This window comes from Chenopodium album, chromosome 10 (genome assembly GCF_948465745.1).
Source record: "Chenopodium album chromosome 10, dcCheAlbu1.1, whole genome shotgun sequence".
NCBI classification, from domain to species: Eukaryota; Viridiplantae; Streptophyta; class Magnoliopsida; order Caryophyllales; family Amaranthaceae; genus Chenopodium; species Chenopodium album.
Genome location: NC_137843.1, coordinates 53,637,217 through 53,919,112, shown reverse-complemented (window position 1 = coordinate 53,919,112; position 281,896 = coordinate 53,637,217). Strand labels below are relative to the sequence as shown.

At 34.8% G+C, this 281,896-nt stretch overlaps 12 protein-coding genes and 4 pseudogenes across 16 annotated transcripts; 6 read left to right on the top strand and 10 right to left on the bottom strand.

Annotated features, from left to right (window-relative positions):
• Window positions 1-29,839: 29,839 nt before the first annotated feature.
• On the bottom strand, window positions 29,840-32,715 carry LOC145565413 (BURP domain-containing protein BNM2A pseudogene; annotated as a pseudogene).
• Window positions 32,716-46,374: 13,659 nt separating this feature from the next.
• LOC145565412 (F-box protein CPR1-like) lies at window positions 46,375-48,857 on the top strand. The gene is made up of 2 exons (XM_081625427.1): window positions 46,375-46,524; window positions 48,198-48,857. The coding sequence occupies exons 1-2, from the start codon at window positions 46,375-46,377 to the stop codon at window positions 48,855-48,857; spliced, it is 810 nt and encodes a 269-aa protein (XP_081481553.1).
• Window positions 48,858-51,026: 2,169 nt separating this feature from the next.
• LOC145564115 (cytochrome P450 78A5-like) lies at window positions 51,027-53,367 on the bottom strand (annotated as a pseudogene).
• Window positions 53,368-64,221: 10,854 nt separating this feature from the next.
• Window positions 64,222-65,154, top strand: LOC145565410 (uncharacterized). Its single transcript, XM_081625426.1, has one exon. The coding sequence runs from the start codon at window positions 64,222-64,224 to the stop codon at window positions 65,152-65,154; it is 933 nt and encodes a 310-aa protein (XP_081481552.1).
• Window positions 65,155-110,483: 45,329 nt separating this feature from the next.
• On the bottom strand, window positions 110,484-114,999 carry LOC145565409 (uncharacterized). Its single transcript, XM_081625425.1, has 9 exons — window positions 114,811-114,999; window positions 113,735-114,017; window positions 112,676-113,636; window positions 112,084-112,436; window positions 111,945-112,035; window positions 111,553-111,603; window positions 111,298-111,429; window positions 111,067-111,204; window positions 110,484-110,672 (listed from the first exon to the last, which is right to left on the bottom strand). Exons 1-9 carry the CDS (start codon window positions 114,854-114,856, stop codon window positions 110,484-110,486), a joined length of 2,244 nt encoding a protein of 747 aa, XP_081481551.1. The 5' UTR covers window positions 114,857-114,999.
• Window positions 115,000-134,997: 19,998 nt separating this feature from the next.
• LOC145564113 (cyclin-D1-1-like) lies at window positions 134,998-142,586 on the bottom strand. 3 transcript variants are annotated; one of them, XM_081624458.1, is made up of 7 exons: window positions 142,187-142,586; window positions 139,947-140,033; window positions 137,631-137,729; window positions 137,284-137,485; window positions 137,022-137,155; window positions 136,212-136,327; window positions 134,998-135,547 (listed from the first exon to the last, which is right to left on the bottom strand). In XM_081624458.1, the coding sequence occupies exons 1-7, from the start codon at window positions 142,496-142,498 to the stop codon at window positions 135,538-135,540; spliced, it is 960 nt and encodes a 319-aa protein (XP_081480584.1). In that variant the 5' UTR covers window positions 142,499-142,586; the 3' UTR covers window positions 134,998-135,537. The 3 variants fall into 3 exon arrangements, with proteins under 3 accessions (XP_081480584.1, XP_081480582.1, XP_081480583.1); XM_081624456.1 differs by lacking the exon at window positions 134,998-135,547 and having other exon boundaries at window positions 135,587-136,327; XM_081624457.1 differs by lacking the exon at window positions 134,998-135,547 and having other exon boundaries at window positions 135,587-136,327; window positions 137,022-137,152.
• Window positions 142,587-166,887: 24,301 nt separating this feature from the next.
• LOC145565408 (uncharacterized) lies at window positions 166,888-167,904 on the bottom strand. Its single transcript, XM_081625424.1, has one exon. It carries the CDS (start codon window positions 167,902-167,904, stop codon window positions 166,888-166,890), a length of 1,017 nt encoding a protein of 338 aa, XP_081481550.1.
• A 2,457-nt stretch (window positions 167,905-170,361) lies between these two features.
• On the bottom strand, window positions 170,362-170,955 carry LOC145565407 (uncharacterized). Its single transcript, XM_081625423.1, has one exon. The coding sequence runs from the start codon at window positions 170,953-170,955 to the stop codon at window positions 170,362-170,364; it is 594 nt and encodes a 197-aa protein (XP_081481549.1).
• Window positions 170,956-197,601: 26,646 nt separating this feature from the next.
• LOC145562535 (uncharacterized) lies at window positions 197,602-205,856 on the top strand. The gene is made up of 10 exons (XM_081622838.1): window positions 197,602-198,420; window positions 199,652-199,810; window positions 199,927-200,010; window positions 203,065-203,133; window positions 203,394-203,486; window positions 203,572-203,715; window positions 204,540-204,647; window positions 205,232-205,283; window positions 205,362-205,378; window positions 205,507-205,856. Exons 1-10 carry the CDS (start codon window positions 198,040-198,042, stop codon window positions 205,537-205,539), a joined length of 1,140 nt encoding a protein of 379 aa, XP_081478964.1. The 5' UTR covers window positions 197,602-198,039; the 3' UTR covers window positions 205,540-205,856.
• Window positions 205,857-207,602: 1,746 nt separating this feature from the next.
• LOC145562536 (uncharacterized) lies at window positions 207,603-210,449 on the top strand. Of its 2 annotated transcripts, none has more exons than XM_081622840.1 (3): window positions 207,603-208,234; window positions 209,112-209,279; window positions 210,021-210,449. In XM_081622840.1, the coding sequence occupies exons 1-3, from the start codon at window positions 207,934-207,936 to the stop codon at window positions 210,242-210,244; spliced, it is 693 nt and encodes a 230-aa protein (XP_081478966.1). In that variant the 5' UTR covers window positions 207,603-207,933; the 3' UTR covers window positions 210,245-210,449. The 2 variants fall into 2 exon arrangements, with proteins under 2 accessions (XP_081478966.1, XP_081478967.1); XM_081622841.1 differs by having other exon boundaries at window positions 207,609-208,222.
• A 291-nt stretch (window positions 210,450-210,740) lies between these two features.
• Window positions 210,741-212,985, bottom strand: LOC145564112 (protein PLASTID REDOX INSENSITIVE 2, chloroplastic-like). Of its 2 annotated transcripts, none has more exons than XM_081624454.1 (3): window positions 212,667-212,985; window positions 212,485-212,580; window positions 210,741-211,180 (listed from the first exon to the last, which is right to left on the bottom strand). In XM_081624454.1, exons 1-3 carry the CDS (start codon window positions 212,922-212,924, stop codon window positions 210,986-210,988), a joined length of 549 nt encoding a protein of 182 aa, XP_081480580.1. In that variant the 5' UTR covers window positions 212,925-212,985; the 3' UTR covers window positions 210,741-210,985. The 2 variants fall into 2 exon arrangements, with proteins under 2 accessions (XP_081480580.1, XP_081480581.1); XM_081624455.1 differs by having other exon boundaries at window positions 212,679-212,985.
• Window positions 212,986-216,441: 3,456 nt separating this feature from the next.
• On the bottom strand, window positions 216,442-233,894 carry LOC145564111 (DNA polymerase lambda-like). Its single transcript, XM_081624453.1, has 14 exons — window positions 233,654-233,894; window positions 233,359-233,496; window positions 231,823-232,212; window positions 231,372-231,447; window positions 231,154-231,284; window positions 230,535-230,597; window positions 219,347-219,526; window positions 219,185-219,238; window positions 218,208-218,296; window positions 217,872-217,962; window positions 217,578-217,658; window positions 217,297-217,364; window positions 216,976-217,060; window positions 216,442-216,886 (listed from the first exon to the last, which is right to left on the bottom strand). Exons 1-14 carry the CDS (start codon window positions 233,762-233,764, stop codon window positions 216,788-216,790), a joined length of 1,656 nt encoding a protein of 551 aa, XP_081480579.1. The 5' UTR covers window positions 233,765-233,894; the 3' UTR covers window positions 216,442-216,787.
• LOC145562905 (anthranilate N-benzoyltransferase protein 2 pseudogene) lies at window positions 224,054-229,290 on the top strand (annotated as a pseudogene).
• A 12,032-nt stretch (window positions 233,895-245,926) lies between the features above and the next one.
• Window positions 245,927-252,254, top strand: LOC145564110 (DEAD-box ATP-dependent RNA helicase 22-like). Its single transcript, XM_081624452.1, has 8 exons — window positions 245,927-246,166; window positions 247,543-247,830; window positions 248,070-248,192; window positions 248,284-248,720; window positions 248,948-249,275; window positions 250,640-250,792; window positions 251,690-251,741; window positions 252,079-252,254. Exons 1-8 carry the CDS (start codon window positions 246,071-246,073, stop codon window positions 252,123-252,125), a joined length of 1,524 nt encoding a protein of 507 aa, XP_081480578.1. The 5' UTR covers window positions 245,927-246,070; the 3' UTR covers window positions 252,126-252,254.
• Window positions 252,255-255,579: 3,325 nt separating this feature from the next.
• LOC145564109 (UDP-glycosyltransferase 74B1 pseudogene) lies at window positions 255,580-259,479 on the bottom strand (annotated as a pseudogene).
• Window positions 259,480-265,718: 6,239 nt separating this feature from the next.
• On the bottom strand, window positions 265,719-280,005 carry LOC145564107 (uncharacterized). The gene is made up of 17 exons (XM_081624451.1): window positions 279,507-280,005; window positions 277,951-278,163; window positions 277,634-277,692; window positions 271,265-271,402; window positions 269,726-269,800; window positions 269,271-269,354; window positions 269,127-269,188; window positions 268,881-268,950; window positions 268,601-268,676; window positions 268,241-268,371; window positions 267,074-267,133; window positions 266,893-266,967; window positions 266,699-266,803; window positions 266,512-266,607; window positions 266,322-266,402; window positions 266,138-266,239; window positions 265,719-266,043 (listed from the first exon to the last, which is right to left on the bottom strand). Exons 1-17 carry the CDS (start codon window positions 279,805-279,807, stop codon window positions 265,975-265,977), a joined length of 1,797 nt encoding a protein of 598 aa, XP_081480577.1. The 5' UTR covers window positions 279,808-280,005; the 3' UTR covers window positions 265,719-265,974.
• Window positions 280,006-281,896: the final 1,891 nt, after the last annotated feature.

Here is a 281,896-nt window from a genome sequence, read left to right as displayed (position 1 = left end):
TTTGTGCAAAATTAACTTCTCCATATAAAATTTTGTTTTTTAATATATTTTTAATATTTTATCTCTCTACTTTTTTACAAACTCTATGTAAATTTATCTTTTCAATATGTTTTTATTTCTTTTTATTTAAGTTTTTTAATAATCGCGAAATCAATCCAAAAAGGTGTTTTGGGGACGGAGGGAGTATAAAAAATTATTTATGGATTAAGTGTATTTTACCATTTTCCATTTACTTTGAATTAATCTACCGTTTTTTTGTTTATTTTAGTTAACTACCCACAAAATGCAAAAAGTTAAGTTCACCACCTCTTAATTAAAAATTATCGATTTTCTGGCCTAACTCGCGCTATTAAGATTTTGGGAACATATTTGCCCTTAAGATTTGATTTGAGGTCAAACACCCAAAAAAAGTATTGTAAATGTTTCATTTTGTACGTATCACGCCAAAGGTATCTACAGCACAAAAAACGAGACATTTTTTATTTCTTTTTTATTCAGACCAAGGTTTCTTTATCCAACACTCTACAATCTTCCTTTCTCATTCTGTTTAGTCTCTTTCGACAATAGGAATTGAGGAAAATAAAGGTTCTTTTGTTACAATAGTTCTCTAAATTCAACTTTTTTTTTTTTCTTTTTTTTTTTTTTTCGGCTGATCATACTGTGTGTCTACGTAACCCGTATAACATTGATAGAGTAACATTTATTATAATGACAGAGTAGCCCCTGCAATACTAAGTAACTCCTACAACCCTAACTGATAGTGATTGACCCCTATAACCCTAATTGAGTAACCACATGGTGATAGGTGACTAGACACACGGTGTGGACAGCCACATATAAAAGTTTATCTAAGTGTTATTTTTTATTATTTTTTTCCTCTTATGATCCCTACCCATATCCACTACTATTTTATTTTTTTTAATATTTTTTTTCCTCTCATATTCATTATTTTTCAATAAACTATTAATCATACCCTAATATCTCTCTTTTACATATAATTTTGTATGCTCTAACTATTTCACTTACCTCTTATTTTATTTAAATCAATTAAATTGTCTAAAATTATATGTCGGTCAAAATGTAACAAATATCAAAACACGGAGAAAGTAATAGATCGATTTCTGCTAAAATAGTAATACTTTGCGGAAACGAGCCAATACAAACTAGTTCATAATTACCCTCAACGAGCAAATGTATGGGAAGCTATATTATATTACAAGCCTTTCTAACGTACGAAATATTAAAGTCCACAAATTGCCATATCATCAAATTAATAAATGAAGACTAAATACACAATGTCGTTATTATATATTGACATTACTGGTTTTTTTTTTTTTTTTTTTTTTTTTACAAAGAATTCTATTAATGAAAAACAATATTACAACCTAAAAATAAACTAATACAAGAATACAAAACAACCAAACAAACACCCACTAAGTAACATGAGAACCAAATAAATGGAATGCTACATCAAAGAACATCTTCTTTTGCATGAGGTCGTGCGAATCGTCTGCGGCGAATGGAGCTCGCTTACGTTTGCAACCTATCTTAACCATTCAAAATAATAAACGATTAGAAACATGCATTCTGCTACCTGATTTTCGAAAGCCTAGAGATGAACGACGACATATAGTGGCTGAATAATTGGCTGATAGGGACGCGCTGTTCGGTCCCTATTGACAATACTGGTTGATCAGATTAACTTGTATTTTCCATTCTCAAAGCATCACTCTCAATTATAATACGATTAAAGCCAAATCTTCTAGCAATTTGGAGCGCATTGATAAGGCTTCAGCGATGTCAGACGATCACGCACAGCAATACCCAAGCCTACATTCATGATACGCGTACGTCGTCCAGGACATTGAATTAATGATCATAGACAGGCAACTGGATGTTATGGGATCTGACACAATACAATTTTAAGAATTTGATGGGATCGACTAAAATATACATTCATGGTTCATTTATTTTTAACAGCGATATCCTGATTAAAGATTTGATTGAATTTCTTAATTGTTTAAATATTGGCTAATCATTTTTTTGTAAGAAAACATTGGATAATCAATACGAGTGGATAATCATGTTTTGGGGAAAAAAAATAGGAAATTTTGTCAGAAAAAACCATTTATAACAACTATTTTGTTGGAAAAAACCTTATAAAAATTTTTTGGCAAGGAGAAACCAAATTGTAAAATATTTTTGTTGAAAACAACGTGAGATATCTAATCAATTAATTAACCACTAATTTCCCCTTAATTCTTCTAATTAATCATAACTTTCACTAACTATTTAATAATTAAGTTGATTTATAATTTTTTTTTTTTAAAAAAAAACAAAACAAAAGCCACCCTTACCACCACCAGTCAACCACCCTCTCCTTCTCCCCCTCCCATGGCAGCAACCCCCTCCTGGCCTCCACCATCCCCAGCTGCTGCCTGGAACCCCTCACCCCCGCCGAACCGACCCACTCCCTTTACCCTTTACCCTCGCCGACCACCCTCCTCAGGAAACCACCCACCAATACTACCTTCTACCATAACTACAACCTAAAAAACCACCCCAATCGGAGGAGAGAGAAAATCCGCCGAAAAAAAAGCGCCGCAGAATTTGATAACAGAAGGAAGATAGGAAGAAGTGAAGGAGAGAGAAAATGAGACGAACATAATCGTGACGATAAGTTCAACTATCGAACAATGTTGAATTGGGGAAGAAGAGGAGAGAGGAAATGGAGAATTGGGGAAGAAGAGGAGAGAGAAAGAGTAATTAGAAGAATGGTGAATTGGGTTATTTTCTGGAGGAGGGTGGTCGGCGAGGGTAAAGGGGATAGGGAGGGGGTCGGTTCGACGGGGGTGAAGGGTTCTAGGCGGCGGCTGGGGATAGGGGAGGCCTGGAGGGGGTTGCTTCCATGGGATGGGGAGAAGAAGAGGGTGGTTTATTGACTAGTGGTGGTGAGGGTGGTGTTTTTTTTTTTTAATTTATAAATCAATTTAATTGCTGAGTATTAAATAGTTAGTGAAAATTATGACTAATTAGAAGAATTAAGGGTAAATTAGTGGTTAATTGAGTGATTACAGATCTTAGGTTGTTTTCAACAAAAATATTTTACAATCTGGTTTCTCCTGGCCAAAAATTTTTTATAAGGTTTTTTCCAGCAAAATAGTTGTTAAAAATAGTTTTTTCTAACAAAATTTCTAAAAAAATAATTAGCACTATATTCTTTTGACAAATTAGGGTGAAAGAGATAATATGACTTTATTATTATACAACAAATTGACCTTTGTGCCATGAGTAAAATCGTGGCACAAGTTTAAAATTCCCGTGACTATGTAATTTAGCCACGGGAATTTTGAAATTTACTCTCGTGGCACAAAAGGCCGTGGCTAGTAATTTGTCATGGGAAATGGATGTCGTGGCACACTTCAATTTTTATGCCACGAGTATTCACGTGGCAAACAAGTTCTCCTGCCACGAATATTAATGTGGCTAACAAATTATTTGACACAAATTTTACTGTGGCTAATAAACGTTGTTGCCACAAATGTTACCGTGACTAATTAGCTTGTTTACCACAAATACTACGTTGGCTAATAAATTTGTTGCTGTTAATATTACTATGGCTAAATGCCTTAAAGGCACTAGATTTGCAATATTTTTCACCTAAATTGATCAACAAACATAGTGCATATACATACATTATTTTTGGATATTTTCATTAATAGCTTGTAAATTTACAATGTTCATCCAAAAAAAAAATGAAAAAAAATAAAATTAATTAGAGCACACTACAATTGGAGCAGCACCAATCAACAAATTAGTAGTAGTAGTGTTCCGAAAGAGAGAAGCAGCACCCAACTACATCAAATGTGGCAAACCTTGGAGCATCAAAAACACTTTGCTTTCTCCGACCACCCTAGAGCCACTTCTACTTCTATTATGAGCGCATTCCTCTGCAATTATTTTGGCATATTAAAGATTCTAGCAAATCTGAAGAGCATTCTAGTTTCCACCTCTCATGAAGGAGCACGATCAGTCTAAAGAAAATATTTTTTACTCCCACTAGTTACTACAGAAACGAGTGCATGTCCTGGATGTACAGCCAAAAGGTACAATCAGAGCAAGGACTAGCAGCATAACCAGAGCCAGAAGCACACAAATCAGTTTCATAGGCAATCTTAGCACAAGCAGGCACAAAGAAATGACCCTTATGACCAACCGACATAAACATTCGATAAGCAAGATTAATAAACAGGTGAAAGAAAGTTAGAAAATTATTTAGATTAACTAAAAAGGATTAACTTACCAAGAAAGGAATATTTTGCTCAACCATGTCTTGGAGCATAGGAAACACTTTCCAAGAAAATTAGTGACACCATTCATTAAGTTAGTTGTTGCACCAACAAGGTACAATTTGATAGCATGAACCACCCCACTTTATCTTGTCAAAATAATTGCAGTACCAATTAAAAACAAACTCGGATTTGACAATTATACACCTCCTTACCCAACTGGGACTTTGAGAAGGCTAATATACTAACAACACACAATATCCTAGTTAATGCAAGTAAAACAGCATTTTAGAAAGGCAGAAGGGGCACTCATCCTGAACCCAGATCTTAACTTCAAAGGGTTCTAAAACATATTAGCAATCAAATTTGATTAAATTATCAAATTAGCCTCATAATTTTTGGGAAAAAGCTCCAATTAAATAGTTGCATCCACCAACTTTGATTCAAACATCAAACTAAGCTCATAATTTTATAGCAACAAAATTAAGTTCCTTGTGTTATTAGTACTCATGAGTTCACATCCCCTCTCAACTAAAATATTTTTCCTCATTCACTTAAATGAGTCGGTTTTACTAAAAGCTTGAATCATGAACCTAACAACTTAGCTTATCTAACATTGGCAAGGATCACGGTGACTCTCAATATTCACCTTTCACCCACAATTTACTTTTTTCAGCACACATAATAATCAAACAAGATCACAAACTTACAAAGTGTAAAATGTAAAGGCACCGATTTCCAGTTTTCTACCAACAACTGCTCATCAACAACTACTTACATCACAATTGACAAGAATTTTAGTTTTCTACCATCAACTTCTCATCAACAACTACTTACATCACAATTGACAAGAAGTTTTTATATTCAAAATGCAGATATACATAACAAACATCCATCAACATAACTAAGAAAACTTAGATAATTTTGAAAAAAAAAACACTTAGAATTGTATAACAATCCAAAAGATACGAATTGAGTAAGTACCTTAAAAAATAACCCAATTAAAAGAAGAAAAAGAGGAAGTGCAAGTTCAATTGCGAACAGTGGAACTAAATTGAAATCAAACAAGCAATTACATTGAAATCAAACAAAATTAAACCTAAGAAATCATAGCATTTAACATGAATACTTGGACCAAAAAGCCTAAAAATAACGCAAAGACAAAAACCCAGAAACCCTAACCTCAAATTTCTGATTTTTGATTCGAATTTGTTGTTGCTTGAATTATTGCATGAAAAACCGTAAAATTGGCTTAAAATTAGGTCTCGTATTTTTCGAATCTGCTCGAATTAAGGCTGAATATTTTCGATATTAAGGAAATTTCATTCCATTCTACCTCTAATCGAAAAATTTGAATCCATGACTTGCAGGTGACGGTGGAGGTTGATGAGTCAAAAGCCGTGAAATGGAGGAAGCCGTGGAGGTGAGGAAGCCATGAAGTTCAAAAAGAACTCTAAATTGAGAATAAAATCAGGATAAGTCCCTAGATTTGTGAAATTGAATTTGGATTATGGAGTATAAGAAAAAAGAAAGTAAAATCTTACCATAGAAGCTGCTTGAATGGAGGATAGAAATCGCCTCAATGGAGAACGTCGAGTGTGCTTCAATGGAGACTGGGAGAGAAAGGAGGAGAAAATATAGAAAGAGGACAGATCGTTCTTTTAGGTAGTTTTTTTTTTATAATTATTTTTTTCTTAAAAAATAAACTAGATTTATTTTAGAGGCAGTAAAAAATAAACCTTATTTACTCGTAATATGTTTATGATTTTCTGTAAAAAAAAAAAAAAAAAAAAAAAAAAAAAAAAAAAAAAAACTTTTTGATTTAAAAAAAAATGGATGAACAAAAAAAAAAAGTTAACTGTTAATGTAACATGTACTCATAGTTCTTAATTAAAAAAAACATGTACTCGTAGACTTAGAAAAGTCATTTGTAAATGCACTCGGTGTTAATACAAATCAATTAGAAAATAAAATAATATTAAAATTTCTTTTATTTTTTCGATTGAAATTTTCTGAAAAAATCTTGTTTAATTGGTATTAATTGAAGCTAGTTTTTCCTTTTTTATGCTTGATTGGTATTGTAGACACCAAATTGTGTCTCCCCAAAACCAAACCCAGTGATGAATGCCTTTCACGTTGTGTTGTTATCGAATTAGGTGAAAGTGTGAAAAGTCGAGTGTTGCGGTTTAGTTTTAATTAAATTCTTTTCTCTCTGTTTTTGAAAATGACTTTATTTATTCGAAAATAGCCGAACCAGTTTAGTTTGTTCCATAATTAAGGTCCAATAATAGTGTAGATGGATGGGGCTCGAAGAGATCTTTCCAACGATATATTATAAGACCAATTCCGATGAATATTGAGGAAGTTATGGCCAAAATACTAAACTGGGCCTGGTTAATTATTTTAAATACGGCCCAATGATCTGGAGGAGGGCCCAATGTTAATTATTATTCTTAAAATTATTAGGATTAATTATAATTTTCTGGAAGTTTCTAGAAGATTCTTTTTAATTTTAAGATTATTAGATTTAATAATTAATTATTTTTAATAGTTTTTTTATTTGGAATAAAATATCGTTTTGTTATCTTAAAAATATATATTTTATCTTCTGTACGGATTCCGTAGATCAAGTTGATTAAAGATCGGATTCCGTGTGAAGAAAAACGCGCTAATACAGGTTGTCGCCAAACGACAAGTCTGTCGCCGCGCGACAGACCCTGTAGCCTCGCGACAGACCCTGTCGCCTCGCGACAGATATTGTCGCATCGCGACAGAGTTAATTCCTGGCGACAGCGTGGAGTTTTATTCCTTATCAAATTCTATGTTTTTCCGGATTATTTTCATTATAAATAGCGTCCGAATCCCTGTTTTCAGAAATCATTCAGAATCATCAATTCACATTCAATTATTCTTTAATTTTCTCAATTCTCTCTATCAACTATCATCCTTAACTCTCTCTATTCTCTTTTGAGCAATATATAGCTTATTCTTTTTCCCTCTCTTTCAAAACTAGCTTTTACAAACAATATTCCGCATTCACGAGATCTTGAATCACCTAGCCAAGTTCGAAGTTTCCTTCGCCCTAGACGTGAAAGGTTGATAATTTCTGAGGGTTTGGTCCAAAACTAGTCAAAACTTTATTCAATTTAATTCTTTAATTCTTTAATTATTCTTTATTATTTTCATTGAAGTTTACTAACTTGTGTATTTTGTTATTAGAAAGAGATACGAGGCTTCAAAGTATGTAATCTTATTACTCTCTTTCAATGTAGAAAGCATGCTTATTATTGTTTATGATTCCTAGTATCATGTTAGGATGTTATTTTATGCTTTCTAATATCATGTTAGTACCATGTTAGGTTTAAAGCTTTGATCTTTATTGTTTAGTGACATGCTAGGGTTTGTTATTAATCTTGTTAGTATCATGCCTAGGATCTTGCTATTATTATTAAGCTTTATTATATCATGCTATTATCATCGTTGTTATGTAATATTCTTTATGCTTATGTTGCTTAATATGTTTTATTGTTATTGCTTGATCACGCCTTTTATGCCGGTTTAAAGGGAATTGGTACTTGAAATCACGCTTAATAAGATAATTATTAATTTGGTTTAGGCTAATGTGATTTTAATTCAAGTGATCGCCAATAATAGTATTATTTGTGCATTAATATTCAACCAACATAGATAAACATGGTAGGTTTAATATGATGTTTGTATGTTATTCGAAAAGCGCGCATGAATACGAGCAGAACAAAGTAGAGGCCTATTTTATAGGGCGGGTCCTTTCTTTTGTAGATTGGATTCGTACCCTCATCCCCGGACCCTATTTGGTTTAAGACCTTATGGAGTAGTTGATGGTCCTTTTGGATTGTCTTTTGGGTTTACAAGTTCCTAAAACTTGTTGGCGACTCTTTTTGCTCTTTGTCTTTCCCTTTGGAACGCCACCGTACTTTAGTGTATGATCACAGTGGGGTTCAAGTTTGGGGTTATCGTAATGCTTGAAATATTCCCTACAGTTTTTGGCGACTCCGCTGGGGAGGATTTCTATTTATATTCCTGAAATTTATTTAATTTTGGCAATTATTTAGAATGAGCGGATGAGACTTGAAAAATTCTAAGTATTTCATGTGCGTGATTTGATTAACATTATTGTCATATGCATTAAAAGGTCCTCATGGGAGCACCCCATGAGTCAATCCATAGGAATTTTACACGTAGGAAATTTGAGAAATATCTTTCATGACTAGAATCGAAAAGATGATGCGAAATCTGGAAAATTCGAAGAACACAGAAACTTGCCGAGGCATGTAGGAACTAGCGTCTAGAAAACAGAGCTTGTCGCCCGTAAAAAGTTTCTGTCGCCTGGCGACAGAAGCTTTTTTGCGGCGACAGTCCCTGTAGTCTGGCGCCAAGTTCTTCCAATACCGAGCCAGGGGTCTGCCTTCTTGCTTTGACCATTTCTAGCGTTGTTGGCTCGATTTTGCTTATTGATTGAGTCATTTTCTCACTTTTCTGAACCCATATGTGTTCTACATATGGAAATAACCCTCTGGGGGTTCCTGCTTCACCTGCCCAATGGAATATTCCACTATCATGTGCAAAGTTCAGATTTGGGTACGTGTAATGTTTGTGAATCCACCAAACCATGGCGTCGAGTTCGATTTCATCACGAACTCGCGGAATCCTGTCCATTCGCTCCAACCCTCCCGGTAGGCTTGTGTGCAATGCATATGGATTCTTAACCATGGACCTTTTTGACTTAACCCATATCCTCGAACTTTAGAGAACTAGAGCCATGGTTAGGTTGCAAACTCATCTTGTGACTATGTGAACTACTTGTGCACCCTTGCTTGTATTTTTTTTATATGTGTTAACCGTTTGTTTGACTTGTGTTAAAGACTAAATAAATTGACTAATGACTAAAAAGACTTTGTCTAATTAATTAATTAATTTTGAATTAATTAAAGGTTAATAAATTAATCAATTCGACTTAGCATGACTTTAGGCATGTCCATTTAGAGTAAAATTACTGGAAACAGTCCAGATTAATGTTCCAGCAATGGCGCAGGAATTTGAACTGTGGCGCTGCAGTTTAGTTTCTGTCGCCTGGCGACAATTTTGTCGTCTGGCGACAGGCTCTAAACCGTGGCGACAATCCTGTTGTTTTAGCGACAGTCCAGTTTTCTTGCTCGAGTCATCACGTCGAGTCTAATTAACAGTCTACTAATCGGGTTAATCAATTTGTTAATGGTACAAACCATGTTTAAGTCTTTAATTGAGTTTAGGCACTTAAAGTCCCATGGTCATACACCAGTAGTCAAAGCATGTCACTCACATACACATAAAGCACACACATAACATGTTTGTCACATTATGACCATGTCTAGAGAGTCTTTGAATGCGTGTTTTCTGTCATTTTTTTAGGGGGGTAAGTCGGATATTAATCCTCCAATTTTTAAATTCCCTTAAAATATATACCCCATTTTTTCACTTTTTCTTTTAATCTTTTGAACATAAAGTCAAGTCAATTAGAGTCAAGTATTAAAACAAATATGGTTTAAATTACAGCGCGTGGTCAAGAAAGGAAGGGCGTTTAATCAAGGACAACACTTTTGTTCAAATCTTACTTTTTGACAAACCAATCGGTAGGAAAAGGAAAGCTAAGAAAGCAATGGCTAGTCAAGAAGAACTTAATGAAGTCAAGGGACAGGTTGCCAACTTGGCTGAAATGTTGCAAAACCTATCGCTGCAAATAAGTAATCCTGAAAAACAAAAACAAATGGACCTAATCCAGGAAAGCTTGGGCAAACTGTCCAACGACTTTAGATTTCAAGAGATTAGCTCCCAAGGGGTCTCGGTGGATAAAGACCTTCTCCCACAAAAGTTCAATCCCAATGACATCCCTAAGTTCAAGGCTATGGACAATCCTTATTTTCATTTAAGAGCTTTTGAAACTGTAATGAGTATTAAGGGGATAGATAGATAAGCATTTCATTCTGTATTTTCATTATCCTTAGAAGCTGTATGTCAACAGTGGTACTTTTCACTTGATAAAGAAAAAACCTCTAGTTGGGAATCCATTGTGAGCGCTTTCATTGAAAGGTATAAATGCAATATACAAGTTGAAACCGATCATAGAGAATTAGAAATGCTAAAACAAAAAGAAAATGAGGGTTTCACCTTCTTCTTTAATAAATGGAGGGAAACTACTGCAAAAATGGTTGAAGTGCCTAGTGAAAAAGAATCCGTTAGAATGTTCATTAAGAACCTCCAAGAAAAATACTCTAAGCACCTTAAGTACCAAAGCAACTTAAACACTTTCAAAGCTGTATATGATATTGGAATTAGTATTGAAGATGACCTTGCTAAACAAAAAGTTGCTAATAACAGCTCAAGTAGTGGCTGGAAAAATAAGAAGAACGACAATCCTTCTTCATCAAAATCTACCCACTCAAATAATGTTAGCACTTTTCCTCTAAATGAAGTCTTGGCAATGAATAATAATCAAGGACAAAAGAAACCATTTAGGAAGAATTATACTCCTATTGGTATGAGTTATGACACCGCATTTGATCGCTTACATGCAAAAGGTCTTATAACTCCTATTGGACCATTTGGGGACCCACCTGTCGAAAGGAGAACGGCTAGCTGGAACCCAAATGCACATTGCAAATATCACCAAGGTAGGGGTCATCCTACAGAAAATTGTTGGAGACTAAAGGAAGCCATTCAAGACTTGATCGATAGTAACAAGCTCCCATTGCCTCCTGCAAGTAAGAAACCAAGTATCAATACCGCACCGCTGTCGGATTCCTTAGCTATTTCCGACGAAGAAAACCAAGAGGATCCATCTAGCCTCATAGAGCCTATCGAGACCATTGAAGAAGAAACCTTCGAAGATGCTCTCGAATTCCATGGCCAGGAACCTGCAACCAAGCAAGAAGTAGTGGCGTTGACATTAATATTGACAGAATTGAAAAAGTTGATCTCACAAACCTTTGAGGCTATAAAAGAGAAAAATGAGTTACTTAAAAGAAGACCCCCACCTAAACAAAAGAAACCTTTTTCTCTCCAAATAATTGACATTCCCAAAAAGAATAATAGAAAATATACTCCAATTGGGATGTCATACACAAACATGTTCAAAATGCTCTTCGAGAATGGAAAAGTTCAACCTCTCGAACCAAGACCATTTGAATCACTGAAAAGAATAGACAAATATTATTGTTCATATCATCAATCAGGGGGACATACAATAGAGCAATGCTTCAAGTTTAAGGACTTGGTTCAACGTTTGATTGATGAGAAGAAATTAGTTCAACTTCCACAAGATGCCATGATTAATGGAGTATGGGACAGTGACGATGAGAATGTTTCAGGACAAGGACCAATGTTCGAAGAATCGTCTGAGTCAGAGTCTGAGTTAGAGTCTTCCCCTATCGAGTCTTCTAAGTCTTTAGCTGTAGCACCCTCATCTTCCATTTCTACTCCTAGGATAGTTAGCAATCAAGTCCCGACGGACATTTCTTTATTTGATGTAATGATTTCTGAATTTAATAATATGTCTTCTTCCCCGTATTCTTCTTGTTCTTCTAAAGATGACGAGCATTGCTTAACTAATGATGAAAGTGATAAAGAAATAATTAAAGCAATGGAAACACTTGAAAATAAGACTCCAACAACGCACCAACAACCAAAAAATGCCGAATTAAGCACAAGGTATACCGATGATTTGAGGCACCCCTTGTAGCCATGTCATATCATCTTCACCCTTTAAATATATAATCCTTTTCTTGATAAACCACTTTGAGCCTCGTCTAACGATAGACCTTTCTTTTTTCAACCTACATCTACTAACCTTGGGATGGGATGGTGTGTAACTTATGCAAGTTCCAAATATGAAAGCTTGAGTGATTTCAAAAGAGTAAAATAAAAATAAGCAATAATAAATAAAAGTGTACAAAAGGGCAAGTGTTCCAATGTCTTTGATATAAAAATATCTTTGATAAGAACATGTCTCAGACTGCGTTTCTTATCGAGTGCTCGGTACCGTGCCTGAGAAACATGAATGCCAAGTGAGTGATAGACCGCATGATCGAGATTGCCCACACTTATAAAAAAAAATGCGAATATGAAAAATGCAAAAGCGAAAAAAGAAGAGCAAAAACAAAAAAAGAAAAGAAAAAAGCTCAAAAATGAGAAAACTCAAGCATAAAAAATATAAAGATTCAGAAACAAGGTTGCACACCTTGGGGGGCTTATCTAGGGTCTTGAGTCTTTATCCCTTTCTTCTTCAACCTTTAGCCTAACCACGTTACAACCCTTAAAAAACCTTTTTGAGGTATACACACACTTGTGCGAGGTTCGGCTAGAGCTACGTTTGGCCTGATTCCTAACGGATACGTAGGCAACCCAGACAGGGTGCGGCCGCTTTAATCTCTTCAAATTCTGTATCCCCGAAGTAAAAAACGCATGTCCGCAAAATTTCGAGACTATGGCACCAGGAAATAAACTCTGTCGCCAGACGACAATTTTTTCGCCAGGCGACAGAGCCAAATCGTCAGCGACAGTGAATCAGATAGCAGCGCCAGCTTTCTGCGAGTGTCTAGACCAGTTTCACATATTCTGGAAATTTATTCGACTTCCGTACTCGAATTAATTCTCCGAAAAATAAATATTGTAATTGTTTTCATTGCTTTAATTGAAAGTTAATTAAAATAAAAGCTGATATTTTATTAATTAATAAAGAAAGTACATTATTGATAAAATAAAAGCTAAAAAATTAACTAAAACAAATTCACTTTGTCTAATAAATCAAAGGAAAAGCAATGCTCTAGTCTTTTTTCTCTTTCTTGATTCTTTTCCAATTTGTGTCTTCATTTTCCTCCTCTTGATCCATAACCTTTGCTAGGAGACAACCATTAGAAGATCTACACTCTATTTTAGTATAGATAGTTTCTCCCTCCAACTCCATGTTTCTTTTCTACCCAAGCTTCCTTCTTTGTAGAGTCAACTTTTCTTTTTCCTTGATTTTTCTTAGAACTTTTCTTTCCTGGCATAATAGGAGTTTTGAATTCAATCCTTTCCCCTAGACGTTCTTTAGCAGGGACCTTTTTGTCACCTAGACGATCCTTCACATTGGTCTTCTCAATTTTGACTTGAGATTTTTGGAATCTTCCATCAAGCCATTGTTTCACTTTATTTGACAAACAAGGTGGCTCCTTATGGGTAATCACCTCCCATAAGGGCCTACCACTCCAATATCTGTCAAAACGTTCGATCTCTTGTGACACAAGAAATTCATAAGGACGACGGAGATCCCCTATAGGTATAGTTTGTGCAAGACCATATTGTCTCATAACTCTACAAGGAAAATAAAAAGTTAATCTCGACAAGCTCGGGAGACGACAATATGCTTGGTTACTACAACCAACCATCGCCTCAATCTTCCACCAAGGAACAATCCAGTTTATGGTAAAGTCACCGGCAGCAAACACCTTGCTCCACTCACGGCGACCTATTTTCAAAAATCGTTTCTTTCGCCAGACTATGCAATTTGGAACATATGTGTGTATATCGTCAGGAGGATTAATAAGCTTTAACCTCTCCATGAGCCATATCTGTAAAATATGTATTTAATTAGTATTACAGTGAAAAAATAATATTCTTTAATTCTTGGTAAATTAAAAATAGCATTATTTTATACCTGTAATAAAATTGGAGAACCTCGAAAAGGTGCTCTTGGATTCTTTCTTAATGCATCCAACCATAGCATAGTCTCTCCAGCAATTAGCGGCATTGGATTCCTCCCAGATTCAACTTGTTCTATAACAGATATAATCATTGATTGGCCTTCATTATCATTACCACTAACTAAGAGTAATTGGTTAAACAAGCAATAAAGAAAAGCCCTTCTCTTATAGACACGGAAATCAGGATTAGGATTATCATAAAAATAATGTGCAAATTATGTCAAATCAACTATGTTACCATGCACTATATGCTTTAAAGTCGTACCCCTCAAATCAAAAAAGCATTCAAAATCTTTATAATAATATTCATTGATTCTAGGCATTACCGCAAGACCTGTGGAATAATAACCTATAATGGCTCCAAATTCTTCCGGTAAAGGACATATTTCATCATGGAAAAATCTAAAACAGTGAGTATCAATATCCCAATAGTCTATGGCAGAATAAATAAAATCAATGTCAAGACTCATCCCCTTGATTCCAAACATACCCCCCATATGACAAATATCTAATGCTTTTTTATCTTTAGCAGTTAAATGACGACACCATTCATCCATGTATCCACAAAAAGTTCTTTTAGCTAAAGGCATGATTTCTAGTTAATTAGCTAAGTAATAAACTGGTTAAATTATGCAGTAAACGGATGATTCGGGGGCTATTTATAACTTTTTTTTTTTCATGGCAGACTTCAAATCCTGTAGGAAACAGGAAAGCGCGTCTGTCGCCAGGCGACAAAATTGTCGCGTGGCGACAGACCCTGTCGCGTGGCGACAGGATGAATTACACGACACCGGTTTATTCCTTTGCAGTGACACCTATTACGCGTAGGAAACCGTGTTTTTACGTACTTGATTTCGACTTTGACTTGACTTACTGTTCTATTCCTATTCATACACCCTTAATATTATTATTATTATCATGTATTATTATTATTATTATTATTATTATATTATTATTATTATTATTATTATTATTATTATTTTTTTTATATCATATTAAGCTGAATTAATTTTTTGGCTTATCATATTTTCTTCCTTCATTTTTCTTTTTTCATTTCTTTTTTTGGGGGAGAGAGTCGGTACCCTCCACTAATATTAAAAATGACGGAAATTTTGCGCGAAAATTACACTTTCTCACACACTCACATGCACAACACATTTGTTATAAAATAATAATAAATCAGGCAAATAAAATGTTAATAAATAATAAAGTGCATATATATACAAGTGCCTAGTACATAAGTCATATGAATAAAATAGACAAAGTCCTACAAAAGTCAAAAATAAATAAACACAGGTACAACTATGGCGCCGGAGGTCGCAAGTCGCGAGGGATGCCAAATGTATCGAAAAATGTCCTACTCCGTGGAGTAAGTCCATCATCGCCCCCTGAACCACCAGGCGGCGCGAACTGCAACTCAGGGCCAGGCCACCTAACCTCACCCTGAAATCCGACGGAAGGAGGCTGAGGCTGCAAAGGCTGCTGCGACGACGAGCCAAACTCAAACGTCCCACCACCCATCCCACCTCGAACGGTCGGCCCGGTCGGAACCTCCTCAGGTGATGACGCCGAGTCATCTACCGCTGCGGCCTCAAAACGACCACCCCGGCCACCTGAAGTAGTCCGGCGACGCCTCGAGTCGGACCTAGTAGTCTCTCTCCTAGGCTCGGGTCTCGACCGAGTGCGTGGAGAAGGAATAGGCTGTCCCTGCAAAAGTAAATCAAAGTTAGCAAGAGCAAATGAAAAAATAAAGTCAAAAATGATGAAAGTAAAAAGCAATACCTCCTCAGCATCGTTGCTACGACAGGTAGCCCGGTTCCGCAACCTCACAAGCTGGCTGCGAAAGACGTCTATGCACCTAGCCATAGCCGTCACCACCTCGCGAGAAAACTGTCAAAATAACTAAGTCAATAACAATCACGAAGCAAATATAAAGATGATATATGAGAAGCTACTTACTCGAGTCTGGTGACGAGGAATAGACCGCTCCACGAACTGCTCTCCCTCTGGAGCTGGCGGAATAAGCTCCTCGATCGGCCCATACATGCCCTGGTAGCGTATGGACATCCTCGGAGGGATGAACTCCCTAGGGCCAGCCTGTTAAGAATGAAAAGATTAGAAAAATATTTGGGGGCTACCTAAAAAAGAGATAAACTAAATAAAGGAAAGCATACCGCTGCCTCCTCTGAAAGGACGGGAGCCGGCGCTAGCAACGGTAGCAGGTCCTCCTCGTAGCTCTGCTCGAGGAGAATGTAAGACCTCCAAGGAGTACCCCGAGTAGGTCCACCAGCACGATCCCGCTGTGAGGCATCGTGGAACATATGCCTAGGTGGAGGAGCGGGAACAACAAAGGTATCTGAGGAGTGCTGGATGGCTACCCTCTCCCCTAGGTAGACCACCGCGTCGTACGTCCCCAGAAAGTAACGACGCTCAGCTGTATACTGCGCCGCCAGCGCAGAGATAGGGAAAGCAGCCCAAGGTCGATAGACCGGGCTAGGCTCCTGAAACATTACTGAGTAAGATACTAACACTAAAAGACGATAAAAGAAAAAGTATGAAACCTACCGTAAGAATCACCTCTCGAAGGCGCAGCACCTCCGGCGGACCTCTGCGGCCTCCCCAACTGGCAGCAATAGGGAGCACGCGAGGAGAAGGCCTCGCAAGTGCGAGAGAAGGAAAATACTCGTAGAACCAGATCTATATGGAACAAATGAAAATCAGTAAAGATTGTGCCTCTAAATCTAGAGTTAAAACCTCAAAAGGGAAAAAGGAGATGTACCTCTACGACCCTCCAAAAGCTGGAAAGAGCTATCTCTCCAGACAAGGCCTTGTGACGACAGGAGCGCCGCAAGCCCAGTAGAAAATCCGCATAGGCCATGCTGGCCCAGTCATATGTCCCGACCAACTGGAGGTCGCGAACAGCGGACAGGTAGTAAAGTAGTACTCTGCTACCTCGATCAGGGGAAAACGTCCCTGATAGCAGAATCAGTACAAAGATGCGCACCCGCTGCTCTCGGGTGGTAGCAGCATCCTCAAAAGCTGCAGCCAGCGTGCAGCGACGAATGCATCGGGAACTCAACTGTCCCGACTGAGCCTCAGCCTGGGCCTGAACAACGATCGGCCCCAATAACTCCTGAACCTCCGGCGAATAGACAGTAACACCGGCATCTAAAGGCAGAGGAGTAGACTGAAACTCTAGCCCCGTAATGAGGCTGAAGTCAGCTGGAGTGACTGTCATCTCACCCCAGGGAAAGTGAAAAGTGTTGGTGGTGTCCCAAAAGAACTCCACCAAAGCCCGTACGACGAGGTTACCCCCATCGTATGAAAACATGGCCCGGGTGGCCTGCAGCAGGGGAGTCAATCCACATGACTCCCAAAGACGACGAAGCCCCTCATCGCGACTGATGAAAATGTCGTACAGAGAAATGATGGTGGAATTACCCGAGCCATGGCTACGGGTCCTCCCACTCGCAAGACCTCGTCGGATCCGCTCCGACAAATGATGAACCGGCGCGTGAAACAGGGTGCGCTCGTCCCAATCCGGCATGAGACCCAGCCTGGAAGTAGAAGGCACGTCCTCGCCCTCGCTGGTGGGCTCGTCCTCTCGACGCGTGTCTCTCGACCGAGAACCGGAACCACGTCGTCTAGCCATGCTAAAGTATGTAAAAGTAATTAAGTTTAAAGGCTCTACAGTATCTAAAGTTCGCCTAGGCCGCATGATACTATGTTCGCAAAAAAAAAAAAAAAAAAAAAAAAAAAAAAAAAAAAAAACAGAGTACGTAGTACTAAAACAGAGCAAAAATTCAAACAAGCATGGAAATGGTCTTCCAGCAAATAAACAATTTCTTGCAGACATATGATGAATATTGTGACAAATTGTACAAGTAAAAGCAGTAAAAAATGCAAAGAACGACCCACATTGTTATTTACGACCTTAAGAGGTCCAATAATGGTGAATCCTCCGTTTCTTCACCAAATTGAGTCAAACAAGTCTCAAAATACTCCCAAGGTAATGTACAAGCATAATTAAACAAATTCAAGGCATAAAATTCAACAAACAAAGTAAATTAAGCAAGAACATTTTTCGAATTTTTCGAAAATTCGCGAACAAGAATGCATAATTCGTCAAAAACCGAGTAGAGTTTGAGCAAAACTTACATGGATCGGGAAAATAGATGAGAAAAGCTTCGATTTGCAACAAGTTTGAGCGAATTTGGTTGAGAAATGAGCGAGAACGAGTGAAATGAAGGTTTCGTGAATTTGTGAGAAGCAGAGCAGCGAAATAGAAATGAAGAAGAAGACGGGTTTAAAACCCCGATTCTGTCGCCAAACGACAGAATTGTCGCGAGGCGACAGACTCTGTCACGTGGCGACAGATGCAAAAGCTCGCGACAGGCATTTCTGGCCAGCGCTGGAGCGGCGACAGAGTGCTGGGCCCCTCCTTATGATTTTGTGGGTCTAGTTTAGTAATTTGGGTTCCTTGGTACGCCAGTTAGCCCCTTTAAGCAAATTGACATGATTTAGTCAGCTTGATTGCAATGCACTGAGTGATCGACTTGATGAAATATCGTCTCACTTAGCTTAAAGCGCCTAAGTATTGGCTCATAATAAGGCACCGAAATATTGGTTCAACAAATAAGGCACCGAAATAATGGTTCAATAGATGCACCAAAGTAATGGTTTACAAAGGCAAAAAGCACCAAAGTACTGGCACAAATATACAAAAGCGATGATAAATAATAATATATTAAGGGTCAATAGGTAAAATGATTCTTTGGCAATGTCTCAACATAGAGAGGAGTTGTCTAGTGGCAAAGCACGGCCGTGGCGAGGTAGTGTCACAAATAGTGGAGATGGCGAAGCAAGGTCAACTTCGACGGTCCCTCAAGGTAAAGAAGAGATTGTCTATAGCGGCGACGTACTGCCGTGGCGACATACGGCCACAACCTAGAAGATGACGACATACAGTTATTTTCGACGATGTTCCCGAAATACTATGGAGGATTGTCATCAAGAATATTGAAGACGACGACATATGGTTATCTTCAACGATGGCGTTCACGAGGCACTGTGGGTGTTGTCACAAACAACAAAGAAGCAACAGCAAAGTAGTTACTTTCAGAGACGTGTGCTCGACGGTGCAAGATACGCGTTTCTTAACTCTTTTATCTGCTTAACTAATGATTAGTTTGCAGGTATCGGCGTTATAAGAATGATTTGGAATCGCAGAACGTTTTGAATCATTCTCCGTCCCTATCGATACTTTGACTCTCGTTTTTTCGAAACATAGGTTTCTTCAAACTCAGTCAAAGTGGGGGCTTCTGTAGACACCAAATTTTGTCTCCCCAAAACCAAACCCAGTGATGAATGCCTTTCACGTTGTGTTGTTATCGAATTAGGTGAAAGTGTGAAAAGTCGAGTGTTGCGGTTTAGTTTTAATTAAATTCTTTTCTCTCTGTTTTTGAAAATGACTTTATTTATTCGAAAATAGCCGAACCAGTTTAGTTTGGTCCATAATTAAGGTCCAATAATAGTGTAGATGGATGGGGCTCGAAGAGATCTTTCCAACGATATATTATAAGACCAATTCCGATGAATATTGAGGAAGTTATGGCCAAAATACTAAACTGGGCCTGGTTAATTATTTTAAATACGGCCCAATGATCTGGAGGAGGGCCCAATGTTAATTATTATTCTTAAAATTATTAGGATTAATTATAATTTTCTGGAAGTTTCTAGAAGATTCTTTTTAATTCTAATATTATTAGATTTAATAATTAATTATTTTTAATAGTTTTTTTATTTGGAATAAAATATCATTTTGTTATCTTAAAAATATATATTTTATCTTCTGTACGGATTCCGTAGATCAAGTTGATTAAAGATCGGATTCCGTGTGAAGAAAAACGCGCTAATACAGGTTGTCGCCAAACGACAAGTCTGTCGCCGCGCGACAGACCCTGTCGCCGCGCGACAGACCCTGTCGCCTCGCGACAGATATTGTCGCGTCGCGACAGAGTTAATTCCTGGCGACAGCGTGGAGTTTTATTCCTTATCAAATTCTATGTTTTTCCGGATTATTTTCATTATAAATAGCGTCCGAATCCCTGTTTTCAGAAATCATTCAGAATCATCAATTCACATTCAATTATTCTTTAATTTTCTCAATTCTCTCTATCAACTATCATCCTTAACTCTCTCTATTCTCTTTTGAGCAATATATAGCTTATTCTTTTTCTCTCTCTTTCAAAACTAGCTTTTACAAACAATATTCCGCATTCACGAGATCTTGAATCACCTAGCCAAGTTCGAAGTTGCCTTCGCCCTAGACGTGAAAGGTTGATAATTTCTGAGGGTTTGGTCCAAAACTAGTCAAAACTTTATTCAATTTAATTCTTTAATTCTTTAATTATTCTTTATTATTTTCATTGAAGTTTACTAACTTGTGTATTTTGTTATTAGAAAGAGATACGAGGCTTCAAAGTATGTAATCTTATTACTCTCTTTCAATGTAGAAAGCATGCTTATTATTGTTTATGATTCCTAGTATCATGTTAGGATGTTATTTTATGCTTTCTAATATCATGTTAGTACCATGTTAGGTTTAAAGCTTTGATCTTTATTGTTTAGTGACATGCTAGGGTTTGTTATTAATCTTGTTAGTATCATGCCTAGGATCTTGCTATTATTATTAAGCTTTATTATATCATGCTATTATCATCGTTGTTATGTAATATTCTTTATGCTTATGTTGCTTGATATGTTTTATTGTTATTGCTTAATCACGCCTTTTATGCAGGTTTAAAGGGAATTGGTACTTGAAATCACGCTTAATAAGATAATTATTAATTTGGTTTAGGCTAATGTGATTTTAATTCAAGTGATCGCCAATAATAGTATTATTTGTGCATTAATATTCAACCAACATAGATAAACATGGTAGGTTTAATATGATGTTTGTATGTTATTCGAAAAGCGCGCATGAATACGAGCAGAACAAAGTAGAGGCCTATTTTATAGGGCGGGTCCTTTCTTTTGTAGATTGGATTCGTACCCTCATCCCCGGACCCTATTTGGTTTAAGACCTTATGGAGTAGTTGATGGTCCTTTTGGATTGTCTTTTGGGTTTACAAGTTCCTAAAACTTGTTGGCGACTCTTTTTGCTCTTTGTCTTTCCCTTTGGAACGCCACCGTACTTTAGTGTATGATCACAGTGGGGTTCAAGTTTGGGTTATCGTAATGCTTGAAATATTCCCTACAGGTATGTTATCTAAAGTGTCTTTTCTCCTGTTCTATAAGATTATGCCAATGTGCTACGACAACTTTAGTTCAAGAGTGTATTTTGTACTAGTAATAAACATAATTGCCTTTATTGACTTATCACGTGATTGCTGATATAGCACTAATAATATAGATTGGAGATTTTACAAAACTAGTGCATTCCTTAGGTGTCTTAAGAAAATCTCTACTATTGAATAGTGATATATACATGCACTTGTTTGCATTGCGTTTATAAATAGATAAGTAAATAAAAATAAAAATAAATAAAAAAAAACATATCTATAAAGAAAAAATTTAAGTGTGTATTAGAGATAGATCATATATAAAGGCAAAATTTTAATAAAAAAAAAAATTATTAAACCTCTTATATCATGAGAATTATCTTATTTTATTAAATATAAGGACTAAAGTTATATATGCAATGCATTCCTTTGGTGTCTTTAAAAATTTTGTACTAGTGATTAGTGATATACACTTGTTGGCGTTATTGCGCGGAAATAAAAACCAAGCATATATATACAAAAAAAATTAAGTGTGTATTATAAATATAAATTTATTCGACGTCTAATTTGTATTATGTTTAATATTCTACTCTATATAAATTAGTTATAGTATGCTACTCGTGGCACAATTGTAAAGTTTGTCACGGGAAAACAGGGTCGTCTTAAACATTTTAGAGGCCCTGTTCTAACCCTAAAAATTGGGCCCTAATTAAGTAATTAGAACTACAATTTTTTTTAATGAACATTGTCTGTCTTATTACAATATATACACCAATATTTTTTTTTTAATTGTAAAAATTAAAATCTCTCAAATGATCCAGCAAATATTTATAAAAAGTTAAATAAAAAAAAAACCAAACAGTACACCCAAAGATGATCAACTAAAATGATATTTTAACACAGTAGTAATTAAATAAATAGTCTATCAAAAAAAAAAAAAAAAAAGAAAAGAAACATATAATGCACCAAAAACACAAAAATCAACAAACATTCGTAATGAGAGTAGGATCGAAACACAACAACAACTTGATAATCCAATTAGCAATTCTTCAAATTCCAAATAAAAATACAATGTCATACTTTCAACCTTTAAAAAATGCAACATCACCTCATACCAAATCTCAAAAAAACTGAAATTAAATTATGCTTTATGCATACCTCATAACCGATTCTTTTAATTGGATGGACTTTGATTTTTGAACAAGTAATCCCAAATTCACAACAATGAGTAATCTAATTATTGGGTGTTTATCGAAATTTGAGATTTAAAGTAATTTAATTGTGGAAAACATGAATAATTTTTCGATTGGAATCAGTTCAGGGATTGGAAAATATACCCCTCATAACCAATTAACCATTGTGATTGACAGAGGAATTGATGGGGGTTGTTAAATTGGAAGCTTAATTTATTTTCTTTTAGTAAAGACGTGATATTTACTGACAAATTAGAAAAGAAGTGAGAAAAATGGAAAGTTTTATACAAGTATTGACTATTGTTATGGAAATTATAAATTAATGGGAATAATTATGGAATAAATGAATTTGAAGAGTTACTTTAGGATGAAAAGATTCTTGAAAGTTGAAATAGACTGAAGCAATAAAGAGTCAGACAGAAGTCACAAAACACAAAGCAAAGACGAGTTTTTTTTTTTTTCACATAACTGGGCTTCAAGTAGAAATGGGCCTTCGAGATTCCGAGGCCCTGTGCTAAGGGTTTGTTTGCACAGGCCCTTAGCCGGCCTTGCGAGAAAAGCACTACTCGTGGCACAAGTGGATATTTGCCACAGGAAAATAAATACCCGTGGCATAAATTATTCTTCTTATATTGGTTTTGTATCATAGTTCATTTTTCCCATGGCTAGTTGAAATTATGCCACGAATTTGGAATTCCCGTGGCATAATTCGTGGCACAATGATGATTTTTTGTAGTGTTATTCATTAATAGATAGAGTATTTATACAAAACCTACCTTATAGAAAACAATATTCCTAAAAGATATATTACCATAATCGTAAATCCTAAAAATATATTCTCTAAATAATATTTTAAAATAAAATAAACCTAAATATATTATTTGTACGGAAAATATATCACACATATATTTTGCAATAATATATATTTCATATCTCTAATACCCTCCCGCAATCGTAACGACAGTAACACGAACGTTGCGATTGGAAATTCTTCACTTTGTTGAAAATCGATCGAGTTGCACTACTCTGATGTCGCCTTCAATTTTTCTTTTATACGTGCCCTATCGTTTCAAGGTATAATGTTCTGTCGTCTCAAGGTGCAAGGAAACCAATATGCTTGTCCTGTCGTTTCAAGGTACAATGTGATGTCATCTTAAGGTACAAGGAAAATAATATGCTTGTCTGTCATTTCAAGGTACAAGGAAACAACCAATCCCTGTCGCACGCCACAGGCAGAACTCATGTATAAAACCGTGTCTCACAGCTCAAGGAAAACCTATATAACTTGTCTCATGACACTAGAAAGCCAATAAATTTTTTTTTTTATTTATTTTTTATTTATTTTTTATTTATTTTTTTATTTATGAAAAACTCATGTATGCCGCCCCCAATATTTATCTTTGAGGATCCACACCATTACACACCAACAACATAATCTCAATCAATAAATTATAAACCACGCATGATAAATTACATCAAGTCATCAACTCAAACTCATCACCAACACACACGAATAAACTTGCACAGCGGAAATAAATTAGGAAAAAAAATTGTAATATTTTTGCTAAATTAAGGTTCATCGCACCAGTTGGTTTAATTTCTAATCCATCGGCAGGGGAAATTTTTTATTAACAACCCTAAGATCTAATTTGCTCTTGATACCATGACAAATTAGGGTGAAAGAGATAATGGAATGACTTTATTATTATTCATCAAACCAACGCTTATTAGATAGGAAACAATGATCCTAAAAGATATACTACCATAATCATAAATCCTAAAGATATATTCTCTAAATAATATCTTAATATAAAATAAACCTTTCTCTTAATGATATCTACGGAAATATATCACATATATATTTTTCGATGTCTCATATCTCTAACATCTTTCCATATGTTCATTATTATTATATCATATCATTATCTTTATTGGACTGTAGGGAATCTTTCAAGCATCCCACATTTGAGCCCCACTTTAATCATACACTTAAGTATGGTGGCGTCTAAAGGGAAGGAAGCTAGAGCAAAAGAGTCGCCAACAAGTTTTAGGAACTTGTAAACCGTTCACAGGGTGAAGGTTACACCTCTTCACAATCCATGAGATCGCTAACTCCATAGTGGTCTGGAACCATAATTGGATATTCGGGGATGAAGGTACAAATCCAATCTCAAAGAGATTGAACCTGCCCTAAAAATAGACTTCTACTTTATTCTGCTCATATTCATGTGTGCTTTGTGACTAACATATAATCAATATATTAATCCTAAACTTGTTAAATCTATGTTGGTTGAATATTAATGCACAAACAAATCTATTATTGGCGATCACTTAAATTATAATCATATTAGCCTAAATAAAATTATTAATTATCTTATTAAGCGTGATTACAAATACAAATTCCTTTTAATCCTGCAAGAGAGAGCGTGATCAAGTAATAACAATAATATCAAACAATATAATAATATTGACACAACAAATCATCATCATCATCATAACAATCTCTATAAAGCATAATAATATTATTAGCAAGTTCCTAGGCATGATACTAACAAGATTAATAACAAATCCTAGCGTGTCACTAACATTAAAAATCAAAGCTTATCATGATAGGAGAAATAGAAAGCAACCTAAGCATGATACTATAAAGCAATAAATAACATCCTAACATGATACTAGGAATTAAAATAATATAAACATGCTTTCTAAAGATATAGCAATAAAACAACTTACTTTGTTGTCTCGTATCTCTTTCTATCAAAACAATACACACGTTAGTAACTTCAATGAAATTATTAAATCAAATAATTAATTTAAATAATTGAAATAAGGATTTGGGACCAAACCCTCAGAAATTATCAACCTTTCACGTCTAGGGCGAAGGCAACTTCGAACTTGGCTAGGTGTGTCTAGAATTCGTGAATGCGGTATTGTGTTTGAAAAAGGCTAGGCTAGAAAGAGGGAGAAAGAATAAGCTATTGCTTAAGAGAGAGAAGAGAATAGAATTAGATGATTGTTGATGAATTGTTTGTTGGTGATTTAAAAACGGAGAATATCGACCCTATTTATAAAGAAAATAGTCTGAAAACGATAGAAAAGAGTCAGAATTTAAATTGGAATAAAATTGATTCTGTCGCAGAGCAACAGAGCTGTCGCGGCGCGACAGAGACAGTTTTTTGCGGATTTTGTTTTTATCATATCTTTTGGTCCAGAAGTAGAAATAAGTCATATAATATGTCGTTGGAAATCTCTCGAAGTCTACTTTCCAACCCAATTGGAATCAGATTAAAAATCTTTTGTAGATAAAAAGATATGGCCAAAATAGTGGAAAGGTGTTAGTTTTGGATAGAGTTTCGTATTTCTTTCATATCTTTTTTGTTATAGGTCGGAATTAATATTATAATATATCATTGGAAAGATAATTTCAATATCTATCCAACCATATAAGATTTGGATAAAAATTATGAGGCACGAAAATAATATCTGATCATCTTTGAACGTCTTTCATTTCGAATAGAATTAGGACTTAAAAAAGGAAAGTTTTATCGAATTTCAAACTCTTTGATCCTATCTTTTCAAAAAGGATAATTAAGATCTTTTAGAAACTTATAGAAGCTTCTAATTAATCCTAATTATTTTAGGAATGGGATTAAACCTTTGGACCCTCCACATGATCATTGGGCCATAGATAAAATCCGGTTTGAGCCCAGTTTAGTATTTTGGCCATAACTTCCTCATTATTATCGGAAATTGGGCTTATTATATATCGTTGGAAAGGTCTTTTCAAACCCCATCCAACTACACCATTATTGGACCCTTATTATGGACCAATCTAAATCGGACTGGACATTTTCATAAATAGAGTACGTTTTCAAAAACAGAAAGAAGTATTTTTATATTAAAACAACCGCATTACAAGACTTTTCACACTTTCACTTCGTTTGATAATCAATGACGTGAAAGATATTCATCCCTGAGTTTGGTTTTTGGGGTGACATAATTAGGTGTCTACATGGACCTTTTGGTAAACTATTTTAAATGTCCATATGCTTTTCTTATAATTTTAATGTATTTTTATAATCCCATAATGTTCATTATTAATTGTGGAATTTTTTCGAATTTTGTTTTTGATTATAAATAATGTTCACTACATAATATCATCATGTTCTTTAGGTCTTAAAATCAATTACAAATAGAGGAGGTCTTAAAATAATATCGTCATTACAATACTAGAATCCGGGCAAATAACGACAGTTTTTCTACGACAACTAGCAAAACAGTCGTAATATTTTAATTCTACGGCGGTTTTTGTAACTGTCGTATTATTACGATGGTTTTTTAAACCGTCGTTGAGTTATGACAGTTTTTAGCCAATAAACTGTCGCAATAAACACTAAAAAAATTATAAAAAAAGTTAATATTTACGACCGCTATAAACTGTCGCAAATTACGACGATTTCAAAACTGTCACAAATTGCGACGGCTTATGGCTGTCGTAGAGTTGGTTTTTTTTTTTTAAAAAAAATAATGGTATTTAAATACCCACTTCAACAAGCCCACACCAAACCCTAAACCCTCTTCTATGGTTCCGCCGTTTCATTTTCTCTCCTCTCTATTTCCCCTCTCATTTTCTCTCTCCTCTCCTCTCTTTTCCTCTGGTTCGCTCTCCTCTTCTCTACTTTCTCTTAGTTCTACTCTTCTTTTCTCTTTCTCAGATCATCTCCCCTCTTCTCCTTCTCTCTTTCCTCTCTTTTTTGGTGTCCTCTTTGGTTCTCATTCTCCTTCTTTCCTCTCTTTCTCGTCCTCCTTATTCCTGCTTTTTCTTGTGTTAAAAAAAATGGTGAAGGTGGCTAAGCGGATTGAAATTCGTGTATTTGAGGTTTAATTTCGTGACATTAGGTTTTTTTTGTCAAATTCGACCATAAAAATTCCAGATCTGGAGTTTCTATTGTCGAATTTGACAATCAACACCCAAAGAAGAGGAAATTTTCAAAGATATGGTAATTTTTTGTATTTTTTTGTTTTTGTTATTGTGGTTATTGCTTACATTCTGATATTTGTGGTCTAAATTCATTTTTTTTGCTTGTATTGCCTTTTTCTTATTTTTCGTTTGTTTTCATTCGGTTTTTTTTTTTTATTTTTCGTCTATTTTCGTTTGATTTTGTTTTATTTTATTCATTTTCTTTTAATTTTTTGTGGCCTTTTGTTTGATTTTTTTTACTGTTTCGATGATCTCTGTTTTTTCTTTCATTTTTTGTTCGATTATTTTGTGAGTTTTTTTTTGTGTGTGTGTGTGTGTGTGTGTTGTATATTTGTATATCTTGATTGATGTTTTGTTATTTTTTTGTATTTTTTATTTATCTTTGTTGGTTATATGTTGTGTTTTTTTGTTTGAGGTATGTTGGGGTTTAATTTTTAGATTTTAATGTTTCTCTATGTAAGGTGGTGGTGGGAAGGGAGAGCTGTCGATGGTGGGTGGTGGGTGGGAAAGGGGAGTTGGTGGTGCGAAAGGTCCCTGTGGATGTAGGGGCTGGGGAAAGGCGTTTATTTTTTTTATTTTTTGCGACGACTATTTGTGATTGCCAGCCGTTGCTAAAACTATGTTTTATGACAGTTTCTTGTCCGTCGTAACTTAAGACGATTTTAAACTGTCGTAAAATAATTACAGCGACAAATAGTTGAAAATGTCGTTGAAATTAGAAAAACCGTCGTAATAATTCTTTACGACAGCCAAACTGTCGCAAAAATGAAATTTTACGACGATGGTGACTGCGACAAACTGTTTACGACAATAGATTGTCGCAACTATTTTTTGCGACGGTTTTTGCTATTTTTGCGACAAATTTTGGCTGTCGCAAAATAGCTTATTTCTTGTAGTGTTATCAACCTTCATAATCCTGATTTGTTTTTTTTTTTAAAAAAAAAAAGTTAACACAATTAGATGATAATTAATATACAAAAAATATAGATTTAATAAACGATATTGAAATTTAGGATCAAAATAAAAAAAAATTCATATAAGGTAGACACTAAAACACATACAAGCTTAACAATAAGAACAAGAACTCTGAAGAGCACATATGGGATAAAAGAAAATAACACAATGATAAAACAAATATAATAACCAAATGAACAAACGAACGTCATGAGCACAAAAGAACTTATTATTCAAGTAAAATAATATACTTTATATTATTAAAACCTAAAAAATGTTTTTAACCTACATATAGTAAAGAACATAGTTTATAATGTAAAAACCATATAGTTCATGCCCAAAGAACATAATAATCAAACTCAAAGAACATATTACACTGAAGGGAAGGCCTGGCGCCGGCGAGGAGGGTGTGTTGGACGCCGACGAGAAGGGTGTGCCGGACGCCGGTAAGAAGGGGGGATGTCGGATTGGCAGAGGAGGGAATGGAAAGGGAAGGGGGAGGGAGGGATGGATTTTTTTATAAAAAATAATTTAATTATTAAAAAAATTAAAATACCAACCATGGTTAATAATTTTAATTAAAATAGTTGTTAGTTTTTGTAATCAATAATACAATGTTATCAAAGATAATAGATTTTTTTTTTTACAATTTACCATTGAGAGTAATAAAAAGTACAATGCTATGGTGCTACCAATGAGAATTTCCCAATGATATTTAATGCATTATTATACATTTTTTTTTCTTTTTTGGACAAACTTAAACATAATTAATAATGCATTGATATACGCTCTCCTCATTCACTGGTACTGATTTGATGGGAAATAATACAAAGTATAATTTTTCGAGTTAGGATGCAGGGCTTTCAGTTTATAGCTCTTAGATTTCATCTAGCTTTTCAACTTCTTTAACAAAAAAAAAAAAAAAAAAAAAAAAAAAAAAAAAAAAGATTATAGCTCTCTAATCCAACATCTCCCAAGTCCTTCAAAGCCAAAAAAAAAAAATGATAAATGAACAATAATAGAAGAAGTGAATCAAAACTTTATTATTTTTGCTATCAATGTTATTACTAAAGGCTTCACTGATTTACTGAAATGAATTGATTGGAGCTGAACTGAACTGAATATTTTATGAGAGAAGGAAATTAAAAACTGAACTGAACTGATTAGAGCTGAACTAAACTAAACTAAAAATAAGCTGAAGAGAAAAAGCCCTAAGAGAAAGCACGAAATAAAATACTACTGGTATTACGACACTTTTTTTTTTTAATTAATTACGATACATTCAATTCGATCATCATTTGGTATTACAGCAGATTTAGACCACTAGACACTTATATTGTATTTGTATCCCATAATATATTATTAAGCAATTGTTATTACATGCTTAGCTTGAAACTCTGCCTACTGAATTATCAGTAGTAAAAGATATTATTGGCACCCAAACAAGATTATCTGCAGGAAAGAAATGGCAAACTGGGGATGAACCAGGCTTAATGCTTAGAACTCGAAACGAGGCATGATTAGGACTCCATTGAGAGGTATCCATATGACAAACAGCAACAGCTTCATGTACAATGCTGTTATCTTCACCTCTTAATGAAACTTGAAACACCTTACTTTCGCTTTCTTGGAAATGGCAATAATACACCACGTATGGGTACGGCATGGTGTGACAAGCAACCATTTTCGGGGCTAGTATTTCTCTAGGTTCATCTACTATGGTATAATTTTGTAAAATACTACCAAATTTCGCCAAGTTTTGGGTGCTCAAGGCCTTAAATTTTGTTGTTGATCCGAAGATTTTATGCACAAAATCGAGCATAGACTCTAAGGAAGTTGCACAAAACTTAGCCTCTCCTTGGATAGGTTTCATTGTGATGCATAGTCTTAGAGTATCTTCCATGGCTTTAGCTTGAGGCGAAGCTTGAGAGAAGCCGAAGAGTTTAAGAATATAAGGGAGTTTAGATGGTGAGAAAGGTATTAACTCGGATTCTTCTCTAGGAAGAAAATGAGGAGAACGCGAAGAAGGATTTCGACCCTCGAAGAAAATAGGCATTACATTTCCTAGCTTAAGGTCTTTAGGGGTAAAAAATACTTGCACTGAATGGTCTAAGTGTGGTGTTGTTGAATGGCCTTGATGTTCATGATGACTTCCTTCATTGTCTCAATTCGTTGCAACGTTTTTCCCAATTGCATAACCAATCTGTCAAAGATATTCAAATTCAATTCTTATTATTAGTTAAGGATGATGACATAATAATATGCAAATTATACAATACACTATAAAGAAGATAATTAACCATTAATAGAAGCAAATACAAAGCCAAACTCCACCGAGTGAATTGAGAATAATGCATCTTAGCTTGAAATGTGTTAGTGTGTGTGTGATGACTGATGAGAGCATAGGCTACGTTTTTATAAGGTTGGACGTAATTATTAATGCATGATGAAATATGATAGATTCACTGATTTTTGGAATAGTATTACACAATAATCGTACACGGCCCACCACATCATCAATCTTTAAGCAACCAATCATTATAATATAAATCTTAATATTTAATATAAATAATTATGTAAGAAAGAAAACAATGTATTCACGGTAAAATAAAGGTAAAGTAAGGCCTTGTTCAATTCACCTTAAAAAAATCGTTATATTTAATATAAATGATATCAGTTTAGCAAAAATCTGTAATTTTGAAGGAGAAATATAATTACAAAAAATCAATAAATAGTAATTTCAGTTTATTAAATGTAAATTAAATACAGCAAAAATAATTTAGTTCAGTAAACAATTTCAATTCACTAAAAATAAGGAGAAGTGAATAGGGTACGGTCTAACCAAATATGGGGCATCTCCCAGGTATAAAACTATATTCCCTTCTTTATTTTTTTAAGTCCGCTGGCCCATTAGGGTGTGTACGGAGTTTTAGACCAAAAAAAAAAAAAAAAAAAAAAAAAAAAAAAAATTAATATATAAGTGGTACGCTTAGGAATAGAAAATTTGAAAAAGTAAGAGAGAGAAATATTAAAGGAGGACCACTAGGTATAATGTGAGAAATAGAAAAATTATAAAATTATCTGATGGCGGTGTCAAAGGAAGAGAGAGAAATATATATAATGTGAGTGGGGTTTTTAATTTCGGTAAGGTGCCAATTAAAAAAATGACCGTTTATAAGAGGAAATTTGTAAAGAACTACCCCAAAGTCCAAAGATAGACCGTTTTGTAAACAACTACCCATTTTTTATTTATTTATGAACTACTACTCATAAGATGTCAAACATTTGTCTAGCACTACGTACCCATTAACAGTACGGATTCTATCCAAACATGTCGTTTGTGGGACGCAATCCTACCATTTCTTCCCCAAATACCTCTCTCCTCCTTCATTTATTTTCCCTCCATTTTTACTTCTCTTCTTAGACCTTGCACCTTTCACCATCTTAATCTAACCTAATCAATCAAATTTTTGAGTTCCAAATTTATCCCCTTTTCAATAAATTGATAAGGCTTAAAACCCATTTTCTTTCTTCTCATAGCTACTTCTTTCTTTCCTACTCAACTTCTTGCTGTAGAATTTTGTTGAATAATAGACCTCTCGAGTATTACCATATGTAAGTGTCCCACATTGGTTGAAGAAGAAAGAATTAATCACTTTATAAGGCTAAAGGGCTACTCCTCCTATTGTCGTTATATGGTTTTGGGATGAAACCTCCTTTGATCTCGTGAAGTGGACTTTCTATCTTTTTCTCTTGGTTTGCGGGTGTGGTCCAGACCCATATTTAACATGGTATCAGAGCAAGGTTCACGATATGGGACCCTAAATGGCTAAAGTTCATTGGGCCAAGAGTAGGTTGATGGATGTGAGGGGGGTGAAGAAGCACTCTAGCCCAAAAAATTAAATGAGAAAAGCTAAAAAAAAAAAAGGGACTTTACATGTGAGGGGGAGTGTTGAAGAATAAACCTCTCAAGTATCACCACATGTAAGTGTCCCACATTGAATTGGTTGAAGAAGAAAGACTTAATCACTTTATAAGGCTAAGGGGCTACTCCTCCTATTGCCATATGGTTTTGGGATGGAACCTCTTTTGATCTTGTGAAATGGACTCTCTCTCTCTTAGTTTGTGGGTGTAGTCCAGACCCGTTTTTAAGAAATTTACAAGCCAAGAACTTTCTACCTGGATTTTTTGTAGTCCAAGATGGAATGTCAATAGCTCGTTGTTTGGATACTGCAAAGCAGAGTGGTATGAATTAGACATCCTATCAATAAATATGAAACAAAAGTAGCTATTTATTAATTAAAATGCAATTGAATTCAAATCCTAACCATAAATAAGCAAAATCCCTAATTCAATTCAAACCCTAAGCCCTAGAATAAAAATCCCCAAACTAAATTTTGCTGAATTGATCGAATTTTTTTTCTAAATTTTTAGATGACTAGAATTCTTGGGGAGGGAGTTAATTAGGGGAGAAATCATAAGAGTGAACATCACAAAAGGCACAATTGGACGAAATCCAATGGATAGTGCTAGACAAACGTTTGTTCACAAAATTTCCCTTTTAAAAGTTAGCACGTATAAATATAAAAAAAAAAATTGAGTATTTATTAAAACTACTCACATGTATTTACATGAATACAAGTCAAATAAGTATAATTTGTCAATCGCGCTATCTATAATACGGAATAGAGGTAATACGGAGGTTTTCAGAAAAACAAAATAGAGGTAATACGGAGTACGTATGAATTATTGAATTCCTACACTTGATTTAGATCTTCATCGAAGGTCACGATTTGGATCTTCATCGAAGGTCACGATTTATAGACGTATTATTGATTTAGATTTAGTGAATAATTTATAATGTTATTTTTTATAGTAAGTGGGTCATATATGTTAGTCATTTATAGTTAGCAATAATGCATAGAAAACGTATTGATTTACTGTTTAACAACATTATTCAGCAACTTGCATGGGTATGATTAGAGGACGACAATTTTATTTTATTTTTTTTTTTTTTTTTAAACAAATCAATTCATTAATAAAAAGTTATCCAATATCTACAAATGGAATCTAAATTAACAAATACATAAAATTGAATCAAATTAGGGTTTCCTTCATCAAAGCTACGATCGTTGAAAATATCTTGTATTGTGGTACATCTCTCGCACACATCGCTGAACATATAGCCTTTTCGAAGAGACGATCTAACGATTGGTTGTAGCCGTAAGGATGATTCTCATCTGATTCGCCTGAACGCATTTGAAAATTTGACAACGGTTGCGATCCTGAACAAATGTTTACCAAAGAACTGACAATAGAGCAAAAGATGATTACTTTTTTGATGAACCCTAACACACAAACAAACCCTAAACATAAACAAACAACTAAACCAACAAAAACTAACGACTCCACCATAGGGAGACAGACGAATATCTACACCACTTGTGTAGATTTATTGAAACCTAAATTGCAAAACTAAATAAAATTAAGGAAAAGGGTCGAAAATAGTCTAATTTCTGGAAATTAGACTATCTCCGGCCTAAAAGGCTAAGATTTTGGAGAAATCTAGAAGAGAGGAGGAGAGAAGAGGAGAGGAGAAAGAATTACTGCTTGCCTATAATATAACCTGCAAGCTCGCCGGATTGCCTAAGAGTGTAGGTATTATTATATTGGCTTGATCATTTTCCATCCCCCAACCATATGGCTAGGGTAGAGTACCTCTCTACTCATGTCCCAGGACTACGGAGAGGCGAGATTAGAGGACGACAATTAGACAACCATATGAATAACGTTACGGCATTTTTCAATGATAGAAGGTGCTATAAAATAAATTAAACTAGCAAAAAAATGGTTAGAAGAAGATAAATTAAATTTATAGACAACCACATGTATCATGTTACGGTATTTTACAACGATAGAATGTTTTATACATAAAATAAACTGAATATTCTCATCATTTAAGAAATGGTGAATGAAATTTGAGAGTGAAAAAGTATAACAGAAAATGAGTCTTGTACGTGTATTTAATAGATAGTGAAATACTAAGTATATATGAGAGTTTTATGAACATAGAGAGATAATAGGAATCTTATTAAATTTTAAGTAAGCTTAGAGAAGAGTAGAAGAGAAGAGGAAAAATTAATCCTTTTTTATTATTTAAAGAAAATGATTTTAAAAAATTATGTTTATTTTGTGCAAATAGACAAAAAATATCTACTACCTCTGTTTCGTATTATCTGCAACATTTTTAAAAACGGATGTTACACATTATTTTCAACAAACCAAAAGTTTCCTCTTTAATAATTTTTTGTGTAAAATTACCACCACAGTCTTACTTAATTTTACTTAAGTTCAATAAACCACATATAGACTTCTATATTTCAATTACTACTCGTTTTTAATTTAAAAAAACAAGCATGGCTCGGAGATTATTTAGCATTTGTTTATTTCATTAAAAAGTTGTTTGTTTAGGATAAATGAACAAAAATTTAAAATTTGTACTCACTTTGTGATACGATAACCCTTTTTAAAACCTTATTAAAGCTTATTAACCCTTGTATTATATCTTATAAGAAAAATTAGAAAAAATAACCCCAACTTTCATTAATTTTGATAGAATAATCCCAATTTTCGATTATTCTGGAATAATCTGAACTTTAGGGGGGGTCTTCTTTTTCTTCAATCCCAAACTGGTCAACAAAAGTCAATGACCTGTTATAACAGATTATGTGTCACGTGTCAAGTTGCAATTGGTCCAATAAAAAAAAAAATTAATTAATTGAAAAAAAAAACAGAAAATCCTTAATCCCCTACCTGACTACCGTAACACCCACCACCACCACCACCTGCTACCGCCGGCTGCGCCTACCCCCTCTTCCCTTGCCCCAAGAGTGCACCGCTTTCCCCCCAAACCCCCTGTGCCGGTGTTGCGACCCACCTCCACCACAGCCCCCTCCTTTTACAATTTAATTTTCCGCCACCCACGACCGAAACCCCCTTTAAACCTCCCCAACCATTTGAAACACCCTCAAATTAAACCCACCCCCCCACTCCCGAAAAACCCACTACAGCCACTTCCTCACTGTCGTTCAGGGTTAACAAAGTGGTGGTTGGAGTTTTCGAAATTGGGGAGGGGTTTTATTGGTGGTTGTGTAGGGGTTTGGGGAGGGGGAGACGGTGGTTAGAGAGGACGCCGAAGCGGCGACTCTGCTGGTGGGGGAGAGACAACAATCCGGCGAGGGAGGTGGCTGGCTGGGCGGGTTGCCGGACTGGCTGGGTTTCGAAATGGGTGGGTTTTTTTGTTTTATATTTTAAACCAATTAAATCGCGACACGTGTCACTTTAACTAAAAAAATTAACCCATTCAACCGGTATTTGGGGTTGAAAAAAAAAAAAGAAAACCCCCCAAAGTTCGGATTATTCCAAAATAATCGAAAGTTAGGATTATTCTTCCAAAATTGATGAACGTTGGGATTATTTTTTCTAATTTTTCCTATCTTATATGAACTTATCATCAATAAATTTATATTATTTTTTCTGAATTTATTAACTTTTATAATAAATATAATAATATCTATCACTTTTATTAACTTATTTGAACTTATTTTGTCATCACCTAATTCCATAGATCAAGTCTTTTTTACAATCGTTACATACCCTATCTATTACGTAACTAAAAAGGTACATGTTACGTGAAATCAATACAAATATTTTAAAATAGGAAGTTGGAAGGACACTTGTCCTCTTCCTTTTTTTCCTATTTAAAAAATATTTTTTTTTATTTCACAAAAATTAAATCAACTACCTTTCATTCCCATATATATTACGTATTAATCATACCTTTTCAAAGTATTTTTTTTTATTTCAATCCCCTCTAACAAAAAAGAAACAAATTAAATCTTCTTTCAATCCAAACGGTTTAAGGTTTAATTCTCTAAAAAAAATCACTTGTGTATCTTGGTTCTTGTAACTTTCAATATAAGAATTATGTTCAAATTAGTTTATTTTCTCCCTCACCCTACTCCTTTTTGTTTCTTCCTATTCTCTAATGTTCCTCTTTTTCACCCTCAATATATAATTTTATTTTAATTTATTTCAAGTAAATTAAATAATTGATGTCAATATGTACATAAAATTCAAGAAAAAAATGGTGGTGTAGGTAAATTTTCTCAACTTTGTATACAATATATTTTGAACTTATTTTTCAAATTTGTTCCGAAATTAGTTTTTTTTTTTTTAAATTTTTTTTTTTGATGATTATATGTTTAATTATTTTTAAACGGATTTACCTTTATATTTTCTTCTGAATTTTTTTGTGTAAATCTATATAATTTGTGTTTTGAAGCAAAAGGTTTGCATAATTTTATTTTTGTACTCCGTAATAAAAGATTTGCATAAAGCTTTTTTTTTTTTTTTTTTTCAGTGTCTAGAGATTTTTTATTTTATTTTCATTGTAAGATATTATTAATTTTGTTAATTATATTTCTTGTACACACATTGTGGTTTTATTATTTAAATTTTTTATTTTTTCTCCAATTTGTGTACAAATTATTTTTTTTTTTTTTTTTTTTTTTGTGTTTAAGTATTTTTGTGTATAGTTGTTTCTCAAAGCAAAGTGTTATTTACAATTTTTTATGGATTTTTTTTTAAAAAATCTGTGCAATTTTCAATTTTTTTCAACGTTTTCAAAGTTAGATTTTTAGTTTTCAATTTACTTCATTTTCGTTTTATGTTTCCATTTTTTTTAAAAGAATGCCTTTTGATTTTAAAATTGTTTTTGAAATTTTTTCTTTACAAAGTTGTTTCAGAATTTTATTTTATTTTTTTTTTAATATTTTTTCTAAGATTTAAACGAATTGTGCATTAGAATCTCATCTAGATCTTTAAAAGATCTTCTTATATTCTATGATTAAAGATTTTCTATTTGTTAATTATTTTCAATTTTTTCTTTAATTTAATTTCGATTTTTCGAAAAAATAGGTTAATATTGTAAATTTTATATGGTTTTCCTTAAAATATATTTTTATGGTGTATCGTTATGGTTATATTTTGAATTAGGTCCAGATTATTTTTATTGACTTGCATAATTTTTTAATTTACATTTAAAAATAGTTTTTTGTATTAGTTTATGGTGCTTGTTTTCACTTTTTTTTTTCAATTTTCTATAATTTTTTTTTTATTCTTAGTTAGATTTTTTTCAAAATAATATTTTTTTAAATTTTATATTCTACACTACAAGCAGATATTTGTATTTCATATAATTGTATTTTTGACTTTTTTAATTATTGTTGATTTTTAAGGAATTATTTTTCATAAATATATTCGTTTTTAAAATTTTTCTCTATTCTTATTTTTAATGGCAGACATAACTTGATCCTCCCATTAAAAAAAAAATTATAAACAAATTTGATTCGTGCATCACACGGGGCGAATACTAGTTATATTTCATAAGAGGTTTTAGTATACATATACGCAAATCATTATAGAAACTAAAGAGGATAGGAAGAATCTTCTTCTAATATTGAAAATGGTGGTAGGTTGTGAATTTATGTCGTTAATTCATTATCTATCTTCATCTTCTTCTACTACACCACTACGCTCACTGAATCTATCTCTTTGGCTAGCCTTTCTTTGGAAAATCGGAACTACCAACATATTATTAATTAATACACCTTTCTATTTATATTAGTACTTAGATTTAGATTGTGGCTTGTTTTTTTTGGTAGAAAGAGAACTAGATTAAATAAGCATAACAGTCATACAGTTCACACGCCTCAGCCTAAGTACAGATAACACTATAGTGGCTTGTTTAGTTCTCCTTAAGTTTATCCGGATTGGAGTACTACGTATGATATAATTAAACTTTTTTTTTCTGATTTGATTCAATTGTCTACTTTAATTTACGTTCATTATCTATAGTATATTTTTTCTTTTCTGATCTGAAATAAGTAGTAATCTCTTGAATAAGGTGAACTAAGCTAAACATGGTCTTGTTTATAGGTTAGTACAAATCCAAAAATCAATACAAACATTTATTAAAAGTTTCCAAAAATGGCTCTAGTATATGTGCTAGATTATCTATAATTTCAAATACCCCATAAAAATTTGAGAGAAGATATTGTGTCAGTCCGGACTGACGAAATGTTTCGTCTGTCCGAACTGACAAAATGCGGATTTTTGATATCCTCAATAGGCGGGATAATATCCTCTATTGGCGGGATGATATCCTCTATTTGTTGGATGATATCCTTTATTAGCTGGATGATATCTTCTACTAACTAGATGATATCCTTTATTGGCTATATGATACCCTTTATTGGGTGGATGATATTTTTACTGGCTGGATGATATCCTCTATTGGCTGAATGATATCCTCTATTAACTGGATTGTATCCTTTATTGACTATATGATATCCTTTATTGGCTGAATGATATTTCTAATAGTTGGATGATATCCTCTATTGGCTGGATGATATCCTCTGTTGGTTATATGGTATATATCATGGCTGGATGATATCATATGGCCAACAGAGGATATATATCATCTAACCAAGAAAGGATATCATAGACACAATCATAAATGATATCATATAGTCAATAGAGGATATCACCCAAACATGATATCATATAATCAATAGAGGATATCATCAAGCCAATAGAGGATATGTATAACGTGTTTGAGAATATGTATAATTTGTTTGATGATATGTATAACAATGACAGAACCTCCATTGAAAATCTCGTACTCAAGGTCATAGTATGACATAATTTGCTCATTTCTCAACCAAAATACATGCATATGTTATCAAAATGCTCACAATTTAACATACAATCATATGGGACAATCAATTTCAACAATTATACATCACATAAGAAAGCCCCAATTCGATTTTTTGGACATATTTTGAAAAATCTGAGAATGTCAAGCAATTAAACTTTCTCTCTCTTCCGCCATGGATGACCTTGCTCCTCTCCTTTGCCGTAACCACCACCAACTTCTCATCGGGTGGAAACTTGTTCTTCATCGTCGCAAGATGACGATGATACTTCTCGACTGACTAAACATTGAGCCGCACTCAACACTTGGTGAAAATTTAATGTAGAGAAAATAGAGAGCGCTACAGTATCCATGTATTTATTACTTCATTCGAGTAAAAATATAAAATTAAGAGACACACTTGATAATTTTACATTAAAAAATTTCCCTTTTTACTAAAAAAAAGTTCAAATTACTTAGAAAGAAGGATTGTATTTAAATTATGACATTTTAATTTCTTATATTTTTTTAATTTTTTTTCGGGTGCAAATTTCAATTTCTTGTATAATCTAAACTAATCTTCCTTATACATCAAATTATTATAAGTGACAATGACATGTTCAAATATTTTTTTTTTTTTTTTGAAACCACATGTTTAAATATTTTTAATTACATGTTGTTATTTATTTTTTTTAATATGGATGGTATTTTTTAAATATTATGTGATACAGACTAATTAGCTTGACATTGTGATTTTTATCATATACTATGTATTAAGTAAAGTTACAAATTCGTATATAGACCTGGTTCACATTAATTTATTGTAAACCATTAATATTAGAGACACCATTACCATTTTATCATTACATAAAAAGTCACTATGTTAAAAACTTAAAATAAAAGGTTATTATATTAAAATAACAGTCATTGTATTATTATAAAGGTTATAAAATGTTTTTTTATAACGAAATTTTAAATATTCTAGTCAATTTGAATAATAAAAGTCTCTATGTTAAAATGAGTTACTATGTTCAACATAACGTAGTACTTTAGGTTCGTATAATAATAAATGTCATACAAATTTTAATAAAGGTTACTATGTTAAAATTAAGGTTACTATGGTTAAAATTAGGGTTAATATATTAAATATAAAGTTAGTTACGTGCGTACGGATTTCGAATCTACAATAATTTATTGTGAACTAGGTCCACACAAGTTTTTTACAAGTAAAGTTGTGTATTCCACATCGAAGAAAGTCCAAAGTTGTGTCTACATTATTACAAGCTGAGGAAATGTGTGCTTCGCTAATGTCATACTACGTATATTTTAAGGCAGCACCTACTTTGATTTGTCAAGTATTCAAAGCGGGTACAACTCAGATCCATTTATTACAGACTATGGAGTAACATATTATGTATCATTGCTTAAATAATGAACTTACACTACTATTTTTAAATAGTTTCCTGATATATCTCTACCTTTTTTTTTTTTTTTTTTTTTTTTTTTTTTTTTTTTTTTTTTTTTTTTAAAAGAAGATATCTCTACCCCATTCTTTTTTGATAATCATATCTCTACCTCATTCTACAGTACGTAACAATTATTTCATGCATTGATGCATATATATGAAATATATTGCATTATTGATTTAAAATTTAAAGCGGATCAAGTAAAAAAGAATAGAGGAAGTATGTTTTAAGGTAGCACCTATTTTGATTTGTCAAGTATTCAAAACGGGTACAACTTAGACCCATTTATTATGGACTATGGAGTAACATATTATGTATCATTGCTTAAATAATAATTATTTTTTTTTAACGGCTTAAATAATGAACTTACACTACTATTTTTTAATAGTTTCCTAAGATATATCTCTACTTTATTTTTTATTTATTTATTTTTTTTTTTGAAAGAAGACATATCTCTACCCCATTCTTTTTTGATAATCATATCTCTACCTCATTCTACAGTGCGTAACAATTATTTCATGCATTGATGCATATATAAAATATATTGCGTTATTGATTTATTGATTGTTTTTTTTTGTTTACTTTGTCTTCTCCCTATAAATAGAAAATCGGGACTAGCTATCTTTCACAAATAAAATCATATCAAGCTAAACTCACTAGCTAACTTAAATTAGCTTATATTTTATCAATTCAAGTATGAAGTGCAACATCAGCATCATGTTCATAGTTCTACTGTCAACTATTTTGGTAATTTTCTTATGTTTTTATTTACTTCTATTCCTTGCATAAATTCTTTTCAGAATGTTCTCAATAATAGTAATAATAATAGTGTATTCAATACGGAGTAGTATGGAATTACTCTTACTTATGTAGTCTTTGATTGCATGTTAAGATATATATATATATATATATATATATATATATATATATATATATATTACTTTAAAATATTAATACCTAAAATAAAGCTTTAGTTAACTGACTTACCAATGATTAATTTATAATTGAAATAGTTAAGTACCTAAGTTCTTTAATAAACGTGTAAAGATCGATATATCTAGAGGTGTCAATTCATATCAGATGTCCGAATTTGGTTAAGTGAGATCGGTTCAGGTCTATTTTAAATTTGAGTCATGATAAATTATTGACACTGCTAGGTACATAATAGTCAAATAATTTTTACTTATTTGAACAGGAAATATTCAAGTGTAATTAGAGTAATGTATACATACGGAGTATTTCTTTTTGGTTAAGGTTTATCGCATAGCTTCTTTATGCAAACATTGCATATAGAATGGCAATGTAGTAATAAAGTTGAAGTTATAGTGGGAGTATAATCTATCATTTGATAGATAAATAGTACCATTAAATGTTGTAGTGGTATAAATATTATGCTATAGTACAAATAAGTATGTAAATGGTACATTAAAATATTATAGTACTGTGAGATATAATAGTACTACTAAAACATAAATGGTACAATATACATGTATAATAGTATGAAAAATTTACCACTGAAACCATAAAAAGTACCATTATGAATGTAATTTTTCACTTTTTCCCTCCTACATGCAACAAATGCATATAGGGAATATATGACAAGATGCGCTCTTTCTTTTTAACCCTAACTCAAGATACCATATGATGAACAGTTTGCAGGACCAATTGATGGGAGGAAAGGCCCGGTAGAGTATTGGACAGAGGTAATGGATAAGCAGCCCATTCCTGAATCTATCAAAGATTTTATAAACTCATATGAAGTCCATGAGAAGAGTGAAGATAAAAGTCTCATCAAAGATGTCAATAATAATGAAGTGAAATCCCTTAATGAAGATTGCGACTTATATAATGATAAGTTAGCATCAAAGAAGTTGATGGCAGATAAATTTGAACTAAGCTCCAACCATTTTTTTCTACCACCAAAATGATAAGCCAATATCAAAGAAGTTGATTTCAGATGAATTTGAACCAATTTCCAACCATTTTTTCTACTACCAAAATGATAAGCCAATACTATCTAAGAAGTTGATTTCAGATGAATTTGAACCAAGCTCCAACCCTTTATTCTACTACCAAAATGATAAGCCAGAATCTAAGAAGTTGATTTCAGATGAATTTGAACCAAGCTCCAACCCTTTATTCTACAACCAAAATGGTAAGCCAGAATCTAAGAAGTTGATTTTAGATGAATTTGAACCAAGCTCCAACCCTTTATTTTACTACCAAAATGATAAGCCAGAATTTAAGAAGTTGATTTCACATGAATTTGAACCAAGCTCCAACCCTTTATTCTATTACCAAAATGATAAGCCAGAATCTAAAGTTGATTTCAAATGAATTTGAATCAATCTCCAACCATTTATTCTACTACCAAAATGATAAGCCAATAATATCTAAGAAGTTGATTTCGGATGAATTTGAACCAAGCTCCAATCCTTTATTCTACAACCAAAATGATAAGCCAAAATCTAAGAAGTTGATTGCTGATGAATTTGAACCAAGCTCCAACATTTTGATCTACAATCAAAATGATAAGCCTGTATCTAAAAATTAAGTGAATTGCAGATGAATTTGAACCGAGCTCCAATCTTTTATTCTATTACCAAAATGATAAGCCTGTATCCAAGAAGATGATTGCAGTTGAATGAACCACGCTCCAACCTTACTTTTATAGTCATAATGACAAGCTAGTATCTAAGAGGTTGATTGTAGATGAATTTGAACCCAGGTCCAAACCGCGGTAAAGATTCCTTCTTACTTACGCCTTCCATGTTGCTGAGATTGTCTGTTTTTTTTTTTTTTTTTTTTTTTTTTTTTTTTTTTTTTTTTTTTAATGAGCTTACATGGTGGGGTATTTGTATTTTCATGGATTTTATATGTTTATTCAGCAATTGTTTGTATGTACAAGTTTGTCTGGTATGAAATAAAAACTCATTTGAATGTTTTAGTATTTTATTTTAACAATTTCTATGAAAACCACTTAAAGAAATCAGAATTCCTCAATGTTAAACTGGTAGCCGTCTTGCAATTAAATTTATGGGTAATTATGTAGAAATTTTTTGTCAAATCATACTCTTTAGTTGATACGAGCAATAGATAATAAATTTATCACTAAAATTTCCCTTGTATATTATACTTCCTACATTTTTAATAGATACTTGTATTTACTAGGCTCACCTAGTCACCCTCTTTTAGCCATTTTTGAGTACTTACAAGTTGCAACAATTCATATTTTCACTATGACACTACTATTTTTTCAAGTTGTATTTCTCTACATTATCCAATAAATCAATAAACAATTTGAATTATCGAATTAACTCTCAACATAGGCATGTCTTTACATTTTTTTCATCCCGCAACATAACACGTACACAAGTATTCGAAAACGGAACGAGTACATTGATATTTAAACTCGTAACATAAATGATAAAAACGTGAATCATCATTAGGTTTTTTTTTTTTTTTTTTTTTTTTTTTTTTTTTTTTTTTGGTAAGTATTCATTAGGTTTTATTTTTGATATATAGCTCGCTCAAAATAACAGATTTTCCTAGCTTTTATAGGAGAAAATTGAAGTTAAAAACAAGAATTTATAATAGTTTATCAAATGACAAATTTGTAAATATAAAATGCCTAGAGATTCATACACAGTTTTATAATACGAATAATAAAAAGGAAAAATACGCTTTAGTAATCCCAACTTTATCCAATTTACTTTAAGTAATCCCAACTATTGATTATTTTGCAATAATCCCAACTTTCACCTCCGTTTTCTTCCAACAATCCCAAAGTGGTCAACAAACTTTTATTGTAGGTTGCTGGACACGTGTTGTCATGTGAGTGGTCTAAAAAAAAAATTAATAAAAAAAACAAGGAAAAATGAAAATAAATAATCCCACCTTTGCGTGGTCTGACAATAACAATCCCACCTTTTGATTATTACGAGACAATCCCACCTTGGTATATCATCTTTTTTTAATGAACCTTGACTTGTTAGTGACCTATTTTAGTAGGTTATATGCCACGTGTCAAATTTTTATAAGTTCATTTCATTTTTTATAATTATAAAAAAAAAAACAAAATAAAACAAAAAAAGAGAAAAAAAAACTAGCCACCAACCCCCACCGTGAAACCCTAGCCCCTACCTCAACCACCACCCAAAATCGGTCGGCCGTCTCCTTAACCTTCGAAATTGGCCGGCCGGCACCAAGGTTGTGTTTATAGGGTGTTTAAGGGGGGTTTTCAGGGCTAAGATGGGGATTTTTGGGGTAGTTATGGAGGTTGGATGGAGTTTTCGACGGTGATGGCTGTGGTGGTTATGAAGGTTTTCGACGTGGGTTATCGGCGGCTGAGTGGGGTTTTCAGGGTGATGTTTGTGGTGTTTATAGAGGTTCCGGATGGGATTTGGTTTAGGGGTGATTTCGATGGTAGTTATGGTGGTTTAGGGGTGAGGTTTGGATCGGGGGTGATTTCGGTGGTGGCTGTGGTTGTTTCGGGGGTGAGATTGAGTCAGGGGATTACGGCCGGGCTTTTTCGGTGGTTTTTCAGCAGTTATAGGGGTTTATAGGGGCTGAGATGGAGGTTTTTGGGGCTGGGATGGAGGTTTTCGGCGGCTGGGTGGTTTTTTCAGGGTGGTGGATGTCGTGGTTATGGTGGTTTCGGGGCTGGGATTTGGGTAAGGGGGTGATTTCGAGGGTGGCTTATGGTATTGGGAGGTTTGGCCGGCGTTTTAGGAGGTTTAGGGTGGCGGCCAGCGGGTTTATGGTATTGGGAGGTTTGGCCGGCGTTTTAGGAAGTTCAGGGTGGCGGCCGGCGGGTTTTAGGTGGGCCTAGGGTATGGGTAAGGGGTTTCACGGTGGCTGGGGGTGGCTAGTGGCTGGTGTTTTTTTTTTCTTTTTTAATTTTGTTTTACCTTTTTTTAAGTTTAACTTTTATTATTTTGACCAATTAATGAGTGACATGTGGCTTAGAAAAAATTTAAAAAAAAAAAACATTTAAACCTGTTTAACACGTTGTATAAAAAGGTCTATTAAAAGAAGATGATATACCAAGGTGGGATTGCCTCGTAATAATTAAAAGGTGGAATTGTTATTGTCAGACCACACAAAAAAGGTGGGATTATTTATTTCCATTTTTCCCAAAAAACAAAAACTAACTTAGCCAAACATCCACCGTAATCGCGCCACCCTTCCTCGTCGTCGCACAGCCGCAACCCACCTAAACCACCTCCTTCCCCGATCAACCAACCTAAAACAACCCCTCCTCCCCAGCCCCACCATCGAAATCGGCCAAAACCCCAAACCCTTTAGCTTGAAACCACTCCCGCCCTTACAACCGCCCATAACTCAAACAGCCATATAGGCAAGAACGAACGTCAATGGTGCGGGACCCAATCGGTGAGGTGGGAAACGAGATTTTAGAGCATTTTGATGTCGCGTAAACGACCAGAATTGTCGATGGCGTGGTTGAAGGAAGAGAGAGAAAGCAAAATCGAGGTGATTGTCGTGAATGGTGAAGAACTGGAGTGCTTTGGGGTCATGATTACAGATGATCAAGTTTGAGGGTTTGATTGACAACGGGTTCAGAGAAGGTGAAATTTGGGTATGATAAGAGGGTTTTGAGAGAATTTTGGGGTCTTTAGTGGTAAGGACGAGGTTGGCTATGGTGCGTGGTTGCGGTGGAGGAGAGAGGCTTTAACGATGGAGTTATGGCAGAAATGGGGTACGGTGGCTGTTGGGACCAATTTTGGAAGCGGAGGAGGGGAGGAGGTGGGTCTTGATGGGGCTAGGGAGGAAGGGATGGGGCTGGGGAAGGGGGATAGTTTTCTGGTGGCCGAATCTGGGAAAAAGGTGGCTGTGGGTTTTTATTTTTAATTTGTTGTTTGATTTTTTTTTCTATTTTTATTTTTTTAGACTTATGAAAGTTTGACACATGGCGTTAAATATTGTTTAAAAAAAATCAGCAGGTAACCAATTTTCGGAATTGTTAGAAGAAAACAGAGGTGAAATTTGTGATTATTGCAGAGTAATTGGTAGTTAGGATCATTCAAAGTAAATTAGACAAAGTTCAAAATTAATAAAGTGTATTTTTCTTGATAAAAAAAATGAATTATTGTACTTCTTTTACTAGTTGGCGAAAAAAAATTGTGGCATATGGTTGTAGACACTTTAATGTGTCTCTCCACGTACAAAAACCCGATGATAAATCACCTTTCGTCACCGTCAATTGGACCATGTTGCGTGACGCATTGAAGAATTTGCTTAAGATTTCCTAACCATGCTCTATCTCGACCTTAGAGCATTTGTTATTTGAGAATTTGTTTGATGATTTTTGTATGAAGTTGGACTTTTTTTTTTTTTTTTTTTTTTTTTTTTTTGAGGGAAAGTTAGTTGTGTTGATTTTGCTCTTTATTTGTCAGTAATCGACTGCTTTTGCTTATTTTTGTTATCACAGTTATGTAAGAATTTATTTAATGATTATTTTTACTGGTTGTGTTAATTTTGCTCATTATTTTGTCATTAATCGACTGGTTTTGGTCTCTAAAAGAATCAACTGATTTTGCTCATTTTAATGTTTCTTGTGTTAATTTTGCTTACTATTTATGTCAAATTTTTGATATCTTTATTTTCTAGTATAGGATCGGTGTGTTAATTGGAATTATCTCTCTCAAATTGGTGGAATTTTGCAATGAATGTATGATGAACCTATGTGAAATTTCTTAGTGAACGATCTATTTAATCAGTAGTATTTCAATTTGAAATTGGTGTTCTAGTTCTACTAATGAGTAGTAATAGACTAATAGAATAATAGTTCAATAGGCTTAAACTACAACTGAGATTAATATTACAAGCATAATCTAGCTAGTTCTAAAGAGTATACTTCCCACTTTCGGGCGAAAACCTTGTACAAGTGCCATAATACTAGTATGTCTATACATCAAGAGAATGTCTACAACAAGCTTTAACAATCTCTTCTGCCTTCACCTTACTTTCTCTATCTATGAACCCTTGAGTTTGTTGAGCTCATCCATAGATGTTATCGCTTCACAATTTCAGCGAGTCTCTGATGTAACTATTTGATATCAAAATTCAGATTGCCGGCTTCCCTTAGGATGGAGTAGAACCCCTTAATATCATCATATTTCATATCAGCAAGGTACTTCTGCCCAACTTTATAGATACCCTCTGAACAGGGGGTCTTGAATTGGACTCTGCTAAGTCTGCTAGATGACTTTTTTCAATGTAGTCTAGCAATTAATCTTCATCTTTTAATTAAGGACGAAAAAAAAATTACTCTCTTTTGTTGCAGTATGCTGTGTTCCTTAATTTTAGTGGCACTTGAAATCCTTTTATCTTAATTGTTTTCTGGTTATCTCTTTCCCTCATTGTCTAAGTTTATTGATTGTCATTCATTGATTTCACAACAGTGGAAACGTTATTGTCAATTTTCAACAGGTCTTTTTATTAATCTATAGTTTATTAGCTCTTTTATGAAGACCTAATTCATAATTTGCAACACACAGGTTATCATGTCACGTCTTTCGGTCGATATTTTAATTGATATTTTTCTTAGATTGCGGGCAAAATCACTGCTGCGATTCAAGAGTGTGTGTAAGTTATGGTATAATATTATTAAAGATCCTGATTTCGTTAAGTGCCATTTTGAACAATCCAATTTGCAAATAGTTTTCAAAAACCCTATCCTACATTTGAGTGATTTTGACACGTTTAATAATGTCGTTGAATTGGATTACCCTTTCAAGGATATGGATGTTATTTATAAAGAGGGATCATTCTATAATGGCGTTTGTGTAACAGGATCATGTCGTGGCATACTTTGCTTATCCATGACTTACCATCCCTACACCATTATCTTGTACAACCCTACCACGCAAACTCACAAAATCCTTCCGTTTTTGCCCCTTAAGTCTCTCTTTAGAGACAATTGGAACCTTGGGTTTGGCTATGGTCTCGTATCCAAGGACTTCAAGTGTGTGAGGATTTTACAGCGTGCTTCTTCAGATGAAGTCGGTAACTTCATGAGTCAAGTTATGGTTTATAGCTTGAAAACTGATTCTTGGAGACGGGGGGCTCATGATGTTCCGTACTACTTTGATTGTCACTATAGGTATTGTATGACTTTAAGGGAGCTTTGCATTGGCCGGTTGATGGTGATAAAATAATAGCCCATCCTATAGTTTGCTTTAATCTCAATGATGAAAGTTTTGTTCCTTGCCATTGCCCAACTATGATATAGAGTTCTATGTGCGCGTGCACATTGGAGTGCTTGATGATAGCTTGAGTCTAATGCTCAACGATTTTAATTATTGTGATGTGTGGATTATGAAAGAGTATGGTATATCCTCGTCTTGGACTAAGCTGTTTAGAGTTTCAAAGCATAATATAGTTAAGGATTTGATGCCTATTTCTTTCTTTAAAGAAAGGAAGGTAGTGTTGGCAAACTTCCTCGTCTATAACGTTGCTTGTGTGGATTTGCAAACTTTGGAGATTGTGAATTTTGAACTTCCTGGTTTCGGTAGAATATGGAATGTGTATGTATGTCCGGAGAACCTTCTTTCGTTCAAGGATGTTGAAGATGGTCTTTCAGGGACACGGAAACTAAGAAGAAAGATTACCAAAAGGCGAAGATTAATGAGAAAAGCACAAAGGTGAGCTTGACCTTAGGGTTTTTTAATAGCTTTTGCATGATAATTTATTCTCATTCTTTGGTTAGATCATTATGTTAGTAAGATTACTCGATCCTTAAATTCTTACAAATATGTTTTATTCATTTATGTGAGAGTGACTTTTAAAATTTTGCTATATAGGTCTTTACAACACTTTGCTTCCATTCTGCAACAATATGATGAGCCGAATCCCTGATCTAATTTTGAGTCTTGACCCATGTCATATTGCTATGCTCCATTAAGTGAACGGATTAGAGGACAACACTATAGTTTAAATTAGTTTGTCGTTCGATTGTTTTGTTCGTTATTTGTAATGATTTCATTTGGAACGAGCTCGTATGAGATTATTTATTTCAACAATATACTTGAGTTTCAATGTTATCTTCTTTTTATAAGAACCTTGAAGATGCAACAAGCTAACAAGGTACGTACATATACTGCCTCTTTAGGTACAATAGTATCCCTAGTGAGCTAACTTTACATTGTTACCGCGCCTCAAGTTTTGTCTGTCAAGGAAACGAGTAAGCCATGGTTGAAATATTAGTGAGCAGTGGTGGTTTCAAGATAATGAAACACATTAATTAATTTTTTTTTTTTTAAGCAATAGGCACATCATGGTATCATTCTTTTCATCTCGAAATTATATTAGTCGTAATTGAGTCTGGGCTATCTCTTTATTTCGATTTACCTAATATTAATATACCATGTGTTAAAATGAGCTAAACTTGTTTTATCAATGTGATTAGAACTATGCAAAATCGGATTTGGTTAACAATTACTTGGTACTAACTTATTTTGATATTGTGACGGATGTGATATAAGGAGTTATTAATTATATGTTGCAGAAGATCAGAAACAACATTTGATAGCTTTATACCCTCATCAGTCATCATTTATAATAGTTCCAACTTTTGAGATTCTTGTGAAAATGGACCATAATTGAGAATGTTACACCACAAAAACTAGTTATTTAATCTTTATCCAGTTAAAGAAAACTTATAATGAAATATTATACTACGTTTATAAGTGTATTCACATTCAGTAACATTTTTTATTAAGATGCTTCCGACAGAACTTCATTACCATGAGAAACTAAAAGATTGTGGTTTGTGACAGAGATTGCTAAAGAATGTTATTTAATACAAGTATATTGCAACACCCATATTATTTTCTAGCAATATAATTATCGTAAATTATATTGCTAGAAATGTTGCAGAAACTCAGAAAAATATAATTAGAACTCCAAATAAGATACTAGGTAAGAAAATTTACCAAAAAAAAAAAAAAAATTACACGAATTTAGACACATAGGAGAATTATAAAATAAGACATCTAAACTACTGCATACTTGAAAGAGAATTAATAAGAATTTAGGCAGAAAATGAGAAAATTAAGAAGACAAACAGATACTAAAAACAGAAAATTAATATTGACTTGTTGGTTTTTAGAACATACAATTACACTACATAGCCAAGATACCGATGACAATGCACGGAATTTAAAAGCTAACAAACTACTAAGTTCGAAAGCTTTAACCTAATGTGAATATTTCTCGATTTAGCAATGTGCAAAATCAAGGAGAATTTCACTTATGTTAATAATCTTAAGTAGTACTTCTAGTGCCTTACAAAGCACGTACTACATTACAACCTTTAGTTGATTGGTTTAAGCAGCAATCCTAGGAACAGCCTTGCACACCAAAGACTTCTTCATCTCCATAGAGAGCTTGAGGCACTCGGTCAAGTCAACACCGTTCTCGGTCAGAACCCACTTGAAGTTCTGAAGCATCTGAGCCAACCACAGCTGAGCAGTAGCCATACCCATTGCCTTTCCGGGGCAGACACGACGTCCTGCTCCGAATGGTGCGAGTCTAAGGTCCGAACCCATGATTGGTACATCCTCCTCCATGAACCTCTCAGGGTTGAACTCGTTAGGGTTTGACCAGATCTTCTCATCGTGGGTGATGGCGTACATGTTGACCATTGCGGTGGTTCCGGCTGGTACGAAGTGGGAACCCACGTGGGTATCGTGGATTGAGAGACGAGCCCATGATAGAAGGGGGCCTGGTGGGTGGACTCGGAGGGTTTCCTTGAGGATGGCTTGGAGGTATGGTAGGTTGGGGAGGTCTGAGTCGGAGACTTGCCTGTTGGATCCGACTACGCTGTCGATTTCGGCTTGAGCCTTGGTTTGAATGTCAGGGTGCACAACCATCCTTGCTAGAGTCCACTCTAGGAGGATTGCAACTGTGTCTGTTCCCCTAAAGATCATTTCCTGCATTCATATATAAATCAAATAATATATTACTGTTCAGCATTTTGTTATATTCCGCACATAATTAATCATACATTAGCACGGGTACATCTGCACATACACATACTTATTGTTCATATGCATGCATAGATCTTGTAAAATTGTTTCAATATGTACACATCAATTTCCATTAATAATGCATATAAAAAGCTAATGTCCAAAGAATCCACTAATTAGATGCATGCATGCATGCATACCTTTAAGCTTTATACAAACCGTACCCATTCATTCATAATCGTAAAATATATTTGACAAAAGGTAACTAACGCCCCTAAAGGCATTCAATAAGCTAGCTAAAAGTAAAAAGATTAAATTAAAATTAACATTAATTACATCGATCAACGCGTGATTTGTCATGCTTTTCCAAATTAATAACATTTTAAGTAATATTTTAAATGCTTATCCAACGCCCCGGAAGTGTTCATTATAGCAAGATCCAATATATTTTTAATTCAAATGCAAGAAATTAAAGTTGAACTCCCAAAATATTTGGCAAAAACAAAGATAGGATTTAAAACGAATAGGACACAAACCCAATAAAAGAAGAACAAATACTTCGTGTATATATACCATTTTCATCAATAAATGAACAAAAGTAAAACATGAAAATAATAAAACAGTCATATCATAATTCATCAACAACAAATTTAACATGAACAAAAAATAAAATAAAATAACAAATTCAAAAATAAGAAATCTTACCCAAAGAAGAGCAATCATGTCAGAGTCAGAAAGCTTGTTTTCTCCGTCTTCCAAATCAAGAAGAACATCAACAAAGTCCTTTGAATCATCATCAACCTTTTCACTCCTCAATGCCCTATGTTCTTCAATCACATTACCAACATACTTGTTCACTTTTCCAACTAAATTCTTGCACCTTCTCCTAACACCCTGTAAATCCAACCATCTTAGAGAGTTAGAGGGGCAAAATGGTCACCCCAGTTAAAAATTCCAAGCAATTCATACCCTTCCTGAACCAACTCCTCAAGGTTATCAGCTTCCTCAGTTCTCTTACCGAAGAAATCGTACCTCTTTCCGAACACGCTCATCATGACATTGTTCAACGATCCGAAATGCAATACATTTTTTATCTCAACGTTTCCCTCTTCACCCATTACGGTGTTGATTTGTTTCACCATCTTGTTACCAATTTCCTGACGGAATCCTCCGAAGTTGGAGATTCTTCTAGAACTAAAAAGATGAGTTGCGGAGATTCTTCGGAGATTCCTCCAGTAATCTCCGAAGGGTGCAAAACCCATAGCCCGATTAAATAAAAGCTCGTAAGCTGACTCCTTAATAGGACGATCAGCGAATTCGGAGCTGTTTAAAATCTCTTTAGCAGTCTCGGGTCACTCGCTATCACGAAGCGAGTCAACCCGACTGAGAATGCCATCAAGGGAGTAGCCTTGAGACTAGTGGCAATATTGGATAGGATTTTGTGAGTCTTTTCAGAAGCGAAAACATGGCCGAGACCAATAAGGGGTAACCCTGTTGGACCGGGAATAGCCGAAGCGGACTTACCGTAGCCACTTCGGTTATTCTTAACAGCGGAAAGAGACCATGCTAAGCCTCCTGGGTAGAGGAAGATGGTAAAAAGCGAGATAAATGCAGCAAATGAAAGGAAAATAGGTGCTGAAAGAAGGGATGATGCTGTTGGTAGCAAAGAGAAATTCGTTGCTAATGTTTCTAGTGACATTTTTTTGGGTTTTTTTGATGAAAAATGAGAGGTTTTTAGGTTACAATATGAAGATGGAAGGATGTTTTGGTGACTTGGTGAGGAAGAAGTAGTGTGAAGGGCACTTATTTATAGTGCTTGTACACTTGTAGTAGAGTGGCATATAATATTATTTTATTATATAGTTTTTTAAATGTATTTAATTTAATATATTGGGAGTTTAAACTTCAGAATATGAGGGAGTAGTAAATAGTAACGGTGAAAATGATGAAAGGTGGCTTAGGAATATCTATCTACTCTCTCTATTTGTAAAAGTTTTTTGCATAAGAAATCTTGAAATTATTTATAAAATGAGATAATAAGATTTGTGAAATACGGAGTATATATATTCCAACATTATCCATTTATAGTACCTTCGTTTATGAAAACTCGACTTAATTATTTTTTATGTGGTTAAAATAATACAAACTACCATGGGAAATCTCATTAGATTGGTCTTAGTTTATATTTTTTAAATATCAAATTTTTTATAATTTTAAATTATAAATATCCAAATATATTAATGGTTAAAGACTCACATTGGAGACCGCGTAAATACAAAGTGAGTCGATCTTTGAATTTAATTTACTTAATTTTAATTTATTTTAGAAAAAAAAAAAAACTCAAATAGTCCAAATAAATTAAATTTAAATTAAACATGATAAAATAAGCTCATATAAATTTTAGACAAAACCAAATGAAGCAATTAGAATGTTACACAAAAATGAGTTCATAAAAATCAATTGAATATAGCACAATCTAAGTTTTTTTTTACACAAAGCACAATCTAAGTTGGGCGAACCTACAAGAGCAGAATATTTTTCTTTAAACAAGTAGTTATGAATAATTAATAAGTATGTACTACATTTTCTTACCAAAAAAAAAATGTACTACATCTATTTCTTTCAATTGATGCATTTGACTTTAATTTGAACAATATTCACATAGTAACTTTGACCTTTATTTATGATTAATTGTTAATGAAAAATTTAGTCATAAGGGCTCTAATTAGATTCATTCATTTCAAAGTCAATTTCCGAACAAATTATAATTGTGTACATTGAACATTTATAGAGTAATTGTTTCAAAAAAAAAAAATTATTTATAGAGTAATTTTAAGCAAAAAATTAGGGTAATTTTAAAATTTATACTTACCTCCTTTTTTTTAGTTGACAACGACACGTATTCCTTTTTAGTTGACATGTTTTCTTTTTGGTCAAGTTTTATAATTTTTTTTAGTGTATCTCACTTAGTTTATCATTTTCTCTCATTAATATGTGTGCCTAAATTAAACGCAACAACTAAATGAAAACGGAGGAAGTATGATTTTAATATAAATAAGTCATGGCTCATGGGATAAGTTTTTGAAGAGTAAAATTTAAATATTACGAGTAATCCGTTGAAAAAAAAAACACTTTATCAATAAACAAATAGATCACTTATATCTATATTAGGGTAATTCTTTATCACTTTAGGGTGACATTATGGATAACAGTACAACCTATTGATGTACATTATATATTTACGGAATAAAAGTTCATTTATAAATTTTTTTAATTTTAGCTTATAATAATTGAAATTATGTGCTAACAAATGTGTTTCAAGGAAATAAGCAACTAAAATGAAAAGAATTAAGTACAAAGTATATGATATGGATTAATGCTAATTATATATTAGAGAGAGCAAATTGATACTAATATATTTGAAGATATATGTTTTTAGCCGTATACTTAGTTCTAATGTCATGTACTACAAAATTTGTACTACAAAATTTGATACTCTGTGTTATACATTTCCTCTCTAAATTAAGCTTGCTATATATAATTTGATTATATTTTTTGCATTGGCATGGATTAATTGGGGTAGTAACCTAGTAGATTAATAATTTAATATAACAAATGACTGGTAATATAATATGATTGGCTAATTGAAATTGCTTTATCTCTGATCTTCTGCAACAATTAGAAACCTTACATTAGTGCATGCAAGCATATAGGTCAAAATCAAAGAAAACATGCATTAATGCATGTAATCACATAGGTCAAACCAAAGTCTTTTTTGCAGACTACTTTGAGTAAACCACACAAATTACATGCAAGGTAAAAACTTTGAAAATATACTAAAAAAAGAAAAAACTTTGGAGAATTGGAGTAGAATAAACCATTGCATGTAATGTAAAACTTTAAAAAGGTAATAATACTTGGATTGATCACTGTGTGACCACCAATTTTATAGAATAAAAAGTTACTGTATGCAAGTTGTATTGATTAAGGCCAATTTAAATGAGGTAAAACGCTTACAATTTTAACCCTTAAATTTGGAAGATATATGACATACACTGTACTTTGTGCTTGATTTACGAGTGTTTTTTTACTTTTCTTTATGATATCATTACATTGTTAGTTACCTAATATGATTAGGGTTTTCAATATAATTCTATAAATATTGATCAATGAAAAGTTTATATTATTTGACACTATGTTTTTTTAAGTGTTCTATTTTGACTTTTGCAATATACATTTTTACCAATATTATGCTTAGAATTAAGACTATTAATTGTGGTTCAAATTAATTACATCTAACAAAATACAAACAATTTTATAAGTATATGTCATTAGAAAAAAGTTTATATCCATTTTCATAATGGCTTAAAAATCTAAACAAATTCAGAGTGTATATTATATATTATATTATATTGCACGTATATTGCACGTATATTATATGTATATATATATATATATAAATCAAATAGATATTTGAATGATCAACTAATTTAGGCCCTGTTCTTTTGAGTTTCTGGGCAGAGCAGAGCAGGGGTTAGCAGAGCAGAGCAGATTAAATTTCAGCAGAGCAGATTTCAGGATAGCAGAGCAGAGCCGAGCCGAGCCGAGCAGAGCAGATTTCAACATTATTATTAATACTATTATTAATGTTATTATTATTAATGTTGTTGTTGTTGTTATTATTACTATTATTATTACTATTATTATTATTATTATTATTACTATTATTAATGTTATTATTATTAATGTTGTTATTATTATTATTACTATTATTATTTATACTATTATTAATGTTATTATTATTATTAATGTTGTTGTTATTATTATTACTATTACTATTACTATTACTATTACTAAGTGCATATACCATTGATTTAGGTGAGTGAAAACATAAATATATGTATACCATATTTAACATATGTTAATAGTAGAAAGATAAAAGACAACGGTTTACTTATATTTATTTCACAAAAATTTTAAAATAAAATGATTTAATGAGTAATAATGATTTTACTTATAAATTTGTCTTAATCATATATTTTATACCCCAAATATAATAATGATATACAAAGTACTACTTGAAAACAACTTTTTTTTTTTAATTCTTAAATTGTATGGAAAGATTTGAAAAATAATTCAATTCAATGAACTAACAATCAATACCCACATATATATAATATTTCTACACATTGTTATTCTAATATCAAATGTTTATAAAAGAAATTGTTATTAATTGTTATTATTATTATTTATTTTTTTGAAAGAATTGTTATAATTATTAGAAATTATTAATTAATAATATTATTAAATATTAATTCTTAATAGTTTGAATTATTAAATATTAATAATGATAACTATTATTATTAATTATTATTATGATTAATAAATATTAATTATCATTAATATTAATAATTATTAAAATTATTTTATTAATAATTATTATAATTTTCAAAATAATAAATTATTATCATCAATACAATATTAATTATTATTATTGAATATTAATTATTATTATTGTTATTATTAATTATTATTTGAAAATAGAGTAGAGCAGTGCAGAGCAGATTTCTTTTGAGCAGAGTAGAGCAGAGCAGAGCAGCTCTAAAGAACGGGGCCTTAGTTGATTAAAGTCTTGAGGGGTGTGGTACTTAAGACCTATGAACAAATCCAGTCTACATCATGATCCCTTGTAGCTTCCTTTACACAAAAAAAAAAAAAAAAAAAAAAAATTGTGTCATAGATATAAATATATATAAATTGCTTTAAATTATTAACAGATTATTATAAAACTTACTTACTATTTTCTTTTTCGTATTTTAATGATTCAATTTTGTCAATGTATGTATACTTTTCGAATATTAACTTTTTTAGTATAATTTATATTTATTGCTGATTAAAGATATAAATGGTCAAAGTTATTGGCTAAAAAATTTATTATTGATTATTTTATATGCACAATTATTCCATTTTATTTTTGAAATATATTTTGGTGAGATATTCAAGCCCTTTTTCTTCGGTGGATAACCTATTTGTGGTTGACAATAGCAACTGATCATATCAAGCACTAAATCTAGACAAGGGTTTCACCTCTAATTTTGAGCATTATGGTTAGAAAAAATTCATTCTTGTGAATTTAAAAAAAAAAAAAAAAAAAAAAAAAATCAACCATAGTTTCGAGTCTGATATGTGTTTTACGATGAATCGCTTCATAAGTTCAAATCAATAGCCTCAAAATAGCACTAAAAAAAAATTCATCTTAAAATCATTAAAATACACATTTAGGGCTTATTTGGTTCACCTTATTTTTACTTATCTGATTTGATCTGGTTTGATCTGATCTGATCTAATCTAATGTGTCTTATCTGATCTGATCAGGTGTGTCTGATCTAATCTGAATGTCATATTTGACTAAACTTTGACCTTAAATATACGATAATCTATAAGGAATAAATATATCAAGTGGGGTCTTGTTAGATTCATAATAATGTGTATTTTATTAATATGTACGTGATTTTCATAATTTTTTTCAATACGAAATTAAAGATATTTAGCGATAAAAAACAGCACCTAAAAAAGATGATCTGATTTGAATTTTTTTTAATTTTTATCAGAACTTATTTTTTCTTATTTGATCTGACCTGAACTTATTTTTTCTTAAATAAGTAAAAATAAGGTGAACTAAACAAGACGTAGTTCATAAATTACTAAGCTTTTTATAGAAATAGTAAACTAATTCATAATCTATGCGTTTGTTAGATTTATGTTAATGTGTTGTTTTAATATTACGAACACAACTAGATCTCTCGTTATCATGGTTTGAATTATACAATCACAGTTAGATAATTAAATTTTATTAGCTTTGGAATCACCGAACATTAAAAAAAAGGACAATTAAATAAACACGAAGGGAGTATATACTTGTTGGGATAGAATAAACTTAATTCTATTAGTACAAGTTTTTATTTTATTATTTTTAATTTTTCTCCAATAATCAAGGCTCCTTCGTATTTTATTATATAACTCTCAAGTCACAATTAACCACAAATTCTTCTTTAGTTATCTTACTTATCTCTTTCGAGAACTAAGTCCTTGTTTAGTTCACCTTATTTTTACTTATTTTAGAAAAAATAAGTTCAGATCAGACCAGATCAGAAAAAATAAATTTAGACCAGATCATATTAGAAAAACTAAGTTCAGATGAGATCATTGTTTTATGTGCAATTTTTTATCGTTAATTATCTTAATTCCGTAATGAAAAAAAGTATGAAAATTACATATTAATAAAATACAAATTATTACGAATCGAACTTGACCTAATTGAAGCCATATTTTGATCCTGACTTTATTGTTGTGATCTTTTTTAAAGGAATGATGTCACGTGCTACTCTTCAAAGTATTTAAACTCATAACCTCCAATGCATATAGATAATACTTTTACCATCTCAACCAGATATTATTAATGTTTCAAGTTTCACATAATATTATATATTCCTTTCATTTATTAAGTAAATTAGAGGTAATAAAATTCATTTATTTTTCACAAGATTAAAATATAAATACATATGATGTAAAAAAAAAAAAAACATCCGAGGCAATGCCTGAACCACTACAAACACTAACTATACAAATAGTCGAACATAATTGTTAAATTAAAGCAAGAAGTACACAAACTAGCAACGCGGGGTATCGCCCGGATTACACACTAGTTTTTTACATTAATATCATGACACGCACCTATCTAATAAGTGATACCTGTCAAAAAAAGAAAAAAAAAAAAAAGAAAAAAAGTGATACTCCGTAAATTTGAGAGACTATACTCAGCTCTTTGAAAACTCTACTGCAGTTATGTGTAAATTTAAATATGTTAGAGATAGTACCCCTACAGATATCATGCTTAAAAAGCGTTAAGACTCACCCATAAGATTAACATGAATTTATTTACTTAAATTAGTTAGCTTGATTTCTACAAATTTGTGTTATTGGGTTGGTATTTATATTTGTGGTGTGTCGAACTGATGTTTTCTTTAGGGTTTTAATTAATTATTGGGTGGTTAATTTTTATCACTAAAAATTGACCACTAGCTATTCATTTCAGAACTGTCTGAACCTAACCAATTTCAAATATCAATAATTATGATCACCCTTAATAGTTAAAAACAAAGCGTAATGCAATACAATAGCTATAGTACAACTCTCAACAAATCCAAAATCTTACAATACTTTGCACCCAATACAAAAAGGATATAGTTATTTTACATTAGAGGATCGTGTGGGCAAATTTGTTGTACAATAGTAAAGCTGTCTATTCTAACCACTAATTAGAATAATTGTAATGAATTTTAAACGAACTATACATAATTAAAACATGACAATTCAAATCATATAATTTCAAATAAGTTAAATTAAATAATGGAGTAATAGACAAACTAATTAAACAGAGACAAATGAGGATTATGGAGTAGAGGGATGGTTAATCCCTCCATCCCCGCCAGGACTCCAAAACTGACTTGAGTTCGATTCTCACCCCAACCCCTCATGTCATAGGAGGGGCAACCCTGTATCTTATCGTGTAAAAACTAAATAAAATTAAACAGAGCCGAATAATGCATTAATGAGAGGTCATCAAGAACCCATGTAACTCTACCACTGCCTAAGCTAGACTACATACCATACAAAATTAATTTCTTTCTTAATTTTATAAATTCTAGCTTACTTAGGCGCTTTGCCCCTCTCCTTCAGCACCAGGAAAAAAAAAAAAATCTAGCTTAGTAGTTAGTACTACTCCGTAGAAGACAATAAAATATCTATTAATTAATACTTTACACCAATTCAAAAAGATACGAGTATAAATTTTAATTAATACAACCAGTTTCTTGGTTAACAAAAATAGATGTTCTGATCTAGTAATTACCTAAACAAGTTCCGAACAGTTTTCTTCTGGTATACATGAAGAAATTTACATCAAAGTATACTAAATTACTTCTAAATTGCATAAATCTTGTTAATTTCCAAGAGTTGATTCTAAAACAAAATAACAAAACCATCTACGGTCTAAATATAATTCAATTTAGTAGCCTTAGATGCACAAGCATGCAACGTTTTGAAGAGAGCGTGACGTCCAAGAGCTTTGTGATCGAACCCACAAGAGTGTACCTCGGGATAACGGTGCAACCCACAGTAGACGCCACCACACCGGCACATAAACCCAATCAATCTAATCCGTTTCTTGCACGCACCACATCGGTTGATAGAAGTCTCGGTTATTTTAGCCCTAGTTGAACCATTAACTTGCTTTTTCTTGGAACTATTGGCACGAAATATTGATTCCCAAAACAAGTTTTTGCCTCCAGATCGTTTTGATGAACATTCTTGTTTTGTTGTTGTCTTCCATTGTTTTTCTTCTCTAACCTCTAGTCAATCTTTAGTGAATACCCTAATTTTTTTTTTTTGTTGTCGATCTTATTATTGTTATAGGGAAGCAGGGACTTTATAGAGTAGTAGTACAAGCTAATATGTGGGAAATTCTAATGTACCATTGTTTTATATATAAATATATAATAAATAAAAAGATATGATTCAATTATTTAAACGGTATTCCCTAATCTATACTTATATATTAAAAAATGTTCCTAAAACAGAATATGTTCTACGTGTCACCTTTTTTAAGTTCTAAAACAGAATATGTTCTACGTGTCACCTTTTTCAAGTTCAACAATATGCGCCACATGTTATTATAAACATGACATGTCACTTTCACATCATGTATTAGGTTTGCATCTAAAAAATGCTTATAACAAGACTTGAACTTCAAGAACAACAAGTCTTAAGTTAAGAGTCTCACCATCTTATCCACTAGTTAATTGTAATTTTTTATCCAACAAAATTATAGTTAACTTAGATAAGTTAATTTGTGTCTTATTATACTATTTGTTTCCATTATGTAATGATTGAGTTTGACAATTAAAAAATGTTTATTGCAAGACTTAAACTCGAAACCAAGTCATCTTACTATCTAAACAGTCGAATTTGATTAGCAAATTAAACAAATACAAACTAGCAACTCGAGGCATCGCGCGGGGCACACACTAGTTTACTTCTTAAACGTGTTTTATTTATAGTAATTATTTACAATGTTATCCCACTCGATACAATCTAAAGAGATCTTTTGGTCCCTTTGCATTGCAGAAATAACAAGAGTAAAAATCTGATAAAATATCTAAACAATTAGGAAACTTCGACAAAAAAATCCTGTCGTCAAGCCTATTATAAGCAGATGAGAATACAGAAAATCTAAGATAAATTTAAGGAATCTTGAATCAAACTACACAGAGAGGAATAAATTAAAATTATTCTATAATGTCGATATAATAAAAAGTTCAAAACAACAAAAAAAAAATGATACATAACTATATAACCCCCAAATGTTACATATAATAAGGTGCTTAAATTGAAACTAATAAATAAAATACGGAGTAAAAAAAATATTGATATCTATCCACAAGTGATTGTGTCATGAATATAAATTAACGAACAAACCATACCAAATTTTCTTTTTTTACAAAAGACGTTAATTGTCTCATTTTAAAAAATTATTTGTGACTACATATTTCTTGTTGGATTATATTTATCCAATACATTCTATATAGGAATGGCAATCCAGTTCGTATCCGACCCTACTCCGTCCAGATCCGAGGTAAAAAATCCGCTCCGACTCCGAGAAAAAAGTAATCCGAATTCGACTCCGTTAAAATAATCTGACTTCGAGTCGGAGGAGGGTCGGAGTCGGATCCTACAAAAAATCCGAGAAAAAAATCCGACTTCGATAAATGTCCGACTCTGACGGATTATCTGACTCTGACTCCAATAGATAGTGGATTTTTGTGTGGGTCATGGTGGCATTGGGTGTGGGTTGTAAAGGCCCAAATAGCCCAATTTCTCAAAGTATATTGAATAACGAAAAAAAACTCGGAGTCGGGTCGGATCAGAGTCACAGGTCGAATAATGAAGTTAGAGTCGGAGTTGGAGTCTCGGAATCGAATATTGGAGTCTCGGAGTCGGATGTCGGAGTCGGAGTCGGATTTAGCCTCCGACTTCCTATCAGGTCGGAGTCGGATTTAACATAATCCGCTCCGAGTCCGACCCGTTGCAATCCCTAATTCTATATTTATCTTATATTCCGTATATATATATATATATATATATATATATATATATATATATATCTTTGTATATTGTTGATAGACTAGCAATTAGTTAGGCGTAGCTTAGTCAATAGTTATCCCAAATACTACCTCCGTTAATTGTTTTGTGCAACTTTGAGGGGGTTTTCGGTTACCAATGCAAAATTTGAGGGGTATAGATTAAGGATTGATTTGTAAAAGTAATTAAAGTTGGGAGGAGAGATAATGGTAGGCCACCCCCATGTGTTTTGGTGGGGAAATCAATCACTTTTAGAGGGAATCACTTACCCACCGAAATTTTCAGCCAAAATTCAAAAGGTTTGAATTTTTTTGGTGGGATTTTAATTCCCTCCAACAGATTTAAAAAAAAAAAACAGCTTGTCATTTAAATTGCATAAGAAGTTTCACATTCCATTCATTGTTTTAGAGGCTTATAAATACTAGCCCCAAACTACCAAAAGACAATAAATGTTCCACCATTAATTACAAACATCCTGTTTTCCAAATCATGAAATTGTTTGCCAAAAGTTAGCACTAAGCACCCTAAATTAGCCCATAATTAGTCAAAAAATTTAATTAGTGCTGCACAAAATCTTCACATAAAACCGTCATCATCTTGCTTTATCTACACAAAAGGAAGGGCTGCTTCATCTCCTCAAAAACCATCATCAGCTAGCCCATCAACAGCTACAGCAATCTGCAAACACACAAGTACAAAACCAGCCATGGCAGAGTTTGATGAATCTCTGATTTATGATGTTGACCAATTATTGACAGAGGAAGAGTTGGCAGAATTATACTTTGATGTAGAGGAGGAGATGCAAGATGAAGACATTGAGCAATACGATTCTGAAAATGAGAATATGCAGCAAGAGGATGATACAGAAAATGGGACTCATGTATCCGAACCAGAAGCTGAAGTTCAGGGCATGCAAGATGACCAACAAGGCACTCAGAGCATTAACAGGAAACAACTAACAATGCAACAAAGAAGACAGATTGTTGATGCAATGTTGTGCAAAATGCAATATGGTAATTTGCCAAGAGGTTATAAAGTGCAACTTTCAATTCAATTCCATGTTCACAAATCAACAATTACAAGGATATTCACTGACATTAAAAAACAGATGGCTCAGGGAAATTTGATTGATGTCAGGTCTAAGAAAATAGGCAGAATAGGTCCAAAACCAAGGGAATTCACAGATGAATTTCTACAGTCAGTGCCCCTTCATTTAAGGCAGAGTGAAAGGTCTTATGCATCAGCACTGAATATTTCTCATGTCACTCTTCATTATTTGAAGTAAAAGGGGAGGCTGAGAACACATACTGCAAGTAACAAGCCAGCACTTTCATCTGACCATAAAGTAGCAAGAATGAAGTGGGTTCTATCTCATATTAATCCTGTCTTAGGAAATGAGGACCCAACATTTGAAGATATGGACAGAGTAATACACATTGATGAGAAATGGTTCTACTTGAACCCAGACAAGAGGAGATTTTATCTCCTTCCAAGTGAAGAAGATCCATACATGGCACAACAATCAAGAAGGTTTAAGTTAAAGGCCATGTTCATGGCAGTAATTGGGAAGCCACTTTATGGGACTAATGGGGAACTCATTCATGATGGGAAATATGGAATATTCCCTTTTACAGTTCAAGAGAGGGCTAAGAAATCAAGTAAAAACAGAGCAGCAGGAACAATGGTCACAAAGGCACTCCAAAATGTAAACAGAGAAGTCATTAGAGAAATGTTGGTCAACAAAGTTATACCAGCTATAATTGCTAAGTGGCCTGAAAGTCAGCCTAAGAATGTAATTATTCAGTGGGATAATGCAAGACCACATCAAATACCTACAGATGATGAGTTTATTGCAGCAACAACAGCAAATGGATTCAACATACATTTTGTCTTCCAGCCAGCACAATCACCAGATTTAAATGTGTTGGATTTAGGATTGTTTAGGTCTATTCAATCTTTACAGTACCAGTCCTTTCCCAAAAATGTAGATGAACTTGTTGAGAAAGTTATTGAGTCATATAACACCTTCAAACCAGAAGTGAACAAGTACATTTGGGTCACTTTACAGAGATGCATGATCAAGATACTGAAAGCAGAAGGAGGTAACAAGTACAAAATCCCACACATGAACAAGAAAAAGCTAGAAAATCTGGGAACTCTGCCAAATGTTGTGCATGTTCAGAAGGAAGTAGTAACAGAGGCTGTGGAGTATCTAAACACAATGTTTAGGCCAGCACCTCAAGGTAATCATGATGCAGAGGAGGACATGGAGGTGGATGCAGACTAAGTCAAGGAAAGAAACAAACTCAGAACATCAACATGTACTGCCACACATAACCATCTACAGTGTGTAGTTCTTTTTTTGGGCACTTTTTTTATTAGTCTTGTTTATGACTAGGTGGTTAGGTGTATTTTGTAATGGATAATGTGATAGACCACTAAGTCAGTGATATGTTAGTTGTTGTGTAATAGGCTTTTTGTAGCCACATTTTGAATGGAATGAAAGGAATGAATGCATTATGAGGTATGAAAAACAATCCATCAGAAGAATACTTGAATCTTGAATACAGCAAATTAAACAAGTTTACCTCAACAACCATCCCATTATTGTGATAGTTGGAGCAAATAACTTGTTCAATTTGTAATTCAATTGAGTCCCTTCATCATATGGACTTCAATTTAAACAATGTACTCAGAGTAATATTGGGACTCCCTACTGAGTAATACACAAGCAGCAAAGGGGGACTCAAACATGTACCACTGTTCTCTACACAATTGATCATTGAGAACAAGACATAAAAATCAGAAGTTCACCACAATAAACCAGTAACTAGGTAGCATCATCATTCATCAATCAAATTCCCTTTTCAAGCCATAAGTAATTCATGCCAAATAAACCAACAACAACAACTGTCCAAACAATCAACCAACATCATAAATAAACAAAGATATACATACTCCACCCATAATATAGCCAACACAACAGTACAGACCAGCATCATGAACAGACCACCATCAACAGCAAGGTAATCAATTAATCATCTCCACAGGACAGTCCAATAGTATAACTAGGGCCAACAAATTACCAATACTTTTCAGAGTAGAAAAGAGCAACCAATTAACCAACAACAATTATCCATTTCCAATTAACCAACAACAACAACAATTAACCATATGCAATTAACCAACAACAACAATTAACCAGTACAAACAATCCACCAACAACAATTACCACTCCAAACAATCCACCAACAACATAATTAACCAGCCCAAACAATCCACCAACATCACCAATAACTCAAAAAATCCGTCAACATCATCAGCTTCAATTAACCAACAACAACAATTCATCATGTTGAAACCAATTACCCAGCACATAATCACAAGTAAATAACCAATATAGCATAGAATCAAGTAAGAGGGACTCATAAATTTAAAATAAAGAAATTAGGGTTAGGAATCGTTACGAGAGCAGTTAGTCGGAGGGTTGAACCCTAGGGTTCAGCCGCCTCACAGAGCAGTGCACCACAGGAACAGAACTAGAGTCAGATTCCGGTTCAAGAGACAGAGGTGCCTCAGCAGCCTCCTCATCAGATGAAAGGACGATGAGTTCCTCATCAGGAAGCCCACGCATCCTTCGCAACGCTACACGCGCCGCCTTCCGAGTAGCACGCACCTTAAAGGGAGGCCTCTCCCTCTTAGATCTAGGTTTTTTTGGAGGAGCCGCACTCCCCTCTCCAGTTTCCGCCACCATTTCCACCTGAATCTCAGAAAAATCAAGGGACTTCCTACGGGACTGACCCTCTCCCTCCTCCCTCTTTTTTTTTCTTCCTCATCAACACTTTTCAGCACTTGACCCAGAGCCCGATACGTGTGTAACGTACAATAGGGACCCGTTTCACTGGACTCGTAGAAAGCACGAGGGAAGGGTGAACCAGTCTCAAAGCATTGTATGAGATTCTGGATCAAGTTCTCTTCACCCTTGTCGTTGGTGGCCATGTACGCATCTTTCAACGGATCTAGGTTTATCATGGTTGACAGAGGATGTGAGGTTGAAAAAGAGAAAAGGAGAGGAGTTTAGATCTGGAGAGAGGAAGTGTTAAATCGAAGAAGAAGAGGAGAGAGAGAGAAACCCCAAATGATGAACTAGGGTTCATCAGTAGAAATATCCAGAAGAAACAGAGGAGGCAAATCATCGCAATTAATTGTAGGTGGTTGAGGATGTGAGTGGGAATTGGGGTAATAAATGGAGGGAGTCATTAGTTTAGGGAATCTGATTAGATTAGAGTAGATGTAAGGTTAGTGTAATTAAGTTAGACTAAGGGTAACAATTAAAAAATAAAAAGGGACTAAGTAAGGGTAATTCAGTAATTTTCACCTTTTTTTTTTACTAAAAATAGTAAGAAAATGGAAAGTTGCACATAACTCCGATCATCCCAAAATGGCAAAAGTTGCACAAAACAATTAACGGAGGTAGTATTAAGGGACTTAGTTAGGTATTCCTCTGCCTAACTCTAGCTTGTATATATTCTATTTTCATGATAATGGAAACTCACAGAATTAACTTCCTTCATGATATCAGACTCTAATACGATCCTATTCGCCTACCCCTAGCTGCTCCTTTCCTCTTTTTTCTTCTTCTTCTTCTTTTCTACCGACAATATGGTTTCTATTTCTTTTCACCCTTTTGGTTTTTCTGTTAATGACTTAGAGATGGGGATCAGACTAATGAGATGTGACAGTGTCGGGGACCTATATCCTCTCTTCTCAAACTCACAAGCCATTTCGTCCAACCATTCTGCTTTTACTACTCTGTCTCATGATCTTTGGCACAATCGTTTAGGTCACCCTGACGATGCTGTTATCAACATTCTTCGTAGTAATAAGTTTATTGATTGTAATTAGGCTTGTAATCGTTTTGCTCATCTTTTCCTCTTAGGAAACATGTTAAACTTCCTTTTCATGATTCTATGTCATAAACTTTCTTGCCGTTTGATATTATTCATAGTGATCTTTGAACTTATCATGTTGCTAGTAACTCCGGTCACCGTTATTATGTTCTTTTCTTAGATGACTATAGCAAATTTTTGTGGACTTTTCCAATTGCTAACAAATCTCAAGTTAAGCAATTATTTTTATCATTTCATGCTCTAGTCAAGACTCAATTTGAACGTAATATAAAAACTTTTCAATGTGATAATGGAACGGAATATGTTAATGGCACACTTCAACAGTTTTTTGATCAAAATGGCCTTCTTTATCGCCTTTCTTATCCCCATACATCTCCACAAAATGGAAAGGCCGAAAGGCACATAAAATCTATAAATAATATCATTCGCACCATATTATCTCATGCATCTATGCCTCTCTCCTTTTGACATCATGCTCTCTCCATGGCTGCATATTTGCTTAATATTCTCCGTCGAAAGTATTAAATTACTTATCCCCCGCTCAAATCCTATATCAAATTGACCCCTCCTATTCGGATTTGCATGTCTTCGGATGTCTATGTTTCCCCTTATTCCCCTCTACTACTATTCATAAATTGCAAGAAAGGTTGACTCCTTGTGCATATCTAGGTCCGGCCCCTAACCATCGTGGTTCTAAGTGTTATGAGATGTCTAGTGGTAAAATCATAATTTGTCATCATGTGCGTTTTGTTGAAAATGAATTTCCCTTTTCCAAAATTCACAAAACAACTCCAGCTGATTATGAGTGTCTAAATGAAAATTTCATTCCATCAATAATGAATATTTTTCCTCAAAGTCACGTTCCACTAGTTGAGCAAGATAGCCCAATGTCACAGCCCACTTCACCATCTCTAGCTTCTACTGGGCCGCAGCCTCACATGGGCTCAGTTCGGTCCCCATCATCAGACCAAACTCAGTCCACTACTCCCCCCCCCCCTTTTTCTACGTTTGGACCGCCAATCATCACACTCTCCTACTCCCATGGACTCTCCTGCCTTATACAGCCAAGTCCAACTCCCTGATCTCACACCACATAGAACCGTCACTAATACTACACCTACACCCACTAACCCCATGTTACACCGCATGACTACACGGTCTGTCAACGGCATTTTTACTCTTCTAATCTTCACATCACCCACAATACAGATATTTCTCCTATTCCAAAAAATCCTGTAAGTGTGCTACGTGATCATAATTGGAAAAGTGCGGTGTTGGATGAATTTGATGCTTTAATTGACAATAAGACTTGGGAATTAGTGCCAAAGCCGCCTAATGTAAATGTTATTTGGTCTATGTGGATATTTCGTCTAAGCATAAATCTGACTGTTCTTTTGAGCATTATAAAGCTCGTCTTGTAGGTGACGGGAAAACTCAGCAGGGTGTTGATTGTGATGAGACATTTAGCCATGTGGTCAAATTGGCCACAATTAGAGTCGTTCTCAGCATTGCTCTATCCAAATCTTGGCCCATTCATCAAATGGATGTCAAGAATGCTTTCTTACATGGTCATCTCAACGAAACAGTATACATGCATCAACCAATGGGTTTTCGAAACAAAGATTATTCGAATCATGTTTGCCTCTTAAAGAAATCTTTATATGGGTTAAAGCAGGCACCACGAGCTTGGTATCAACGATTTGCTGATTTTGTCGCTAGTATTGGGTTCAATCACAGTAAGTCGGATTGTTCTTTGTTCATTTACAAAAATGGTTCTGATATTGCTTATATTCTGTTATATGTGGATGACATTATACTTACGGCCTCATCTGACCGTCTACGTAAGCATTTTATGGCTCTTTTGGGTTCGGAGTTTGCTATGAAGGACCTAGGTCCTTTGAGTTACTTTTTGGGTATTGCTGTTACCCGTCAAGCAAATGGTCTATTCTTATCTCAGAAACAATATGCTGTAAAAATTATTGAACGTGTCGGTATGTCTAACTGCAGTTCATGTCCCACTCCTGTTGATACTAAGTCCAAGCTTAATGCCATTGCAGATGCTCCATTTGCTGATCCTACTAAGTACCATAGTCTTGTAGGTGCTCTTCAATATCTGACTTTTACTAAGCTTGATATTTCTTATGCAGTGCGGCAAATTTGTCTTCATATGCATGCTCCGACTAATGAGCATATGAGTGCTCTTAAGCATATAATACGCTACCTTCAAGGTACATTATCCCAGGGTTTGCATTTGTACAGTTCTTCTGTTGATCGTCTAATCTTTTATACAGATGCTGATTGGGGTGGGTGTCCGGACACCCGTCGTTCCACCTCTGGTTATTGTGTTTTTCTTGGTGATAATCTGGTCTCTTGGTCTTCCAAACGACAACCCACTCTTTCCAAGAGTAGTGTAGAGGCAGAATATAGAGGTGTTGCTAATGTTGTTTCTGATTCTTGCTGGATCAGAAATTTGCTTCTAGAGTTGCATTGTCCTATTCAAAAGGCTACTCTAGTTTACTGTGACAATGTGAGTGCGATATATTTATTCGGCAATCCATTTCAACATCAATGCACTAAACACATTGAAATGGATATTCACTTCGTCCGTGAAAAGGTAGCTCGTGGCGAAGTGCGTGTGCTACATGTGTCGTCCCGATACCAAATTGCTGACATTTTCACAAAAGGGCTTCCGTGCATTTTATTCAATGATTTTCGGAACAGTCTAAGCATACGGGCACCTCCCGCTTCGACTGAGGGGATGTGTTAGATTATATTTATCAAATATATTCTATATGTATCTTATATTCCGTATATATCTTTGTATATTGTTGATAGACTAGCAATTAGTTAGGCGTAACTTAGTCAATAGTTATGCCAAATATTAAGGAACTTAGTTAGGTATTCCTCTGCCTAACTCTATCTTGTATATATATATATATATATATATATATATATATATATATATATATATATATATTCTATTTTCATGATAATGGAAACTCACGGAATTAACTTCCTTCATTTCTATAGTGTCAAATAAAGAGTACTACCTTCTTTCCAAAAATTAAAGAAAAGGTAGTCTAGGTTGATAACATTGATAAACGTGTCAAAGGACATATTTGTAAATAAAAAGTCTTGGTTTTCGCGCTTTACAATAAAAAAAAAAAAATTCCTCTTCATTTGGACAACTAACAATGACAGGATAGTGTAATTCTCCTTTAGTGGAGGCTTCTCATTCATTCAATATATATAGGTATGTACAGCCTAATCATGAGATAACCTAATTACACAAAGTATATCTTTATAGAATATTAACAAGATAATATAAACCTATTATCTATTACACCCCCGCAGTCATAGCGGGAGGAGGTCGTACGCTAAGACTGTCTCTGAAGTCTAAGAGACATGTAAGACCTTGATATGAGGAAGGGACATGTAAGACCTTGATTTCTCCAAGAGCGACCTTATCGCGTACAAAATGGATGCCCATCTCAATATGTTTGGTACGCTGGTGTCATGACAACTATTTATTGCGGTTTTTCAAGCTCACTTGCAAATAAAAGCTTGCTAAACATGCAAAAAATATATTCCCTCCTACGGTATACATGATATGATTCAGAGACATGACGATTAAAATATAAATTTGCAAGCTTTTCTAGATCTACTTCGTTACCACACACAATTCTATTTAAATCTGTGTCTGTCAGATTTAGATGACGCTCAAAATCCTGGTAATAATATTCACGCAGGGGTAAGCATTGCAACGAGAACTCTAGCAGGGAAGCCAAAGATGGCACCAAATTCCTTCGGCAAAGGACAGATTTCATCATAATCGAACTTGAAACAATGGGTTTCGGACTCGAATAATCTAAGGCTGCTCTCAGAAAATCATGTTCAATTGCTACGTGCGTTAACGCTAATAAACCTCTGACATGGAATAATTCTAGCTCTCTTTTCTCTGCATTGGTCAAGGAATACGACCAATTACGCAATGTATTATCAAAATTTTGAGACATTATTATTGAAATATGAAATTCTAACTATTTTATGTTTCATAATTATGCATATCACAAATTAACTGGTCGTAATTTACAGCCAAAAGAGTCTAGAAACGCAAAAACTTTATCCAGTTGCACTCGCAAAAGCACTGCTGCACTATTTGCGCACCGCAACACGATAATGGATATCGTGTCACGGGACACAGCACCGTGGCGCGGCATGCTGTACCGTGACACGGCACATGCCACATGTCATGGTGTTCACACATCACCAATTTTTATCCTCCACCTATTTTTTTTTCCGGATTTTCTTTTGTTTTCCTTAACCATCTCCTTTTTCGAGTGTTTTATTCCTAATAAAATTCTTCCTTTATTTTTATTATTTTATTTTTTTATTTTCGGGGAAGTTGTAAAACTTGCCCTATTTTATTTTTATTTCTTTTTATTTTGGGGAAGTTGTAAAACTTGTCCCATTTTTCTTTCTTTTTATTTTAGGGAAGTTGTAAAACTTTTTCCTTTCTTTGTTTTTACTTTTTCTTTTTGGGAGAAGGTCAGTACCGTCCACTTACAAAAAACTACGGATTTTTTTTTCACGCCGTTAATAAATACACAATCACACACAAACAATCACAGGCACACACTAACATACACACTAATTGAATAAATAAAGTGTCAAATACAGAAAGTGTGAATAAAATGTACAAAGTGAGTCATGATACATAAATAATGTCAAGTGTCATCAACCAAGTACATAATAAAAACCCTCGGTTAAAATTCTCCAGATCCGGAAGAACTAGGATCAGTTTCCTGTTAAGGCTGCGAGTAAGGGAATAGCGCACCAAAAAGGCCCTCCATCATCCGAGTGCGAGGAGTAGTGTCCCTACTAGTCCCCGCGACTCCTACAGAAGACAAAGTCATGGCAGGCCCTGACCAACCGGTAAACTGCATAGGTTGACTCCAAGATGTAGGTATCGTCGGTGGAGGCATCGTCCCGAACACTGGAACCTGATGTAAGTCCTGATCCACAGGAGTAATGATCAGCCTAAGCTCATACTGTGAAGGCTGAAATGGTTGGACGGAGGTTGCTGCCATTGGTTCTGAAAATGCTGGAACGGCTAAGAAGGCTGAGGATGCTGCCACTATGTCTGAAAATGGTGAAACAGCTGAGAAGGCGGAGGCTGCTGCCGCTAGGTCTGAAAAGGCCGCCGAATCTCAGGGGATTCCCCTCGTCCGAGTCTCTATGCCTCGAACACGAGCAAGACCTCCGTCGCTCCAAAAAAGACACAAAATGAATGTCATTAGTGTAAGATAAAGCAAAAAGGCAAACATGGAAAAGACAGGCAAATGTACCTCATTTACATCGTTTAAACCTCTCCGACAGCTCGTACCACGTCGCAGCTTGATGATGCAATATTTCAGAGCATCAACAAGCTTCATCATGCCCACCATATCCGAGTGCGTGACCTGAAAGCAAAAAATTAGTAACAAGCAATATTAAGAAGAGTGAAAGCTGTGTCAGAAAGCTTACCGGATCGAACTCCTCAGGAAGGGACTTCTGCGCCTATCTAAAACCCTTTGGTGCATTAGCAATATGATCCTCGACCATACCGATCGACCCTGGGTAACGGACGGACTGGGACGGGATCTCAATCCTCCCCCTACAACGAGCAGTCGCCTAAAAACATGATCGAATAATCAAGTTATTCGACGATTTAAACAGGAACTACCACAAAAAAATTTCTCAAAAGTCAAACCTTAGGAAGACATGGTAGAGGAGCCAAGTAAAGGAAACAAGTCTTGCGAACAATCAGCATCCATACAAACGAGCTCTTGCCATGAAAACTGATAGCGCTCTCTTCCGCTCACAAGCGCCTCTAACGAGCATGAGTGCAACATCGACGCAGGTTGAGGCAATGGCATTACAAACTGGTAGGTCAACGCTATGCTGACGGACTACACGCTCTCCAAGATATCAGACAAGACGTGATGTACCAAAGAAGACTGTACGATACGTCGAGAGCTCCAAAGCCTCGGGAAGGTCAGTCAGGCCAGCGCAAGGTTGATACCGAGTCTCGACCTGGACATAAAAACGATAAAAGAATAAAGGAATGCCGAGAAATAATGTCAAAATGAAATAAATACACGGTAAAGTCGATCCTTATGCCAACAGTGGTGGTACCCCGACGCAGCAACCCTCGTAGACTCGATACTGACTCTACTCGAGACTCGCCCCGGACACGCCAGTTGGCACCGATAGGAAAATTGTGGAATGCCCCCCGACGCCGTCGAGGGGCTAGTACTGGAAAGTACTCACAGAACCATAACTGCAACAAGAATAATCTTTAAGTACATGAGCCAAAAGTAAGAGCAAAACACGAAGAAAAAGGATCGTCACCTCTACAACTCTCCAAATACCATAGATAGTAATAGGAGACTGATCGTTCAGCTGCCTACAACCATGATGCAGCGACAAAAGAAGATCAGCATACCACAGACTAGCCCAACTAAAGGAGCCTATCTCAGCTATCCTGGTCAAAGATGGCAAGTACTAGAGAAGTACGCGAGAACTCCTATCATAGGAAAGAGTCCCAGAAATGAGGATCAGGATGAAGATCCGTACTTGCTGCTCAAGTGTCGTCTCAGCAATATCTAAACCATGGGCAAGAACAGAAGTCGACTCTGTCCGCCCACTCTAGGGACCACCCCGAGTTACCGGTCGAGTCTTGATATGGTGAACAATAGGACCTAACAAGTCCGCTACCTCACTCACCCCCCCAAGTGAGGTCAGGTATCTGTTGAATGGGCCAAGCAGTGAAATGCAGGCCGCTGATCGTGCTGAAATCGAGAGGAGTCACCGTCATCTCCCCCCAAGAGAAGTAGAAAGTGTTGGTAGTATCCTAAAAATACTCTAATAAGGCTCGAACGACTGTCGAACCATAGCCTCGGGGGCTACGAAATCATACAACCATTGAGTAGAAATCGTCTAAACCGGCAGACTCCCACAAGGCGTTGGTAACGGGATCCCGTGTGATGAGCCCGTATAGCCGGGGAATCAAGTCTCCATCCCTAGAACCATGATGGCGAAGTACACCATCAACTAACTCATCGAGTGGACGGTGAGAAACATGGTTCTCACGACAGAAAACCAGCTCGTCTGGTGTCCATGACGGTGGAATCCATTTACCCTTGCTCGTACAAGGGCGAGGCTCGGGATCCAAAGCCTCGTCCACATCCTCAGGAACCGAGGGAGTGTCCTCTTTCAAGGCCTGACGTCGGCCATGAGTAGAAATGTCTCGGTCTCGTCCTTTAGGCATGCTATTATGTTTTTTTAAAAAAATCTAAATACTTAGCATCATTTCCTAACCCTACTAGAAAACAGGGAAATAGCGATGGAATGGTTCCGACGGACACATTATTCCGTCGGAAAAGTCGAATTTTTCGACGGATTTTTATTTCGTCGGATATTTCCGACGAATTTAACAATTCCGTCGGAAATTTCCGATGGACCAAAAATCCATCAGAATATACGGTCTTTTCCGACGGATTTTTCGTCGGAAAATACCATTTTCAACGGAATTAAAATCCGTCGGAACTTTCCAACGGAATATTCCGTCGGAATATAATTAAAAAAAAAAACTTTTCAACAAACCCTAAGAAATAACCTCTTTTTTTCCGCCCCTCCCCTTCTCTTTCTGTTTCCCCCTTCTCCTTCTCTTTCACTTTCTCTTTCCACTTCTCACTTCTCCTTCTCTTTGTCCTCGTTCTCCTTCTCTCTCCTCCTCCTCTTCTTCTCGTTTTCCTTCTATCTCCTCCTTGTTCTCTTTCTCTTTCTCTTTCCACTTCTCTTCTCCTCCTCTTCTTCTCGTTTTCCTTATTTCCCCCCTCTTTCTAACTACCACCGCCATCCACTACCAACGCCAACACTAACCACCCGCCGCCACAACACCAACACAGACATAACATCAACATCAAGGGTGCAAAATGAAGGTTTTAAAGTCAAATTCGACCACGAAAACTCTAGATCTAGAGTTTTCATGGTCGAATTTGGCCTTGTAAACCTAATTTTGAGGTTTTGTGTGGTCAAATTCAGGTATGTTTCTTTTTTTTTTTCTTCTTAATTTTGATTTTATTTGTCCTTTTTTTGAAAATTTATGGTTGTGGCTATTAAAGTTCGGGTTTTAGGGTTTTTTTATGAAAATTTTAGACTTTTTTTTATGTTTTATTTGTTTTAATTTTTTGGTCGGAATTTTTTTGATGTTTAGGTTAGGGTTTGTTAGGTTTTGGGTTAGGGTTTGGGTTAGGTTAGTGGATTTGGGTTGGTTGTGGGTTGTTGCAAGTCAGGGGTTGTGGTGGTGAATTTCGGTGGTGGGTGAGGGAATTGCTGTGGTGGTATCGGTGGTGGGTTTAGGTGATAGATCTGGGTTGGTTGGATGGTTTTAGGTGGGTTAGGGTTAGGTTGGTTAAGGTGGTCGGTCTGGTTGGAGGGTTCGGGTTAAGGTGGTAGGTTTGGGATAGGTGGGTTAAGGTGGTGGAACTGGTGGGTTAAGGTGGTGCGTTTGGGGGTTAAGGAGGATTAGGCGTGGTGCGTGTTTTTTTTATTTTCTTCCTTGGTGTTTCCGACGGAAATTTTCGACGGACTGTATTCCGTCGGAAATTTCCGACGGACTTTTCCAGGCTTGAAAACCTCTTCCGACGGATTGATTTCCGTCGGAAAAGTGGTTCCGACGGAATTTCCGTCGAAAAGGTCATTTTTCCTACAAATTGTTTTGTGACAACCGGTTCCGACGGAAAACAAGGTGTGTCCGACGGATTTTTTCCATCGCAATTTGGTTGTTTTCTAGTAGTGTAAGTTATTTATTTAAAACAGCGTGACAATTACCTAAAGTTGCATTTTCCGCTATATGCTAAATTTTTACCTCAAGGCTAGAAATTAGCAAAATAATGGAATCATTTCTAGTATTTAGTTTCTCTATGACAAACTAATACTACAGTTTTCCTAGCCTCATGATACTATGTTCTCCATGATAATGTAGTATATATGCAAAACAGAGCATGTTTCGAAATTGCACAAAAACAACATATCCGCACATCAAAGCATGTTTTATATCATCATTTCAAATGCAAGAAACAACAAGAACGACATGAACACCATTCACACACAAAGTAGTACCAAAAATGGTGATTTGCTCATTTCTTCACCAAATCATGCAAATTTTGTCTCAAATTGTTCACAAACCAACATACATACATAAACAAGCAAAATCATAGCAAGAATTTCAACATAAAAGCTCATAATAAAATTTGAAGAGAAAGTTGAAAAAACTTACATGGATCCTTGTAGAAATTCGAAAATGGGAAGCTTTGCAAGAAATTTGAGTAAATTTGATAAAGAATCAAGTGAACTAAGCTCGAAAAACAATAGCAGCGCAACGAAGAGAAAAATCGAGCAGCGAAAATGAACTGAAATGAGGAAAAAATCACGTGCGCTTGAATTTAAAGACAAAGAGAAAGCGCCGTGTCACGGGCTGTAAGCCACGATACGGTAAAACACGTCGCGTAACGACAGAGGATACCGTGTCACAGTGCCCAGCCACGTGGCGCGGTGTCCAGCATGTGTTCCGCGTGCTCAGGAATCTTTCAGCGAATATTCCAGGCATCTTTTGACCAAGTTTGAACAAGTTTCCGCAGCTCTTTGGCAGTTATTTCTTCACCGAAAACTCGCAGAAATTTCTAACTGATATTTAAATGGCACCAAAATTACCATTTTACCCCTAGCAAGCATTAAAGTCATATTTCCATTATTTCAAGCACTTAATACAGTTGAATACTCGACTTGGAGGTCTAATCATTCAAGGCCCACGTTCGGGGACAATCAAACCATTATTATTTTTCAAATATTTAGTGATCATCTCCCAGTTGAAGACGATTCACGGCGTAAGGTTCTCGATATACAGAGACTTGCAATCTCATCATCAGACAAGTTTTTCCTCAGGCATGGAAAATTGTCGGGCATTTCCACCTCTCAAAGCGAAGAAGTTAACGATTATATCATCTATCAACATTCCTCAAGCATGGAAAATCTTTATCCGGTGGATTTGTTCAGGCATAGAAAACTACCAAACTCATTTGCCACCGATACACTGGTGTTAGATACTATCGAACATATTTGTCACCGATACATTGGTGTCAGATACGCATTCTATCCCTTTACTCTTTTATCTGTGGAACTAATATTTTCTGCAGGTATCGACGTATAAAGAGTGATTTAGGATTGCAGAACGTCTTAAATCATTCTCCGTCCCTATCGACTTCTTTGATTATCATTTTCGAAACTGACGTTTCTACAAACTCAGTCAAAGTGGGGGCTTCTGTAGACACCTAAAAATGTCTCCCCAAAACCAAACCCGACGATGAACAACCTTTTACCACCATTAATGGTTAGGTAAAGTATGGACTCCTTGGAGTGATCGGGGGAAGTATTATGAGAGAACTAATCAATGATAGATGACAACTAGCAATGACATATGATTGTAGAATAGTGTAATTCTCCTTCAGTGGAGGCTTCTCATTCATTCAACATATATAGGTATGTACAATCTAATCATAAGATAACCTAATTACACAAAGTATATTTTTACAGAATATTAACAAGATAATATAAACCTATTATGTATCAATGATGATTAACGAAGTTAGAGAACTCTATCCATTAGAGTAAGGAGGTGCAGCAGAAATTTAGTATAGTACCTCTAAGCTCAATCAATCGTGAGCTTCAATGGATAAGCACCATTTTCTCCAACTGATTCCAGCGGCTTCGCCGCCAACTTAAACTAAAACCTTAAGAAAAATAGAGAAATTAAGGGCATGGTTAACCCTAAAGGGTAGGCTTTTGTCTCTTCTTCCTTTAAAACTACTTGTGAGCTTCAATCCTCCATTGATGCTCCAAGTTATGACTCGTCATCTGCTACTTCAAGACTTTGAGTGATGATTTCTCCATAAACTTCTTGTTTACTCCTTTGAGACTTCAAGTGATGATTTCTCCATTAAATTGCCACCTGCTCCTCTGAGTGATGACTCAAATTACTTGTCGCCGTCGGTGGATGGGCTAATGAAGAGAGATGATAAAGCTAAGTAGGTTTCTCATTGTTAACATCAAAGGGAAAGTTAATGCCATTAACGAGACTGTCTAAATTGAATTACACATAGAACAACCACCCCCACCATCCACCACTCCACAAAATAATTTTTTTTTAAGAAAATTGCTTTACTCTTCAACGATTAGCAGAAGCGGTGAATGGACGAGTTTGAGGAAGCAACGAAGCCACCGGAGAGGTTGCCAAAGCATACGGACACTACTACAAAAATGCTCAAAGAGACCTTAATTAAGAGACCATTTAAATAAATGTGTGGTCTCTTTGATTCTAGAGACCAAATATTTCAAATAAATGGTCTCTTAAATATAAAGAAAATGTAACAAAGACCATTTACTCTAAATAAGTGGTCTCTCTTTTATTTTTTTTAATTAAATAAATAAAAAAAAGACCATTTATTTAGGACGAGTGATCTCTCCTTTTTTAAATAAATAAATAAATAAAGAGACCATCTATTTAACAGAAGAAGTCTCTGCTTTTTTTAATTAAATAAATAAAAAAGAGAGAGATCCTTTATTTAAGAGAAATGGTCTCTCTTTCTTTTTAACTAAAAGCGGGTTAGTGTTGAGGGTTTTCGACCCGTTTAGTTAAACGGGTTGACACGACACAACACGACACGACATGACACGATTAGTTAAATGGGTCAGGTAAGTGTTGAAAATTATAACACGAAAGTAACACGAACAAACCCGTTTAATAAATGGGTCGTGTTCGGGTCAACCCGTTTACCAGTTGAACCGGCTAACAACTTAAGATCTAAAACAAACGGTGTATTAGACTATGGCCCCAAAAAGATAATGGCCCAAACAAAAAGAAAAAAACCTAATAGTGCTCTTTCTTATCACTGTAGCCTGTCATATTTATAACAAAAATAACCTAATTTCACTCTCTCATTTACTCTGTCACTCTTGCTCTCTCTCTCTCTCTCTTAGGAGTATAGGACACATAGCAAAGAGCAACCATTGTTAAGGTAATCTCGCAGTAAAGTTGGTAAAATTTTCTCACCATTAATTAACAACATTGATTTTTTCTTTCTAAAGATAATTGATTATTTGTAAGTTTTCTTCCTTTGAATATCAATTTCTAACATCTTTTTATGGTTTAGGACTAATTTTTTTGTAGATTTGTTATCAAAATTTGTATTTGCATGTCTGCTATTTGCCTATTTGCGTTCACTTATATCACGAAGCTGGATGATTTTAGATTTTCTGGAGAACAATAATTAGCTAATTTGTACCATTTTTAATCCTATATTTGAAGGACTGTAATATATTTGAGAATTTTAAGTAGTGTTGTGTATATTTAATGTATTAAACTCATTAATCAATTATTGGGCATTGTTTTTACTAACCTGTTATATGTTCATTCCTGGAAATTATTATGAATGTATAATTGTGTGCTAATTTTGGATTTCTTAGAAAATTTTCAGGATATAAAGTGTAATTGAAGAAGATTAATGATTTTGTTTGTTGAATTGTTCGGTTGGTAGCACAAGATATGCTTAGAAGGTTTTGATTGTAGCATTAATAAAGTTTGTTAGTATGAGTTTTGTATAATATTTGAATGAATATTGATTGTAGTATTAATGAATTTTTCAGTATTGGTTTTGTATATTTTTTTGTAAGTGTAAACTATGTGTATAGTTTTTAGTATTAATGAATTGTATTTTTATTCATTGATATTTTATATATTAAAATACAAACAATTTTTTTTTTAATAAAAAAAGAAAGAAAGAGACCATCTATTTGAAATAGATGATCTCAGATTTTGAAGACCATCTATTTGAAATAGGTGGTCTCAAATTTTGAAAAATTGAGACCATCTATTTGAAATAGGTGGTCTTAGATTTTGAAAAAATTGAGACCATCTATTCTAAATAAGTGGTCTCTTTTTTTAAAACAAGAGACCACTTTTGATGAAATGGTCTCTTAGGCTAAAGAGACCTGTGAGCTAGAGACCACCCCTAAGGTAGTCTTTTAGCCATTTTGATATGATATCTTTGGCCAATTTTGTAGTAGTGGGAGTTGGTGAGTGCTCTAAATTTTCGTCGTTTTTTTTATTTCATAATCGCATGAGGAACGCCTGGAATTTTAGAATCTCTCCTGGCACATTCTAAAATTTCAGGCGTTTCAGGGGGTGATAGTAATAGTGTCCTTCGAACAAGTGCATTAATCCGGTAGAGGGTTCGGAGCTATTGAAAAGCTATTTATTCAATAAGTTCAAGTAATCGGAATGCCTAGGTGGAGGCCGCTTTCGATCAGTAATATTAATGCATAATTAATATTACAGCTTAATCTTGACTAAACCCTTCGGGTCACACCCAAGCAACTAACGATCCGACGCGACGAATTAATTCGGAAGGAATAAATGAGTCGCTCAAGTAATTAATATTTAGACGTTAGAAATCGAGCTTGAAGCGTCGAAAACGAGCGTCGCAAGTCGAGTCGAATTAATAAAAGACGAGACGGTAAAATCAATAATTAATCAACAAGATTACCAAAATATCCCTAGCATCGGAATGCCCCGACCAAACCGAGTGTTAGGGGCCATTGGTGCTAGCATGCGCACCGCACCAAGGCAATGGTGCTTGGTGCGCATGCCTAGCTAGCTGTGGCGTGCAGCTAGCCTAGCTGGCAGCACCAGCCGCACGCAGGCAAGCAGCAGCCCGCATTGCATGGCGTGCTGCGCGCATATGCGTGCTGGGTACGCAGCATGCTAGCAGCGCCTAGCAGCTAGCAGCGTGCTAGTAGCCAGGTGCGCGCACCTTGGCCAACAGCCCACAAGCATGCGTGGCTTGCTGGGCCAAGGGCAGCAGCAGCACGCACGGGCCATCAACCCAGCCTAGCACAAGGCCACCAGCTGGGCGCGCCTTGGTGCCTTAGGCTGGGGTGCCACGTGGCAGCTGCTGATTGGTGCAAGTGGGTGCATATGGCCGGTTATGGAGAAGCCTTGGGGATCAAGTTTTGGTCCCCCCTTCCCTTGTGGTCCTTACCTAACCCCTCCTCTAAGTGTGCCACTTGTTGATTAATTAGTTGTTGGTTATTTTCTTTTGTTTTTGATTTAAAAATAAAAGGAGAAAATTGATTTTACCAACTTTATCACTTGAGTTTCCCTATAAATACCCAACTTGGGATATGGGAAAACTCACTTGAGTAAGAGCTCAATTAGGCATCTCCACTTGAGAGAAAACCTATAAGCTCATTAATTACTCAGGTAGTCTTTTGGTCGGACTTAGCTAACCTCCAAGTAGTAGACCGGTCGGGTCGAGTTGTGGGTGGACTTTGTTGGAGGTTCTTGCCATTTGTGAGGCTCGGCTTTTCTCAAGTAAGAGATCCATCTGGTTGAGCAAAGCACGCTACAAGAGTAATTTAGTCTTTTCTCTATTCTTGTTATTTATGCATTTTGTTATATTAATTGTGAGTTTGTTCTTGGGCTCGGGTTTTATTTCCGCGGTGAGTCGGACTCATCAAAACCCAATAGCGGTATCGGAGCCTTGCTCATTTATTTTTATAACAAATAATTTTCAAGGTGTTTTAATGATTCATTTTTCTGGTTTATGTTGCTAATTAGATTAGTAACTCGATTTTATTAATTTTAAACCCATTTTAAAGCTGATTATTGGCCCCGAACCTAGATTTTCGCCCAAAAATAGTGAATTTTTGATAGAAATAGCGTTCTAGAAATGTTTTTACCCTTTTAGGACTGTAACAAAAGGCCAAAACCTGACCAGACATGCCTTTTTTCGAGGGTTTTTCGTTTTGACGAAAAATTTTAAATCTTTTAACCTTGAATCTTAATGGCATAATTATGGTGATTATGTATATGGTTTTTTCCTTAATGTTTCTTTAAATTTTGACCTCTTTAAGCATGGTTACTTTGTAGTAATTAGTGCTTGAAAGATTGGTCAAATTTTCACATAATTGCAAATCCATTGCATTAAGTGTGAAAAATTTATTCTTTGAGGCTTCTAAGTTCTAAAGGTCCAATCTTTAATTGTTTTAAGTGGTTGGAACTTTGAGTTACTAAATTCCATGAATTTTTGGTTGAACTTTTGGTTTAATCATGTATTAAGTTGATTGGAATCATAAAGTTTGAATCTTGTGATAGAAATTTTATTTATCTTCATATTGGAAGATGTAATTTTTCAAGGATTCACAAGTTAAAGTTGGAATCTTTATTTGAATTTTATGTTCATAATTCCAACTCCCCTTCATTTTTTCAAATATCATGATTAATTTAAATTAATTAAATTAATAGTGAGTATTGCCCTTATTTATTTTATCGCACCAAGTTGAATTAATTTTTATTAAAGAATAGTTCTTGGGAATAATTTTGGTTGTGTGCACTTTGATGAATTTTTATTTAAGTTGGACTTGTTATAATTTTTCATTTTTGCTCATTGAATTAATTCTAAAATTTATTTAGAATTAATTAATTACAGTCACACAAAAATTCGGGTTTAATCCCGAGTGTGTGGCACGCAAACCAAGGCAAATCACCCTCGGCCATGCGGGCTGCTAAGCAGCCCACATGTGGCTGCCAAGGGGTTAGTGTGCTTGGTGCGTGCCACACACCTTAAGGCGTGGTTGCTTCCTGCTGACCAGCAACATGGCGCACCATGGCTAGCCAACAAGCGCAGCCCAGCACAGCAGCTGCTGCTGGCATAGCGTGCTGCTGTGTGCGCATGGGTGTGCGTGGCCTAGCTGGGGTGCGTGTTGCTGCTTTGGTGCGGGGAGCGATTGCGTGTGTGTGCGTTTTGGTGCGTTGCGAAGGGGGCAAGTAGCCTTGTGTGTGTTGCTTTGCACCTAGCAATCCGCAGCAAACGCTGCTAGGCTAGGCCTAGCAAGTGCTGCGTTGGGGTGGTGCAGGAGCACGCACCAAGCCGCATTGCCCAAGGGGTTGCTAGGCACCCTTGTCTAGCAATGGTGCGCACCTAGCTAGTCTAGGTGCGTGAACCACTTGCGTGCGGTTGGCTACGTGTTTGCTAATTTTGCCGTTTTAATTAATCTAATTAATTTAATTATATTTGGTTTTAATTATTTTAATTAAATTTTTGAGGCTAGGCCTCGGCTTTGAGCGGCATTGGCAAAATTTTATTTTGGCAAAATTTTGGGTTTACCGGCTTAATCAATTAGATTAATTAAGATGGATGCGGAATTTAGTGGGAGCTTCAATTTTAATTACGCGAAATTACATAATCGGTTAAACAACTTTGACTAGTTTTAATTAGGAGCGTTAATTGGATTAACAACCCAAATTAGTTACTAGTTTACACGTGTTTGTGCATAGTTACTTATTTATCGTTGTAAAATGTATGGGCCATTCACAAATAGTGAATGCATAAATGGAATGTATATTCTCCCACAGGTTTTATAAAGATGGCAACTAGTGGGGCCCGATTAGGATAGAAAATACGGATTGTGTTCCGTCTCATATTTTTGTAAATCTAAATACGGTCTGCGAACCGTTGAGTATTTTTGTACCTTAATATTTAGATTAGTCTTAGTCGTAGATACTAGTATTTGCATTATTTTGGTCATGTCTTGAAGACGGAGGTTCTTGAAATACGAAGCCATGAAGTTTCAAAAGACGACCCTTGAAGACTCAAGGGGTCATGCTAGTTGCCAAATGCATCATTTATTTATGTTTTCGATATATATTTATGATTATATATATGTGTGAATTATATGTTAAATGCATGTCTAGGATTTCTAATGTTGCGATGATTAATTAAGTTCACTTAAACCAACCAACATAGCAACCCTAGGTCCCTAAAATATTGAGTAAAATTTCCATTCCAAAATAACACTAATCGACCTATTGAGAGTAGTGATGGGCTGCGCCAAAGCGAGGCATCACTATTACTCCCTAGGATACATAAGGCATACCGGGTATGCAAGTTGGTTTTGGTTATACTCAACGATATGAGTGATGGAGTCCTAAAATGTCGTGGCAAAGTGGATAAGTTGTTGAGAGAGCATTAGCTGCGACGATTTATCTAACCAAGAGTGGCTTGGAGCCATTAGCAAAGAGTTGCTTACCTTAGAATATTGAGTGTTAAGACAAGCCAAAGCATGTTAACTACTCATTGTTTCTTTGGATCTTGAAATCGACATATTCTCACCAAATGGGGACAATTTAATGTGTGAATAAGACGTTTAAATAAGTTTGATTATGTAGACACCCATTTGTGTCTCCCCAAAACCAAACCCAGTGATGAATACCTTTCACGTCGAACCATAATCGAATAAGGTGAAAGTGTGGAAAAGTCAAGTGTTGCGGTTAGTTTTTATTAAAATCCTTCTTTCTGTTTTCGAAAACCAATTCTATTTTATGAAAACGTTCAATCCAGTTTATTTTGGTCCATGATAAGGGTCCAATAATAGTGTAGTTGGATGGGGCTTGAAAAGACCTTTCCAACGATATATTATAAGCCCAATTCCGATGAATAATGAGGAAGTTATGGCCAAAATACTAAACTGGGCCCAAACCGGATTTTACCTACGACCCAATGATCATGAGGAGGGTCCAAAGGTTTAATCCTATTCCTAAACTAATTAGGATTGATTAGAATTTTCTATAAGTTTCTAAAATATCTTAATTATCCTTTTTTGAAAAGATAAGATCATGGAATTTGAATTTAAATAAAACTTTCCTTCTTTAAAACTTTCCTAATTCTATTCGAATTTAAAGATGTTCAAAGATAGTCAGATATTATTTTCGTGCCTCATATTTTTTATCCAAATTTTATATGGTTGGATAGATCATGAAATTATCTTTCCAATGATATATTATAATATTAAATCCGAGCTATAATGAAAAAGATATTAAAGATATACGAAACTCTATCCAAAACTGACACCCTTTCACTATTTCGTCCATATCTTTTTATCTACAAAAGATTTTAATCTGATTCCAATTGCATTAGAAAGTAGACTTCAAGAGCTTTCCAACGACATATTATATGACTTATTTAGACTTCTAGATCAAAAGATATGATAAAAACAAAATCCGCAAAAATTGTCTCTGTCGCCAAACGACAGGTTTGTCGCCTCGCGACAGACTCTGTCGCCTGGCGACAAGGTCGGTTTGTTAGCGACTGAGTGGAGTTTTATTCCTTATCAAATTCTATGATTTTCCGGACTATTTTCCTATAAATAGGGTCCGAACTTCTGTTTTCATTCATCAACAATCAATTCATCAACTTTCATCAACTCTCATCATCAATTCTCTCTATCAACTCTCATTAAGAATTACTTAATTCTTTCTTTTTCTCTCTCTCTTTCTAAACTACCTTTTTACAAACACAATTCCGCATTCACAAGATCTTGAAACACCTAGCCAAGTTCGAAGTTGCCTTCGCCCTAGACGTGCAAGGTTTGATAATTTCTGAGGGTTTGGTCCAAAACTAGTCAAAACCTTATTTAATTTGATTTCAATTTAATTCTTTTGATTCTTTAATTATTCTTTATTGATTTTCATTGAAGTTTACTAACTCGTGTATTTTGTTATTAGAAAGAGATACGAGGCTTCAAAGTATGTAATCTTATTACTCTCTTTCAATGTAGATTGCATGCTTATTATTGTTTATGATTCCTAGTATCATGTTAGGATGCTTTTAATGATTCCTAGTATCATGTTAGGATGCTTTTAATGCTTTCTAGTATCATGTTAGGATGTTATTTTATGCTTTCTAGTATCATGTTTAGGGTGCCTTTACTCTTTCTAATATCATGTTAGTACCATGTTAGGTTTAAAGCTTTGATCTTTATTGCTTAGTGACATGCTAGGATTTGTTATTAATCTTGTTAGTATCATGCCTAGGATCTTGCTATTATATTTAAGCTTTATTATGCCTTATCATGCTATTATCATTATTGTTATTGATTTATTGTTATGTTGCTTGATTTATATTTTATTGTTATTGCTTGATCACACCTTTTATGATTGTTAAAGGGAATTTGTACTTGAAATCACGCTTAATAAGATAATTAATAATTTGTTTTAGGCTAATGTGATTTTAATTCAAGTGATCGCCAATAATAGTTTTATTTGTGCATTAATATTCAACCAACATAGATAAACAGGGTAGGTTTAATATAATGTTTGTATGTTATTCGAAAAGCGCACATGAATACGAGCAGAACAAAGTAGAGGCCTATTTTATAGGGCGGGTCCTTTCTTTTGTAGATTGGATTCGTACCCTCATCCCCGGACCCTGTTTGGTTCAAGACCTTATGGAGTAGTTGATGGTCCTTTTGGATTGTCTTTTGGGTTTACAAGTTCCTAAAACTTATTGGCGACTCTTTTTGCTCTTTGTCTTTCCCTTTGGAACGCCACCGTACTTTAGTGTATGATCACAGTGGGGTTCAAGTTTGGGGTTATCATAATGCTTGAAATATTCCCTACAGCTTTTGGCGACTCCACTGGGGAGGATTTCTATTTATATTCCAGAAATTTATTTAATTTTGGCAATTATTTAGAATGAGCGGATGAGACTCGAAAAATTCTAAGTATTTCATGTGCGTGATTTGATTAACATTATTGTCATATGCATTAAAAGGTCCTCATGGGAGCACCCCATGAGTCAATCCATAGGAATTTTACACGTAGGAAATTTGAGAAATATCTTTCATGACTAGAATCGAAAAGATGATGCGAAATCTGGAAAATTCGAAGAACACAGGAACTTGCCAAGGCATGTAGGAACTAGCGTCTAGAAAACAGGGCTTGTCGCCCGTAAAAAGTTTCTGTCGCCTGGCGACAGTTCTGTCGCTTGGCGACAGGAGCTTTTTTGCGGCGACAGTCCCTGTAGTCTGGCGCCAAGTTCTTCCAATACCGAGCCAGGGGTCTGCCTTCTTGCTTTGACCATTTCTAGCATTGTTGGCTTGATTTTGCTTATTGATTAAGTCCTTTTCTCACTTTTCTGAACCCATATGTGTTCTACACATGGAAATAACCCTCTGGGGGTTCCTGCTTCACCTGCCCAATGGAATATCCCACTATCATGTGCAAAGTTCAGATTTGGGTACGTGCAAAGTTTGTGAATCCACCAAACCATGGAGTCGAGTTCGATTTCATCACGAACTCGCGGAATCCTGTCCATTCGCTCCAACCCTCCCGGTAGGCTTGTGTGCAATGCATATGGATTCATAACCATGGACCTTTTTTGAATTAACCCATATCCTTGAACTTTAGAGAACTAGAGCCATGGTTAGGTTGCAAACTCATCATATTGTGACTATGTGAACTACTTGTGCACCCTTGCTTGTACATATTATATATGTGTTAACCGTTTGTTTGACTTGTGTTAAAGACTAAATAAATTGACTAATGACTAAAAGGACTTTGTCTAATTAATTAATTAATTAATTTTGAATTAATTAAAGGCTAATAAATTAATCAATTCGACTTAGTACGACTTTAGGCATGTCCATTTAGAGTAAAATTACTGGAAACAGTCCAGATTAATGTTCCAGCAATGGCACAGAAATTTGGACTGTGGCGCTACGGTTTAGTGTCTGTCGCCTGGCGACAATTTTGTCGTCTGGCGACAGGCTCTAAATAGTGGCGACAGTCCTGTTGTTTTAGCGACAGTCCAGTTTTCTTGCTCGAGTCATCACGACGAGTCTAATTAACAGTCTACTAATCAGTTTATCAATTTATGAATGGTTCAAACCATGTTTAAGTCTTTAATTGAGTTTAGGCACTTAAAGTCCAATGGTCATACACTAAGAGTCAAAGACTTTGTTTAATTAATTAATTAATTAATTTGAACTAATAAATAAGCCTAAAATCGAGTCATAGTTCCTTTAAGTCAACCCGGATTTTTATTCCCGTATACTGCACATGCGTCAACTTGTTTTGGTCATAGCCGGAGTTCTAGGAGGAACCACGAGTCGTACAACCTATGGATCTGTAGCCCCGAGTTTTATCTTTAATTTGGCGTTGGTTTCGTCCCAATCAGACTCACAGATTAAAAGTTATGACTAAAATACCACAGCCTATCCAGTTTAATGCACATACGTGAAGTCTTAATTTAGTCTTTGCTTAAGTCTAGTCACATAGTCTAGCCACATGGTCATGACACAAGTCTTAACATTTCACCTACACTCACTAGTCTTAGCACACACTTTGTATATGTCACCATGACCATGTCTTAGGTTCATGCATGAGTCGATTTTTCCGTCATTTGAGTTAGGGTCCATTCTATTCCCAATTCTTCCATATTTCTTCATCTACATCTTCTTCCTACTCTCCACATACTTTCTTCCATATTTCTTCATCTACATCATCTTTCCACTCTCCACATACTTTCTCCACACATACCATTCCCTTCATTCTTTCATGATCTCTTCTCATCTATGCATGTTGAATCGAGTTTGAGTCATGTGATTGACAATAATAATAATAAAAAAAGGAGTAATGATGAGACAAAACACAAGGCAAGCTTCTCACTAAGATTTCATGCTTTCTTCTTCTTTTTTCAAACCTTTCCCCAATAAGTCTAGCATAGGCACCCTTTGTCCACCTTATATATTTTACATAGTTTTTTTTTTTTTTTTTTTTTTTTATTTTTTTTTTTTTTATATATATATATATATATTTTGTTCCCCTTTAATAAAATGAGCATTTTAATTTCTTGCATATGATCATTGCATTATTAAAAAAAAAACGCCGAATTAAGCACAAGGTATACCAATGATTTGAGGCACCCCTTGTAGCCATGTCATATCATTTTCACCCTTCAAATATATAATCCTTTTCTTGATAAACCACTTTGAGCCTCGTCTAACGATAGACCTTTCATTTTTTCAACCCATATCTACTAACCTTGGGATGGGATGATGTGTAACTTATGCAATTTACAAATATGAAAGCTTGAGTGATTTCAAAAAAAATAAAAAATAAGCAAAAATATAATAAAAGTGTACAAAAGGGCAAGTGTTCCAATGTCTTGGATATAAAAATACCTTTGATAAGAACATGTCTCAGATTGCGTTTCTTATCGAGTGCTCGGTACCGTGCCTGAGAAACATGAATGCCACGTGAGTGATGGACCGCATGATCGAGATTGCCCACACTTATAAAAAAAATGCGAATATGAAAAAATGCAAAAAACAAAAAAAGAGAGCTCAAAATGAGAAAACTCAAGCATAAAAAAATACAAAGATTCAAAAGCAAGGTTGCACACCTTGAGGGCTTATCTAGGGTCTTGAGCCTTTATCCCCTTCTTCTCTAACCTTTAGCCTAACCACGTTACAACCCTTAAAAGACCTTTTTGAGGTATACACACACTTGTGCGAGGTTCGGCTAGAGCTACGTTTGGCCTGATTCCTAACGGATACGTAGGCAACCTCATATTGAGGTGCGGCCATAATAAAAATGCATTTTTATTCACATTCACACACTTACACCGTGATCATATCAAGGGATCTCCAATGCTCATCCCTATTCATTTAGAGCTAGACTTGGGGGCTTGATCCTTACATCATTAGCCTACCTAGCCTAAGAGTCATCATTATTTGACTCTTATCAAATAATACTTTTCCATACACTTAGCCTTTGTAGCCTAACTTTAGTGTCACTTTCACACACATCACAGATACATGACTAAATAGATTTCCAATTAGGAACCCTTTGTCATGAAGTCTTAGCACAACGTTGAAGCATGCTTTATCAAAATCACACATCACTCATCACTTATAATCATCATTGTATCAAAGTATGAAGTGCTTAGCCTCCGTGCCTAAATTACCTAATTACTTTCATAATCAAGTCAACTAAGATAGTTTAGGGGAATTACTCCTTGCACCTTGAGGGATAGTATCAAATGCATATACTTGATCAAGCTCATTCAACATGCACCATCAAACACTTCGATTCTTTTTCGTGTCTTTCTTTTTCGGGAGAAAGTCGGTACTCTCCACAAAAATGACAGAAAATTTTTGCTTTTTTACATTTTCGAGTCGCACATCACACACGAGTCATTGAGTGATGTTGTGTCATATCACATTGAATGGAGTCTAACACATGTGTCAAACGCTTTGAGACGAGTCATGTCAAATCAATGAGTCAAGCAACACTAAGCCTTAGGTCAACCCTAAGATAATAAAAGATTAGCAAAGTCCTATAGTCTAAAATATAGATGCAGGTACATTCCAGCGAGCAAGAATATTTCCGGATTTTTTCGAAAAAACTGCGAATATAGATGTATGAAACTTTTCCAAGATGAGAGAAGTTTGAGCAAATTATATGGAGATGAAGAGCTTTAATTTCCAAAAGATTTGAGCAGATTTGGTTGTAAGGAAACGACCAAATTGAAAGTTCGGAACGAAACCGAGCAATGAACAACAGCAGCAGCGGTAGAAATGAGAAAGAAGAAGAAGACGGGTTTTAAAACCCCGATTCTGTCGCCAAACGACAGAATTGTCGTGAGGCGACAGACTCTGTCGCGTGGCGACAGATGCAAATGCTCGCGATAGGTGTCTCCGGCCAGCGCTGGAGCGGCGACAGAGTGCTGGGCCCCTCCTTGTGGTTTTGTGGGTCTATTTTAGTGGTTTGGGTTCCTTGGTACGCCAGTTAGCCCCTTTAAGCAAATTGACATGATTCAGTCAGCTTGATTGCAATGCATTAAGTGATCGACTTGATGAAGATCGTCTCACTTAACTTAAAGCGCCTAAGTATTGGCTCATAATAAGGCACCGAAATATTGGTTCAACAAATAAGGCACCGAAATAATGGTTCAATAGAGGCACCGAAATAATGGTTTACAAAGGCAAAAAGCACCGAAGTATTGGCACAAACATAAAAGATAACAATAATAACAACAGTATATTAAGGGTCAATAGGTAAAATGATTCTTTGGCGATGTCACAACATAGAGAGGAGTTGTTTAGTGGCGAAGCACGGCCGTGGCGAGGTAGTGTCACAAATAGTGGAGATGGCGAAGCAAGGTCAACTTCGACGGTCCCTCAAGGCAAAGAAGAGATTGTCTATAGCGGCGACGTACTGCCGTGGCGACGTACGGCCACACCCGGGTATGCAAGTTGGTTTTGGTTATACTCAACGATATGAGTGATGGAGTCCTAAAATGTCGTGGCAAAGTGGATAAGTTGTTGAGAGAGCATTAGCTGCGACGATTTATCTAACTAAGAGTGGCTTGGAGCCATTAGCAAAGAGTTGCTTACCTTAGAATATTGAGTGTTAAGACAAGCCAAAGCATGTTAACTACTCATTGTTTCTTTGGATCTTGAAATCGACATATTCTCACCAAATGGGGACAATTTAATGTGTGAATAAGACGTTTAAATAATTTTGATTATGTAGACACCCATTTGTGTCTCCCCAAAACCAAACCCAGTGATGAATACCTTTCACGTCGAACCATAATCGAATAAGGTGAAAGTGTGGAAAAGTCAAGTGTTGCGGTTAGTTTTTATTAAAATCCTTCTTTCTGTTTTCGAAAACCAATTTTATTTTATGAAAACGTCCAATCCAGTTTATTTTGGTCCATGATAAGGGTCCAATAATAGTGTAGTTGGATGGGGCTTGAAAAGACCTTTCCAACGATATATTATAAGCCCAATTCCGATGAATAATGAGGAAGTTATGGCCAAAATACTAAACTGGGCCCAAACCGGATTTTACCTACGACCCAATGATCATGAGGAGGGTCCAAAGGTTTAATCCTATTCCTAAACTAATTAGGATTGATTAGAATCTTCTATAAGTTTCTAAAATATCTTAATTATCCTTTTTTGAAAAGATAAGATCATGGAATTTGAATTTAAATAAAACTTTCCTTCTTTAAAACTTTCCTAATTCTATTCGAATTTAAAGATGTTCAAAGATAGTCAGATATTATTTTCGTGCCTCATATTTTTTATCCAAATTTTATATGGTTGGATAGATCATGAAATTATCTTTCCAATGATATATTATAATATTAAATCCGAGCTATAATGAAAAAGATATTAAAGATATACGAAACTCTATCCAAAACTGACACCCTTTCACTATTTCGTCCATATCTTTTTATCTACAAAAGATTTTAATCTGATTCCAATTGCATTAGAAAGTAGACTTCAAGAGCTTTCCAACGACATATTATATGACTTATTTAGACTTCTAGATCAAAAGATATGATAAAAACAAAATCCGCAAAAACTGTCTCTGTCGCCAAACGACAGGTTTGTCGCCTCGCGACAGACTCTGTCGCCTGGCGACAAGGTCGGTTTGTTAGTGACAGAGTGGAGTTTTATTCCTTATCAAATTCTATGATTTTCCGGACTATTTTCCTATAAATAGGGTCCGAACTTCTGTTTTCATTCATCAACAATCAATTCATCAACTTTCATCAACTCTCATCATCAATTCTCTCTATCAACTCTCATTAAGAATTACTTAATTCTTTCTTTTTCTCTCTCTCTTTCTAAACTACCTTTTTACAAACACAATTCCGCATTCACAAGATCTTGAAACACCTAGCCAAGTTCGAAGTTGCCTTCGCCCTAGACGTGCAAGGTTTGATAATTTCTGAGGGTTTGGTCCAAAACTAGTCAAAACCTTATTTAATTTGATTTCAATTTAATTCTTTTGATTCTTTAATTATTCTTTATTGATTTTCATTGAAGTTTACTAACTCGTGTATTTTGTTATTAGAAAGAGATACGAGGCTTCAAAGTATGTAATCTTATTACTCTCTTTCAATGTAGATTGCATGCTTATTATTGTTTATGATTCCTAGTATCATGTTAGGATGCTTTTAATGATTCCTAGTATCATGTTAGGATGCTTTTAATGCTTTCTAGTATCATGTTAGGATGTTATTTTATGTTTTCTAGTATCATGTTTAGGGTGCCTTTACTCTTTCTAATATCATGTTAGTACCATGTTAGGTTTAAAGCTTTGATCTTTATTGCTTAGTGACATGCTAGGATTTGTTATTAATCTTGTTAGTATCATGCCTAGGATCTTGCTATTATATTTAAGCTTTATTATGCCTTATCATGCTATTATCATTATTGTTATTGATTTATTGTTATGTTGCTTGATTTATATTTTATTGTTATTGCTTGATCACACCTTTTATGATTGTTAAAGGGAATTTGTACTTGAAATCACGCTTAATAAGATAATTAATAATTTGTTTTAGGCTAATGTGATTTTAATTCAAGTGATCGCCAATAATAGTTTTATTTGTGCATTAATATTCAACCAACATAGATAAACAGGGTAGGTTTAATATAATGTTTGTATGTTATTCGAAAAGCGCACATGAATACGAGCAGAACAAAGTAGAGGCCTATTTTATAGGGCGGGTCCTTTCTTTTGTAGATTGGATTCGTACCCTCATCCCCGGACCCTGTTTGGTTCAAGACCTTATGGAGTAGTTGATGGTCCTTTTGGATTGTCTTTTGGGTTTACAAGTTCCTAAAACTTATTGGCGACTCTTTTTGCTCTTTGTCTTTCCTTTTGGAACGCCACCGTACTTTAGTGTATGATCACAGTGGGGTTCAAGTTTGGGGTTATCATAATGCTTGAAATATTCCCTACAGATTAATATGCATGATTTCAATCTTATTTAAAGTATTATGAATGATTTTTCATTTCAAATTCTTTCAATTGTAGAACAATATCTGCAAATAACTCAAACAACTAATTTTCGTTGCGCTCAATTCTCGACAAGAAGAAGTTGAGTGGGCCAAATTTTCTTGATTGGCAAAGGTACTTGCGTATAGTTCTCATGCAAGAGCAAAAGGAATATGTCCTTGATGAGGAAATTTCCGAGACTCCCAATGAGGAGGTGACTCAGGCTGCCCTAAACGGATGGCAAATCGCCAATCAAGATGTCAAATGCATCATGTTGGCCCCAATGTCTCCCGACCTTCAAAAGACTTTCTTTTAGAAGGAGACAACTTTTGAGATCATTTCTGCGTGGCAGAACATGTTCCAAGAGCAGGCACGAACTGAAAGGTTTGAAACCCACAGGCAGATCCTTGAGAGCAAGCTCAAGAAAGGAGAGCTAGTCAGCCCACATGTACTCAAAATGATAGGATTATTTGAGAACATGGGAAGGCTTGACGCGAGGTATTCAACCACGATGGCAATTGACATCATTCTCCACTCGCTGCACAAAGGCTATGATCAATTCAAGATGAACTATAACATGCACAACATGGAGAAAACCCTCACCAAGCTTCATGGTATGTTGAAGCAAGCCGAGCAAACGCTCAAGAATGAGGGGAAGCATGATATGCTCATGATAAAAAAGGGAAAACCGTTCAAACTCTTAGGCAACAAGAAGAAAGGCTTTAAGGGGAAGGGTAAGAAGAAGACCTTTTCGCCTAAGTTTAAAGCTACCAAGGATAACAAGGAGAAGAAGGTAGCATCTTCTAAATCTGATTCCGAATGCTTCTATTGCAAGAAGAAGGGACATTGGAAGAGAGATTTCCTCAAATTCAAGGAAGATTAGAAGAACGGAACCGTTGCTTCTGGATCAGGTATAATCGTTATAGACTTAAACTTTACTAGCTCAACATCATGGGTATTAGATATCGGATGTGGCTCACACCTTTGTTCCAATTCTTAGGGACTAAGGAACATTAGGAAGCTAGCGAAGGGAAAGGTTGAACTCTGGGTCAGCAATAAAGCCAGAATTGCAGCCGTATCCGTAGGAACTCTCAATTTGTCTTTGCCCTTGGGGATAGTTTAGAACTTGAAAACTGTTTTTATATTCCTAACATTACCAAAATCATTATTTCAATTTTGGTGTTGGACGCCAATGGTTTTGAGTTTCGAGTAAAGAACAATGAATTTTCATTTTATCTCGATAATGTTTTATATGGTATTGCACATTCTGAAAATGGTCTTTATGTGCTTTCATTAGACAAACAAGTTTATAATAAAGCTAAGATCATTGAGTCAAATCAAACGTACTTGTGGCATTGTCGTCTTAGCCACATTAACATCAAACGCATCAAGAAACTAGTACAGGAAGGTGTTCTTGACTCATTCGATTTACAGTCGTTTGAGAATTGCGAAGGATGTTTATTAGGCAATATGATTAAGCAGCCATTCTCCAAATTGGGAGAAAGGGCAGGTGACTTGTTGGGCCTAATACACACCGATGTATGTGGACCAATGAGCTCCACCACAAGAAATGGCCATTGATATTTTATCACCTTCAACGACGACTATAGTAGATATGGCTATGTTTACCTTATGTCGCATAAATCAGCTTGGCAAGATCGTTTGAAAAGTTCAAAGAATTTCAGAGTGAATTTGAAATCAGCTTGGCAAGAAAATCAAAGCCTTTCAATCGGATCGAGGTGGTGAATACTTGAGCCAAGAATTCGATCACTACAAGAAATAGGTCATTTTGCGACGGAAACCTTGCAACGGACTACAATTCCGTCGCAAAAAGGGTTAATTTGCGAGGGAATAAATTCCGTCGCAACTTTGCGACGGAAACAAACTTTTGCGACGGAAATTCCGTCGCAAAGTTTGCGACGGAATTTATTCCCTCGCAAAAGTTTGTTTGCGACGGAAATAATCGTCGCAAAACAATATTAAAAAAAAAATAAAAAAAAAACATTTTGCGACGGATTCTGCGACGGAAATTCCGTCGCAAAAAGTTTTTAAATTTTTTTAAAAAAAACTGAAGTTTCGCTGAAGGAGAGAGAAAAAGAAAACGAAGAACAGAAAGAGGAAAGCGTAGAGAGAGATAGAGGAAAGCGTAGAGAGAGAAAGAAAATCCGGCCACTTCACCGCCGCTGTCGCCACCGGAACGACCGGAATCCGGCCACTCACACCTACTAACGCCCACCCCCTCCGTTCACTCCCACTCACGCGCACTCACGCCCACCCACGCCACCCCCTCCGTTCAAGCCCACTCACGCCCCTCCGTTCGCCGGCGGTGTGCAGCCACCACACCACCCTCCTTCCGGCAGCCGGATTTCCGCCACAACACCCTCAAATCCCGGTGAGTATTCCACTATCCCCCTTTGTTTTTGTTTTCAATTTAATTTTAATGTAAACCCTAACTTTTTCTAATTATGTTTTTTAATTTAATTTGTAACTAAATTTTATTATTTAATTACTTGTGTTTAGTGTAGTGTAGTTTAATTTATATTGCAATGTTAGAATTAGTTTAATTTTTAAGATATATTGCAATGTTAGAATTAGTTTAATGTATGTTAGTTTAGTTTAAAATATATGTTAGATTAGTTTATAATGTATGTTATTTTAGTTTAAAATATATGTTAGTTAGTTTATAATGTATGTTAGTTTAGTTTAAAATATATGTTAGATTAGTTTAAAATATATGTTAGATTAGTTTAAAATATATGTTAATTTAAAAATACATGTTAGTGTATGTATGTTTATTTGAATGTGGGTAATTGTGTGTTAATTATATGTGTTTCATCACTTGCTTTAAACTTGTTTAAATTAAACAATTATGGTATGTATGTTAATTATATATGTTCACTAAGATTTGAAAGCATTTGCATCTTCTTATTCCTAGATACCCGTTCAAGACATACACATTAGGAGTATGTCTTGAATACGCCCCATTTTCGCCCATTTTTTCTAGTTTTAGGACCTAGTGAACCTATATTGCCACTTATAAACAATTTCAAGCCTCAAACTCAAGTAACTATGTTAGTTAGGTGTATTAAGGTCAAAAATAGGTTCATTAGATAACAAATGTGAGAAATAGGCAAGTTAGAACCAAAAACGCCCCATTTTCACCCAATTTTCCTAGTTTTAGGACCTAGTGAACCTATATTGCCACTTATGAACTATTTCAAGCCTCGAACTCAAGTAACTATGTTATTTAGGTGTATTATGGTCAAAAATAAGCTCATTTGATAACAAATGTGAGAAATAGGCAAGTTAGAACCAAAAACGCCCCATTTTCGCCCATTTTTTCTAGTTTTAGGACCTAGTGAACCTATATTGCCACTTATAAACAATTTCAAGCCTCAAACTCAAGTAACTATGTTAGTTAGGTGTATTAAGGTCAAAAATAGGTTCATTAGATAACAAATGTGAGAAATAGACAAGTTAGAACCAAAAACGCCCCATTTTCACCCAATTTTCCTAGTTTTAGGACCTAGTGAACCTATATTGCCACTTATGAACTATATCAAGCCTCAAACTATTGGTTCTCATTCTTTATTTTTATTTCTGCATTGTATATCCTTTGTTTGTTACAGGAGGCGTACCAACACAGACAGGAGGAATCAAGAACCCAGGGTTCCCAACTGTCTGAAAATGAAATTTTCTTTGAGGCGGCTGGTGGTCGTAATAAGAAGGGTCGTGTTAGAGGTCTTGGTGTTGGTGCTGACTTGTACTATGGCACATCTAGGGGACGAGGATCGGGTTCTTCCAGCCAATACGTACCGTCGGTCATAACTCAAATGCAGGAAAACTTCCACAAGGAGTTGAATGAGAGGGTGGAAGCAATTGAGAGCCAGATCGATAGCCGTGTGGCGGAACAGCTCGATGCTCGAGTGGAGGCTCGAGTGGCAGAACGGATGGCTGAAATCGAGAGGAAGAACAAGGAGTTCTTAGAGGAGTTAGCCAGTAGATTTACAGGATTGACCACTCCTTTCACTTGTTCTACGATTCAGCCTCAGATTCGAGACCCCAGGAACGACCCGGGTGGTGGTGGTGGTGGTGGTGCAGGCCAAGGACAGCCAGCTTGTGTTTAGTTAGGTGTCATTTTTCGATTTTTGTATATGGATGACATTGTAGTTTAAAAAATTATATCATGTACCGTACTTGGTAGTTACGGCTACGTGTTGTATATATTTGAATTATGTTAGGGCGTGGACTTTTTGACTGAAATTATTTTAAATGCACGTATTTTATTAAACAGGATTGCATGAATACAGGTTCCAGGAAAACAAAACAAAATACAAAAAAATTAAACAGGATTGCAGGAATACAGGTTCCAGGAAAAAAAAACAAAATACAAAAAAAAAAAAAATTAAAATTACAATAACTTTGCGACGGAATTACATTCCGTCGCAAAATGGAGTATTTTGCGACGGATTATTTTCCGTCGCACACATGCGACGGAAAATAATCGTCGCAAAAAACTTCATTTTGCGACGGAATTACATTCCGTCGCAAAATTTGTGACGGACTATTCCGTCGCAAAAGAAACCATTTTGCGACGGAAATACATTCCGTCGCAAAATTTGTGACGGAATATTCCGTCGCAAAATGATTCCTCTTGCTACGGAATTTTCGTCGCAAATGTTGTTTTCAGCTACAACTACCTTTCCGTCGCAAAATCCGTCGCAATTCGTTTTGCGACGGATATTCCGTCACAAAAGGACTGTTTGCTACGAAAGTTCGAGCGACGCCATGCCTGTGACGGAAATCCGTCGCAAAGTCACTTTGCGACGGAATTTTGCCAGTTTGCGACGAATTATTTCCGTCGCAAAACGGCCCTTTTCTTGTTGTGGATGACTGTAGGGAATATTTCAAGCATCCCACACTTGAGCCCCATTGTGATCATACACTTAAGCATGGTGGCGTCCAAAGGGAAGGAAGCTAGAGTAAAAAAGTCGCCAACAAGTTTTAGGAACTTGTAAACCGTTCACAGGGTGAAGGTTACACCCCTTAACGATCCAGGAGATCATTAACTCCAATAGGTCTGGAACCATGACTGGAAGTTCGGGGATGAAGGTATAAATCCAACCTAAAAGAGGATTAAACCTGCCCTAAAAATAGGCATCTACTTTATTCTTCTCGTATTCATGTGCGCTTTCTGACTAACATACAATCAATAGGTTAACCCTAAACCTGTTTAATCTATGTTGGTTGAAATTAATGCACAAACAAAACTATTATTGGTGATCACTTGAATTATAATCATATTAGCCTAAACAAGATTATTAATTATCTTATTAAGCGTGATTACAAGTACAAATTCCCTTTAAACATGCATAAAAGGCGTGATCAAGCAATAACAATAATAATATATCAAGCAACAATAATAATCACAATCATCAATCATAATATTCTCAATAAAGCTTAATAATAATAGCAAGATCCTAGGCATGATACTAACAAGATTAATAACAAACCCTAGCATGTCACTAAATATTAAAAATCAAAGCTTTATTACTAACATGACACTAACATAATAGAAGAAAGAAATAGGAAGCATCATAATAAACATACATAATATCAAAAATATTAGTTAACCCTAAACATGATACTAGGAAGCAATAAAACATCCTTACATGATACTAGGAATTAACAAAATAATCTAAGCATGATTTCTATATCAATAAAGCCATTAAAGTACTTACTTGGATGCCTCGTACCTCTTTCTAATAACAAAATATACACGTAAGTAACTTCAAGGAAAAATAATAAAACAGTAAATCTAATCAAAGAATTGTAATAAGGTTTGGGACCAGACCTTCAGAAATTATCAACCTTTCACGTCTAGGGCGAAGGCAACCTCGAACTTGGCTAGGTGTGTCTAGAGCTAATGTATGTGGAATTTTGTAAAAGGGAAGGTTTAGAAAAAGAATAGAGAGAGAATAGAGAGAGATGATTGTTGTTTGTTGATGATTATTGATTGTTGATGAATTCATTAAAAACAAAGGAGATACGACCCCTATTTATAGGAAAAATAGCACGGAATCAAATCAAGTCCTATTCAGAATAAAATTAGCGCTAGGCGACAAGACCAGCGCCAGGCGGCAGATGTTAGTGCCAGGCGATAAGCTTTGTCGTTTGGCGCTAATTAAAAGATAAAACACGCTTTTGTACGGAATCCTCTTCTTAATATGATTAAGCAGCAAATTTCGTGTTAAAATCAGGTTTTGTGATAAAACACTTATTTTATTCCAAATAAAACACTTTAAAATATAATTATCAATCCTAATCTCATTAGAATTAAAAAGAACCTTCTAAATATTCTAGAAGATTAAATAAATCCTAATAACCTTAGGAATAATAATTAATAGGTCCTCCTCTAGATCATTGGGCCGCATGTAAAAATCATTTCGAGCCAAATTTAATATAATCCATAACTTCCTCATTATTCATCGGAATTGGGCTTATAATATATCATTGGAAAGCTCTTTTCGAGCCTAATCCAACTACACTATTATTGGACACTTATCATGAACCAAACCAAATTGGACTGACTATTTTTCATAAATAGAGCAAGAGAAGAAATATTTTTGAATACAGAAAGAGAGATATTTTAATAAAAACATCCTCGTCACTAGACTTTTCACACTTTCACCTTGTTCGATAATCAAATGACGTGAAAGGTATTCATCACTGGGTTTAGTTTTGGGGAGACACATTTGGGTGTCTACAATAACCATCTGAAAGAAAAGGGTATACTTTCAAAATTGACACCTCCAGGTTCTCCACAATGGAACGGAGTATCCGAAAGGAGAAATCGAACCTTGTTGGACATGGTATGATCAACAATGGGTCTTAGTGATCTTCTGATCTCTTTCTAGGGACACGCACTTCTAACTGCGACACTAACACTGAACCGTGCTCCATCAAAAGCTGTAGAAAAGACTCGATACAAGCTATGGACGAAGAAACCTCCTAGGTTGTCTTTTCTAAAGATATGGGGATGCGAAGCATATGTCAAGAAATTAATTTCTGACAAACTTCACCCCAAATCTGACAAGGTTTACTTTGTGGGCTACCCAAAAGAAACCAAAGGGTGTTACTTCTACAATAAATCCGAGAACAAAGTGTTTGTTGCTCGCGATGGTGTCTTTTTGGAGAAGGAACACCTTTCCAAAATGACAAGTGGGAGGAAAATCGAACTCGATGAAGTTCGAGAGGACGAGCAACAAAATCAGATTGACAGTCAAAGTGCTCAAAAAGCATCTGTTAACGCTGGTTAAAATGTGCAAAGTCAAACTGACAATGCAAATGCTCAGTCCGTTACACAGCGTAGGTCGTAAAGGCTGAGGTCTCAACCTGATAAGTATCTTGGTATTGTATTAACTGAGAATCAGGACATTCTGGTAATGGATGGAGACGAACCGGCAACCTACAAGCAAGCGATGGCGAGCACCGACTCTGCTAAATGGCAAAAGGCCATGAGATCTGAAATGGATTCCATGTTTGAAAATCAAGTCTGGGACTTGGTTGACTTACCCGAAGGTTACACACCTATCGGATGTAAGTGGATTTTCAAATTGAAAACCGACAAAGATGGAAATGTATTCATTTACAAAGCTAGATTGGTAGCAAAAGATTACATGCAAATTCATGGTATTGATTACGATGAAACCTTTTCTCCGGTCGCAATGCTTAAATCCGTTCGGATCCTCCTAGCGATTGCTGCATATTATAACTATGAAATATGGCAGATGGACATCAAAATCGCCTTCCTCAATGGAATTTTGGAAGAAAATGTGTACATGACACAGCCTGAAGGTTTTGTCAACCAAAATAATGCTGGGAAATTGTGTAAGCTTAAAAAGTCCATCTACGGGCTAAAGCAAGCTAGCAGAAGTTGGAATCTGCGATTCGATGAAGCCATCAGTAAGTTTGGTTTTATCAAAAATCCAGATGAATCTTGTGTTTACAAGAAGGTCAGTGGGAGTGACATCGCCTTCCTAGTCTTATATGTCGATGACATACTGCTCATTGGAAACATCATTCCGATGTTAGAGCCTGTAAAGGCTTGGCTGGGAAAATGTTTTTCAATGAAAAACTTGGGAGAGGCTTTGTACATATTGGGCATCAAGATCTACAAGGATAGATCGAAAAGGATGATTGGATTGAGCCAGAGTACTTATATTGATAAGGTATTTGCAGGATTCAGGATGGAAGAGGCCAAGAGAGGTCAATTGCCCATGTCACATGACATAACCTTAAGCAAGAAGCAGTGTCCAAAGACACCTGATGAGCGAGAAAGGATGAATGAGATTCCATATGCTTCGCTAATTGGATCGATCATGTATGCCATGATATGTACTAGGCCAGATGTATCGTATGCCTTGAGTGCTACGAGCCGATACCAATCAGACCTAGGAGAGGCGCATTGGACTGCGGCCAAGAATATCCTAAAGTACCTGAAAAGGAATAAGGATAAATTCCTGGTGTATGGTGGCTCAGAAGAATTAGTTGTTGAAGGTTATACTGACGCAAGCTTCCAAACAGACAGAGACGATTTCAAATCACAGTCTGGATATGTGTTCTATCTAAATGGAGGAGCGTTTAGTTTGAAGAGTGCCAAGCAGAGCACAACTGTATTATTCCGGTAGAGGGTTCGGAGCTATTGAAAAGCTATTTATTCAGTAAGTTCAAGTGATCGGAACGCCTAGGTGGAGGCCGCTTCCGATCAGTAATATTAATGCATAATTAATATTACAGCTTAATCTTGACTGAACCCTTCGGGTCACACCCAAGCAACTAACGATCCGACACGACGAATTAATTCGGAAGGAATTAATGAGTCGCTCGAGTAATTAATTAATCAACAAGATTACCAAAATACCCCTAGCATCGAAATGCCCCGACCAAACCGAGTGCTAGAGGCCAATGGTGCTAGCATGCGCACTTTACCAAGGGTAATTTAGTCCGCAAGCATGCGTGGCTTGCTGGGCCAAGGGCAGCAGCAGCGCGCACGGGCCAGCAGACCAACCTAGCTCAAGGTCGTCAGCTGGGCGTGCCTTGGTGCCCAAGGCTGGGGTGCCACGTGGCAGCTGCTGATTGGTGCAAGTGGGTGCATATGGCCGATTATGGGGAAGCCTTGAGGATCAAGTTTTGGTCCCCCCTTCCCTTGTGGTCCTTTCCTAACCCCTCTTCTAAGTGTGTCACTTATTGATTTTAGTTGTTGGCTATTTTCTTTTGTTTTTTATTTAAAAATAAAAGGAGAAAATTGATTTTACCAACTCTCCCACATTGATGGGAGAGTGGATTTCTCACTTGAGTTTCCCTATAAATACCCAACTTAGGATATAGGAAAACTCACTTGAGTAAGAGCTCAATTAGGCATCTCCACTTGAGAGAAAACCTATAAGCTCATTAATTACTCGGGTAGTCTTTTGATCGGACTTGGCTAACCTCCAAGTAGTAGACCGGTCGGGTCGAGTTGTGGGTGGACTTCATTGGAGGCCCTTGCCATTTGTGAGGCTTGGCTTTTCTCAAGTAAGAGCTCCATCCGGTTGAGCGAAGCACGCTACAAGGGAAGTTTAGTCTTTTCTCTATTCTTGTTATTTATGCATTTTGTTATATTAATTGTGAGTTTGTTCTTGGGTTCGGGTTTTATTTCCCCGGTGAGTCGGACTCATCAAAACCCAACAGGGGGAACGCTTGGAATATTAGATTCCACCTCAGGACATTCTAAATTTTCATGTGTTCCCCCTCTAAAATGCCTGAAATTTTAGGCCTTGTGTTGGTTGACATGGGAACTAAATTCCTATAGGAAATTACATTTCATGGGAAATTATTTCCCTCATAAAATTTCTGGGAATTTCCTAAATTTGTTTGGTTGGCAATGTGGGAATTTAGAAATCCCGTGAATTTGGATTGACCGGGGGGGGGGGGGGGTTAGGTAATTTATTTCCCTTGTTTTGTGGGAAGTTGAAATTCCCATGAATTTCTACTTCCCCTTATTTCCTTTTATGTGTCAACCAAACAACTTCTCAATTTTCCAAATGCCATGAATTTCAATGTCCCTTGTTTCATGTTGTCAACCAAACAAGGCCTTAAAAATATTAGAATGTGACAGGGGATATTCTAAAATTTCAGGCATTCCTTTCGAATGAACGAAATTTTTTTTTTAAAAAAAAGAAAAAAAAAACATGCTTGTCGGTGTTAATTCCCCTGATATTCTCCCCTTTTTATAGCCTCGGCGCAATGGATGATGGTGGTAGTTGAATTGTGGTGGTTGATTTTGTTGGTGGTTGAATTTGGTGGTTGAATTTGGTGCCTTGCTTGTTGGTGGTTTAATTGTGGTGGTGGGTGAAATTCAAGATGTAGGGGGTGAAGAAATAGAAAAGCAACAGTGAAAATAATGGTTGAAAGGGTTATTTGAAGGAGGGGTAGATAAGTATGTTCCTATTAAAATACGGATGTTACCCGGTAAATACCGAACGTGATTTAGTACCCTTTAAGACAACAAACGAACCAGGCGACTACTGAGTACTGGCTAACTAGCTAGCGTGAGTGAGATGAAAAGAATAAAAACCCCTTCTTGCATTTCAAAGAAGGGGTTTTTCTTTTATGCTGTTTTCAATTGCTGAATAAGTAGGAATTTATGATCAAGTCCTCGAATTCATTGTTCTTAATCAATTGCAATTTGGTAATCTCTTCACTTTTAATTTCAAACCTAATCTGGTTAATTAATTTGTTCATCGTTTTTTTTTTTGTGATTCATGGGAAATTTTCAATTTTTCTCTAATTTGTATTTGATTATTTTCTTTATCTCTTTCAAATTTGTAGCAAAAAAAAAAAAGAAATTTTGACTTTTACCACCAAAAAAAATTAAAAAATTGTTTTTTACCATCAAAACTTCTAAAACTTTTATTTTACCAACAAAAAAAAATTTAAAAATTGTTTTTTACCACCTAACGTCAAGAAAACCGTTAAATCTAACGGTTAAAAAAAAATTCTTCGAATTTCGTGCGCAATACATGTTCTTCATAGGTTTAGGGGGCGTTTTGGTCCTACGTTTGAGGTCAAAATTGACAAAAAATGATTGAAAATGATCGGAAATGCCTCGTTTTGAGGTCAGAATTGACAAAGAATGATCGAAAATGCCTCGTTTTTCGTGTTTTACGCAAATCGATGTATTTTTAAACACGCAAAATGAGGCATTTTCGATCATTTTTTGTCAATTCTAATCTCATATTGGATTCATAGGACCATAATGCCCCCCAAAACCCCTCAAGATCATGTGTTTGACACGAAAATCAAAAACTTAAAAAACTCCGTTAGGTTTTTGACGACAAGTGGTAAAAAAACAAATTTTATTTTTTTATTTGTTGGTAAAATAAAAGTTTTAGAAATTTTGGTGATAAAAAATAATTTATTGTTTTTTTTTTTTTTTTTTTTTGTGGTAAAAGTAAAAGATTTATAAAAAAAATAAAATAAAATAAAAACCAAATCAATTTGCAAGTTAGGTTACAATGAAAACTCTTCCTGTTGATATTATTACTGCAGTTCCATTTGCATGTACCCGGTGTACAGTATTTTTACTGTACATCGGGTTTTTCTCACGTGAAACTTATTTATTGTTTTTTTTTTTTAAAAATCGCGGAATTTAACCTAAAAATCAAAAAAACGCAGAACAACAATGGAGGAGAGAGAAAGTGAGAAAACGCAGCTCTCGATCATACATTAAGGAGAGAGAAAGTGAGAAATCGCAAAAATTGCAGAAAACGATCATCAATCGAGGAGAAAAAAGGTTAGAAAACACAAAAATTGCAGAAATCGATCATCAATCGAGGAGAAAAAAGGTGAGAAAACGCACAAATAGAAGAATTCGATCATCAATCGAGGAGAAAAAAGGTGAGAAAACTTACAAATTGCAGAAATCGATCATCAATGGAGAATTCGACTTTCGATACAACAAATTGCAGCAATCTCATTCACGAATTGCTACAAAAACAGAGGCAAATTGAGACTGAATTTGAAATCGATTTAAATCGATCGATTATAGAAGAAGAAGAAACTTAATGTTTTGGAGATGAATTCGTACCAATATTCAACCATCCAGACAATGCAGATGAAGCAATTGATAATGCAAATGAAGCAATTGAGAATGCAGAAGACGCAATTCACAATGCTGAAAATCAAATGGTTCCTGATAAATCAATTGATTCAAATTCAGAACAAACAACCAAAACAAATGCAACTGAAGGTAATTTCTATAAATTTTTGAGATTGTATGCAAAAAAAGTAACCCTTTGAATACATAATTGTTACCCTTTTCATGCATAAACGTGACCGTACTTATGCCTAAATGTTACCCTCAGATTGAATGCAGAACTTTTGAGATTGCATGCAAAAAGTAACCCTTTGAATGCCTAAATGTTACCCTTTTCATGCTTAAAAGTGACCCTATTTATGCACAAATGTTACACTCAGATTGTATGCTGAAAATTCAGATTGTATGCAAAAAGTAACCCTTTGAATGCCTAAATGTTACCTTTTTCATGCATAAAAGTTACCCTATTTTCACACGAATGTTACCCTTTTTTTATGCTGCCTGTGGTTATTATCTGATTTGTTTGTATTAAATAACAGATACAAATCCAATTGATGCTTCTGGTTTAGATCTTAGAGGATCATTTGTTGGTGTGGTAAAAGAAACTTTTGAAGAAATTTTGGAATTGTATGAAAAACATGCTGCTATACTGGGGTTTTCAATAAGAAAACATACAACTAGATTCAAACAACACACAAAAATAGTAACTGAGAAAAACTATGTGTGTTCTGCTGAGGGAAAGAGACATTCAGGTAAGAAGAAAACAAAGTTAGTTGAAATGGTTGATGAAGAGGATGTAAATGTAAAAGCAAGAAAGCCAAGACAAGTAGCCATTACAAGATCAAATTGCAAGGCATGCATAAGAGCAAAAGTGAACAAAGAAGGACAGTTTGAGGTGGTGTCTCATGTTATTCAGCATAACCACGAGCTAACAAAGCCACAGTGGCATTATTTGCATCGTTATGAAAGACAAATGACAGAGGAAAAAGCTGAAGCAATCAAAACAATGAAATCTTCAGGTCTAACTATAATGGACACTTACTATTACATGGCTACAGAGGCTGGAGGAGAACAGCATGTAGGCCATAGTGTTGTAGATCACCTGAATTTCTGCTCAAGGTTAAGAATGGAACAAATTGAGGCTGGAGATGCTCAAACTTTAGTGAACATTTTAAGTCAAGAACAATCAGAGGATCCAAACTTCTTTTTTAAAGTGAAGTTTAACAAAGAAGGAAGAATTTGCAATATCTTTTGGAGAGATTCAATGATGCTAGAAGACTATAGGATATATGGAGATGTTCTTGTCTTTGATACAACATACAGAACCAACAGATATAATCTTATATGTGCTCCATTTGTTGGCATAAATAACCACTGGCATAATTGTATGTTTGCATGTGCTTTTATTGGGGATTAAACGACAGATTCATTTGTGTGGTTATTACAAACCTTCTTCAAAGCTATGGAGGATAGAAAACCAACTTCAATATTCACTGACCAGGACCAAGCAATGGCAAATGCAATTCTGGAGGTAAAAGATTTATATTGACATCTTACAGATTTGAGATCTGACAATAAAGTTTTTCTTTTCACATAAAAGTTACCCTTTTAGCTGCATAAAGTTACCCTTTTTGGTGCATAAAGTAACCCTTTTAACAGCATAAAGTGACCCCTTTATTTTCAATGCAGGTGATTCCTAATACAAGGCATAGACTTTGTATATGGCATTTGGAGCAAAATGCCATAACCAGATTTGGAGCTCTTAAAAAAGACAAAGAATTCAAATTTGCATTTAACCAGTGCTTAAAGATGTGTGTGACAGAACAAGAATTCGAAGAAAAATGGCAGGCAATGTTGCAGAAATATGAGTTGACAGAACACTCTTGGTACAAAAGAGTGTATGAGTTGAAAGACAAATGGTGTCCTGCCCTTAGTAGAGATTTCTTTTCAGCAGGAATCTTATCGTCACAAAGGAGTGAAAGCACTAATCATGCTATAGGATTCAGAGCAAGTAAAACAACTACTTTGACAGAATTTTATACCATATTTAAGAAGACAACCAATCGTTGGAGAAGCACAGAGAAATATGATGAGTTTACCTGTAGCAAGTCAATAGCATTCACTTCATTGCCTCTGTCTGGAATGCTAAAGCATGCTGCACAGGTAAAAAGTTAATTGACAACTACATAAATTACACCTAATATATGGCAATTTAAATGAACCTACATGATTTTGATGTACAGGTTTTCACTTTATCACTCTTTAGAGATTTTGAAGAGGAGTTTGGATACTCTATGGCAACAACTGTTCAGATGTTAGGCAGTAATGAAGAATGCCTACTTTATCAAGTAACACTAGAAGACAAGCCATGGTCTGCACATCAAGTAAACTATATACATGAGAGCCAGACTGTATGGTGCACTTGCAAAAATTTTGAAGCATCTGGATGGTTATGTTATCATTGCATCAAAATTCTACATTTGCATTCAGTAACAAGAATACCAGATAAGTATGTTTCAAAAAGATGGACTAAGTTTGCAAAACCAGAGGCATGGGATAGGTTGAAGAATCAGGATTCTAAACAGCAATATATTCCATGGAGGCAAACAATGATGAGGAAATTCTACAATCTAATCTTAAAAAGTCAAGAAAATGAAGAGACAAGAGCATTTATGGAAGAAAGCTTCAGAAACAGTCTTAAAATGGTGGAAGACTTACTTGCTAGTGCTGCTCAGAAAGAAAGTGCAGAAGCTGCTTCTAACATTCCTGATGTGGCAGACAGCACTCAAAGCAATACTGACGTTTCTTCAGCATCGAGTACAAGCACAAGTGTACCACAAATACTTGATCCTAAAAGGGCTGTAACAAAAGGAAGAAGCAAGAGAGCAAAAGGAGGACTTGAAAAAAGCAAGAGAAAAAGAAAACCAGCACTGCCACCTCCAAATTCAGAATTTGGATCAAAGACACCTAACTTACGACTCTTTTAAGATCTTTTTTAGAACATTTTTTTTTCGAAATTAATATACCTTGTATTGTTAAACTATTTTTCTTTTCTTTTTTTACTCTATGACAAGTTTAATGAAAATGTGATTGACACTTTTATTAGCAGATGTTTAATTCTTGGAAACATCAACTTATGTTACCCTTTTAACGTATAAAAGTAACCCTTTTCATGAATAAAAGTAACCCTTTTCATGCATAAAAGTTATCCTTTATATCCACTAAAAGTTACGCTTTCTGGTAATAAAAGTTACCCCTTTTGTCAATAAAAGTTACCCTTTTCACGCATAAAAGTTACCCTATCTATCCAAAAAAGTATACCTTATCCTTTCTATCCACTAAATCAACCTTTTCTTTGTTAATAGTTACCCTTTCTGGTAATAAAAGTTACCCCTTTTGTCAATAAAAGTTACCCTTTTCATGCATAAAAGTTACCCTGTCTACCCAAAAAAGTATACCTTATCAAATATAAAAAGTAACCCTTTTTATGCCACAAAGTAACCCTTTTTATGCCACAAAGTAACCCTTTTTATGCACAAAAGTGACCCCAAAAAACATACACAAGAACCTTTCAAATTACTTAATGTATGCACATACATCAGTATTCCAAAAGAACCAAAAACTATCCACTAAGTTTAATTACATCATTTAACTTGATGTATATGCACAAACATTAAGTTTTTTCATTGTTTAAAAAATACTCCTAGACCTAATCAACCTTTGCTTCTAACAGTCATTTCACCCTTTAGAAGGAGTGTACTTGTCTGTCTTCTTTTTTGCCCTTTTTCCTTTGGGATTCTCTTCGTCTGCCTCTGCCTTTGCTTCTACTTCAGCTGCCATTTTTCTTTCTTCATTATCTTTCTTCTCATTTCAATTTCCTGGCAATAAGCAGGATCTTTCTTCTTCTCATTGAACTTCTCTAATTCTGACAACACATCATTCCTAGATTCATTCAAATCACACAGCACCAGTGTCGTACAGATCTCACCTCGCAGAAATTTTCTCCCAATAATCTCACAACAGAAAAAAAAAACTTATCAATATGTAATTAATAAAAGCATTAGAAAGGGAAAAACTACATACAAAATAGATGAATAATTACTGTTTTCAGTTCATTTAATTTGAACGATTTGCCAACAAAATGGAGCATGTGATACATGACAAACACCCCACAGTCCAAATTGTCAACTTTTTCTTTTCTCCATTCCAACTCAACAATTTGAAACCTATAAGAAGGTAGCTGAGAACTCTTTGGATGATTTCTTTTTCCGAGAAAAACACCCATTTGATCACACTGACATAAAATATAAAAGTTTAGAATAAAATAAAACAAGAAAAAAGAAAAAAAAAATTTAAATGGAAACAATAAGTAAACAGAAACATAACAATGAATCAACATAAACATACCAAGTGTGAAGACAATTCTTTGGTATATTCAAGAGCATCATCACGCCAGATGATATTGTCAAGATAATATACCACCTCTTTTGTATGATCAATAACAAACAAAATGTAGTGATTCTCAATAAGAACAGGAAAATATATCTGAAACAGAAAAAATTAAAACACTGATTTAGACAGATTAACACAAAACAGAACTTTTTTAAAGTTTTGATAGTAATTTATCATGAAATATACCAGTTCAGCATCCATAATATCACATTCAGGATTCTCATAGCTCACCCAACCTTCCCATAAACCGTGCAAATCATTAACAGCCTGTGAAACTTCACCTTTGCCAATGTTTTCACAAACATGCAAGAATGCAAACTATTAAAAAGTATGAGAACTTGTTTATATAAAAAGATAATAACTTTAGTGCACATATAGGGTAACTTTAGTGCACATAAAGGGTAACTTTAGTGCATATAAAAAAAAAATCAAATTACTTACACTTTGCCTCACACCAAAGAAGAATTTTCGAGGACCAGAATCAAAACATGCCTTCTCGTTCAAATACAGACAGTAGCAATCAATGATACACCATCTAATTCTAAGTGGAGCTACCAGGGATACCATGTCTTCTCTTGGAATTAAAAAATTCATCCCAATAGTAACAAGATTCTCACTGCAACAATAAAAAATAAGATAAGCATTAAAAAAAAATAAAGGAAAAAAACATATAAAATATAATTATCATAAAAAATGACACTTAACTTCCTCATCATTGAATCATCCTTCAGTAAACAATAATCAAGAATTTCCTGATGTAACTTGGGCAAATTCTTGAAAATCCGAGCATTAGCCCTCAAAAACAGAGTAAGAAAAGGAACATCCACACCTACTGGCCCACAGTCAAGTGAGCAAAAAGATTTATTGCCTCTGACGATACGTCTAGAAGCATTTGCTACAGAAGGCCCAGCATCATCCTCAGACCTATTCATCAAAACACTTTTTCCTTTACCATTGACATCATCCTCAGACCTTTTCAAATTCAAATCTTCTGCAGGTTCATTATCAGGAACATCATTGTTATGACCTTCAGGTTCATTATCAGGAACATCATTGTTATGACCTTCAGGTTCATAAAAATCACGAAACATTTCATGAATAGACTTCATCTTGTTACACTCCTCAATTAAACCATCTAAAAGCTTCCGGTAATGAGGATCAGAAAGTAGCTGTTGTGTTGGAGAAAATACAACAGGATCATCAGAGGATAATGATTCAGTTCTGCGAGAAGCAATCATATCACTCAAGGTTTGAAAACCCTGTGACTGAACCAACAATAATACATCCATATTTCTTTTGACCAAAAGAAATGTTTCATGAACAGCCTGCAAACATATGAACCAATAAGAAACTATACAAATGTAAAAAATAAAAATAAAAAACAAATGAAAATTTATGATATATGCATAAAGTTACCCTTTTAAATGCATAAAGTTACCCTTTAAAATGCATAAAGTAACCCTTATAACTGAATATTTAGGGTAACTTTAGTGCACAAAAAGGGTAACTTTAGTGCATATAAAGAGATAATAACTAAATAAAAAAAAAAAAAAAGAACACTTACATCAGTTGAAATTTCTTTAATTTCATCATCAGTCATCACACTTTCTGGAAGCTCAAATGCAAGAATGCGGCCACTTCTACCACTTGTAGAAGCCCCTTGACCACAAGTTTGCTTAACAACAGGAGTTACTGGATCCCTAACTTCAGGCTGTGAAACAGGATATGTAAGGGTATCCAATGGTCCCTGCCCAAAATCACCAGCTTTAATCTCCAAATTGATCCGCTTCTTAATCTTCGCATCAGTCCAATGTTGAATCAAAGGAAGGGTACTACTTTCCTTTTCTCCTTGGAAATTTAATCGATGAAAATACATAATTTGCAAAGCTAGCAAACAACCATTTACATTTTGAGCATTTTCATCATTCTTATACTTCACAACAGCCTTCTTTAATTTTTTCAAAACATATGAACACCAATCAAATGTTTTGATTTCATTAACATTTTCCACAGCCTTCAGCAACTTCAATGAAACAGTCCTATTAGTAGTAGGAGCTAAGAAGCTAGACATAGCATGTAGCACAAAACATCTCTTGAATTCTTCACCACCATCATCCAAATCAACCATCCTAGACTCCACTTTTGACAAATGCAGAGGTTGCTTCTCAGTAAGACCATAATCAAGTCTCCATGACTGAATGATACGTTTATCTACACTACCTTCTTCAGGATTCTTCTGAAGTTCAGGAACAGCAATCTCACTCATAGGCAAGCCAAAGACATCGCATATATCATTTTTAGTAACTACAAACTCTTTACCAGCAGCAATAGTGAACATGCAGCTACCACCATTAAAGTGTTCAATCAGCCAATGTAGCATTTGACGATTCAAAGTTTTCAATTTCAGATGTAATAAACCACCAAAACCTATTTCTTCAACAGCTTTTTGTTGATTAGGACTAAAAGTACTCATCATTAATTCCAATGTGTGTGGTCTGCACCTTGCAATCAAGGGTCTTTTTTCCCTAAATAATAATAATATAAGTAAAACAATATCAGAATCAGAATCAGAATCATGATATATATGATTAAAAAATACAAAACAAAAAACATTTATACTTACACAACAGTATCAGAATCAGAATCAGAAACTACTTGCAATTCAGCATCTGCTTTGGCCTTCTTAGATACAATTTTAGACTTCTTAGGAGCTGCTTTAACCTTCTGAGGCTCTGCTTTGGCCTTCTTAGGAACAGTTTTAGCCTTCACAGTTTTAGCCTTCACAGTTTTAGACTCTGGTTTGTCCTTCTCAGGAGCTGTCTTATTCTTTTTAGCAGGCTCTTTACCCATTCCTTTTCCCCTTGAAGGCGATTTATAACGATATCCACCTATTGAACCACCTATATCTAATTAATACAGAGGATAACCATAAATTACAAATTCACAAATTACTCATGGGAAAATTTAGAATATATGCATAAAAATCCTTTTAAATGCAAAAAGTGACCCTTTTAAAAGAATAAAGTGACCCTTTTTACTACATAAAGTCACCCTTAAAATACGACAAGTAACCTTTTAACTAAAAACTAACCCTTTAACAAACATAAAGTGACCCTTCTAACTATATAAAGTGACCCTTTTCACTGCATAAAGTCACCCTTTAAACTACAACAAGTAACCCTTTTAAATACAAACGTGATCCTTTTGACAGAATAAAGTGACCCTTTTCACAGCATAAAGTGACCCTTTTCAAAGCATAAAATAACCTTTGTCATGCATATAAATAACATATGTATATATTACTCACACACAATGCACGATGCACATATTACTGGTACTCAAACACATATACACAAACACAATGCAGATATGCATACTATTCTCATAATCTAACTAAAACCTAACATCAAAATTTGAAGAATAATGAATAAAACTTCTGAAAACAAACATGCAAAATTTGTTTAACATGTAACAACACCACAACACATATATATCAAATTTTGAACCAATTATCACAATGAACAATAAAATAAAGCAAAATTAAACATAATAACTTCAAAATTGAAATTCAATTATCATAATATGCATAATAAATCAACAGAAAACAATAAAAAATAACATGCACTACTAATTCGACATATATAAGCGAAAATTCAATTGAAAATTCGAAAAAATGATGAAAAATTTAAATAAACACACCTTCTTCAGCATCTACAGCCTTCTTTGTAATCTTCTTCTTCACCATTGCTGAAACTAACACTACAAAAAACGAAAACAAAATCAAAATCAAAAAACCTAAAAATCGAAGAACGAAAACAATTTAAACTAACAAAAATCTCAAAAAAAAATAAGTAAACGAAACAGAATTAAGCGATAAACAACTTCACAAGTGAAAGAAAAGAGAGAAAAAGCTCGAAAAGCAACAATGGAGGAGAGAGAACACGCTCGAAAAGCAACAATCGCCAGTTAACTGGTTTTTAGAGAGAGAAAAACGAGGAGAGAGAAAGCTATAGTGTTTGAATGAAGAGAGAAAATCGAGGAGAGAGAAAGTTCTATTTCTTTATTCACTTTTAGCAATCATTACACCCACGTGCATCCCCACTAAATTACTTGTCCGAAAATTCCGCCATTCACTAAATTAATGAAAACCGGCTTTTTATAAAAATTTGTGTTATTACTTATATTCTGCTTAGAGTGCCGGCTAAATCTCTGTTACGCTTTAAGAGTGTTTGCAAATTATGGTATGATATATTGACGGCAAAGATTTTATCAAGTGCCATGTTGAGCAATCCAATTTGCATATGATTTTCACAAACCCTGTTGTTTATATGAGTGATTTCGACAAATTTGATAAACCCACTAATCTGGATTACCCTTTCAAGAATTTAGAAGATGGGGGTGTTTATGTTGGAGGATCGAGTCGTGGTTTGTTTTGTATATCTATAAATTGTTATCCCTACACCACTTACTTGTACAATCCTACAAGACCCTTCCCTTTTTGCCATTGATGTCCACCTTCTATTATCCCAAGGGAAATAAGTATCTTGGGTTTGGTTATGATCTCGTTTCCGAGGATTACAAGTGTGTTAAGATTTTCTTGCGCGAATTGGATGGTGAAGTAGGCTCTTTCAAGAGTCAAGTTATGGTTTATAGTTTGAGAGAGGATTCGTGGAAGCGAGGGGCTCATGATGTTCCATATTACTTTTATGGTCATTTTGGTTATTCTGTTGAGCTTAAAGGAATTTTGCATTGGTCTATTGAAGGTAATCTTTGTGATGAGACTTTTAGTTCTGTGCCATTGCCTAACTATCATACTGAGATCTATATGCGTGCCCACATAGGAGTGATTGATGCGTGTTTGTGTTTGATTCTCAATTATTATTGTTACTGTCAAGTATGGATCATGAAAGAGTATGGAGTGGCTTCATCTTGGACTAAGTTGTGTAGGGTTGGGAAACGATATCATTGCGAAGATTTGAGGCCTATTTCTTTTTCAGAGAGTAAAATGTTGCTTCTTTGGACTTAGAAACATTGGAGATTACGAATATTCAGCCCCCTGGATTTAATAGACTTTGGAGTGCACATGTATGTTTGGAGAACCTTCTTGTGTTCAGGGATGTAGAAGATGCTCCTACCAGCACAGAGCTACCACGAAGCAGAAGCATCAGAATGCGAAAGTTATTAATGAAGAAAACTGAGAGGTATCACTTATGTTATTGCTTGATCATTTGCATTGTCATATGAACTATATGTTTGTTTGTCCATGGAAATTTTTGCAATTCATTGTTCCTAAAGATAAAAATGGCTTATATTGTGATATTATTCTGTTTAATCTTTTTCAAAAAGTGATACTAGCAGTAATCAATACAGTATTTGATTCGTCATCTATAATTATCCTACCCTGCATATATACTTTATGTTTCATTTTAAATAACCTGACATACAAAGCTAAAGAACAACTTTTTGTTTTCTTGAATAACAATTACAGAGTACGAATTTTAGCAATTGGAATCTAACTATCTTCTGTTTCTTATATGCAGGCTTTTAAGAATCCATGCTACTAGGCTACGAGCCAGTCTTGAGCTGCTCCGCTCATCCAATGATGAATCTTGATCGTGGCAGCATTACCACTCCATACAGTGGAATTGAAAGTATTCTTTCCATGAAGTATCAAAAATTGGCAACATTATCAATAGGACAATTAGAGGTGCATCACTTAAGACTTAACCTTGCGATGCATATATATAGTGCTTAAGCTAGCGCTACTTGCTAGGATCCAAGTATCTAAGAATATACTCCTTATGTCCCAACTTTAGCTCAAGTGGTAGGACTGTAATTGTGTGCCTTGATTTATACCAAGATCCATTGTTGCTGTTCCCTCTCTTCCCACTTGATTTTCATAAACTTGATGATGCTGCCCAAGTTCAATAATTTTTTTAGAACCCTGGTGTTGGTTGCTTCATATTTTAATTTTGTCATGCCAAGGCTTTCTGGTTGTCCCTGGTGTCGCGACTAGCAGTCTATTCAGCTTCATTTTTTCCTTGGCATTCGTTTTTCTGAGGTGGATCAACTTACATTATGCCCTATTCTCTCATTACCTGAATTATAAATATTTTTACTGATCAAGAATGATTTTTACTGATTTGAGTTGAAACTTCCTGATTGAAACTAATTAAATTTGATTGTACTTAAGATTTTGTGAGGATCCTTGAGCGGGTTTGCTAGTCAGATTTACAACTTGCAAACAGACTCGTATATTAGGGTGCTTTAGGATTCTGTCTTTTAACTTGCTGATTAGGCGATGGTAATTGGCTTTTCATTAGGTTTCTAATACTGAGTTGTTCTTGTTTTCGGATTGATTGGTATATCATTCCTACTCTGTAGTTTGCTTATTCTGCCACAATTTCAGACTTTCAGCGAGTGTGGATATACTGCTGATATGGAGTATATTCGTTTTGTTGCACTCTATGCATTTGGGTGTCCTCACAAAACCTTGTGTTGTATATTCTGCTGAATCTTCTGGACCTCTGAGATACCTTTTCTTGACCATCAGAAGGCTGATTTAGGAAAGAAAGCAGGGTAAGAGTCTTGTTTGCTTGTTGGCACAATATATATGATACAGAATTGCTTCAGTTTTACTAGTTAGCTCTGGTGATTCAGGATGTTGAAGTCTTCCTGCTACCTTTTTATGATCTATGTTGTAAAGAACAAAAAGGATTTGAAATGCATGCGTCGTTCTTTGTTTTACACTAAGGTTATAAGGATGAAGTCTGAGTTTAATTTCTACTGTGCCTTCGACGCTTTGGCAGAGGTACTGGGATTTGTGACAGAACTCCAAGGAGATCTTGTGAGCAGTATGTTTCTTTATCGTTTACTAGTGTTTTTGTCAAGCATGTTTTTCATTTAATTACAAAGGATGAAGATGAGTTCTTTTATCCTGTTGTGTTTTTTACAGTTTGAACTTGAAGCGTGTAAAATGTAGAATGTCCAGTTAGATGACTTAGAACTTAGACGGGTGCGAATAAGATTATCCTGTTTTAATTTGAATTTTGAATGCTGTTTCAGCGTTCTTGGTTTTTTCATTAGTATGGTTTTGAAACAAACCCTCTCTCCCTCACTTGCGTTTTCACATTTGATTTTGTATGTCGTGTTTTATGCATTGTGATAGCTAGTCGTCGACAAAATATCCTCTGTATGTTCACTCCTTTCTACTCATATAAGTCTTACCAAATGTTATGTACTCTTGTTAATCCAATTTATATCATTCTCTAACCCCGTAAAATTGATAGGATTGGTTTTAATTATCGAGGATAAATTTACAAATTTAAGATAGAAAAATGGATATTGAAAAAAATAAAGAGTAGATGTTATATTATGACAATACCTAATTCTATTAGAACTTGGAAGACATGAAACATATCCTAATACAAACCGACATTCAAACATATCCTAACATAAACCAAATTCTAGATCTAATAGAAAATTTAACAACAATATAGGCATATTACATATACATTGACCATATTCTAGTAAACCTTAATTTCATTATTCTAAGAAAACTTATTTTTTACACCCAAAACACTATTTCTGGAACCCAAACATGTTCACTCATATTCTTGATTTGTTCTCCAATGGTAACAACAACAATGGAGATTCCGATAAGTTTCAAGTTTCTGACGTCGTCTACTACGATGAACACCACCAGCATGCCAGCAATTATAATGACTGATACATTCATATCAAGTCTTATGCCTATTGAGATTAAACCTGGTGAATTTTACACAAAACAGCAGCTGCATGAAGTGCTCCAATCTCTAACGAATTGTGGAATGTTCAAGGACATTGATTTGGAATGTAGAACTAACCTTGATCATACAGTTAAAGTCACTTTCTATTACACTGAGAAAACATGGTCTTCTAAAGATTATTTCAGGTTTCCTTCTACTACCTTATAATTCTTTTAACTCTGACATTTTGTTTGCCTATATGCAACTTTGACTATTCATATTTTAAATTAACTATAGTATAAATAATATTTAATATGAAAAGGAGTAATTATTGATATTGATGAAATATATAGCTCCGGTTCTTATTTAATTCCATGTTACAGATGTATGAACGTGGGAGTGAAGGCACCACAAACAAAGCCTGTTGGGATAGATTCCAACAACACGGCATCTAACGAGGCTCGGTCGTGCCTGTTGCCACGTTCGATTCATGAAGAGGTGGTGGAGATGACGAGGGGCAAAGAAGGGAAGGAGGGGCTAAATGGAAGGATGTTATGCAAGATTAAGGAGAGGGTTGAGAAGTGGTACCATGATGAAGGGCACATTGCAGCCAAAGTAAAGAGGTTTAATAACATGTATACAAAAGAATTGGTTTGTGAATTGGAAGAAGGCAATATTACCAAATTAGTGTTATTTGATGGGAAGAATTACATAACAGAGTTACCTATTGCATGGAAGAAGTTGTGCAACCAAGTTGAAGTAGGGAAAGTGTATAACATTAAGGCAAATAAGCAAGTTATGAAAAATTTAATGTCTTTGGGTTTGTTTTCGAATATAGAATTGGACACATACCTTGATGAGATTGAAGGAGGTGTAGTAGTTGAGATCAAGCTTCGGTACAAAGATGCCCAAACTGACTTCTTTGAAAGCTTGTCGTTGATGAACATTATGAAATCCATTGTTGTCAATTTCTTCTAGTACAATATTTAAATTTTTTTTAGTGTGTATGAAGAGACACAAAGATCGGTGATGCAAATTAAATTTGATCTTAAGTCTTGGGTTACATTTGAGACTTTACCGACTAATTCTTGTATTGTACTTGCTCTTTACTTGTAACTTTTGTCGCGACTTATCTATTGAAATTGGAATTATGATATAATTACTACAAGTTAGATCTTTCCTTTTTCTAAATTATGCTATTTCTTGTTACAACTATTGATTTTTAAATGTATAGAAAGTTTACAACTGGCTTTCCAATGACTACTTTCTAGTTCTACAACATAATTTGATTTGAGAAATTGCTAGTTTGCTATCCTAATGTCCTAAACCACTTCTATACAATTTTCAATGAAGTTGAGTTTTGACTAGATCAAAACGCTTGAACATTTGCGCTACTTAAAACTTTTTTACCTAAACATGCTAATGTTGCCATGTAAAAAGATCCTTTAAAATTTGAAGGCCCAAAAGAAGCCGGCAATAGAAGATTCACTAAGTTTATTAGCCCATTACATGTGATAAGTAGATCAAACACTAAAAAAAGGACAAACTTTACACATAGTGCAATATCTCTCTCTTTTTTTCTTTTTTTCTTTTCTGTTTTTTTTTTCCTTCAAATTTATTATTCTTTTTTGTTGAAGTTCTTTTTTTTATTGTCAAAGCGGTCCTTATTTAACTTTAAAATCTTCGAAAAAGGAACTAAAAGAATTATTGTTAGATTTATCTTCAATAGAAAACCTTTTATTTAATCAATCGTGAAAAAAGTCTTTTAAAGCGTTTGAAAAAGTCTCTTTTAAATCATAATCATAGAACATATTTACCGTAAAACCAATAGCTTTATATTCATCATGTGATCAAAATTGAACATGTCAATGCTTTACAAAGTTACGCCTTTAAGATAATCTAAATGATAGTTATATTGACCTGTAAGAATCTTAAATGATCTTGACTAAATGAATTGGACATGTTTGAAAGTAATAAAATTAATTACGTAGTATTTGTTTCAGATCAACTTTCTTAATGGGTAAGTACGTGATGTAAAAACTACTTATAAAATTGTAAGATATTGTTTGTATATATGTAATCCGGATGTAATAATTACGGCAAAGATAATAATACACAACCACACTATTCATCAATGATGAGATCGATGCATGGGATTGTAGACGATCGAAGGGTCTTAAGAAAAATGTAGGAAATCGATAGATGGATAGTGAAGTAAGGATATGAGATTTGGTGGTTGATTATTGCAAGGAAGACTCTTTTTGGAACCACTCTTTAAGCAAATTGAATGGCAAATAAAAATACATGAAATATATGAAATTTAAAAAAAGAGGGCGGTCCAGCAAAAGAAGCACTCACTATCAAAATCAGAATGAGCATCACATTATCACACTGCCATAGGCATTAAAGAACATCCCAACAATTCAACATCCGCTCCTCCTCTTCCCCACGCACGCCTTTCTTCTTATTGCTTCCCTAGCTACCATACATAAAGAAAATTTATAAATTATACGGAATAGCGACGTATATATACTTTTTTTTGACGTATGTATATATACATATATATAAATATATACATATATATAAATATATATATACATATATATAAGTAATTTAATGAAAATAGAGTAAGGATTCGATATGATGAGACATTGAGACTGTCTCAAGTGAAATGTGAAATGTGAAACTTTTAGTTTTACAATAAATGACCTCTAGAAATAGGTAAATTAAAGATAACGATCACTAGTTGATCATAAGACTAATTAACTCCGTGTCTCCCATGGTATGGTAAGCAACTAATAGTTTCAAATCTACAAAATATCATAGCGATTACTATCTTTGTTTCAAAATACGTATTTGTAAATTTGACTGCTAACCAACTGGTCCATCTCTATAGCAACAGATAGTTTCTATCCTAGAAAAATAACATTCCACTCTAAGCATATAAGACTAGGGAGTGTTGTATATGCACATTGAATAGAAGTTGTTATCACGGTCAAAATTTAAACCACACTTTCAATTTTTGGTACTAGTATATTGATTTATTAAAAATCACTTCATATTACCTATTTCTTTTTCTATTATGATAAATAATACGTAGGTAAAATTATGACAAGATGATTTCTTTTACAATGAAATGATGAATCAAAAGAAACTAACTTCTTGTTGTAATCCACTAAATTCTTTACTTTCAGTCTTTCAGCCTAAAAGTAAAAAATATGCAAACAAGTTCTGAATAGGAAGTATATAGTTTTGTGGGGCAGAAAAATTTACAATGATGCCTTAAACATTGGAAGCATATTTATCAATTAAGTCGTGTACATGTAAATGAACATGATTAAGCCATACATATACTACGGAGTATATAAGCTCCAATGCTTCTGTTTTCATTTTTTCAATCACAATGTCACATATCTTGAGAAAATTTAATTTCACAAGACTCACATAATTAAGGGTTTGTTCTGATTTGCTGCACTGAACTGAACTGAACTGAGCTGAATTGAATTATTTATGAGAGAATGAAATTAAGAACTGAACTGAATTGATCTGAAGAGAACAGGTCCTAAATATATCCTTAATTAAGTAAAATCATTTTTTTTTTTAAAAAAAAAAGTAAAAGTAAAATATGTAAATAAAATATAAATCGAATCATATTACTCCATATAACTTTAAATTTTTAAGTTAGCTCTATGTGTTTTACTGTATACTACCTCCGATTTTTATTAGTTGCAACTTTGGGGTATTATTTGTGAGATATAAAATATTTTAAAGTTGCAACTAAAAAAAATCGGAGGTAGTAGTTGTTTTCATTATATGATCTTCTAATCAAAAATAAATAAAATCTTAAAAAATATATATCTCTCCTAATCTCTTATTTGTACTTTTTATTTTCGTAAGTTGATGACTTGATGTGTTTTAGTTGGTTGTTGAATTATTTCACCATTTCATCTATCTTAACTTTATGAAAACACTGAAAAGTATACGTACGTTCACAACAACTTTTTTTTATTTTTATTATTCTTTTGGAACAACATATATTAGTATATACTTAGAGAATTGTATCATGAGATGGGGACACAAAGTGCTTATATAATCACTGTATTGTGGTGCTGTCTTACCTATCTATATAATATATGATTCACGAACCATATATATATATATATATATATATATATATTAGATCTTTTTCTTTTTAAAGAATCATATCAACTTTTGAACTCTTTATTTGAGAATCTGACCTATTATAAGCCTTTCTTCCAAACCCCACGAGATTTTTTTATTTACTTTTTTTATTAATTTACAACCAAAATATAGTATATGTTTCGCTTAAAATGTTGTATTTTTTTAATTAAGTGGACTGATCTCCCATCTTTTTCATGGCCAATTTATAAAGTTGATATATCATGAATAAAGAAAAGTAACAAGCATAGGAAAAGAACTAGATTATTCCCACTTTATAGAATGTATAGACCTCTTTAATAAATTAAAATAAAAACATTCCCTTATATGTCGACTGAATAAAAAAGATAGTGTTTTTGGCATAAGGGATTTTTGTATATTCTTAGGATTCCAACATAACTTTTGACTTTACAGCAATTTTTTTTGTGGAAAAAAGTAAGTGAAAGGATAAATAAAATGCTACAAATCGAATAATATAGAGTTAAGATTAGATGAATAAGGATTAAGGATACATAATATGAGTTCTTTGCCCTAAAATATATGACATTATGAATTTATGAGAATGATTCCCATAAAAAAAATAATAAGTCCAATGTGTCCAATGTTGAAGTATATTATGTGATCACATTAGCTAATAAATCAATAAGCCACACACCTATGTGTTTTTGGAATTAGGATTGATTATATTAGTTAATTATTAATGCTATTATATATGCATTATTAATCTTCTTTTTTGTATGGTAAGTATTAGAGTCGATTTGGTGTATTTATGTTAATATTGTATTTATGTTAAGTTTATCTTGTTAGGAGTTTTAAGTTGTATTTATGTTAAGTTTATCTTGTTAGGAGTTTTAGGCAAGTTAAGTTTCCAATTGTATTGTGTATATATATATGTTCATTATCAACACAAAAGCTAAGCCATTTTCTCCACAATATTCTTGAGTTTAATATGGTATCAGGCCTCTCTAATTTCTAGAGAATTTTTCGATCTTGATTTGTTCTTGATTTAATTCCGCAATTTGTTGTTTAATTGTGAGATTAGGGATTTTTTTTTTCACATACACAAATTAATTATTTTTTTTTTAATTTTGGTCGATATTAGAGGTCAAACCCTAATTTCATCTTGGTTTGGTGCGCAATTTTCCATTGTGTGTTGTGTTGCAGTGCTCTGCATGGGGTGCTGCGTTGGTGTGCGTGAGGTTAGTATGTGCGTGTGCGGTGTTGTTGTGCGCGCTGTGTGGTGCCTTCGAGTGTTGTGCGTGAGGTTGTGTTGGGTGCGCTACTCTGTGTGGTTTGCGTGAGGTTGTATGGTGTGTGGTGCTATTGAGTTGCGGTGCTGCAGTGTGTGTGCGTGAGGTTGTGTTGTGTGGTGCTACTATGTGGGCGGTGCTACGAGTGCGTGCACGGTGAAGGCAGTTCGTGGGTTTTTGCAGGCTGCCCTTTGTGTGTGTTGCGTGGTTTGTTTGGTTTGTGTGTTTCTTGTTTGTTTTGTTTGCTCGTGATTTGGTGTGATGGCTAGCGACGACAACACCCCTTCTCCTCCTCCTCCTCCAAAATACGAGCCGTTCACCAATTACTATCTTCATCCGAGTGAAGGGTCTCAGTTGGTGATTTGTCCCGTGTTGCTTATCGTCGACAACTATGAAGAGCGGTCGAGGTCAATTCGTAACAATCTCCGGTCCAAGAGTAAGCTCGGGTTTATTGATGGTTCTATTGTTCAACCCGATCCCAAGCATGTGGATTATCGTCAGTGGGGTATTGTTAATTCTACTGTTGTTGCTTGGATTTATAATACTCTTGATGTTAGTATTCGTTCTACTGTTATTATTCCTGATCGATGATGCTAAAACTTTATGGGATGATTTGCGTGATCGTTATTCTCTTGGTAACGGTCCTCGTATTTTTGAATTGAAACATGATATTGCTGATTGTAAGCAAAGAAGTCGTTCTGTTGCATTTTATTATGGTGAATTGAATAAATTACAGAATTTGTTGTCTAGTTATGTGAAATTGCCTGCTTGTACTTGTTCTGCTGCGAAAGAATATGCTAAGTTGCATGAGAATGAGTTGTTGCATCAGTTTTGTCTTGGTTTGGAACCAAAGAAGTTTGGTTCGGTTGTTTCTACTTTGTTAATGAGTGTTACTTTGCCCTCTGTGAATGCTGCTTATGCTAAGGTTATTACTGATGAGCGTAAGCAATCTGTGTCTGAGGCACATGAGACTTCTTCTTCTTCTACGACTGTTGGTTTTAATGAAACAGGTACGGCTTCCGGTCAAACTACCAAACAGATGGAGTGTACTTATTGTAAGATGTTTGGTCATGATAAGGACCATTGTCATGAGCTTCATGGCTTTCGGGTGGGGGCCTTGAGGCCGTGTTGGTCGTGGAGGTCGGGGTGGTCGGTCGTCTGGTAAGGGCAAGGATGAGTTTGCTGGTGCTGCTGGTAGCTCTCGTGGAAATAATGAGCCGGTTTCCGATTCTGATCGTGGGAGTGTTCCTACGATTTCTGATGCTCAATGGAAGGAACTCATGTCTGCTGTGAAGGGTGCCAAGTCTGGTTCTTCGTTAGATGGCAATAAACTTGGTACGTATAATTCCACTGATTGGCTCATTGACACTGGTGCTTCAAATCATATGTCTGGTAATATTGATCTTTTCACAGATTTACATGATATTTCCTCGCCTGTTGGTTTGCCCAATGGGAAGAGTACGACGGCTACAAAGGAAGAAAGAGTTATTTTGTCTGATAATTTAACTTTTGATAATGTTTTATATGTTCCTACTCTTAAAAGCAACTTGTTATCCGTGTCTCAATTGTTAGAAAAAACAATGCCACTTTATTATGTTCACTGACAAGCTATGCATTATTCAGGACCATAGTTTGAGGAACCTAATTGGAGCGGGGGTACAATATGATGGGGTCTATATTTTTCGTCCGATTCGTGCTCGAAATCTGCAGGCGAACAAAGTATTATTTCAGATGCAAGTTTGTTGTGGCATAGACGTCTCGGGCATCCGTCAAGGCAAGTTGTGAGCTCTCTTCCGGGAGTTTCTAGTAGTCGTAGTTCTCATAATAGTAACTCTGCTTGTTCTTTCAGTTGTGACATTTGTTTTATGGGGAAGCAACCCCAAAACTCTTTTCCGTTAAGTATGAATAAAGCATCTCGAATTTTTGATTTAGTTCATTGTGATATTTGGGGTCCGAATAAGCTTGTTTCTAGTTGTGATGCTTGATATTTCCTAACCATTGTTGATGATTTTTCACGTGCGACTTGGGTCTTTTTGATGGTTTGTAAATATCAGGCTTCTTAGTTGGTTCGTGAGTTATGTGCTATGGCCAAGACTTAATTTGGCCAAAAAGTGAAGGTGGTTTGTAGTGATAATGGTTAAGAGTTTCTGAGTTTGGGGTCGTTCTTTGCAAAGAAGGGCATTGTGCATCAAACGTTGTATGTTGACACGGCTCAGCAGAATGGTAGAGTTGAATGTAAACATCGTCACATTTTAAATGTGGCTCGAGCTCTTCGGTTTCAAGCAAAGTTGCCCAAGTATTTTTGGGGTGAGTGTGTTATGACTGCGGTCCATCTCATTAATCGCACTCCTACTCCAGTTTTGAAAGGTAAAACTCCTCATGAGTGTTTGTTTGGTCAAACACCGTCATTGGATAGTTTGCGCGTTTTTAGTTGTCTTGCTTATGCTGCTAATCGTCCTCGTGTTAAGGACAAGTTTGATTCTTGGAGTCGCAAATGCATTTTTGTTGGGTATCCTCATGGAAAGAAGGGGTGGCGTCTTTATGATTTGGATACTAACGAGTTTTTCGTTAGTCGTGATGTGCAATTTTTTGAGGATAAATTTCCATACCTTGAATCTCATCCCGATGATAGAAGAATGTTGTGGGAAAAGTATTTTTCGACTCCTCCGTTGTGGGATGAAATTGATGATGTCGGGTTTGGTGAAAATAGGGCATATGTGAGGGTTGGGTCACCTGAAACAGTGGATACCGCAGCCCGGCCGCAGGAGCAGGTGCCTAGCCGCAGCCAGGCCGCGGACCCGACTGCCCAGCGCAGCTCACAGCCCCCCCAAGACTGCACCACAGCCAGGCCGCGGGAGATAGCTCCCAGTCGCAGCCCGGCTGCGGACTGCCCTGTTCAGCAACAGTCCAGCAGCCAGCGCTGGGCAGCCACTCCCATAGCCTGGCCTGGCTAGACTTCCACCCTCGGAGACCTCAGCTGGGCAGTCCTCCACCTCTACCAGGGCTACCCAGCCACGTGAGGTGCTTGGTGGGGATTTTACGCGCAATGTTGATGGTGATGCATGGTCTTTGAGTGTTCAGGAGCAAGAAATTATAGATGAGGATATGTTATCACACCCTTGGATTTAAGGGGGAGTTCTTCTTCGTCGTCGGATCATTTTGGTCGTGGTCATCGTGAAAAACGACCTTCTTCGTGGAATCGGAATTATGTCACTCATACAATCATCACTGAAAATATAGACCCCGCTACATCAATTGTCGACCCTCCTCAATCACATTCCTCAGGTAAACCTTTCCCTATAGCTTGTCATGTTGAATATAATCGTTTTTCTATGAGACACAGGTGTTTTTTTGGCGACACTTACCAAGGAAAAGGAACCATCTTCTTTTAAAGAGGCGGTTAAAGACGTCGGTTGGCGTAAGGCGATGCAGAATGAGATTGGCGCTCTAGAGCGTAATGGCACATGGACTGTTGAGGATCTTCCTCCCAAAAAAAGGGCGATCGGAAGTGGTTGGGTGTACAAAATCAAATACACCGACAAGTCAAAGGTGGAACGTCTCAAGGCTCGTTTAGTTGTTCATGGCAACCACCAGGTTGAAGGCGTTGATTATAATGAGATGTTTGCTCCTATTGCAAAGATGGGTACGGTACGTATTTTATTAGTTGTTGCCGTGTCTTTGAATTGGGAGTTACATCAAATGGATGTTCATAATACATTTCTTCATAGTGATTTGGATGAGAATATATGTAGTTTCCTCCAGGGTAAGGCACTCTGAAATCTGGCAAAGTTTGCAGGTTGCGGAAATCTTTATATGGCTTAAAACAGGCCCCAAGACAGTGGTTTTCGAAGTTGTCTAGTGCTCTGCGAGGTTTCGGGTTTAAAAACCCATATGCTGATTACACTCTATTTAGCTATGTACAAGGCAGTGCTTCTTTGCATGTTCTTGTCTATGTCGATGATTTGATCATTGCAGGCTCTTCTCATTATGCTATTGTTCGATTTAAAGCCTATTTGTGCAAATGCTTCTATATGAAGGATTTTGGTCTGCTTAAGTATTTCTTAGGCATTGAGGTTACTCGGAGTCCCGAGGGCATCTTTCTTTCTCAACGAAAGTATGCTCTGGATATTTTGACTGAGGTAGGAATGTTGGGTTGTAAACCCATTGACACTCCGGAGCAGAATCATCGTCTTGCACATGCTTCCGGTGAGCCGTTTGCTCAACCGGAGCAGTATCGTCGTTTGGTCGGACGATTGGTGTATTTATCGGTCACTCGACCGGAGTTGAGTTATTCAGTGCATGTTTTGGCACAGTTTTTTAGTGTTCCACAGGTTTCTCATTGGGATGCGGCCATTCGTGTCTTGTGCTATCTTAAGGGTAGTCCGGGATAAGGTATTTTGTTGCGACCTATGAAGGATTTACGCTTGACGGCATTTTATGACAGTGATTGGGCGGCGTGCCCGTTGACTCGGCGTTTCTTGACAGGTTTTTTTGTTTTCTTAGGTCGTTCTCCTGTTTCTTGGAAGACTAAGAAACAGCCTACCATATCCACATCATTGGCTGAAGCCGAATACCGGTCTATGGCATTCACTACTCGTGAGTTGAAATGGTTGAAGTAGTTGTTGTTTGTTCTCGGTGTTAATCATTCTTATGCAGTTGTTTTGTGATAGTCAGTCAGCCCTGTATATAGCTAAGAATCTGGTATTTCACAAGCGTACGAAGCATATTGAGGTAGATTGTCATTTTGTTTGTGATGAGTTGTTAAACGGTAATATTTCTACCTCATACTTTTCGACTGGTCATCAGTTGGCAGATATTCTCATCAAGGCTCTTGGACGTCAGCAGTTTGGTTTTCTCATACGCAAGTTGGGCATTCACGATTTGTATGCTCCAACTTGAGGGGGAGTATTAGAGTCGGTCAGTAAGAGTAAGATTGTTCACAATGCCGTCTTCAATTATGATTAATTAAAAGCTAAGACAAACATGCTTGATCGATTAACAGACTAATTTTAAATGTTTATTATTCTTTCATCCATACAGAGTTTGTGAGGGTCTTATAACATGTAATAATTGACAATTTCGAATCAAATAATCCCAAATAATTCACTCGATCATCCCAACTCCCAAGACCTTGCCTTTATGTATGTACATATGTTTAAATTTTTTAGAGCATAAATCAAAGTCATGAATCTCATGATCGAAAAGAAACTATAAATGGAGTACTCCCTCCGTCCCTTAATTAGATTCCTATTTCTCTTTATTATGTGAGGAATAAATACTAGTAGTAGCAATCTAATTAAAGGACGCAGGGAGTAATTTTTAATTAAAATTTATTAGACAACATGCAGTGAATTTATCAACTTAGGGAATTAAAGTATATCACAATTACAGTGATATGGTTGTTTCCCAAAAATTCTTTATGAAGAGAAAGCAAAAAAAAAAAAAAAAAAAAAAAAAAAAAAAAAAAAAAAAAAAAAAAAGGTGTGATCACAATAAAGAGAACGAAGCCTTTACAACGGCATGCAATTACTTTAATCCCTTAAGATTTATCTAATTAATAAAATATTCATTAAGTATCCAACCATTTTCATCATGAAAAAAAAAAACACTTTTGGTATTCTAGAACATGAAATTATTAGTACATATGATGAAATACTACTACGTTTAATGTAAAACATATACTACGTATATTATAATAACATTATGGTTTATGAAATGTGTAGTTGAATTCAATATGTACAATATAAAATAAAGAAATAATAATCTACTTTTAAATCTATATTTTATTGTGGGAACCACACTATAAAAAATTGATGTGAACAAAACTACTACGTATATATTACTGAAAGAGTTGCTACAAAGAAGTAATATTCCATTGCAGTATTGAGTCTGTGTCATCATAGATTACAATTTTGTCTCTGCAACACTTTTAATTCATTTTGCCAATTCAGTGGTCCTCGAATAGTCAAATAAATTTTGAACTAAAAATAAAAAAACTTAGAATTTGTGGAAATATATACTACTGGTAGTACAGACTACAGACTGCATAATACTAGTGTTTAAAGAACGAAAAAGACTAAAGAGTAGTGATAAATGCAACCTTCCTTCTTTCGAATAATGCTATAAGTTTCAATATTTATGACAAAAACATGCATCAATGAATGTATCATATATAATTGATGATTACTTATATTATTATTTTTTTTATATGTAGCTTAGAACTGCATTTGTTATTTCCAAAATTAAATTTCAAGCATTATTATTTCTTCGTCAACTAGCTCCTATGTGCCACAACAATTGCATCACTTTGATTAGACATACAACATACTGGTCATTGTAAAATTTAGACTATAAATATCTTACAAAATCAATTAATTAATTTGTACAAAAAAAAAAAAAAAAAATTTGAAAAAAAATGATTTTGGGTATACATGAATCTATCACCATCAAACTACAATAATATTTTATTTTATTTCTTTGTAGTATTAGCAAAATAAAACCTAGTAAAATAAGTGGTGTATAAATAGTGCAAAAAATTAAAACTAATACGAAGTACAAGTTATTATGAGGGAGTACTAGCTCGCTACTCGTATATATATATATAGCAATTAGTAAATCATACTTTTACTAATTACTATGTATCTTGTGACATAAAAATATTACACCAAAAAAAATCTTGTGACATAAAAAAGATGAATAATAGATGATGTCTTTGATTACTAAGGATGCGAGATACCAGATTGCAAGGAGGATATCATAAACAAAATGATTTTATTGTTTGAATAACTCGATATGTATGCAAATTATTGGATTTAATACGAGAATTTTAATTTGGAAATTAAAACACGCCTGTTTTTCGGAAAAGATTGTTAGTGGATCAAGTCAATTAAAACCTTAAGCTGATGGTTGAAGTTCAGGATCAGTTTATATACTTTATCACGCCCCCTTACATGAGAGTCCGTTAGACTTAATTGAAATGTGGATGTAGCATGGGCGCCACCATACCCAGTGTTTAATATTTCACTTTAAAATGGGGGGTGGACGAGATTCGAACTCGTAATCTTTGTGTCACATTGGCTCTGATACCATGTTAGTGGACCAATTCAGCCAAAAATTTAAGCTGATAGTTGAAGCGTAAGATCAGTTTATATACACTATCAAAAAATTTATTTAACGAACTTTTAACTTGATTCACTTACAAACCTGAAAAAGATTTTGTACTAACACCAAATGGTGATTGCAAAGTTATCTATTCTATAAAATGGTATTCACTTTCACTTTTTTCCAATGGGGAACAAGTCACATGTTAATCTTCAACATGCACCTATAAAGGAATTCTATATTCCTTAGATCCATACGTCCATACCCAAATTGCAGTCCGTAATTGAGGACTTATTTGGTTGGACTTTCAGAGTTAAGTTGGAATGGAGTTAGGGCTCATTCAATGTAGAGCTCTAATTCTACTCCATCCCCAACCCCTAAAATCTCACTCATCACCTCGTCCTCACCTACCTCCTAAAATTCACATTTCTTCCATAGTGAGATACTGAGATGTAATAAAAACCATTTCAACAATAAATCAAACAACCTTAGACTAATATGAAATTTAGAATACGTATCTCCCTAATATGACATTCCATACAAATCAATTTCAATTTATTAACAAACCAAACCACCCCGAACCTGTTTGTTCCTTTAGTTTGTCCCTATTTAGTTTTTATATATTGTCCGAACTAGTTGTTTTTTTTTTTTTTTTTTTTTTTTTGGGTGTTTAGAGAGCCGTAAGGACGGGGGTGAGAATCGATATCAGAATCTACTGAAATAGGAAGGGAAGCTCTAACCACTTGAGCTATCCCCCACTCTCAGTTAGGTTTATTTATGACTTGCACTTTTTCTAAGAAACTTGGGTCTTTGCTCTATTATGTTGTTATCTCAAATTTTATAGTTAAAAAAGAGATATATAAGGACCAATATAAGGGTTTGTTCACATTTACTGAATTGAGCTGAACTGAACTGAACTGAACTAATTGGAGCTGAATTGAACTGAGCTGAAATGAATATTTTATGAGAGAAGGAAATTAGGAGCTGAACTAAACTGAAGTGATTGTAGCTGAATTGAACTGGACTAAAATTAAGCTAAAGTGAACAGGCTCTAAGTGTTGCTATTAAATTGTTATAGAAAGATCTATATACACCTTAATTACTTTGAATCAAAATAATAATATCGACAATGAACAACTCAAAAGTGATGGTTCCATATAAACCATCTAATTCCCAAACAAAAATGATACTGCTAATTGATTAATAATGTAATTAAAATGAAGGGTAGGGCTGGCCAAATCTGATACTCTATCTAATCCAAATTTCGATACAAATTTGAATAAATAAAATCAGATATATCCAATCTAAACATCTGAATAAAGGTCTATTTATTTTAGCGTATATATATATTTCCTCAATTTTACAATGGTCTTTCCATTTGAAATCTTAGAATAAAGGTTTAGCATTTAATCATGAAATTCTTAAAGATGATCTTGATCTAATTTTAAAAATTCCAAAACATCCATCTAACATATCCTAATACAGAAAAATCGAATTTGATATTCGTTTTATTGAATCGAATCGACTGAATCACAGATCAATTAAGTTAACTAGATTATAAAGATGAAGTAGGACCCTTAATCATCCCTTGACTATCGTCAAATTTTGCATGCATTAATGCATTATTTGACGCTCCTTTTTTAAAAAAATATTAATTTTATTTGTCACTTAGCTTGGTATAATTATTGATGATAATATGAAATAGGAAGTTTCATGTAAAGTTGTAACACATTTATGTCTCTCAAACTATTCACAAGTTAAAAAGATATACCACTTGATCGTAAGATTACTAATAGATGGATGATATGATATTATATAACAAAATATATCTATAATTGTTCGTTGCATAGCTTGGACGTTAACGATGTACGGCATTATATTGGCTTGGTCTATTATATTGTTGCTGGCTGGTAGGTGTATTATCAATATGCTAGCTAAGCTAGCTTAGCTTCATGTTGCATTGGTTGCCTTGCTTCTTAGGGCATCTAAATTGTGGTTATTGGTTAATGTGGTACGTTGTTGTTCTGGCTTCGCCAAGTGAACATTTAACGCTCTTCTATCTTATAGCTCGAATTTACGCATACATTCATGTACTTTGTCATTGGTGATGTACCGGTATGGCGGTCCCTGATAGTCTAGTACATAGACTTAAAATAAAGGGATAAAAAATACTCCCTCCGTTTTATAATCTAATAAAATTGGAAAAAAATTATTATTTGGTATGACATATTTCCATAATTACCTTCGTGAATGATTTGAATCCTTAAAAATAAAGGGATAAAAAGGAAATTTTTTTTATTGAAATATAAAACGGATTACTGTTAAATTTTAATTTTTTTTTTTGAGAAGAAGGACCCTACTGAGCCGGCACCTCTCACATGTTTAGCCAGCCCAACTCCGCAGGTCATCGCTTGAGAGTAGAGGGGGAAGGTAAGGGAAACCCCCTACTCCCAAGCATTTTGTAGTTGGTGGGGCTCGAACTCGTGACCTCAAAGTCACAAAGTGAGTTCCCCACCAATTCGACCAAGCTTTGCTTGGTAATTTAATATTCTAGTTGAAACTCTCGAATATAACACTAGATAAAAGGTGTATGTATTATTGTCTTGTACTCTAAACTACGGAGTACTTTTTCAAAAGACATTTAATGATTTGAGAAGGGAGATGGAGGTCATGCACCAAAACCTAACTAACAATCCAAATTGGACTATGTTCAATCCGTTAGTCACCTCTGCAATAACCTCAAAACATTATAAGAATCACAACTTAATTAATTAAGATATGGACATTAATTAGCCCGTTAGGTAGAGTTCATAAGGATCAAATTAAAGTCATGAATTGAAGCTTACGATGACCATGTTATATCCTTAAATGATCAACTTTTAGACAGACGAGTTGTAAATCGATCACCATCATAAAAATATAAATCATCCAACCTATTCATGCCAACTACATACATTATTATTATTATGCATGTATATGGGGCAGTCCATAGTTGATGTTATGTAATTAACGTGGCCTACAAACTACAATGCATGTGCCATAACAAGTCATACTGATATTGTAACTTGTGTACGTGTTTGTTGATGGGTTATACATACTTGCAATTAGGGATTTAGTCGGCGTCAAGGAAACAAATTTAAAATATTACTCAGATTTAAGATATTATTCAAGGTCAATTTTGATAGGTTTTGATTTTTGAACACATGTTTTATAGTTAGATATCAGGTTACGTGATTTTTTTTTTTTTTTTAATATTATTGCCTTATCTGAAGACGATTTTGGTTGGAGGTCTGGAACACGAGTTTTATGCTTAATGATCGGAGGTAACACCAACCGAGTAGGCCTCGCTTGCAGGAGAGGAGACATGGTTACGTGAGTAGTCATTCGTCACGAGAAGGCATGTATTCTCTCAAGCAATGTTAAAATTCTATTTCATCCTTTATTGTATGAGGGACCAAAATATGAAGTACTTCCTAGTTCCTACCAAAGAATTTACTGTAGAAGAAGCCGTTAGGTCACAAAATCAATAGCAAACAATTGACAAAGCTACAAAAATTGCCATTGGAAGTTCACATGCATTGCAGGCTAAACGCAGAAAAGATGGTAAAAATCTAAAGAGATAATTGAAATTATAGAAAGATGATGAACCAAAAACAAATATATACGTCATATTGATGATTCCAAATACAAACATATTAGTAGTACATTAAAGGTCCCCTCCCTCTAGGACCTTTACATGCATTATGGTTTGTTGGCCACATTTATTTGGGGGCCATATTACATAAGGAGTACATAACAAATTGTTTCTTCCTTAACCAAAAACAAAGGAGTTAATATTTTTATAAAAAGAAAAAAATTTAAGTCGAATGTACACGTGTGACCGTCACACGCTTCACAAATTACATCTCTAAAGAAAAAAGGAAAAAAAATCAAAATTTATAATTGCTTTACGCATTTTTTCCCGCCAAAAAAACACAACATACACACGCGTCACACTGCTCCCATCCATAGATATGTGTAACACATCACTCTAACGAAGTTTTAGGTGATTTTTTTTCCTAATGTAACAATTCTGAAATAATAATTGACGACCCATCTTATTCATTCTTTGCATATCTCCTTTCTCTTCAACTTTTCCCTCTTCTCTTTCTTGATTGGATTATAGGCATTTATTGCAACCTAGGTAGAGATTGAAATTGAGATTGAGAAAGACTCGGCTTATTTCTCCCAAAATAAAATAAAAATATATCTTTAAAAAATCAACCATTTTGAAATTTATGAAATTTGCCCCTCATAAACCTCATTTTTCATCACCTATACAAAGTAAGGACCCCACTTTCTTCTCCCAAAAGAAAAATCTTCATCTCAACAATCAATGCAACCTTTGAATTTGCAATATCAACACCCCCACTTCCATGACTTCCACTATCAAAACTCCTCCACCTCTTTTTTTTAATTTTTATTGTTATTTTTCTCTCCTAACCTCATCCACCACTATATTGTTTATTTGTTTTGTCACACAAAATCATGTACACATATACATTGTACTAGACAATCTCCCAACACCCTTGGGAGTGTGCAAAAGCCATTTTTTCTTGATTAAATAAATGGCAATGCAAAAAAAAAAAAAAAAAAAAAAAGGCTAATTGAAAATTTAACTAAAAACCCATCCAAGGGAAAAATAAAAAATAAAAATAAAATAAAAAAACGCTTTTTTGAGGATTTTTAGAGATCAGGATCATCATCCATCCATGGATGATTATTGTTTAATCTTCTCCTTTTAATAGAGAAAGGTGATGGTGATGAGGTGGAAGATGAAGATGGAGATGAGTCGTTAAATGACCTGATTTTTGTAATTTTTGCTGTAACTCTGAGTTGTGGTATCACTTTGATGGATTTCCTTCTCCTATGATCAATCACAAACTGTTGCATTAATTTGTAGCAATCCCTTATCATTTCCTGCAACAATATTGAAAAATTAATCAAATTTATTGTCAAGTTTTTCATCATGTTTTGCTACCGTCTCAATTTAATACTTCCTCCGTTTTTTTTTATAATTGCAACACTTCCCTAAAATAAAAATATCATAATAGTTGCAACACACTATAAAAAGGAAGGTGAATATTATACTATATCTTATTTAAAGAACATGGCCCACTTGATTATCCTCCTACCAACTTTTTAACTCCATTTTAAGTGTATTATATCATATAAGGTCTATTTTTTTTAAATACCGTAATAAAATACGTGTTGCAACTAAAAAGAAAAAAAAAACCAGAGAAAGTATACAACGCATAGTACTTTTTTTGTCCCAATTTAAGCTATCTTATCACGAAGAAAAATACAGCCTTTTAAAAATATAAACTTTTTATATTGTTACAATATTACAATTACGTAAGCAATGGTACTGATACCGTGGAGAATCATAAAAGACACATAGATTGGGACACAATCAGTACAAAATTTAGAGGAGTATTATGTATTTTTGAATAGAGAGCTAATGAGGAATAGAATGTGTGGGACATAAGAGGGAGAATTAGGGATACTTATGCATAGTATCATGTAAGCAAAAATTATTTATTTTGAAAAGATGTAAGCAAAAATTATTAATATTGAGAAAAATTTTAAAATAAAAACATGTGAATATGCTTACTTTACAAAGCCCATCACACCATGACTCAGCATGCTCAGGTGTGACAAAGGACAAACTTGGTATTTCACTTGCTGCACAAAGTATGGCAGCTGCTGCTATGCTTGATGGCCAGTATTCCACTAAGCTGCCCTCTGCTACACCCATAAGCCAAAAAAAAAAAAAAAAAAAAAAATGTTTAGCTAATTAAATTCATAATCGCTTCTTAAGCTTCATATAAATAAATTGTGACATTGTAACATAAAGTATGTAATTACGTACGTACCGCTTATATTAGAGAGTATAAGATCGGTTGATTGTGAAATTAAAAGGCCAATGTAAGATCCTGTTACATCAACCTTGTACGCGAAAAAACTGATAAAGGTAAAGGGTGTAACAAGTCGTAATCTCCAATTCAAAACCGTAAGCACAAGGAGTTCCATACGTTGGATCGTCTTGGGCTCGAAAACGAATTTCTTACTTTCAACCTAATTAAAATAATCCAATCATGATTAATTAGTTAATTAATTAGCTAGGTTGTTAATAATAGAGATTCTTGAAAAGGATTGTTTTGAGGTAACAGAATTCGCTGGAGAAAAATGGAAATATATGCTTGAAAAAATTGATAGTGACCTGAATATCCAATAAGGAAGGAACAAGAGGTTCCTCCATCTTGGCAGCTAGTGACAAGCATGCAACTGATAAAAGTTGTAATGGCCACCCACCTGTTTGCTGCATTTCAAAAAAGCTTCGATCATCTCAATAATTCAACTTAATTTTAAGATTATGTACATATAGATAAATTATTAGGTGCATCCATGGAAGATACCGATCTTAAATAATGCTAATCAATAATTAATCTTTACGACAACTAATAAGGAAAATTGGAAAATCAGGTAAATTATTCCTTTCGTGAGTTCACATGCAAATTATTAGATACACTTGAGAATATGATGCTTCAATAGCGTTTAGGGCGGGGATGAGCCCCCGGCATACGACAAACACACGCATGCATATACGCGTATGTATTGAAATGCATATTAAACTACTCCGTAGTAACTAAGGGTAGACATACAATTTAGTTTTAAAGGTAAGATAAAAGACCCTACTGAACCAACATCTCTCACAGGTTTAGTCGGCTTAATTTGCAGATCAACGTTTAAAAGTATAGGGGAGAGGTAAGGAAATCCCACTACTCCCAAATATTTTTGTAAATAGTGGGGCTTGAATTTGTGATTTTGGTCACAAGATAAGTTTTCCACCAACTTTCCCAAATTTGCTTGAGGGAGAGATACAAATTAGTTAAGGAGTATATACTATTACAGTAGTAATTGTACACTTGTACTAAAGGAATTGAACGTACGACTACATTCTTTAAAAAGTTGCTTTATTGGTTAATTTGCATCAAATAAAATGCCACGTTTCGCTCTAAAATTCTAAATTAGAAGTGCATGGCTTTTTTTATTTATTATTTTTTTTATGCAATTGAGAAGTCCATTTTTTAGTCAATAGTTATCAACTCATCACCCGCCAAAAGTCCTAAAAAAATACCTACCATTAGTTCTTACGCAAATTATTTTCTACGACTACAATTTTAGCAATGATTACCTTCATCAATTATTTATTAAATAATTAAATAAATTGCTACTTTAAGAAAAAAGAAAATCAAGTTTGAAGAACATTTTATCATATCCCTTGTTTGATGTCCACTTAAGATCATATGAAACGTTATAAGAATCCATGTGAAGTCAAAAGTTCATCACTTCTTCAACCTTCAAAAGTCTTAAAGTTTATGTACATTAGCAAAGGTTGGGTATATATACTTCATATATAAAAACTAATCTAGATCGTAAACTTTAGGAAGGCGATGATTATCAGGCCAACACTCTTTTGATCAGATGTTGTGAACTCAATCATTGAACTCTCACTTGATTCAAGAGCGCGTCTGATGTGTGACCACTTAAGCATGTATGGATTTGATTTTTTTTTTTTTTTTTTAAGTAAGGTACACAGGATGCCCCTCCTATCGCAGGAGGAGGAGATGAGATTCGAACCCCCGAGGAGAGATGGAGGGATTAACTATCCCTCCATCTCCTAGATCCTCGTTTGGATCTCATAATAGTCAAGTAATGTCATTTTACATTTTTTTTTTATGAATCACTATACTGTATACTAGTTGTAGTCCCCTAATGTAATAATGGAAATTGACATGTAGGGCAAAAAGACCAGAAATATTTAAAAAGGGTCGGTGAGTAGCTAGCTCTTTTTCCATGAATACTTTGGTCATCCACTTAAATTCATTGCAGAGATTGGCATAATTGAGACAGATAATATTGGAGCGGGGGGGATTTAATTCAGGAGGAAGAAATGAAAGGGAAGTACTTCAATTATGACCTAGGTCCCATTTTTCGATAACAAATACAAACTTACTACGTCTAAAAATAGTATCACGATATTACTAATATGTGATACTCAATCTATATACACCCCCGTTTCAATATATTTCGTGATTTCTAATGCATGTAATACTTTGACCATTATTATACCACTGTCGCTAATTATGAATTGATGACAATTTAGAAACAACCCATTGAATTGAATCTTAGTAAATCCTAAAATTTTTGTACTAGTATTACTTTTCTTATACGTTGTGTATAAATGTGAATAAATCAATGGTCAAAGTTAATAAAATTTGATCAAGAGATAAATCATATAGGATGTCATATTGGTTTTGGAACCAGAGAGGTACTTGCTTTAACTAGTTCCGTAACAAGTGACAATTAAAATAGGACGAAATGAATATATATAGTGACAATAAATAAGAGTGAGGTTTAACTCAAATGATTAGAGCTTTCCTTCCAATTTCAGAAGGTCATCCGATCGATTTTCATCATCACCATATTGTGACAATAATATACGTTTGAAAATTTCAATGACACAATAACTTACCGGTATATGATGGCAACTTAGAAAGCGATCTAAGTAGTTGACAGCGAGGTATGCTGTCTCTGCCTGAAATCCATAGAACGATCTCACCTATTTATATTATCAATAAAGAATAAAAACAAAATCAAACCAAAGTCAATTTAATTTTTAATTATATTAATAACTTCCTTAAAAACAGAATTGAATTGAAATTTTATTATTCAAAGAGAAAAAAGATTGGCTTTATATTTGGTCATTTACGTAACTTTATCATTATTATTATTAATTTTTTTTTTTTGACAACGACTTAATATTTACAATATTCTAATAAACTCTCTTTAAAAAAAATATACTCCGTAATAAATAAACTAGCTATTTCTATTTTCGCATTTGTTCAATATTACTTTACGAACAAATAAATATACCTCTAATAAGTCATAAGTAAAACATTATCAAAAAGTTTAATTGGTTACTTTACCATCATAATTAAAAAAAGGAAAAATATATATGCAGTCCTTAAGAAGTTAAAAGTGAAAAGAATAGATAATAAATAAACATTTATTACACCGATTTATTCATAAATTGCCGATAAATTCCCAACTTAATACTAAAAAAGGAATTATATTAAATGCTTATTAGCAGCCTTTAGCGCGACATAAACATTATCCTAAAAAAAATATAATAAAAAAGATTTAAAGTATTAAAATAATAGATTTTAAATTAAAATACTCGCATATTCAAAGTATACTCCATGAATCCATGATTAGTTAAATATACTCCATAATACGGAGTATCCACTTATCTAGCTTTGTTTTATAAGTGCCACATAATTAGTACTGTAATTAACTCTCTAGTGTAAGCATTTTAGTCTATCCTTTTCATTTCTAGTCAACCTTTTCAATTAAAAAAGAAAGTGTTTTGGTTCATATTCATCCAAATTTATTACGGAGTACCTTTTAATGTACGTAGTAGTGTAGTACAAAAAATACGAATACGGAGTATAATTATAGCTATAACTAAGAAAAACTTTTTCAAACTTTGACTATAAAACTCCGTGTTGTTTTAAAGCTACATGATAAAATATACTTACAGCTACTCCGCAGTATTAAGACATATGAAGAATTAATAACGACAATTTTCAACATGATAATTATTCCGTACAACCATTAGTTTAATAGACATTAGAAAATAAATCATGTGAAATTAATTTTAACGTAAATATGAAAATCTAACTTTTATTCTGGAATATCGAAGATATTAGAGATAATACATTATATTGTAGACCTTACAATGAAAACATAAAGTAGCGAAAGTGTATTATTAATAGTAAATATTTTATAATAAAACATTTTTTTACAAGTATTGCTATTTATAAAAGTCATAAACAACAAGAATAACTGTGTCAAAAAAAATAAATAAAAAAAAAAAGAATAATAATATCCCATAAAGTATAATTTAACAATAAGTTTAACACTTCTAAAAAAATATATATATATATTAAAAAAAAAACAATAAGTTTTACATCATGGATAAACATAAATCTAATACCCATTAATCCATTATTATAACTAAAAATTTGTCGTTTATTAATGTAGATAAATACTTTGAACGAATATAAATATCTTAGGAAAGCTTAAAAAGTACATAAATGACAAATTCTACGTATCAAACACTTAAATTAAACAAATGAAGATATAGCAAAAAAGAATAGTATACTTAAGGATATTTAAATAAGAAAATAAAAGTGGATCCCTTCACTTTAAGTAAATGTTAAATAAGTTGAGATCCATATAAATTTTACGATTTTAAAAGGTTATTGTGTAAAAAGTTTAGTTAGAAATCATGGTTTGACACGAATTAAAAGGTTACTTAGTAAAAAGTTTAGTTTGATTTACTCGTTGAAAAATTCATGGATTAACACGGAAAATAAAATTAAAAAATAAAATTAATCCATCTTTTAGGAAAAAATTATGCATAAGTAATTATCATTAAATAAAAACAAAATATAAAAGCGAAAGTGTACTAAGGCGCGCCGCCACTTTCTCCGTAATCATTTTTTATACGCACGGCTCAACATAACAGATCCACCTTTTTCCCACCTATATTAACTTTTTTTTTAAACAAAATAAATTACGGTGCAATACCATTAATATGACGTGGCCATTACAACAGTAATCTGCCACAGCCGCCACCAATTCACTAGCGCATGCGTTAATACACGTCGATTTAACACGATCAAAGGCGATTATATATTGTTATCGTACCTTGAAAATCCATGCAACTGATCGAGAGCGAGCGGAAGAATCCAAGAGGGATGAGGAGTTAGACGCGGCGTTGGTGGTGGTGGTGGTGGTGGTGGTGGTGGAGGGAGAAAGAGAGCCAGGATCGGCGATAAAACTAGTGAATGAGTTCCGTTCTTCTTCGATGAACCCGGCGATTATCGATTCGTCGTCATCGATGATCACCGGAGATTCGCATTCCGATGAGATCTCCGGGGAATCTCCGGCGGAGATAACTTCGCCGGATTCCTCGGAACAAAGTAAGTCGGATAAACAATCAGCATATGATATTGACATGGCGGCGGAAAATCTATTTAACAGTGGTTTTTCATGGCGGAGAGGAGAGGAGAGGTGGTGGTTTTGGGTGGTTGGGGAGAAATGAGAGTGGGAGAGTGAGGGTGAAGTTTGTAAGTGAATCTGATTGTCTATATATATGGAGAATATTGGTCTCTTTTTACCTTGAAATTTTAAAATTAAATAATAAAAAATTAAATTAAATTAAAAATTAGGTATGTATTTCCCGTAATATTGTTGGACATTGGTCCCCTTCTAATAGTTTTTTGTTGGTGAATATAGTACTCAATTTCTAATTCCTATTGTGAATTAAAAATGAATGAATAATAAACCTCAAATGTCGTGTCTGTATGGAATGATATTGATACCGATTTAATATAAAAAGCAACGGACCGGGGCAAATCTTTAAATCATGTTCTATATTAGTATGAATACCATATCGGCATACTCTGATCAGCCACGTGGAGAGTTGCTTGTGACCACATGGATATTCACCGCCCACTTGTCATGTCAGCTATGTGGATCGACACATGGCACTAGCATGGTTATCTTCCTATAAATTTCTAAACATAATTTACTTTTAAGGTACAATTTTTATATATCTAAATCTCTCTCTCTCTCTCTCTCTAAAAACTCTCTCTCACCTCCTTTCTTACTCATATTAATCTGTCGCATTCTAACTTTAGCATCAGAACGGTTATCCCCGGATAAAACCCAGGTTGGATAATCCATGTAAACTGTGCAGTTATTCAATTGGACGATAAACCTTTACCGAACCCAGGTAACAGTTACTGTAGCTCACCCGAAACAGTGTCAAACCAAGCTTAGTCCAATAATTCCTACCCAAAATTCGCTATATTGTGTTGAGTCATATCATTCCGAGGCTCTAAGCGACTGAGCCTAAGAGTGCTTGTGAGATGTTCAAGGTTTAAAAACATATTTTAGACTGTCTAAATTAAACTTACACTATTTTAATTAGAGCCATTGATGACTCATTGCAACTAAGCCCTCCCATTCTGTTGAATGCCCTCAATACAGAGTATTAACTAACTAATCTAAGTAACCCAATTACAATAGTTGGGTAGCCATTATAAATCTTGAATCATGATTAAAAAACTAACTAATCTAAGTACATATATATATATATATATATATATATATATATATATATATATATATATATATAAGCTATGGTTTCAAAGACAGACGACAGTGGTTAGAAATTTTGACAAACATATACGTACTCCTTATATATATATGAGGCTTTCGACCATTATGAGACTAATTAAAATACACCATAAATCAATTTAATGTGATTTATGTTTCAAATTGTAAATCATATTAATATATTAGACCATAATTATTTTTAACATTATGTTTTATTTAATAAGATTTAAAAGGTCAAAAGATAACTTTAAAGTTAATTACTAGCTATTTTATGCATTGGTTTGGTCCATGCCACCATGAGTCCATGACCATTTAGACAACCTTACAACACGATTTGTTAATGAGAAGCATTAAGTTCCTTTATTAGTTTAGATCATCGGACAACTAAATTTAAGCATTATAGAGAAAAGAATGTATTAGTTTAACAAGTCTTCTTGTTTCTTATAGGTCTTCACAAATTAATTGTTGTTTTTCTTCCCTAAATAATTTGGATGTCTCGTTAAATTGGGAAGAAAAGTAGGTGATTTTCGTAGTGGTAGGGTCTTCACCTTTACAAGTCTAATAATATATCACGACTAATTTGCGCAAACTCTCATGCCATTTTGTCTTTTGGATCAAACCAAACAAAAATGATTATAAACTCCATAAAATTTGAGTGATTGATATTTTAACTAATCACTTCATATAAGGGATTGAGGTTGAGGGAGAAGAAATATGGGAGACGAGAGGACGTATGAAAGTATATGAAATATGATCATTCATTTCAAAAAATTTCTACGCCGTGAATGATTTCATATTGATGCCTTTCAGTATTTGGAATATATGATTTGTTTCTTGTACGAAACATAACTTAGAGTTAACCGATTACTTCACAGTTATCAATTAGAAGTTTTTTTTTGGAGGGAACGAAATTGCAAAAGGCAATGTGACTATTATTGATTGTTTGGAAAACGATGATGAATGTCAAGCATTTATGTGTGTATAAAACTTTGGCTCATGTAACTTTTGGTTTGTATAGCCGACTTTACTTATGGGATTAACACTTTAATTGATTTATTGATTGATTGTGTATAAACCTTCATTTCATGAGTTGGCTGTAGGAGTTTATAGGTACTATAAAGCGAAAAATATGAATCATATTCATAAAGCACCTAATCCCAAGATCGCATGCATAACACACGTAGCTATTCGACAGGCAAATCAGGGAGAGAATAGAGCCCCAAGTGTTGCTCCTCTACTTAGTCCACGAGCTTCGAGCGAGCCGTCCACCAATACTAGATTGGTCGAGTACGTGAAAGAGGAAAACCGCGATCACCACCTTTAATGGACTAATCGACCATCACGAACCACCACAACCGGCGCTGAGGGAGGAGGAGAGAGCCGTGAGAGAGAGAGAGAGTTTGAGAGGGGTTTGGTCTCGTGTTTGCTAATTAGAATTTGATCAAACTGATCACTGAATTGTGTTGTTGAAAACCCTAGGCACTTAGTCTATTTATAATCCTATTATAATTAGACTAAGTTAAGCCCAAAACCCTCCATATCACTCCATATGGCCGGCCATACTAGGGGATAAGGTCCATCATGGGCCTCGTCCTCTCGTGCTCGATTTAGGCCCTTTGTATGACCTTATAGGATCCGTCCAAGTGGGCTTTAGCCTATTTTACTAGCCCAAAGATCGTTAGTACTTCTAGCTATGATATAACGATGACCCAAATGTACGAACTTAATTATCTCCATAATTTGATCCATTTATATATCTAGTCATCGCAGATGACGAAGACATAAATCCTTCAATCTCCCACTTGTCTGAGACAAGTGTGCAATATTCAAATTCCTTAAGTCAATGTGTGTCGATTTGATAATATGATTGCATCACATGTTGAGATCATATTAATCTACAAATCATTTCTTGAAATCTGAGTTTGAATTACAAAACCAAATGATTACTGAGTAATGCATTTGAATGCGGCCACGTATTTTCTGAATTCTCCCTCTTCAAGCGGCCATGACACATTCCCTAATTTAATAGGTAGACTCAATCCAATCTTGTAGCAATAAGGCTCCCACTCAACTTTTGAAGTAACCAGAAAACATCCTTTATAATCTCCAGTTACGGGTAGATGTTTGAATGTACTACAGTTAAATCAATCACTGAATAGAATCAATGTTCCACTCATGTCAAAGGAATCCACTAATATATTCGGAAGCTCTATACTTGAATTTCAAAGTAGGTCAATAGTTCGATCACGCATCATTCATGTAATACCCCGAATGATTGCTTTAAAAGGATTTGATATACTACTCATATCAACAAGATGCATCTTCATGCATATCCAAGTGATTGACCGAGCATCACTATGCCCCTATAGCCCATGAAACTACGCTATCCAATCAATCTTATATGCTAGTTCGTTCATTGCAATCATTTATGTCCACTTTAATGATTTCGAACTAGGAACTCAAATAATATATGAATTTTGTTCACCTGTGGGGTTTCATTCACTAGGTCATCAACCTGATGAGCCCATCAATTCATAATTATTTTGGACATTTTATTTAATTTCCAAAACCATAATTAAATAAGAGAAATAATATTTTTTGTTTTAAACATAATTCTGCAAATATATGCATTCCTTATGTAATATGTTTTCTCAAAACATATACAACTTGAATTAATGTAATTTGCTACAATCCAAGACTTTAATATGACTCTCATACTATAGTCTGTAGAAGGGGTTTAATAAATGATATTCTCATTCAAAATAAAACTCTGCAGATCACGACTTCCCGCTTGTCATTGATCTCATAAATGAGGTGATATCTCATATCTATTTGTTTGGATTTGTGATGTAACCCTGACTCCTTTGTTTTGGCAAAGGTATCCTTTTAGTCACAAGACAATTTGATCCAAACTTCCTCCTTAACTACTCTTACTATAGCTAAAACACATATTTTGACATTGAGTATGCGACAGCATTCTGCTTTGAACTCTTCAAGCTTACTGTCCTTTCTCCATACAGACACAAAATGCATCTAGATCAACATCTAAAGTTATCTTTCCTGTTTGAAAAACTTGCATCCGTATAACCTTTTTACAACTTGTTTACTTTTACCATCATAAACTAGAAACATTCGTTTAGTCCTTCTCAAGTACTCAAGGATTTGCTCTTGGTAACTTTCAGTATGGTTATCCTGAATTTTCTTGAAACCTGCTACACATGCACAAGTCATATGTAACATCTTGCTTTGTACATATCATGGCACATATAATAGACCCTTCTACAAAAGCATGAGGCACACTATCCATACAACTCAACTCCATTAGCTTTTAAAGGCACTAAGTTTTTCTGAGCGTAATACCATGAAACATGGGAAGATATCCTCTCTTATAGAGTCTTGCTTCATGAACTTGTCAAGAACCTTATCAACATAAGTCTCCCGATGTTGTCCCATCATTCTTCAAGATTCATTTCGTGGATCTTGATTCCCAATACGTACTCAACATCTCCTAAGTCTTTCATATAGAAACAACTCTTTAACCACTGCTTGACTTATTCAAGCATTGATATGTCATTTCATATGAAATGTATGTCATCTACATACAAGACTAAGAAGACCAATTGCTCCCACTAAACTTCTTGTCTCTACAAGATTTCCTTTTCGTTGTTTGAGGAAATCAAACTGTTTGATTGCCTAATCGAAACGAATGTTCCAACTCCCTGATGCTCACTTCAATCCATAAATGAATTTCTGAAGTTTGCAAAACTTTCTAGGATTTATGGATTTCAAAACCCTTAGGTTGTATCATATACATATCCTCCATCAATAACATTTCAAGAAGGTGATTTTGATATCCAATGCTAAACTTCGTAATCAAAATTCAGCAATCACTAGAAGAATCCGAATAGGCTTACGCATCTAATAGGTTTGACCCCATTTGTAAGGCTATCATGGACTAACACATCTTTACAGACATGGAGTCCATTCTGGATTTCATGGCTTTAAGCCACTTCTTAAGTTGGCACTTTTCCAAAGCTTGCTTGTAGGGTATGGGTTCTAACCATTCCAATAGGAAAATTTTAGAATCCACCTTTTCTCAGAATTTCAACAAACTGTTTGTTTTGATCCTAAGTAACCTACGACAGGTATAAGAAACAATAGAATTATTCTCTTCAACTCTTTGAAGCCTTTCATTCAAGTGGGACGATAGAAGCCTCGCTAGTTGAATTAGCTTGCTTCGACATATGATTTATCAAATTAGCTGATTTCATACGCCCTCCTCTTTGATGTAGTGTTATCCACATCCATTTGTTGCTCGTCTCGAATCTCATAGAGATCTAACTTTACTCCCACTTGGCTTTGTAGGAAGATATTTCTTTCTATAAAGACACTATCGCGAGCAACAAACAATTTGTTATCTACGTGATTGTAGGAATAATACCTTTTAGTTTCCATGGAAAAATCCACGAAGAACTATTTACTTAATTTAGGGTGCATTATGTCGTCTTTGTTAACATTTTACATCGATTCCATAACCCTTAATTTTGTTTTGAAAAGAAAGCTTTTTAGAACATTTCCAATTCATAACTCTTATGACATCTTTTCTACTGCTTTGGTTGAGTTTCTGTTTAGTTTATTTGCAATTGTTGTTCTAATATATATCCTCAAAACGATATTTGTAAATCATTAAAGTCAATCTAGGATCGAACCATGGCAAGCAAAGTTTGATTCCTGCTTTAAACACACATTTTAATTGTAGTGATTCTAGATTGTGAATTAATTCAACAATTCCCTTTAGATGATCTTTAATTTTGAGTTAAATACTTATCACAACAATCATATTGTGGTGTTAAATTGTTTATCTCAAATTGATTTTACATTTCATTCTGGTTTCAATGATTCCAATTTTCACTTCATTAAGTAATCAACATATTTACTTAAGTCGTTAGTAAAAGCAATGAAATGGTTAAATCTTTTTGCTAATTCTTGAACTTATTGGTCCACACACATCATATGTAGGAGTTCCAAAAGGTCATTAGTTCTTTCACCCTTTCAACTAAAAGGCGACTTGGTCATTTTACCTTACAAGCATAACTTTCAATTCTCAAGTGATTCATAATCAAATAAGAGTAAGAGTCCATCCAATTGTAACTTCGGATGCGCAAATGGTTTATGTGACCTAACCTTACTTTGTTGTAAGTAAGTATATTTTAAGTCATCTAATTTTGTTTTTGTGATCTACTTATATCAATGTCATAAAACAAAATTAACTCATATCTAGAAAAAATGAAAACAATTTATTACCTTGGTCATGGATCAACACTTGTCCAAGCCAAGTAAACCAAATCAGTATCTCAACAGGAAACCGAAATATTGTCTCATCAAAACTGAAAAATGTCTAACTCATCATAAAAATATTCAGAAATAAAACTATGAAGCTATCTCTGGCCACTCGAACATTTCTAGTGCACCTTCAAGCTTCACTTTCTTGCTAGCCTCACTTCTTTGCAGTGTCTGCACAACATTAATAATGTTAAGCACTGCAACTTGGTATCATATACCTAAGTGAAAGTTAAAATGTTTATAACATAATACCTGAGGTGGATGCTCCATTTTTCTTGAGGAACTCAAGATACTTGTGGCAATTGCGCTTCCAATGCCCCTTCTTCTTGCAGTAAAAGCATTCACTTTCATCTGCAACCTTGACCTTTGGAGTCGCCTTAGGCTTTTCAGGAGCCTTGGCAACTTTCTTGCCCTTGTCCTTAGCCTTTTGCCCCTTCTTCTTGAACCCCTTTCCCTTCTAAACCATGAGAACCTTTTCCTAGGTTCCTTAGGGATTTGCTTCTCAGCACTAACCAACATAGCATGAAACTCATTCATAGTCTTTGTAGCATCAGCCATGTTAAAGTTCATAATAAATTGGTTGAAAGTTTCTGGAAGTGAGTGGAGAATGATGTCTGTTGCCATCTCATCACTATATGGGTGCCCCAGTTTTTCCATATTTTGAATAAGGCCGATCATTTTGAAAACATGATCATGAACTATGGTACCCTTCTCCATCTTACAATCTAGAATTTCTCGATGGAGCTCATACCTAGAGCTGTCAAAAGCTGACCCGACCCGAAATACCGACCCTAACCCGACCCTAACCCTAACCCGTCTGAACCCGAAAAAAATGGTGACTCGAACCCGACCTAACCCGACCTGAAACCAACCCTAGACCCGAGTTGACCCGAGTATTTGAGACCCGAACCCGACCATGAACCGACCTAGAGAGGACCCGACCCGAATGTGACCCGTAAATTATTGACCTGAACCGAACCCGACTCGAACCCGAGAATGACCCAAACCCGATTTAACCCGTCAAAACCCGAATTCAACCCGACCTGTTACTAACCCGACCCGAGTTCAACCCGACCCGTTCCTAACCCGACTCGATTTTAAACCCGACCCGAAATAAACCCGACTTGTTATTGACCCGACCCAAATTCAACCCGACTTGTTATTGACCCGACCCGAATTTAAACTCGAACTATTACTAACCCGAATTTTAGGATTTAGGAATTTTTAGGATAAAAAGAGTACTCCGTATTGACTATTGAGTTTCAGGCATTTTTTCAATTTATTAACATGGATTCCAATTATAAAACAAAAGTGGCCTTTCTCATCTTACTTGACTTATCTCTTACATAATCCTCGTCAAAGAAAAACTGAATAGCAGCAAAAAAAAAAAAAAAAAAAATTAAACAAAAAAAATAAAAAATACACGGGACCCAGACAATAGCAAGTCTTTCTCATCTTACTTGACTTATCTTTTTTTTTATTATTATTTTTTTAAGGGAATTCAAATTTTTGACTTGAACCACACCCGAGACCGACTTGGAAATGACCCGACGTGATTATAACCTGCAAATTATTGACTTGCCAATTTGAACTCGAGAATGACCAGATAAGTTTAAATGACCCAACTTGATTGTAACCCGCAAATTATTAACTAAACCCGACTTGAACCCAAGAATGACCCGACTTGGAAATGACCCGATTATAACCCGCAAGTTTTTGACTTGAACCGAACCCGACCCGAACCCGAGAATGACCCGACTTGATTATGACCCGCAAATTATTGACTTGAACCGACCCCGACTCAAACCCGATAATGACCCGACCTGATTATATCCCGAAAATAATTGACTTGAACCGAACCCGACTCGAACCCGAACATGACCCTAACTCATTTAAACCCGTAAAAACCCGAATTTAACCCGACTTGTTTTTCACCCGACCCGAATGTAACCCGACCTTTTATTGACCCGACCTAAACCCGACCCGAACCCGAAAAGATGTATGACCCGACGTGACCCGACTCAAGCATGACCCAACCCAAACCCGACCCACATAGGTCTTGACATTAACCCATATTGACCCAACCCGAGATGACCCGACCCACACAAACCCGACTCAAACCCGACCCATTTACCCGAATTGACAGCTCTACTCATACCTCTCAACTCTAGCTTGTTTCTTAAACAAAACTTTGAGTTCTTGCATGATAGTATATGCATCCTGGTCCTCAAAACGCTTTTGAAGACTAGGTTCCATAGTAGCAATCATTAAGCAAGTGATAGGCTCAGTCCTATCTAGTGCTTTCTTGCGCTTATGGACCTCTGTTGCAGTAGCATCCTCAGCCAAAGGTCCTGGCAATAGGGTGTCAATGACATCCTCTCTACCTTCAGATTTCAGAACAAGCCTGAGCATCCTTTCTGAAGTGGAAAAGTTTTCTCCTGTCAACCTATCCTTCTCAAGGAATGGTCGTAGATTGTAAATGTAGTTGTCATTGTTACGGCTACCCATCTATGTCAAAATAAGGCAAAGTTTAATAATTATGTTTAATTTAATAATTAAAGTATCATAAACGAATTAAATTGGTAACTTTAACACACTTCATTCAATATTAAGTGATCCCAATTGAATTTTAAGTGATTCCAAGACCCTTTATTTGTGCAATAATTGACCGGACTTTGGCCCTACCATCAACCATTACATTTTCAATGTGAGTAAACTCTTTACTGATTACAACTCTTGTAACTCTTGGTTGAATAATTAACCATCAAATGTTTAATTATTACCCTTTGATTCAAGGTTCTAAACACTTTAGGTCACCTTGTTGAGCATAATCAATTAAAATTGTAAAACTTGATTTGCCCCAACTCTCCCAAGATATAAAATGACACCCAGCTTTGGCATGACCTATCATAAATTTCAAAGGTTTATTGGGTTTTTAATTGGAAAAGCAATCTCAATATTACTGGGACCTAGATTTATTATGTTGTGATTATTTACTGAACTCTAGCACATCATCAATCAACATAAATAAAATCTAACATGCATAATCTACTAGTGCAATAAAACATGACATAGTATGACCCCTTAGTCCTAAGAGAACTAGAAATAAAATTACTCCCACTTGAACCATCATGGATCTCCATCCACCTTGCTCCTTTGGGCCTTCACTTCATAGGCTTCTTTGGACTAAATTATTTAAATAACTAATCTATTTACTTTAAATAAAAGTTACTAAAAATACTTAACCGTATTTAGATTACAAAATACATCACGATGCGCAGATCGTATTTAAAATCTATGGGTCATACCAGTCTATATATAGCAACATAATATCATATATTATATAAAATGCCATATAATAAATCACTCAACATGCTTGTCTAAAGTACAATATCGAATGTTCATAATTAAGGCAATGCATTTCCTAAAATATCTCATATTTTAAATCATAATTAGATAATATCGTATATTATTCATGACCAATAATAAAATATCATATATTTTAATTTAGGCATGAGATAGAATAAAATCATATTTTAATCTAGAAAGATAAATCATATTTAATCTTCCATGATTATCCTAACAACTTTAGGAGATTCTATCCTTATTACTAGCCAATTAAATAATTTTAGAATCAATTATATCCTAATCTAAGTATGGGATAATCATATTATTTAAATCAATTATTATCCTTTTGGAATATGCTTAGAATATCCTAGCAAATATTATCCAATATTAACCACTTTAATTATGGATAATCACCAAAATTAACAGACTAAATATCAAATTCTCAAATCAATTTTATTTTATCCAAATAAATCATATTTATCTTGAAATATTTTAAAACAAAATAATTTTTTTTTTGAAAATCGTGCCAAAACCACCGGCCACCGTGGTTGGCTAGCTGAAGCTAGCACGGTGGCTGGCTGATTTTACGCAGCCACTGCCGTAAGGCAGTAGCGTGACAGCTGCTTGTGATGCGCTGCAGGCCACCGTGCGCAGCCAGCCAAGGCTAGCCACGGTGGCTGGCCGCCTTACGGCAGCCACTGCCGCCGAAGCAGCAGCAACAGCACAACACAGCCGTAGCAGCAGCTGTGCAACACTTGCACGTAACTGCCCCGGCCACCGGACCTGCTGCCCTCCCCTTCCCCCCCTCTTGGACCACCATCAGGTCGGCAGCCGCCGTGGCTGCGCCACCTAGTCGCAACTGCCGGCCACTTTAATTATTTTTTTTTTGGTTTTTAATTTAATTAAAAACAACTTTTATTAAAACTAAATTAAATCGGTCCACAAATTAAAATTAAATCCCATTCAACTTTAAAATTAGGGTTCATCGTAAAATTAATCCCAATTTAATTCTAACTCTTAAAATTAAATTAATGATCATACACAAAACATTTTTTATGCATAAATCAATACAATTAAAATTATGATACATAAAAAAATTTGAATTAAATCAAAATCAAGCACAAAATCATATTTTAGGGCTATTAATTTCGAAAAAGTTCGAAAATCATTAGGATTAGGGTTCGAAAATTTCAAACAATTTAGGGCTAAATTCGGTCCTCTTCATGGCTATTTTGAGCATAATTAAATCATATTCAATCAATTCCAAAAGTTTAATCACATTAAAATAATAATTGGACCATAATTAAATTAATTTCTCCCTCTTAATTGATTATAAAATTAGGAACATGGATTTCAAATAATCGTATTATTATCATCAAGCGTGTTCATGCAAGAGGCTAACTGATACCACTTTAGGAGTTTATAGGTACTATAAAGCGGAAAACATGAATCATATTCATAAAGCACCTAATCCCAAGATCACATGCATAACACACAAGACACATAATCATACCTTTGAAGCGTGAATTCCACGTAGCTATTCGACAGGCAAATCAGGGAGAGAATAGAGCCCCAAGTGTTGCTCCTCTACTTAGTCCACGAGCTTCGAGCGAGCCGTCCACCAATACTAGATTGGTCGAGTGAAAGAGAAAAATCGCGATCACCACCTTTAATGGACTAACCGACCACAACGAGCCACCACCACCACGAACCACCACAACCGGTGCCGAAGGAGGAGGAGAGAGCCGTGAGAGAGAGAGAGAGTTTGAGAGGGGTTTGGTCTCGTGTTTGCTAATTAGGGTTTGATCAAACTGATCACTGAATTGTGTTGTTGAAAACCCTAGGCACTTAGTCTATTTATAATCCTATTATAATTAGACTAAATCACGAAACCCAAAACCCTCCATATCACTCCATATGGCCGGCCATACTAGGGGATGAGGCCTATCATGGGCCTCGTCCTCTCGTGCTCGATCTAGGTCCTTTGTATGACCTTATAGGACCCGTCCAAGTGGGCTTTGGCCTATTTTACTAGCCCAAAGATCGTTAGTACCTCTAGCTATGATATAACGACGACCCAAATGTACGAACTTAATTATCTTCATAATTTGATCAATTTATATATCTAGTAATTGCACATGACAAAGACATAAATCCTTCATTGGTTGCTTCTTTCTTTTTTTTTTTTTTTTTGGAAGAATCAAGAGTAGGCTACTTGAAGATAGGTAAGTACAAAGCATCGGAGTACTTCCTAAGTTCCTATGGTCTATTAAAATTGCACCATTTGCCCGAAGTGTCACAAATATTGTGCAATATTTATTTAAAGAAAACAAATATCTTTATTCACACAGCAAATACTTAATGCATTGTTACTTTTAACACTTATTTCTTTAATTTATGCTCACAATCTCTTAGACAATTTTGTATTTTATTTTTTCTCACATCTTTTTCCCATTACTAAAAATAAAAATAAAAAAAACTTTCCCCTGGTGCAATAAAAAATGAACGTAGGAAGTGTAGTAGCCATAACTAATAACTAATTCTAGACCAAAATTTTCAATCTTAATTAACTTTAAGGGTCTGTTCTCTTCAGCTTCAGTTCAGTTCAATTCAATTCAATTCAGCTCCAATCAGTTCAGTCATTTCAGTTCCTAATTTTCTTCTCTCATAAACAATTTATTTCAGCTCTATTCATTTCAGATTCAATCAATTCAGCTCAATTTAGTAAATCAGAACAGGCCTTAAGTCTATAATACTATATGTAAAATTAATTTATCATAAAGGGTATGTGCCACCCTCATCAATGAGAATGAGGGGTTGGATCATTGAGAAGCCCAAAGAAAATATCATTTCAACTCACGTGGTTTCGTTTCAGTATTTATATACAAAAATACAAGAAGTATTAATGTACTTCGTATATAATTTTCAGCTAAACTAGAACATTTCAGGGATAAAAATCTCACAAAGAGTTACAAATAATGGGTAATCAAACAAGAGACGAAATTGCATTGCTAATTAATCCTTAATTAAAAATGAAAATTAATCACTTTTTGCCTCAACGAAAGGAGGAGGAAATTGCAGAGTAGCTAATCACATGCACATTGATAAAAAAAAACCAATAAATATTTCTATTAGATTAGCAATAAGGATTACTGTTATTACTTGTTATTAGAAAAAAGGACAACCAACTTGGTCTAGATTTTTTTTCAACCAATATATATTGATGCCACGTTGTGATTACAACATTGTCAACGGAAAATCACTTGATTAAAATTCCAAAAATCATATGCTAAACACCTCACAAGCAAAATCTAAGAAAATACAACAAAATTTGTCATTTAGAACATCAATGAATAACATGATGGTTATAAATATCAATGTTACATTACTTATTTTTTTGAAATTTCAAGTTATAACTATTTCCATTTTTTTTAACACATTTGTACGAAATATAAGCTTACACTTTATTTTAAATGTTTGGTCTTTTGACATGGATTCAAATTAAATTGACAAAAAAGGCCATGAGTTCAAACTCATCCATCTAATATGTCTACATATAGTACATTTCACGTCTAAAAAGCTCTAATGTGAGGGTGTGTGGTAGAGTATAAAACCAATCTGAAAAACTAATGATCATCAGCTAGCCCTTTAATTGGTTTTATATTCTATCATTTCGTATAATTGAGAGATAGAGAAAATACGGCGGGTAGTAAAATATTGATTAATCTTGACTGAGGTGCCGGGGTGGGCTTAAAATTCTTTTGGCTTTATGTAGTGTCATTTCTTTAGTTTCACACTAAAGTGCAAAGAATAAGCAGTGATTGCCAACTTTTGCCCGCTAAATTTGGTTGGCTTATTTCATTGCTCCTGCTTTTTGGTGCTAGAGCCAAACGTAGGACGCTCCTCTTACCCCTTTTTTTGCTTACTGACGTCCTATTATAAATATACTCTACTTGTGTTGTGTGGCTCAATTTCTTGACCATTTCATGGGTGTTTTTCTCAATTTCTTGGCCCCTCTTCTACTACTCCACTAATTTAATGACTATGTTCTAGTTTAGTTAACTTGTATTAATTAATTTATTTTATGTTAATTAGATAGAATATTAGACTAATATGGTAATATATTATATTGTAGTGATAGTGACCACCATCACAAACATTTATCCAAGCTATACATTTATTATTTAGGGAGTGCTTAATTTGGTTGCTTATAGCCATCGGAACATGCTTAGTTTAGGTGAAAATTTGCCTAAACATATATTTAATTTGCGGTCACTTTTTAATTATTTTTCCTAAGCATCAATCTAATTAGCTTTTTGGCATTCATTGCATGATAAGGAGTGAAACCAAGAAACCGGAATCCAACATCTAATATCTAATGGGACTTCTCATTGTCCATAAGTAAAGAGTCATTTGAATCATCGAGATAAGATTAATCAAAGAATATTCTTTTATTGGATTTATATTCATCCTTTTTGTATAATTTCAAAAGTTGCCTCTTATGATGCTCTTTTGCATCATAATTGAACACATTCCCTCTATAGCTAGATTGCCTCTTAACCTTTTCCTCCTACTTGATCTCATTACCAAGCTATCAACCTCTTCCTTTATATTCTTTGTGTTATTAGACGCGTCTATTAATTTCCAAAACCCTTTAATGAACTAAGTTTATGTTGTCCAAATTAATTTCAACCTTGTTTTTCAATTTTTACTTGAAAGCTACTAACGGTAAATAATCTCAGATCAACAAATATATCCTATGGCCGAATAATTTAGCCGCCAGACAATTAAACAAAACATCTATTCAATTAAGCTATTATCAATCAATTATGGAGTATTACATTAATTTCGATATTGGTTCTTACCTTTGTTTTAAAATAAATATACATTAGAGATATATGCACAACAATTTCTACATAGTTACAAATAGTAAAAACTTGAAAGCTATTTGTTCTTTACAAGAAGGTGCTTTGCATTGGATGCTTCAATATGATGATCACTATAGAAATTGGAAAAACAGTCACTTTGAGCGACCCATGTTTTACACAACTAACGTCGTGGCTTTTGCTATCCAAATAAAGTAGAGCAAAAAAAGGATGGAATAACATGGTTGAGTCTTATAACTTGTGCTTCTTTGTGCAGCATTTTATTTTTGTCCAAGTACTTCCACGTCTTTCTTCTATGCTTTTGGTGCATATACTTCGTTATGTTATGCATATGATCATTGAACCTTTAGAACTTTAGAAAGGCTGTAAACAGTTTATGACCTAAAACCGAGGCTAATAATCATTCTCACTTTCTCAACATAGTTTTAATTATCCGTGAAGTAATATAAATGTTGGGAGGAACAGCTCACAGTTTGGCTCAATCGGCCTTACATGTAGAGATGAATACTTGTTTTGAAAAAGTCTTTGGTGGGGAGCAAAGCGTTTATTGTAAGGTATCACAATTTACACGGACTTTGTTTCTCTGGTAAAGATGCTCAGGGAGAAAACTGTTACTGATGTCAGTTTTAAATGAATGGTGGATGATATTCGCCGAATTAATAAGAACTTTACATGGTGTAGCATCCACAAGGTTCTGAGGGAACAACCTCACAAGACATATCATATCCTTGCTACCATAACTAATAATAATTTATCTTCCTTTAATAATACGTCTTAGTTTATTTGTTTAAGATCATGTAAAAAATAAAAAAAATAAAAATAAAAAAAACTCTGTGGTAGTCACATTTCACACTTTCACACTTGAAACTTGATTTTTTGAGTTTGAACCTCCCCACGCTCCCCTAATGAATTAACTTTCGTTCTCATAAATAAGATTTGTTTATAGTTGGTTTATATACTTAAGTGGGGTCCAACATTGATTCAATTTTGTTTTATTATTTAATAAGGAATTACATATCATAATGTTTTAAGTGTGTTGACTATTTTGAGTCAAGAGAAAGTACAACTGTACAAGAAGTCAAGAAGGGGTGCATATTCTAAAATCCTGCATGCATGTTGATGATGAAGGACGGGTTAGTTTAATGACGAGGCACATGCCTTCCGAGTTTCGATATTTAGGGGTGTCAACTTAGATAATCGGATCGGGTCTGATATGATCGGGTCGGGTCGGATAAATTTTTAAAGTTAAGTCATACTAAATTGTTATGTTCACGCGAGTCCAAATCTAAATCGGATATTTTTCGGATCGGGTCGGGTCGAATATGCTTTTGACACCTCTACCGATATTCTATCGTAAATTCATAACCTTTTTTTTTTCGGGTTGAAGTATCGTACCCTTTGATCTCAAATTCTTAATAGGCGATTAGACGGTGTCAATACCAAGGTCTAGTGTTTGAGACTTGCTTCCGGCTACTTCCCCTACTGTCTTGGGTGATCCGCCCTACTAACATTCTTGACATAAGACTCCAATGAGAATTCAAGCCAAACTGTCGTATATTAGAAAAAGAACTATCGATTGTAACTAAACTCTAGTTAATAAAAATCGTCATAAAAATGGTCAAGGATGATCAAAATAAATGAGGATATTCACACTTTAATAATTGATAATCTATATACAATATATACATTTTGACTAAATTCGAGGTTTCGTATTGAGCAAATAATCAAAAATACATTCGAAGTAAGGATTGTGATTAGGCTTTCATCTTCAAATCAACTTGAATATCTATGTTGATCTCAATTCAGTATCACATTTAAAAACTAAGATTTAAATAATAAAATTAGGCTAAACTTGCTAGCTAGTTAATTATACGTACATGAGAATAAAGAAGCTATTTTTACACATGATTCTTCTTGACCGGGTTGACTCATGCCTTTATTTATACTCTCAATCTTATACTCTACTAATCTACTATCTACTCCGTATAACGTATTACTTGTATTAAATTATGATTTTGAGATAGAAAGTAAGCAAAAACGTTGTATTAAATTATCATTTTGAGATAGAAAGTAAGCAAAAACGTTACACATGCATTGATATGTTTACATAGCATATAATTGTATCGATCATATCGATCATTCAATTGAAACGCCCAACGGCCCAAGGCGGCCCGAGGTTAGGTTTTCAACAAAACAATTTATTTAGTTTTAAGGTACCGAAAGAAGATACTTGCATTTGCATTATATTGTGGTGTTTTCCAGATTAAATTTCTATCAGCTGACCCCTGCGACGTAGGTCCGAAGTATACTACTTTTACTCTTTCAGTTGCTGTCACCTAATCACTTATGAGCTATCATGCAGTCAAATGGGCCACTTTCATTCAATACCATTTCTAAATATACTACTACTTCAAAGATGAACTGTGAACTGTAGAGGTAAAAAAACTAATAGAGCATATAAATCAATAATAAACTTTAATCATGAGCTTAAACTTTTAATATTTCGTATCATGTTAAAGAACCAACTCAACTCAACCATCAGCTTAAGGTCTCGATTGTGTTGGTTCTTTAACATGGTATATGTATTAAAAGCTTAAGTTGATGGTTGAAGTCTAAAATTGGTTTATGCACTACATCATGAACAAATGTTCGTTAATTTTGGATGATTTAACAAATCAATTATCTTAAGTTAAATGGAAACACGGCCATGTTTTTTTGTTCAACACACTTCATTACTTCAACAATTGAATGCTTAGCTTAGTTGACAAAGCCATCAAACAAGGCTATAAAGCTAAGCCTATAATGTTGTACGACCAGCAAGTCAACAAAGAATAGCCTAAGTTAATATTGTGGCATAACAAAACATTATATTAAGTTCTAAAGTTAATGATCATAAATATTTTGTCACCAAACACTTAGAATTAATCAGGTCAAGTTATCAATCTTCAATTCATTTCAAACTCTTAAATGCTTAGATGAGGTGGTCAAACAAGCTAAGCATGCTAATGCATATAGTTGTACCACTGATCGATCCTAGATACTACGTATATACTTAAGATTTTAGATATTTTGAGTATATACTTATCTCAATGTTATTATCTCATAATGGGCATAAAATAGACTGATTGTACAAAGACAACAAATAAATAAATATCAATATATCTTACTACGCATTGAATACTATGTAGTACTGTAAATGTGTTTCATCTGATTGTTTATAAAACCCAAAGGCAAGTGAGTTGGGAGCCCGAGCCACAAGTTATAGGTTAACAATCTTATGGTTAGCTTAATTAGTTGGCAAAGTACATATGTCTTGGAGGTCATACTGTTTTAGTCTGGATCTAATCTTCCAAGAATTCGGACCTGAGATCCTGATATTCCTATCGGCAAGCTGAGAACCTACACAATGAGAAGAAGTTAGCTAACCCCGGGGTGATCCGGGGATAACCACTCCGATGACAAAATCAGAAAGTGTTTAAGAGAAAAGGAAGATAAGTATGAGAGAGAAAGTAGAGAGAGAGAGAGTCATTCAAGCCCTCATTAATGAGGTCTTACCTACTATTTATAATGGTTTCCCTTGACAGGTGGCTCTCATCCATGCAAAGCTTCTTGAGCCAAGTGTCAAGTTTCTGTTGCCACGTGCCGAATTCCGACAGGCCGATATGTCTACTTTCTGGTACATATCGGCGCCTTTTCGCAATTACTCTAGGTTTGATCACGCGTTTCTTCAGGATATCGGCCTTGCCTACATATCATCCCATACAATTAGCCCCCCAAGTGAGGACGCATGATCACATATCATCGTTCTCAGTTAATTTAGCTGAACAATCAAAGTGAGAAAAGTGTTCTCTTTGTTTTGAAATTTTCACATAGTACAACGTTTCTTGCCCTCTGTCGAGCATTGTGCATCAATGAAGCATTACTGCTATCCTTGTTGCTCCAGTTCGTTATGCCCATTTGATTTGCACTCAGATATTATAGTGGATGAAGTTTAAGGATACCTCAGAGACTTTGCTTTGACCGACTTTGCTTTGACCTGATGGTGTGACTACAACTGGATCTGTTCCTGTCTCTTAAGCTCTATATTCTTTTGCTGAGAAGATTCCAATGCACAGGTTTCCTGTTTTTGTAATATTTAGGATGACATCTTGTATAATGTAATAATTCCCTAGTATATTTATTTGTATTATCTCAGATTTTTAACTCAATTTTATACTCCGTTATACTCCATCTATTACATTACTATTATTCATTTACTCCGTTTTCCCCCCCAAGTGACCTTGTGTGTCGATAGCAGACAAGGTCTACTTGTTATAAAGTCTGGGAGCGAAAAACTCCGTTTTTCCCCCCAAGTGACCTTGTGTGCCGATAGCAGACAAGGTCTACTTGTTATAAAGTTATAAATGGAAGTGTAACCGTTTTTCCTTTCTTTTTTTTTTTTTTTGAGCGGGAAGTTTAATACACGTGTTGCAAATCCTGTCGTTGCTTTTTGAAAACTCTTATTTATTTCGAGCCGTCGGATATCTGAACCGCCTTTCACTTCAACTGACTCTTTAGTTTCTCCTTTTTAGATCAAAATTCCGCCATTTTTTTTACTTTTCATTTCTTCCAAACTTTTACTCTACTTCGATCAGAGCTTTTTACCTTTCTTCTCTTCCCTGATTTTGGTCTGCGCATCTCAGCATTTTCGGCGCGCCTTCCTTCTGCGTCACTCCTTTGCCATTAAAAGACATCGAATCAGTGATTTTTGTCGAAGGTATTGTCGTACCCTAACTCCTAATTTTGCATGTTGGTTTTTATTTCTTATTTTTAAATTAAATGTCTGAAGATAGTATTGAAGAGAACTTCCCTAACCTTAGCACTGCTAGGCGTCGTTTAATTAGGCAATCCCTAGGCAAAGAAACCGGTAGTAATTAGGGTAACTCATCCTCCCTTTCTGATAACATAGACTACCCCTTTGAGGTGTTATCTTCTAGAGAAGAAAAACGCGCTTTTATGCTTCATAGGACCATTGTTCATCGCGAACAAGCTTATTACCCTACTAATCCTGATATCCTTGCCGATACCGAAATTCTTGACGTTGAGCCTGTTAGTGTTCGTTATCACTTACGCAGCTTTGCTTGGAAACGGTATTTTAATCAATACGGCACTAATGTTGGCAATATAGGTATAAATACTATGCCAAGGGTAAAGAGAATTAGTTATCAGCCCGAAGCTGCTGCTCGTGAGGCTGCTAGGGCAGCGAAAGCCGCTAAGGCAGCTGAAGCCGCTAAGGCTGCAGAACCTAGCAAAAGATCTGGGCAAGGTCAAGTTGTGAGTTCTTCCGAAGAAGAAGAACAAGAAGCTGATATCCGAGTAAACCCTCAGGAAGGTCCGTCATCCCCCGTTCATGATTCAGCCGTTAACTCGGTTTTAGGAGATGACGAAGCCCAAGAAGGTAGTGTCAATACCGAGAGTAGAGAAGATATTGTTGACATGACGGCAGAGGTTATCCAGGAAGAAAATCTGGATGAGGGTTACAACTCCGAAACAAATGGGGCTGAGTTCCGACAGCCTATTGTTCTCCCTAGTGATGGGAAGGTTGCAAAGGCAAAAATAAGCGATGCTTTTAGGAAAACGACAATTGAAAAAGATTATTGTCGTCGTGCCAAAAGGTTTTTCAACCTACCTGATGGGTATGAGCTGTCTATTCCTCCCTCTGGGACTTCAGTGTTGGACTGCCCGGTAGGCTCTGTGGCCGTTTACATGAAACATTTTGATTTTGGCCTCCGTTTTCCTTTACATCCTTTTGTTGCTAAAATTTTGAAGGCCTGGAATGTCTGTTTGGTTCAATTAACCCCCCCAACAATCCGAGCCGTTATTGCTACTGTTTGGGTTATGTTATATCGGAACTACCCTCTAACCCTTAACGTTTTTAGACGACTGATTACCTTGAAGAGGGATGGTCAATCAGAAGGGTGGTGGTCGCTATACACTCAACCCCACAAATACACTGTTCACCCTAAACTATCTAGTTCCAAGGGTTGGTAAGATAGATTTTTCTTCATGTCGGTCCCAGAGGACTTTCCTTTGAGGAGGACCTTCTTTAGGCCTCATCCTCTTTTGATTCAATCCCCGAGAGAGATCTCGGTAAGCACGAAGAAAGGGCTGTCAATCACTTTGACATCTCATAATTTGATGAGGGTGACGGCAAGGTTCGTCTAGTTCCTAAGGTGTGGGTGCCGAATGTGAGTTACATTCCGGGCAACGCGCCGTTATCTCGTGTCGGTCTCTGTTGGACTGACCATCATGGTATTATTTATTTTATTAATTTCTTACTTTTTCTCATTTATGATATTGTTTATCTGTAACCAATTATTCTTATTCCTTGTTTTCAGGCACTGATAAGTTGGACAACAAGTTACTCGGTCTATCAGCTGACGGAAAGAAAGTTGTCAGGCGTTGTCCTAAAGCTACAGCCTCTTACGACACCTTAGCTTCTGTTTGCGGTCGTGCCCCTACCGTTAGCGCTAAGAGAAGAGCTGAGATTATGGCTGATGACAACGCAAAAAAGAGAAAGCTGACATCCCTCGCTAGTCGGCGTGGTGGCGGGGTGGTGATTTCTAGCCCTAGACAAACTGAAGGGCTTGGTGAGAAAAAGAAGGATAAGTCAGAGACCGAGAAGGCTCCATCCACCACAAAAACTAAAAGCCCTGAAGCCATTGTAAAGAAGGCAATTCAAGGGATTGAAATCGAGGATCTCACTATTGCCGAGTCCCCTCGTCAGCTTCAGCCAACCACTACAATTGCTCCTACCACCGTTGGGTCGGACTCAAGCATACCGGCTTTGACTTATCGGTCCAACTAGTGGATTGAAAGGGTTTCTGGTAGGTTTCCAGATGAAGTTCTAAAAGGCTTCGCTGTTCCTGCAGGCCGTTCTGGAGACCGTTGGCAACCCAACATGGATGTCGGTCGGAATGAATCCATGATCACCGACGACCCAATTCAAGGTGGGACTCTGGGCTATCGGCTTTTGAGCAACCTTACTCTACCGATGGACAGACCTGCTGGTCCAATCGGCCCCCTCGCTGCTGCACACATGCACAACATGATGAAGGTACACATACCTTTTGTTATCGGCTTCTCTTTTTCTTTATGTTTTATACTTTCCTTTATTGTGTGCCTCTCATACTCTGTTTATATTTTTAACGTCAAACATTTCTTTTACACTCAGGTCGTCATGTCTGGAACGGAGCTTGTTGAGATGTACCGTTATTACCAAGAGAAACATCACCAAGCCTCCTCCAGCCAAAGTGCCATGCAGGAAATCATCGACAACGCTGAGAAGGCCTTGGATGATTTGAAGAAAATAAAAGAGAGAGACGACAAGGAGATGGCGGAACTGAAGATTAAGGCCGAAAGGGTCGCTGGTCTGGAACTGGAAGTACAGAGTCTGAAGACTCAAATTACTGAAAAGGATAAGGCCATTGAGCGCCTTCCTTCAGTTGAGAAAGACCTCGGCGATGCCAGAGCTAAAATTAAAAGCCTTGAAGAGAAGGTTCAACAGATGGAAGCTGATAAGCCTGGAATTCGCCAAAGAGCAGTTGGCCGTTATCTAGCCTCCGACGAGTTCTTCTCCAGGCTCCAAGATCGTTTCGACGGAGGTTGGACTGCTGCCCAGAGACGTATTGCTCATGCTGCCGGTTGGAAGAAAGAAGATTGGGCAAAGGTTGAAAAAGCTTTCAACGAGGAAGCTTACAAGATTCCTTCCGGCTTTGAAGCACAACAATTCTCTGAGGAGGACTTGTACAATTTGGTGCCAAGTGCTGATGACGGCCCCAATGATCCCAGCATCCTGAACTCTCCAGTGCCTGAGAATGCACAAGCTTGAAGGGGCGGGCAGTCATCACCGACATCTTCTTGTGGGTCTTGTATAATTGGGCCTTATCAGTTGTAATTTGCTTTCGTTGTCTTTTGTCTGTCTTAACACTTATTTTGACAATGCTGTTTTATCGGCATATACCCCTTTTTGTGGTGATGCTTGTCGATTGTCAATTTCACTGTCATGTAAATTTATCAACTTTGCCTATTATGTTTTACTACTTACGAATTGTTACCGTCCTGCATCTTTTACAGATTCATTTACTTCCATTGTTTACATGCCATCTATTTTCACACTTTATTAAAGCAACCATGAAATTATCGTCACCAGATTGTTGAAAAAATGAGAATAAAATTAAAACCAGAATTTTTAACAAACGAGAATTTTTAGCAACTACTTAACAACTTCCAATAACATCCAACATATGTAGTGATATCGGTTACTAACGAGAATTTTTAGCAACTACTTAACAACTTCCAATAACATCCAACATATGTAGTGATATCAGTTACTAGTACACAATATGTAACTCCTTATTCCCTCAAGTGTACATATTTCCAATAGGAATTATGTATACTAAGAAATGATAATATATGTTGCTGGTCCAGAGTACAACACCGGTCACCTACTGCTTTGTTGTTTCAGCCAGTTAGGTACCCTCTCGGCGATCATTTTCTGAGCTACGCCTCATATCGGCGTATACTCGAATTGATTTTGCCGGTATTATATTTTGAACCAGCAACCTCGTGAGTTAATGTGTACAACTGATCAGGTTGTAGATTCATTAACTTCACGGAAGCGGTTTTAAGCTGTCCGTCCCATTTAACGATGTTTTGTTAAATGGAGGATGCCTATTTTCAACACATGTTGCCTGAATATTCATTCATTCATCACTGATATCCTTTATTGTTATCAGCTTCACATATTTGAAAAAGTTCATACATTTTACATATAGTATTTCTTTAGCACAGCCGAGTTCCATACATTTTTTAGTGGTGCCCCATCCAAAGTTTCCAGATAAAATGATCCCTGAATGACAACATCTCTAATTCGATAAGGTCCTTCCCAATTTGCTGTCAGCTTTCCATCTTCATTTCCCTTACCTGTCGCTGCTGTTCTTCGTAGTACCAGATCCCCTACGCTTAACGGCCGATGAGATACTCTTCTGTTGTAAGCCCTTGACATTCTTTCTTTATATGCAGCTGATTTAACTGCTGCTTTTTCTCTGAGTTCTGGCAGAAAGTCTAACTGCTGTCGTAAGAGAAAATCATTTTGATCTTCACAGTAATGCTGAATTCTGAATGTCGGCAATCCGACCTCTGCCGGTATCACTGCTTCTGTACAAACACTAAAGTGTACGGTGACTGTCCTGTTGCTTCTCTGACAGTAGTCATGTTTGCCCACAATATTTCCGGTATCAAATCTGCCCACAAACCCTTTGCATCTTCAATCTTCTTTTTAATTGCTGTTATAATTTGCTTATTTGCTGCCTCTGCCTGGCCGTTAGACTGCGGATGGCATACTGCTGCATAAGCAAATTTCACTTTGTACATCTTTAAAAGATCTTTGACTGGTTTACAATCAAATTGGGTTCCATGATCAAAAACCATTGCCATCGGCAACCCAAATCTTGTAAAGATATTTTTCCATATAAATTTCTTCACTTCCGACGCCGTTATCTTTGCTACTGGTTCTGCCTCAATCCATTTTGTGAAGTAATCTATACCCACTATCAAAAATTTCCTTCCACCTGTAGCCGATGGGAACGGACCAACTATATCCATCCCCTATTGTGCAAAAGGGATCGGATTTAATATCGGTGTCAGATCATTTGGAGGCAAGTTAATAACTGGGGCAAATTTTTGGCATTTCTCACATCTTTTAACATAAGCCACAGCATCTGCATTCATTGTCGGCCAGTAATACCCCCTTCTCATTGCTTCCCTGGACAAAGCTCTTGCACCGAGATGATTAACACAGCTGCCCTCATGCAACTCTTCAATCAACCTTGCAGATTCGAAATCCGTTATACATCTCTGTAACGGCAATGAGAACCCCCTTTTGTATAACTGACCCTGGTGTATGATAAACCAAACACTGTCCTTTCGCACCTTTTTTGATTCTCCCTTATCTATCGGCAGTGCCCCATGAAGAAGGTATGCCAGTATCTTATCATACCACTGAGCATCATTGTTAATGCACAACACCTCTTCTGACACTTCGTCTATACTCTTTTGCTTTAAGACTTCCACCATGACCGTTCTCTCCAAGTCATTAAAACTTGAACTTGCTAACCTTGCCAAGGCATCAGCTTGAGCATTTTTTACTCTTGGGACCAACTTAACCTCAAAATATTGCAGTTGTGCCGCCAACTGCTTCATCTTTTCCAGGTATTTCACCATAGCTGGTTCTCGTGTTTCATATTCCCCACTGTACTGACTTGATACTAACTGGGAGTCAGTTGTTAAAACTAACCGTTTTGCCTCCACTGCTATTGACAACTGAATTCCAGCTATCGTTGCTTCGTACTCGGCCTCATTATTCGTAGCTCTAAATTTAAACTTCATGGCATATTCAAATACTTTCCCATCTGGCGCCGTTATCACAATTCCAGCCCCTGTCGCTGTAGCTGAACCATCAACTGATACCTGCCATGTTCCTAACTCCTCCTCTTCATCTGTATATGTCGTCTCAACGATAAAATCTGACAATGCTTGGGCCTTGATTGACGTTCTTGGCCTATAGCTTATTTCATACTCCGATAACTCTACTGCCCATGTCAGTAATCTGCCAGATGTATCCATTTTATGCAATCACTTTTCCAAGGGATGATTGGTTAATACATCTATCGGATGTGCATCAAAATAGGGCCTTAACTTCCTTGCTTCCATCACCACTGCTAGTGCCATTTTTTCTATCACCGGATATCTGCGTTCAGCCGCATTCAACACATGGCTAACGAAATATATCGGCATCTGTTGTTTCTTCCTCTCCACCAACAGAACGACTGCCACCGTTTTCGATGATGCCGAAATGTATAACTGCAACAGTTCTCCCTTCTCAGACCTGGCAACCGTGGGAAGAGATCTGAGATGATTTCTTACCACTTCCAGAGCATCACTCTGTTCTTTTCCCCATTCAAATGTCTTATTCTTTCTCAACACCATGAAGAACGGAAGTGCCTTATCAGCCGACTTACTGATGAATCTAGTCAATCCCGCCATCCTACCAGTCAACCTCTGTATATCACGAATGGTTTTTGGTTGTTTCATCTGAAGCACTGCATTTACCTTATCCGGATTTGCATCTATTCCCCGCTCGCTAACCATAAAGCCTAGAAACTTTCCTGATCTCACCCCAAACACACACTTCTCTGGGTTCAACTTCATCTGATACTTTCTCATCGTCTCAAATGTTTCCTTCAGATCTGCTATATGGTCTTCTTTCTCTTTACTTTTTACTATTGTATCATCCACATACACCTCAACATTCCGGCCCTTCTGCTTCTCAAATATCTTATCCACCAACTTCTGATATGTCGCTCCTGCATTTTTCAACCCAAACGGCATTGCCTTGTAACAGTACACACCGGCATCCGTTATAAAAGCTGTTTTATTCCTGTCGGCCTTGTGCAAGCTGACCTGGTGATAACCCGAAAACGCATCCAAGAAACTAAGCATAGCATGACCAGAGGTTGAGTCTACTAACCTATCTATTCGAGGTAATGGGTAGCAATCCTTGGGGCAAGCCTTATTCAAATCTGTAAAATCCACACACATTCGCCACTTCCCTGTCGGCTTTCTTACCATCACTACATTCGCCATCCATTCCGGATATGTGCAAGGCTCAATGAACCCTGCCGTTAAGAGTTTATTCACCTCGGCCTGAATTGCTTCTATCTTTTCTGTTGAGAAATTACGCTTCTTTTGCCTTATCGGTCTGAACTTTCTGTCCACATTCAACTTATGCTCCATCACTTCTGGATGTATTCCCGGCATCTCACTTGCCGAAAATGCAAAGACATCTGCATTCTCACGCAGCAGGCTTATCAGGTGGCACCTTGTATCTACATCCATATCGGCCCCAACCCTTACTGTCCTACTCAGATCACCTGGTTGTAGCTCAACCTGAACAATCTCTCCTCCTGGTAACGGTCTTGGGGTTTCCTCTGGCCTCGTATCAAAATTCTTCATTGTTAAGTCTTGAACTGTTGGCTCACCTTCTCTTATCGGATTGCATGGTACCAGACCACCGCCAACTGGATTTTTCAAAGCGGTCACATAACAAGACTTTGACATCACTTGACCTCCATACACTTTTTCTACAGCTCCCAAATTTGACACATAAGCTATTGCCAGATGATAAGTTGACACAACGGCCTGCATATCATGTATTATCGGTCTGCCGATAATTGCATTGTAGGCTGACTTAACATCTACCACTAGAAACTCTGCCATCACATCCCTTGCCTGTGGCCCATCACCCAGCCTAACTGGTAGCACTATGCTTCCTTCTGGTCTTACTGTAGATCCATTGAACCCAATGACAGGATACGATACCGGCTTCAGATACTGCCTCCCTATATTCATTTCGTTGAAAGCTTGCACAAAAAGCACATTTGCTAAACTACCTCCATCAACCAGCACTCTTTTGATGTCAGCCCCATTTATTTTAGTTATTAAAACTAATGGATCGTCATGTGGGAACACTACACCCCTTGCGTCCTCTTCTGTGAACACTATTTCAGGTATTGCAGCTGGCCGAGGACGATTGTCCACATCCAAGGCACAAACCAGATGACGGTGTTCAGCCAAATGTTTCTTCGCTCCACTAACTGTTCCTCCATGTACTGGCCCCCCTGTTATCACATCTACTCCTTTTCCGGTGGATAACGGCGGAATCCCTATATCTCCTTGTCGGACTATTCCTCCTTGCCCCCTTTCCGGTCTTACTTCTATCTGTTGCCTCTCAATCGGCTGAGCCGGTTGCTGATTCCTACCTGTATTCAGCCGGTATTGTGTCAAATGCCCTTTCCTAATCAGCTCCTCAATGTTATCCTTCAGCTGTGTACATTCCTCTGTATAATGCCCCACATCTCTATGAAACATGCAATATTTCTTCACATCTCTTGGCCTTGCCTTCATTGGAATCGGCCTTGACCACCCTTCTCTATTCTAATTCACTGAATAAATTGTTGCCCTCGGTGTATTCAAGGGAGTGTAAGTACTGTATCTCATGGGCGGCCTTGACACCCTTGGATCCTACCGACTTCCCCCTCCCCTTCCTGGGGCAGAGGCTCTCGGCCTACAACTTCCAGATGATGTCCCTTCATGTTGACTTTGCCCTCTTCCGACAACTGCATTTCTACTACTTGTTTTCATCAACTCTTCACTTTTTATATAATCATGGGCTTTGTTAAACGCTGCTGCCAATGTCGGCAAATTTTTCCTTGTAAGATAACGCTTGAAATCAGAATCAACCAAGCCATTCATCAAAGCCATCACAGCTATTTCTTGTTGCAGTTTTGGAATTGTATTTGCCTCATTGTTAAATCGTCTAATGAAATCCCTCAGAGATTCATCTGGTCTCTGCTCTACGGCCATCAGCTCTCCAGAAGTTTTCCGCCGCACACTATTGCTGACATATTGACCCACAAACATCTCGGTCAATCTTTCGAAACTATCCACCGTTCCAACTCCAAGGTTGTTAAACCAATCGGCCGCAGCCCCAATAAAAGTAGTCAGAAAGACCTTACACCAAACTGCATCCGAGTTGGTATACAACATCATGTGTCCCTCATAGGACGTTATAAACCTTGCTGGGTCTCCCCTTCCATCATACCTACAAGTCGGCATTTTCACCTTTCCATCGACTGGTCTAGGATATGATGTGCAAATGGAGATGCCCTTAACTGCACCACAATTCGCACTGCCTGCCCATCTACCTGCGAACTTCTCTGCTGCTGGGTCCTCGTACTAACGGTATGACTTGAGGATTGTTCAACCCGCCGTGACATTGTATGCGTTCTTATCGGCGACTCATGTCGGGGTCTCCTGGGTGAGCCTATCAACTGATTATGTTGCTCTCCCTGATTGCTGTGTGGTGTTCCCCTATCGGCCTGAGCGGCCTCCCTTTCAGCCTTTGCCGTCTCAGCCTCCTTCCTCTTCTTACTCATTGCACTCATCACCCTTGCTGCTGTCTCCAATTCCTCTGGTGTGAATGCTGCCATAGGATCCTCTGCTTCCCCTCCACCTCTAGGGGGTGTTAACGGCATATGAAACTGGTTATCCTCCAAGGTATGAGTTTCATCCACTATCTCTACCTGAGGTTGTTCTATCGAATGGTTTACTACTTTTCTTGTCACTGGTGTTTCATTATTTCCGGCCATGATTATATTTTTTTTGTGTGAGGTTCTTAGGCAATAGAAGTGATCAATACCCCCTCCTTCTAGCGCCAAATTGTTTTAGTCTGGATCTGATCTTCCAAGAATTCGGACCTGAGATCCTGATACTCCTATCGGCAAGCTGAGAACCTACACAATGAGAAGAAGTTAGCTAACCCCGGGGTGATCCGGGGATAACCACTCCGATGACAAAATCAGAAAGTGTTTAAGAGGAAAGGAAGATAAGTATGAGAGAGAAAGTAGAGAGAGAGATAGAGTCATTCAAGCCCTCATTAATGAGGTCTTACCTACTATTTATAATGGTTTCCCTTGACAGGTGGCTCTCATCCATGCAAAGTTTCTTGAGCCAAGTGTCAAGTTTCTGTTGCCACGTGCCGAATTCCGACAGGCCGATATGTCTAGTTTCTGGTACATATCGGCGCCTTTTCGCAATTACTCTAGGTTTGATCACGCGTTTCTTCAGGATATCGGCCTTGCCTACACATCATCCGATACACATACTTAAAATAAACCTTGGATTAATTGTCAATTTATCATATAAATATATATTTTTTCATCATTGTCTTTTTATACAACTTTAGAAACAATATCGATTTATCCCCCAACTAACTATAGATTATAAAATCACCCTTGACATGTTTGAAAAGTCAATAGAGAATATTTTACTTCATCAATCGATTGATGATCTATTAGATCCCAAGATCCCAAATACTCAGCAGGTAGATACACTATAAGTCTATATTCGTACAAAACATATGAAATTGATAAGTAGGTAAATTAATAACTAGAAATGCAGCTTTTACGCAAGTCAATGTTGCAAAACAGTAGACAGTAGGTATATATCAATATATACAATTAATTTGGGTTTATATACATGAATAAATTATTATTTCATGGCTCTAATAAACAGTCAAACTTTACTATCACTACTTCTTTTGACTTATTAGCATCTAATTCTTTATTTCTTCACCATCCAGCTAGCCAACAAGACTACAAGAGTACGTACAAATTTCCTATTGAATGTCACAATTTCTAAACATGAGACAATCTGTGTTTTTTTTTCCTCTTTTCTTTGGCAATAGTCTCCATTGTTTGTTATCAATAGCTAACTTAATTTAGAGAACCAAAAATAAGGTGTTACAATTTGATTTTATTAAAGTATTGTACGGAGTATTGTTTGATCTAAACTTTATAGCTTTAATCTGGTATGATCTGATATATTCCAACTTAATTGTGTATCCTGATTAAACATTAGATATTTTTTCACTAAGAGTCTGTTCTCTTCAGCTTAATTTCAGTTCAGTTCAATACCTAATTTTCTTCTCACATAAACAATTTAGTTCAGTTTAGTTCAGTTCAGTTCAATTCAGTAAATCAGAACATGCCCTAAATATATAAGAAAAAAAAATATTATCAAGTGTGATATTGTTATACTCTTTTTAGTGTGTACTTTCTAAATATTAAAATTTTAAAATCTTAATGTTTAAACTTATGGTGTGGACGTGTGGTTGATTTGATCTAATCCAGTCCGATTTTGACAAAATAAAGAAATAAGTTAAAGAGATTTTTATTTTTATTTTTATTTTTGTTTCAGACATTAATGGTAATTCAATTATCTATGCTCCTATAATCATATAATTATATATAAATATTTTGACAATGATAGGGAATAAGACAATTTACTCCAATAATTATTTAATTATACACATTTGACACTAATAGGGATTTAAGACAATTGTACTCCTATAATTATACAATCATAGACATTTTGACACTAGTTGTTCCTTGGATTGACTACCTCTTGTAAGAAAAAAGGATTTATTTTTTGGAATGTGGTTGGTTATGTCATTCACTTCCTTGATTTATATAATGTATGTACGCAACTAACACAGTACGTATGTGATTAAATTTTTATGAAGTTAAGTGCATAAAATCAAAATCAACTTATAAGCTAGCTCAAATGACTGAAATCGAGAAGCTAGATTTCCTTAGAAGCTAAGATTGACATAATATATCTAAATGATTGTTGTTGTTTAATTTAACAAACAAGAGCATATCCGTGCTAATGCACGGGATATATTATTCGCGGAAGAAAACAACACAACGTGAAATAAAAAATTTAAGAAATTAGCGGGATAAGTAGTTATTGGTCCTTTTTTTTTTTTCAAATGCATAAGTTTTAAGTATTGGGGTTTTGTGGTGAAGTGTTGCAAAAATGACTCTACAATTATATAGTAGATTACAAGGTACTTCTTGTATACTCCATACTTATTATCATAACTTAATTTCAATATGTATAGCTGAATATTATGTGTGTTTGAAATTTATATTATGAGTACATAGCTAAAAATATTTTGTCTGAAATTATTTATTATGAACTCATTTTGTATGAATTAACTTTAAGTTAGACAAAAATGACCTACTTTGTGGAAACAATATTCTAAAGATGGAATTATAGAATGATGTAAAAATTTGTGGTGATGAAAGCAATATACAATGATTTTCAACTTTAATAGTCTGTAAATTGACTTAATTGGCCAGATGAATAATAGTTGAAAGATGATGCTTAAATCTAGACGTATATACTACGTAGTATAAAAGATGAGATGTCATTCACAAATCACAATACTGTTATGCTTCATCTCATTCATTTCGAGTTTTCGACTTATTAAAACTCAGCAAAAATTAAAAATATTGGCTACCTATTATGACAACAACTATCAATTCAAATTGAATGTAGTTTCAATGTAGTTCTTCCTAAGTAAGAAATATGAATTTTCACAATCAGTGTACCTTCAATTGCAATTGTGAAAAGGACCAAAGATATTGATAGCTAAACTCTTAATTAAAAATGTATTGTTTAACTCATTTGATTTTGATAGAAAATGTATGTAGCTACGCTCCTTAAATCACATCTCTATATTTGTTGCCCCACATTAGACTACAAAATAGTGAGAAACATATAGCAAATTTTAAATCCGTCCATACATACATGTAAATAGTCACAATTATGCAATTATGATCTCAATGCCTCCAAAATATCCCATCACCAAAATAATAAGTTGTGTATATAAATAATTTAAAATAATAATAATAATAATAATAATAATAATAATAATAATAATAATAATAATCCATAAGTATAATAATAATAGTAATAATAATAATGGTCATCCTTTGCCTATAAATTTTTTAAAAAAAAATAGTAACAATAACAATAACCATGGTCATTTCTTTGGTCATACCTATAGTCTTATACCCTTACCCTGAGGATGAGGGATGGGGTTGTGTTCAACCAATAATATGCATTCATCTTTAATTGTTTGAATAACCCAAACCTACTAAATTATTAAAAAATAATAATAATTAAAAAATAAATAAAAAACAGAAAAAAATTAAATAAAAACAATTTTTTTATATATATATTTTAATTTTAGTTATACTTTTATGAGTCACATGGACTAGCTAGCTTAGTTAAGGTCTTTGGCAGAGCAATAATTTGTCATATACCATGATTAGGAAAACTATACTATACATAAGTAGTATTATATTTTGGAACATCATTTTCAGCAAGTATAAATAACTCTACGTTATTAATTATTAATTTCCTATTGAAAAAAGGCTTCTAATTTCAACACTCAAAAAATACAAAAATGATTGAATGACTGGTGGAGGGTGATTGAAGGTGGCTGAATTGCATCTTTCATTTCTTGTTTACTGTTTCAATACTTTTTCTAGTTGTAGTAGGTAAAGTAAAGCCACTCAATTTAATTTTTCGACGCTCCGATTGTGAAATAAGTAGACATTTTTCGTTGAATTTTGTTTTGTTAAACATTCACTTAAATAGTTAAATATATAACTTCATATAAGGGCCCAATAAGTATATAACTTTTTCGACTTAATTGGGCAGCGTACGACTGTATACAATAGCTTGACGAGTGAGATGTCAACTATCTTAGACTTCGTTGTTACAAATTTTCGTATCATTAATCACTATCAAACTCTGAATCTGATCCTCTACCTTTACTGAAATTGTTTAGTAGATAGGGAAATCGCGATGAGGGGACAAAAGAGATTAGGACGTTATTATTGTGGCAAGATTTAGTAGAAGGTAAATGCATTGTATACAACGAGTTTAGTTATTCAAGTTACATAAAAGAAAAATTTATAAAGTGTTACATAATCGATATCTGTATAATGTTGTGTGGACTATATTTACTACAAAGCTAGAACTATTGTGTAGTTAATTTGTATAGTACTCATATTAACATCAATATATATTCACCTACTCAACTTCAATAATCTTATTTTCTATAATTATGATACAAGTAATTATTTAGGAAATATCTAGTTTTATATTAACATCAATTTGTTGGTTGAGCACTCAAAATAATTCTTCGTTGCTTAAGAATACTTTGAAACAATAATACTAAATATCTAAATTTGCATTGAAAAAACAAAAAAGTGTTTTAATTTAGATATGTTAACTTAAAAATAATTGGTGCAAGCTACTGCAATGTCAAAAAGTTACACGAGATCGATTCATGCATACTAGCAAATTAAATTAAAAGATTATCCAATATCTATTTTATACTTTTTTGGTAATGCAAGTGGTCATATGGTTTACTTTAATTTGTTGATTTTATGATCACAAGTCTAAAAAATATGAGCCAAAGCATGCCATTTTTTAGGCTATAGCTATTAATTTATAGTATGAAATAGTGTAAATAATCATAAGTCTAGAAGAAAAGCCAAATAATGCAATGTGTTCTTGATCACCATATACTACACAAGTAGCTAGGAGAAAGTAAATGGAGAGCCCAGCTATTAAGTTCCTTTAGGAGCTTCCCATGAAGGGATAAAATTACTTTTAAGTGAAGTGAAGAGTTCACTTATGATGTTTTAATTATTCTCTACAGAATCCCCTTAAATTTTATTAATTACACAATAATACATTAAATATTGATATTGTACAATATTTTTTAAGGCTATTTTTTTTACGGAATAGTAAATGATTCAGACATCTAATCTAAAGCCAAAATTGAATGATCTTCCCAACTTAGACATCATTTTCTTCATTTTATTACAGCACAAACGAATCTTTTTGGTTTTGTTTTGCATTTCTGAAATTAGCTTGTTTACGCATACTTGCAAGATGTCCTTAGGAGGCTAGAAAATTGAATTTTAGGATTGATCATGGATCAGAATAAGCTACAATTAAAACTCATTTGCACAAGGATCAAAAAATAATTTTCCAATCCATATAAAATTAGTGTGGACTATCTACATTAAACCATGTACAAAAAAGTTTAAATTGTCTATTCAAATCAAACCCACAAATAGAGAAAAACCCAACCAATAAGGCCCAAAGTCTATTTTGTACTCGTCTTAAATAAAAATCAAATTTCTTGAGTGAAAATCAGAAATTATTATCGGTCACATTATTGTATACTCAAATGATTTCGCTAGTTTCCATAGTCATGCATATTGAATGATTGTCGTTGGAGTTTAGGATTAAGCATCATATTGTACCTACATATAATTATCACGAATACTTGCAGAGTTGAAAGCCAAGTTAATTAGGCAAATCCAATCTAATAATTTATAACATATCAAAAAGATGGTTGTAGTTTTCTTACATTAGTGATGATCTAGTAGTGTCTACATACTATAATGACATCTAAGTAGGCTAAGTTGGACCAATAGCATAAAGTTCGTGCCATGATAAAAGCCTTGAATACGTTGTGATATTTTTTTTGATAGGTAATAATTTTGCCAATGACCATAAGCTAAGCTTAAGTTAAATTACTATGTAAGTTGATTGCTTTGTACCACGACATATGTTACCCGGATAACTTATTATTTATCTTTAATAGAGACGAATTAGATGAAACCATATCTTCTTATAAGTGTTTCTTATTGGAGAAGGTATTGCATGCGTACGGACGCACCAATTATTTAGTGCAGGAGGCTTGGCTGATATGTTTTACTTGTTGGCTAATACTTCGTATGTTTCGTGTGTTAGCTGATATATTTCATTTATTGGCTGATATGGTTTTTGGATTGGCTAATATATTCCTTTTGTTAGCTGATATGATTTTTTTTTTTTCCTTTTGTTGGCTGATATCAAACATAATTTGTCTTATATGTTTCTTTAATTGGCTGATATATTTATTTTGTTAGCTGATATGTATATTTTAATTGTTGGCTTATATGTTTCATTTTGTTAGCCAATATGTTTATTTTGTTGGCTTACCTGTTGCTTTTTTTGGCTGATACGCTTTATGTGTTGGCTGATATGTTCCTTCTGTTGGCTGATAAGTACCTTTTGTTGGCTGATATACTCCTCTTGTTGGCTTATATGTATCTTTTGTTGGTTGATATGATCCTTCTATTGGCTGATATACTCTTCTTGTTTGATCATATGTAGCTTTTGTTGGCTAATAAGTACTTTTTGTTAGCTGATGTATTTATCTTGTTGGATGATATATATCTTTTATTGGCTTATACATTTTATTAATGTCCCTTAATGTTAACTGATATCAGACATTAATTAGCTAATATGTTACTTTTATTGGCTTATATACAAAGTATATATAAGTATATTTCTTTCTCTCTCCTCTTTCCCCCTCTTCCTCTTCCTCTTCCTCTCTTCCTTTCTCTCTCCTGTAGTATATCCTCAGTTCTCACGCCATCCCCTCCTTCTTGTGGAACGTTTAGCTTCTAGGATTCCAACCACACCAACTTAGCCACCCACGCCACCCACTCACTCCATCAAACCACCACCACCACCAAACTTAGGCTCCTCACGCCACACACGCCACCCACTCACTCCATCAAAACACCACCAGCACCGAACTTCAACAACAGCAACACCCACACCACCCCTCACTCCTTCCCCTGCTCCTCACTCCACCTACGCCACATCACGCCACCCCTCACTCCATCTCATACACACCCTCACAGCCCGCAATTGAGCACCCAACCACCATCAAACCACCACCAGCACCGAACTCCAACAACAGCAACACCCGGCCACACTAGCACCGTACCACCACCAAAAGCAAACTCCACAATCAGTCACAACCTCCTCGCCACATCAATTCCCACAGCTACTAGCAGCAATCACAAATCGTGAATTTCAAATCGCAAATCGTGAATTTCAAATTGCAAATCGTGAATTTCAAATTGCAAATTGCAAAATTGGTAGTGTGAAATCGCAAACTCATAATTGCTTCCAAGTAAATCGCAAATTGGTGGAAGAAAGAGGAGAGAAAAAGGTTCACTTATCTAATTTTAAAGAAAAGAAAAGTGAAAATCAGATAAGTAAAACAGTGGAAAATGGAGAATGGCCGCACAAACACTTAGGTATGGGTGCCCGCATCCAATAATTTGTGTTCTTGTTGTTATAAGTATATGTAACTTACGTATTAATAAAAGCATAAATTTTAATACTTTGTATTTGGAAATCAACATCTAATCAACCTACTAGATAACCTTTATCTCATACAAACAAATGTTTACAAATAATGGATACATCAAACGAAAATGAAGGGAAGTACATATTTCCTTTGTTTTCTTGTTGTATCCATATATTTTTCTTACACCTTTTAATGCGCTTTTTTAATCTTCAATTACGTATCAAACGGAAAATTGATTTTAATAATCCCAATTTTTTATTATTTGAGAATGATTCCAACTTATAGAGTGCAAGTTCTTTTTATAGGCCAGATGATCGGACAGGTTAAAAAAAAATTGCCACATGTTAAATGCTAATTGGTAAAAAAAAAGAAATTAAAAACCAAACCATCGTACCATAGCCCCACCTCTCTCCCACCCTAGCCCCACTAGAAACCACCCCTTCTTCCAAAATCACCCGTAGCCCCATCCCATCCACCACCTTCTCCATAAACTACCAATTCACCCCTCCCTTCTCCTGAAACCACCACTGTTCCACCCCTTTCCCTCCCCACATATTCACCCCCTCTTTTCCACCAAAACCACCGTAACCTCACCCCTTCACCTAAGTTTCTGAGGGGGTTTTGAGTGTCTAGGGTTGGTTTTTGGGCGGTTTCGAGGTGGGGCTAGGGGAGAGGATTGGTTTTCGATGGGGAGGGGGTGCTTTCAAGTGTGGAGTTGAGAAGGGTGGCTATTGGCGGTGGGGCTGGATTGAGGGTTTTTTTTTTTACTATTTGCACCAATCACGCATTGACACATGTCCAGATAACCTAGTATAACATGTTATTGTTCGATTAGATCTGATATAATAGAAGAAAACACACCATATATTTGTATTATTTCAGAATAATCGAAAGTTGGGATTATTAATAGAAATTAACTAAAAGTAGGGATTATTAAAATCAATTTTTATACTATATACATATCAAGCTAATTCTAAAAAGATCTGTCATCATGATTATATTGTTTCTTGAACATTGCCAAATGGCCCATATCGGCAAATCCATGAGAATTTGAGTTTGAGATTTTTGATCACTTTGGTCAAAGTATGAAAACCAATTTATCCCCTATAAAAGCCCAAAACCAAAACCCTTAATCTATTGAACCTTAAAAGAGATCAAGAAGTTGGATTTTACTGTAGCTTATTTACAGTGTGAAGACTCTTTTGCCCTTTGGAAAAATTGTTAAAAATAATACGATCTTTGAGCGATCCGCCAAAAACAAGTCCACCTTTTGATTATTTCTTAATAATACAACCTTTTGAGGGTATCCGCTGAAAATAAGTTATTACCGGTTAGTAACCTAATAAACAGGTTAGATGGGACACGTGTCATAATCTTATTGGTTTGACAATATAATTTGATTTTTTAAAAAGATTATTATACTTAATTATTTACATTAATTATTTGCTTTTATTTTTAAGATAAAAACATCCCCTACCCATCTCCCCAACCGGCCACCACACTGCCTCCCTTTCCCCGGCCCTCTGTCAGCATCCCCCTCCCTTCCCTCCGGTGCCAGCGGTGAAGGAATTGTGTCTTCGATAAGTGCAATTACTAGATATATCAAGGATCACTATTATGGAGATAATAAGTTCATTCTATTGGGGCGTCATCCTCTGTTGCTAGACTATGAGAGATGATCTTTGGGCTAGTCAAATAGTGCAAAGCCCTTTAGAATGGATCCTATATTGGTCACACACAAGGGTATTGGGTTAAGCAAGTAAGAGGCCCATTAATGGGCCTCATGAGCAATTAACTAATCATGAATTGGATTGGGCTAGCATAGTTAGATTGGAATTAGGTTTTGGGCTTTTGACATGGGCTCTTATTTAGAGATGAGATCTATAAATAAGATCCATGCCTAGGGTTTGTAGTAAGCAGTCATAATTCACACACTGTGAATTTTGACATCAAGGCAACCAATCCCAAAACCCTAATCCTCTCTCCAACTCACGGCCCTCATCCTCCCCTCACGTCCGTACGGCCGGCCACCCCTTGGTGGCGCGTGTGGTGGTTCGTGGTGGTTCTTGGTTAGTATGTCGCTCTTCTCCGTAGAAGGTCAATTGAAGGTTTCAATTGCAACTAACTAGCATTAGTGGAGGTCTTAACTTGTGCCCGTGGACCAAGTAGATGAATCACGCTTGAGGTTCTTTATTTCCCCTTGTTCTTGCTCGATCGCACGTGGAATCACGCTTCAAAGGTACAATTATGTGTTCTTTATGTGTTATGCAAAGATCCTTGGTTTAGGTGCTTTATGAATATGATTCATGTTATTTCCGCTGCGTAGTACCTATAAACCCCTACAGTGGTATCAGTTAGCCTAAAATCTGATTTTTTTGTGCTTGATTTTGAATAATTTCGATTGTTTCATGCTTCATGATTTTAATCTAGTTGATTTCATGTATAAATTATGAATTTTGCATGATCAATGATTTGATTTAAAAGTTAAATTAAATTGGGGATTATTTTCATGAAGAACCCTAGATTTTAAAATTAGATTGTGAATTTAATTTTAATTGGATGAATTAGCATATAAGTTATGTTTTAATTTATCATGGACCACATGAATTTTATTTAACAAAAGTTGTTGTTTAAAATTGATTAAAAAAAAAAAAGGTTTATTGCAGCGGCAACCGCGGCTGGGTGGCGCAGCCACGGTGGCTGCCGCTGCAGGTGGTCCGGAGGGAGGGGTGGGGTGGGGCAGCAGGTCGGGTCAGCAAAGGCGGCAGCAGAAGCACCGTGCAAGGGTTGCGCGGCACCGCTGCTGCTGTTGTGCACCGCTGCAGTGCAGCATACACCTCACGGTGTACGGCCACCGTGGCCGGCTTAGGCTGGCCACACCACGGTGGCTGGTGCACGGTTTTTCAAAAAAAAAAAAAAAAACAGGTTTTTTTGAAAATTTATTTCAAGATAATTATGAATTATTTTGGGATAAAATCAGTTTTATTTTGGATAAGTTAAAATATTTTGAAAATATGATCTTTTATTTTAAAAGATAAAATTGGTTTTATTTGGATAAGATCTTTTATTAAAGGATAAAATCAAATATTCAAAAGTTGTTATATTTGATATTATCCATATTTAAGTTGTTAAATTGGTAATTATCCTAAATTAAAGTGGTTAATTATGGATAAGAATGATTAGAATATTCTGAGCATATTCCAAAAGGATAATAATTGATTTAAATAATGTGATTATCCCACAATTATTTTTAGATATAATTGATTTAAAATTTTGTGATTGGCTTGTAATTAGGATAGAATTTCCTAACTTTGTTAGGATAATCTTTGAAGATAAATATGATTTATCTTTTAAGATTAGAATAAGATTTGATTCTATCTCATGACTTATTTAGAATATATGATATTTTATTGATGATCATGAATAATATATGATATTATCTAATTACATTAATTAAAATATGAGATATTTTGGTGCCATGTTTCCTTAATTGTGAACATTCGATGTTGTAGTTTAGGAAAGCATGATGAGTGATTTATTATGTGGCAATTTTATAATATATGATGTTGTTTATTGCTATATAATGACTAGTATGGCCCAGTAGATTGCTAAATATGATCTGCGCATCGTGATGTATTTTTGTAATCTTAGTACGGTCTACGTACCGATAAAGTATTTTTGTAATTTTATTTTATTTTATTTAAGTAGTAGATAGAATAGAGTAGAATTACAGGTTGTAGATAATCCAAGAAGCCCATGAAGTGAAGGCCCAAAGGAGCAAGGTGGATGAGATCCATGATGATTCAAGTGGGAGCTTTTTACTTTATTAGTTTTCTTTGGATTAGGGGTCATGCTATGTCTAATTTATGCATTCAGTATTTTATGCATGTTAGATTTTATTGATGTTTTGTGATGATGCGCTAGAGTTCACTATTTAATCACAACATAATAAATCTAGGTCCCGGTAATATTGAGGCAGCTTTTCCAATTAAAAACCCGATGAAACCTTTGACATTTATGATGGGTCATGCCAAAGCTGGGCATCATATTTTTCATTGGGGAGTGGGGGTAGGACAAATTCTACACTTTTAATTGGTTATACTCAAGAAGGTTACCTAAAGATAAAGTTTAGAACCTTGAAGCTAAGGGTAATAATTAAACATGTGATGGTTAATTATTCAACCAAGAATTACAAGAGTTGTAATCAGTAAAGAGTTTACTCACCTTGAAAATTTAATGATTGATGGCAGGGCCAAAGTCCGGTTAATTATTGCACGAATAAAGGATCTTGGAATCATTTAATTCAATTGGGATCAATTAACATTGAATAAATGCTTTAAAGTTACCAATTTAATTCGCTTTTGGTACTTTAAATTTAATAAACATAATTGAATTTTGCGTTTACTTATAAGTAACATGTCGTTCTAATTTTATTATTATATATAATCTCCTCGATTGAAAATAAAGTTGAGAAACGTTCTCAAAAAGTTTACAAGATAATCCATAAACCTATATTCCAATTTTACTAAGATTGTTCTAAAAGGCAAGTTTTAGAAATTCATGCCACATGTCTAAGGTTGGTTTTATTCAAAATGTTTGAGTAAAATACCAACACATCTTCATTTTGAAAAATGTTTCAAGGGATATAATGAGATGGGAGGTACAAATCCTCCAAAAGACAAGTATAGAATTGAAATCCAATAAAATCTCTTATCTTCAATACGATTGAATATAAGAAAATGATTGGAAATCTCTATGATCAAAAGTTGATCAAATGACGCTATTCTTCATCCACTTTATATAGAGTTTAATATTTGATTAAACTCAAATATGAAAATGATTGAATAGACCTAGAAAAATCATGAAATGTGCTTAAAGTAGTTAAGTAAAGCATCAATTTGAACCTAAGAGAAATGTTCTAAGTGGCTCAAACGGGAAAGGTTTAGGAATATATGAGGATTGCATTAAGAAGTTATAGGCCAAGAAATGCAAATAAGTTGCTACTTCTCAAACCTAGAACTACTTATATGCTAAAAGTTGTTATGAACAGCAAATGTTTCAAATTAAATGGACCAATTCCAATTGATTAGAAACTAACTCATATAGTTGGAAGGTAAAAGAATGGAAATGTTCCAATTTAAGAAGTATACTATAGAAATTGATTTAGCATATTGCTACTTCTTGGACATATGATGTCTTGTTTAGATCACTCATTGCACAATCTGGTTGAACTAAAGGAAGAATTTAGCTAAAGGAGGAATAAATCTACAAGTTTAGAAGCAAACGTTGCTACTTCACAAGTAGAATCTACAAGTTTGGAAGCAAAAGTTGCAACTTTACAAGTAGAACCTATATTTCGCCTTACCTTGGTATTGGCTAGAATTAAATAAATGTTATTCATTCTTGCCATTATCAAAACACCATTCAATGTTAGTAATGACTAAACATCGAAGATTCAAAACGTGGAATAAATGTTATTCTATGCTTCATTGAGTCATAATCTGTTTTGAATTGCTAAATAGGTTTAAAGTTCTATATGATAGAAATAGTTAAACCATTTCTATATATATATATATATATATATATATATATATATATATTGTCTCTAATATGTCAATTAATTCAAATGAAAATGAAAATTGCATGCGGAAGATCCAAAGGGATGGACTTTCAATATCATTGGATTATGAATCCATTGATATATGTAATTATCATTCTAATTTGCAATTTTGACAAAGTCACCATTTAGAGAAATGATGATGCGAACTCGAGGTCGAATACATATCAACGTAAGAAAGCCAAAGGTTCAAAGGCTAGAGACGGATAACGAAACTTCATTTGTGATACGATCACTACTTGTGCTTAGTTGAAGCATAAGAGTGAAAATTTTGAAAAGTTCAAAATTTTTAGTATGAAGTTCAGTAACTTGACAAGATAATGATTACACTAAAATATGATTGTAATTGTGAAAATTTAAGTCAAGACATGTACTTGGCAACACATTCAAAGTATTGCGATATGATCGTAATAATGAGAATTTAAGCCAAGACATTGATAAACATCCAAGAGTCATAAAATCGTTTTACAACAAACTCCGAAAGAAAACCTTGTGAAGTGTTTATGAAGGAAGTTATCAATCTATATGAGATATATTTTGATAATGGATGTAAATTACCTATCTTCCAACCATTGTTCAAGGGATATACTTTTAAGTAAAGCTACAAAACTAAACAAACTACATACGTCAAATCAAATGTAGCAAAGGCTTCATATGTGATATGGATAAGAAAAGTTCTTATTAAGTCTTTCTACAAAGCAAGGAATAAAACATGTATTAAACTGTTTGATGCACGTTCGATTCCTACATAGAGCACGGGGTACTACTACACAACCATACTTAGCACAAAATGTTTGTTGCTCAAGTAGGTGCCCTTATGGAAATTGTTCCAAAAGGTCAAGTGGGAGTAGTGTAAATCTAAATCTCAAAAGAGTTCGAGAAAAGCAACAAACAAACATGGTTCAAAACCATGGTTGGTTCACCCTGTGCTAAATATGCCTCCTCAAAAGGCAAGTGGGAGTATAAGAATCTTGAAAAGTTCGAGGGCCTTGAAAGAGTTCAACAAAAGTGATTTCGAAAATCTCGAAAAAATTTGAGAAGTTATCGAATAACAGCAACAATATGAGCATGATTCACCTCATGTTACAAATGACAACGCGTGGTCTCATTAAGTGTAATGGGATAAATAACCATGTGTCGAAGGTAGTACATTCCAAGTGCACATCCTCTATTGTCGTTTCTCATTGAAAACTAAACAAAGTTGTTGTATGAGTTTCAATTGTTGCATAACACCCACAATGATAACTAGCATATGTAAACTTAGCCAAAGAAATATGATTTCATATTGACTAAGAGTTCTAAAACATTTATTTTGGAACATTATGATTATGCAAGTAATAAAGATGATTTGACAAGTTATGACTCCAAGTGGTTTAAAACCATGAAATCTGAAATAGATTCTAAATCTGTAAGCAAGCGTATGACACTTGAATAATTTGCCTAAGTTGGGTGAAACCCATATAAGCAAAACAGACAAGAAAGAAAAATGTTTTCTAACTAAAACAAAGACTTGTTAAAGGATTCAACTAATTCATAGTATGACTATGATTACGATGAAACCTTTACATGTTGTAAAGATCTATAAAAGATATTTAGTGATTTCTACCTTATAAGATTTGGTAGATGGATTTCAAAACACTTTCTTGAAATTGTTCATGAAATAAGATTTGTATATGATACAATCAAAAGTTTGGAGATCCAATAATCCTAGGGATGCCTAAAAGATCCATAATGGATTGAAGTTAGCATCAAGGAGTTAATGTTCTTAATTTTGTGAGTTAATCAAATCGTTTGATGTTCTCGTAAAATGAAGAAAAGGTCTTATGTGTACAAGACGTTTAGTGGGAGCTATGAAGTCTTCATGGTCCAGTATAAAGAGCAATTATTCATCGCTTGAAGAGTCAAGTGGTGGGTAATGCATTTTGTATAAAAAAAAAAAAAATAAAAAAATAAAAAAAAAAAAACCTTGAAGAGGATGATGAGTAAATTTGGGATTCAAGATCTATTGAGATAGGTTTCGAAGGATGTTTGATTTTTGGTTAAGAAGCTTATATTGATAAGATTCTTATTAGGTTCAACATTATATTGAAAGGAGTTTCAATCCCATGTAACATGGCACATTGCTTAATGATTTAATACCTTGAGAAAGGTTGATGAAATTAAGACTTTGAGTGATGATCCTTATGCAATTCGCAAAGGATGCATCATGCATGCCATGGACTATACTCGTCTATTTGATTCACGTATTTTAAAGAACAAGTGATGATAGATTTCAATCGAAATCCAATGTAACGTTGGAATACAAATTAGAAATTCCTAAGTTCATAACTTGCGATAGGGCGAAGGAAAATTCTTAGTGTATGGAGATGAAAATGATTATGAGATTTAGAAATTGCAAAGTTCATGTTTATGAGAATGTCTCATGAACTCTAATTACTGAACCCCTTCCATAACCAAGGTATGAGAGTCATACTAAGGTTTTTGGATTGAAGCAAGTTATGTAATTTTAGTTGTGTATGTTTTGAGAAAGCATATTACAAAAGTAAATACATTAGCTTGCAGAATTATGTTTATCAATTGAAACAAAGTTTCAATCTTATTTAATCGTGGTTTCAAGATTAAATAAAATGTCCAAAATAATTATGAATTGATGGGCTCACTAGGTTGATGACCTTTTGAATGAAACCCCACAGTGAACTAAATTCATATATTATTTAAGTTCCTAGTTCGGAATCATTAAACTGGACATAAATGATTTCCAATAATGGACTAGCATGTTAAGATTGATTGGATAGCGCAGTTTCATGGGCTATAGGAGCGTAGTGATGCTCGGTCAATCACATGGATATGCATGAATGATGCATGATCGAACTATTGACCTACTTTGAAGTTCAAGTATAGAGCTTCCGGATATATTAGTGGATTCCTATGACATGAGTGGAACATTGATCTCATTCAATGGATGTTATAACTGTGGTACATTCAAACGTATGCCCGTAACTGGAGATTATAAAGGGTGTTTCCTGGTTATTTCAGAAGTTGAGTGGGAGCTTTGGTTGCCATAAGATTGGATTGAGTCTACCTATTTAATTAGGAATGTGTCTTGGCCCCTTGAAGAGGGAGAATTCAGAAAATGCATGGTCGTGCTCAAATGGATTACATTGTAACCTTTTGTTTTGTAATTCTAACTCAGATTTCAAGAAAAATTTGTAGATTAATATGATCACGACATAAGATGCAATCATATTATCAAATCGACACATATTGACTTAAGGAATTTGAATATTGCGCACTTGTCTCAGACAAGTGGGAGATTGAAGGAATTGTGTCTTCGATAAGTGCAATTACTAGATATATCAAGGATCACTATTATGGAGATAATAAGTTCATTCTATTGGGGCGTCATCCTCTGTTGCTAGACTATGAGAGATGATCTTTGGGCTAGTCAAATAGTGCAAAGCCCTTTAGAATGGATCCTATATTGGTCACACACAAGGGTATTGGGTTAAGCAAGTAAGAGGCCCATTAATGGGCCTCATGAGCAATTAACTAATCATGAATTGGATTGGGCTAGCATAGTTAGATTGGAATTAGGTTTTGGGCTTTTGACATGGGCTCTTATTTAGAGATGAGATCTATAAATAAGATCCATGCCTAGGGTTTGTAGTAAGCAGTCATAATTCACACACTGTGAATTTTGACATCAAGGCAACCAATCCCAAAACCCTAATCCTCTCTCCAACTCACGGCCCTCATCCTCCCCTCACGTCCGTACGGCCGGCCACCCCTTGGTGGCGCGTGTGGTGGTTCGTGGTGGTTCTTGGTTAGTATGTCGCTCTTCTCCGTAGAAGGTCAATTGAAGGTTTCAATTGCAACTAACTAGCATTAGTGGAGGTCTTAATTTGTGCCCGTGGACCAAGTAGAGGAATCACGCTTGAGGTTCTTTATCTCCCCTTGTTCTTGCTCGATCGCACGTGGAATCACGCTTCAAAGGTACAATTATGTGTTCTTTATGTGTTATGCAAAGATCCTTGGTTTAGGTGCTTTATGAATATGATTCATGTTATTTCCGCTGCGTAGTACCTATAAACCCCTACAAGCGGCGCCCATACCCCCCCTCTCAGACTCCAGCGCCAAGCCCTGCTCCTATTGTGTGTTTCCTTCTTCCCCAAAATAAGCAACCCCTCCTCGATTCCGTACCAATTGGGCTGCTGGGAAACCCAAGTGATGTGTACTTTGGCAATACCATCTCCATTAGCTTCACCAATTTCTAGGCTTTTGTTAATTTGGAGCCTTTTGATCATCTTGTCGTTAAACCCCACCATTTTCATGATCTTGTTCAGTTTCAATCTCTTCATCATATGGTTTTTCTCTCTTTCTTGGTACAATTTATATATCTGAATTTGTATGGTTTTTATTTGTAATTTGATGATTTTTCTGGATTTATATTTAGTCATTGATGAATTGATGATTTTGTGGTTTGTTAATTTTTCTAGGATTTATATATTTTTGGGGTGATGGATTTCAGGGGTTTTGTGGGTTAGGGAGAAGAAGAGGGATAGGGATAGGGATTTCGGATAAGGGGGAAGGGTCGGGCATCAGCGTTGGAGGGAGGATCTGGGCGCGGCCGGCGCCGGTGGGCAGGGAGTAGGGCACGTCGAAGAACGGAAGTGCATGGAAGCGGTGGCTGGTGGAGGACTTTTAAATTTTTTTTAATTTTTTTTATTTAATCAAAATGTTTAACAAATTTAATAAAAAAAAAATTAAAAGGTTAACCGGTCATTAAGGTTGCAGGTAAAATGTCCTGTTTAAAGCGGTAACCTTCTAAAGGTTGTATTATTTAGAAATAATCAAAAGGTTAACTTATTTTTGGCGGACTACTTAAAGGTTGCATTATTTTTGACAATTTTTCCTTTTTCTTTATTTCTTTCTTTGTTTCTTTTTCCTTTGTTTCTTTGTTTTTTTTCCTTCCTTTTCATGATTGAAAAAATACAAGTTTATCTTCATAATAAATAAAATATGTTTATCTAAGGGTATAATATATTATAGTCAATATTTGCGTTTATGGGTAACTTTTGTAATTTTGAGGATAAAATATATTAACAACGCTAAATAATGGAAAATGGTGGATTTAAAGTCCTCCAATAGTATCAGCAGGTGCAATAGAGCAAATTGAGCTCACGAACTACATCAATGGAGGATGATGAAAGGTTGTACCATTTAGGGTTAACCATGCCCTTCATTTCTCCATTTCTTATAGCTAGGGTTTTCGTTTAATTTGGCGACAAAACCGCCAAAAAATAAGGTAAAGGAGATGGTGGGTTAAGCTTCAAGGATCCATCTCCATGGAGGAAGAAGCTAAGCTTCAATGGAGGCAAAAGCTTCAAACTGCATTGGTAGAAGCTTCAAATGGTATAAAAATTTACTTTAGTAAAATGAGTTTAGTGTTGAGTTGGCATGCTTCATTTTTCCTAATATTTACATTAGATAACATAATATGTTTATCTAATTGATCAACTGGCAGCCCCTTAATATACACAAATTCTTGATTAAGACGGACTTTTATTAAGTTAATATAAGACGTGTTAAAATTACTCTAAAATTATTTAAAGTTATCCATATATATATATATATATATATATATATATATATATGTATATATATATATATATATATATATATGTATATATATATATATATATATATGTATATATATATATATATATATATATATATATATATATATATATACATACATATATATATATATATATATATACATACATATATATATATATATATATTAAAGTTGATTACCATGAAATTGACCGTCTTATAATAAACTGGGTTTGACGGCGGTGCGAGAAGGGGGTTTGGGCACTGGTGGGCAAAGAGGAAGGGTTTTTCAAGGGAGGAAAGGGTTTTTAGGGTGGGGGATGGTGGTTTAAGGGAGTAGAGGGGCGACGATGGGGGGTTGGAGCGAGGTGGCACCCAACGAAGAGGATCAGGGTGGAATGCGCATCAGCGAGGGTAGGACAAGGAGGTGGATGGGATGGGGTGTGGTGGGTGGGTTTTTTTTAATTTTTTAAATAATTAATCAAATTATTATTTTATAAATTAAATTAGTTAAATAGGAACTAATTAAATGTTTCCACGTGGCATGCATAGTTAGTCTTAATGACTAACATAGTTAACAAAAAGGACATTTGGCGACATTTTTGTGGGTATATAGTGAACTTGAAAATTTTGATGAGTATATGCTGAATTAAGTGATAACTCATAGGTATTTCGTGAAATACGAGTAATAAATGCTATACAAAATAACTTAAAAGTAGGGAAGAAAAATGATATTTAGAACTCTAAAGACCAATCTATCTCCTCCCATAATCAATAATCATATCTTCCTCCTATTTTCAAAGCAAGAATGCAGCGAAACCACGAAACGAACAACAAGCTTCTTCCGTATTCTCCAGCAATATTGTTGATTCTCCGACATTGATCATCTATAGTTTAGAGACGGATTTTAGTTTACATAATTCGTCTCTAAAGTAATTTTTTCATAATTTGTTTCGAAAATAATTTTGAGACGGAATTAAAAATCCGTCGCTCATATTAGTAACTGGAAAAAAAAAATTCGTCTCTAAATTTAGCAAGGTAAAAAAATCTATTTCCAATTCAGCAACGGAGAAAAAAAAAGCCGTTTTTAATTTAGGGACGGATTTTCAATTCCGTTTCTAATTTAGAGACCGATTTTTTTTTTATTTTGTCTCTACTTTAGAAACGGATTTTTAATTCCACTTCTAAATTAATTTAGGGACGGATATTTTAATTCCGTCTCTGATTTTGAAACAGATTGAATTTCGTCTCTAGAATTCCATTTCTGTATGGATATTTTTTTTGTAGTGGGACCCTATAACTCACAATGAACTTTCTCAAATATTCTAGACGCTTTATTATCACTCAAAGGAAAACTATCTCTAGGATGTTTAGCACGCATACATACTTCACACCTCTTATCAAGACTATCTTTGAAATTAACAGTAGGAAGCAACTTAACTACTTTCTTGGAAGAACTACTTTCTTGGAAGGATGATCCATACGATGATGCCATAGCTCCAAATTAGACCTTGCATCAATAGCACCCACATGATGCACGGAATCCGATTTGCTAAAATAGTAAATCCGTCCCTCCTGGCTCCCGTTCCAATCAATTCTTTCGTTTGATCCTGTGTAGCACACATATAAGAGTTAAATTGGACAATACAATTAAGCTCATCATTAAGCTGCGAAACGAAAAGTAAATTACAACTCAAATTAGGGACATAGAGCACCCTAGTTAGAGTAGTTTTGTTTGACAAACGAACAAAACTGATAAGTGAAGTCAACACTGTTTATCCATTTGGTAACCCTACGGGACATTCAAAGTACTTTGTGTCAAAAAGCCAAGATTTTTCTCTTGTAACATGATGCGTGGCTCCTGTATTAATAACCTAAGAGGTATCATCAAACTTATTATTCAAACAATTTTCAAAAATTTTGGTATCAGCCACTAAACCTGTAATTGTCTGCCATTATTCACTTGGAAACAAGTGGCTAGTCGAACTCAAACTAGGACCGTTGGCCGATGTAGCACTGGCCCGCACCGGACCTCGACTACTATTGTACTCATTATCTGGTGGTGGCGGATTGCTGCAGTCCACCATGGTTGACCGAAAAAAATTGTTAAAATTTTTTTTTTAAAATTGAACTAGGCTCTGATACCATGTAGAATTTGTATGAACTTACTACTTAATTCTCATTAATGAATTGAAAACAATATATACACAATGCTAACCCTAGAATTACCATAACATTGGTAACTAGAGCTTAGAAAACAATACATGTGTAAAAGATAACCCCAAATAACTACCAAATATTCCCACATAATCTTTCACAAGATATATCTTCAATAATAGCATAACATAGCAGAACAACTCAATAGAACACGACGTTGGTAGGAGAGAGAAATAAAAAAAAAAAGTAATATAAGTGAGGTTGGTAGAAAAGAGAAATAATAAAGCATTTGTAAAAGTGGAGTTAATGAAAGAGAGAAATTTTACAGTATAAAATAATGATAGATTTTTTTTTTTTTAAATATAGAAGTGTTGCAATTAATACTTCCTCCGTTTTTTTTACTTGCAACACTTCCCTAAAAAGGAAATATCACAATACTTGCAACACACCATAAAAGGAAAGTATCTTTATTGTTTTTTACAATTATACCCCTAATTTAATTCCCTCATTAATTGCTAAACACCCACCCACTACCAAACATCATTTATTACTATTACTAATCTTTCCCTCCCTTTTATTAACAGAGATACTTTATTTTGTAGGATTCTTTTATTTTCTGGATTGTTCTCATATTTTCTTTGAGCTTCACATGAACATTGAAGAACCCTAGTTTCATTATCACACTTTCTCTGTCATCCAAAATTTCAGATCTTGCCCGATTTTCCCGTAATTTCGTCAATTCTCCATCAATTTCGCACTATAGTCTTTCAATTTCTCTTTCTATTCTTCAAACTCAGACGACCATGACAGAGAAAGAGTGGGCGAAGAAAAAGAACGGTATGGAGACCTGGTCCTTCAAGGTCTTCCTAATTTAAAGTACTGGGTATGTTTTAGCTCGAATTAGGATGCAACCAGTTGATTTTTTTTTCTTTATATTGCGATTTGCATGCATTAGACTTGGAAATGGAAATTATATTATGCACTAATTTGAGGGTAATATTTTTATGCGATTGATTTTGATCTACAATCTGAAAGAATCAAATTCATTTTCATAAGCTGATTGGACATGCATTTTATTCGATTTGGATGTCATTTGATGTTTCAACTATGTAAAAATCAGTAGCACTATGAATAAATATTGTTAGGTAGTGTGCTTATGAAATTATAAGCATTGTAATAGTATTGCTTCTTCCAAGGTACTAATTTAGGATATAAAAAATTGATGTATGACTTTTTTTAATGGATGATAGGGAAAATAAATTGAGGTTCTATGATTACTCTGAGTTTAGGAAATTACAATTTGTTCTTTCAGCTTATGGAATTCAGACAAATAGACATCAATTTTCCAATATGAAGTTTTTTGTTTTATACTAGTGTGAATGTGTGATTAAATAAATACTTAGTGGATAGTGAGTAGGAATCTGGAATCCTAATGATAAAGATTAGTTGTATCTTTTTAGATACTACCATTAATCTATTCTTGGTATCATGATATTAGACATGATTAAATAACCCCCTGTTAATTTCGATTTGATCAAGTGTGGAGTCATAGGCTATATTGGATTCTAGCAAATACAACCTTATTAAAATATTATAGGTTTATGACTTTCCTTTTTAATTGTTTAGTTGTATGTTCTCTCTTGGTTTATTAATAAGTTATTGTTATTGTTATGAGTTGAATACTTTGTTTTATTTAAATTTACTAGGTGGTGTTTAAAAGTGGTTTGTTGTCTCTTGGTCTATAGTGTAGATTCAGGACTTCTCCGTGAAGCAGTGCTAAAAATGAGTAGAAAACGCAACATCACAAGCAATTTGTGTACTGTCTCAATCATCATCACGAGGAGGAAGACGACTACAAAGCAACAGGTCACAAAAAAAGTTGTAGTCTTGTTAAGGAAAATCCCATCCCTCATTCGAAGCCACACACCCTTCCTCCATATGCCCCTTCATGGGAAAGACGAGCAATTAGGATTACCAATGACACTGGCGGTTTCAAAGACATTCATGGCACTATTTACTATGAGTATGAAGATATCCCTCCATATGATCCTTCTGCGTGGGAAAGACAAGCCACAAGAAAATGCAATGTCACGGGTATTTTCAAAGATATTCATGGTAATATTTACTGCGAGTATGAAGATGTACATCACCCTGGTGTGGAAAGGGAACGGATTCAACAGAGGCTTAAACGGGAAACATGTGGGTCTCAGGCATATGATAGTGAGGAAGACTACAAAACATTAGGTCACAAAGAAATGTGTAGTCCAAAAAAAGAAAATTCTTGGTCAAATGATGACTCCGAGTTCATCCCTAACTCAATGCCACAAGACCTTCCTCCATATGACTCTCTTTCATGGAAAAGGAAAGAACCATCTTTCCACTCCCCTAAGATTGAAAACACATGGCACAATGTGAGTGATGCTCCGGATACCCTAGAGGAAATATGGAGAACTAATGTTCTCACTCCATGTAAACTTCGTATCGGGAATTTGGTATCCTTTGACGTAAGATTACAGCAAAGGGATTCACTAGGTAAAATTTTAGAGTCTGCAACATATATATTTGTGTACATATGTTCCTTTATTAGATTTCAAACTGCTAATTTATGTTTTCAAATGTTGTGCTTTGTTGCAAGCAAAGTAGGGTCTGCTGCCTGTATTGAAAAGGGTGAAATCCTTCCATTGAAGAACGATTTCATGCATAAGATGGATTATGACTTCGACGAGACTCAACCTTGAAGAACATGGGTTGGTATGTCCTATCTCTTTGGTTAGATTTGCATGAAAAAATAAAGTATAAAGGTTATAGTAAGATATGCTTGTAATTAAGATGTAAACTATAGTCATGCATGCAATAACAATTTTCTTACACAAAATATTGTGTCCCCATAGGGCCATAGATTTCAAGTGCATGTTTACAAAAACTTCTACTTTTCACCATTACAATTTACAACTACGTTCTTAATTAACTAAGTTTTTACAAAAAAATCTACTTTTGCCCACCACTTCACATTTCATAAGTTGGACCTTTACATCGATACAAAAAGTTGTTTTCTTATGAAATTTTAAAAAGTGACTTCCTTGCTTGCATTAATGATCTTTCACAACATGTTGGCATTTGATGATTCACCCCTTTCTATGATTCCTTCATTCAAAAAATTGATTGAATCTAGGACCAACTCATCTGACACTTCAACATAGGTTGGTTACCTTTGAAGTCTTTTCTTGCCCTTATGAGGATTTTTGAAATTGTTGCCTCCCTTGACTATCATAATTTTCTCCATTACATACATTGAGTGAAGCCAAGTCAAGTTAATGATCCTTGGATCATAACTAGCATATGAGGTCAGAACACTTTCAAACAACTCTTCAACTAATTCAGGAAACTCTTGGTGTTAATTGTTGATGAATTACCCTAAAAAACCCCAAGTCCAATACATTGAGGTCTGGAGAGATTGAGCAGGCTGGCAGATTAGGTGCATGTCAAAACCATCCTTTTTTGCTTCTTCTAAAAATTCTGGATCATCAATGTTGATGTGAGGCCTTGCATTATCTTGCCGGATCCATATAGTCTTGCATGAGTTTTCTGGCCATGTAGCACTAATTGCAGGCATCACTTCTTCTAAAATCATTTTCTTGATGACATCCCTTGTGATGTCTTGTTTTTCTTTCGTTTCTATAGTGCCCTTTTCTCTGTTTTTGCTACTTCTTTGTGCTGGCACTTCTTCAGTGAAAAGGAAACATCCCTGTTTTTCCATCCCAATTTATGTATCCATTTGCAGCAATGTGTGGCCTGGGCATTGTGCCCATGAACATGACTTTTTGCACGTGAATCCTACTTTGAACAACTCTGTATGGATCTTGTTCTTCTGATAGCAGGTAAAATCTTTGTGTTATCCTACTCATGAAAAACCATTTTTCATCGATGTGGACCATGTTGTGTAGCATCTCAAACCTTGGTAATGTGTGAACAGTTCCTGGTATAACTCTGGATAAAACAAACTGCAATCTTGATGTTCTATGTTTGTCAGTTAACTTTAGTTTGATTGAGTTTGTGTGTGATCTTAGAATCCCCCTCTTAAGTAGCCTATAAACTGTAGATGGGCTAACACCAAGTGCAGCTGCAAATGATCTTAGTGTTGTACTCTGTTTAAGTGGAATAGAGCATAGAATTTTCTCATCGATAATCAAAGGCTTCCTGCCACAATTTTTCTTTGCATGATTAACACAAATGTCTTGGCCTTCTGTTTTTTTAGCTTTCGACCAAATTCTATGGATTGTTGTCCTATTAGCACCATATTTAAAACCTAAGTGCTTCATTAATCCCCTTGGTACATTCAAGTTTGTTGCTTCTGCAAACAGTTCCATAACTAATTGTTGCCTTAATTCATTGTTCATCATTGGTTTTTTATTCCCTAAAATGTTTTCAGAATCTGGGTATGTGCTCTGGTTGTCAGTATTTGCAGAAGAAGGAACATTTAACTCAATGCATGCGTCATTATAAGCTTCATACTCATCATCAGAATCAGACAAATACCATACCTCATCATCTGGCACATCATCATCATCATCAATTTCAGCATTTATGGCATCTTCCATTTGAAGCAATTCTTCGACATTGACGATGTTAATGTTATTGTTGTTCTCAGGGGTGTTGGAATCATTGCCAAAGTAATTGGTGACTACACCTTCAAGATCAAGAAGCTCTTCCATCATAATATCCGGAAAATCGTCCAAGCCTTCACAAACCAAGTATCTTCCAAATGAATTAGTCATGGAATAAACATGCAGTACTGTGTGTGCAAGTGGGAGAAAAATTAACAGAAAGTGCTGTGTGTGTAAGTGTAATTTAAGAGAAAATAGAAAGCTTCCTTTATGTGAGAGAAAGTAAATTCAGAAGTGAGAAAAAATGAAACATTGGAATTGTGTTTAAATTGTTTAAATATGCTGTAGTTTCGATAAAGTTTGTCAACTTTTTAAAATTTGGTGGGGTTGGCGATATTTAAATTTTCAGACCTTCCACCAAAATTTTGGGCTTATCAATTATAAAAGCCTTATGTGGAAAGCACTCAAATTTAATTAAACTTTGATTAAAGCCATTAACATTACTTGGGGACCATGTGCACATGCTGTCAGCTTATTTTCTTAATTACCGCGTTAAAGGGTGTGTTGCATCTAAAGAAAAATGAAGGAAGTATAAAACGAACATAAAAAAAAAGTGTTGCGATTGATATGAAGCAGAGGGAGTAACTTGTTTTCCCAAATTACTGCTTCTATTCTGCTCAAATCAACTCGTTCCTTGCAAGCAGTGGCATATGCCATATGTCCAGTCTTTGTTGTTTTTTGAAACAAATATGTCCAGTCTTCTATTCTAATCCAAAATATTTGTTACAAATTTACAAATAGTATAGTACAGTACCAGAATCAGCTGATGAAAAGCCTGTTTAGATCAATTTCTGATCTTATTATCGGCTACCAAGCATAGCAATTAGCAGCTTCTTCTGGGTTATCTTTTTCAGTCGCCTAAATATACATTTGCCCCTTCACAAAACCCTTAATAAACCCAAAAAAATCCAACCTCATCCCTGTTCCTCCTCCGCCGCCGGCAACCGGATTCGCCGGAAACCCATCTCCTCCTCCGCCACCCCAGCCTTCTTCCCTTTGTGGGTTATGCTAATTTCTGTCAAAAAAAACCACCCATTTTTTGGTGGGTATACTACATTGTAATGAGTAGCTTGTTATCCCATATTACTGCTTCAATTCTTCTCAAATCAGCTCGTTCTATTCTGGGTACTACTTCTTCTACATTTTGTAGGAGTTGTTCTTCTTCCAATTTGTCTTGGAAAAGGAGTTTCAATCACCCACTTGTTGATTCTATCTGTTTGAGTTCTTCATCGTCTGTTTTCTCAAGGTTTGGTGCAATCCAGTGTTATTCTTCTAAGAGGAAGTCTCCCACGAAGCGTAAATCGAAGTCGGAACCAGAACCAGAACCGGTAGTGGAGGACGGTAAGGAGATGGAGAAGGATGCGTTTTTTGTTGTTAGAAAGGGGGATGTTGTTGGTGTTTATAAGACTTTGAGTGAATGCCAAGCTCAAGTTAGCTGTTCGGTAATTTTTCTTACTTGCACTTGTTTTCAAATTTCAATATTATCAGTAATGTTTTGAAGGATTTATACTAGTTTGTGTTTTATACTCCGTATTTTATTTGGGGAATGATTATTTGTGTTGTAATGCAATTTGTTGGACTCTATGCATCTGATTATGGTCCAAATTTATATTCTTTGGCCATTTCATTATATATAATTAGAATGCATTGGTGGTCAGGTTTTGTAGATTGGCATGGGTCATTGTATATTTGTATTAGTATTATGAAATAGATTGGCATGGGTCATTGTATATTTGTATTAGTATTATGAAATGGCCTATAATGTTGTATTGATGACATTTATTGATGCAATGTTATATGTTTAGTAATTAAACATACATGAAGTCCCATATCAAGAGGAGGGGGGTTGGGGTGAGTGGGTTTAAGAGCCTTTAGTTCGCAATCGGGATTTGCGAGGCAATGGTATCCTCCGTTCCTATTCAATGCTGTATTGATATTTTTGGAAATGGCTTATATTTTTAATCGGAGTTCATTGATACATTAAACTCTCTTGTATGAAATGTGTGATACAATGAGCTGACAGAATATAGCTTGCGTTGTTGACTATGAGTTATGTCTTAGAGAAAGCTCACTGTGCTTGCTTGTTTGTTCATAATATTGATTGTTCCTGTTATGCATTTGCATCAGAAGTTCACTTTACTAGGCTTTAGTTTCATGATAAAGCTAGATTGGGGAATTGGGGGTTTTAACTTGTATTGGATTTCTTAATTGGGCTATTAGTGCTTAGTGTAGATAGCTTTTGGGATTTGTAAACCTTTATTTGGACTATACCATGGAATCTAATAATGATAGAACGTACTAAGAAATGTGCATAATGATGGATACATTGCTCATATATCTTAAGTAAGACTATCCACACTTTATTTTTGACATATTGATAAGGTGTTTGTAGCTTACCTTCTGAAGATGCTGGATTATGCTTTACAAAGGAGTTATAGGTAATTTAACCTTGATGGGGGTATGCTTGCTAGTAGCCAATTAAGTTTTTTCTACGGAGTATTTCTGAAGTTGCAATGTCTTATTGTATTCCCTTGAACTGTCTTCACTTAATTAAGTTTTGTTTTTAAGAAAGTTTACATTTTCATATTTTATCTTTAGCTTTGCTAAATTCTTTTGTGACATCTCAAAGGAGAGTATAATAATGTCAATATACTGTTCTTTTTAATGGCGCAGATATCAGATCCTCCAGTAAGTGTATATAAAGGATATTCTTTGCCTAAGGATGCAGAAGAATATCTTGCCTCCCGTGGGCTTCACAATGCTCTCTATACCATCAAAGCTTCTGATCTGAAAGATGATCTCTTTGGCACACTTGTTCCTTGCCCTTTTCAGGTCAGATCCGTTTTCACTCAAAAGTGCTTGTGGTTGATGTTTAATAAACTTTTTGTGTTTTATTTATGCAAATCTATTTAGCTTTGTAACTATAGTTTATTTCCATTGCTATTTAGGAACCAACATCTTCCAAAGGTGAGACATCCAGCGCTAATTTGCCACAAAAGAGGCCTCATGACATGCTAGGAACTGGAAATGTGGTTAGTTTTAGCTGTTATTAAGCTGCATTGATCAGTGGCTGCTTTAAAGCATTTTGTCTCACATTACTGGCATATCATTAACTTTGCTTTGTGGATTGATACAAATCATATCATATAGACTTATCATGATTCTCTGTGGAATATGGCTGTCGATAGAAATATTTCTTCTTGTTTATTTTCATGGATGAATCCTGCTTGTACTACAGCGTGTTTGTTTGAAGGGATAAAAAGGGAGGGATAGGGATGGAGTGGTGGGGATTTGATAAATTTTTTGTTTGTTTAAGGGTTTAGGGATTACAAAGCACTAGGAAAAAAAGTTAAATGGGCAGCAGTTCAAAACCGGCTCTGGGCAACGTTGAGCCGGTTTTGAACTGCTGCCCTTTAAGGGGTTGCCCATTAGAGGTTATAGAAACCCGGACGGTGGAAGAACCGGGAGAGGCCAGGTCATCGGAGCAACCAGCCCCCTTCAACATCCCTCATAATGTGTTTTACAGTTTACACTGTTGAAAGCTAGATCCACATGAGGTGTATACTGTATAATGCATGGCTAAATAAACTCCAGTCACTGTCTGACTGACTAACCAGTGCCTTTTAATGCCCAAAAAAATTATTTTTAATTTTTTTGGGTGCTTTTTTCACCTAAATTGGTACACAAACACATTCATTAATATAAACATGGATTTTTCAATAATAAATGATTGTTATATTACAATTTTACTCCAAAAAAAATAATCAAAATTGTTCAAAGCTGGGAGTTGGCAGGCAACAGCAGCTGTCCAGTAGGCAACATGCAGCAGTGGATCTAGCCTGGTTTATGTTTTTGTTTTGAGTTTGATCTAGCCAATTCAATATGCAGAACTGATCCAGCTTGTGGATCAAACTTGACACCCTGAACATTGGAAAGATAATGTATACAGATTATTGTCCCAAAAGGAAAAGAGATAAGCATTAGTAAATCCTATGACAGCAAAGTTTTTATAACGTAGCATTTACCCTACAAGTATGCCAAAATGAGTTAGTGACCGGTTAGCCATAGATCAGACCAAATTCAAAAAAACTTCTAGCCTCTTTTCTCCAAGAAGCTAATATCTAACAACTAAAAATGAGTGATGATACTGATCAGAATGATAGTGAAGCTGGCATGGGGCACACAGATGAGCTACATACATTTTATTAAATTTGAAGGGCAAAATTTTCATTCACAAGTTGCTACAATAACTTGTAACTATTCATCTGTCTCACCATACCTTAAGCAGCATCAATGCCAATTTTAAGTTTCCAAACCCAGTTTTACCAAAAAAAAAAAAAAAGTCTCCAAACCCAGTTCAGGGTGAACTTCTTACTGTTTTAACCTGATCATGGCCAAGTGAAAGAGTTGGTAATTCAAAGACCAATGAAAAAACAAATTTTGCTTACCCTTGGCTTTTTGATGTTGCTGCCTTACCATATAGGCTGTCAGCTAGTGATCCACCACGCATATGTTTTTTACACCAGTATCTGCTGCTTTGATTCGTGACAGAACCCTTCCAAAGATACCAAGTTCTGATGTCTAATTTGTGATAGTAGATGAACCTAAAAACAGATACAAACCTTTTATAAGCAACTCTACTGTTACTCTGTCAGTAGTTAGAATATTGTATATGCAGCAAGTACGAATGTAATAATTCTGTCTATTCACTTTAGAAATTGAACCTCGTTAACAAAGGAATCAGCCCCAAGTTGAGTCTTATCAGATCGAACATTCACTGCTACCATCTTTCCATCAGGAAGCTTCCCAATGTTAGCAGATCTAAAACTCCCTTGCCCAATTAAATCCTTAAAGTTATTTGTCGCTTTTTTAATTTCTTTGTAAGAAAAGACTCTATCTGCATTCCAATTTCTGATTCCAGCTTCTTCCTCTGAGCATTACAGTAGAATACCCATGTTAGGGTGAAGGCATGATGTTCATAATAGAATCAGTACTGAAGTACTGAAATAGGAGCTCAGAATCAAGTTGAGCTTACTTGATATGTTATTCAACATTGGGGTTTTCTTTCTCACATATGAGAACACCGACAAACCAATCAAAATAACCACACATATGCTTCCAATAACTGCACCAAGTATGATGGCTTTATGTGTGTGGCTTCTGTGCTTCCTTTAGGGATTAAAGTAAATTGCAGTGCCTCGATTGGAGCTTCTTCTGAACTGTTACAAGCAGATGTAGAGAAAGACAGGCACAATTTCCTAATATCCTGAGCCAAAATTACATTATTACAAATTTACAATCAAGGTTAATGGTTTGTTTTCAACCAGCTGATGAACTAGAGAACTAAGGCATTGTTCAATATTACTTGAGAATCACATTCTCTTTCTTTAAAGAGTGCGAAAGAGGCCCTCTTAATTTATTTTTCCAGATTACTGAAGATGGCCTCTTTTTTAGTAGAGAGTATACAGACTATACACAGAAAGATGGAATTCTTGGGGGAATATTACGACATTGTATGCAAGATTTAATTTCTTACAGTAGATGGAGCTTCTTTAAAGCGCTTAGCTTGTCAGGAACTGTTCCCTGTAAGCTGTTGTTTTGCAAGTACCTACAGAAAGAAACCAAATAAAAAGTTTTAGATGAGTACAGTTACTGAGGCGGTAAGTTTTTATAGTTTAGGACTAACATATGATGACTTACAGAATTTGAAGATTCGCCTTGCTATAAATAATTTAGTTGGATAGAAATGGTCATATTATAAGGGTTTTTCTACCTACTAATTGCTTTGGTGACTATTAAATCCAGCTTTCTTGTGATCTTCTGCAGCAGGGGTTGTTAAGCATTATATTAGAAAGATGTATCAAAATGGGGTTGATTTGTACTCTACATCACTTTTTCTGTTGCTCAATTACTGGCTGTGAGCCCTAATATATCAATAATTTTCTTTTTTACACCCCCTTCTTCCTGGGGAAATTCTGACATGTTGAAGCACAAATGGCTGCTTTGATGTGTTGCTGAATTTGAAAAGAAATCTAATTTCTCGATATTGCCAGTACCAAAAGTCACAAGTGTTTTTCATTTTGCAGGGAGATGTTGGAACCTTTACCGATCCATTGAGCAAGCTTCAAAAGTTGGATAGTGTGCCTTCTGATACTGTGAGTATATTTGAATTGCTCTGAACTCTGACATTTGTTTATTGTTTGTTCTTATGTTTGCCTTTTTTTTTTTTTTTTTTTTTGTCTTTGTATGAAACAATAACCATGTTTATGACTCTTTGGGGACGTATGTGTCCACTTTTGCTTCTAAACACTCAAGACTGTCTTTATCATCCAGTGATGGAATATTTGATGGTGCTTTATTGATTAGATGTTGCAGTGATTCCAGTAAAACCTGATCCCTTGTTTGTGATTTACAGCAATCCTGTATTCTTCATTTTGATGGTGCTTCTAAAGGAAATCCTGGACAAGCTGGTGCTGGAGCTGTGCTTCGTACTTTAAATGGAAGCTTGGTATAAAATTAATATCATTAATAATATATTTGAGTTTCTAGTTATCAGATTTTACTTTTTCTTACTGATTTGAGTATCCATCTAGATTTGTAGAATACGTCAAGGCTTGGGAACTGCCACCTGTAATGCGGCTGAATATCGAGCTGTTATTTTAGGATTAAAGAAAGCTCTTGAGATGGGTTATACAAATATTCAAGCGCAAGGTGACAGCAAACTTGTCTGCATGCAGGTTTTACCTTCTCTCTTTCTTATGGGGAACAAGTTTTTTCATGTTGTTATTCCTCGGGGAGAGTGATATTCTGTAAACCTTGATATCTTTTATTTGCTCTTTCTTGATTGAGTAGAGGAAGAAGGGCTATTAGTCCGTCTTTTGTGATATCATTTTCCTAACCTTCAGAAATAGTAAATTACTTTACTAGGCACCATGTGATCTTTTGAATCCTAGCTATATGATTAAGGCTAGATTTGATAGTATTTGCATGGTGTAGTCATACACCAAGGATAGACTTTTTGTTCTGCTTTACGATTAAGAAAAATAAGAACCATAATCTATTATGGTCTTCAATATTGGTTTAATATTGGTTTTATGTTCAGCAATGTAAAATCTTTCCTACATAAAGTACTATGCATTTTTACCGACACACTGATGCTCTATGCACAATCTTGAAACTTGTTGGTTGTCTACTTTGCCATAATGAACATGCTGAACTTACATGCAATTTCCTTTTTCTTAGGAAAATTTGCCAAAAATCACCTTATAAAACACTTTTTTTGTGGGAAACCACCTTATAAAAAAACTTTTAAGAACAAACCTTAAATTAAATTATAATTTGTGATACACCACCTTAAATTAAACACACTTTTTTTAAAATTATTTTTCATTTTTATAAGGTGATTTCCCACAAAGTTATTTATTTATTTATTAGGTGTTTTCTGGCAAATATGCCTTTTTCTTACATATAGAAACTTTATTTGCTGAGACTTGGTGATGCATATTCTTGCTTTTTTGTGTACTTAATTTGTTTAGGATTTGACGTTGCCTCTAAAATGCAGCTTCAGGGTTTATGGAAAGTCAAGAATGAAAATATGTCTACCTTGCATGCAGAGGCAAAGCTTCTGATCGACAAGTTCACTTCTTTTAAGATCAGTCATGTTTTAAGGGTAAGTATGTTGCCACGTACTGGTCTTAAAACATATGACTTGATTTACATCTATTACTTTTGCTCTTGCTTGTACCTTTTGCATTCATTCATTTGGTTGATACTCTCATCTTCCTTTGAGTATTTGCTAATAAAGCAGCCATTAAGTAGAATTTGGTCTTGAAGGCACACTAGTGTGCTGTCTTCCTCTCTTATTCCTTTCCTTTTCCTTATTTTTGCGCTGGGGGGGGGTGTTTATCTTGAATGTGTCTTAACTTCTTTCGGGATCATCTCTTAAAAAATTAACTTAGAAGTCACAATTTATCACCTTTTTTTTTGGATAGGAATTACCTTCTTGTATTTGGGTTGCTTAGATGTGGTCCTATGGCTCATCTTAGCGGAGTAGATGTGGTCCTATGGCTCGTCTTGACATTGCACATCTTGACTGACCAACCCTATCCCTTAGGGCATATACTTGTGGGATCTTTGATGGCTTGTACTGATATGTTGATGAGATGAGAACATAAACCATTTGTTTGATTACTTTACCAAATTGCACAATGAATTTCATCGTATGTCTGTGTCATGACCAAGGATTACTTGCAGGAATTTAACTCTGATGCAGATGCACAAGCAAATTTTGCCGTTAGTCTTGCTGGTGAGTTGCACTCTTTACTAATTTACTCCATATAAAACCTTCCTACTCTCTGGCTGACCAGTTTCTCTGCTATAACAGATGGTCAAGTTCAGGAGGTTTTCTCTTAGCTCAAATCTTGTAAAGTCAGGTTTTGGAACCTCCAATAGCAGAATCAGTTAGCTGCTGCATACCTTTTTGGCTTTCCGTCTTTTATTTATCAACTTTCAAATAATATTGCATACAGGTGAATAAGAAATTGCACATGCTTTTGGGCTGAACATACTCAAGAAAAATCATCAACATCGTGGCCCTGTGACATTAAATTTGTAGTTTTACATGTCTAGCGAGAACTGACTCCATGAAAGCAACAAAAGTGAGATACAGTATGGAGAAACAAAGCCTGATACTGAAAAGGTATTTCAGGTAGCACTAACAAGATGTCAGTAATCAGTATTACTATATACTCTGTCCGTTTTTTGTAGGAGGTTTGGAAAAAGTCGTCATATGTGCTGAATTATTGAGATGGTGGATTGGTTGTGGTTGATTTTACAATGATCCTAAGAATGAAATATTTATATAGATTTTTTGATTTGATATTGGCATATGCTTAATTATGAGATAATGTGACTTATTTTTGGACGGAAGGAGTATTTTTTGATCTTTTTGAGCATACAAGGCTGATTGACGAATTGTCAAAAATTTATTGCTTATATTGATAGTTTCATGGACAATTATGTACTTGACGCTCTATAATTCCAGAGGCAAATTAGGTATCATTTCTCACAATACGTAGCAAACATGGACAAATTGACTTCTCACAATTAGTAGCAAATGGCGATGGTTAGATTGGTTATCATGGTAGAAACAATGACTACCATGACCATAAATGGGAATTGTGATTGTAGGGATTTGTAACCAAGATTATCATTTTGTCATCAATCAGGAAAAGCTTACCTTGAGGAGAAACGCTATGAATATATTGAGGATAAGTAATGTCCGAACAAAAATTTATTGTCATTATCATCCGTATAGATAATTTTAGGAATTTCAACTCCCTTATCAATCAACTTTACCAAACATCACTTACAATCAGCCATATTATTTTTATTAATGTTGAAGAACATAATATAAACAGAGATGTGTAGCTATAATTTCAAATAGTGAGAATACATTAATATAACAAAAATATTAAAATAATTTCAAATAGCGAGAAAAGTGGGCCGCTAAGGTGGCAACCTTATGGGCACAAAAAATGATCCATACCTATTTTCTTTTTGGCAAAAACCATTTTAATGATTTTAGAAAATGTTAAAATCAAATCTTACGATAATATTTATGAAAATCAAAAAAATAAAAAATCGACTAGAAATCCAGCCTTCGCCAGCGACTAGTAACCCACCCCCCGTGCGGCGACCCATCCATGCAGGCTGACCCACTGTCCTTCCTCAGTGATGGTGACCTACCCCCCTCCTTTTCCTCCCTTTCACCGGCGACCCCCAACCCCTCCCTAAAACCTAAACCCCCCTGCACCCTCTTCCTTCCCCACCCAAAAACAACCCCCTCCTCTTCCCCCACCATGAAATGACCTCCCTTGCCGTTTTCGGGTAGGGGTAAGGGAGGGGGTTGTTTCGCAATGGGGGAAAGGGATAGAGGTGGTGCGGTGGGATTAGGGTTTAGGGAGGAGCTAGGGGGTTCGTGCCGGCGAGGGAAGGAGAGCCTGGGTTGCTAACAATAATCTTAATAATACACTTTTTATTATTGTGGTCTATATTTTGCCACATAGGATAGTTTATGGTGGTTATTTTTTACTTGATCACCTTAGAATCTATTAACTTATACTAAAAGCGAATAACTAATGACACTTGTCATTACCTGATGAAAAAATCTCCTGCCATTTTCGCTTTTTTTTTTTTTTTTTTTTTTTTGCAAAATCTTTTTAGTAAACTATTTTTACCTTATGATATTTTCTTTCGAGTTTGACAATCATATTCCATATATACCTAAATGAAATATTTCTACATATCTTTTATAAATTTATACAAAGTATTTTATAATAGGAAAATTTGTCAAAAAAAAATGCACCATTTTGCGAGAAAAAACCTTTTAAAAGCTTTATCGTTAAAAAAAAAAACCTGAAATTTAAAATTTTTGTTTAAAGAAACCTAGCGCCACTAATTTTCTTAATTAACATCTAATTTCTTCTAATCACCTTCTAATCCTCACTTAACCATTTAATAATTAGATTAATTTATAAATAAATAAAAAAATAAAAACCCCCACTACCCCACCATGGCAGCAGCTCCCTCCCCTTACTAAGCCACCAGAATCGCTACCCCCATCCCACGAAAACCACACCTTACCGCTAGCTAGCCTACTCTCGTTTCAATGCTAAAAGCAGAACTTGATTTATTTCTCGACTCTTGTGGACACATATGCATCAAATTCGAAGTCACCTAACTTTACTTGACCTAATCCGACTTAATTAAACCCAACTCAATAATTCAAATTGACATAGTGTCGAGTGTCGACCAATGTCTAGCCCTTTAGGTGAGTAATAGAACCTTGTTGCTGTACTTGGAGACCAAGCAAAACATTCCAATAAATTTCCCCTAATTTCTGTTTTCTCCCTCCATTTTCTCCAGAGTTTTTCCAAAATCAAGGGTATGACCACATGATCTTTGTTCAAATGCGTAACCTTCTAGTACGATCTCTCACCCTCAAATCCAATCCACCGCCGATACCTTCGCCGGCAATTTTCTTCACCTCGAAGCTTTCACCACCGCCTCCGCCGCCGCAGTCGTCATACTCCGCCGGAGCAGTGGCTGATCTTGCCGCCGACGAAGAAGATGATGACGACCTCCATATTCCTCCAGCTAACGTAGTTAAACCTGCTGTTATGCCCACTCTTCTTCAGCCTCGTGTCGTCGTCTTTGACGGCGTTTGTCGTCTCTGTCATACCGGTATTCTCTCTCGTATATCTCTTGCTTCACCTGAAAAAGTTGTTTTCTTCAATTTTTGGTATTCTTTTTTATGTTTTCGTTAAACAAAATTGTAGTTTGATTCATAACTTTTGAATGATTTGAATTAGTTTTGAATTGAAATTGACACAATTGCTTGTTCGATTAATTTCTGTTTGATTATTTTTGGATGTTGGTCCTATTTTTCCCTAGAATTTTCCTTAATTGGTGTTTGAAGAGATGAAATTTACTGGTCATTTGTCTAATTTCACATTTTCCTGTGTTGCCCCAATTTAATCTTTCTTTATTGCAAAATTAGGTTCTGGTTTTACCTTTTAAAACTGATAAGGAGCGTTTATATGTTTTCCGGTATAAGACTAAGCAATGCCTGGCAATTAGCAGAATATAACTATTTGCAGGTTGTATTAGCTGGTTTGACTGTCGATTTAAAATGAATTATTTAGACAAAAGGACTGTACTTGATAAAATTGCATAATGTGATGTTACATCACATAGACTAAGCATCAATGTGTACATTTTAGGACCAAGTAAGACACTTGGTGACACGAAACTAATACCATTTCTTATTGAATTATTGACTGTTCTTCTATGCATACATGGGCATTAGGCTTGCTAGAGGGTGACTCGATCCATAAATTAAACTCAACCCGAGTTCGATAACAAAATTCTTCTAACCTTCAAAATAGAATTTGTCAGAATTATTGCTAAAGGTGACCTAAAATCACTTGAACATGGACTTGCCTCAGAAGGTAACCTAAACCAATCTGATTGGACTTGTTACCGTACATTTGTTTTAGGTACAATCAATGTGACTTGTCTATTTTAGGTGAACTACATAACAGGATTAATTTTCTTGTTCATTTGTTTGCAGGTGTGAAATTGATTATCAAGGCTGATAAGTACGAGAAGATTAAGTTCTGTTGCCTTCAGTCTAAGACTGCTGAGCCTTATATGGAAATTTGTGGTGTGGAAAGAAAGGATGTGCTTCGCCGCTTTATATTTGTTGAAGGTTTAGGCCAATACCATCAAGCTTCCACAGGTTAGGACCCTCATCTTCCTGGAGTATGTAGCATTAACTTATAAGATATGAACCATTGATTTATTATTTGTTTAACTAGCCAAGTATTTGTCACTTTAATCTCAATTTCGATACGTAGAATTCTTCTTAGTGTTGTATGTATACCATCTGTTTGCTGTTCACAAGTTCTCTCCAGATGTGGCTTATTATTGAAATTGTTTTCCAACTTGTTTATTAAATTTCTGCACTGGGTTGAATCTGATTTATGTAATTGTAAAAGGATGAACACATATGGCTTTTATATATTGCAGCCTTTGGCAGTTGTCAGTTTTTCGGACAGGATTGTGTTATCCCTTTTGGTCATTGCTTGTTTGATATAGTCGATCAGGTAAACCAATTAGGTTCACGACTCATTTGGTCTGTGGCAACTAGATTTATGACTTCGAAACAAAGTCTCAAATCTCAATTGGTCTGCGCAACTAGTATAAAAGGAGTCTTCAGAATTGGGGGTTTTAGAACACAAAAGCATGCTTGAAGGTAGACCTTGTGTTGTGATGCTATCAGGCTATCAGGTTCTTGTGATTTGTATGGTGACCAGTTAAAAAAAGTTTAATGTGTCACTTTGGAGGTAATATTTGGTGGTGGTCTTTGGATAAATTTGTGTCTTAATCGCTTTCTGGTGATGGTGTTTAATTTAAATTTATCTGCTACTGTTTGCAATGTCAAATAGTGTTCTAACATCGGGGCTTGAATATGTCGCAGCTGCATTGAAAGTTATGTCATACTTGCCATTTCCCTATTCAGCGCTGAGCTCTCTCTTGGTAATTCCCACTCCGGTAAGGGATGCTGTCTATGATTACATTGCTAAACGGCGCTATGACTGGTGCGGAAAGGAGAAGGAATGTCTTATTTTGAAGGAACCAGAGTTGCTTGAGCGATTTATTGATAGGGAAGAACTTCTGGGGCGACCTCAGTCAGATATCTAGTTGGATTTGCATAATGTAGTTGTGCCTTATCACTGCACTTTTACACAGTTTTTTTTTCACCTCTTGTTTTAGTTGATTGACTTGTATAACTTGTAAATAGTGGAATGAAAGGTAGGCCGACCTACACCATGGCAGAGTTTTTTGTTTGTAAATGAGGTAAAATATCTGACAGTAGCCTAGTGTAAAATGAAATTCTGTTTTTCAAGTTGTTGATTTTCTGCCTGATTGAGGCAAAATACTTTTGATCTAACTCGACTATCAACACCACTTCCAAGTTTCACATGGCTTTTTAATTTTCATTTACCAATGTTGAATCAACTGTTAAATGTTGCAGGAGAACATCCAACACGCAATCCTGTATTTAGTTGGTTCATTCTCAAATTGAACAGAGTAACATGATCACTCTTTTAAAACTTTTTAAGCATGCAATTATGTGAAAGAATTGGACAGCATTCTTTGTACTATGTGAAAAATAATTATAGAAGAGAACATCAGCTAATGATTCTAGCTATTGCTAAACGTCATTAAATGTAATTATGAAGTACTTGTATGATTTTCCGAGTTTTCTCAAGGCCTGATGCCTTAACAGCTACAGAAGCTACACCCGCTAGCTCTACGTTCCTAAGAACAGTATCATATTTCAAATATTCTGATAGCAAAGCTATATCAAAATTTCCTGCCTATAACTATCTCAAATTACTTTTACTCAGGTCCCAGAGGTCACTTTAGTCGCTACTCGCATTACTTGCTATTCCCGTTTGTCCATTCCTCCCAGTCTTTGTCTATATTTTTTTGAGCCCACTTAACAGCTATCCGTGCAGCTTGAGGTCCTCCAGGCAGTCCGCGTTCATTCAGAGTATCAGCCATATCAATGAAAGGAATCACTAGCAAAGTACCCGGTCCCCCATATTCTGAGTGCAAGAAGTTATCCAAGATCTGTTGACAATATAAGAAAGCAGTTACTTGCCTGAGTACATTATAACTTAAATGAAACTAAAATCAGATCATAGGAAACTGTCAAAAGAGTATTGAAAGTAAAGAATGTCAGAAACATAATCTTTCAGAATCAGGATACATGTGAAACAGGGATTAACAGAAAGAGCTTCTAAGCAAATCCAGTGATGGAATTCCAGATTGATGTTTACTAGGTGTCCATTGCATATAACTGGATAACCTTGAGTCATTTTAACCCCATCTCAGAGGTGAACAAAATCATCCAAACTCATGGGTTTATCTTTGAAACATACATTAATTCTCTATGTAACCTGAAAACCCCAAAACACCACTATGTATGCTACAGATATCTATAAAAGCCTGAGATTGGATCTTTTAAATTTTAACCTATCTTTGAGAAGTATATATCATCTCTTGGATAACCAAAGAATTCAGGGATATTTCAGCATCTTTGCCGTAGTCTTTTCATAATACTCGTACTCTACATGGTATTTGGCCAGATGAACTGAGCAGTCAGACCTTGTTCCTAGATTATATATTGTTATCTCATACTTTCTGTCTCCATGTGGTGCACATCTGGGGAAGAATACAGAAGTACTATTTGCTATTTAGCTCGGAATTCCCCTACCATTCTTCCTCTCTTTTAACTATACATATATATTACATCTTGCAAGTAGAACAATGTAAGAACTGTAGCAACTGAATCAGATTATTGTTGAACTAGCCACTTAAACGACGTCTTCCATAAAGTATAACAGTAAACTATACAAGCATAAATTACACATTTACACAATGACTAATGCCTACGATTCATCCGAAATCTTTCATCAACTCGAAATCCTACATGTTCACACTTTATGTGTAGCACACAAATTTGAATAATGATATAATGAAAAAAACTTATTGATAAGAATACTATAAGCTTCAATCCGCCTAGAAGTTTTGATTTATTCACACAGCATGCTTTCACAACTACAAAACCCCTTAAAAAATAAAAATAATAAAAACAAAACAAAAAACAAAAACCCTAAAAATAACCAATTTACTCTTTCATCTAACTTGAGAGGCAGTGTATATAACTAGAGCGTGTTCATAAGTTTCCAAGAATATGTATGTAATCTACAACAATGTCATAAATTATCTATCAAAATTTAAAATAACCCAAAAATATTCAGACAGTTACCTAAATTACCCAGAAAATTTTCAATTATTGAACATTCATAATCAATTGCACAAAATTCAACCTTTTAAATAAAAAATTACAGTTTGTTAACTGGGTTAATTACCTCAGTGCAGATTTCTACAACTTCATCCACTTTATCTCCAAAAATATCTTTCGTTGACAACTTCCTCTGTAAATGGGTCTTGAATTTCTCTATCTCCTGTATACCCCCAATTAAATTAAATAAAATTAGACAACAATTAACATAAAAATGCCACTTAAATTGAACAAGATTAAAAAAAATACACAAATACTTACAGATTCAGCAAATTCAGGAATTGGGTCTGGGAATTTGTACTCAGCTGCCTTGCAAATTAGTTGTGTAGAGGAATGAAGCTTTTTGTGTAAGGTAAAAATCCATGGTTGCTTTGAGTTGGATGTACAATTTTTAGAGAAATTAAGAGTTTTGGGTAAATTTGAAGAATTAATAGTAGAAGAAGTAATGAAGAATGAGGATTTTTCTATTGCAAATGTTGAAAGAGTAGGAGCAAGGCTCCAAGCCATTTTTATTGGTTTTGCGCCTTATCTTTTAACTCTCCTTCATAGAATACAAAGAGAAAACCTCTATTAATATGTCATATTAACACCAACCGTTTATATGGGGGCATCAGCGTCATTTCGTTTAGTAAATGAAGGGTGGATTCGTAATTTTGTTAACCACCAACGTTTAATAGACTAACGATCGTTAACCCCCATTTACGAACTCCGTTCTTCCACCGTTGTCCCTTTTCTGTAAAGTATGTTCTCCGTTCTGTAGAAAAACTCGCAATTCTCGAGTAATCCTCCAATTCGCAGCACCTGCAATTGGCGAAATTTGGCAAATAATCCTCCAATTCGCCGGCAAAATTACGATTTGGGGTAAGTGTACTTGTCTTGTATGTAATAATTATCTGCATTCTTCATCCCATTCCTTAAGTAATTCGCCAATTCGCAGCATGCAATTCGATTTCCAAGGGGAAAATTGGCTGCTTTTACGACTTCCGGGCTAGTTTCAACCCATTTTAATCCAAGTCGTTAAAGAAAATCTCCAATTCGCAGCATCTTTAGCCGAAATATTGGCCCATTACGATTCGGGGGCAGTGTTCTCGACTGGAATTGCAGTTGGTAATTATCGTGGAGGCAAACAATGGTCAGCTACAATGGAGATATTGAAGATGAGGATAAATCCCTACCCTTTAGGGTTAACCATACCCTTTGTTTCACCCCTTGTTCTTAGGGTTTTCGTTGGTGGAGTTGGATATGGTTGAGCATCTTCAATGGAGGATGAAAGGTTGAGCATCTTTAATGGAGGATGAAATTTGTTCATGAAAGCTTGAGAAGATGAAAGCTCATATGGAGAAGATGAAACAGGATTCAAATTCACCGTTAACCAAGGTATAGTTAAGTGTCATGTCAGCAACAAACCAAAAAACATTAAAATATTGAAAGATGCTTCAATAATAACGAAAATGTCATCATATCAACGAGGGACGTTAATATGGCATATTAAGTGGGGTGCGCTCGAATACAAATATACAATACAGAGTATTAACATGACATGCTATTATCATTATTATGAGTTTATGACTAGATGAACTTCTTGCATCACCTTTCCTAAGGTTCCTAACTAACTAGTCCTTTCGGGAGTCGCGGTACATAAATGCATTACTAGTACTACTCTCTCTGTTTTAAAATAAGTTTCATACTTCGTGTTTTTTTGGAACGCGGTATAATACTTTCTCCGTGTTTTATTAAGTGTTACAGTTTGACCAAACACGCATGTCAAGACATTACTTTGACCATTATTATCTAACTATATTGGTAAATTAATCAAGTCTATCAAAACCATTATGTGAATAGTAAAAAAAGTCAAAGTATAACACTTATTAAAACACGGAGGAAATAATATAAGATAAATTGTTTACTAGGAAAAAACATTGATTAGACAAAAATAGAGTAGTGAAAGTGTAATGTGTGGTTGGTGCACCCGGGTGCACCATGCGCATGGTACTTCCGGAAGAACATTTAGTGTATTTAAAAGAACATGGGTAAAAAAAAAAAACATGTTTTTTTTTCCTTGCAATACAAATCCATCGCTCTCTCTCCTGCAATTTCTAACTCCTCTTTCCCTTCCTATCACTCTCTTTCTTGCTGCCAATTTTCTCTCTCCTTTACACCATCGTTTTCATCAAAGAATTTCAATGGAGGTCTCAAATTGGTCTCACTTTGCTGTCAATCTCCTAATATTGGTACTTCTTCTACTGTTTCTGCCATGTTGAATTCTTCGCCCTCGCCTTCACCTTCGTCCGCCATTGATTTTCTTACATTGTATCATTGCCTTAAGGTACTGGTTTTTTTATTAATTGCTGCATTGGTTTTATTTCTTCTAATTCATGTTTTTGAGTTTTTTTTTTAATTTATTTTGTAAAATTAGGCATTCTTGATTATATTTACGTCCCATTTGGTGGATGGGAATGAATTTAATTGTAATTTCGCATTGAGTTTCGTGGGATTCTAGACATATTTATTTTCAATCACTAATATGCATGTTCTTTTTAAACACTAGCATGTTCTTTTTCAAACACTAGTATTTTTTTTCCATGTTCTTTAAAATATGCCTAATGTTCTTTTCGGGTGCCATGTTCTTTGTTAAAGACAAACACGTTCTTTGGTCGAGCACAAATATGTTCTTTTTCAAACACTAGTATGCATGTTCTTTTTCAAACTCTAATATGTTCTTTTTTTTTCCATGTTCTTTAAAATAAGCCTAATGTTCTTTCCGGGTGCACCATGCGCATGGTGCACCCGGGTGCACTATACTATTTTCAGTGAAAGTGAGAATATTAGCACACACTTAAGTGTATATGTTGGTGTTGAGGCAGATAACTTGGTGAATGAACTAGACTTGACATGTTTCATGGGATATTCTCAATCTCATAATCGATATTAGTAGTGTAAAATTAAACAGAGTAAATACAAGTTGATATCATATATCAACAAAACTTGTTAATATCAAGGCTAATTTTGTAAATTTAACTACCACACTAGGGGTAATATTGTAATTTTAGCAACCACACCCCCTTTCTCTCCCCTCTATCACCACCGTCCAACCTCTACTACCACCCACAGCACCACCTTTACCTTCACGAATCGACCCCTGCCGACCACCAATCGACCCCAACCGACCACCACACGCTCGCCGCACCAACATTCGGCCGCCGCAACACCACTAGCTACCACCCACAGCACCACCTTTAGCTTCACTAGCCTTTACGAATCAACCCCAGCCGACCACCACAGGCCGCTACACCAACATTCGACCGCCGCAACACCACTAGTACGAGCAAATCCCTTTCCCTAAAGGGTTTGTATGGCCCCAATTTTCATAAATTGCTACTAGGATGTCGTTTTTTTGGTCGGCCGGCCGCTGTAGATCCGCGTATGTGGTCGACCTCGGGCATGGGAATGGAGGAGAGAGAAGGAAGTAGTGGCCATGGGAATGGAGGAGAGAGAAAGAAAAATTGGTCATGTGAGGGGAGGAGAGAGAAAAATGGTGATATTAACAAAAGTTTGTTGATATCAGATATCAACTGGGTCTGGCTCAATTAAACAAGGTTGATTCATTTTCGGTTTTGTCATTGTTTGTAGGAGGCAAATTAAGCAGTAGACTTGGTATATATTGGTGTGAAGAAAATTACTTTCAATAAGTCTTAGGGCCTGTTTTTTTTAGATTATTTTCAGTTCAGTTCAGTTCCGTTCCGTTCCAATAAGTTAAATTCAGTTCAGTTCTTAATTTCCTTCTCTCATAAAATATTCAATTCAGTTCAGCTCCAATAAATTCAGTTTAGTTCAATTCAACTCAATCAATCAGAACAGGCCCTTAGTCTTTCTTTTGGCTATATCATCTTATTTGCTCCTCCCTACACAAATTTTAGTCTTCCTGGCCCTTGGTTAGCATTTAATTTGACAAGAATGTAGTGAATGGATTGCCAAAAAACAATTTAACAAGACAATATGACAAACACCGAACTCAAAATAAAAAGGCAAGAGAAAATTTGACCCGTATATATAAACTACCATTGTACAGTTCCAAAATTTCAAAAATTTCTCCTGGGAAAAGAAATGTTGAGAAGGAAGAAATTATATCGTATCTTTTGCTTGAACAAGCGTGTATATGCTATGCTGAGGAGTACATACATTTACAGCTTCACAGTACAATTGTGAAGATTCTCCTGTACGTTTATCTAGCAAAAACAGAAGATGTATATAGTATATACATACCAACTAAATTTCATCTCTTGGATGCTTATAACTAACATAACAACCGAATTTCCCAAGCTACAAAATTACACATGTACAAATAGCAATAGTACAACAGTTGTTGCATATCAAAGGTTTCTCTCATGTGGTTCCAGCCAGGGAAATTCTAGGAAATCAAACACTTCCTTTTCTGTATCAAAGTGCAAACTCGTCGTTCCTTTTGAACCCTGGAACAACAGTTAATTCACAACATACATAAATATACAAGAAAAAAATGATTAACATGAAAGTTTCAAAGTAACAATTTAATCCTTACTCGCTGGCCACCTGAACTTTGGGTGGCAAAAAATAACCCCGTTTCATCAAGTCGATACCCTTTTGACGATGCCAGTATTCTCAGCCTAAACAGAAATGTCACACAATGACACAAATACTCAGGGTTTTTTTTCCGTGTTGAAAAATCTCCTTTACATGAAACATCCCACTCCTTGTGGACAAGTGTTAATACAAGTAAAACTTCTGACATTGATACCAGTCAAATTGAGTAAAGAAGATGAAGATGAAGATGAAATTCGAGAGAAAGATGACATTAAAGATTGAGAATCTGAACATTGCATTTATGCACACCAGCACATACCTTCTATTCAATGTATCATTGCCTGTCCAATGTATCAGCCCAAACGGGTATATGCTTTTAGGAAACACCTAACCAGAGAGAAAAAATAAAAAATAAAAAACAAAAAAACTACCAACATTATCCACAACATCACGTATCAAACCAATTTATAAGCCGTATCAAAGATTAACATTAACTCTTGGTGAAAAGTTGCTCATTTTCCATTGCAATGTATGACGAGGACCCTAAACATCAGCACCACATAAAGAGAAAGTGATAACAGGAAACTACGCTATGTATACCTTCAAATCTATCCGATGGCGTAGCTCTCGGCCAGGATAAGTGCACAATCCAAAATACGTGTCTACTCCAGAATCCTTACCCTGCATATATGTTTATGACAGACGCATAATTAGAAGTACTGTACAGCAACAAAGCCATGTAGTCCAAAACAACATTTCTTAACCTGGTCCTACTAAGTAAACCTCAAGCTTTATACATCAGATACTATCACAAGAGACATTAGAAGTTTTAATTGCTTATTAAGCAAGAAAGATTTATGGTCAAGGTATTTGTCAAAAAACAAAAAGGTTTACCTCTTCACTGTGATAACTTACAGCCAAGTCTTCTCTCAGAAAATTCATATCTTTCAAACGCCTAACAAACTTTGCTAGAAAACCTTTGTGACTGAAAAAGTGGTGCACATTTTGCAGTACCAAAATGTTAGCTAAAACAAAGAAAACAAATTTATTTGCAAACTAAACTTTCTTCTGAACTATTGCTGTTATTTATACGCTGGTGTATTTTAGTACAACCTGTATACAGCTGAAGTTGGCTAACATTTTCTTTAATTGATTATATTTATTTTATTTTCCAATAACTTATGCAGCTATGTAGTATACTGACGGGCCATACAAAAAACTACCAATTACCTCTGTCCATCAGGATGAGTAATTATGATGTCCATATCTCCACATGAAGATTTTCCACGTCTATAGGATCCACCGCACACAATAACCACCTTCCAGAATCCAAACAGTAGTTACCAGGGCAACATTAGTATGAGACATAAATATTAATACAAGAAATAAAAATAAAGGACTAATGGCTAGCTGATACATTGTAGTGGATAAGACTCTACCAACTAATGGCTAATAGCAAATTAATGAATTAATCTAAAGATCAGGTCACAGAACACATTTAATTGTACTTGTACCCAAAATACTATTATACCATCAAGGAAAATTTACCACAAACCACCATTTCAAGTTTTTGCATATTAAAAAAAAAAAAAACTTTTATATAAAATTATTGTCTAAAACCATCATTTAACTAATTATTTCACTTAAGACCACCTTATGCCAGAATTCGGCCAATCTTCAGTCAAGAGATCCCTTTTATTTTCTGGCCTATGATTATTTTTCCCTCTTAAACTTTAAAATTTTATTATACTACCAGAAACAAAAATTAACTAAACAACAATCCACTTAACATCAATCATTAGATCAACAAATAAATAAAAAAAAGACATGTCCTATTTTTCAAGCACACAAAATTTTAAAGAGAAAATACAAGTTTATAAGCATACTGTTTATCAAAGGGCAAAAGTGGCATAATTTGGGATAAAAAGGGTAAAACTGCTAACATGGGTAAAACTGCTACGGGTAAAATTGTTACTGCCTGCTGGTGTTAGACTGTTAACCATATTTTTTTCCCCTGATAAATAGTAGTATCCACAAGAGGCAGGCCAGCAGATTCTCAAGAGGGCATTAACCATTAAATCAACTCCTCACTTGCCTGCCCACCCACCCACTAGTCCAATAAAAGGGCAAGGGGTGTAACACAAGTACATAGCCAAGTAAGTAAACAGTAAATTCATGGTATCCCAAGAGAAGATCAACAGACATACTCCTGGCAGAACTTCTTCTCCAATTTTCTGAAGCATTTTCTCCATTTCTGAAACCTGTCAGTTCATTAAAGTGTAAAATATTTATGAAACAGCGTAATAGCAATCTCAGAGACAGAAGCTAATTCTTGAGCATAGAAAAATCCACAAAGTACAAGACGGAACCTCATGCCGTGGAATTCTTGTCTTGATATCATCAAAATATTGTAAACCTAACTTTTGAGCTTTGGTCAAAGATGGGTCGTTTTTCAAATCTTCCAAAGTACGGTGTCCTTTGTCATATAGTTTTTGAGCCGTAGTAGGACCAACACCCCAAACATCCCCAAACAAAGAGATTGCTTTCACCTACAAGGATTCATCAAATAAGGTCAAAGAGATAACACACACACACAATTCGAGATATCTCAAAAGATTAGCTTTTAAATTCAAACCATGGAGAAGTGTGAATATAAAATAAGTTTTCTCAAAATGATGCCCAGAATGGCTATATTACCAATAAGTCAATAACACACTTTAAAATGGAATCATAGGACCCAAACGAATTGATGTGTGACTTCTCTCCCATCCTCAGCCCAGTAGAGGGGTGAACAAGAGAGAATTCAAGCATATGAAAATTATAATTACAAAAGAAACTAGCAAAACAGACAAGAAAATAAGTGGAAATCATAATCCAACCTTCCCCCACCCCTCTCTCCTCTTACAGAATGGATGACACTAGTGGGCCAGTGGCTGAACACCTTGCAGCAAAGCCTAACATTATGGTTTAGTCAGCATTAAATGCAATCCAACAACTAGGTAATCCAAGAAACTGAATAGGTAAAGCAAACAATAAGCCTTTTTTAATAGCTTTATGAATTATCTATCACTGTGAGATACATAAATAAATTCAAACCAAACACTTCTATTAGGAAACCAGCATAGCATATTATCTTAAAACCATATATTTTCTAACTTTTTTCTTTAGTCGTAATCAAGACTGGTTTTAAACCATAAAATAAAGCATCACGAACACTGTAGAGATGTAGTTTGATGTACCTAATGAAATAGATTATATAAAAAGATTAAAACAGTTTTTTTTTTGTTTTTTTTTTTTTTGAGTTTTAATCTCTTTAACTAAGCATATACATTTATATTATCACTCCTCCCACACTTTGATTTAACGTTAAAAGATATATAAGGAATTAGCAATAGGTAGTAAACACTATAATATAGTTTGAAGAAAGAATAAGTAGATCTTATTTTTTAAAAAAAAATAAAGAAAATCTCATTGTTTTTTTTTCCTTGGTATAGACATACATTACCTCTTCTCCACTATTATTTTATTTTACAAGACACTTTAGGAATTAGCAAATTCTTATACCCACATTTGGTATTGTATAATAACATATAAGTTCAAACATGGCTACAAAAAACAAATTCGAACTACATCTTCCAAGTCAAACTCAAAAATTATGTACTACTAGTTCATCCATCTAAATAAATTTTTTCACACTAAAGACTTATGAAACTTGGTGGCAATATACTTATGTCAAATACTCGACAACATTCGAGTCGCTCAACAAGGAGAATAAAGATTCTCTATTGGATACACAGAAGAAAGATCAAAATACATTGTATCCCCTTTTTCAAGCTATATGGAGGAATAGATATCACATATAGTGGGATATTATGCAAAATATCTTCAAAGATGACATCGTCACAATATTTCTTTAAAACCTCTTATACTTAATGCAACATCTATGCCATTAATATATGTGAGTTTTCGTCACTCCACAGCTACAAATCCAATATAGACTGTTCATCCTCCTTGCCAAGAAACTCAAATGTGAGTCACTGACCATCTTTAAAGCATGATTCTACCAAAGTCCATACATCTTGAGCATGAAAAACAATTTAGTCGGACAGACCAATCAGCATATTTCTTCAGTCTATCTTTGGAAGTTGTAATTGAAAAGTATTACTAGTAGTTTGTATACATGCTTAAACTCAAATGCTATTTATATAAGCAATGAATTGCAAAGAATATATATTTTTCATGTTTAGGATAAAGAGATTAAAACAACAAGACTTTCTTTTTAGAAAAATCTGTTCCCTTTCTTTCATCAAATCATTTCTTTCCTAGCATTAGGCGCAATAATTAGTGATGATTTCAAATGTGATAATATAAAAAGACCATTGGTCTTAAAAGACCAACTCAACCAAAGGCTTAAGCTATGGAGGAAACCAAGATTTTATACTCTAACACACTCCCTTACATAAGAGCTTGCTAGGTTTGAAATGTAGATGCAACATAGGCCTCCCAATACCTAGAGTTAAATATTCCACTTGAAAAGAAGGGTGGATGAAATTTAAACTCGCGACCTTCTTATCACGCTCACTCTTAATACCATGTTAAATGACTAATTCAACCAAAACCATAAGCTAATGCTTAAAGCCCATGATTGGTTTTTATACTCTATTACACCTCCTTACATGGTCGATGAACAGTGAATGCATCATGGACCTCCTTATACCCATCGCTATATATTCCACTAAGTTAGATGAGACTTAAACTTGTAACCTTTTGTAGTTCTGGTTTTGGTACTATGTTAGAAGATCAACTCAATCAAAAGCTTAAGTTGATTAAAGTCCACAATTGGTTTATACACTCTATCATTTATAACATTTTTTTCCTCCCAAACTAAAGGAATTTGATTTCCTTCCAAAAATCTTAGCTTCATGGCATTGAAGGAAAAGATTAAAATAAAAGTTATAAACCAAATTTCCTTTCTCTCCCCTTCATTTCCTTTCATTAACCAAACATTAGTAAATAAAATCCCTTCCTTTCCCTTCTCTTCCCTTCATTTCCTTTCATTAACTAAACATTAGAAAATAAAATCCCTTCCTTTCCCTCCTCTTCCTTTCTTTTTCCCTCATTTCCTTTCTCTTATTTTCCTTTACTAATATTGAAACAAATAAAGCCTTAAGAGTAAATAGGGTCTAAGAGTTCTCCATTGCAATCTATTTACACCTTTATGAGTTCTACAATTCTACTATTTGATTGTGACTCGATTTGATCTTACAAACAACCCATGGTCTCAAATCCTCCTTATAGGCTTACCCTATGGGTACATTCTATCCTTGTTGACCTTGTTATCTTGATTTATCAACCCACTACACTATTGTATGACAATGACTAATTGAGCCACTTATTTTACGGTTAATCCATTATAGCATGATCATAGCAAGTACATTAAAATCAATTATCACTTATTCATAAGTGCGTTGCACATGGAGATCTTTTAAATAAATATATACCTACTTAACTTTACTTACTGACACGATTACTAAAGCACTTTCTAGTCCTTATATAGATTGAAGGTACAATAAAAGAACCAAGTGTAATATGCAATTGTGTAACACAATAGAGGACCTAAACGTAAATATGTGATTGTATAACAATTTATTTACTATTTAAAGGGTGGATTCAAATTTTTTCTTTTTTTACGCACAAAATATTATAAGTAGCATATTAGCGTACATATAAAGTAAGACAAGTAATTTTGTTTTCTTTCATCATACTCTACTTAATCTAACAGCACAAAGTTTGTTGTATAAACATCTAAAGATACCGGTGTAGACATTATGTTCAAAAAAGTGTGTTTTTTTTTTTTGGTGGAAGGAAAGTTTAAAAAATCCTATTAGGTTTACCTTTCTCAAAGTCAAACATGAGCTTTATATTAATATATTTTGAATTGAATGAGTCTAAATTGAATTAGTTTAGCTGAATTAAACTTCATGAAAAAATGAAGAGGAAACTAGGCTCTGAATTAAGCGGAACAAAACTTGAAACATAAGTCCAAAAGAACATAGCCATACTCCTTTTATATATATATATATATATATATATATATATATATATATATATATATATATATATATATATATATATATATATATATATATATATATATATAAAAGGAACATGATAAATTGATAGTTTGTTAATTTGTTTTCTTTCATCATACTTTAGGTTGTATGTTTATAAAATAACCTCTCTAGGCTCTCTTACTTTTTTTCTCTGTTTTTTTCAAACCTTAGAGCATCATTAGTTCAGGGCAATAAAGAGTGAAAGTTAACTTGCAGACTATGCCAATATCAAGTGTCACCTTCTGAGAGGTTTTATAAAAAGATAGATAGCAAACAACATTTTATCTCTTGCCATCAATATAACAATGACATACATAGCATAAAATTCCTTCCATGTTAGTAAAAGCATAATAATCCTTTAGAAATCTAAGCAGCTAAGCCCAAAATTTGTAAGCCCAAATTTGTAAGGTTGTTACCTTATGCATTTTTTATGGCAGATTATTAACTTAAGCCCATGAAACAAGGGGAAGCATCCTCTTCTTGATGGCTGACCAATCATTTGCCGCCAATCTAGGGTTAGCCAAAGGAGAGTACACTTCCCAAAAGGCTACAAATACCCCCCATCATTTGACAAAATTGACACATTCTCCAACCTTTCACTCCAAAAAAACCCAAGCATTCTTCTCTCTCTCTCTCTCTCCCTACCTGAACCTAGGGTGTGCTACCCTGAAAATCCATCACATTTTAATCAGTGAGTCAACAAGTACGCTTTCTGTTTAACCACCCACACACCTTTCATTTCAATTATAATAATAATAATAGTAATAATAATAATAATAATAATAATAATAATAATTATTATTATTATTATTATTATTATTATTATTATTATTATTATTATTATTATTATTATTATTATTATTATTATTATTATTATTATTATTATATATATATATATATATATATTATTTTATTTTATTTTTTACATTGGAGCATAATATTTTTCATAAATATTGTAGCAAGATGGACAAAATCAAAATTAAGAAATCAACAATGGTATGTCCGAGTGAGGAGACCCCAAAAGGTAGTCTTTGGCTATCAAAGCTAGACATGATGATACGCACTCCATACTCGCATTCTAAAGTTCTTTTCGTCTATACTCCACCTTCAAATATTTTTGACACCAACACTATGAAAGAGGCTCTTAGTAGAGCCTTAGTGCCTTTCTATCCGATTGCAGGAAGGTTAATATTTAACAACGAGACAAGTCGATATGAGATCGATTGCAATGCAAAAGGGGCCTTGTTTATTGAAGCGGAATCAATACATGCTCTTGTTGATTTTGGGGATTACTTGAGGCTAGATTCTCAACTAAAGAAAGAGGTGTTCCCGGTTTGTGACTACCCAGGAGGGCTTTCGTCGTTCCCTCTTCTATTAATGCAAGCCACCCACTTCAGCTGTGGGAGTGTAAGCCTTGGCTTTGCACAACATCAACATGTAGGAGACGGGACATCCCAGTTACACTTTATCAACTCATGGGCTAGACTAGCCAAGGGGCTTGACCTTAGTGTTCAACCCATTCATGACAGAGATAATCACCTAATTCCCTATGACCCGCCCCAAGTTAAGTTTCGTCACTTAGAGTATGAGCCATCCTTGCCGTCCTTGCCACCGAAGGGCTTGTAGGTGAGTAAATTAACCACATATAAATATCTTGTATATTATAGAATTGTTAGTAGTGAGTAAGACTAAATATATTAAACAAAATCTACCTTTAAATATATCAAAAGTAAGAAAAAAAAGAACATTTATAATGCGTTATTGTTCTGTTTAAAATATGGCTTTATTAGGATTATATAATATAAATATACGAGTAATTTTGATGAAATATTTTCAAAATTCAAACCATACATTTTGGTGTGTTGAAATTCATATTAACCACTAGCTTTGTTGAAAAAACTATAATAATAAAAAAAAAAAATATGTATGACATTATTTTCCTCCTTGAAATATGGCTTTTTCTTCACATGTAAAAGTATAACGTTACATAAAAACCAAAAATAAAAATAAAAATAAACGTATGGCTTTTTGAGCTCTTCAAAATAAAAACCATACGTTTTGGTGTGTAGTCAAATATAGATCTCAATTTCCACACTTTCCCTCATTGAAATTCAAATTAAACACTAGCTTTATTGAAATAATTAATAATACTAAAATAAAGAAATCAACAATGAAACGATAAAGATGTACGATTTCAAATTGATTCCTTTAAAACATTATTATAATATACTACCCTTAATTAAAAGTTAAGGATATAAAGGAGACAGATCAATAACGAAAGGAGACAAATCAATAACGAAAGGAAACAGATCAACAATATTACATTGATTTTTCTACAACATGCTATTATACTAATTAAAATTAAATAAAACAAAAATTAAGGCAACAAATCAACAATGAAAGGACGTATAGTTTTTGTTTTTTTTTTTTTTTTGTTTTTTGGGAAAGTTAGCGATGTTATATTATTAAGTTAAGTCCAAATCTGCCAAAGTAGTAATACTTCGAAGAAAGGAGCCCACATGAATCAGCGGTGACAAGTGGCACACCTTGCTACTAGATGCGCAATCGTTTGAGATATGTTACTCTGTATTTTACTAATTAAAACTTAAAAGGGAAGGAATCAAATGTAATATTCAATAAGAAAAGGAAACTAATACTTCTTCTACGTTTGTTTAAATGCAACACTTTGACTTTTACAGTATTTATATACTCCATGTTGACTACCCCTTTAATGATTTATACTTCGTAGTAAACGAAATAGTCATGTGAGATCTTGTTAGATTCGTCTCGGTTTATACTATGTTAATATCACATTTTTATAATTTTTACATATTAGTAATAGAAAATATTAATGGTCATAATAACGCATTAGCAAGCGCATAATAAGAAGTGTTGCAAATAAAATAAAAAAAGAGGAAGTACAATTTTACATTAAATTGTATTTGCTTTTATACTAATTAGAATTAAATGAATTGTATGAGCCACCCTTGCCACCATTACCCTCCGGGGCTTTGTCATGGGATTAAGAAATAGGAAAAATTGAAACTAATAATCCCACCTTTGCCCCACCTTTTTAAAACAATCTCACCTTTTCGAAATCTCAAAACAATCCACCTTATACCCCCATCTTCTCAAAACGATCCTTTTACCAGTTTGAGAAATCGGTATCAGTTATATAAGGTGACTGCCTGATTGTTTTTTAATAGTTTTTTGTAAAAAATAAAGAATTAAAAAAATAACCCTTTCCCTTTACTTCCCCTGCCGGTGCCCCCTCTCCCTGCGAGACCAATAGCCTGCCGGAATCAACCGCCCTCCCCTCTTCCCCGATTCCCTCCCCTGCCGGACATGGCAGCCCCTCTCCCCCTTCCCTCTTCCTCGATTCCCTCCCCGACCGGACATGGCAGCCCCACTCCCCTCTTCCTACCCACCTTCGCCACCGAACATCAACTTGACCACCCCTTCCACAGTTGTCGCTGCCCCTTCGAACACTTCAATCACCAACCTAATATCCACCTCTCTTTCCTCATCATTACGTAATCATGCGCCATTGCTAAGATAAACCCAGTTGCTGATGCGTGCCCGTTATGGCAGCAATTTTTGGCATTGGAAATGAGATTAGTTCGGCAATTAGGGCTTGTAATTTGGAACCCATGAATTTTCAGAGAGTTTAGGGTTTGAAGAGGAATTAACCCGGGCTACATGGGGTGGGGTAAGTTATGGGGTGGGATTGAGTGGGGGTGGTGGTTATGGAAGTGTGCTGGTGGTGATCATGGTGATTGCTTGGTGGAGGCTGGAGAGTGGTGAGGAGGGAAGAGAGAGATTAAAAGATTTTATTTAAAAAAAAGAAAAAAAAAAGACTTTTAAACTGGTTATAGGTAAAAATGATCGTTTTAAGAAGATAAGGTGGGATTGTTTCCAAATTTCGAGAAAGTGGGATATTTTCCGGGTTTCAAAAACGTGGGAATGTTTTGAGCAAGTGAGGCAAAGGTGGGATTATTTATTTCAATTTTTCCTAAAAAAATTCACTTCTAAATAATGTAATTCTTGTAGGGTTGACCACTATTTGATAATAACCACAATTCAAACTAAATTATTCCCATTTAATAAGTGTTACACTTACTAAATGCGGTCGTATTTTAAAAAAATTACACTCCCTTTTTTTTTTTGGTAACAAGCTAAATTTTAATATTATATCTTTCTCCTTTCATAGTCTCCACCCAAACTTACTATTATTTTTTTATTATTTACTTCCTCTCACATTCATTAATTTTCAATAAATCGTTAACCTCACTATCTTCCTTTTACAATTTTTTAATACTTCAAGTACCACACTTACCTCTTATTTTATTTAAGTCAATTAATTGCCTAAAACTATGTGTCAGTCAAAGTGTAACACTTATTAAAACTTGAAGGAAGTATTAATTCGGATTTTAAAAAATCAGATCAGTTTTAAACTAACTTTCTTGAAAAATTGATTTTCAAATAAGATTGTTTGGATTCAATTAAAGTGATTAAACCGGAATTAGATTGGGCATTTTTTTTAGAATGAAATATGCCAAACTAAGGCAACAATGATCCTATGATGTGAATTTTTAAGAATTGTATAGGGTAATGTTGGTTTTGAAGACTCCTGTCAAAGCTTGTGGGTCAAAGTTTGAGCTTTATAAAAAAATTATTTTTAAATTGTTTTTTAACCTATAATAAGATAAATTGGACCATAAGTCATTAGGCACCCCTAAGTCTTGAGTGTTTGTAAATCTCTATTAGCAACCAATCCTGTTACAATAGCATATCAACAATATTGTCGGTCCATTGCAATAGGAGATATATTCTATGCAAAATGGCAAAGATTTAAGGGATGTATCCAAACAAACTTCCTAACCAAGTTATAGAAATAAAATAAAAGATTGTTCTTTCTCCACGATGTATACTCATGTCCCTATTTATAGATTTATAGTATTCACTTCCTTAGGGTAGGGCCACTTTCAACACCGCAACTTTGTTGCTACAAGTATCTTTTAACATAGCGGGGACGCTTACAAAAGAATTTGTACCATTACACAATGTTGTATTTTATTGTCTAAATATTGGACATATCATCTATTTTTATGTTGACAATACGTACTCCCAAGAGTCCCGGCAACCTAATTGAAATAAGGGAAGCAATTAATGATCCACAATAAAATGATATTATATTAGTTGCAAGCTATTTTCAGTTTTTATATTCCCATAATTTATAATATTACAAAGTAATAGTTTGGTTCCACAAATTTCACTATCTAGAATAAAGCCTTGTACCTTCCCACAATCAACAAATCAGACCTTTTTTTAATGATAATGAAAATAATATGATATTCTATTCAAATTATGGATCTGATATGACTTATGTCCATAACATTATCTGTCGACTGTCAGGTGAGATGGTCACAGAAACAGAGTGTATCTTCAAGCTCACTAAAGAGCAAGTTAATGCCTTAAAACTAAATGCAACATCTCAAGAAGAAACAACTTACAAGCTGAGTACATTTGAAGTGCAATCTGGGCACGTGTGGTGTAGTGTATGCTTGGCACGTGGATTAGCAGATGATCAAGATGTTAAGCTTTACATACCAGTTGAAGGACGGTCAAGATTAAATGATATGGAAGTGCCACCAGGTTATTGTGGGAACATCCTCTTTTATGCAGCTTGTGTAGAAAAGGCAGGAGATGTCGCAAGCAAACCACTATGGTATGCTGCGAGTAAGATTCATGAGGCAATTAAGAAAATGGACAATGTAGAGTACTTGAGATCAGCTATTGATTTTGTGGAATCACACCAAGATTTGATGGCTATTGTTCGAGGGGCACAAACTTCAACATGTCCAAACCTCACAATACACTCATGGGCCAGATTGCCATGTTATGAAGCAGATTTTGGATGGGGTGGACCTAAATTTATTGGCGTTAATGGAATAAAACATGACGGCAACGTATACATTACAGCAAGCTCAAATGGGGATGGTAGTTTTTTAGTAGCTATCAAGCTTTTCACCCCTCATATGACACTTTTCAAACACTATTTTTACAACATCTAGGTAATTTATCATTCCTTCGGTCAAAAAGCTTGCTTTGGATGGACTCAGAATTAAGGGTAAAACAATGATGTGGAATTCATGGGTAATGATGGGTCAAGGAGTTTAAGTTATAGTTTAATTACTTTAATATTATTAAATAATTGTGAGCCAAGTTATAAGGAACTTGGAATTATATTTCATGGCGAGGAAAGTAGTATAGTTTTTAGGAGTGTTGCATGGTTTTACTTATTCTTTAAGAATAAGGTTTTACATGTGACCAAAAAAAAAAATGTATTTCATAGAAATTAGGAAACCTTGTTAACATAGGACTTTATAAGCCTGTATAAAAGGCCTAAGATCGTAATGTTTAATTTAAAGTTGACAATTGAGTAAATTGAGTTTTCCTATAAATAAATATATAAATAAAAAACACTTGTGCTGTTGTGCAACTTTGTAAGATACGTGTTCATGAGATAAGGAGAGATACTTATTCACCCAAATTTGAAGAGCAAGTAATTTGGCTCCCTAGTTTACTTAATTTCATGACAGGAATTACAAAGCTAAATTTTGGATTTAAAATGTGAAAGCTAAATTTGGATTTTAAATGTGAGCTAAATTTAAATGGTAATGTAATTGTAAAACAAAGTTCAAAGGCATTGTTGAAAATTAACAAATATTATAGTCGTTTCCGTCATTTGAGCTATCTTATAATTTAAGAAGTCCTATACTTCTTCAATTACATTACTTTCTTTATGGGTTTTTTTTCACACATTAATATATATACCAAATATTGTTAAGTATTACCTAGTATATGTACTTAAAGTTAGTCAAAGTAGGTAGGAAACCTTCAGATTATATGACAATACCAACCACAAAAGTACTCTCATTCTTCATTAGCTTGTGCATAAATCCTAACATCATACTTTTTTCGTTTTTTTTTTTTTAATTATTATTATTATTATTATTATTATTATTAGTTGACATGTTTCTTATATCACATTTACTAATGCACAAGTTCAATAATTAATATTTCTAATAATTGATAAGTGAAATTCATAATAAGTTGATGAGACAAACCTAATAAGATCATATGGTTTTTTTTATTATTATTATAACAATAAATCACAAAGGGTAGTCTGAAGTAGAATTTGTAACTAGTGTCAAAAGTCAAAACATGTCAACCAAACAAAGAATTGGAGGAAGTAGTACTTTGCAAGTCCTTTCTTGATCCAATTACCTAGGCTGAATACATGCACCGAAAACCAAGCCATGTAGATTTAAGAAGATAAACTACTTAATTATATTTAAAACAGATTATGCAGGGTGAAGAAAACTTCACATAATAAGGAGTGTAAAGAAGCATAAATTAAGGTACGAAAACGATAACTTACCTTTTCATTATTCTCAAAGTGCTCTAACTTAGACAATTTCCCAGTTGACACTATCTCCTGTATCTGAAACAGAAAAATAAAATAATAATAAATAAATAAAAGAAATATTAAACTTGTATGCGTGACTTTCAGTCTAAAACCACAAAAAGTAAAAGAATAAAAGCAGAAAATATCCTCCAAAAAATCTGAGGATTTTAAAAATCACTAGATGTTATACAACATAACCCACAATGGTTCCCACCACTGTGCAGAGCTTAACATAAATGAAGAGTAACCCTTTGACAACACAAAATCAAGGGGGAAACTGGTCCAGAAAGATTCCCGGAAAAAGGAGGGGGGGTGTTAGTGCAGACAGCAGAGTAATGTGCTCTAATAAAGCAGAAAAACAATAACGCTATCAGATGTCAAATAATAGATATCTAGATGATTACTTATATATGAACATGAAACAGCTACTTGTATATAATAAGCAAAATAACTATTTCAAAATTGAAAATGCTCAGTAAAAATACAAAATCCAGTAAGGCTGCACAACTTATAGTCAGTGTAGGACAGCAGTCAATAGTCCATAAAATTACAAATTGAAAAATAAAAATTGTTCATGTTTCAGATCACTTACATGATCACGCAATGACTTCCCAATATTAGGCAAGCCCTTCACTTGATCAGCACTCTCAATTTTAAAAGGCAACTTCTCAATCACAGGAATGGCCTTATAATAACTAAATGACCTTCGATCTTCACCTAGTGCTGTTACATTCAAACAACCAAATATTAGCAACAGTAAATTAGAAATGTCTAAGGAAGTTTATAAACAGATCATTACATCTAATTTACCTCTATACATGTCTATAAGCTTCTTGAAGATATCAGTGATATCCTTGTTTAAATCAGGAGGGTTATATGTGCTAACCTGAAATGGGTAGAAATATATATCATAAATTCCATTAGACAACTTCATGAGTTTGACTGTTTGATTGATACAGCACTTTCTCTCAGACACTCGATGCTTCTAATTTTTAATCTCATGCACTTCACCATGAACAATAATAGAAAACTTTGATCATGCCAAGAGAGAAAAGGAGAAGCAAAATGAAAGAAAGATGAATTGAAAAAAGAAATTCGTAAAATTCATGACTAGAGGCATCCACCTGAACAAACACAAGAACAGCATATACGTCTATATGATTTACTTTTTTATCTGTAAGACCAGCTGCAGCATACACAAGAACAGCATACAAGATACCATCATAACATCAGGTTAATTATATAAAAGATAGAGATTTACTTTTGTATCTGTAAGACCAGCTGCAGCATTGGAATTGGCAGTCTGTGAATCCATGGTGTTGCACAACCCGTCATAGCTCTTAGAGGTATATGATTCCTCATGTAGTTCATCACTTGTTCCAGTGCCCTTGCTCTCAGCACTCAAATCTCTTGAATCCTTACGCAAAGATCTGGTTGAATCATTTGAATTTTGAGGGGAAGAAGATCTTGGCTTCTTGTGATGTGGAGGCTCTTCACTTCCTGAAGAATTTCCATTTGTTTTACCAGAAACCTCCCCTGACGGTTGATGGGAAACATTTTCACTAGGCTCCTCTTTGAGAAGGTAGAAATCCTCCGATACCTTTTCTCCTAATCTCAAACTATCTTCCAGCCACTGGTATACTAATATACTCTGTGAATGAAATCAAAATCTATAATAAGAGACAACATATTAACACTGCTGCAGCTCCTAATAAAGCCTGTTGACTGTACTCCTGCACAAAGGGCTATGTCGACTTGGAGATGCATGGTGACAAAAGAAATCAATGGTTCTCAATTTATTATAAAATAAACTGGAATATGAATGGATTAAGTATTGTTATTGTCAGCACATTACTCTTTTGTCAAGGAGGACAAGAAAAAATGTATATAAAAGTGCTACTCTGACACTCAACTAAGATTAACACATTGTTTGATCAAATTTCTCATTTGTAACCAAGGGAATGTCCATCAAATTCTCACTCAAGCATATGATGGTAAAGTGAGTTCGAATTAGATGACAAAAAGATGGAACTCACAGAAAGTAGATGGATTCAATCTTGCATCCACATTCCACACCACTACCTGATCAGAAGATCCTCAATCAGAATTCGGGTGTGAGTAACATAAAATTAACTCTCACTGTCTATAAAATATCATTTCAAAAATTTTGCAAGCTACATCATGGTACAATATTAGAAAAATCCTTGCCACCATTCACAAAGCTCTCTCAACATAATGTTCTCAACAGAGAAGAATCGAAAGTCTCTTGATTATGCTAATATCTACACCGAAGTATTTACTTGGGCCTAGCCTTCTGAATTCATAACAGCTAAAACATTCCACCTTTCTAAAACTACAGTGCATTTCTCTATGCCATACTCTTCTAAAGCTAAAACTGAGCTGATAACAATTTTTGACAAAATAGACCTTTTAATTGCTGCTATCAATTATGGACATGCATTGCACATTTTTAAACAAACCAACATAGTCATTGAGAATCAAATCTCATAATCATACCAACATTTTCTGCAACTATTTTGTTTGTAACCTTAATTTTACATTTAAACACAATCACAAACAACTCCAATCTACAAAAGAGAAACGAAAAACCTTGTCCTAAGATTTCAACACACACAATGACGCAACACCAAAAATAAAATCAAAAAAAATTCTTGGAGCAACTAAATAGCTTAGTTGGTACCCAAGAGACCAAGACCCGGATCAAATTCCGTCTACATCATTGTCCACAATAGCTCTCTATACACCAAAAAAGAGGGAGAGAGATAATCAAACTTACTCCTTTAAAGGTAGACAAGCGCTCAGAATCAAGTTTCTGTTTAAGCGCATTCCAATTCATGGCAAAAATATGGGTTACTCTCTTTGACAAATACCCTTCAATTTTAGCACCCATTTGCTCCAATCTCTGCTTCCATATCTAACACCCACAATCATAAAAATGAAAACTTTAATCAATTAGTCATATATTTTTTTTTGAGGGAAATCAATTAGTCATATATAATCATAAATTAAAAGGCTAAAGTTAGTTTTTATTTTTTTTTTCTTTTATGGGAAATATAGAGAGAATAGAGGACCTGCAATCGGCGAGGTTGAACAGCAGCATCAAGTAAGAAAACGAACATCCCAGAAAACATGCCATCTGAAGGAGATGGTGGGGAGGTTTCCTTCTTCTTCTTTGGCGCCATTTTTAGTTATTTACTAGTTACTGGTACTAAGAATTCTACGGCAAGGGAAGGAATTGAAGGCAGGTAAAGTAGAATCGGGGGGCTTTTTAGTTTGTTCTACAAGAGTGGTAGAACTTGTGCAGTTGCCGCAGTAATAAAGAGAACAAAAAGGAATTTGGCCGGAAAAGAAAAGAAAGGAAAAGGTTTTAATATGTTCCCATGTTTGGTGGGATGAATGGAATGAAAATTTAAAAGAAAGGAAGGAAAGTCTCTTTACAATTTTTCAGTTTTTCTTTCCTCCTAAAATTGGAGGAATTCGACTGGAAAGAGAAAATAAAAGCATATTTTCTTTCTCTTCCCTTCATTACATTTCATTAACCAAACATTCGAAATAAAACTCTTTCTTTTCTCTTCTCTTCCTTTCTTTTCCCCTCCTTTCCTTTCTCTTCTTTTCCTTTACTAACAATGAACCAAACAAAGCGTTAGAGGATGTTTTTAGGGGGTGTTTGATATGTAGGATTATGAGATGAGAATAGGATTATATTCGTTTGATGGAAATTAGATTAATTAGGAAGTGGGAATAATCTTGAGATTATTCAACCAACTTAGGGATGTTTTTAGGGGGTGTTTGGTAGGTAGGATTATGAGATGAGAATATAGGATTATAAATCCAAGTTCATTTGATGGAAATTAGATTAATTAGCGAGTGGGAATAATCTTGAGATTATTTAACCTCCATTCCAATGTAGGTAATAGAATTGTGGGAATTATCAAACCAAGTAAAAGACATAATTGCCGTTAATTTAGCAATGCATTTGACTTTTCACAATTTCCAATGTGCATCTTAAAACAAATTTCTCTCTTATTTTGCATGAGTAAAAATTATTAACTTAATATTACTCTCTCCGTTCACAATAATTTGTATTTTTGACTTTTTTAAAAAGAGAGAATCTTCTAAATTTCTCTTAATCTATAAGAACAAATATAGTCATGTGGGATCTAGTTTGATTCATATCGGTGAGTAGATTATTAATATCTAATTTTTATAATTTTTGCTAGTGTGAAATTAAAGATATTTGCGGTCAAAGATGGGTAAAAATTTGCATCGATTTACGAAACATGAACATCATTTCTAAAACGGAGGGAGTAACAAAATATACAACGAGGCGAATCTAACAAAATCTAACATGATTATATTATCACTTATAGATTAACGGAAATGTATGGTCAAAGATTTTAAAGTTTGACACAAAAAATACCAATGGGGCAAAAAAATTAGGGACAAAGGGAGTATCAAATTTGAGATTTAAAATGAGGATTAAATAGAAAATTTAGCCTTTAATCTTACTTTTATTTTCACTTATTTGTCAAACAAGAGATTGGGAATGTTTGATAATTTCACAATTACCGATTCTTATTCCCACTTCCACTTCTCCAAATTCTCATTCCCACATGCCAAACACCCCGTCGGGGTCTTTGTTGTCTTAGGTGTTTGGGTTGGCGCCCTCTTAATGATTTAGGATTGAAAGGCTAAACATCTTTCACTCTTAAGAGTGGTAAAACTTAAGGTATTTTTTTTTTAATGGACTAGACCTCTTAACAAATACTTAAGTTCACTTATCAATTAGTTATCCAAACAATTAGGAGTACAAGTTGAAAGTGTTTACTTTACTTTATTAACTAGTTGAGATTTAATTTTGCTTAACTTTAATTACTTAGACCCCGTTCACTTCACCTTATTTTACTGAACTGAAATTATTTTTGCTGAACTGAAATTATTTTTGCTGGACTGAAATTATTTTTATTGAACTGAAATTTTTCCTGATTTTCTATTATATTTCTTTTTTAAGTTTACTAATTTTTACTTAACTAAAATTATTTTTACTGAACTGAAATTATTTTTACTGAACTAAAATTATTTTTTATCAAATATTATATTTTTAAGGTGAAGTGAACAGGGCCTTAGTCAGTCACTTAGTACTCCTGCACAAACTAGTAACTCTACGTAACTTACTAAGGTCCTGTTCTTTTGAGCTGCCTTGCTCTGCTCCGCTGAAATCTGCTCTGCTCTGCCCTGCTCTACTCTGCCTTGCTCTGCTTAAAAATAATAATTAATATTTAATAAAAATAAAATAATAATTATTTAATACTTATTAATAATAACTAATATTTATAGATAATAATAATAATAACTAGATGAAGCCCGGGTTGTTTGATTTTTTTTAATTTTATTTATGAGCTAAAATTTGTTATATATTTAGATAAAATTCCTTATATTAAAAGATAATATTTAATATTTAATTAATTTAAACTTAAAAATCTTATTCGCCAATTTTGCTTAAATGGCATTTGAATTATTTAATTCTAAAAGAAATTAATAATCTCTTATTTAATTGGCTACTACTAAGATGTATAATCCTATATGGCGCGCTGAGAAAATCAGATCCTACGTGGCTCTCTAAAAACTCGGGAAAAAACTCCCCTTTAAATATATATATTAGATTAATGTTTTATATTATTTAACACATTTTCTAATGTTATAAAAAGAGTAAAAAAAACTTTTAAAAAATCAAATAATTATAATAACAGTACTGTAGACACCTAAAAATGTCTCCCTAAAACCAAACCCGATGATGAATACCTTTCACCGCCATTATTGGTCGGGTTGAGTATTTAATCTTTGGAGTGATTAAATCCATGTTCTATTCAATACATTTCATAAACCAATCTATTTCCTAGCTCCTCTCCCTAAACCATAACTTGTTATCCACTTTTCGTGTCCACAACGCAAAACCGAGAGAAACTGATTTTTTGGTCTTATAATTTTGATCCAATTATTATTTTGTTGGATAGGCCTTGAAATAAGCTTTCCAACCATATATCATAAGCCCAATTCCGAGCTATGACGAAAAAGATATGAGCAAAACACTTAACTCGGCCCAAAACTGACACCCTTCCACTAAAATGGCCATATATTAAAATATACAAATCATTTTGACCTGATTCTAATTGGGCTGGAAATTAGACTTGATAAGTTTTCCAATGATATATTATGTGCCTTATTCTAAGTTACGGATTAAAAGTTATGATGATTTTATAAACGGGTAAAAAACTGAAATTACCGCGTACAGTGTAAAAGCACCGTGTCACGGCGCCTGATGACGTGGCACGGTGCCTGATGCCGTGACACGGTACATTACAACGTGTCACGGTGCTATTTTCAATGTTTTTTCACGTGAATTCCATCAGGGCACGGTACCTATTTGCCGTGACACGGTATTTCTCACCGTGTCACGGTGCTTTTTCCGTGTAATTTCCGCATTTTCTCACGCACTTTTTTACCGTGACACGGTGGACTGTACCGTGCCACGGTGGACACTGTCGTGTCACGGGATTTTCTCGTGTCTTTTCCACGTAAACCCTTCACGCGTTTTCACTTCCCGTAGGTCAAATATGTCCTGCGCCACTCCAATTTTCCCCGCGTTACGGGATTTTCCCCCGTCTGATGGTGCTTGGCACCGTGTTGCGGTGTTATTTTTTAGGGTTTTTATCCATTTTAGGGTTCCGTGTGTTCCCTCTGCTTATTTTCCCTATAAATACCCCCCTCCTTTCTGCAGTTCGGGGCACAAAATCATTCTCTCTTCCTCTCTTTTACACCAAAAATCATTCTATTCTCTCTCTCCCATATTCTCAGCCTTAAACCTATATTCCTAATTACACCATTCTTCCCTTAAGCACTCCAATGAGTCCATACTTAACCCGAGGTTCCGTCCTTAAACCAAGGCATGAAAGGTACAAATAACTGAGGGTTTGGACCAATTCAAATCTACATTTATTTAATTTAATTTCCATTTGATTTATTATTTATTGAAGTTACAAACAGTTTATTCATGATGTAGCAATTTAAAGGAACGCGCGGAATGTGAGTAATTAATTAATTTAGCTACTCTTATTTTATTTTAATATTGCTAGTATCATGATTAGGTTATTTTATATTCGATTTGACTAACGCTATTATTGTTAAATTGCTTCCAATATTAATGTTTGTTCTATTATTATTTCTGATCACCATATTGCATGTTAAAGGGAATATGTAATTGAAAATCACGCCTAATAAGATAATTTGGACAACCGGCTTAGGTTCCTTTTTAATCTTGTTATTAAATCAAGTGATCACTAATATTTTAGAATTATGTGCTGCATTAATATTCAACCAATTTAGCTTAATAATAGTTTGGAGCGAATTGAATCTTTGTTTGTATGCCTTTGAGATCGCAGGAATCACTTTTCACTACAAGAATCGAGTAGAGGTCAATACGGGCGAACGTGACTCCATGACTCACTTCGTACCATCATCCCCGATCCTCCTTTCGTGGTTCCGAACCATATGGAGTTAGTAATCTCATGGATTATGAATGGGGTGTAACCTTCACGGGTCAATCGTTGTTGCCTATCGTTATCCCTTATACGTGACTGCCTTTTATGATCCGTGAACGGTTTACAAGTTCCTTAAAAACTTGTTGGCGGCTCCCTACTTTATTTGTCCCTAATCGTATTATGTCAATTCCCACTTCCTATGAGTGCCAAGCATATTCACAACATGCTTTAACGTAGGCGCATTTCGAGCGACGCCTACAAGTACAATAATAATAATAATAATAATAATAATAATAATAATAATAATAATGATGGTATTAATAGTAATAGTGCGATGATGATGATAATAATAATAATAATAATAATAATAATAATAATAAGGCCTAATCGGGGTTGGGTCAGTCTACGAATGGTAAATCTTAATGTTCTGTTCTTACTACCAAATGGGTGTTCCTTTGTTCTCCGTATCGACACCGTGTTCTGCTTGCTCAAGGGTTTTTGATGGGGATATTTATGGGGATTATAAATAAACTAGGTGCCTAGGGTTTTGTATACGCAATTGCAATTCAGTGATCAGTTTGATCAAACCCTAATTAGCAAACACGAAGCCTAACCCCTCTCAAACTCTCTCTCTCACGGCTCTCTCCTCCCCTCGGCACCGGTTGTGGTGGTTCGTGGTGGTCGACTTTGTCCATTAAAGGTGGTGATCGTGGTTTTCCCCTTCACTCGACCAATCTAGTGTTGGTGGACGACTCGTTCGAATCCCGTGGACTAAGTAGAGAAGCAACGCTTGGGGTTCTATTTTCTCCCTGATATGCCAGTTGAATTGCTTCATGGAGATCACGCTTCAAAGGTATGATTATGTGTCTAGTGTGTTATGCATGCGATCTTGGGATTAGGCGTTTTATGAATATGATTCATGTTTTTCCGCACTATAGTACCTATAAAGTCCTACAGGGTTCGCTATAGCTAGAGAGGTGGGGCCTAGATTGTATCTCGGGTCCCCACTAATTTCTTGTAAATTAATTGACTTTGTAGGTTTTTGTTATTTTCAATAATAATAATAATAATAATAATAATAATAATAATAATAATAATAATAATCTAATCTAATATATATAAATGAAGTAGACATTTTTCAAGAACGTTTGGCACGCCATATATGAAAAGGTATTATTTTGACCAATTAAAAATTAGATTTCTATTTTATTTTAGAATTAAAAAATTCACTTGCCACCTAAGAAAAAGTGAATAATGATAAAAAGTTATATTGCCACCTAGCTAAAAGTAACGAATTATATTTGATATCTAAAATTTCAATTCCACGTAGATTTAAACCACAAATAAAGTTATAAAAAAAAATTAAAGATAAGTGCACAAAATTATAAGATAAAATTTGATAATAGCGTTTATGATATGATTAAATTGGAAACAAAATAAAAATTTAATTAAAATAAAAAATAAAAAAGTATGATACCTATTATTATAAATAGACGCATCATACGACACCAGCAAAATTTCGTATCAATACAAATCAAGATCAAGTGAAATTTGTGTTAGTAATTTTGTGTCATTTTTAGATCATAATTTTTAGCTTAATTTTTAAAATTCATGCTTAAATTTATTTGTAATTATTACTTAAATTGTGTTATTTGGGATACGCGACGTAATAATTGTATGTTTATGTAATGTTTTGTTTACTGATTTTGTTTTCACATGCAAATCTAAATATCTAATTCAATTCAAGAATAAAATTCGACCAAAAATGATTTGAAAATCAATGTACGAGTTTTTAGCCTGTTTGACGTACTAAACTTCCGCAAACAAAATAACTTAATAAGTTCGAATATGGTCCTATTGAATTGAATGAAAAGGTATTTTTTATAAATTGTATACATAAATTAATTTTTTCATAAACATGTTTAGTTTTCTTATTAAATTTTTTATGAAGAAAAACAAAATTGGTGATTTAGATGACTTAATCAAGTTATTAAATTAATTTAATTTCTTATTTTTAATTACAAGGTGATTACGTTCATGCCTCACTTAAAGCCAACTTTGTTCAACACTTTCGTGCAAAATTGATTGAAGGAAAAGTTTACTCTGTTAGTTACCTTTTAATTGTTCCAAATAAGAAGCAATATCACGTTGTTAATGAAACTAAAATAATGATTCAGTTTTTCTAGAATAATGTTGTTCTAGCAATTAGGATGAAGTTGGTGGTTCTACTGAAATAAAAGATAAAAGGTATATATATATGTTTACATGGGATTGTGTATGTTTTTTTAGTATGTTATTATCAAAATATTTATTAGAAGAACCATAGTCCATTCGGATTGAAGCAATTATTTGACGGATGAGATACCAATCATACCATATTTATTTATTAATTATAAATGCAATTTTCACAAAAATAAAACTAATGAATAATAAAAACCATCCTTTTCTAGCAAGAAAATTAATCAAAATATTATATGGTTAATAATATTATTTTTTTTGTGATATTTAACATTTAAGTACTAGGATTTAAATTATTTTAAAAAAATAAAAAAATTATTATTTTTTTTAAAAAAAAAAAACTGAAAATTATCTTTAGATATTAGCAAATAATTTTTTTTAAAAAAAAATTATCTTTTGATATTAATGATTTTATTTAAATATATCCAATGAATGACGTGAAATTTTCATTAAAAAAAAAAACTTATAATGCAAGAAAAACTATACCCTATTTAAACATTTATGTGAATTTTATGTCAACAAATTTAAATAAAAAAAAACAAAATTGTTAGAGATTAATAAATCACAAGAAATATTCAAAACAAAATATAAAAAAACCGTGCATTGCACGAGATTTCATCTAGTAATAATAATAATAATAATAATAATAATAATAATAATAATAATAATAATAATAATAATAATAATAATAATAATAATAATAATAATAATAATAATGAAATCTGTTCTACTCTATCCATAAGGTCAAAAGAACATGGCCTAACTTGTACTCGATACTAATTGAGTAGTAGGATTAATTGTCACTCCAATTAATATATCTTTTACATGTTTCTCGCTCAATCAAAAGCATGCTCTAATGCTCTATCTGTTTTTAAGGATTATTTTGTTGCTAATATTAGATAAAATGTTTATAAACAAAAATAATATGTACAGTAGTATACAAAAATTAATATAGAGTAAATAAATTATCTGCAATTATTACAAAGGGATGAGAGTAAAATTTTAATCGTAATAGCATGAAGAATGTTGTTCATTTATCCATCGTCACAAAATTCACGAGTTAAGTATAAAACAAGGGACTCAATTGTTGCAAAATATGGGGAAAGGGGACTCAATTTATTTTATAGAGGAAAAAGGGACTGGGCTAGAACGGGCTTGGGCTATCGGTGGGTTTTAACTAATTAAGGGAAAGAATTGAGTCCCCTTGGTTAAATAATTGAGTCCCCTTAGTTAACCAATAATAAAAAAGTATATTTTTGTTTCAAAAAAAAAAAAGTATATTTTTATTTATTTTTTAATAATATTTTACTTTGCAAAGAATTGAGTCCCTGCCTCTTTTTGGGAACAAAAGCAGAGCATCGTCACTTTCATTGCTCTCCTTTTGTCCTTAATGGTTTGGATGAAAGCCAAATTTGGAATTGCAACGAAATTGCGGCAAAGAGCATCAAGAGGTACGTATTTCTTCTAATTAATTGTTTTATTTGTTTGGATTTACATAATTGAGATATATTTTTAGGTTGTTCGTTTGCCAGCATAATTGGTAGGGTTTATGTACTTAGTGAAATTCATGCATTAGTACTCTTTAAAACTTTGATTATGCCTTAAATGGTGATGAATTATGGTTTTTGTTTTGTAATTCTTGCTCTGTACGATTTGGTGATGTATCTTTTGCTTGTTTTGGGGTTTTAAATTTTTTAATTTTATTTTTTATCATTGTTATCAGAAACATTGATTATCGTTCCGAAAAAAAATAAGCAGAATCATTGAGTGATAATGTTTGGGGATGGAAATGGATGCAAGTAGGATGCTCATGATTTTTTTTTTTTTTTTTTTTTTTTTTTTTTTTTGCTATAATGGGCTAATATGCTAATGTTTGCTGCTGTATGTATCAACTTATTTTGTACTTATAATGTCAATGTTTATAATGACAAAGTAATTTTGAAGTATTTGTAACACTCTGCCATTGCTTTGACATGCCAATATAATGTAATTATTTATTGATTATTAATGGAATGACTTAATGATATTCATTGGAAATTTGTGTTGAGTTGGATGTGTTTTATTATTGATTGTATTTTTCTTGTCTGATCTTATAGATAATGGAAGTCATCCCTATGACAATTGTAGTTCACTATGGTGGTGATTGGAAGCATAATCAAGGATTGGAATATGTTGGGGGAAAATTTAGAATATTTGATGAAATACCTATTGGTTTCAATGCAAATGGAATGAGAAAAATAATAGATAGCTTAGGTTATGATGACATAATTAAGGTGCACTACAGTGATCCAAGTAAACCAATGAGCACAGGAGTGAGATTTATGAGTTATGATGATGCAAACTTCACAAAGTTTGTTAGTTTGTTGACACATTATAGGATAATGGACGTGTACACAGAGCATGAAGACAATAGTGAGACCGATGAGGGTGAGGGTTCTGGACAGGTTGATGGTACTAATTGTAGTGCGGGGGCCGAGGCTACAGTGCATGTTAGTAGTGAAGATGAAGCTGACTATGATGAAGAGGGTAGTGATGCCGATGATGAAGAGGTTAGGGAGGCAAGGGAGGAACTCAGAAAGCATAATAAAAAAGAGAGAGAGGTTCAGATTGAGCTAGAAAGTATAAGAAATTCTCAGGGCATGACAGGAGATGATGCAAATCCATTTGAAGACACATCTGGTGAAAGTGATGACTGCCCGGACAGTCCAACAAAGTCTGAAGATGAGGCGGATTTTGGAAATTTAGTAGCAGACACCCCTCCAAAAAAAAGTAAGAAGCCTATGACACACTCATCTCACATGCAAACCCTTAGGATTGATGATGGAAAACATTTCTTTATTGGACAGCAGTTTGAGGATGCAGTAGAGTTCGGAAAAGGACTTACTCATTACTGTGTAACTCAGGGAAGGGATTTGATTTTCACAAAAAACTCTAAGCAGAGGATTGGGGCCAAATGCAAAGCTTTTGATAGAGCATGTCCTTGGTATATTTGGGCATCTGTATGCAAAGACAAGGGCACGATGATTGTCAAGACATTAATACCAAAGCACACTTGTGGGAGAGTGCCTAATGTACGCAAACTGAGGTCTAAATGGATTGCAGAACACTACCATAAGAAGTTTAGAATCAACCCTTATGTAAAATGTCAGGAGATAGTAGACACGATATGGTCTGAGTATGGAATTCAGATTAGTCTTTACATTGCCATGAGAGCTAGAAACATAGCCAAAGAACTTATTATTGGTGAGTACAAACATCAGTACTCCATGTTATATAGGTATGCTGCTGAAATAATGAAATCTAACCCAAACAACACTGTCAAGTTTGGGCTGAATCAAGGACAATTCAAAAGGATGTACATCTGTTTTGACTCTATAAAAAAGGGCTTTCTTGCTGGTTGTAGACCTTTCGTTGGTGTGGATGGGTGCTTTCTAAAAGGACCATTTGGTGGTCAACTTCTTGTAGCCGTAGGAAGGGATGGAAACAACCAAATGTTTCCCCTAGCTTGGGCATGTGTGGAGGTTGAGGACACAGACACGTGGGAGTGGTTTTTAGAGCTTCTTGCAGTGGACCTAGGGACAATGGATGGGTATGGTTATACAGTGATGTCTGATCAACAAAAGGGCCTATTAAAGGCAATATCTAATGTATTACCACAAGCGGAAACTAGAGTTTGTGCAAGACATGTGTACTGTAATTTCAGGACCAAGTTTGGGGGTGGACTACAATATAGAAGGGCATTCTGGAAAGTGGCAAAGAGTTCCACAGAGAATGAGTTTAATGCCAACATGGAGCTCTTCTCTTCCATTAATGATGAAGCTGCTGCTGATTTGCTAAATAGGAATTACAAGAAATGGGTGAGGGCATTCCAAAGCCCTCAGTCAAAATGTGATTGCATTGACAATTATATGAATGAGGTTTTCAATGCCTACATCCTTTCATCAAGGCATAAACCAATCATAACAATGCTTGAGGATATAAGGGAGGGATTGATGGTGAAAATGCAGAAGAAAAGAGACTACCTTGCTAAACAAGAGGTCTTACTATGTCCTAGAATACAAAAGGGACTTGAATATTCAAAGGTTGTTGCCGGGGATGGATTGCATATTGGGATGGGAACTTCAAGTATGGTGTAAGGGAAGGGGGAACACAAGTCAGGTTTGTTGTGAGCCTACTAGATAGGACATGTAGCTGCAATGTGTGGCAATTGAGGGGTTATCCATGTAGACATACAGTGACAGCAATATGGAAGGCTATGGAACACCCTGAACACTATGTTCATGAGTGGCTCACCAAGGATAAGTACTTACAAGCATATCAATTTCCATTAGAGCCGTTAAATGGCCCTAATGAATGGCCAGAATGCTCCCATAACCTACAAATATTTGCCCCTCCTGTAAAAATTGTCAAGCACAGGAGAACTTATAAGAGGAAAGCTTCTGCTGGCGAGCTCACAGGGGGGATCAAGATGTCAAAGAAGGGGATGCAACATAAGTGCAGCAATTGTAAACAAGTAGGCCATAAAAAGACTACCTGCCCCATGCTTCCTACCCAGCAAAATCAACCTGAAGTTGCCACTCAACAATCTCAGACATCGATACCCATGCACAACCGAGGATTCGGGGTCTATACTTATCCTAATGGCTATCAAAGACAGGCAGTGGTATGTACATTTATACAATTAGATCGAGTACTACATTTATATAATATTAAACTAACTCCCTTTTATTCATACTATTTCTTAGCAAATTAACACAAGAGGAAATCAATCATTAGCTTCATCACAAGTCACAACAGAAACCTCTACTCAGGTACATCACTTAAACATAATTAGAAATCCTAAGATAAAAATATATAAGATATAAGATTACAGTTCATAACTTATTTTTTTATTTTTTTAATATAATTTTCAGGGCTCTGCAAGCCTTCATTGATAGTACTAATGTGTGCTTCTGCTACAAAGGAAAGACAAATAAGCTACAGACCATGAAGATGAAGAACATGCTTTGCTTTTTATTTTTTTTTTCTTTTTAATTATTATTGAAAGAATTATTTTTTTGGATAACAAATATTAAAAAAAAAAAAAAACCAAAGCTTTTGTTGTTTTGTTGTTGCACTCTCTTAATTTCAAACAATTATACTTTTGAGACAATCAGCAAGAATAATTAATGAAGGGATTAAATTCATTTGGTTAATCAAGGCAATAATGAGGGGACTTAATTCTTTACAAGGGACTTAATTCTTCTTGAGAAAAAGGTGAGTTAAGTCACCAGAAAACACCCCCTTTAATCGGAAATTTAACCCCAGTCCCCTTTTCCTCTATAAAATAAATTGAGTCCCCTTTCCCCATATTTTGCAACAATTGAGTCCCCTGTTTTATACTTAACTCCAAAATTCACGAAGAGGGTTTAAGCAAGTTGCTCATTACAACCCCATCAAACCTAAAACCCTCTTATCATCAATCACTCAAACTCTGAAGTCTGAATGAAAGATTTCATTCAAAACCCTAATTAAATTAAAACCCCAGAAAAATGCAACAAGTTTGCAAATTCTACAGACAACCTTCAATTCTATCTCCCTTCTTTCTATCTCCTCCACCGCCATTTTTGTCCTCCATTAAGCTTGTTTCTTTGAGACCTCTTTATCACAAGCACACCACCATCACCATTAAAGCTTTTGCTACTGCAACTGCAGCTTCTGAAGCTGTTAACAATGGCGGCAGCAACAGTAGCAGTGATGAAACCTTCTTTGCTAACGACGCCGTTTCGTGGGCTTGTCTTGGTGTTTCTGAAAAGCTCTCTCATTCAGGTTTTTCTGCTTTACTCTTTTTTTTTTTTTTTTTTTTTTTTTTTTTTTTTTTTTTTTAAATTGAAATTTTGATTTGCGCATTTGATAATTTGGGAAGTTTGAAAATTGTAAATTTTATTATGTTATGGATGTGTATTTTGAATATTTTTGGCAATTGGTTATGGAATTTATGTTACTCGGGCTATTCGTTTAATCTAAAAAGTACTCGTGTTGGATCCTGGACACTCTAACATGGGTATGGACAACTGGACACCTCATTTAAACCAAGAACATGGAAAATTTTCATTAAAAATTTTAGTCACAAGAGAGGGAATCATATAGTCATACCTCTGTCATCAGCATGTTTGAATCTTTGTTTATGTATTTTAGTTTAAGTTGGATTAAGTGTGGATGTAGATATGCAGAAATATAAATTATAGATTTTTGAGGATTGGATTTCTGTTGATAAATATGCATAGTGAATTAACTGAATATTTTGTTGAAGCCTCTTCGATCAATGCATTTTCGGGTTATGTTTTTCAAGTGATGGAGTTTTCAACAAACTTTTAGTAAGAACTGAATCACGAGGAAATGCCCCATAAAGTTTAGGAATGAAGAGTGATTGTTGACAACCACTTATTGATTATGAGATAGGGCGAGGCTCCAAGCTTTCTCGAGTTGGAAGCCCCTATATTAATCTTAGTTCTTGCAATTTGCAAACTTTATTAACTAGTAGATCATGTGTTTTTTTTAAAGCAATATTCGATGGTTATGTTATCAGGCTTGAAAAAATTTCTATTAATTTTTGCCACCTTATTTAGACGCACATCATAGTGTATGGGTTCTTTTAAATTTATTGTCCTCACTGATGGCAAAAATCAAGCTTTGCATTAGAATGGACTAAATATGATGTCTCTCAGTCTCTCACTTTCTCTGGCTATCCTCTGCCCTATTTGTTTTGAAAATTTGAAGTCACAAATTGCAATCCAGTCCAGTTATAGGTTTTGCAACGAGTTGCAATTGTTGGGGTAATACATTTGACAACCTATTACCTATATGGCTAAATGCCATTAGTTGGAGCCCTGTGATTCTGTAATTGTAGTTTACACTAAGATACACTTGACAAATAAAGACACTTTAGGTTAAACCAATGTTGTTCTTTAATTAGCATGCTAAATTGGTTAAAATCTAGATCATTAGATTGGGTTTGAAAGTTCCTCTCATACTATATCCGTATATAATCTAATTGTCATTCTTAAATTAGATAGTGATACATTCCGGGGTAGAGACAAATTATGTGAGTTAAGTGAAAAAGGGAAAGTTCGGCTTCAGTTGTTGAACCGGCCAAATACTATATGATGTATTCTATGTTAACCGGAATTTATATTGTTATTCAGGCTGCTTGCATACCATCCATACTGTCAGGAAAAGACACAGTTGTTGCTGCAGAGACAGGAAGTGGTAAAACACATGGTTATCTTGTCCCATTGGCTGAGAAGCTTCTTCATGCACGCAGTGACCCTGGGCTAGGAGCTCCTGTTCTTGGAAAAAATCATCTCTCGCAGCTTTCTCTTGTTCTCTGCCCTAATGTTATGCTTTGTGAGCAAGTGGTTCGCATGGCTAACTCTCTCTGTGGTGACAATGGTGAACCCCTCCTCAGAGCAGCTGCAGTGTGTGGGAAGCAGGTAATACTCTTGTATAGTTTTGTGTGGTTTTCTTCAGTATTTTGGTTGTCTGATGATTATGAAAAATTTATACTTTGCTAGAATCTTAATATATATAGATCCCTTTGGTGATTTTAGGCTCACACTGTTGTGGTTGTCTTAATCTGAGAAAATAGGGTGCAATATTAAGCCGAGGTTTCCTGGTTTGTGGAAAAGGTTATTTTGGGATTACCTCTCACGTGTGAGAATTTCTCTTGTAGGGATGGCCTCATAAGAAACCGGACATTATTGTCTCTACACCTGTTGCTCTTTTGAATTATCTCTATGATGTTGATCGAGAAAGAAATCGTCAGTTTAACTTTGTGCGTGGGGTGAAACATGTGGTAAGTTAACTGGTAGCTTTACTCTATCCTATCTAAAGTCTATAAAAAGCACTAAATATATCATTCTTACTTTTGGTGCACTAAATGACAGGTGTTTGATGAAGCTGATCTGTTACTTTGTGGTAGCTTCCAAAATCAAGTTGTTCGTCTCATAAACATGCTTCGTTTTGATGAGAAGCTGTTGTCGCGATCAAAGAATAGTGCATCCGAGGAAACAAAAGAGTTGAATTCTGACCTCCAGTTATCATTTGATTGTGAAGATGAAGATGATAAGGACATCGATATTTCCATGGAAGAAGAAATTGTTGAGGATGGTACATCGGTAGATTTGGTAGAAGAGGTACCTGTGTCTGGTGTGAGAAAGGGCTGGAGAAGAAGTCGTGAATATTATGAACGTAGTAAGCAGTATATCTTTGTTGCGGCAACTCTTCCAGTAAATGGAAAGCAAACAGCAGGTGGAATCTTGAAACGGATGTTTCCAGGTGTTAGCTGGGTCAGTGGAAATTATCTTCATTACCACAACCCTAGGTAACACCTGTACAATTGACTCTATTGTGTGTTTCCATCTTAATTTCCTTATTAATTTCCATTTTCTGCTTGTTATTTATGCTTCTTCCTATTTGATTGGTTCAATTATGTCCTGTGCGTAATTCTAGAATGTGATCGTTTGTCAATATTTAAGAGTGCCTAGTGTAGACTATGTTTTCTCTAGGACTTGTTAAAGTTTATCATATGGTTGCTTTTTGGTGCTTCAGGTTAGAGCAGAAGTGGGTAGAAGTTTCTATAGATACTCAAGTTGATGCTCTTATAAATGCAGTAAATCAAGGTGTCAACTACAGTTCGCAGGCTTCTGATTCTGCTATTAATAGGACAATGGTGTTTGCAAATACTGTTGAGGCAGTAGAATCAGTCGCTAAGATATTGCAGACTGCCGGGATCCAATGTTTCTGCTACCATAGGAACAGCTCCCTTGAAGAGTCTACAAAGAATTTAGTTGAATTCAGAGAAAGGGGTGGTGTGCTAGTGTGTACGGATGCCGCAGCTCGTGGTCTTGACATCCCCAAGATATCACACGTTATTCAGGTATTTGCTATGACTTCATGCTGCTATTGTTATCACTTAGTTTTTATCAAATTCTAGATAAATTATTATCATACTTGAATGATTTTGGACTTACTATAAAGAAGGAAGTGTGCATTTCTGATGTTTTGTGATGAAAATCCATCTAAAATAAGTAGCAATATAAAATTACGAGATTTCTCTGTGTTATTCCTCTCCAAATAAGCCCACAAAATTACCTGTTTAACTAGTACCTTTTTATTTGTGGTTTGCTTTGTAGAAGTAATTCATACTAGTATTTGACAAGGGTGGAAAATTTTTCGTTTTCTGTTTTTATGATACGCTAATGCCGTTTCTTTCAAGTTATTGATATTTGTGGAATTGTAGCTAAGATTGAATTGATCTGGAGGTTTCCCTTTCAAAGTTGTATAGTAGTGGAAAGTGATAGATTGATAAATTAAAAATGAGGTTCCTGGTGTAGAACTTCCAACTTTGGTGCTCAGTTCAAAATCTCTTAAAAGTTAATGATCTGATATAGCATTGATTCATTGAGGTCATGCTCTAGAAATCAGATTATCTTTTGCCTAGACCTCAATTTTGATAGTCTTGTGATAATCACATTTCCATACCAGCTCCAATAAGCATATTTTGAGTTGACATGGAAATGTGATTCCCGTTAGCTGAATAAGAACATTTGCTTAAACCTTCAAACGTAAGGGACTAAAGGTACGCATCCATTTGACTTCCATCAAAGTCTGCATTTGGGTCCTTCATTAACAAATGTATTAGAAAATTTTGTACCCTTTAACTAAATGGTTTGAAACACCAGTTCATACAGAACAATCCTGCATCAAATAGTCTTTATTGAACCTTTCAAAACTATGCTATTCAAGCTTTTTGTTCCATTATGAGGTATGAGCGCATGACCCTTGGACGATATAACAGATTCCATAGTGACTAATAATGTCAAATTTCCTCTTTAAGACCCATGTCTGATTCCACTTAGATCCATACACTATCCCATTGTATGAGGTATGACCTTTGGACAATATAACTTGGATACTTCAGTGACTGAGAACGTCGAAAATCCTCTGTGAGACCCCTGTCTGATTTCACTCAGACCCATGTTCTGTCCATCAAATCCTTGCAAGTAATGTTAGAAAACTATCTTTGCAAAAAACAAGATTTTTTCCAGCTTACCTACAAGTTCTGATGGTTTTACCTCTCTGTTTATTATTTTAAGCACATCTCAATTCTTGGGTTGCCTTTCAAAAGCTGTCCAGTGCTGGTAGCTTAGTATGCCAATATAATGCAGATATATTCTTTTTGAGTGCCTTCTCCTTCTCTGTCTCTCTTTCTATCAAAATTGATTTGTATTTTTGTTCCAGGCGGAATTCGCTTCTTCTGCTGTGGATTTCCTGCATAGAGTTGGTCGTACAGCCAGAGCAGGTCAACATGGTCTTGTGACAAGCTTATATAGTGAACAGAATTGTGATCTTGTAGCTGCAGTCCGAGAAGCAGAAGAGCTTGGAAAGCCAGTGGTATTCCTCAAACCATATACATTATGCTAATATAACAAACCCCTCTTGTGACCTTTAAAAGAAAGGGAAAAAAAGGAGGTTTTCCACGTGGATGTTTGAAAAATACAAGCCTGGCTGTGTGGACTGTTGAGTGTATCCATTACATCAACATGACCTACCAGACCTTGATGGCTTCATTTTCTAGTCAGATTTAGCAATTGTGACCATTTGGGATGACAAACCTAGGGCTGAGGTGGGCTTGAATATAGCTCTCTATTTCAGGCCTCAATTCTCTAGTGGGACCTATCCTTACCACCAGGTCGACCGCCTTCAACCCCAACCTCCCCCCCCCCTCCCCAACACACACACACACTAAGGCCCTGTTCACTTCACCTTAAAAAAATAATATTCAGTAAAAATAATTTCAGTTCAGTAAAAATAAGTTCAATTCAGTAAAAATAATTTCAGTTCAGTAAAAATCAGAATGTAAAGAAGAAATATAATAGAGATTCAGTAAAAATAATTTCAGTTTAGCAAAAATAATTTCAGTTCAGTAAAATTAATTTCAGTTCAGTAAAAATAATTTGAATTCAGCAAAAATAATTCTAGTTCAGTAAAAATAATTTCAGTTCAGCAAAAATAAAGTGAAGTGAACGGGGCCAAAAAAAATGTTTACACCTGTGAGGCATCTGCTAATGTGATGTCAGTGTTGCCTTTTGTGTAGGAGGTTAGGGGTCAGGTCTTGTGGCTTCCTTATTCCACTATATACGGCATTTTGAAAGAAAGGGTTCTTGTTTCCTTGGGTCTAGGAATAGTGGGTGTTATTATTTTCATGCAAGCCCCATGCATAATTCCTAAAAGTTTAAGGTTTCTTTCAGATACATCTGAGTTTGTTTTTTATTTTCCTTATTATTTCAGGAGACGGCATTTAGCAGGAAAAGAGGCTTTCGGAATAAGCTAAAGAAGAGAGGTGAGGTTTTCTTGCCTTGAGGCAGAGAGTTTGATTTTATTAACAAACCACTGCTGCCCGGTTATTATCATAATCTTGCTTAGGATAGCGTATTGAAAAAGGAAGAGGCCTACCATGTTTAGACTTGTCGATAGCGTTGTAAACTGGTTGAAATTGGAAATAGGTTGCAATTTTGAGTGTAGTAAGCCAAATTGGACAAGCTATAGCGTATACGGCTATACCCATAATCAGTTGGCAACAACATTACAACTTATCACTTACCAATGCTATCATATTACGTTTTAGCTTCTTATTCAATCAGTTTAAGCTGAAACTTCTATGTTTCCATTGGAAACAGGTCGGAACAAGGCTAGGGATGCATCCCCTGTTGCTGAAGTCCTGTAACATGATATCAAATTTTGGCGTAATAGAGAGGTGAAATTATTTTACCTGACTTTTTAATGTAACTTATTCAATTCTCACTGTGTACATAATTTCTTTTCTGATAATATCAATGAAAAAGATGTTACATGATTGGGATCTCTCTTTTTTTTTTTTTTTTTTTTTTTTTGTTTATTTTCATCTTAATAGGCCCGACAACAAAGCATAAAACAGCTTTTATTTTATTTATTTATTAAATAAAAAACTTTACCAACAACTCAAACAACAGTATTGATTGCAACCCAAACTTGGCCTATTGATAACAACAACTTTTGTGTGCGGCTGGCCATAATGTGTGGCCAGCTGACATACACTAACCCTTGATCGACGAGTAACCTTGAGTAACCCCTAACCGACTGAGTAACCCTTGACCAACACAGTAACCCCTATAGCACTAACATACTAACCCCTATAGCACTAACAAAGTAACCCCCATAATGGTTGCCAGCCACATATAAAAGTTTTTGTATTGATAAAGGTTGTATTTTTTAACTTTGAAGTTGGGGTTTTCCACCATTTAGAGGCATTTTGGGGATGGAAATTCCTTACCCCACTCCCAAAGAGCCTAGGCATGCTAGATTGCTGGCCAGCCTAGCCTAGATCAGGTGTTCCATGTGGGGTTTTCGCCTAGTATGGCAGTTTGCTCCCCCCCCAGGGGGAAAAAAAACACTGCAGACTGACATCAGTGCTACACAAGATCACTGCTTAATTTTACTCGTAGTTAACTATATTATCTCCAGAATTTTACCTACACCAACAAAGGAGGTTCCAGACTTTTAGAGACTGTAGATTAGTTTATGTATTTTGAGGGGGGGAAACTGTAATCTGTCTATATACTTAGCTAGTTAGCTTTATTTATAGTCCTTTGTCATCTGCTTTCCTTCACACTTGACAAACCACTCTAAAGAATGTGATGCTGTAGAGAGTGTTTTCAGCTTCTACGAACCTTTGTACCTGACATAAGGTTTTGTCAACAAATTTTTTTCACTTTGATATTAACCTTGAAATCATCTTGATTGTGGGTTTTCATGTACAATCAAAGATATATGGTGCATGCACTGCATCTGGGAGTACTCAGAATGGTACTACCATCCCGATGCATGCCAGGCGCGTGATGTGAATTTTAGATGTCACGACCGGGTAAGTCTATGGTCAGCAATTTGTCGTCACATTTATATTTTGCATTTTTGCAAAATTAAGTTCAACCACGACTTCAAAGCTTATGATAAATGAATTGTGGAGGGAAAAAAAAACCTCTTTTAGCATACACCAATAATGCTAATTTAATAGCCAATTGCTCCATTTTATTAAAATGTCATAATTCACAATGATTACACTAAAACATGACAGATTTTTCCTGTTGTTTGTATGTGGTTATGTGACTATTAACTATTACTAGTATTTGCGGATGGAAGGAATATATTAAATGTTTTCTTTTTCTCTTTAATCTACCTTTTTCATAGAAAGTTAAGGAAGATGCACATATTGATATATGGTGAAAATGGAATGCATGTCATATCACTCCAAAGGGGGTAATTAAGGGTTGTTCTGTCTATAACTTTGACATGAATGTGTTATAGCTGCGAGTCAGTGACCAATAATGCTTAATTTGCTAGCTATAGAGTCCTTATAAAGTTTAACAGGCATTTTACAAGGGAATTGGGTAAGCCAGATATTTTTCACGCCATTTTTAACAGCCAAACGTTCATAACGAGGGAATTGATGCTCCGTTATTTCCTACCAAATTCATTGACAAAGGATCACAAGGGAGCAAACTCAGTGACCCACAGATCTATCAAGGGACCCGGGTCAGACAATGATCACACTATAACTACCCAGCTTGATAATGCCAAATTCAAATCTGGCATGATGAACTTTCACATCATCATTTGAATGGTACTTGGCTCTGCAACATTGGCTAGTGCCATACTATAGGCATTTGCTAGTGTTAGGGTGGATATGTATAACGTGTTTTGTTCGTATGTACGTTCTTGTGCAGGTCTATAGCAACTTCAATGGTCCATTTGCAATTTTGCATTGCTATTTAGCTATGTAGTCCATTTGCTTCCCTTGGTATATCTAGTGAAAGCATAAGCAGGCATCTGATGCTGTTAAGTGTTTTCAGTGCCCTTTAATCCGATATTAGGCCTTGACAACAGATTTCACTTCGATATTCATCATGCATCTCGGAGTAGGTTAAGTGGTGGTGGGTAAATTACTTTGCTACTACTCAGCGGTTGATAATTACCTCCCGATAAATCAGTAGATGATTTTAAATTACATAGCGCTAATGCAGTAGCTTATTCGTATCTTTTTTTAATAGTACATTATTCAGTAGCTTATTCGTATCTTTTTTTAATAGTACATAATTCTCAAGGTCTCGTCAGTCTTACTTTTTCCATAGCACATTGAAGATGGTGCCCCATTTATATGGACAAATATGGTGAAATGTATGCCATATACCGCATATCAATAACTTGGAATATTGCATATTTTAGCACTGATCAATAATGCTCAACTTTTTTTAGCTTTAAAGACCTTGCAAAGTTATTAGATTTGCAAGAGAAAGAACGTTTGTAAAGGGTATTGACAAAGGATGACTAGGGGGAGACCCATGGATCGACCAGGAGGGGCCGGGTTGGAAAAACGATCACACTAGAACTTCCTAGATTGATCATAGTGTCAATTTCAAATCTCTAAGTTGATGAGCTTTTACAATGTCACCTGGTTGATAAGCTGGTGCGACGTTGGCTTGCGAGTGTTTGGATGCGAGTGTTTTTGTTCATATGTAATGTAGGTACTTGATAGCAACTTCAATGGCTAGCAAGTCAATTACTCACCTGTAGGGTTGGGATGATTTGGCTCTTGAAACTGTTGTCGCCATAACAAGATCTAACTGATGATTCTGACCCAACATACCAGCCTTTAGAAAAAGTGCTAGCCATTTAGCCAATTGTGGCGCAGGGTTGTGCACACAGGTTTTGTTAACGGTTAGAAGCTTAGAATACGACTATTCATTTAATTTTTAATCATCTGAATTTATTAGATCTTATTAGAATTATTTTAAAAGTAAATTATTTTTTAAGACGGGAGCATTATATTAGCTATAATATGCGTTATACACTTATACCCTCATTTGGCCGACAACAAACTACCCACTTATATTACTCCGTATTTTATTATGGGATCCCATCGCAACTTATGACTCACATTGTTGAGTGAATAATAGTCATTCATTTCTCCACTTGTTGCCCCATCTTTACACACTCTCTTAGCGCATTAATTTTCATACTCTAATTTAAGTGTTTCTAATGAATCATAAATAACCAAACAATTTATCATGCAGGCTTTATTTCACAATAAAATGATAAAATACAGATATTATTCTGCAAAAACTAAATCATTAAATTAAAAGACCTTAGTCTAAGCTAATTAAGCTACCATTTGATTTTTTTGTACTAAAACTAGTACATTTCAAATGTTCAACAAAATCTTCAACATGCTTGTCTGAGCTCCCATCATCACTAACTGCTTTCTTAGACAACTCCTTCCATTTCAAAGCATTTTCCCTTATTTCTTCACTCCTTTCTCCTTCCATTACTTCCTTCAAACATTCACCAAGATGTTCCTTCCTTACCACTCCCTTATCATCCTCTTTTGCCCACACTCCCACCCCCCAAACCTCCTCAATAAACTTCGCGTCAGGCAATTGATCACTCCATTGAGGGACTCCCACCATCGGGACCCCAAGGCTAAGCCCCTCCAGTGTCGAGTTCCATCCACAATGAGTCACAAAGCATGCAGTTGCTTCATGTGCCAATACCTCGAGTTGGTTGCACCACGTAACAACCATTCCTTTTTGTGTTATTTCAACATCTTCTAGGAATTCTTTAGGGAGTTTACGAGCTTGGGAATCCCTAACTACCCAAAGGAAGTAATAGTTGCTTTGTTTTAAGGCCCATGCAATTTCCTCCGTTTGTTCTTGTGTTAGTGAAACCATGCTACCAAATGAGATGTAAATTACTGATTTTTTTGGCTTATTTTGTAGCCATTCTTTGCACTTCTCGCTTAAGGGTTTCCACAAACTCGCTCCGTATCCAATGTCTCCTTCTATTCTTCCATCTAAGTAGGATGATGGAACCATCGGTCCAATTAATTTCGCAGGCCATTTCTCAAATATGCCTTCAATAACCTGCGATATTATGTTAGAAATATGAGATGTAATCAATTTATGATAGAGATATATTAGTACATGTAATATTTTTCCTAATGTTCCTAATTTTATCTTTTAACATTTTTTCATATTGATGATTGCAATAATAAATCATTTGCAATTAATCATGTCGATATAAAATTTTAGTCAATGTTTTTTTTGTCAAACTGTGAAAATGTGAAATAAAAAGATGTACTACGTAGAACTTATTTTGGCCTCATATTAAGGGGGCTAAACACGATGATTATTTTAATCTCAAAATATAATGTCGGCAAAAGTATGACAAACCTAACAAGTTGGCCTAATAAGTTAATACTTCATCCGTTTCTTTTTAGTTGACACGTTTCTTTAGTTACGTTTGTCAATACACAAATTTAACCATTCATATCTTTAATTACCAATCTCCAAAAATTATAAAAAGTTGATATTTTGAAAATATATATCGTGACGAATCTAACAAGAGTTCACATGACTATATTTTTCATTACGTATAAATCATAACTTTTAATAACCCATTTTAGCATGTACATGATTTTTAATTATGATTTATTATACCCAAAATTCTACTACGTATTTTTTTATTGCCACATTAATATTAATGGACCACAACTTTTAATTATCAATCATTTGATATACTCCATGACGAGTACCTTTTAATTGCTGCACTATCGTTTTTTTAGTTGACACATTTCTATTATCACGCTTGTTAAGGCATATTTTTAACGATTAATATCTCTAATTATCAACATTGTAAAATAATAAAAAGTAGATGTTAATAAAATATACATCAAGACGATTCAAACAAGATCTCACATGACTATATTTTATCATATCCATAAATCATAAAAACGAGTCAAAGTGTAGTGTGTGAATAGTGTAAAAGTCAAACAGTATCAACTAATAAAAAAACGGAGGTAATAACTTTTTTTTTAGGTGTTTAGAGAACAAGGGCGGGGTGAGAATCGATCCCAAGATCTCCTGGAACCGAGAAGGAAGCTCTCACCACTTGAATCATCCCTCACTCTCTGCACTAATATAATATTAATTGGCTGGCTGATTCCTTTGTTAGTACTTTATAAATACAAGAATTTTTCAAAAGTAGAAAGCAACCATTTTTGCCACAAATTTAAACATTTTGCATACTTTATGTATACTTCCTTAGTTAATCACAACGTTTAAAATTGGAGTTAAGCTAACAATTAGGTACTAAACTTTTTTACTTTTCACCTTTTGGGACCTAAACTTTTTCTTTCACCATTTGGGACCTAAGAAAGAATGTCAGTTAAAAAAATTAACTATGGTTAAGTGGTGGGGCCCACTAATTATTTTAGGATCTAATTTATTTGCAAAAGAGGACTTTTATTGGTTTTCTCATATATATATATATACACACATTAGGTGTTTTCATAAAAATACGGTGTCTTTTTCAACTCCTACTCTTTAGTCATCATTTTCAACCTCCTCTGTTTGTTTTCCCTTTCCAAAAAAAAAAAAAAAAAAAAGGTATTCATATGTTATGATGCTGAAATTGATGCTTAGAGTTGTTATAATGTTGAATTTATTGTTTGTTCTTGTGAATTTTAATTTGGGGTCAATTGAGAATTATTACGTTTATACGATTGTTTCCGAGCCAGTGTAAAATTGCATTTGAAACCATATCCACCCATTTCCATGTTCTTTATCTTTCCACAATTCAGTTGCTTGATGGTAACTCAAGACCAATTAATTTATGCTCTGCAATTCTCATTTTGCTAGATGACACAATACTAGTAGAATTACCAAGTATAAAGTTTAGCAGCTAGTTTACCACTAGGGTTGAAAGGAAAGGTTCAATTCGATCTCATAATTTAATGCTTAATTGTGGAATTTTGATGATATAGTTCAAATGATCAAATGAACTACTTAATTCTAGCAAAATTAGTTGTATCGATCTAAATTGAACAGAATTATTATATAGTTCATGTAATTGATAGTCAATGGATTTTGTAAGTTGTAACTCTACTGATTTGTTATGATGTAAAATTTGGTTTAACCGATATAAATGACATTATTTTTGCTTTGGAACAACTAATTTTTATTTTATTTTATTTTTTTTTAAAAAAACTACGATTAATACATAGGTTGGTTAGTAAGCTTTTAGATGGGTTAAATTGCTTGAGAATTACCATAGGTCCCAAACAGTGAAAAAAAAAAGTTCAGGTCCCAAAAAGTGAAAAGTAAAAAAGTTTAGTCCCTAGTTATTAACTTAACTCTTTGGAATTCTATATTATTCTTGTATATTTGTTTAATCGTCTTTCATGATTTTTAAGTAAAGTTTGGGAAAATATCCTTCTCCATTAATTTTAATGATCTTGCTAACCAATGTCTCGAGGCGTTTAATAAGCATTTAAAACATTTCCTAAAATGATATTAATTTGAAAATGCGTAAAAAAATGTAAAAAAAAATACCTCAAACTCCAAATCTTCGAAAGAATTGCAAAATATCCAATCAGCCAAGTCAACATTTGAGAATTGGCTCAACTTCATAGCCAAGTAAGCTGGGTAACTTTCAGGCTTCCTTAAAAAAGTAGGCAAATCATTACCCTTAAACAAGGGCATTTTAGGCAAAGCACACCCGATCTCGACCGGCTTAAGAGGCAGCTCAATCAAGTCATTCCCCACACAACAAAAAATGGCGCAAACTGCAGCCGCGTTAGTAAAAAACGTGGCTCCAAGTAAGCCATAATCCTTAGCCACATCCAATGCCCACGGTAAAAAAGCGTCGTACACCACACACGTCACAGGAAACGCCGTATTTTGATGGGTTTCAATGATACGAGCAAGAGAACTCGAACCATTTGATTTAAATGAGTTGAGGAAAACGTCCTCGGACCCAACTTTAGGGGGGCCTTGATCATCAAACCCGTCCGATATCGCCTCGACGGCAACATCTCGGAGGGAAGATATAGAGCCCATGGTTTGTTTGGTGGTGGCTAATGTGGCTTTGACTCCTTTAGAGGCCAAACGTTTAGCAAATTGAAGAAGTGGGTTAATGTGACCTTGGCTAGGGTATGGTACTACAACTACATGAGGCTTTGAAAATTTATTTTCATTTAGCTCAATCATTTTTTTTTTTTTTTTTTTTTTTTTTTAATTTTGGGAATTATATATGATTTCTCTCTATATTTGAGTTTGATTTATATGAATGAAAATGATATGTGTTTATGAAGAGCATGTAACGTTATATATAGGGGAGAATAATTGAAGGACGTGCGCAAGATTAGTGAGCAAATTGATGACGCACCTAGGATTGCATAATTAGAAAATGAAGATATTCAATTATACAAGTAGTAGTCAATTTTAAAGCCTTTTTAATTTTTTATTGGTATTCGGCTACGTGTTACTTTTGTACGGATGCGCCGCAAAAGAAATAATTTAAATTCAACTTCAATTAAACTACTGCTATTTTTAAAGTTATTTACAAATTATTCTCTCTGTCTCATAATATAGTGTTTATTTATTTTACGATATTTAAGTTTAAAATGATGATATCGCATTTGACAAAGGGCAGAATGGATGAGCATAGAGAGGGAAATAACCCAAATGTTAAGTTTAAACGTGTCAATTATTATGAAATGAAGAGAGTAAAAAATATGAGCTATGCTAAGTTAATTCTCTAGATAAACAAAATTTGGATATAATCGTCTTTTCAAGTACCAGTGGAGGGGTACATGAGTCTTTTCAGGTACTAGTTGAGGGATACATATGTAATTTCCTCACCAAATAGTAAATGCAAGTTGCAAACAGTAATTGAATAGCTCACCAAAAGTACTAAATAAATTACCACACTTTTTCAATATATTTACGAAAATGCCACCAGATTAACAAAAATTCGTTTATCTGGCACATAAACTTATATTTGCCGAAAAAATAGAGCTATGCCAAGTTAAGACTTCATTAATTTAAAATAGCACAGGGCCTCCAAAAATTTCAAGATAACCCTGCTCGAGTCCCATGTTAAATCGAGGTGCTTCCGAGGAACTAGTGCTAAACTGCTAATTGCTAAGGAAGAGGGATTTTAGTTGAAGAAAAAGGCGCTCCAAAAGGTTCTCAAAGATTGTTAAGACCATTTCAATTGACCAACAATTACTTAACCCCGCAATTATTTGTAAATTATAATTGGGGAAACCCATTGTAAATCAACTACTCCTAAGTATATACTTAAAATATCTATGTATGTGGTTATGATAGTCAAATTAGTTTCGTAATTACAAACAATGGTAGTAAATACAAAGTATTAAATAGACACCATATTATACGACGGACGTAATAAGACATTACATTGGACGATATCAAATTATTATGTTTTGCCACCAACCAGCTAGAATTAGTGATAAACAACACCTGGAGCATGCATGAGATATGAACCTCTAGTTTTGAGGAGTAATGAATTGCGGCAAACCATGGATGGAAACTTGTTCACACGAACACAACAAATTTAATTAGTACACGTGTAATGCATGATCAATTATTTAAATATTTGATAGTATTGTATCCTTGCTTACATCATCGTTGCTGAGGTCATTATGATTATGTCATCTTTCTTTCATCATCTTTTTGTGTACACGTACATCATTGCTCAATTGGGAGTATTATATTTTGAAAAGAATTACGTAGTAAATCAAATCAAATCATATCTATTGGTTCAATTTTTTAAAGTCAAAGATGAAGTCTACCAATTGTTGTACTAAAAGATTATGATTTACAATGTAACATATTATTGGTGGATCCTTAAAAATCCTTTTCAATAACTAAAATCTTTATTTTAAAAGATAAATACTAGGAGAAAATGACAAAATAATAATTAGTTCTTAAATATCATGAAAAGTCCAAAGAAAGCCCAAAGGAGGAGAAACATAAAGTTTTCTGAATGCTTTATATTTGGCATATGCTATGCTTTATACTCCGTAAAATTCAATATATTTAGTTTCATAGTATGTAATAGATATTCAACAAAAATCAATATTAAGAAAATATATAAACAGTTAGATGAATCTAACAACATCAATCTTACATGATAAAAGGTTGTAAACATTTTCAAAGTTTGACTGCATGAACAATTTAATGAAAAGACCAAAAGAACAATATGAGAATATTTGTCATGGATTATGGACTTTATGGTGGAAGACAATTAGTTAACCAAGCACTGCTAATTTTAAGGTATACATGGAATTAAAAGGTTATACGACGCTATAATGGTAGTTGTGGTAGTGGAAAGATATGTAAAAGAGTTTGGAACCAAATCTAGCTAAATTTCTTATTTTACTCCCTTTTTTACTTCTAGATATAAAATTATCGTTGTTATTATCTATGTACTCCTTTCGATCTTTATTATTCTATACATTTTGAATTTCACTATTGGTAATATTTAATTACATTTATATACAATATAATATGAGTAAATATATATTTTAAAAATACAATTTAAGTTGAATCTAACAAGATATATGATTTTGATGTTTATATTAGTATTATTAAAATGTTTAAAAAAAAAATTGATGTAAAAGTCAAATTATAATGAAAAATAACTAAGGGGGCAATTTTTTTGTATAAATGTCAATTAATTTAATTAACTAGAGTATTGGAGGGTGATACTTACAGAGTACAAGCTAGAAATATATAATCAAATTTTGTTTGTATCATTTGTGACGTGTAACTCAACGTGCACCAAAACGGTGGCAAGGAATATTGATAGAGAACGGAAAGCAAAATACGTAAAATAGACACCCAACAAAATCGGAGCTTAGTTGGAGCCTAAGAGGGCCATGGCCCCTGTAGTGCTTCGCCCTGCACGCGCTTATTAGATTGGCCTCTATGACCCTATATATTTATTAGACTGCCCCCTAATCAAGCCTGACTTCGCCCCTGGCACCCATCAATTGGAAATATACTATTAATGCAAATGTTTTGTGTAGGGAATATCGCAAAAAAAAACATATTATGCAGTGAGATACTAAGAATCTCATATCTTGCATTGGTTCAATCACTTCAATGGTGGTATAGAAAGCAACATTGGTTCAATGGTAAAATGTATTGAGCATATAAGAATGATCCTTCTCACTACTACTCGGGCCACTCGGCATGCTTTCCAACAAATATTTCTGCTTAATTTATTTTATATCCTGCAATTTATTTATGAAACTATTCCACCTTCAACTTGTTTAGATTCAACATTCCATAAATCGTACTGAAAAAAAAAAAAGTAAAATAAAACCACCATTATGAAGCCTTTAAATATACTCCGTAACATTTACTTTGAGGTCTACTTTATTAAACTATGAATCTATGACCATTATCTTAATTAGATTATCCTATAGTGATTTGTGAAAACATTTGTCCTATACTGTATGTTTTAGCATAACACCTTTCTTTGAAAATAGAATATCATTGACTTTATAGTTATAATATCATTGACTTTATAATTATGTATTTATGTTGTGGTTTACCATGTTTGAATTTCTTACACGATGTTTGGGGTTGAAGAAATGACATGAATAACAATTTGAAGATGATTATTCATAATATTGTCATTCCTATACTTACCCCAAGTTTTTCAACATTCAACTACGGGGAGTTTTTTAGAAACTCGACTCCAATAATAAACAAATATGGAGTACTATTTTTAATCTTTTACGATATATGATTACGAGTACCGATAACAATTAAAATAGGTCTATTCAGGTTAACCAACATAAAACTAATCCAACCAATTTACTTAACCAACTCCTTAACAATTAAATTTGGTTCTTTTACAGCTCTTTAATGGAAAAAATAAGCTACCATGAAAGAGTTGAGTATCTCATCCGCAAACTTCCCAAACTCATGTTACTATGTTAGAAACCAACAGCCATGTAATTCAATTCTAACCTAGACCTGGCAATCCTGACCTAGACCCGATGACCCGACCCATGACCCAAAATCGACCCGAAATCAGTGACCCGAAATTGACCCAAAACCCGAATCAACCCGACCCGACCCATACCCGACCCGAAGTGGAAATGACCCGACCTAGACCCGAAACCCGAAATGACCCAACCCGAAACGACCCGACCCAAGATGACCCGATTCGAAGTTGACCCGAGACCCGAAACGACCCGACCCGAAGTTGACCCGAGACCCGAAGTGACCCGAGACCCGAAGTGACCCGAGACCCGAAGTTGACCCGATCTTTAACTTGAATTAATTGACCCAAATAGACTCGAAACCCAGAGTGACCTAAACCAAAATTATCTTATACCTGAAATGACCAGAATCTATTTAAGTTAAAGACTTGACCTTAGCAAACCGAAATAGAAAAAAAACCGCAATTAAATTGAATTAATTGACCCAAATCTATTTAAGCTAAAGGATTTTTTTTATCTTCCTATTTTTTTACTTTTATTTTTGTTTTTCTGTATTTTAGAATTTAGTCACTTTACCTTTTACTTATGGAAATTTGGAGGGAGTATTCCCGCTCATAATTTACCTCTTGTCCTTATAATGAAATACTTTTGGAGTTTTAGCCATTTGGGGGGAAGAATTTCCCACAATTTTAACCAAGTTAAAAGTTTTATTTTGTTTCCCTCTTGAATTTTCACTTTTAAGTTGTAACTTTGTTAAAATTGAAATTTTGAAATTTTTTAATTGATCAACAAGTGTGTCCGTAATCTTACATCTGAATATGAGAATATTTCGCTTAATTAATAATACCTCCGTTTTTTTTAGTTGACCGTTTTGACTTTATTCACACACTTCTCTTTGACCGTATTTTGTGTTTTATATGTAATGAAAAATATAGTCATGTAGGATCTTGAGTTCTTTAATTGGATATTAGACTGTAGATAGATACAAGCATAGTTACATAACTGCAATGGTTCATAAGTCATCAGTTCATTATATACTAATAGTGATGAGACATCCTATGAAGTAATTTAAACCGGAGAATCGGAGACTGAGCTATTAAGTAGCCCAGAAAAAGTTTAATCTAATCCTATCAAGTTTGAATTTGAGATCAAATTACCTTGAATAAGAAAAACCTTATTATGAGTTTCGTTTGAAAAAACTTGAACAAGAAAAACCTAATTATGAGGTATAAGTCGTATAACTCAATTTGTTAGAGCATCCCTCTTAGTTTCAGGAGATTCTGAAATTGATTCTCAATCTAAACACAAAAAAAAAATAAAAAAATAAAAAAATAAAAAAATAACAAAGTCAATAAAAGTCAAACAATTACTATATTTCATGAAAAAGTAGTCTTAATAAATGTAGTGAGTTTTTCGTCTAAAAATAAATAAATATATATACTGAGTTGAATTTAACTCAATGCATTGACCCGACTCGAAGTTGACCCGACCCGAAGTTGACCCAAAAATTGGACCCGAACATTGACCCGACCTGAACTGACCTGACCCGAAAATTGACCCGACCCAAACTCGACCCGAAGTGTTGACCCGATACCCGACCCGATTATCAGTCCACCCGAAATCAACCCGAAACCCGAAATGACCCGACCCGACCCGAACATGACCCGACCCATACCCAACCTGAATGACCCATTTGCCAGGTCTATTCTAACCTACCACCTTGAAACAATGGCACTTAACCTACCTTGAAAGAGATTCATTTGTTGTAGCCTTAGAGAATTACTAGTAACAACACGAGTATCAATACACACAAACTCTATACACAAACATTTTGTTCAAAGGGAGGAAAAGAAACAAATTTAACGCGAAATGGCAAGATCTTGATATCAAAACAACTGGGACATTATGGGAAACAACTTGCCTCCAAAGAATCTTATTCACAAATTGCTTCAGTCATTTATAGATAATCCATCAATTTTCACCAACCTTATTTTGGTGTATGTACATATCCAAATCAGGCAAAACAAAGTCCTAACGTGAAACAACATGAGTGTCGATACACACAAATTCTATACACAAACGATTTGTTACACAAGGAGGAAATGAAATAAATATGTAAAATGGCAGAATCTTGACAGCAAATCCATGCAACCTAGGACTAGTAATGAGAAATAACTTGCCTTGACCGAATCTTATTCCCAAATGGCTTTAGACATTTACTCATTTATGCCCATCAATCTTAACCTACATTATTTTGGTGCAAGAATCGTATCTAAACCTGGCAAAACAAATTCCTACCTTACAACTTTACAAGACCCAAACCCAGATAGTACCAAATATTACCAAAACCCATCTAAACCTGCCTTACTCAAAAAAGATTTGATATAAAGCTATTTATCACAAAAACTAAATTGAAAATAGACTCGAACATGAATCGACTTGAATAAACTGGACTATGTTAGAACTGGACCAAATGATTGGTTACACGTATTGGCCGTTTAAGATCTGAACAGAGTAGAACTTGTTTGCCGCTTCTATTCAATCATAATGTTAGCTACAGTATCTATAAATGTTAACTTCGCCTCAACATCAAAATTTCCATCCCCAATCAATGGACAGGGATAAATCTAAAATGTAAAGAATCTACAAATGTGAGCAGGAACTAAATTGCTATAGGTATGCTGACAACCAAAAACTATTACTCTACGCAACAAGAAACCTAGAAGAATATGGCGACTTCCTGTCCATTCATTTCTAATACGTGATCACTTGCATCAGTAAGAGCACTCTGTATTTTATCAAAACCTAGGTAAGTTATGGCAATTTAAAAGTGGAAAAGGGAATTAGTTATTAAAAAAAACTTTACTTCTAAATGGATTTACCTGTCCAAGTTTTGTAATAAAGTTGCTGGTAAGATTTATTGACGTCAAGGCAACATCTTCATTAGCCTTCAGCGCTTGTGCAATTGCATATGCCCCAGAATCCTGTCCGAAAATTCCAGATTAAAGACGGAAAAATATTGCCTTACAAAAGGAAAAAAAAAAACAAAAAAAATATTGTCTGTACTCTTATTTCATTAAATCCCAGATCCAATGAAGTCAGGGCCTCATTCACCACTTTCAAGCTCTGTGCTAAACAAACCACACCCTGCAATAAAAATGTAACATAAAATTACAGAATAAAATACAAAAAAGATATCAAGCATGGCTGCAGTAGTATATCCAGGAAATTCAGAGCATATAATTTAGGAAAATACTTCATCCATTAATCCATTTGCTCGCAAGTCAAGAGTTGATATGGTGGTGTTATACTTTATCATATCACTTATGAATTCTGCACCTTTTCGTCCAATCTGCAAGATATGACCAGAGAAAATCTGAGATATATATATATATATCTCAAGGGGCATATGTTTGCAGACATTTTACATATAAAAACTTTACCTGACACCAGCCAAGTTTAAGTGTTTTAATTTTCCCATGAAATTTGAGAACGTCGGCTAAAGCTTTTGCTCCATCAGGTCCAATTGGATTATAGCCAATTTCCAACTAAGAGAAAAATAAAGTTGAAATAACCAAGAGAAATATGTAAAAGAATAAAAGATAACTGGGAGAAGAGAGGATGAGGGTGGCTTTACTGTAGTAATGACATCATTATCCTTCAAGACCTCAGCAATGCAACTGATTCCTTTAGCATGTATGTTATTTCCTCCCTGAGAATTCCGAAATCTCACAAATATAAGATTGTATAATATAGACTGTAGAAAGCAAATTATCAACACCATTGTGCTGGGCTAACACAAAGTGCTATTTACTCACCAAGTCGATGGTAGTGATTGATCGATTCTGCTTAAGTGCATCAGCAATTTTTTCTGCCCCCTAGTAAGTTCGCAAACATTCAAGATGATAAGATAAATCAAGCAACAATTTCAGAATTAGAAAGAAGAAACAGCTTATCCACAAACAGTTAACAGGAAATATAGGAAGTCTGACTAATAAAGCAGGGTCAGCCTCTTCATACTCTTAATAAGAGAGTTTATCATTATCAAATTTCCAACCATAGCCATGACCCGATTCTAATTTTACTCCCAAGACAGAAGTGACAAAAGAGGAAACCAAGTCAAAAAAAAAAATGAGAGAAGGAAAAAAAAAAATGTCAGAAACCACCTTTTAAATCATTACTTTTGTGAATAACCACCAAAAAAATGTTGTAAAAAACCACCCAATTAAATTTGTTTGTTGTAAATCACCACCTCCTGCCAAGAAATGGACTTTGACAGTTTTCTCCGGCATTGTTGAGTTGTTGACCAGGTGTCCAGGTCACATGCAAACCCTATCGTGCTAGAAAGGAGAAAAGCATGCTATTTCCTAACTCTAATAGCATAGTATACAGAGGCAAACATCTATGACTTACATATATATCAAATTTTTCAGAACTGATGTACATATAGAGAAAACATTAAAATTTGGTTTTTCTAACAAGAATTGAATTAATCTAAGCCATTTACTTCGGTAACTTCCAATATAGAGAGACAAAAGAGAGGTTTCAGTCCAACACAGAGTGAAGTTGTGAAACACGTAAAATTAGGTTGGGGCACGGATAGAACTCTATGGGCTTAAGGTTAAAATAAAAAAAGAATAAAAAAATATATTCCATCAAGGTGCCAACACTTATTATCTGGAAGTTGACTATATTATTAGAAGCACAACAAATGTTTGCCACCTTCATGCCTTAAGATCTATCCGCAGATAAAAGATAGATCACATAAGAACAAAAGAAGACATCCAGACGTAAGTAATTCCCTTTTTCATTTTCTTCTTTCACCACTCTTTGAGTGGAGACACAAATACTATACTTAATATGGGGAGGAAGTATGAAACAAAACAATCAGATTGCTAAAGCATCATCTTGTAATGACAAACTGTCAATGAAAAATAAAATATAAGAGACTGATAAGGGGAGGAGTTAGGCACGTAAGAATATACCTCATCCCCAATGTCGTTCATGTAAACATTCAGCCACAACAAGCTCTTGGAGATCTTCACATACTCTGCTATGTGAAAAGCACCTCTAGAACCAATTTCATTGTTGCTAATATCCAGCTGTATCAATTTTCCTGTAAGTACAATCCATTAGGTTTTTCTGCTCCCCAGTGGAAACCCAAAATGAAAAAACAAAAAACAAAGAAAAGAAAGAACCATGTCCCTACTCTCTTCCATGGAGAACAAAGAGGGGAAAACATGTAAATAAAAATTAAACTAATAATCAAGTGCCTGAAAATTGGAGATAAAATGAAGTTCTTAAGCTTAAGACTCCTAAAATTTACAGATTACAAAGAGATTAACCTTTACGTGTTGACAAGCCTGACATCAAAGCACGAACTCCTTCATTTCCCATAGAATTTCCATGCAGGTGAAGGTCCTGATATTTAAAAATTATTAGCCTACAGATTACGTACTAGAGAATACCAAAATATCATAAAAGCATTTGCTTTTAATTTAAATAAGGTTCAAAAAGCAAGCATCTTCACAATTCTTATCAATTATTACATAGGGAAATTCTTACAACTAAAACTGAGTCAAAACAACAGCCAGGAGAAGCATTCAAGTATAATAGAAAACATACCCTTAAGGACTTATTCGCCTCTATACCTTTAGCTAGAGCAGCAACTCCCAAAGCCCCACCGTAGTTGCCACTGCATCGTTAGAAGAGAGTATAAATGCAAACAACTATAGTATAAAACAAAATAGGAGTAGTAAATCTTTATCATTTTTCAGGGAGGTTGGTCAGATTGCAGAGCTACCATCAGAGAATTACAAACAGAAGAGAGCTTGCAAATTTTAATATGAGATCTAAATAGATTTAACTCACGTAAGGTGTAAGCTTTGGATGGTGTTGTTCTCAAGTAGCGCCCCAGCAATACTTGCAAAACCCTACTTCAATTTTGGACACAACATAAATATTCCAGATTGACAAAGATACAGCAGAAGTGGAATACTAAGGTCAGTAGCATACAGAATAGTCGATCATGTTGTTGTTAAGCTCAATAATACGCAGAGTTGTATTTTTCTTCAGCATTTCTGCGATAGCTTTGGCACCCTGCATGAAAAGAGTATTTCTTTATTGTCACTATATGAGAAAGTGGTTTAAAATCTTATAACTCTCTTTGGTACCATGATAGGCTTCAAACACCAGACACCCCACCCCCATAACATTTTTTTATTTTTTAAAAAAAAGAATCATAATTAAACAAAATTTAGGCAAAGTGGTCAGGGAGAAGAGTGAATCATAGCCCTAGAAAGCTGAGCTCAAGCAGGCCCCAGGCCTTTGCCTGGTGGACTTTAGGCCGTAAAGCAATAAACAAGAGCCTCAAGCTTCAGAACTAAGCTAAGGTCCATCAGTCTTACAAACCTAGAGAGCATAAAAATTATTGGAAAGAACTAGGCCTTTGAAGCAAAACAAAAACTGACCTCATCTTCCAAGCCAGTACTATTCAATTGCAGCTTCTCAATACCACTATTATTTGCCAATACCTCACACAAGCACTGCAAAAGAAAATTAATAATGATAACAACATACAAAGATTCAACAGAGTGATAAAAATATGTAATGTGCTTAACATATATCTAGGATACTTTGCTTCCATTTGCAATGTAGTTATATAACAACATGATGATTCTTACGTAGATATTCCATCATATGCACTTCTACTTGTAAACAAGCAAGGACCAAAATATATTGGGAAGGGGGGAAGAGGGGAAGGCAAGATCCAAAATAAACAGTCTCACACAATGTCTTCGTCTACTATAAGGAAGAGGCATCTTCTACATTATTACATACTGCCTCTCTTTCCTATTGTTCTTCTTACTTTGACCTTTTTTGTCTCACCAAAAGATTTATGTAGGAAGAACAGTAAGATAGAAGGAGTATCATATTTGCCAATCAATACGAAAACACATAATGAGGAAAGTAAAGAAGCAAACCAGAGGTAATTAAGTCAATTATCAATACAGATTGGGTGACACAATGGCACTGATTTATCAGAATACAAAACAAGGATCTTCACAATCACCCTCACAAAACAGAACCTTGAGGCTCATAAGATCTGGACAATTTTAATGTTTTATTTTCGAAATTAAGAAGCTCATAATATCTCTGTAAGATTATAGATGAGACAGATTATGCACCACTAGTCATATATCCATAGCTTCTACAAAAGAATGTTCATTCAGGCAGAAGACCAAGGCACATGGCTCATAGCCTCATAGATCTTCCATGCTTGCTTAAGAGCAAGGTGAAAGCACAATCATATACTATTAAATATATAATCAGAGATGGTAGGGCACTGATGGTTAGTGACCTAAAAAATTTGGCCCAGGCATTTAATCTTAAAGCTGGTAGATTGTAAGAACCACAACCTAGGAGCTAGCTGTATGTAGAATTAAAAGTATTCTGGTTGTTTTGCACACTACAAAGTGCTATACTATTTCAAGTTGTTACTTCTGGTCCAAAGGCCTTAAGGGGAGGGGAGGCTGTTTGGCACCTCATAAGTATAGGATAGATTCGATGTGCACAAAGGATTAAATTAGTAGCTGGTTATGATGCATGACAGGTTGAATACAAAAGACAAATTAGATAGAACTGGAGTAAGTCATGATGATGTTTGCTTGCTATGTGGCCAAGAAACCGAGACCACTTCTTGTATTTTCTTCAACTCAAGCTTTTAACTCTTCTGCATAGAAGCCACCTTCAAGCCATTTTGTTTACAGTATCATGACCTTTACAGAATGCCATCATAAAAAAGCAAACAAGGATAGCACAATAGCTAGAATGTAGAAGCAAAAAGACGTAAGTGCAACTTCTAGATGTGGATCTTAAACTTTCATAAGATTTGTACGTGAGATATTTATTCAGGCTCCATACAAAATGAACTAAATTGTTACTATATACAAACAAGTAGCATTGCTCATCTCTTGAAATTGTGGATGCTATGGTTTCAAAAGGCTAACCTTGGCTCCTTCATCTCCAATAGTATTTCCAGAGAGATTTAAAGTTTTCAAGAAGATATTTGACTGGAGAATTCCATCAAAGGCTTTGACTCCAGCTGATGTGATTCCGTTAGCAGAAAAATCTACTTCTTCAGCAACCTAAAGCAAAATGATGTTAATGAAAATCAGCAGTTAGCAAATGATGGCAAAGCAGATTTTTAAGATAATCCAAACTTCAAACCAAAAATAAATATAAGAGGACTTTTATCAATATACGGAGTAGATGGTTATAGACATATAAGAGAATAATTTAAAGAAAATGTAGTGCCATAGGCTGAATCCCTATCCCTTTGGTTAATTTCAAATTTTAGAGTCCACTTTAGAATATAAATGAGCTAGCTGGTTAGGTATGTCTATCTTTTTACGAAAAAAAATTTCTAATCTGATTGGGCTCCGTATTTGATATTCATTATTCAGCAGCACCCTCTTCCTTAAAGTACTTTCATTTTCCAAAATTTCGTTGATTCATTTGCACCAACTTGGTCCTAGCTTCTTCCTCATACTCTAGTTTTGGCTACTCATTGCCCTGTTCTAGTTATGGCACTTCTCATTGACCTGTTCTAGTTTTTGCATATTTCAATCCATGTCTTTCAGTCTTTCTATCTCCCTACTTCTAGTTTTGGATATTGTAACAGCTTCACCTTTGGCTTCAAAATAATATATGTTTTGGAAAGTGTTGACTTATGCCATAGTCATCGCGCCTAGTTTAAATTATCAATTGGAAAAATCAGTCACTTAAATGGTAAGCTCAAATTTTCAATTTCTATATGTGTCAAACGCCACTTTATCATCTACAATTACTTTATCTTAACGTTCTATACAATAAGTACTAAAATTTCTTGAATAAGACAGTTTTATCATAAATAACTCAATTCTTAAATAATTTGATATTGTTTGTTTTGACATAAACAATAAGAAGGATGTACATTACTCCCCCCCCCCCCCCCCCCTTTGGCTTCAAAATAATATATGTTTTGGAAAGTGTTGACTTATGCCATAGTCATCGCGCCTAGTTTAAATTATCAATTGGAAAAATCAGTCACTTAAATGGTAAGCTCAAATTTTCAATTTCTATATGTGTCAAACGCCACTTTATCATCTACAATTACTTTATCTTAACGTTCTATACAATAAGTACTAAAATTTCTTGAATAAGACAGTTTTATCATAAATAACTCAATTCTTAAATAATTTGATATTGTTTGTTTTGACATAAACAATAAGAAGGATGTACATTACTCCCCCCCCCCCCCCCCAAACCCAACACTATGTTGGGAAAGTTCACAAATAATCTTGCAGCGCAAATAGTATTCGTTTTCCCTTCCGTGTATAAACAAAATAGGCTCACACTTGTATCTTTATAATACAATAAAGTAATGCACAATACAAATATATATTCGATGGTATACTCTCAAATTTAATATGCTTCTAGATTTCTTCTTGTGATTAATTGATTACTAAAAACTTAACAAAATTACAACATATATATAATCATTTCATAACTAACATAATTAGCGGTAGAAATGAGGTAAATCATACCCCATCATTCACCTTCCTATATTTACTCTACATCATCATTTCATTTCTCTTCCTACCTTTTCTTTCCAGTTCAATTTTCCTTATATAGTCTTTCTCCAAATAAGGAGAAAATTACAACCAACAAATCTCCCCCTTTCTACTTATTTGGAGATTTTTGATAAACCCGCTTCATCTCGACACACATCAAGCTTTTGTATGGTTAGTATCTTTGTCATCATATCTGAGCCATTTTGGTCAGTATGAATCTTTTCTAAATGCAATAGCTTGGCTTCAAGAATTTTCCGTATCCAATGATACCTTACATCTATGTGTTTTGAGCGAGCATGAAAGGTAGGATTTTTCGCTAGATGAATAGCACTCTCTATCACAGTAGAGTATATACTTATCTTGTTTAATCCCCCAACTCTTGTAGGAAGTTCTTCATCCACAAGAACTCTAAGCTTCTGTTACAGCTATATACTCGGCTTCTGTTGTTGATAGTGCGACACATTTTTGTAACCTTGACTGCCATGATATAGCTCCCCCTGCAAAAGTCATCATATAACCAGATACCGACTTTCGCGAATCAACATCATTTGCCATATCTGCATCTGTGTATCCTCTTAACACACTGAACCAAAACATAAACACATCTTCGATGTGCCACGTAGATACCTTAAAATCCATTTTACAGCTTCCCAATGTTCTCTCCCAGGATTTGAGAGGAACCTGCTGACAACACCGACTGAATAAGCAATATCTGGTCTCGTACAGACCGACCATAGCATACATCAAACTACCAACTGCAGATGCATAAGGAACTTTATTCATTTCTTCAATTTCAGTCTTACTTGTAGGGCATTATTGAGAACTTAACTTAAAATGACCTGCAAGTGGAGAACTCCCTGGCTTAGCATTTTGCATGTTGAACTTCTCAAGCACCTTCTCAATATATCTTTCCTGTGATAGCCATAACTTCTTATTTACCCTATCACGAGAGATTTTCATGCCAAGTATTTGTTTCGCTGGTCCTAAGTCTTTCATGGCAAAGAACTTATTCATCGCCTTTTTCAAATTGGCGATTTTATTGGTGTCTCGACCACCAATAATCAACATATCATCAACATAGAGGAGTAAGATAATAAAAACTCCCTCTGCAAATCTTTTGATGAACACACAATGATCTGATGTCGTCTTGTGATACTGATGGTCCTTTATAAAGGATTCAAATTTTCGATACCACTGTCGCGGAGCTTGCTTTAAGCCATACAAACTCTTATTCAAATGACATACCATGTGTTCTTTTCCCTTAACCTGAAATCCATCAGGTTGTTCCATATATATTTCTTCTTCCAATTCACCATGTAGGAAGGCTGTTTTCACATCTAGTTGTTCAATTTCTAAATCCATGCATGCTGCCATGCCAAGAACAATTCGTATTGACGACATTTTCACGACCGGTGAGAATATTTCTTCAAAGTCAATACCTTTCTTTTGACTGAACCCCTTCACAACCAATCTTACTTTGTATCTTGGTTGTGGATTATTTTCTTCGGTCTTTAATTTAAACACCCACTTATTCTTGAGTGCTCGTCGACCTTTTGGTAATGGCACCAAATCAAATGTGTGATTCTCATGCAAGGATTTTATCTCATCTTGCATGGCTTGCATCCATTCTTTCTTGTGATTATTTCTTAGAGCCTCTTCATAAGACTCTGGTTCTCCCCCTTCAGTAAGGGGGGGCTGATAGTCACCACTAGCATACCTTGGTGGAAGTCGTCTAGGTCTAGTAGACCTTCTTAATTCTACATCATGTGATGGTTGATTTTCTTGTTGTGGAATATGTTCCACATTTTCATCATCAAGAGGTTGATGTTCTCGGTGTACATCTTCCTCTTGGTTATCAACTACATTCGGTGATGGTTTTGGATTCAAAATTATAAGCATTTCATCTTGGGATGTTGTAGATTTTCCCAATTTCTTTATGTCTTCAATGGTTTGATCTTCAAAGAAGACAACATCTCTGCTTTTGATAATCTTTCTTTCAGCAGGACTCCATAGCCTATGACCGAACTTATCTTCTGGATAGCCAATAAAAACACATTGTTTAGTCTTGCTATCAAGCTTTGATCTCTCATCCCTCGGAATGTGAACAAAGGATTTACATCCAAACACTTTCAAATTTTCGTAGTTTACTTTTCTTCCAGACCATATCAATTCTGGAACTTCACCATCAAGTGGGACTAAAGGAGAAAGATTAATCAAATAAACTGCAGTCTTTACTGCCTCCCCCCAAAATGATTTGGGCAATTTTGCGTGAGACAACATTGAACGAACTTTTTCATTAATCGTCCGGTTCATTCTTTCAGCGAGACCATTTTGTTGAGGTGTCTTTGGGACAGTTTTCTCAAGCTTTATCCTATGACCCTTGCAATATTCTTCAAATGGACCTCTATATTCACCACCATTATCGGTTCTCACACATTTTAGTTTCCTGCCTGTTTCTCTCTCAACTTTTACATGAAACTCTTTGAATGCATCAAGGACTTGGTCTTTACTCTTCAAAATAAAGACCCGCACATTTCTGGAATGGTCATCAATAAATGTGACAAAATAAGATGCACCACCGAGAGATTTTTCTGTCATAGAACATACATCTGTATGAACCAAATCTAGAACTCTAGATCTTCTGGATGGTGGACTCCTTTGGAATGAAGCTCTGTGTTGTTTACCACCCAAACAATCAACACAGGATTTCAAGTGAACATCCTTCAAAGGAAGAATCTGCTTTTGAGTGAGGATCTGCAATCCCTTCCCACTCATATGTCCGAGCCGTTTATGCCATAGCTCGGTAGAACATTCTTCAGCTACATTCAATTGCGAGCTGAGCTTCCCATTTGTTACACAAAGGGTTTGTTGCTTCCTTCCGTGAGCAACGATTATCGAGCCTCTAGTTAACTTCCACTTTCCATTAGAAAAGTGATTCGCATACCCTTCATCGTCGAGTTTGCCAGCTGATATCAAATTCAGCCGAATATCTGGAACATGCCTAACATCATGTAGTGTTAGCTTGCACCCTGTATTGGTTTCCAAGCATACATCTCCAATACCAATAATTTTGGAGGATCCATTATTTCCCATTCTTACGTAGCCTAGATCATTGCTTACGTAAGATGTGAAATAATCTCTATTTGCAGTTAGATGATATGAAGCACCAGTATCAATCACCCAACTACAATCTTCAATCTTCATTTGTAAGATTATAACATGAGTCATCACCTACAAAATAAAGTTCGTCACCAACTGCTGTAGCCGTGACATTCTTCTTACCTTCATTATCACTACTCTTGTCATTCTTCGATCTCATGTCCCGCTTCCATATTCTACATTCACTTTACTTATGTCCAGGCTTATGACAATAAAAACATGTGAACCTCTTCTTGGATTTTGATCTGCCTCTTGATTTATCATGACTTTGGGATCCTCTAAATATTGGTCTCCCCCAACTTTCAACAATGTATGCTTCAGTCTGATTATTTGTGGAGGCAAATTCTTTCCTTCTAGCTTCTTCATTGAACAAGCTATCTTTCACCATGTCAAGGGTGAGTTTGCCATTCGGAGGAAGAATTGCTCAACGAGATAACAAGAGTTTCCCAACTATCGGGTAATGAACTGAGGAGTAATAAGGCTTGGACTTCATCTTCAATTGTCATACTAATATTTGTTAGCTGATTAACGATGCCTTGAAATTCATTCATATGTTCAGCCATATTTTTACCTTCTTTATAGAGAAGATGAACCAACCTTCTCACTAACGTAGCTTTATTTAAAGCTGTCTTTCTCTCATACATTGACTCAAGCTTTTTCCAAAGCGTGTAGGCATTGGTATCATTAGCAACATGTTGAAAAATGCTTTGATCAATATGTTGTCTAATCAACCGAACGGCCTTACGATTCTCCAATTTCCATGCATCTTCGATTTTGTTTTCCTGCTTATTTTTTTCTCCAATGGGCTTATACAAATCCTTACAATAAAGGATATCCTCCATTCGAGATTTCCACATGGAATAATTGGACGATGTCAACTTGATCATACCCGATAGGCTTACCATCGAATCTTCCATTTTGTTTTATACAACGTGTATATACATATGTACGTATTTACGTATCCGGCACTGATACCAAGCTGTTGGGAAAGTTCACAAATAATCTTGCAGCGCAAATAGTATTCGTTTTCCCTTCCGTGTATAAACAAAATAGGCTCACACTTGTATCTTTATAATACAATAAAGTAATGCACAATACAAATATATATTCGATGGTATACTCTCAAATTTAATATGCTTCTAGATTTCTTCTTGTGATTAATTGATTACTAAAAACTTAACAAAATTACAACATATATATAATCATTTCATAACTAACATAATTAGCGGTAGAAATGAGGTAAATCATACCCCATCATTCACCTTCCTATATTTACTCTACATCATCATTTCATTTCTCTTCCTACCTTTTCTTTCCAGTTCAATTTTCCTTATTATTTTCCTTATTTAGTCTTTCTCCAAATAAGGAGAAAATTACAACCAACACACTATGTACATTACTTCTCCTCCCCCCCCCCCCCCCTAAAAAAAATAAAATAAAATAATAAAAATAAAAATAGTCACACCAGTTTTTTCATATGCTAATTTAAATTCAGAAAATGAAACAATCTAATTAAAAAACATCAAGTCCATCTCATGAACGTCAGTAGTTCAGTACATAATGACAATATTCAGAATGAAGTTCTTTATCAATCATTTATCTAACCTGATTGTATGCCAAGCTTTCAGCAAGAAAAAATAGACCTTCATCACCAAAATTACGGCCTACAAAAAATTGATTCAAATCAATTTGATAAAGTGTCCTTCAGTGTTAAAACACTTGAATTAATCACGCCTAGATGGTAGACAAAGACCAGCATCATAGAGACAGCTATAAAACAAGAAAGGGCTAAAAAGCATAAAGGTAATGATGAAGTGGCGAATCATAATAGATGATTTTGAAACCACCTTTAAACAATGATTCTAAAAATACCTCAAGAGGAACATGAAGGAAGCACAGGATAATATCATGATAGAACATACCTGACATATCAACTACATTGAATGAACGAAGTTCTTTGGCAAAGTCGTCGAGCTTTAACTTCGAATCTCTCTCAATCTTCTGGCTCATATTTTTTAACAAGTTTGTCCCAGCAGCAAATGACCACTTCATATCCGATGACGCAGGTTTATTTTCTGTTGTTGAAGCCTTATGGGGCTTTGGCAAGAGAATTTTACCAACCACCTTCCACAAAACTGTGAGCTGAAAGAACAAATTAGTGAACTCTTTTTGAAACCTCCATTAAAGTTTTAGGAACAAGCCAACAATTATAAAAACTAGTGTTTTCTAGAGAGATGTTTGTCTAATGATCTAGCGTCCAATTAACAATTGTAGAGAAGGTACTATCACATTAAATTCAGGGATCTCGTATTGGTAGATGAACCTAGAAGTCTAGAGGCGAGATTAATGCTAAATTGGAGCAATGGTGACAAAAGTTAGAATCTCACGGATAAGGTTAATTAGGATTATGAGTACACGGGTACGGCTAATTAGGAGTAACATGAGTACACAAAATGCCATTAGTATTGCGAGGGAGCCAATCAAGGATACACTGACCTCAGACGGTAAGGACTAAGGAGTTACCCTTAAGTGGATGCTTTAAATACCTTGGAAATGGAAAAATGCTATCATCTTGGACACAAGACACCACAACACAACATTTTTAGTAAGGCTTTGAAGCACAAAAGCAACTCCAATTTCCTTTGCGGTTGGTAAACTTACACTTTGTCCCTTTTGTACAAGTCTACTCCACATTGGGGCATATCCCAAAAAATTAACTTCTAACTAGCAAAATCTAAGTGAGCATTTGTCCCAAGGGAGGGGGTTGCATAACCACCTAATCTCCCCAAGTGGAACTCTGGCCAATCCAATCCACCTTGATTACCTCCACGGACACCATTTTAGCCTAACTAGTAACTACCTCCCGTTTACATCAGCTAAACCAAGTACACGACCCTCCAATGAAATTTGCAGCATTCCTGGGTCTATAAGTTGCAACTGCAGTCATATTGGACAGCCTTTAGTCACATTCATATGTTCACTAAGTCCCAAAGATGGATCACTATTGCCGAAAAATCTGCCAAACATAAATTTTATGACCATTCTATTTGTAAATCCATACCAATGTCTCCTACCTAAAATTCCTGACCTATGGTTGACCGTTGCTTAAATAATTTCACTACCCAAATGACCCACAATGTATGATCTTTCGAATTTCGGGTTTCCAAGTTACAAGAAGCTAACTTTCCAAGACATAATCACCCCAAACACTTGTATGTTGTTACTTACTTGTATTTGAAAAGTAGTGCTCAATTAATCAACAGAAATAAAAATGGAGTCAGAATAATTTCCACATTGAGCTAATATCATTCAATAACCTACCATTAAAAAAACCGAATCCAAGACCTAGGATCGAATCCCGTCTACATTTATACAATAAACATTATTTTTAAAAAATAAATTAATCATCTACATTCTGCTCAAGAAAACTTAAAACAAACAAACACACGAAATACGAAAAAGAAGAACAGTAAATTACCGAAGGAAACAGCAATGAAAATAGCAGGAGGAATAATTGCAGAAGCAAACTCCTTAAATTGGCCAATGGATGCCGGATTTTGCGCCTGAGATTCCCTGTAAACTACTCTACGACTACGAGAAGAACCAGCGCTTCCGGCGGCGGCTCTAACGGCGGAGAATTTCAACTTCAAACATCGTCTTCGACCACCAATTGTGGTCGGAAAAAGCAACCCCCGACGAAGAGGGTGGTTCTGGGGTTGAAAAGGGAGTTGTGTTGAGGAGAGAGAAAGTGTGGAGGAAGGAGAAGGTGTGGACGCCATTAATGGAGCTTCAATTTGGGGATTTCACTGCTTTTTTCGGGTTATTAATTGAACATTTGATGATGAATGAAGAACAACTGCTACTGCTGCTAATTTCTGGGTAAATATGAAAGAAAGTTGAAGTTGCAGAAAAGAGGAGGATATAGTGCCGCTTCTCGAAGTAGTGAGGAGAGTGAGAGAATTACTTACGAATTTTGGGCTCAGAATAATTGCCTCAGATAATTAATTTTGGCTTCTAATGTGATATTGGCCTTTCTCTACTTTATATCAGGGCCTATTTTAATTTATTGAATTGAGCTGAATTAAATTGTATATGAGAGAATAAATTTGGAACTGAAATTAAGCAAAAAAGAACAGGTCCCAAGTACTATTATTTCCTCGATCATTAGATTAGGGTCATTTCAAGTTATCTTGCTTATCTAATCCGAACTTATTTTTTTTATTTTGACTACTCCCTCCGTGTTTTAATAAGTGTTACAGTTTAACCGGCACATAGTTTTAGGCAATTTAATTGACTTAAATAAAATAAGAGGTAAGTGGAATAGTTTGAGTATTAAAAATTTGTAAAAGAAAGATAGTGGGGTTGATAGTTTATTGGAAAGTAATAAATGTGAGAGGAAGTATATAATAATAATAAAAAATAAAAAAAATAATAAAAAAAAAAGTAGTAGTGGGTTTGGGTGGGGATCATGAGAGGAGAGAGATATAATATTTAAAGGTATTTTTTGCCAAAAAAAGTAAGTGTAAAACTTATTAAAACACGCTCGGATTTGGTAAGTATAACACTTATTAAAACATGGAGGGAGTAAACTAAACCTTACCAATATGTGAGTAACTGAGTATGTACATTAAACTATACGGAAAAAATAGATCAAATAGGGATTTGTTAAACCCATAATAGTATATATAACAATATAGTATGTCAGATTTTCTTTCTTTCTTTTTTTTTTTTCTTTTCAGATTTGAACTTATTTTTATAGATCTAATCTGAAATAACTACTCCATAAAATCCGGTCTTGTTATGTTCACCTTATTTCAGATAAGTTGTGATAAGGGTTAATCAGGGCTATCTAACTTTAATTTATAAGTAAAATAAGTTGTAATAGGGCTAATAAGTTCAGATAAGTTTTGATAAGATCATATAAGTTCAAATAAGTTAAGATAAGTTCAGATAAGATCAGATAAACAAAAATCAGGTGAATAAAACATAACCTAAAACATAATCTAATCTAAAAAGAGTGAGAGTACGAAAATAGTTACGAGTTTTGGGCTGGGAGTTTGAGACAATGGATTTGTGATGATCTTTGGGCTTTCTAATGTCTACGTCACACAAACTAAACTTGTTGTATTGTTTTGTTTTTTTTAATGCTGGGCAACTAGCTGATCTAGCCCATTTTAACTAACAGAGAAGAGGGTTGACAAAATAGTGCAAAACCAAAATTGACAAAGTCAAAATTAAATTAAATTCTAAAGTCAACCTCAACCTTCACCATTTGTCCAGTTCAGCAACAAAAAACTATGATCACATTATGCTTTGATTTAATAAATTTATCCAGTAATGAAAATGATGCATGATTTAGGTTGTGTTTATTGTGTGATGCGGTTGGCTGCTGGAATGTTAAATAGTCAAAGTTGATAAATAATACTATGTAAAAGTTAAGTATGTCAATTATTTTAGATCGGATAAAAAACTTTGTATATGGAAAGACTATTCAATGACTACATAAAAATTGTAGTCATTGTAATTATTTTTAATCTTAACCCTTTAAATGTTTAAAATTAATCTTTTCCGTTTATTATATTTGACTTTAAAATTATTTATATATAAAAATAATATTTAAAAACTGTTTTTCAATTCCTTCTATTTATCTGCTGAAAAAAACTACCCATAGCCATACATACATTCATAGTTTTTATTACTGTATCTTCAAACAATTGAGATTTCAATTCCCTTAAATAGTTGTCAACATGTAGTCATGAAATCAGATCAACTTTTTAGTTTTGCTATTTATGGATCAATATGGCTAGGTGCCAGATAAGTGATTAGTTCTTTCATCAAAATGACTGAACAAGTAGAACCATAATTATT

What these genes read in the sequence shown, in the direction of transcription:
- LOC145564110 (XM_081624452.1), top strand. Translation starts at nt 246,071, where the DNA reads ATGGCGGCAGCAACAGTAGCAGTGATGAAACCTTCTTTGCTAACGACG. An exon ending in TGCGTGGGGTGAAACATGTG is followed by an intron (nt 248,193 to 248,283) that starts GTAAGTTAACTG and finishes ACTAAATGACAG; the next exon opens with GTGTTTGATGAAGCTGATCT. An exon ending in GAATAAGCTAAAGAAGAGAG is followed by an intron (nt 251,742 to 252,078) that starts GTGAGGTTTTCT and finishes CATTGGAAACAG; the next exon opens with GTCGGAACAAGGCTAGGGAT.
- LOC145564107 (XM_081624451.1), bottom strand. Translation starts at nt 279,807, where the DNA reads ATGGCGTCCACACCTTCTCCTTCCTCCACACTTTCTCTCTCCTCAACA. An exon ending in GTACTGGCTTGGAAGATGAG is followed by an intron (nt 269,355 to 269,725) that starts GTCAGTTTTTGT and finishes CTTTTCATGCAG; the next exon opens with GGTGCCAAAGCTATCGCAGA. An exon ending in TGGGATTTAATGAAATAAGA is followed by an intron (nt 266,240 to 266,321) that starts GTACAGACAATA and finishes ATTTTCGGACAG; the next exon opens with GATTCTGGGGCATATGCAAT.
- LOC145564111 (XM_081624453.1), bottom strand. Translation starts at nt 233,764, where the DNA reads ATGGCGCCAAAGAAGAAGAAGGAAACCTCCCCACCATCTCCTTCAGAT. An exon ending in GGAAGTCATTGCGTGATCAT is followed by an intron (nt 230,598 to 231,153) that starts GTAAGTGATCTG and finishes TTTCTGTTTCAG; the next exon opens with ATACAGGAGATAGTGTCAAC. An exon ending in ACTCATCCTGATGGACAGAG is followed by an intron (nt 217,963 to 218,207) that starts GTAATTGGTAGT and finishes CCACTTTTTCAG; the next exon opens with TCACAAAGGTTTTCTAGCAA.
- LOC145565410 (XM_081625426.1), top strand. Translation starts at nt 64,222, where the DNA reads ATGAAGTGGGTTCTATCTCATATTAATCCTGTCTTAGGAAATGAGGAC.
- LOC145564112 (XM_081624454.1), bottom strand. Translation starts at nt 212,924, where the DNA reads ATGGCTTGGAGCCTTGCTCCTACTCTTTCAACATTTGCAATAGAAAAA. An exon ending in CTGAATCTGTAAGTATTTGT is followed by an intron (nt 212,581 to 212,666) that starts GTATTTTTTTTA and finishes GGGGGTATACAG; the next exon opens with GAGATAGAGAAATTCAAGAC. An exon ending in TTGTAGAAATCTGCACTGAG is followed by an intron (nt 211,181 to 212,484) that starts GTAATTAACCCA and finishes TATTGTCAACAG; the next exon opens with ATCTTGGATAACTTCTTGCA.
- LOC145562535 (XM_081622838.1), top strand. Translation starts at nt 198,040, where the DNA reads ATGAGTAGCTTGTTATCCCATATTACTGCTTCAATTCTTCTCAAATCA. An exon ending in TTGTTCCTTGCCCTTTTCAG is followed by an intron (nt 199,811 to 199,926) that starts GTCAGATCCGTT and finishes ATTGCTATTTAG; the next exon opens with GAACCAACATCTTCCAAAGG. An exon ending in ATAGTGTGCCTTCTGATACT is followed by an intron (nt 203,134 to 203,393) that starts GTGAGTATATTT and finishes TGTGATTTACAG; the next exon opens with CAATCCTGTATTCTTCATTT.
- LOC145565408 (XM_081625424.1), bottom strand. Translation starts at nt 167,904, where the DNA reads ATGGATACATCTGGCAGATTACTGACATGGGCAGTAGAGTTATCGGAG.
- LOC145564113 (XM_081624456.1), bottom strand. Translation starts at nt 142,498, where the DNA reads ATGTCAATATCATATGCTGATTGTTTATCCGACTTACTTTGTTCCGAG. An exon ending in CAGTTGCATGGATTTTCAAG is followed by an intron (nt 140,034 to 142,186) that starts GTACGATAACAA and finishes TAATATAAATAG; the next exon opens with GTGAGATCGTTCTATGGATT. An exon ending in TATACTCTCTAATATAAGCG is followed by an intron (nt 137,156 to 137,283) that starts GTACGTACGTAA and finishes TTATGGGTGTAG; the next exon opens with CAGAGGGCAGCTTAGTGGAA.
- LOC145565412 (XM_081625427.1), top strand. Translation starts at nt 46,375, where the DNA reads ATGGAGTTATGGCAGAAATGGGGTACGGTGGCTGTTGGGACCAATTTT. An exon ending in TGGCCGAATCTGGGAAAAAG is followed by an intron (nt 46,525 to 48,197) that starts GTGGCTGTGGGT and finishes TGCAACACACAG; the next exon opens with GTTATCATGTCACGTCTTTC.
- LOC145565409 (XM_081625425.1), bottom strand. Translation starts at nt 114,856, where the DNA reads ATGGTGAAGAAGAAGATTACAAAGAAGGCTGTAGATGCTGAAGAAG. An exon ending in GAAGATTTGAATTTGAAAAG is followed by an intron (nt 112,036 to 112,083) that starts GTCTGAGGATGA and finishes TTTGATGAATAG; the next exon opens with GTCTGAGGATGATGCTGGGC. An exon ending in TCTTTGGTGTGAGGCAAAGT is followed by an intron (nt 111,430 to 111,552) that starts GTAAGTAATTTG and finishes ACTTTTTAATAG; the next exon opens with TTTGCATTCTTGCATGTTTG.
- LOC145565407 (XM_081625423.1), bottom strand. Translation starts at nt 170,955, where the DNA reads ATGCCGACTTGTAGGTATGATGGAAGGGGAGACCCAGCAAGGTTTATA.
- LOC145562536 (XM_081622840.1), top strand. Translation starts at nt 207,934, where the DNA reads ATGATCTTTGTTCAAATGCGTAACCTTCTAGTACGATCTCTCACCCTC. An exon ending in TCATACCGGTATTCTCTCTC is followed by an intron (nt 208,235 to 209,111) that starts GTATATCTCTTG and finishes ATTTGTTTGCAG; the next exon opens with GTGTGAAATTGATTATCAAG. An exon ending in ATACCATCAAGCTTCCACAG is followed by an intron (nt 209,280 to 210,020) that starts GTTAGGACCCTC and finishes AATATGTCGCAG; the next exon opens with CTGCATTGAAAGTTATGTCA.